This window comes from Felis catus, chromosome A1, assembly GCF_018350175.1.
Source record: "Felis catus isolate Fca126 chromosome A1, F.catus_Fca126_mat1.0, whole genome shotgun sequence".
In the NCBI taxonomy this organism is placed as follows: Eukaryota; Metazoa; Chordata; class Mammalia; order Carnivora; family Felidae; genus Felis; species Felis catus.
Window position 1 is genome coordinate 110,863,825 of NC_058368.1, and position 288,358 is coordinate 111,152,182.

A 288,358-nucleotide genomic window follows, 5' to 3' on the forward strand; every position below is an offset into this window, starting at 1 on the left:
GTTGGGTCTTCCTGAAGTTGCACAGATTTCCCTTCTTGCAGGCCAGTTAATATGCAGGAAGAACGCATGAAGAGCACGACGGCTATCTGACAAATTGTACTATCTGGATTACAAGTCCTGAAAATCATCTGAAGAATGTTAAGGAGTTAGCAGAAAGATTATATAGTGACCTTAGTTTTTATTTTTCTTTACCTAGAATTCTACAAATTCTAAAATTTATCAATTGATGTATCTTTTAAATAAACAGCACCAGTCTTGCCCATTGATACAATTAAAATTTGACTTTCTCAGTTCTTAGTTCACAAGTTTATTATGAAAAACACTGCAGTGCTCTTGTGCAGTAACATCGTCTTATAGGAGGGGGGGAAAACAGTTCTGTTCAAAACAACTCACCAGGTTCTGACAATAACAAAGAACGACATGAGGCTGAGATTTGAGAAGGGAAAGAAACTGAGTGCAGACAAATCATACAATTAAATTAAACGGTATCCCTGAAAATAAACAAAACGATTTCAAAACTCACAAGTAGAGGGGAGGCCTTGGTACTTATTTTAAAAATGTTCATTAAGCTCCAATGATTGTTTGCTGCTATCCTTATCTACAGTCATGCTGAGTAAAGCTATAGCTAAATGGAAGTTAAATTGTATTCACGAGGTGTTAATGTTTACATCTTATTATCTGCAGTCTCTCAGAGAAAGCAAAAGTAACTACAAATAGCGCTATGCCAGAAACTGGTTTCTTGACCAACAATGTCGCTTCAGCATGCAATGAACTGGTTCATTCTAAAGTGGTCACGGCTGTTGATGACAAGAGGCTCTGTATTTTTATATGGCACATCTTTTGGTCCGTGTGAAAACAAGTTTTTTGAATGTTAACTATTCTCTGACACTTTGGAGTTACTGTTGCTCTTCCCATTTCCATTAGGTCAATATATGGTTCATGGCAATACTGTACAAGTTTAAAATTTCATTACAGGAAGTAGTCTGGGGTACGACGAGTAACATGTGGCTCGCCTCTGCGAGGTGCTGGGTCAAACTGCAAGCTGAAAAAACAAAACATATTTGTTTATACGGCACGTTACCAATGTACCGACAATTAAAATCAAGAACATTATTCTTTCAGACTTTATAATTTTTTTCCTGTATGATTTAAGCTTGCCTTAATGGAAGAGAACCTTAATTGCAGCCTAATAGTGCATTTAATAAGAGTCTTGTAGTGGCACACCTCCTCGAAGAGCTGATGCAACTTCAGATAGAATTTTTACATATCAGAGTTCCTTCTAAGATTATATCAAAGGGGGGTTCCACTGAATAAATAAAATTTAAAGAGCCCAATGTACTGTATTTGTAATCTAACCTCAGGATATATTTTATGAATTCCACATTTAAAACAAGTGTTTAAAAGTTAAAATCCTAATAATTCACACATCAGAATCTATACAGTACCAGGTTTCTGTTGATATGTTTCAACATATCACAGGTCTGTTCAAAAGGAAACATAAAGATGCCCTGAGGGACTCAGTCAAACTCCCAACTCTTGGGTTTCAGCTCAGGTCACGATCTCATGGTTTGTGCAATCAAACTCCGCATCGGGCTCTGTGCTGACAGTGCAGAGCCTGCTTGGGAGTCTCTCTGTCCCTCCCCGCTCCATAATAAATAAACATTAAAAAAAGGAAACAAAAATCAAATTGGAATCTGAATTTAGCATGAACCCTTCAATTCTTACACCCCCCCCCCCATTCAAACTATACAATTTGACTCAACTGTAATGGCAGCCATCTACTCAGGTGTAAATACTTACAAAGAGTATTTTAGAGTATCATCAAGTTCCATGATTGCAGCTTGATTACCACAACGATAACAATAGTTTGGAGCACTGAAAATTGTTACTACATTCCGGTCGTGGCACCAGTTATACCCCTACAAGGAAAAGTAATAAAAACCTATTTTACTCCCTTATTTATAATTAAGTATGACTCAAGAGAGAAAAAAGATCTCCCCTTCCCACAAGGCTTGAAGAATACTAATGTTTTGTTTCTGGCTAATTTAATACCATATTAATTCTTAGTCATAGGTGAAGGTCCCCATGTTGGTCACTGACCAGGTACAAAGAAAATAGGCCTCTAGGATCTCCAGCCTCATTCTGCCGAAGTCCATCTGAATACGTGAGTTATGTTTTAAGTATTGTACACAAATATCTTTCCATATCTCTAGCAAAGTCATACTTTTATAACAACCACTTAGCATTAATCTAAATAGGCCCCTAATATTATAAGTATGCTAATCAATGTTCTATACTAAGAACTTAGCCCATTTCCCCTTTGGTTTCTTCTTTAAAATCACCTATAATTCTACCATCCAAAGGACCAGTGAACATTTTTCTATTTCATCTCAATCTCCCCTCCTTACATTTACCTGTTAAATACATGAAATAAACAGAATTGAAACCATAAAATGCTACATTCCCTCCTCTCCTGTTCCCTGAATCTTACTTTCCCACTCTAAAATCCCAAGCACTACCCAGTCATTAAAGACATCTCTGAGAGTATGTCAACTATGAAATTCACTGTGATCAAAAGCTTGAGATTTTAATTCTAGTGTGCATCTACTGAAAAGGCTCAGGCAAATTTATTGGAAGGAACACATGGAATATTCTCATCATTAATATCACTAACTGACCTATCCCCTTCCAAAAAAAAAAACAAACAAACCCAAAATCCATCCCTAAGATCCCTAAGATCTTCCTTAAGTTTACTTAAAAAAACAAATAAGGGGGCGCCTGGGTGGCTCAGTCCATTAAGTGTCAGACTCTTGATTTCGGCTCAGGTCATGATCTCACAATTCATGAGTTCGAGCAAAGAGCCTGTTTGGGATTTCTCTTTCCCCCCTCCTCTCTCTGCCCGTCCCATGCTCATGCCCTCTATCAAAATAAGTAAATAAACATTTTTTAAAAATACATAAAAAGCAAATCAGGTTTCAAAGAGGAGAACATACCTCCATCACCAGCTGGTGAGCTCTGGACACCAATGTGAGGCCATTGGCATGATTAAATGTTTCAGAAATGTCTTGGCCAAAGGTGTAACCAGCTCCTCGAGGAGATATACCCCAACCACCACGATCATCTGGATCTGACCACAGCAAGTCACACATTGGACCCTAAAAAGCAAGTTTTGTTTTGTTTATTGCAAGTTAAGTTTTAAACAGCCTCTTGCAAAAACGATTTGAGTAGTTCATCAGAAGCAGCACCCTACAAAGTCACATTTTTTGAGTGATATTTGCTTTAAAAAGCTTAAGGTCTGCTTTAAAGTCAAATATGTGTGTCAAGTAAGTAAGAAACTATTTCCAGATGTTTTTAGAAGTATATCCTACATCAGTGAGCCCCAAGAGCAACAAACCCTAACGAGTTACTAACCTACCTATAGTATGCAAATTTCAACATTAGGCAGTATAGTCCAGTAATGAAGGAGAGCTCTGAAGACAACTACCCAGATTCTAAGGCCAGTCCCAAAGGCACTGTTATCTTGGCAGGCTTCTTAATATTAGCTTCTTCTGAAGAATGAAGTTGCTGTTGTACCACATGGGGTCATTTTTAAGCATTAATGTAGAGAATACATAAAAGAAATTAAGTTACAATTAAATTTTCCCTCTCTCTACCAAATAAGAGTCAATACCTCATGAGGAACTTCTTGTAGGCGATCAAGTGCTCTGATGTGATCCAGTGTATCTATGGATGGTGACAGGCCGCCATGTAGACAGAATATCTGAAAAGAGTGGTTTATAATGTTAACCTCATATAGAAGAAAATTCACACATTCTGGATTCGGTCAGCCCACATCACTTCGTCCCACTGGGGTTTCTGTGTTCTGCCAGAACCAGGCTCGTATCTGCAGGGTCAGTCTTTCTTCCAGCCCACTCTCAACTATCGAACATACTCCCTTTCTTCCTGATAAATCATTGCTACTACAGCTAGACTCCACTTCAATCAGCTCCTTCAAAGAAACATTTCTCTGACCTTACCCTCACCACAGACTACCTTCCTTCTCATAGAATTTTCTTGCAATTTCTTCTGTGCACTTCTCTACCTGGTGAGTAAATAGCTAATTACATCTTCAAGACTTGTCCAGAAACAACTTGAGAGGATGGATGGGTTACATCTTCTATCCCTGTGGTCCCAACTTAACAGTTCAGTCAATGCTTGATACAAAGAAGGTACTTTAGAAGTCTAAAAGGGATGTGAAGGTGGAAAAATGACTGGCCCTAAACATTAAGAAAGCAGATTCTTGGGGCGCCTGAGTGGCTCAGTCAGTTAAGCGGCCGACTTCGGCTCAGGTCATGATCTCACGGTCAGTGAGTTCAAGTCCCGCGTCGGGCTCTGTGCTGACAGCTCAGAGCCTGGAGCCTGTTTCAGATTCTGTGTCTCCCTCTCTCTGACCCTCCCCCGTTCATGCTCTGTCTCTCTCTGTCTCAAAAATAAATAAACATTAAAAAAAAAAATTAAAAAAAAGAAAAAGATTCTTGAAAATAAGCAGCAATGTAACTTTTAGTAAGACCTACATACCTGCCCATCCACCAATGCTGTAAGAGGAAGATAGTCAAAAAGATCTGTGAAATATTTCCAAACATTTGCATTGCCGTATTTCCTTAAACACTCATCATAGAAACCATATACTTGTGTGATCTGTCTGCTCTCATGATTTCCTCGAAGAATGGTGATGCGCTCACGGTAACGAACCTAAAATGAGAAAACAAAACATATGAACACCTGGCTCTTTCAAAAACCAAATGACAGTTCAGCAAACTCTACAAGAAAATCCAGAGTTCCAATTTTGGTAGTGGTGGGGGGCACCCCCTGCCCCCACACCACAGTAAAATGAAATCCCAAATCCCACATCTATAGTTATTTGACCATGGAATATCAGCTAGCCTATCTCAATTAAAATCAAACTCCTACGACTACCAACTTTTACACAAAACATAATCATCAGCTGTAATATTCCAATCATGAAATTTCTGTCTACAGTTAGATGACTTTTGGTAAATTTACAGTTATACAAAAACCATCACAATCATTTTAGAACCTTTCCAACAGTCCAAAAATATCAGCCATAGGCTGTCCAACTCCTACTCCCAACCACTGACTTAACTTTGTCTTTTGAGATTTGCTTTTTGTGGACATTTCTTAAAGTGGAATAATACTTTTTTGTGTGTCTGGCCTCATACACTCATCAGAATATCTCTGAGGATCATCTGTGTATGAATCAGTGGATTATTCTGTTTTTTTTATTGCTGTACAGTATTCCCTTGTATGGCTATTATACCACAGTTTGCTTCTTTATTTACCAATAGGATGAATACTGGGATCCAGGTTTACATGTTTTAAGTATTATGGAAATGTTGCTATGATCATCTTCCATGAAGTTTTTGTACAAAGTTACAATCTACTTGGGGCACCTGGGTGGCTTATTTGGTTGAGCACCCCACTCTTGGTTTTGGCTCAGGTCATGATCTCATGGTTCGTGGGTTCAAACTCCATGCTGGGCTCTGCACTGACAGTGCTTGGGATTCATTCTCTGGCTCTTGCTCTCAAAATAAATAAAACTTTAAAAAAAGTTATAATACACTTTCATTTCTCTTGGGTATATTCTCAGTTCACTATAATGGCTTGGTGTTATGGGTACAAGTATGCTTAATTTTTTGAGAAACTGCCAAACTATTTTTCAAAATGGTTGGTGTATGAAGGTTCTAATCTCTCCATAAACTAACACTTGATATTATCACATTATTATTGATAATAGTCACTCTAATGAGTGTGATTATGACTTTAATTTATATTTCCATGATTAATGGTTTTGAACATCTTTTCATGTGCTTTTCTACTATTTATCTTCTCGGGCGAAATATCTGAGTGTTTTGTCCCTTTTCAACTTATTGAATTAGAATACATTTTTATTATATGAACGAAATTTTTTTTTTCTTACTGATGTCTTTTGAAAAACAAAAACTCTTAATTTTGATGAAGTCCAATTTAATAATTTCCTTTTGGGGGGGGTGCGCCTGGGTGGCTCAGTCAGTTAAGTGTCCAACTTCAGCTAAGGTCATGATCTCACAGTTCGTGGGTTCGAGCCCCACATCGGACTCTGTGCTGACTGCTCAGGGCCTGGAGCCTGCTTCTGATTCTGTGTCTCCCTCTTTCTGCTCCTCCTCGGCTCATACTCTGCCTCTCTCTCTCTCTCTCAAAAATAAACAAACATTAAAAAATTAAAAAATAATTTTTTAATGGACTATGCTTTTCTTATCCTATCTTGGAAATGACTGCCTAACCCAGGGTTACAAATATTTTATCCTATGTTTTATTCTAGAAGCATCAAAGCTTTAGCTCTTACATTTAGGTCTCTGATTTTGATTCATTTGTACCGTATGAGGTATCTAAGTCTTTTTTTTTTTTTTTTGCATATGGATAATCCAACTGTCCAAGCATCACCTGCTGAAGTTTCCTTCCCCCGACTCCACAATTTGTGTGCAATGTACAACAAATGGGCAGCTTAAACAACAGAAATTTATTTCCTCACAGTTCTGGAAGCTGGAAATCCAGATCAAAGTGTGATTAGTCTGAAGGCCTGTCTACATGGCTAACAAATGGTCATCTTCTCCACATGTCTGATCATTTTCACTTTGTATCTGTGTCTTAATGTCTTCTTACATGGACACTAGTCATACTGAATTAGGGCTCACCCAAATGACCTCACTTTCCTTTAATTACCTCTTTAAGGTCCTATCATCAAATACAGTCACATTCTGAGGTACTGGGGGTTAAGATTTCAACGTATGAAAGGGGCTGGGGGAAAGGCATGCAGCACAATTCAGTCCCACAACCTTCAAATATGAATTATTTTTTTAATTAATTAATTTGAGAAATAGAGAAAGCATGAGTGGGAGGGAGGCAAAAAGAGAGGAGGAGGGAGAATCCCAAGCAAGTTCCACACTATGAGTGCAGGGCCCAATGCGGGGCTCGAACTCACAACTGTGAGATCATGACCTGAGCCAAATTCGGACGCTGAACCCACTGACAGGTGCCCCGCAAATATGAATTCTTAAAGGCAGCATATTCATTCCTCCTCTGAGCACTGGGATTCATCCTGGGCTTTGCGTACAGATTAGTTTGCAAGGTTGTTTTCACAGTATCTAGAGTCATCATAAATTTTTAATCCAACATTTAATCTAACTGCTTCATTTTACAGATGCGGAACATACTATCCTCCAAAAATGTTTTGTAGCACATTACATGATTCAGACTAGTAGCTACATAAACACATACATTGTATTAATTGCCTACAATTCAGCTCTTGCCAAAACTACATTTTACCACTTCCCCAATATTATAAGTTTCTGGCAGCCATTTTATCACTGTGAATGTTCTTTTTCCCCCTTATTTATTTAAATCCAAGTTAATTAACATATAGCTTTTTCAGAATTTAGCAATTCATCATTTACATATAATACCCAATGCTCATCCCAACAAGTACCCTCCTTAATGCCCATCACCCACTTAGCCCACCCTACCACCCACAGCTCTTCCAGCAACCCTTGGTTTGTTCTCTATATTTAAGTCTCTTATGGTTTGCCTCCCTCTTGGTTATCTTATTTTTCCTTCCCTTCCCCATGTTCATCCATTTGTTAGATTCCCCATGAGTGAAATCATACGATACTTGTCTTTCTCTATTTCCCTTAGCATAATACATTCTAGTTCCCAATGTGAATGTTCTTTAGTAGAATCTCTCCTAAAAGTAAAGTCATACTTCCTAGAGGAAGACAGAAGCCTGCCATTCTAAAATTTTTTTTTTTCCAACGTTTATTTATTTTTGGGACAGAGAGAGACAGAGCATGAACGGGGGAGGGGCAGAGAGAGAGGGAGACACAGAATCGGAAATAGGCTCCAGGCTCTGAGCCATCAGCCCAGAGCCTGACGCGGGGCTCGAACTCACGGACCGCGAGATCGTGACCTGGCTGAAGTCGGACGCTTAACCGACTGCGCCACCCAGGCGCCCCCAGAAGCCTGCCATTCTAAAAGCTATCGACCATTCTACCACTGTTTTCACTTTCAGATCTTTGTATATTTCACAAAGCTACAACTGGTATAATGCAACTTGCTTTTCTAGATTGTCAAGTTTTAATGGCTGCAAACTATTCCACTGAGATAAATCTTAATTTAGATATTCACTTTTGTTGGCTTTTTACATCTTCCTTTTCTGGTATTAAAAATAATGTCACCGTTAAGGTTTCAAGCAAATGAAGCTCTTTTCCTCTTGAATTTCTTCTTCAGTAAAAGTCTAATTATAAGATTACTGTGTCAAAAGATGTAAACATTCTGACATTTAGTATATTTTATTTCAAAAGCATCTAGAAAGATAATTATGTTACTTCTCCGCATCCCGATTAACTAAAGTTACGTTTCTATTTGACCAGCCCTCTAACATTTTTCAAATAACCTGCATAATAACCTTTTTACTTTTATTCTGTACCATCCCCTTATTCAGAATGAAGACAGACCTGTGATTTTTAAGCCCCAAACCTGAATACTTGCATTCCTAAATATGGAGTTTTATCCTAAAACTGAACATTCAAAGAAAATCACAAATTACTGAGGAAAAAAAGAACATTCAAGACTGTCTCACCCAGTACAAAATGCCAAAACAAAACAGAAATTACCTTAAGAGCTACAAGCAGAGTAACGGTTTCAACTGAGTAATATCCTCTGTCAACATAATCTCCCATAAACAAGTAGTTCGTATCTGGTGATTTGCCACCAATTCTAAACAGTTCCATAAGATCATGAAATTGCCCATGCACATCTCCACAGACGGTGACTGGACATCGAACCTCTTGCACGTTGGATTCTTTTGTCAGGATTTCTTTAGCCTACGGATGGAGAAAAAAGAAACCAATACATTTGGCATGAAACATTAACAAAGATATAAAAGATATGTTATTTACACTTAATGTAGCATAAGGGGCAGACTCCGTAGAAGATGAAAATGTGGGCATTGGTAATCCCATTAACATAAAAGGGCAGGATATGGCCAGATTCCATCTATTTGCTATCTGACTCCTGACACTTAGGGGAAAAAACATGTATCAAGATGCACAGTTCTATTCTTCTCATCACTATCAGTTTTTATGCCAAGCAGTTACTATCTAATTACATGCTAAACAGATTATTATTAGCAGCCATATAAGATTAATGAAAGTGGAACAAGACATTCAGGTACCTATTTCCTTAGCTTTAATGTCTAATTAAAATATGCCAGCACTTCAAGATTCCAGGCTATGAGGAAAAGTTTCTAATTTCCGCTTGACCTTTTTTTTTTTTTTTGAAACACGAAAATTTTGCCTGTATTTTTATATTCTTTATACTAAAAGATAAACGTTTTGTTTTATAATTGTTAGCTATTCAATATACGTGGTTTTTATAAAATTGTTTGGTAGTATATGCATTCCCCCATGTAATCACAAATTCAAACATTACTTTTAAGGGCAGCATAACATTTCACTCAACAGAGATCCTATCAGTCATTCAATACACATTTATTATTAATCATTTATCATATCCCCAAAACTAAAGTGCACTGGGAGTCAATCGTTTGTTCATTTGCTCAACCATCTGAGTGATACTACGTGCCAGGCCCTGTCCTAGCCACTGGGGGCATAGTGTGCAAGATAGGTCACTGGGGGCAGAGGACCACAAACAAGTAAACAAGTAACAAAGTACTGGCTGTGTTAAGTGGTGAAAAGAAAGGGAAAGAGTAAATGGTGGGTAAGTAAGACATCACAACAAACATGACAGCCTATAAAAGCACCGTGGAGCAAGAGAGGCAGACAAAATGATCAGGCCAAGTGCTAAGACATGCTAGAGTAAGCAGGAGTGTTTCAGGATCACAAACACTGGGAAAGCTAGGAAAACTGCCTGAGGTCCAAGGAATTGGCAGGAGTTAGTTATAGAAAGGGGATAGGAGTAGGAAATGGGACAAGGTCCAAAACAGACAAGATGCAATCATGTGTATCAATTCTCAGGAAAAGGCTAACAGGACTGAAGCATACCCCACAAGAGTAGACAAGAGGGAAGACAGGTAGGTGTAGGATGACCGAATTACACTGGTTTCAGCACTCAAAGTCTGGCATCCCAAGAGATGCCTCAGTTGTGCTCAGGTAAACCATGACAGTTGGTCACCCCAGGTACAAAATGTAGAGGGGAAATAGGACACAGACTGAAGAACAAGTCTAATTAAAGTAGTATTAGAACAAAGATTCCCTGTCAGAAAACCTGATAAGTGAATTTATGATTTCAGAGGTAGGGCTAGACATGTGGATATCTGAGACAGAGTAGAGCTTAAAGGCTACTAGTATTCAGCGACCGATCCATCACAAGCCTGGTCTAGTCTCCCTCCAAAATACATCACAAATCAATCAGCTTTTATTTATGTTTTTTTTTTTTTTTGCCACTACCCTGGTCCAAGCCACCATTACCTACCTCACCTGGATTACTGTGCTAGCCTCCATACTGAACTCCCTGCTTCCATGTTTCCTGACTCTAATCTATTTTCCAGGCAATTGTCAAAGTTAAGAGTTTAAAATGTTCACTAGATTCCTTCAATTCACCATCATGTACACAGCACCTTGTTAGAACAATGTCTGAGATGTAAAAGGCACTTAATGTGTATTTTTTTAATGAATCAAGAACTTAAACTGGGGTACTCTTAGGTCATCTTGAGGGAAAAACATGGATGTCTCTCAGAACAACATCAGAAGTACACGCCTAGAAACTGGTACCAAGTTCTCTGAAGAATGAAGAAATAATAGGTAACAGTAGTAAGGAAAGGTGCTTGGGTATTTGGTAGAAAACAGAAACCTGAAAAACAGGGAATTCTATGCTAGAGGAAAGCAGCATCCATGCATTTATCTGGGAAGGCTATTAGAGAAATACACAATTTCCTGAGAATAGCCAGGTTTCAGTTAAGCCAAGAAGGTAAAAGAAATTTATTCTGAGAATGGGTTTAAAGTATTTACCTCAGACACTCAACATTTATTGAGCATTTTCTTCTCTGTACAGCTAGCACTATGAATGGTGTTCCAGAATGTACAGTGGGAGGCTGGGTGAGGGAAGCCAACACGAGAACATGAAGGTGAGAACTGTTGCTAACTTAATTGCTCATTACATTTTGAGAGACAACCAAGAGTAACAAGGACTGGTTTTAAGGCAGTGGTAGGCAACCTTAGCCACACATTAAAAATCACCTGCGGGCAGGGGGAGGGGGGCCTGGGTGGCTCAGTCGGTTAAGTGGCTGATGACTTCAGCTCAGGCCGTGATCTCACGGCTTGTGGGTTCAAGCCCCGAATCAGGCTCTGTGCTGACAGCTTGGAGCCCGGAACCTGCTTCAGATTCTGTGTCTCCCGTCCCCCCCCTCCACCTCTCCCACTCACACACTCTCTCTCTCTCTCTCAAAAAATAAACACAATAAACAAATAACTAACTAGCTAAATAACACCTGAGGGCACCTGGGTGGCTCAGTAGATTAAGCATCCAACTCTAGATTTCAGCTTGAGGTCATGATCTCAGTTCATGAGATCAAGCCCTCATTGGACTCTGTGCTGACAGCAAGGAGCCTGCTTAGGATACACTCTCTCCCTCTCTCCTCCCTCCACCTGGTTCACACACTCTCTCAAAATAAATAATTTTAAAAAATCACTTGAGAGGGGAACCTGGGTGACAGTCTGTCCGTTAAACGTCTGACTTCAGCTCAGGTCATGATCTGGAGGTTCTTGAATTTGAGCCCTGCTTTGGGCTCTGCGCTGACAGCTCAGAGCCTGGAGCCTGCTTCGGATTCTGTGTCTTTCTCTCTCTCTGCCCCTCCCCAACTCTCGCTCTCTCAAAAATATACAAACATTAAAAAAAATCACTGGAGAAGCTCTTTGAAAAAAATAAAATAAAAATCCAGGTGCCAAGGCTACTCCTCCTTCAATTAAGCCAAAATCTTTGTGAGTGGGATCCAAGCATCAATAATTTTTTAGTCTCCCCTCCTCACTCTATTCCAGTGCTTTCTTAGGTACAACAAAGTTCAAGAACCCTTATTTTCAAGTTTTCAAACACTAGGGGAGCCTATTTCAAGACAATGACCAACCACTGACATCCAAAAATTAATCATTCATTCGATCTAACATTTTATTTAAAAAGCTTATTTTAAAGTTTATTTATTTTTGAGAGAGAGACAGGGCAAGAGTGGGGGAGAGGCAGAGAGAGACAGGGAGACACAGAATCTGAAGCAGGCTCCAGGTGAGGGCTCAAACTCATGAACCACGAGATCGTGATCTAAGCCGAAGTCAGATGGTCAACAGAATGAGCCACCCAGTTGCCCCTAACATTTTAAAACGTAGACCACTGTGTCTCAAAGAGTGATATTTCTTAAAAAATATATAGAATCCAAATCGCTAGGGTAATTCCAATCTCCCATGATTTATTATTACTAAAAGGCAGAATTTCACTAGTTATATTCCATGTATAAGTCTGTTTGGGATTAATACCATGTCCAGTGTTTTTAGCACCTGGCACATGCTAAGGAAAATAGCTGCAAATGAAATGATAGGTCCTACTTCAAAAAAACTTGCAAGTTATTCAGAAGTTTTAAAAGGACAACGACATAATAAAACAGATGGTCAGAACTGTACAAATCTTACAATTTCGTAAGAAGTTACATTCCAAAATACATCCCTTGACACTTGCCTACCCACAAGGCTATTCCCTGTATGAAAAATAAAAAGTTGCCACTCATGACTGCCTCATGTCCTTATAACAACCTACTCAAAATTTCCATTCAAATCCTAAAATGACATTTAAACCTAAATGCTATTTGTTCCTTTTATCTCAATTTCAGCAAATCACAACCATCAACAATGTATCTTTACTTTTACTTTTAAAACTGTGAAGGTCATAGTGACAATCTTTGGAAAAAATACTTTGGAGCAGATAAAACTAAATGTTCCTTTGGGAATTTGGGAACATTCCCTTTGGGTGACTCGGTTGAGCTTCTGAGTCTTGCTTTCGGCTCAGGTCACGACCCCAGGGTCAAAGGGACCCCAGGGTCGAGGGATCAAGCCCCCACACTGAGCATGCAGCCTGCTTAAGATTCTTTCTCCACCCCTACCTCGCGAGTGCATGCTCTAAAAATAAATAAACAAGAAAATAAAATTTAAGACCCCAAAAAACAAAAAAACCTAAATGTCCCCTTTGACCACTCTCCACAATCTCACTCCCCTTGGGCAAAGTAACCACCAACAGTATCCTGATGTACATCCTTTCAAACCTTATTTACAAATTTTACATACATATTATATGCTTACAAAAACATACTCATTTTCCTTTGCATTTTTAAACTAGTAAGAGTATTGGGGCGTCTGGGTGACTCAGTCAGTTAAGCATCCGACTTTGTCTCAGGTCATGATCTCACAGTTCACCTCCTCATCTCTGCATCAGGCTCTGTGCTGACAGACCAGAGCCTGGAGTGGGCTTTGGATTCTGTTTCTCCCACTCTCTGCTCCTCCCCCGTTTACGCTCTCTCAAAAATTAAATAAACATTAAAAAAAAAAAAAAGTATTATTCAGCAGCCTGCTTTTCTAACAATCTATCTTGGAGATCATAATATATATATATTCATTTGGTTAATTTCTCATGCTGGATGTAGAGTATTCCCTGAGGGATTATAATACGGGGCGGGAGGGGTGGGTGGGTAGCAGGGAGTAGGGAGAAGCAGTGCAATGTATATCCTAGTATTTGCTCCCTGGTATACATATACACTTTTCCTGAAAGATACCATGAGCTGGACCTATTAACATATTTAACAGCTAGCTTCTCTTTATGTTACCAACTTATCCTCTAAAAGGGAAAGGACACTGTATTAAGTGAACTTTTAAACTTCTAAATCTGGGAAAGCCCAAACTCCTTCCTTTCCTACCAAATTTCAGACTAGAACAATTATAATTAAATCCTGCAGAAAAGAGTATTATGTATCAGATGCCATCAAGCCAACTATTAAGTATATTTTAACAATAAAAATTCAAGCTTACAAAGAATTTAAGTATAGTTTGTTGTTTTTTTTTAACCTCAACTCACCTCTAAGATGATAACTACACCAAAATACACTATCACCAGAACAATAAAGGTTGCAGTGGTTCTCACTGAGGATTATTTTGCAGTCAGGAAAAACTCATCACAGAAAAAAAAAAAAATGAGAAGTTGTGCTATCACATGGAGTCAGGCCTTTCTACCTTCAGAAGCACCTAACCAAACCCCTCTATGGATCACCTAATGAGACCTCTAATCAGTCACCTTTAGAACCTGCAGGCCTTCACCATCAATTTTTCTTTGCTTTTTTTTCTTTTTTAACCAACCATCAGTTTCTAAGGTAGCTATACAACTTCAACTCTCTAGCCTATACTCAAAGTAAATGGGAGAACCAGATTTACAAAGCAACTTAATTAACATTAGAGATATTTATACATTTAATAACTATCTTTTCACTTTCTGATATTGACCTGAATTAGGCCCAGAAACAAAAGCAAAAGACACACCCCCCCAAACTTTTTTTGCTTCCCTAAAACAGTTTTCCAAAGCTTCAAGAGGCTCAGCTAATAAACATGTGAAAGAAAATTAAAGTTTTTAAAAATAGTTTAATTAGCATCATATTGATTTTTTAATTTATTGGAACCCTACTGAATTTCAGTCAAATGGCAAAGACTGAAATCAGTGAATTTAAGGAAAAAAGATGTGATCTTAAATTTCCTAGAATGGGGCGCGTGGGTGGCTCAGTCGATTAAAGCGTCAGACTCTTGATTTTGGCTCAGGTCATAATCTCCTGGTCCATGTTAACAGCGCTGAGCCTGCTGTGAAACCCCAGAGAAGGGGATTCTCTCTCCTCCTCTCTCTGCCTCTCCCCCATTTGAGCAGGCCTACTTTATCTCTCAAAATAAATAAACCTTAAAAAAAACAAAAATAAACAAAACCTTCCTAGAACAAGATTAAAACTAGAATAGGGTAATCCAGTAATAAGAACTTAACCGTGAAAAGTTAACATGTTCTACTGTCCTAAATTAAAAGAATTTGGAGATCCACTTGAAGAAAAGAAATCTTTAGGAGCATTAATTTATTATCAATGTCCTCTCTGTATTCTGAGTTCAGATTCAGAAACCTTAAAAGTTTATTTTTCAAATTACTGTAAAAACAATCTGGTTTCTTGGTATATGGGCTATCCCTAACCACCATAATAACATGAAATTACAAAAAAAAAAAAAAACCCAAAATTTTAAAATAAGAAATACTTTAAAAAAAATGTTTATTTATTATTGTGAGAGAGAGAGAGCATCAAGTGTGCAAGTGGGGGAGGAAGAAAAGAGAGAATCCTGAGCAGGCTCTGCGATGCCAGCACAGAGCCTGAAGCGAAGCTTGATTCCACAAACCACAAGACCATGACCTGAGCTGAAATCAGGAGTTGGACATTCAAGTGACTAAACTACCCAGGTGCCCCAAAGCAAATTTAAATTAGACTCCACAAATCATTCAAGTCAAGATATTTCAAGGAAGACAAGTAAAAAGAAAAAAGAAAAACAGGAATCAACAATGATTCGCCAACCATTTATATATTAATTTCCTTAAGGGCACACAATAGCAGTATAATTTCTATTTAACATGTACTGTCGAAAAAGTCATGGACTATATTAATTCATTTTTCTTATTAAACCAAGCAAACATTTAAACATGCAGAATGATTGCAACTATGTAAAAATTCTTTATATGAGAAGACTTGAGAACATTAAAATGTTAATAGATTGTGGCAGTCTTAATCCTACCACACCAAAAACTACTCACAAACAGACTTCATGCTTCAAATTGGCTAACATCTCAATTTGTGTACTAAAGTTCATATTCATGGGGCACCTGGGTGGCTCAGTGGGTTGAGCATCTGACTTTGGCTCGCGTCATCATCTCACAGTCCGGGAGTTCAAGCCCCACGTCAGGCTCTGTCCGGACAGCTCACAGCCTGAAGCCTGCTTCAGATTCTGTGTCTCCCTCACTCTCTGCCCTGCCCTGCTCACACTCGGCCTCTCTCTCTCTCAGAAATAAAATAAAAACATTAAAAAAAAAATTTAAGTTCATATTCATGAACCCAATGTCCTATAGCATTATAAGCGATCACTTTAAACTGCTGTATAATATCTTCCCAAACAGATTTATACATGTATTGTTTATTTAATTTACTTTCAGGAAATTTTCAATTATGGAACTACAGAGTTAAATATACGAACATTTTTTGTTACGTATGTACTATATAAAGCTCAATTATGCCCAACTTGTATACAATAATAAATGGAAGAATGCACCTATTCCCATCTACTTAAAATATAAAATGCTACACTGTGATTTAACTAGCACTCTTCATTTTGGAATTCAAACTTTTTATTCCATGTTTATTTATTACCAGTTATTTTTCTCTTATACAGACTGTCCACACAAATTCTCTGAATATCTATTGATAGAGAGCTAGATAATGCTCTTAGATATTTTTCTATTAAAAATCTGGTTATTAATTCAAATGTTCACTGGAACTCTACTTCACATAAATTAAACATTCAATACTTTAATCATAGTTGAGTATTTCTTCTACCAATATAGCCATAAAGACATAAGAGAAGCAAAGCTGAAAAAAATGCAGTAATTAATTTTTGAATTTTACTTTTTAGTTTCAGAATTAAAAACATTTGAAGGTTTATTTTTTTTTTAATGTTTATTTATTTTGAGAAAGAGTCGGGGAGGGGGCAGAGGGAGAGGGAGAGAATCTCAAGCAGGCTCTGTGCCCAGCACAGGGAGCTCAACGCAGGGCTCGATTTTACAACACTGCGATCATGACCTGAGCCAGTATCAAGAGTGGATGTTTTGAGAGCCTGGGTGGCTCAGTTAAGCATCTGACTTCGGTTCAGGTCACGCTCTCACAGTTTGTGAGTTCAAGCCCTGCATTTGGCTTTGTGCAGATAGCTCAGAGCCCGGAGCTTCCTTGGGATTCTGCATCTCCCTCTCTCTCTGCCCCTCCCCCACATGTGTGCGCATGCTCTCTCTCTCTCAAAAATAAACAAACATTAAAAAAATAGAGTCAGACTCTTAACTGAGAGCCACCCAGGCACCCCCATTTGAAGACTTTTTAAAAAAGTAAATTCGCAAGAAAAAATAAATTTTTTCAATACTCTAAGAGAATTTTATTTTGTTTCATACTGCTTTTATGAAAGATAAATGGAAGGTTTCCCAGATTTTCATAACTGCAAAAAAAAAATTAAGGTTCATGACAAACTAGTATATATGGACAGATTTTTATTTTCGTGTGATACATAATATAGGACATACCAGTAGCTGTGGAAGCAAATAAATTTTGAGTTAATTATCATAATCTTTCTTCATATTATTTGCCTTTTCTTTAATTATTCCGAAGAGATGCCTCTAGTTTATGAAACATTTTGGTCTTCTGTATGATTATACTGTATACACACTATCAGTGTGATTATACTAGAAAAGTACTATACCCCTCCATGTAATGTTCTAGGAACCAGTAGTTACTATTTGGTTAGTGTCTAACCAGAAGAAAAAGGTCAGGGATTAGGGAAAATTCTAAAATTATATTAAAAGAAAATACTACATAGGCTGATGTTTTTCCATCTCTGTCAAATAATCATCTGTATCTTTGAAGAGAATGAATGTCCATATTCTTCAATGACCACTGAAGAATATGGACATTCATTTTCTTCAGAGACTCTATGTTTCCCATGCAACACACTGGCCCAGGTCTTTACTAACCAACCCTCACATATGCACGAATTAAACATTCCCAATCATGCCTGCAAAGGGGAAAAAATATATACAACCTACTAAACAGAGAAATGTTGGTATATACGTAGTTGTTTAAAAATTCTCACCACAACACTCCATATGGACAATATTCAGCCACTCTGGGCTCCTTCATCTGTACCAGGTGACTTGGCCTAAATGGTCTTTACGGTTCCTTCTATCACTAAAATTTTACTAAAGCAATTCTTAAGCCTTTTCATTAAGTCAGAGCCACCCAACAGAAACAGGTAGTGGGGAAATACTCTCAGCTGACAAACAATGGGTGGCAAAGATATAAAATTCACTTGATCACTATTAACACATTCTAAAACCTTTCCTATCTATAGAATTTACTACAAACTCAACCTCCTGACTAACATGAAACTGTACTATTAGAGCAATGAACTAACATCCCTAAAATAATGCTATTTAGACAAAGGTAAACAGTGAAAATGAATAACACACATAATGGAGGCTTAATAAATTTTGACTGAATGAATTCCAAAACCAAACGTACACCGTCACATAGCATCACTGACATGCGACAGTCTTGTGAATTACACTTATTATACATCTCTAGTTAAGTAAATGAAATGTTTCCCAGGAGCACTCTAGAAAGAGGTTCTCAGTCTTCTTTCAGCCCCCTCAACATCAGCCATACTCCCATCTGTAGTAACTAAATGACTAAAGCGGAGGTAAGGACATGGGAGTACCAGAGTGACTGGCCAACTGGTCATGTACACTTTAGAAAATAATTCAGATTCATTTTTATTTGAGAGTGTTCCCACGAGTGAGGGAGGGGGGCAGCAGAGCAGGAGCCTGCTGAGGAGCTTGATCCCAAGAACCTAGGATCATGACCTGAGCCAAAATTAAAAGTTGGATGCTCAACCAACTGAGCCACCCAGGCACCCTGAAAATACCCAGATTCAGACACACACATTTCTGTCACTGCCTTGTTCATCCATTCTAAATGCTACACCAATATGTAAGGAGGCAATAGTAAGTTTGTAACATTAAGAAATTAATCAGTTAATTCCAGATTGCTCTTTACAATTCTTTCAGAACCCATCCCCCATTTACTGGCAGCCAGACCTCTCTCTACTTGAGCCTCCTCTACCACCTCTGCTCCAGAAGGTGAAAGAAAAGGTATTTAAAACAACAAAAACAAAATCTTTCCCCTTAACAGTTCTAGTCCAATTCATAGCTCACTTGTGTAGGAGAGTGCAGGTTTAAGGTTTAAAGATGGTAATGAGGGGCGCCTGGGTGGCGCAGTCGGTTAAGCGTCCGACTTCAGCCAGGTCACGATCTCGCGGTCCGTGAGTTCGAGCCCCGTGTCGGGCTCTGGGCTGATGGCTCAGAGCCTGGAGCCTGTTTCTGATTCTGTGTCTCCCTCTCTCTCTGCCCCTCCCCCGTTCATGCTCTGTCTCTCTCTGTCCCAAAAATAAATAAACGTTGAAAAAAAAATTAAAAAAAAAAAAAAAAAAGATGGTAATGAGAAATAAGTAAAGAAAAAAAGAAACGAGAGATGGGTCAAAAAAGTAAAACAAGGGATTCTCTGTCACACTTAACTTTTCCTCCCTTCTCAGTACCTTTAAAAAAGACCCTCCCCCTACCATTACCTCAATCCAAACCTAATGTCTCCTGGCTTTCCTTGTACATCTCCTCCAAACTAAACAAATACTCCACAAATAACTGACAAATGACTTACAACACCACCAGTAATATCTGCTGCCATACAAAGTGGGGGTGGGGGTGGTGGAGAGACACCTGACCCATGTTACAATTATTACATACACTTCTCCAGTGCCTATCATGCTTTCTACAGCATGGGTTTCACCTGCCAATATTTGCAGAGAGAATTCTTGGCTCTGACAGAGAAAATAAAAGGGGAGTCAGGGGACTTGTGTGTCTGAATAGTAGGACTGTTCACCTTTTCAATGTTTCCTCAGTAAGTCAACCCAAAACCAAGTGCATTACTGCTTCATGCCTGGGAGATCACGAAACACACAAAAGGCACAAATAGGTCTGACTGTGGAAGCTATGATAAAAAGGGATTTTACAAGCTGTAGTGATTTTACAAGCGTAGTGTACAATATAAAGGTCACTTATGCTTTCCTGGAATATTTTAGATTTCACCTTCTAGATCATGATTTGCACTGAGGATACACAGAAAATGAGCTGGCATTTTCTTCTCACTAACGGTATGTGAGGGGAAAATGCAGTTAGCCACATCCAAAATTGAAGAATTATTACTGTTTCTTCCTCCAGGACAAAGTGAGACAACAGTGTGTGACATGAATAGGAAGCCTTTGAGCAATTAGAATAAAAATGTTTTATTTTACAGAGCTGCTGATTCTACAATACAATTTGACCCCAATTCACCTCCGTCTTTCATTATTAACACTCCCTAAGAAAAGAGAGGGGAGGAAGGCTGTGAAGCAAGACTAGAACACTGGGCACAGAATCCATAAGCCTATGCGATCCCACTTTAGCCCCTGAAGTCACTGTACCTTTCTGAGTCTCTGGTTTCTATCTATAACTGAAGATAATAAATGTCTCATAAACTTAAGAGAACTGTATATGTGAAAATATGATGAAAATAATATTCTGCATCATGCTTTCCCCCCATTTGTTTCCAATATTCAAATTACTTTTATGGAAATGAGCCAAACAACCTTTTAAATTAAGCACACATACAGACTCATAAAAATGTATCAGCCACTTCATATAGAAATTTAACCTTGATCAAATATCTTGCAGCTCATCCAGTTTAGAAGGGTTTGCTTTTTCCTATACTCATGTAACAAATGTGAAGACTTAATGACTGCATTTTATTTATAGTGTTTGCACAGCAATGGAAAATAGCATACCTAGGTAAAGAACTCCTTTGGGGAAAGAGGGAAAAAAAAAAAAAAAAACTGGCTATCAAACAACATTCTCCACAAGTTTGGTAAGACCTGACAACACAAAGCCAAAAATCATACCTAAATTAAACCACTGCTGAAGCCACATAATAAAAGAGTGTTTACTGTAGTTAATGCAAAAGCAAGTTGATACTATTTACTTCTTCCAATCTGTAAATGGAAACATACCAGTCCAGTCATACAAATGTAGTAATGTTACTGACTATAGAAGTGTACTTAAGACAACACTGCATTCACTCACCACAAATTTTTCAGCAATCAACTAAAATTATGATTCCCAAAATGACAAAGTATAATTCACACAATCATCTTGGTTTTGATATAAGCCTTGATCACATTTTGGGGGGAAAAAACCTTAACTAGTCAATTGCATAAAAACCATATTCACCTTTGTCTAATTAATACACACCTGGATTCTCTGCATTTTGAACATCCACTGTTAATTGCTGATGGGATACTACAATAACGGTCTCTGGATTTTTTAATCACCATAACCTCTAATGGTATACTTCTATCTTTACCATTTAAATATTTCATTCAGATCAGGCATGCTCAGGAAGATGGAAGGCTTTTAAATTATTTTTCCTTCTTATAATGAAAGAAATGATCAACTACTACCAAGTACCTGTCTCCAACAAGAATTTTTTCTTTAAAAGGAAATAAAAAACTATTGTACTAATGTAAACATGTTTCCCTTAAGATTTTCTAAATATGTAGCTTTCACTATATGTGCTTTGGCTAGTCAATTAATAGTGAAAAGAGAACTTTTGTGTTAACTTTTCTAGTACAAAAAATCATTTCAAGTCATGCATCCTAACTCATTTCATATGCCTAAATAGCTGCCTTTAAGTTAATTTAGTTCGCAAAATTAATATACTTCCAGAAGTTGAAATATTTACAAGTTAAAAAGAGTATTAAGACTGTATAATATTCCCCCTCAAAGGACCCATTTTTTGGAAACTTAACTTCAAACATTATTTCCATCTTTTTGACTCTAAGAACAAATACCTGGCCACACTGGATAACCAGTGGGGATCTAAGTATAAATTGTTTAATCTCACTATATCTTAGTTTTACAAAATTGTGGACAAGAATCAACATTTACCAAATTATCAAGCTTCTGATAACCAACCTTAGCCCCCAGTATTATCTCCTATGGTCTCTAACACAAACCCACTACTTCCCTGGTTCATGTACTACTGTTTTCCAACTAGATTTAGGCTCCCCGAGAATAAGCATGATTATACCTCATTGCTTTTCACTTCTTTCATAAAAGTTAGCAATCTTGAATAGTCATTAGATATTTAATATTTAAACACAATGTATGCATCTAAATTGGATTATATAATTTCATAGTAGAAGGGTCCCTGGAACATCTGTTTTTAACTTCTTCAGTTTACAGACAGGAAAATGTGGACTAAGTGGTTGTCCCAAGGTCAGTCACAATTATTCTGTGGCAGAAAGAGGACTAGTGTCCAGGTCTAACTTGAAGTCCAGTGGTCTTTCAATTACATCATTACCTCTCCTTCAATGTTTTCTACACAAATGACTAGTCATCTAGCCAACTGCTGACTCAATGTCTTTATATGAAGTACTGATCTTTAAAAATCATTAAATCATCACTTACAGCACCTAGAAATTAAGACCCAACAATATACAATAAGTTTCAGAAGCCTATTTCTAAATCCTTACTACATACACCATTCTCATTTGATGAAAGAAAATTAAGGGTAAAAGAGGAACAAAAGACTCAATACATTGCTAACAGTAAAACTGAGCTCCAATAGGTAATGTGCCACCTCATCAACTAGTAGGAGAGTTGTTCAGGCTTAGGATAAATAAATCTGAATTTGACTCATTTAAATTGCACTTATTTACAGCATTTCTGAAAAAGCCTATTTTAGAAGCAAATACATCAAACTCATGAACCCAATTTTCCCATCAAAACCACAAACGAGTCAGCATAATTGCTCTCTAATAACTCTCTACACTAACACAAAATGTGAATATGGTATTCTGCAATTCTGTACTAAAATGAAATGCTGCAAAGTTAATTTTGACAAGAAGAGTGAAACTATTTATAGGAGAGATAAGCATTTTCTATACATTAGAAAGCTGACTTCTAAGACTTCAAAAACACGACACAGCCAATAGTTAAATAGACTACCTGTTTCCCCAACCCCTAGGGAAAACCAAAACGGAATTAGGTAATTTAAAATCGACTTACTAAAGCAACTACAGCATTCCATTTACGACATCTGAAAAATATTTAAACGCTAAGCACAATGTATGGGACACAATAAAAGCTCAATGTACAGCTATCGTTATTATTACTACCATTACTTAAACCCCATAAAAATATCAACAAGTAAGTTTTCAAACAAAGAGCTGGGATACAAAATTTGCTGCTTTAAATTTACGCTGTTCATTTTAAAAATAGATGGCAAAATGCCAAGTACGTTCAGTTTACAGAAGGGTTTCAGTTACCCAATTTGAGTCAGCATATAAACCATAGAATAAATTGACACTTGATTTCCAATCCGAAAGCTCCTTATGTAGTATGACTCACCAAATTCTCCATTTGTTCCAACTATGAAAAATAAGTTGTATTCCTCCCTCCATCTACCACCACGACCTTCGCAGAAATTAGGTTAGAGGTATATTTAAAAATTTTTATAACACGCATTTTTAAGTCTCTGTCAAAGATTGCTCAATGAGTTTAACACAAACCACCGAGAATAGTACTAAAGCTGTGTGACCTTTAGACAGGTCTTGGTATGTAACCTACGAGCCTGCCTTTGGAGGATCCTCTGGACAGCTCTGGACCGAAGAGTTAGGCCCGAGCACAAGTAAAAAGCCTCTGACCCAACTCACAGCAGAGTCACAGACCTCCTTCCCAGACCTTAGAACCCAAGTCCTCTTACATCCATCTCAAAACCGTGCCCGACCCTAACACACAGGGTCTCTGCTCCCCCAGCCACATTTCCCGGCACCGAAGCTGGAGGCTCGGAAGCCCTGGAGTCGGGTGAACGGCGCCATTTTAGGCGGCGGTGGCGGCGACAACCAATCCCTGCGCAGGAGGCAGGGGGCGCCGGGTCGCCCGGGAGCCGCCGCCGGGCCGCGCCGGGCGCCGGTCTGGGAGGCTCGGGGGGCCCGGGCCGACGGCCTCCGCCATGTTGCACTCTCCCCACAGCCGCCTCCTTCTCGGTGGGCTCGGCCCGCGGCGGCTCCTGCAACCGGAGAGAAGCTCACCTTCTCGCAGAGGCTCTTGACCTGGGACTCGGACAGCTGCTTGCACTCATTCAGCTGCTCGATCCACTGGTCCAGCTCCTTGGTGAACACCTTCTCGTCCATGATGCCACCCGCCCGAACCGGCTGCCGCTCCGCGCTACTCCCGCGCCGCCGCCCGCACACGGGCCACACGCACACGCCGCCGCCGGTTCCCGGGGTACTTGTGTGGCTACTGGCGGCTGCTCGGCGCTAGCGCGAACCCGCGAGTTCTCCCTGAAGTACCCGGCCGCCGGCCGCTGTCCTCCTCCGCTCGATCTAGTCCTGGAGCTCGGCTCTCTGTAATGGCGGCCACCGGCGTGGTGACATCACGCGCGGCGTCAGGAGGCGGCGGGGTGCGGCGGGGTAGAAGGGCCGGGACAAGAGCTGCGCAACTGCAGAGCCAACCCCGGTCCGCCGCCAGGCCAGAGTGGGGGGGGGCGGCAACCAGGGGCCACGGCGCAGGCGCAACGTAGCCGGCTGGTAACTGAGGCACCTTCGCTTTTAGGGCGTGGTGGTCCAGAAGGGAGGGGGGCGGGGAAGAGAGGACCGAGTCCGAACAAGCGCGATGCTTGCAGCAGGAAACTGGGCTAATTCCAGAGCACAAAATCCTGCGCGGCGCGGGCGCCTGTTTAGCGCAGGCGCAGTCTGGGGTTTGGGAGGTTGAGGAGAACCTGCTAGTCCGAGCTTTTTCTCTAAGGTGAGACAGTTCTGCGCTTCGCCCCGCGTTTGTACTCAGGTTACAGAAACTAGAATTGTGACCTCACGGTGCGCTGGAATTGTATGGGATTCCTAAGTCTTTGAGGGCGGGAACGGGTGCCAAGTGGTAGCCTCTTTGGAGTGGCCACCTCCGCCTCTGGGCGCGGCAGGCACCTTGTAATTAGGTCACTCGTGGGCGGAGGAGGGTGTGTCTGCCCTGGGAGCGCGGCGCAGTGCACCTGACTCCTTGGGCACACACCTGTCTTTGGGCCTAGGTGCCTGTCGGCCGTGATGCCTGCGCCCGAGCCTTAGGCTTTTCCCTAAGTTTAGGACCTCGATCCTAGCTTCCACAAGCCTCGCGCAGCCTCTCCCATTGTCGCCTTCTCCCCAGGTGTGCGCCTTCCTCCCACTCTGGTTCCTCCGGAGAATGAGGAACCCCTTCGCCCCCACCCGTGCCCTCTCTGGCCTGATGATGTTAGAAGCGGCTACAATCCGCGCTTTAAAGAAAGCTCGGATATCTGATTATCGGACCTCGGTCTGGCTATGAATCTCTTTGATGTTTGCGAGATGTTTTTACATCCCATTATCTCTGCATTCACAGAAATATTTGGCTCAGTAGAGCATCAATTATGTGCTGAATCCCATCCTTAGGAGAGAGAGGGGTCAACCAAACAGACAAGGTTTCCTGCCTCGGTGGAAGCTGGTATTCTCCTAGTAGTGTAGGACTAGATGGAAGAGAGATTATCATGTCCCCAGGACCTGAGAGATACAAACTTTCCAAAGGACGTTTAGAATTTTTTTTAACGTTTATTTATTTTTGAGAGAGAGACGGGGAGACACAGAATTGGAGGCTTCAGGCTCTGAGCTGTTAGCAGGGAGCCCGACAGGGGCCTCGAAATCATGAGCCTTGAGATCATGACCTTAGAGGAAGTCAGATGCTCAACAGACTGAGCCACCCAGGAGCCCATCCAAAGGACTTTTAAAATGCAAGGCAAGAGCTGAACCTAGTCACTTGTCTTCTAGATTTCCTATCCCCAATAGCAGTTGACCCTGCCAAATCCAGGCTCACTCTGCAGCTCTGAGGGCATCGTCCCAACCAATAACCTGAAGAAGGATCTAGAGGCCTGGATGAGCCAATGATGGGTCTGAAAATTCTCCTTCATCAAAGAGAACTTGCTTAGTGAGGTCCCAGACTGAAAATGGCAATTCTGCTTTTCTTTCATACCTCCCAGCAGCGTCTCTAGAGGAAAGTCTCTCAGATCTTCTCCCCTAAAAGCTTATACTTAATTTGCCAGACCGGAAAAAAGTTATTTTAGCCCAAATTCTGATCATGTTTTATAGTTAACATCCCCCAATAATAGAGGAGTAAGGAGTTAAGACCATGTAGAATGTATAAGGAAAAAATCATCACTTAGTGCTCATGACTATAAAGTCATGCCTAGTGTGCTGTCATCTTATTCTTCACTGTTGCCCTGTACCTGTGTGAGAACTGGTCCTGTCTTACAGGGCAACAAGAAGACAAACAGAAAAGAGAAGGGACTTGCCCAAGGTAGTAATTAGGATTTGAAATTTGATACTCCCAAGTGCAGGGCATCTGCCACACTCACACAACTGACCTCTAAGAACTGAAATACAGAACAGGGTCAATGTGATTTCCCTTTACTTGAGTTCTCTTATCTAGAAAGGTTGGGTGATGTTAGTTTGGTTCATTAAAGAATATTGAACACCCTAAGGGCTGCATTCTTTCATGTTTCAGACAAAACTCCTGAATGGGTGCAAATGTGTACTGAGGACATCAAGATTTTATGCATCTGCAGCAGCATTTCTAAAGTAGTTTCCTTGAACCATGATTCCCATGAGAAACAAATTCCTTTCAAAAGGAAATTTACAAAATGATATATTCTCAGAAGTCGTGTGATTAAAAAAGCAAACAATAAAAACCTCATGAGTTTTATCTACCCTAAAAAAAAAAAAGTATTGAGCACCTACTATGTATTAAGATTATAATGAATGGGTTTTTCCAAAGTGCTGTGAGCTCCTAGTTGGTAGCCCTAATGTAGGTATTACTTATTTTCTCTTGATGCAGATTACTTGGCTCACCACCACCACAAAATGGTGGGAAGATATAATTATATATACTTAAAACATCCTGCCAAATAATTAGATGCCATGACTTAACTTCTTAAGCAATGAATTCTAGGAAGCTCTTATTAGCTTTCAAGCCATGAAGTAAAGCATATGTGATTATAAACAATACAGAACTAAATCAGAATGTGTTTTTCTTTAGAAGGAATCTAGATTGTTTTCTTACTCTGCAGAACTCATACTCACCGACAGATCTGAAACTTCAGATTGATTGATCTGGTCCTGACTCAGTGGGCCTGACTGTCTAAATTCTAGAGCTGAGGAATGCTTGGAACAAAAAAGTAAAAGCAAACCAAAAAAACATTGTCCTTTTAATTGCTTGGCAGAAACCAGAAAGTAAGTAAATATGCTTTGAGAAAGAAATCTTTGCTCAGATGGCAAATTCAGTATACAGCCAGTCTAAGTGTTGCCCATGATGTTTAAACATAGCTATAAAAAAAAAAATCATCTGATGATGGGGGTGGGTTGAAGGAAGATGACCTTGAGCAAATAGCTTGATAATAGGTACTCTTAGCCAAAGTATAAAAATTGACATCAAATCTTGGAGGAAGAATGAGATACATCGTTTTGTCAGCAATTCTCTTGGCCTCACATTAGGTTTATTTTGTTGTTATTCCTTCCAGTTGCCTGATTTCTAAGCTTTACTGAGACAGAAAGTAGAGCCAGATAGGTAAGAAATGGCTCTGGAATCAGATGGACCTGGTTTGAATTCTAGTTAAGAAGCTTGGCAAGTTACATAACTTTTCTGAGTCTCCATTATCTCATGTATAAAGTGGGGATAATTATAATTGCCAAATAATAAGGTTCTTAGAGAATTCAGTGAAATTATGAATGTAAAACACAGCATATAGTAAATGTCCAGTAAGTATGAGATATTCTTACTTTTCATAGTTCTAAGTGGTCTCTGGTCCTACATATCCCCTAATGCCAGTTGGAGCACTTCATTGCCTGCTATGGAAACAGAACATAACAGTATCAAAAACATCATATACACACAAAGCCATCAGATGAAGTGAAGATGGAGGGGGGAGGGGATTCAAGAAAAGAGGGTCGAGATGGAACAAAAAGAACATCCCCTCTCTTCCCTTGACACCGTGCAAACATTCAGAAGGCTTGTTGTGTAGAGAAAAAGTCAATGAGGAATAAATTCAAGAAATAATACAGTTGGTTAGTCTTATGTTCCTGTTGTATCAGAATTTTTTATCTGAAAAGGGTGCCATATCTTATAACATGCACTTTGCACCAAGGCCTTTTATGCCCCAGAAATTCCAACTTAAAGACCTAATTAGTCAACATTAGTGCCTATGCCCATGAGAAGCCTGCCATGTTCTGGCCAACTGGGCCTGCCCAACTACTGGAAGATTTTGGTACTAGGGATACACAAATACTTGCAACTTATTGGTAGCTATCCCTGTTTTTCTCCTTTGCAGTTTTCTGAACAATTAAACTTAACATTTCACCTGAAATTAGAATTTTATATATGTGGCCAAAATTTTGTGGCCAGGAATTTTGCCACAGATATAATACAGCTCTTTCCCTCACCTACTACAGTTTGGCTAAAGAAAAAAGAGAGAGAAATGACCATATTATCCTTTGGTAATGTCCCTGACATCTAGATACTATTCTCAGTTACAGAGGAAATATTTTTTACCCTGTTACAGGAAAAATAAAATCTCTGAAATGAAAGGCAAAGTTTATTACCAGAAGGCTGGATAAACCTTAAAAATACTGTCACCAACTTTGCAGGTATTAAAAATCTTATCATAGAAATAGGTTTATTGACATGGAACATTATGCACAATATAGTATTAAGTGACAAATACCTTATAAAACAGCATATATGATAGTACCATAATTTTATTAAATATAAGTATATGTTTATGAGACTTTAGAAATCTATACAATGAGGTACTAATAGCAGTTGCTTCTGGTGAATGGAGTTTTTCTTTTTTTTCTTTTTATGTACTTGATTCTTCTGTAATGAAAACATATTGCTCATAATTGTGAAAAAATCTTCAGATATCCTGAGTAAACATGATTAGGGGAGTCACAGGCCCAAACAACAAGTAGCCAATAGTTATGTTAAATATTCCACTATGCCCTGGAATATTACTCAAGGGCCCCAACTTTCTTGTGAAAAGAAGTCTCACCTTCCTGTGGATCTCTTACATGGCCTCCTCACACGGCATTTCAATATGGCCTTTTCTTCTACCTTCCCTCTCATTAAAAGATCTTATCCTCAGCTCAGATGGCCCTCTTCCTCTCTCAGACAAATACTGTACTCATCCACTCCATTCCTACTTTCTCCTTTGCTCAACATGTCCCTTCTCCTCAGACAGCCACTTGTATCTATAAGAACCCTGGCATTCAAGACCAGTTCAAGCCCCACACTCTCTGAAGAGTCTTCTCTGATGGCTGTAGGTCTCTCTTGATTGGGAGTGCCTACAAGAGCAACAGGAAAACCTCAGAGTCTGGTGGAACAGCACAGAGACCTGGCACCTGTCAGAGCAGAGGGGTAAGAATGGAGAACTTGTTCGTGAGCCCATATGAGTATTCCCTAAAGACTCTCAGAGATGCTGTAGAAGATGAGGGGGCATTTTGCAGGGAGCCAGAGAGAAAATCTGTTTATATTTTGTTCATATTTTCCATATTAACAAGTTTACCAGTGTTCTAGCTTGACTCTAGGCAAGATTTAGAAATCAACCCCCCCCCCCGCCGCCAAAAAAGAAATAAGGTTCTCCAAAGCAGATGAATTTGCAAGTCCAAAAGCATCTAAGGAGTACTTTGAAATTAATTTGCAAAGATAGGAAGATAGGACCATACTGCTCTTCTGTCTGATGGAAAGAAACACTCTCCCTTGACAGGAGCGTTCATTCCTTAAGCTGTTAGAAGGCACACCAGACAGGGAGACACCCCACCTCCCCACACACACACAATGATCAGGTATTTATATGCTCATCTTTAAATTGTGGTGGATGGTGATAGAATTAGGTCCACAAACAAAAGAAGGAACAGACATTGTGTGCAGAAAAGAGAAAACTCATGGGTAATTTAGTGCCTACAGGTTGGTAGATGGTTTTTAAAGGAAGGATGTTAATCAGTTTTCTCCATCTTTGGAGGAACAAGGAATAGGAAATGAGTCTCTGTCAAGTAGTTAACAGTTATAAGGCCAGCATTTATTAAGCACTTATGTACTCTTCCAAGTACTTTACGTATATTATATCCCTCCTCCCTCACAACTCCTGAGTGAGGTACTATTATTATCCTCATTTTACAGATGATGAAACTGAGGCACAAAGGGACTGAGTAACTTGTATAAGGTAAAATAACTAGTAAGCAGAGGAGCTGAGGTCTGGTTTCAGTGCCCAAAGTCCGAAGTCCTACTAGAGAGCCTTTAGCATCAAAACTCAAATGATTTTCATGAATGGAAGATCTTGACCACTGAACCATCTGACACTTTCAATGCCTAGCAATCTCCAAGGATAGACCAATAATCCATGTCCTTACAGGTTGCAGCTCAGTAGTGAGTGGCCTGTGATCCAGCCCACCCCATCGCTCCTATTCCCTAAATACATCCATCTCGTCCCCTCCACTACTGTCTTCTTGTACCATGCCCTTCTGCTCTCTTTTCTCTGATGTACCCTCATCCTTTTTCTTCTCTTTCTCTCCTCCTCCTCCATTTGTCCAGCCTGCTTGATTTGGCTCTTTATTATGCAGAACCAAAAAGCCTGCCAGCCCCTGAGCCACCTTCTTTGGAAAGGAGATCCTTCCCGATCCATAGGCTGAGCATAGGCAGCCTAGAAAGCCATGAGAAGAAAAAAGAGACCAAACAGTTCTGAAAATGAATTGCCCTGCTTTCTCTCCACAACAGGAAATACCAGGTTAGCTTTGCCTTTTAGTCCAGTAAACAATACCAAATGGACAGCACTCTCTTCCTCCCAGAAACCAGTTGCAGTGTAAGGAAAAGAGTGCTGGGCTCATCCTCACCTCTGCCATCAACAATCTGTATGACTTTAAGCACATCTTTACCCATCAGTTTCCCCATTTAACAATGTAGAGATTGGACTATACTGGAGACCTCTTAGTTTAGGATTCATAGGTGGATTCATGGGGACTTACCAACTCCCAGAGGATAATGTATAGGAATTTTCTTTTTTACTGAAATTTTTATTGAGACAATTTTAGATTCTCATGTGGTTGTAAGAAATAATACAAAGAAATCCTGATTTCCCATTGGTAACCTCTTGCAGTACTAGAGTACAATATCACAACTGGGATATTGATATCGATATTGATACAACCTACCTATCATTCATATTTCCCCAGTTTTACATGCACTCATGTGTGTGTGTGTGTGTGTGTGAGAGAGAGAGAGAGAGAGAGAGAGAGAGAGAGAGAGCACTTACTGCTGTACAACTGGGAGTTTTCTTTTGTATATGCTTTTTTCCCTGGGGAAAGAAAGGTTCTTAGCTTTTATCAGATTCTCTCAAGTATTGTAGATGCAAAAAAGGGTTTGATTCCCAGCTCTGAGAATTCTAGAAGACCACACCCCAAGCCTTTATACCTCTCTGTTCCAAAAGCAACATTTAATTGGCACTTACCACATGACAGGCATAGAGATGCATGTGGAGGACAGGTGACGGGAAGAAATACAGGAATAGTGGGGAAAACCCAAAGACGCATAAAACACAGTCCACTGAACTCATGGTCCAGCAGTGGAAGACGGACATTCCTACAGGTAAACGTATTTATTAAACACGTACAGAAGAGGAATGGCATCGTTACTTGGGGCAGCTTGGGAAGTACTTCCACAGAAGCTGATGCTTGAGCTACATCTTAAAGGATATCCAGAATTCCTCAGCTGAGAAGAGAAGAAGTGGCTGTTAAAGTCAGACAAGAACTCCCTCTTAAATCATATCTATTTTAGATGCTTTTAAGAAAACATAGGAAACTATGCCTACATTTGTTTATTCTATCTACAATGTTAAGGTGTCAAATTCTTCAGCTCCCGTGTGTTGGTGTTGAGGCCAAGGGATTTTTTCCCCCTGAGTCTATTTTCCACTGTCTTGTCCAAATTGGATACCAGATCCTGCCTGCTTAGCTTGAGAAAGGCATTTTATCTCTGGCGCCTTGATCACATCAGAGCTTATATTTAAAGCATGAGTGATGAAAAGAGACCGCGGCTGAGTCCTGGCTCTGTCCCATCCCTAGAGCACCCTCCTCTCCACCGAAGGCTCTAGAGGCCAATCCTACAGTGGCTGCTGGAGACGAGAGCTAGTCAGAGCCATGAGTAAAAACATCTCTGCTCTGGGATCTCCCACAGGGGCTCTTCAGAAACCCTTAGAGGCTGGCTTTCCTGGCTTTCCTATGTGTGCCCCCCATCCAACCAACCCACATTTGATGGTTGGCTGCCTTGTGTTGGCTCAGGCTCAGACACCCCTTGGGGGCCTCTTTCTGGGTGTGGATTGCAGGTTCTACATCAGCCTGTTCAGTTCCCAGTGTTGCTCGCGGGGAGATCATTGTCTCTGGTACAGCCATCCTGCACCAGGGAGACCAATAGCCTACAATCAGGCCCACCCTTTGAAGAACCTCCTACAAGCCTGATTCAAGGCACAACTTCTTATGGCTTCTGTGTCCTCAAAGTTGTTTAACCCCCTAAACATCAGTATTTTCATTCATATGATGGGGATCATAATAGGACCCCCATAGGGTCCTAACCCCGTAGGGTTATTTTAAGCCTTAAATAAATGAATCCATGTAACGCTCTAGTACATAACAAGTACTCCATCAACATTAGCTATTATTATTAACTATTTTTATAATAAAACTATTTCTGGCTGTAAAAGAATTAATGATCACTGCAGAAAATTTGTGAACTGCCAGCAAGTTTCAGGAAGAAACAATCATAAGACCCAGAAATGAGGGCTATAATCATTTTGATGTATAGCCTTCTCAGCTTTTCTTGGTGTGCATAGATATATATTATCGGAAATTAAAAACTGTGAACTAAAGTTCATGTTGCATGTGTCTGTTCTGTATGTATCTGTTTTCCCATATAGTTAACTACTCCTTGGAAAGAATATTTCTAAAAAAAGTTTTCTTAATGTTTATTTTTGAGAAAGAGAGAGAGAGAGACTGTAAGTCAGGGAGGGGCAGAAAGAGGGAGACACAGAATCCGAAGTGGGCTCTAGGCTTCCAGCTGTCAGCACAGAGCCCAATGTGGGACTCAAACTCACTACGGAGATCATGACCTGAGCTGAAGTCAGTCGCTTAACTGACTGAGCCACCCACACACTCCAGAAAAGAATGATTCTAAAAGACTACCTAGTTTTCAAGCATATCAATGCAGCCCAATTTATGTAACTAATCTCTTAGTTTGGTAATTAGATTGTTTCTTATTTTTATAAGTACCATGGTAAGTGTCCTGTTCACAAATGTCTGTGTGCATCTTTATTTATTCCTTAAGATAAATGCTTAGACGTGGAGTGACTGTGCCAAAGGATATATACTCTGTTTTTGTTTTGTTTTGTTTTATTTTAATGTCTGGCATAAATAACTGGATTCACCATAATCCTTTGTTCTGACACTCCCATAATTGGTACTGGATGGCCTGATCTTGTTAATTTTGGTGGTAAATTCATTAATTTTTTAAATTTATTTTTACAGTTTATTTATTTATTTATTTATTTATTTATTTATTTATTTATTGAGCACAAACAGGGAAGGGGCAGAGAAAGAGGTAGAGAGAGAATCCCAAGCAGGCTCCACACTGTCAGTGCAAAGCCCAGTGAGGGACTTGAACTCTCGAACTGTGAGATCATGACCTGAGCCGAAACCAAGAGTTGTATATTTAACCAACTCAGCTACCCAGGCACCCAATTCATTAATTTTAATAACATATTCAGTCCCTGTCAATCTACAACCCAAAACAAAAGCTAGGGCCTCGGCAATAACCAATACTGAAGCATAAGGCTTTCCACACCATCTTCCTGTGTTCCCCACCCAAGGGAACCATTCTGAATCGTAAGTTAATTTCCTTTTCTTTTGATGTGGTTTTGCTCTATGTGTATATATTCCTAAAGAGTAAATTTTCAGAACTGTCCTTAGCTTTATAAAAAGGACATCAAGCTGTATGTCATCTTTTGGGATTTGTTTTTTCCATTCACTTTGCTAAAATTCATCCATGTACGTGCATTGTTTCTAGGATTTAGCTTTTGTTCACACTGCTGCTATGAATGTTATACTATAAATGTTCCCTGTTGTACATGTACAAGAGTCTGTCTATGGACCCAATTTACACTCCCACCAGCTATAAACAGAGAGCCTCTAGATCTACAGTCTCTGGTATACCACAGATCCATGTTGTCAGGTTGCTCTCCAGGTGATTGGCTCAGTCTACCTCCCTCCAGCAATACACAAGAATGCCAAGTTCCACAAACTCTTTCTAACCCTAGGGATCATCAAAAATTTTTGACCATTTGATAAGGAAAAGATACATCTCCCTTTTGGGTAACTTTGTTGCAAGGTACTGACTCCTCTCAAAGCTAAGAGAGAAGGGGTTTGGCTCAGAGAATTGTTTCCAGTCTGATAACTTCAGTGACATTTCTGGGACTGGTTCCTCAGTGGCTCAGCTGCTTTCCCATGTCCTAAAAGAGGTGACATGGTTGGAAGGAGGGAATGAGGGGAGCCAGGATGGGAAACAAGCCCAACTCACCACAGTGTAATCTTGTCTCTTGGTCTCAACCCCTGCCAGTGTCAGATCACTCCTTCTCCTTGATGAAGCAGGCATTATCTCTTCCCTACCCACCCCCCCCCCACCACCCCACCCCTCCCACCCTACCCCCGCCCCAGAGAAGAGCCAGTATAATGCTTCCCTTTGTTATTTGAATTGATAAATTTAAACCTCTTTCCCTGCTCTGCAGTAAAAGAACTTTCTATTTTGGGCTTAGTGACATAGCCAAAGCCAAGCAGAGAGCAGCAGGCTGCAGCATGAGTTAATAGTCTTTATTCAAGGGAGGGAACCTGCAAGCAAACAGAAGGACCTTCCAAAGTACATCATCTGTGTAGCAACATGCAGCCTATTTGCCTGTCTTTCTGGTGACAGATATATTTCAAAGTTTAAAATCGAACACTCCTTAACCTTCAGAGTAAGCTAATTAGTGCATCCTGAACAATGAATTTTCTTCAGTCAATTCGCCAGGAATTCATGGATGTCCCCCTGTATACCTAGGGCTGGACTGGGTATTATCAGAGAAGAGAATACTGTCTTCAGGGGGAGTTCCAGCCACCCAAAGTTAAACTGATTTGAGGAGTGCCTAAAACATTTATTTGCCTGAGACTATGCTTTCTTCCTTAGTCCTGAGATCTGCCTGAAATCCCACATGGGTGAAGGGTCCCGGGTCTCAAGAAGCCTCCAGGAGTACACAGAGGTCTTGCTTATAGGAGGGGCAATCTATTTAAATCATTGGCACCTGTTAGCACATAACTACAGCCTGGAAGAACAGGACAGAGGACAAATAAGTTCCTCCTGAGTCTCACCCTGGCAAACTTTTTCTTATGGGAAGTTTCAAATATGCACAAAGGTAGAGATAATAAACCTCCATGTACCTATCACCTGGCTTCAACAATTATTAAAATATGGCAATCTTGGGGCACCTGGGTGGCTCAGTCAGTTAAGCATCCTACTCTTAATTTCGGCTCGGGCCATGCATGATCCCAGGGTTGTGGGATCAAGCCCTGTGTCGAGCCTGCTTAAAATTCTCTCTCTCTCTCTCTCTCTCTCTCTCTCTCTCTCTCTCTCTCTCTCTCCCTCCCTCCCTCCCTCCCTCTCTCTCTCTCTCTCTCCCCCTCTCCCTCTCTCCAAAATTAAATTAAATTTAGGGGTGCTTGGGTGGTTTGGTTGGTTGGGTGGCCGACTTTAGCTCAGGTCGTAATCTCGGGGTTTGTGAGTTCGAGCCCCATGTCAGGCTCTGTGTAGACAGCTAAAGCCTGCTTCAGATCCTGTGTCTCCCTTTCTCTCTCTCTGTGCCCCTCCCCCACTCATGCTCTGTCTCTGTCAGAAATGCATAAACGTTAAAAAAAATTTTTTAGGGGCGCCTGGGTGGCGCAGTCGGTTAAACGTCCAACTTCAGCCAGGTCATGATCTTGCGGTCCGTGAGTTCGAGCCCCGCGTCAGGCTCTGGGCTGATGGCTCAGAGCCTGGAGCCTGTTTCCGATTCTGTGTCTCCCTCTCTCTCTGCCCCTCCCCCGTTCATGCTCTGTCTCTCTCTGTCCCAAAAATAAATAAATGTTGAAAAAAAATTTTTTTTAATTTTTTTAATAAAATTAAATTTTAAAAAATGGCAATCTTGTTTTATCTGTACCCTCCCCTCCCCCTCGTTTCCATTTTAAATCCAATTTAAAGCAAATCAAATATTTTCATAAGCAAATACATCGGTATGTATCCATAACAAATAAGGACTCATTTTTCAATAACCACTTTATCACATCTTTAAAATTAACAATAATTTTTTAAATATCATCTAGTATCCAGTCAGAGGTCAAATTGCCCTGATTTTCACAAGTGTCTTTCTGTCGTGGTTTATTCTAATCTGTCACTTGTATTTGTTGATATATTTTGTCTGTATCCTGTAGTTTATAATTTTTTAATTTTAAATTTAAATTAAATTTAAATTTAAATGTATTTAAATTTTTAATTTTAAATTTTATAAGTTTCCTCTCCTTTTTTTTTATTCTCCTTCTTGGTGTTATCAAAGATAATAGGTATTTTAGTTACTATTGCTGTATAACATAAAACAATAAAATAAACCAATTTATGGTGCTTGTGGATTCCATGTGCCAGAAATTCAGAAACAGCACAGTAAAGATGGCTGCTCTTTGCTCCAAGGTATCTGGGGCCTGAGCTGAGGAGATTCAGAGTGTGGTGATGACTTCAAAACTGGGAGCTAGAAGCATCTAAAGTTTGTTTACTCACAGGTCTGGTGTCTGAGTCTGGAGCACTCAAAAACTAGGACTTGTGACCACAGGCCCTACATACAGCCTCACCATGTGGTATGGCTTTCTTGCAGCTTGGTAGTCTCAGGATAGTCAGATTTCTTGCATGTCAGCTTAGGGCTCCAAGTTCAAGTGTTCCAGCCAACAAGGTGGATGCTATATCACTTCTTATAACCTAACCTCAGAAATTACATCGTCACTCGTGTTGTGTTGTGTTGTGTTGTGTTGTGTTGTGTTGTGTTGGTGGCAAGCAAGTCCAAAGCTTACCCAGACTCAAAGAGAGTAGAATCAGACTCCAGCTTTACAGAGGCAAAGGCAAAGTTCCAGAAGAGCATGTGGGATGGCAGATACTGTTGCTCTACTGGGACTAGGATGGTCATTCAAGCCTGCCTTTCCAACACCAACCAGAATAAAGTTGCAAATCATGGAAACCTAGTGGAAGAGAGAAAGGCGGGGAGCTTATTTGTGTGCAGGGCCACGTCCTACAGCTGTGTCGATTATACCCTTAATAACCAACGAGGTTACTAGGCTGAGATCCAGCTCCACTTGCTACACCTGTGCCTGACTGTGGGGCTGTGTTGCTGGGAGGAAGAGGTACCTTCTCTTATACATGTAAGATACCACAGGGGCAAGAGATGTCCCTTAATGGATAGCAAAAGGGCATTCAATCTAACTTAACACTTACCAGATACCTACTGAAAGGGAACTTTCTTTATGCCACTTTGAAGAGTATTAGGCCTTTTTTTTGTTTTGTTTTGTTTTGTTTAAGCTACACAGAGTGGACCAAGAACTATCTCAAAAATGGTGCTGGAGTTACTCATATATTTGTTAAATGGTGCAAGTTTTATGCATCAGGTACTTTTTAAAAAAATTTTTTTAATGTTTATTTTTTGAGAGAGAGAGACAGAGTGTGAGTGATGTGGGGCTCAAACCCACAAGCTGTGAGATCATGTCCTGAGCAGAAGTCAGATGCTTAACTGACTGAGACACCCAGGTGCCCCCATCAGGTACTTTTTGATTACATTGATTTAGAATGTTCCAGATGAATCTTGAAAGAAACTTATACACTGTGTCACAATGACGATAGGCCCATTTTGACCCATCTGCTGCAAGCCTTGGCCGAATGCAATAAGTGGAAACCAGGCCAAACAGAATTCAGGGTTTTTTTTTTTTTCTTCCTTGTAGTCACTATTCTTCATTAACATAGCTTTTATAGATTGATTAAATTCCTAGGGAATCAGGTGCCGGGGTAGCTCAGTTGGTTAAGCATCTGACACTTGATCTCAGTTCAGGCCTTGATCTCAGGGTTGTGAGTTCAAGACCCCTGTTGGGTGCCATGCTGGACAAGAAGCCTACTTAAAAAAAAAAAAAAATCCCTAGGGAAGTAAATGTTTTCATTTATATTTATGACTACAAGAAAAATAAAATAATACAGATAAGGCAAGTTAACTTCCAAGAATTTTTAAGGACCAGGAGATAGCAAACTCAAACCTGAGTTTGATAAGGACAGCTATGTTATAATGAAGCTCACACAAGTCCAGATATAAGTCTCTGTCAATGAGATTATTAAAAAGCAGTGATCATGCCGATCTAGCCATGCTGGTGGTCAATAGCTGGGGTGAGGAATGCATTAAATGGCAAGGCCCAGGGCACCTAATTTTTTAAAACTTATTAGGCCTCAGGTGTAGACTGCTAAATTAATTGCACTTTTCAGTTCATGGCACATTACCTTAATTGGTCCAGACAAGTCCACTCTTTTAGGTATGTGTATCTACATTTTCTCCTATTCCCACTCCTCACTCCTATCCTTCCTTCCTGCAAGGAACCATTCTAATACATTTAATTATATTTTTTTGGCTTGTATGTGTTCTTGTGGATGTGTGTTGATGACTGGTTTGCATGTCTTTTAATTTACACAATAGCATTGTATTACAGATCTCACTCTGTCTTATTGTTTCCACTCCACACTTTGTTTTTTTTTTTAATTTTTTTTTCAACGTTTATTTATTTTTGGGACAGAGAGAGACAGAGCATGAACAGGGGAGGGGCAGAGAGAGAGGGAGACACAGAATCGGAAACAGGCTCCAGGCTCTGAGCCATCAGCCCAGAGCCCGACTCGGGGCTCGAGCTCACGGACCGCGAGATCGTGACCTGGCTGAAGTCGGACGCTTAACCGACTGCGCCACCCAGGCGCCCCTCCCCACTTTGTTTTTAAGACCTATCCACATTGCTGTGTGCACATCCAGTCCATCATCCCTGACTGCTGAATACTCCAGTAATGGGCACCCCCAGTGCCTATAACTTTCTAGCACCCAAAACAATGCTGCCATGAGCAGCCTCATATGTGACCCATTTTGGGCCTGTGTAGCAATTTCTTTAGACAACCTCTTGCTCACAAGGTGTCTTTAAGTGCATTAGAAAAGGTGCCTCTTCATCCTGGAGAAAACTGCCCAGTGGTTAAATGCAAGGTTGGGCAAGATGGAGCCCAGACTGAGTTTCAGCCCCAACTCACCCCCTCAGTTGGGAGTCTTGTTCAGGGTACAACTGTAGGAAGTGGCCCTGCCAACAAACATTCCCCAGTTCTCACTTCCACCAGATTTCGGCTATTGGCAACATCACTCCTGGTTGGTACAAGAAAAGGGAGGGTGTCAACTGACCACAGAAATCTCATCATAGGATCTGTGTCTACTTGATTTGATCAAGCAGTGCTATAGTACTTGGGCACTATATACTTGGGCTGATGCAGTATGTGGGAGTGCCATGGCTAGTTTACGACCTGCACAGGAAATGGGGAGTCAGACATGGCTACAATACACGGGTGATAGTGCAGATATACCTGCCTGAGGCCAAGGCAAAGGGCCCGAGTAATTCAATCCCTCACTTTGTCTTGGAGATGGGAGAGAAACATCTTTTCTCTTAATGCTGTTGTCACAGGACACAGGTGAAGGGGTGGGCCTCGTATCTGCAAGACAGCAGCTCTAAGTGGCTTTGCCACAAATAGTGGACATGGGGCCCTGAGCCATCTTGCCTTTGCCCCTTGGTGAACGTCCCGGGGCTGACACAAATAAGAACTGTCAGTTCTTTCTCAAGGTCACCTGGATAGGCCAGAATTCAACTAGGATTATTCAATCCTTTAAGCAGGTCAGGTTTCAAATCCATCAGAAATTCTTAGTGACCATTCAGATATATCTTAACCCTCTTAATTTTTTTTTAATTCACTTCAACATTTTTTTATTGTTTGCTTATTTTTGAGAGAGGGAGACAGAGTACACGCAGGGAAGGAGCAGAGAGAGAGTGAGACACAGAATCTAAAGCAGGGTCCAGGCTCTGAGCCGTAAGCACAGAGCCCGATGCAGGGCTCAGACACAGAGCTCAGATGCGGGGTTCAGATGCAGGGCTCCAACCCACAAGCCATGAGATTGTGACCTGAGCCAAAGTCAGACGCTTAACTGATGGAGACACCCAGGTGCTCCTATCTAAACCCTCTTAAAATAACCCTCTGTGGAGGGGGCACCTGGGTGGCTCCGTCGATTGGCCATCTGACTTTAGCTCAGGTCATGACCTCATGGTTCATGAGTTCGAACCCCACATGGAGCTCGCTGTGTCAGTGCAGAGTCTGCTTGGGATCCTCTGTCCCCTTCTCTCTTTGCACCTACCTCAAAATAAGTAAACATTGTGGAGGTAAATGAAACACCTAAGTTATAGAGAAAGTTGTTATTTTCATGCCAATGTTTTTTCAGCTGTCCAATGAGGATAATCATGATGAGAACTTCTAGAAGACCGAAGTCTTAATTCATAATTTTTTTCAGAAAAGAGTCATTGCAATTTTTCAGATTTCTGGAAGAAAGGCAACCTCAGAAATCAACCTATTACTACATTTCTGGATTATGCTTGCAAATTAAGAACTACACTTCAGTATTTGTAATAAGCCTGGATAGGGGTGCCTGGGTAGCTCAGTCAGTTAAGCATCCAACTTTGGTTCAGGTCATGATCTCACGGCTTGTGAGTTAGAGCTCCACATCTGGCTCTGTGCTGACAGCTCAAAGCCTGGAGCCTGCTTCCAATTCTGTGTCTCCCCCTTTCTCTGCCCTTCCCCCTCTCACGCTGTGTCTAAAAAAAATTAACAACAACAACAAAAATAAGCCTGGATAACAGTCAATCACACAAGGATGTGAGCCACACTGAATACCATAGTGATTACTGTTAATGTGTGCCCTTGTGAATATGCAACAGTGGGCTTTGAAACAATGCAGAAGAACAAAAGTACAAATCAGTTGTATGCATTAACAAACATGAGGGTCTGGAAAATATGGAACACTAAGTGGGCCTGTGACATAAAAACCATAACATAAGCTTCATATTTGGGAAGAGGAGCACATGGGACACCTTGGTGGCTCAGTCAATTAAGCGTCCGACTCTTGATTTCGGCTCAGGCCATGATCTCACAGTTTGTGGGATTGAGCCCCAAGTCAGACTCCATGCTAAGCATGGAGCCTCGTTGGGATTCTCATTCTCTCTCCCTCCCACTTCCCTGCTCATGTGTGCACATTCTCTCTCTCTCAAAATAAATAAATAAACGTTAAAAAACAACAACAAAAAGAGGAGCACTGGTTAAAACCTAGAGATGGCTGACAAATGTCAGGAAAGATACAGAGATTCTCAAATGGCCTGGCTGCTTCACATAGGACAAGGTATCCACCACCCACTGAGACCTGACTCATCCTTCTCAAATGGTTCCAGCATAACTTCATCCTTTCCATCTCTCCCACCAGAAATACATGACCTCATCGGGGTCCTGGAGCTTATCTTTACCCACAGTGTCTCTTGGTTAGCTCCCCATCCCTATATCATGGAGTCAGTAAATCACATCATTGGCTTGTTGATGTTTAATGACCTAGGAGGTCTGGGGTGCCTTCTACACAATGTGAATTCGAAGTCAGCATCCCTCCCTGCCCTGTCAGCTCAAGCCCCTGCTTTTATCATTAAGAATGATGGAGAGGGGTGCCTGAGTGGCTCAGTCGATTAAGCGTCCGACTTTGGCTCAGGTCATACTGTCACAGTTTGTGGGTTTGAGCCCCGCGTCGGGCTCTGTGCTGACAGCTTGGAGCCTGAAGCCTGCTTCGGATTCTGTGTCTCCCTCTCTCTGTTCCTCCCCCACTCACACTCTGTCTCTCTCTCTCTTTCTCAAAAATAAAGATTAAAAAAAAAATTAAAAAAAAAAAAAAAAGAATGATGGAGACCAGGGGCGCCTGGATGGTTCTGTCAGTGAAACGTCCTACTTCAGCTCAGGTCATGATATCACGATCCATGAGTTCGAGCCCTGCAATGGGCTTTGTGCTGACAGCTCAGAGCCTGGGGCCTGCTTCCGATTCTGTGTCTCCCTCCCTCTCTGCCTCTCCCACACTCATGCTCTCTCTCTCTCAAAAATAAACATTAAAATAAATAAATAAATACATAAATAAATAAATAAATAAATAAATAAAGCCTTTAAAAAATAAATAAAAGTATCTTTCTTCTGAGAAGCTCAAGCTCATAAGAAAAGTTTTAAGAGGGACGCCTGGCTGGCCAGTCGGTGAAGCATGTGACTCTTGATCTTGGAGTCATGAGTTTGAGCCCCACTTTGGGCATAAAGATTCCTTAATAAAAGATAAATAATAAACAACCTTTTAAAAAAACTTAAGGAATACCTACCTAATAGTGATGGAGGGCGGGGTATAATGATCAAGAAATTATTGTATCACCAGACAATTAATCAAGAAGAAACTGGCCCAAATTAAGGCAAAGGACATTTGGGTTGGCTCCTTCCTGGTGAAGTATTTGACAAAAGAGGAAAACCAAGGCTGGATTAGGCCATGGGCAGGAAGATGGGAACTTCATTTCATTCCACAGTGCTATTCTAGACTCAAGGCATGCCTGCCTTCAAGGAGGGAAAGGCCAAGCAAGGTTCCTTATACATGAGGTAACACTTCAGATGAATGACTAGTTGTTCTTGCAAGCTGAATTTTTTATTCCTAACAACTGAACAAGAACCTATTCCTAGAGGAAAAATGAATGCTGAGAGCCTGTCTAGGATTCCAAGAGCTCAGAAAACCTGCTATGTCTGCCCTCCTGAGCCCCTGGAGAACGGATGTGTTCACTGTTGATTTTCTTAACCACTTTTTTTTTTGTTAACGTTTATTCATTTTTGAGAGACACAGAGAAACAGAGCATGAGTGGGGGATGGACAGAGAGAGAGGGAGACAGAGAATCCGAAGCAGGCTTCAGGTTCCAAGCTGTCAGCACAGGGCCCGACGCAGGGCTCGAACCCACAAACCGTGAGATCATGACCTGAGCTGAAGTCAGATGCCCAACCGACTGAGCCACCCAGGCGCCCCAATTTTCCTTCAAGAGGAAGGGGAATCTTAAATGGTAATGTCCATTTGGCGGCTGAAACACTCAAATAATCAAACAAATCTTAGCTGTTGTATCAGAGCTACATTTGGCAATTATCCACGCAGAACTAGTATAAAAGGTTTCCCCTAAAGAAAACTTCCTGGAGGAATTGAGCAATGCTGGAGAAGACACGAGCCCGCCGCAGTTCCCAGGGAGCTCCTTGGAACGGAGCACGCAGAGAACGCCTGTGAGTGGGTCCATTCTGACAACTGGCAGTTCCCCGCCCTTCTCAGCTGGGGCCCAGCGTGTGCATGAGAAAGTTTCCTCCTGTTGCCTCAATCAACAGCTAGAGAATCGAGAATCCCAGCTCCGAATACCAGGCTACTTAAGCAGTGATGAATCTGCTTCACTTCCTTCTTTATTTCCTAACCAAGAATGTAGTTCCAGTTTCAGTGTGGAGGCCAGAAACGGCTGAAGACATCACCACTTCCCTTCACTCAGACATCTCCGCAGGTAAGCCACCTGCCCTACACTTCCTTCTGAAGGCCCAAGCTAGAGATCATAGTTCTTAAACAGGGCACTTAACATATTGCTTGACTCCTTATTGGACTAAAATTTTCAAAACAAACTTCCAGGAGGTGAGGACTTGGCCAATAGTGCTGAGACCTAGTGTCTATCATGGGCCCTGTGGGGTAATTATATGACCTGGAACAAATCTGTGCACATTCAGGGCCTTTGGATAACCTTTAAAATGATGCTTTAACCTTTCTCCGCAATAAAAATTTCTACAACTCTAGGCTAAAAGAGGAAAAGGGGCTGCAGAAGACTACTGGCAACAATTTCACCTACCTAGGAAGAATTAGAGCTGTGTTAGAGCCACATCAGTAAGACCAGACCCAATGCTGTGAGCACAGCCTCTGGGGGGCAGGTCCATGGTCCCCACCGTTTGGGGATGAATTCTGGAATAATCACTGGTTCACTGGAGAACACAGCTGCCATTCTCGTCTCTGTTTCCTTCCCTTTTCCCTCCCTTCTCTATCCTGAGACCAAATTACTTCTGATTTACAAGAAGAAAAAGAAGGATGTATTCCCTCCCAGCTTCAGGGAGAATCACTGTTGTGTCTGAATTGGACTCAGATGTTCATGACACATAGGCCAACATTTAGATAATCACCATCCCTTTGCAAGCCTTTTGAAAAATATTCGCTTACACTATTTGATCTCCTTTCTTTAGCATTTTACTTTATCATTCTTGAGAAATCATACTATGATGGATGAAGGGCTGGTTACATGGAAAGTCATGCCATGATGAGATTACTAATCTAAAGGAAGAGACAAGGTAGAGTAGAAAAAGCTCTAAGAATATAGATAAAAAGCACGGGCAAATGCATAGGAAAATAATCACAGCTCTACAGAGTTAGTGTAGGCTTGGAGACAGGGGACAGACTGGTGCACTATGCATTGAGAAGAGCAATGACTATGTATGCACATGGTTCTAGAAACAATTCATCAATATTTCTTTTTCATTGTAGTACTCGATCCAAAATCTAAAGAGTGATCATTTAAAAATTGTGTATAGTTTCAAACATATGCAAGTAAACCTTTTGCAAAGCTAATAATTGGTCACTAATTTATATAGTGAAAAATATAACGATCCCCCATGCATGCATTATCCAGCTTCAACAATCATCAGCCCATACCTATCATTATTTTATCTGCATCCCCACTGACTTTCTCCATCCAGTGTTATTTTGAGGCAAATCCTAGACATCATATAATTTCATGTGTAAATATTCAATATGTATCTCTAAAAGATAAAAACTCATTTTAAACATAATCACTCCCATACTTGGAACTAATAATACTATAATGTCACTTATAGAATATATAAGTCATGTCAGAATATAAAAAGTGTTGACGAGGGGACGACTTTTGATCAGTCGGTTAGGCATCCGACTTCGGCTCACCTCATGATCTCCCAGCTCATGAGTTCTAGCCCTGCATTGGGCTCTGTGATGACAGCTCAGAACCTGGAGCCTGTTTCGGATTCCGTGTTTCCCTCTCTCTCTGCCCCTGCCCCACTCGCACTCTGTCTTTCTTTCTCTCAAAAAATAAATAAGTAAACAAACATTATAAATTTTTGAGGAAAAAAAAAAAAAGATGTTGACCAGTGGAGAGGTGTGAAATACTGCCATTCCCACAGACTGTAAAATGAAATGGGACTTATTTCTAGCTTATCCGATAAAACTTCAGAGAGTGGGTGATGGAATCTCATAGTCAACCTAATATTTATTATTTGTTTATTCTGCACTTCAGGGTGGGGAATCATGGATGAAATCCCCCGAAAGGAAAATTAGAGAGCCTCCATACTCATGAGCAATTCTCTTGGATAAGAGGAGGCTCCATGTAATTAGCCAATGTCATGGTGTCACACACACTGTCTCAGACCTATACACAGAGCTCAGGAATGTGAGTGAACACCGTGGGCGAGGAAATTGCTTGCAAATCCAGCGCCCAATCCAGAAGCAACAGTCTATGAGAGTTTTCCAATGCCGGATTCTACTAGTTTCTGTTTCTTTGGAAATATTTTAGGAATTTATCAGACCTGTAATAACCTTAGTGTCGTTCACAAGGAATTGAAGAGAAAGTAGAGTCATGTACAAAAAAGGGGGGAGGGGTTGTGAAGGATATATACATACTCCCTATATTCCTTTGTACTGATTGACAAATGTTCCTTTGAGAATGTTACATAAACACAAGGGAGCCTGGGTGGCTCAGTCAGTTGAACGTCCAACTTCCGCTCAGGTCATGATTTCGCAGTTCATGAGTTTGAGCCCTGCATTGGGCTCTATGCTGACAGCTCAGAGCCTAGAACCTGCTTTGGATTCTGTGTCACCCTCTCTCTCTAACCTCCCCCACTGCTGTCCCGCTCACACTCTGTCTCTCTCTTAAAAATAAACATTAAAAAAAATTAAAAAAAAGAATATTACATAAACACAAAGGTTAGTTTATACAGTTCCCAAAGATTTATGTGCAAAAAAAAAATCTTTAAATCAAATCCTATCTTTAAAGTTTCCAAAAGAGCACATTTTGTAAAGCTAATTCATGTTCTTTCTCATGTTGTGAGACTAGAGCTTTGAACGTTTTATTTTCTTAAAATGAAACAATCCCAACTAGACTCGCAGGAGGAAATCACATATTCTTGGGGCTGTGCATGCCTTTTCACTCCTGCACCACTACTGCAATAGTTACCTAACTGGTTTGTATGCTTCTCCTCCTCCCCCTTCACACTGAGCTGTCTTCTTAAGCACTTACCTAGTCCTGCCACTTCACTAATAGGCATTTAATGCTTCCATCGCCTTCCAAAAAACCCCCAGGTCTTTAGGATAGCATTCCAAGTTCTGAGATTGGTCTCTGACTTACTGGAACAACCTATTCCTCACTCTCCTACTCTCCACATACTCTATTTTCTGGCCGCATCAGCTAGTAAATGTTTTTAGGACATAAGCCAAGTTTCATCAAACAATGAAACACTGAATTCACATCTGAATGTAAGGGATGGGATAGCCCAGTGTTTAAGAGCATAACCTTCATGTCAGACTGGTTGGGATCCTGGCTCTGTCACCTACCAGCTAACTGACTTTGATAAAATCACTTACTCTGCCTGAGGCACAAGTTGCTTCAACTCTAAAATGGGAATGATTAAAGCACCTTTCTTGTAGAGTTGCTGGGAGGATTAGGTTAGATTAAGCAGTGCCTGGTACATAATAAATATCCAATATATTATAGCTTTTATTTCAGTTGATTAAGGTCTTTCTATCTGTCAAGAGACACCACCCCATGAAACCTTTGTAGTTTCCCCAGTGGAAGGTCATCCCGCCTCTCTGATCCTACAGACCATTCATACCTCTTTCTCAGCACAACTTTCTATCTTGTATTATTTTTATTATTCTGATACACATCTTTGCTGTCCTATGCTGTTGAATCCCTGCCATGTACTAAATGCCATAGGGAATAAAAAAAAAGGAAGAAAACTTGGTTCTTTGCCATGCAAGTAGTGCTCAGAATCTAGTTAGCAAACAGACATTGGCAACCCAAATACAACTCACCATTGTTTGTTCAATAAAGATGTGGTTCATTATTATTATGATGATATTGTTTTCCTAAGGTCCTCTTACAGAAGAATCTCAAAGTATGAGCTACATTTTAACACAGGGACCATTTCCCCTACTACTAAACAGAATTTACTTCTAGAGAACAAATGTAGTAAAATACAATTGAACACAGCTGAGTTTGAGGAACTATCCAGGGAAAGGTACTGTCAGTGATGTTCAGAGATTGAAATGATAGAATCCAGCTAGGACTTCCTCTGCTCCCAAAACTTTTGCCAAAATAAATACACAAAGTATTAGGCCTAAGATATGGCACAGAGCTAGAAGCACTTCTAGCCTCCTTTCCCTGGGGATGAATTATGATATGCATTCTTGGTGTATGTGTAATCCAAGGGCAGAAGAGATGGTGAAGGCCACACAACCCCTCAATGCTGCATCACGTCAGCCAGCCTAGAGACCAAAACTGTGAGGTTAACGACTACAACTGGATCTCAGCTGCAGAAAACCAGCAGTCCTAATTGCTGAATCTAATCTGTCTTGTACTAAATGAGGTTTTAGGTCAGGGCCAAGTTCCCAATGTCAACAGGACTTCAGGTGAGACTGCCAGGGTTCCTGCCTCGCCCAACTGAAGATGACACCCACAACACCTGCTACAACAGGAAACAATGCAGCTGGACAGCATATTTTGACCATGTGGCTGGGCACGTGTCATCAAGATGGCTCCTCCTCAAGTAACTGCTCTGGGCAGCTAAGCAAAGAGGAGTAGCTTATTCTCCTGGATAGAGCAGACCACGCCCCCCTTTCTCCCACTGTCCCCCACTCCAGGCTGGCTGAGCAGTACAACCTTGTGGGGGTGGGGCAAGGCTGGTTTCCTCACTACACCTCCAGGATTCTAGGTCTGTGGGGAACTGTGAGAGAGGAAGCATTATTCAACTAGGGGCAGTTTTGTGTTTCTGAAAACAGATGCAAAAGTCAGATGTTTGGTCAAACAATGTAAGGACAGTTCATTCCCAGAAAGCTAAAATCATTATAAAATCCCTAATTGCATCTTGCATTTTAATCATAGTATTGAACAATTTATTTTCCAATATTTGTAGATATTTCCTTTTTTTCTTTTCTTCACAACTGAGCGTGTCATCTGGCATGTGACTAAGAGTCCAGATGGGACTAAAGGGTCATGCTTTTAGTACCCCTCAGGAACAGCTTTGTCTTAATGTTGTCACATTCAGAAAAGTGATGCTTCTAATCACTAGCATCAGTAACCTCATGTTTCTACTCCAAATAATTTCTATTTTTACACACAAAAAAAGAGTAAAATATTCAAGTTGTCACATAGGCACCACTATGCAAACAATGAGAGTACCACTTTTAAGCCTGCATGATGGACCTGGCAGAGGAGGACAGACTGCATTAGTCCAGCTGATGGATGAGAGTCTGAATGTTGGACAAGTGGACTAAGGAAAAGCTGTAAGTATAGTGAATACAGAAGTAAAACATGTGAGAAATGAGGGTGGCTAGTTGTATGAAAACTATACCTTTATAGAGTATCTTCTGGGTTATAGTCTACTTTCATGTACATTTCCTCATTCTGTCATCACCTCACACTTTCGTCTCATCCCACACCCTTCTTCAGTTTCAAGAAAGAACAAGAATGGTAAGATGACAAAATCAGTATTTGCTTAGCATGAAATACTAGTCAACAAAGAAGTATTATATTTAGATCTTCCTTGATATGGTAAATATTGAGTAACTGCATAGCCATCTTATGGGGTGTTAAGAATAAAAGTATGTTGGGGCGCCTGGGTGGCGCAGTCGGTTAAGCGTCCGACTTCAGCCAGGTCACGATCTCGCAGTCCGTGAGTTCGAGCCCCGCGTCAGGCTCTGGGCTGATGGCTCGGAGCCTGGAGGCTGTTTCCGGTTCTGTGTCTCCCTCTCTCTCTGCCCCTCCCCCGTTCATGCTCTGTGTCTCTCTGTCCCAAAAATGAATAAACGTTGAAAAAAAAAATTAAAAAAAAAAAAGAATAAAAGTATGTTAAAAAAAAAAGAATAAAAGTATGTTACAGGACGTCTTGACACAGGTGTATAAAAGGACCAAAACCAACTTTAGCACAGAGTTAAACAATTACAAGTCATGTAGAAAACAGGTATCTGTGGAAATGGCTGCCAGTTTCCACAAGTCACCTGAAGAAGTTTATATTCTCACCCCATCAATGGAGTGAGCCAGTTGCCCTCCACTCAGAATGAGATCTTCAGCTCAACACATGTTCAACAGAACTTCACTCAATGCCTTGTGCAGAGCAGCTGATCAACAATTTAAAAAATTAAAACAAAGGCTTGATTCAAACAGAATGTAAAAATATGAGAAATATATTTGAACACTGATTGAATAGTTGATGGTATTAACAAAGTGTTAATAACTGTTATAAAGACATAGAATTATGTCTTTGTAGGAAGAGGTCTTAGCTTTTAGAGATACATATTGAAATATGTAGCAAAGGGTTAAATGATGCCTGGGATTTGCTCCAAAATAATAAAGGAGGGGAAGAAATGAGTGGGGAAATATATGAAACAAAACTGACCATGTGTGGATAATTGATAATCTGGGTGATAAGTACATGGAGGGCCATTGTGATACCCTGTCTACTCTTGTATATATTTGAAATTTCCCACAACAAAAAGTTTTTTAAATTTTGGAGCATTAGAAACATAAATTAAAACTGGATGCAAAGAATCCTGCCGGGGTGCCTGGCTGGCTCAGTTGTTAGAGCATGAGACTCTTGATCTCAGAATCATGGTTTTGAGCCCCACATTGGGCATAGAGATTACTTAAATAAATAAACTCAGGAAGAAAAAAAACTTGCCACATCAACATGAATAAACATTAAAAAAATGTTGGGGAGGGGTGCCTGGGTGCTTATTCCATTAAGTGTCGGACTTTTGATTTTGGCTCAGGATGTGATCTCTTGGTTCATGAGATTGAGCTCTGCGTTGGGCTTTGTGCTGGCAGTGCAGAGCCTGCTTGGGGTCCTCTCTCTCTCTCTCTCTCTCTCTCTGTCAAAATGAATAAACACTTTTAAAAAATGCTGGGGAAAAATGTGTTGCAGAAGGATGTATCCTGAAAAATGTCATTTATATAAAATTCCAAACATGTCAAACAATACAAGTGATACAATACAAACTCCTAAGGTTACATGCAAAAACCTAGAAAGACAAGCATGGGAATGACAGATACAAATTTCAAAACCATGGTTATTGGGATGCAGGAAGGGGAAGGTAATTGGGAAGGGTTACACAAGGGGCTTCAACTATTTTTACATAAGGCAGTAAACATATGTGATTATCATATTATTCTCTATTCACTTTTGTATTTTTTGAAATATTTAACAATAGAAGTACACATAAAAATTAAAATTAAAAAATGAAACAGAAATTGGATAATCATTTGTGGGGATGTTCTGGAAGAGTCCTGCACTTCTTGTATTGACTTCCAAGAACAATATCCATCGCCACCCTATTCCTCAGCTTAGGAAAATTGCTTCTTTTTTTGTTAAAATATTTTTATTATAAAAAAATCATACTGACAAAAATATAATTAGCATATTTAAATAATAATAATGATAATGATAAAACGAACTCCTTTGAACCATGACTCAAGAAATCTGACAGTACTAGGGCCAGTAAAGTTCCTGGTACAGTCTCTATTCACATTCCCAGCAGACAGAGCTGCTATCCTGAATTTTGTGTTTATCTTTCTTGGACTTTCTCTGTAATATAATCATATATTGTGTATTTAAGATATAGTTTTACATGTTTTTAACCTGTGCGTGTGGAATTATACTCTGACTTGCTTTTTTTTTTTTTGAGGAGAGAGAGAGTGAGTGGGGGAGAGTCAGAGTGAGAGGGAGACAGAATCTTAAGCAGGCTCCACGCCCAGTGTGGAGCGCAACCTGGGGTTTGAACTCACGACTGTGAGATCTTGACCTAAGCCAAAATCAAGAGTCGAATGCTTTATTGACTGAGCCACCCAGATGCCCCTTGACTTATTTTAATGTGAGATACTATGAAATGTATTGATGTTGATGCATGTGTTATATAGTTCATTCATTTTCACTGTGTGTGTACTAAATTATTTATTTATCCAGTCTATTGCTGATGGACTTTTGGGTTGTTTCCAATTTTTTGCTATAATAAACAACACTACTGGACACATTCTTATACTTATCTCCTGAAGTCTATGTGCAAGACTTTCTCTACAGTAAACACCAAGGAAAGGAACAGTTGGGCTTAGGGTAAGTCCATCTACAACTTTACCTAGATAATGCCAGATTTTCCACAGTGGTTGCCCCAGTGTGCACTCCCACCAGCCTTGTGTGAGAGATTCCAGTGCTCTGTATCCTCACCAACACTTGGTACTGACAATTAGTTTGCCTACTGAGAGAGGTGAGAACTGGAATCTGTGGTTTTAATTTCCATTTCCCTGCTTATTAATGAAGCTGAGTCTCTTGTCATGTTATTCCCCACTCATCTTCCTGTGAAATATCTGATTCCATCCTTTGCTCATTTGTAGGTATGTTGTCTTTTTCTTATTGATTTTTAAAGGAATTTACTATATATTTTAGATATAATAATATAAATTATGTAATTTCCCAATTATGACCTGCCTTGTCTAAAATAAATGTGTTTCCTCCCTTTGATCTGTTAGGGTAGTAGACTAAAGCATTAGACTTCCCTACCAACCTTGTGTTCTGGGACAAACCCAACTTTGTTATTAAACAGTACCATTTTTTATATTCTGGATTTTGCTTGCTAATATTGTGTTTAGGATTTTGCAGCTGTATGTGAGATTGGGCTGTTACTGTCTCTGTTTTATTGACCTTGACTGACTTAAGTTTTAAGACTATTCCACACATCCATTCACTGAACAAAAATTTTTTTTTGAATGCCTACTGTATACAAGGCACTATTCTAGGCATTTGGACACATCATGAACAAAAGAGAAAAATATCTCTGTTCTGGTAGACATTACATTCTAGCCTCATATGATGAGTTAGGGTATGTTTCCCTTTTTTTTTTTTTTTTTTTAACTTTCTAGAGGGGCTATAAGACTTGGGAATTATCTCACTCTTAAATGTTTGAAAGAACATACTGTTTCATTTTTGTTTACCTTTTTAATTTTTAAGTAAGTTCTACATGCAATGTGGGGCTGGAACTCATGACCCTGGGATGAAGAGTCACATGCTCTACTGACTGAGCCAGCCAGGCGCCCTTGCAAGAACATATTTTTTAAGCATTCTGGGCCTGGTGTTTTAACAATTGATTCTTTTTTTTTTTTTTAATTTTAAAATGTTTATTTACTTTTGAGAGAGAGATAGAGTGTGAGGGGGGAAGGGTCAGAGAGAGAGGGAGACACAGAATCTGAAGCAGGCTCCAGGCTCTGAGCTGTCTGCTCAAGAGCCCAACGTGGAGCTCGAACTCACAGACCACGAGATCATAACCTGGGCTGCAGTTGGACGCTTAACCAGCTGAGCCACTCAGGTGCCCCAACAATTGATTCTTTTTCTTGTTTATAGCATCATTTAGGTTTTCTATTTTTGAGTCAGTTTTAACTAATATTTTGTAGAAATTCTTCTAGTTCATTTAAAATTTGAAATTTACTTGCCTGAGGTTGCTGGCAATGTTCTCTTACAGTTTTTGTTTTGTTTTGCTTTTATCTCAACTGCGTCAGTACTTACGGCCACCTTCACATTTCTTACCTGGCCTGCTGCCTCTTCCCCATTTTTCTTGATCCATTTCACAACAGGCTTGTCAATTTTACTAGTCTCATCAAAAAATTAATTTGTGGCTTTGTTCTCTATTGTATTATATTCTCTATTATATCTCCATTTTTCACTTCATGAATTTCTGTTCTTCTAGTTATTACTTCACCCCTTTTATTTTGGTTTTATTCTGTTCTTTTAAAAATTTCTTCAGGGGCGCCTGGGTGGCTCAGTCGGTTGGGCGACCGACTTCGGCTCAGGTCATGATCTCACAGTCCGTGAGTTCGAGCCCCGCATTGGGCTCTGTGCTGACAGCTCGGAGCCTGGAGCCTGTTTCAGATTCTGTGTCTCCCTCTCTCTCTGACCCTCCCCCGTTCATGCTCTGTCTCTCTATGTCTCAAAAATAAATAAACGTCAAATAAAAAAAAATTAAAAAAAAATTTCTTCAGTTGGTGTTTAATTCATTCATTTTCATCTATTCTCTTCTTATAGAAATATTTAAAGTAACATATTTCCTTCTTAATGTCACAAGTCTTCTTCAACTTTTATAAAAACCATAACACACATACACACAAATGCACAAATCATAACACTTCAGCGAATTATCACAAAGTGAACAGAACATGGGTGACTCCCATGCAGGTCAAGAAAGAGAACATTACTAGCCTCTCCCAGTCCAGTCTCCTGCTTTACAGAAGGTAACCACCATCATGACCTCTGTCACCACAGATCAGTTTTAGCTGTTTCTGAACTTTATGAAAACAGAATAATGTAGTATGTATTCTTTCTTATATTTGGCTTAATTCTTTGATATTATATTTATGAGATACATCTAAGTTGTTGTATGTGGGTATAGTTTGTTCACTTTGCGGCTATATATAATATTTCATTATATGAATACACTAGAGTTCATTTATCCATTGTACTTTTGATGAACATTTGTGAGGTTTCTAGTTTGGAGCTAATACAAACAATGCTGATGTGAACACTGTTTCATTTTGAAATAATTTCAAACTTGTAAAAAAGTTACAAAAAAGTACAAAGAACGTTTTTTCCTGAACCACTTGAGACTAAATTGCTGGTATGATGCCTCAAATAACTTAGAATTTATACGCAACTCCTGTGAACTAAGGGTATTGTCTTACTTAACCCGAATACAATAATCAAAAACAGGAAATTAACATTAATATACTACTATCATTGAATCCACAGACCTCATTCAGGTCCTTCCAATTCTCCCATATGTCTTTTGTAGCAAAACCCTCCAGTCAGGGATCACATGTTATATTTGGTTTTCACATCTCTCTTTCTCTTTCAATGTGGAGGAGTTCTTCAGTCTCTCCCTGACTTTCAAGGACTGACTCTTTTGAATGTTTCAGGCCAGTTGTTTTGTATAGTGCTCCAGATTTTAGTTTTTCTGACATTTCCTCATGTTTAGATTCCAGGTCATGTATTTTTGGTAGGAATATCAAGGAAATAATGTTGTTATTTTCAATGCATCCTGCCAGGTGGTAAATTAGGTCAATTTGTCCCATAACTGTGAATGTTCACTTTGACCAATTTACTAAAGTGTTTTCTAACAAGTTTCTCCTCTGTAAAATTATTCTCTTCCATTTGTAATTAATAAGTTATCTTGTGGGAGACATTTTGACACTATGCAAATATCTTAGTTTTAGCATCCATGAATGATTCTTGTCTGTGATAATTATTAGTGTGATGTCAAGTGATGATTTTCTTTTTTCATCATTCCTTTTACATTTATTAAATGTAATTCTACTATAAGAAAGAGCTGTGTCTTCTCCCCCTGCTTATTTATTTTTTTCAATTATTTATTTATATATGGACTCCTAGATAGTGATTTGTATTTATACGTTACACTCCATTGTTGTTGTTATTTGTTTTGTTGCTCCTATTGTCTCAGAGTTGACTGTTAAAAGCATCTTCCAGTTGGAATCTGTGTCCTTTAAAAAAAATTTTTTTAAGGACTCCCTTACTTTCTGGCACAAGATGTTGCAGGCTCATCATCTACTTTCCCTACCCCAGCCCTGGAGTCAGCCATTTCTTCAAAGAGCTTTGTCATCTTTTTTTGAAGAATACTATTTGGAAGTAAAGATGTAGGCACTAGATGCACTCATTGCTAGAGATGCATCAGCAGAAAAAAATGAAGAAAAATATAAAAGTGTATGTGAAAACACATACATGCATCTATATCTCATAAAAACCATGAGTTTGTGGGAATGCAAGCTGGTGCAGCCACTCTGGAAAACAGTATGGAGGTTCCTCAAAAAATTAAAAATAGAACTACCCTATGACCCAGCAATTGCATTACTAGGTATCTATCCAAGGGATACAGGTGTGCTGTTTTGAAGGGACACATGCACCCCCGTGTTTATAGCAGCACTATCAACAATAGCCAAAGTATGGAATGAGCCCAAATGTCCATCGATGGCTGAATGGATAAAGAAGATGTGGTATATAAATATACAATGGAGTATTACTCGACAATCAAAAAGAATGACATCTTGCCATTTGCAACTACGTGGATGGAACTAGAGGGTATTATGCTAAGTGAAATTAGTCAGTCAGAGGAAGACAAATATCATATGACTTCACTCATATGAGGACTTTAAGAGACAAAACAAATGAACATAAGGGAAGGGATACAAAAATAATATAAAAACAGGGAGGGGGACAAAACAGAAGACACTAATAAATATGGAGAACAAGCAAAAGGTTACTGGAGGGGCTATGGGAGGGGGGGATGGGCTAAATGGGTAAGGGGCACTAAGGAATCCACTCCTGAAATCATTGTTGCACTAGATGCTAACTAATTTGGATGTAATTATTAAAAAAATTAAAAGAAAAGAAAAAAAACAAAAACCATGAGTTTGTTCCATAATATACTTATTTGCTCAAATTCTAGAATATACATAAAATTTATAAAAGTTTCAAAATTGTTAACACATGCTCCTGTGAAACACGAATTTACTAACTAGAGTACAATATTTGTGTACTGTTCTTTTTGTTTTTAGCTTTACAGTATAAAGGCAAAATACTCTTTTCTCTTTAAAATTTTTTTTTAATATTTATTTATTTTTGAGAGAGAGAGGGAGGCAGAGCATGAGCGGGGAAGGGACAGAAAGAGAGGGAGACATAGAATCTGAAGCAGGCTCCAGGCTCTGAGCTGTCAGCACAGAGCCTGATGCGGGGCTAGAACTCACGAAGCATGAGATCATGACTTGAGCTGAAGTTGGATGCTTAACTGACCAAGCCACCCAGGTGCCCCCAAAATACTCTTTTCTAAAGTTATTTAGGTTAGTTCTTTCCTTCTCTACCCTCTCCACTGTGGCTATTTTATTCATTTGTTATGATTTGTATTCAATTTTGGTTCCCACCCCCAACACACACACACACACACACACACACACACACACACACACACCCTGGTGTCAAATCAATTAAATGGAAGGAAGGAAAAGTATTTTTTTTAATGTTTTATTTATTTTTGACATGAGGAGAGACAGAGCATGAGCAGGGGAGGGGCAGAGAGAGAGGGAGACACAGAACCCGAAGCAGGCTCCAGGCTCTGAGCTGTCAGCACAGAGCTCCAGGCTCTGAGCACAGAGCCCGACATGAGGCTCAAACCCACAAACCGTGAGATCATGACCTGAGCCGAAGTCGGACGGTCAACCGACTGAGCCACCCAGGTGCCCCAAAAGGAAAAGTATTTTTAATGAATGGTAATAGAATAATAGGATATCTGATTGGGGAAATAATGAGCTTCAACCTCCATTATATTCCATATGCAAAAATAATTTAAGATTAGATCTAAATCAATCAAATATTACTACTGTAAAACTTCTAGAAAATACATAGGAGAGTATCTTTGCAACTCTGGGGCAGGTAAAATTTATTTAGCTCATAGAAAGCACTAGCCATAAGAGAAAACATTGATAAGTTGGACTTCATCAAAATTCAACATTTCTACTCATCAAAAGATACCATTAGAAAGATGAATAGGCAGGGGCGCCTGGGTGGCTCAGCCGGTTAAGCATCGGACTTTTGATTTCAGCGCAGGTCGTGATCTCACATTCCAGCCCCACGCTGGGCTCTGCACTGACAGCACAAAGTCTGTTTGAGGTTCTCTCTCTCCTCTCTCTCTGCTCCTCCCCTGCTCATGCTCTCTCCAAAAAAAAAAATAATTAAAGGGGCGCCTGGGTGGCTCAGTCGGTTCAGCAACCGATTTCAGCTCAGGTCATGATCTCACGGTTTGTGAGTTCGAGCCCTACGTGGGGCTCTGTGCTGACAGATCAGAGCCTGGAGCCTGCTTTAGGTTCTGTGTCTCCCTTTCTCTCTGCCCCTCCCCCACTCATGTCTCTCTATCTCAGAAATAAATAAACATAGATAGATAGATAGATAGATAGATAAATAAAATAATTAAACTTAAAAAAAGAAAGAAAGAAGGGGGCGCCCGAGGGGCTAAGTCAGTTAAGCATCTGACTTCAGCTCAGGTGATAATCTCACAGTTCGTGGGTTTGAGCCCCGCGTCGGGCTCTGTGCTGACAGCTCAGAGCCTGGAGCCTGCTTTGGGTTTTGTGTCTCCCTCTTTCTCTGCTCCTCCCCTGCTCATGATCTGTCTTTCTCTCTACCTGTTAAAAATAAACATTAAAAAAAAATTAAAAAAAAAGAAAGATGAATAGGCAAGCTACATACTTATGTACTGGAAAAATGTTCTCTATCAATAAAGGATCTGTATTCAGAATACAGATCTCTGGTTAAAAAACCCTATAAGTTAACAAAAAAGACAAAGAACACATTAAAAATGAACAGAAGTCTTCAATGGGCAACAAAAACACATTACAAATAGCCAAAAAGCATATGAAAAGGGACTCAGTCATTACTCATCAGAGAAATGCAAATTAAAACCCCAATGAAATACTACAACATCCCCCCTAAAATGGTTAAAAGAAGAGATGACAAGCCCAACATTGGTAAGAATATGTAACAACTTAAATCTTCAATTACTGCTTTGGAAAACTCTTCAGCAGTTTTTCTAGAAAGTTTAATGTACATATCTACTCTATGACCTAGCAATACTACTCAAAGGTATTTGCCTGAGAAAAATGAAAACATGTCCACAAAATATTTGTATAAATATATGCATAGAAGTATTAAAATCTGGGTGCCTGGGTGGCTCAGTTGATTAATCATTTGGCTCTTGATTTCGGTTCAGGTCATGATCTCACAGTTTGTGAGTTCAAGCCCCACATTGGGCTCCGTGCTGACAGTGCAGAGCCTGCTTGTGATTCTCTCTCTCTCTCTGCCCTTCACTCTCTCTCTCAAAATAAATAAATTGATTTTTTAAAAAGTATTAAAATCTGTCAGCAACTGAAAGTGAAGAGATGGAAAAACTTTTCTCATGAAAATTGAAGCAAAAAAAAAAAATCCAGGATAGCAATATTTATATCAGACAAAATAGACTTTAAAACAAAGACTAGGGGTGCTTGGATGGCTCAGTGGATTAAACATCCAACTCTTGATTTCAGCTCAAGTCATGATCTCATGGTTTGTGGGATCGAGCCCCACACTGGGCTCTGTGCTGGTAGCAATGTCAACGCAGAGCCCATGCAGGGCTTGAACGCACAAATCGTGAGATCATGACCTGAGCCAAAACCAAGAGTCAGAGGCTTAACCGACTGAGCCACCTAGGTGCCCCAGGAATGAACTACTTTAAGTGGATAGATTATATGGTTTGTTAGACATATCTCAATAAGGCTATAAAAAAAGGAATGAATTGAATATACATATACAACATTGATGAATCTCAAAAACACTGTGAAAAAAAGAAGCCAAGTACAAAAGAATATCTACTATATGGTTCATTTACATATATACTATATGATTCTATTTATATAATATTCAAATACAAATAATACTAATCTGTGGTAACAGAAGTCAGAAAGCGGATGCCTCTGGTAGGAGATACTGACTGAAAAATATATAATTGTTTATTTGTTATATATTTTGCTTTGGGTGGCTGTTCTATATTTTGATATAATTGTTCTATATTTTGCTTTGGGTGGTTGTTACATAAGTATATTTGTCACAACATATGAAGCTAAACAGAATCTGTGCATTTTATTTTACGTAAACTATACCTTAAAAAGAATATATCTTTTTTTTTTCTGGTTCAAAAGGTATCTACATTTTTATTTCTGATAGGTATTTTCAAAGTGCTACAAAAGTCATGCACCAATTACACTCCCACTAGCAATGCATCAGATTACCTACTTTACCCAAAGTCTTCCCAGACAAAATGTTTTCTAACTTGGATTTGTGACAATTTGCTAAATTCAACAGTTTTCTCTCCAGATACTTTAAAAATACATTTTCTAATTATCAGTGAGGATGAATTTGTAAATGTTTAAAAGCGAATTTTAATCCTAACCACATGCTTTTCATCTTCTTTTCTTTTCTTTAAAAAGAAGATATCTTTTTTTTTCAATATATGAAATTTATTGTCAAAATGGTTTCCATACAACACCCAGTGCTCATCCCAAAAGGTGCCCTCCCCAATACCCATCACCCACCCTCTCCTCCCTCCCACCCCCCATCAACCCTCAGTTTGTTCTCAGTTTTTAAGAGTCTCTCATGCTTTGGCTCTCTCCCACCCTAACCTCTTTTTTTTTTTTCCTTCCCCTCCCCCATGGGTTTCTGTCAAGTTTCTCAGGATCCACATAAGAGTGAAAACATATGGTATCTGTCTTTCTCTATATGGCTTATTTCACTTAGCATCACACTCTCCAGTTCCATCCACGTTGCTACAAAGGGCCATATTTCGTTCTTTCTCATTGCCCTGTAGTACTCCATTGTGTATATAAACCACAATTTCTTTATCCATTCATCAGCTGATGGACATTTCAGCTCTTTCCATAATTTGGCTATTGTTGAGAGTGCTGCTATAAACATTGGGGTACAAGTGCCCCTATGCATCAGTACACCTGTATCCCTTGGGTAAATTTTTAGCCCTGCTATTGCTGGGTCATAAGGTAGGTCTATTTTTAATTTTCTGAGGAACCTTCACACTGTTTTCCAGAGTAGCTGCACCACTTTGCATTCCCACCAACAGTGCAAGAGGGTTCCCGTTTCTCCACATCCTCTCCAGCATCTATCTATAGTCTCCTGATTTGTTCATTTTGGCGACTCTGACTGGCGTGAGGTGATATCTGAGTGTGGTTTTGATTTGTATTTCCCTGATGAGGAGCGACGTTGAGCATCTTTTCATGTGCCTGTTGGCCATCCGGATGTCTTCTTTAGAGAAGTGTCTATTCATGTTTTCTGCCCATTTCTTCACTGGGTTATTTGTTTTTCGGGTGTGGAGTTTGGTGAGCTCTTTATAGATTTTGGATACACCCCTTTGTCCGATATGTCATTTGCAAATATCTTTTCCCATTCCGTTGGTTGCCTTTTAGTTTTGTTGGTTGTTTCCTTTGCTGTGCAGAAGCTTTTTATCTTCATAAGGTCCCAGTAATTCATTTTTGCTTTTAATTCCCTTGCCTTTGGGGATGTGTCGAGTAAGAGATTGCTACGGCTGAGGTCAGAGAGGTCTTTTCCTGCTTTCTCCTCTAGGGTTTTGATGGTTTCCTGTCTCACATTCAGGTCCTTTATCCATTTTGAGTTTATTTTTGTGAATGGTGTGAGAAAGTGGTCTAGTTTCAATCTTCTGCATGTTGCTGTCCAGTTCTCCCGGCACCATTTGTTAAAGAGACTGTCTTTTTTCCATTGGATGTTCTTTCCTGCTTTGTCAAAGATTAGTTGGCCATACGTTTGTGGGTCTAGTTCTGGGTCTATTCTATTCCATTGGTCTATGTGTCTGTTTTTGTGCCAATACCATGCTGTCTTGATGATGACAGCTTTGTAGTAGAGGCTAAAGTCTGGGATTGTGATGCCTCCTGCTTTGGTCTTCTTCTTCAACATTACTTTGGCTATTCGGGGCCTTTTGTGGTTACATATGAATTTTAGGATTGCTTGTTCTAGTTTCGAGAAGAATGCTGGTGCAATTTTGATTGGGATTGCATTGAATGTGTAGATAGCTTTGGGTAGTATTGACATTTTGACAATATTTATTCTTCCAATCCATGAGCAGGGAATGTCTTTCTATTTCTTTATATAAAAAGAAGATATCTTTAAGGAAGTGAATGGATAATATCACACATTGGGAGATAATATTTATAATGCATATGTGTGACAAAAGACTTCTATCCAGACTATATCAAGAATCTCTAAAAACTAGCAACAAAAAAGCAAACATTCCAGGGTGGTTGGGTGGCTCAACTGGCTAAGTGTCTAACTCTTGATATCTGCTCAGGTCATGATCTCATCGTTCGTGGGATCAAGCCCTGTGTGGGGCTCTATGCTGACAAAGTGGAGCCTGCCTGAGATCCTCTCTCTCCATCTCTCTCTGCCACTCCCCTTTGTGCACACTCTCTCTCATAAGAAGCAAACATTCCAATTTACAATGTGCAAAAAATGTACAAAATATATGAACAGTTAACAAAAAAGATATGAGGATGTCAAATAAGCATGTGAAAAGATGCTTAACATCATTATTCCCTAGGGAAATGCAAATTAAAACCTCAATGAGATGCTAATATACATCCACTAAAATGGATAAAATGAAAACAACTTATGTATGAAATGTTTATAAAGATATGGTACAACTGGAACTCTTATCTATCGTTGATGGGTGTTCAAAGAGTTCTCTCATTTTAGAGAACTCCTTGGTAGTTTCTTAAAAATTTGAATATATACCTACCCTATGACCCAGGAATTCTACTTCTAAGCATTTTCCCAAGAGAAACAGTGGTTCATATCCACAAAGAGGCTTGTGCAAGAAAGTTCATAGTATCCTTAATCATAATAATTAAAACAACCCAAATATGTGTCAACAGGAGAATGGATAAGGAAACTGTTCGATTTTCATACAACAAAACACTACATAGCCATAAAAAGTAACAAATAACTGACACCTGCAAACCATGGATGAATCTCAAAACATCACACCAAAGTATACACACTGTATTCTATTTATACGATTCAAATTTCAAAGTCTGAAAATGGGCAAAACTAATTTATGGTGTCAGAACTCAGAAAGTGTTTGGATTAAGGGAGAGTAGAAAATTCCCTGGAAAAAGGACTAGGGTAATGGAAATGTTCTAGATCTTGTTTCAGGTAGTATTGCATGGGTGAATACAACTGTCAAAACTCATTCAACTGAAGACTTAAAATCCATTTCAAAAGCCCTAAAATGAAAATGAAATAAAGATATTTTCAGAAAAACATAAATGTGTGGCTTTGTCACCAACAGGTCTACATTAAAGGAAGTATGAAAGGGTAGTTTTCAGGCAAATTTCAGTAAAATGATCCCAGATGTAAGCTTGGAGATTCTGGGAGGAAAATACATAGCAACAAAAATGTTAAATATTAACTGTCTAAAACAATAATAGTATATTGTAGAACTAACACATACATAATTAAAATACATGACAAAAATAACACATAAGTCAGGAGAGAAGTATAAGGAGTAAAGATAATCTCAGGTCCTTTCATTGTCCAAAAACAAGTAAAAGTACTAATTTTATTAAACTCTAGTAAGTCAAAGATGCATGCGAGAGTCTACAGAGAATTGTAAAAGAGTATAATTAACAAACAAATAAAAGGGAAATATTGAAAAATAAAAATACTCAAAAAATCCAAAGAAAGCAATAAAGGGAGGGGGAAAAAACAGAACAAGTAGAACAAATGGAAAATAAACAGTAAGCTGATAAATTTAAAACCAAAGATAGCAATAACTAAATTAAATATAAATGGCTCTAAATAAAATCCTTCAAATAAAACACATGAATTGTCAGACTGGATTAAAAAAAATTAAAATTATGCTGCTTATAAAAGAACCATTTAGATGAAATATAAATACATAGGAATATTGAAAGTCAAAATTAAAAATGTACCATACAAACTCTAAACAGACAAAGCTAGTGTAGTTGTATTGATAACAGATCAAGTAGACTTTATGGCAAGAAATATTTCATAATGAACAAAGATGAGAGATATTTCATAACCAAAAAAGGTAAAATTCAGCAGGAAAATGTAATAAATCTATATTTTTGCACCTAAAAACATAGCCTTAAATGTACATAAAGAAAAAATAAAATTAAAAGGAGAAATAGAGAATTCCATAATCATAGTTCGAAATTTTAACACACACCTGTCGATACCTGTTAGAATAGGCACAGCCAAAGAATAAGAAATGATTTGAAGATCTGAATAACACAACAGTCTTGAACTGACATCTGGAGAATACTGTACCCAATGACTAGAGAATACACATTATTTTAAAGTTAAAAAATTTACTATATGCTGGTACATAAAACAAGTCAATAAATTTCAAAGGACTGAATTAATACAGATTGTATTCTCTGACCACACTCTAATTAAGGTAAATAGTAATTTCAAAGATCCTCATATGTTTGGAAACTGAGAATTACATTTCTCAGTAACTCATGGTTCAAAGCAGATATCACAAGAGAAATTAGAAAATAGCTTTTACTGAACAATAATGAAAATACTACATATAGAAATTTGTGTGACGCTGAGGTAAAAATTTGTGCTTAGAGGTAAACCTATCACTTTAAAATGCTTATTATAAAAAGAACAGTGGCTGATAACGATTTAAGTTAGAAAATGAACACAAAATTTATGCTAAAGAAAGTAGAGGGAAAAAATTAAGGATAAAAGCAAACATTAATGACATAAAAAACAAGCAGAGAAAGGATCATCTTCATTGAAGACGTAGAAACTAATAAATCTCTGACAAAACTTACCAAGGAGGGGCGCCTGGGTGGCTCAGTAGGTTAAACATCTGACTTTGGCTCAGGTCATGATCTCATGGTCTGTGAGTTTGAGCCCCACATGAGGCTCTGTGCTGACAGCTCGGAGCCTGGAGCCTGGTTAGGATTCTGTGTCTCCCTCTCTCTCTGCCCCTCCCCTGCTCATGTTCTCTTTCCCTCTCTCTCAAAAACAAACATTAAAAAAAATTACCAAGGAAAAATGAGAGAAAATAGAAATTTTCACTGCCAATAATCAAAAAGAAGGGCGCCTGGGTGGCGCAGTCGGTTAAGCGTCCGACTTCAGCCAGGTCACGATCTCGCGGTCCGTGAGTTCGAGCCCCGCATCAGGCTCTGGGCTGATGGCTCGGAGCCTGGAGCCTGTTTCCGATTCTGTGTCTCCCTCTCTCTCTGCCCCTCCCCCGTTCATGCTCTGTCTCTCTCTGTCCCCAAAAAAATAAATAAACGTTGAAAAAAAAATAATCAAAAAGAGGACTTCACTATAAATCCTACAGATTTTTATAATAAGAGAATATTATGAACAACTTTATCTTGACAAATTTAGAAATTTAGGTGAAATGGACAAATTCGTAGAAAAACAACAAACAAGTAGCAGCAGCAGCAAAAAAAAAAATCAGTCAATTAATTAATAGGATCTAACTTTCAAATAAAAGGAGTTGGTCATTAAAAACTTTCCCACACACTGCTGCTGTTGCCAACACGATGTGAGTCCCTTGGATCCTTGGATTCTAATGAAGTCAGGTGATGCTGCAGAATGAGAGACAAGCCAATTTGAGGGAAGTTTGGATCCAGCCTCATCTAGAATTAGGATTAGGGGCGCCTGGGTGGCTCAGTCGGTTTAGCGTCCAACTTCAGCTCAGGTCATGATTTCACAGTCCATGAGTTCAAGCCCCGCATCGGGCTCTGTGCTGACAGCTCAGAGCCTGGAGCCTGCTTCAGATACTGTATCTCCCTGTCTCTCTGCCCTTCCCCCTGCTCATGCTCTGTCTCTCTCTGTCTCAAAAATAAATAAAAGCATTAAAAAAAATTAGAATTACGATTAGGCGTTTGATAAAAACAAACTCATCCAGATGCAAAATATCTTGATGCATTTTGCCAGTGGGAGGACAGAAGTGCCTGCCTGGGGAATGATGAACTCATGAAGAAGTGTACTAGATATTCAGTTCAGAAAATCTAGCATAGTACCAAAGCACAAGACCTCTAGCCTATATCAAGTAACAATGTCCTCAGCTCAAGGCCAACGTAAAGCCCATCTTTTTATTTTTTTTAACATTTATTTATTATTGAGAGACAGAGAGACATGCGCATGAACAGGGGAGAGGTACAGAGACGGGGAGACACGAATCTGAAGTAGGCTCCAGGCTCTGAGCTATCAGCACAGAGCCTGACACAAGGCTTGAACTCACAAACTGTGAGATCATGACCTGAGCCAAAGTCGATCGCCTAACCAACTGAGCCACCCATGCGCCCCAAGCCCATCTTTTTATTGAAGTACATTACTAATGCTTGGCTTTGCACCAATCACACATTCAGGTTTGTCCTCTATAATTTCAAAGCTGATCTCTCACTCATGTGACCACATTATTTCCCTCTTCTTCCTGATATAAATCAGTCTCCTAGATACTCCAAAATTCACAATTAAATAGGGCTTGTAGCAACAGTGATGTTGTGCTATTGCCACTGAAGAGTTATAAGTATATTTGGATTATAGTTTTTTTTATCTGACATTAGTTTGTGTGGTAGTAGCACAACTTTAGAAAGAGTACATAATGGACTTAAAAAAAATTAAAGACAAGTGGGGCACCTGGCTGGCAGGCTTAGTTGGTAGAGCATGTGACTCTTGATCTCAGGATTGTGAGTTCAAACCCCATATTGGGTATAGATACTACTTGAAAAAAAAAATCTACTTCTGAGTTTCTTTAATAACCGAAGAAGAAGAAGAAGAAGAAGAAGAAGAAGAAGAAGAAGAAGAAGAAGAAGAAGAAAAGTATCTAATCACAGCCCAGATATTAATTTATTCAGATGTATGAATACTTCATTATGAAACAAAACCATGAAAACTAAATGAAAGGAGAGAGAGGTCAAAGGGAAGGAAGTGTGGAAGACACTCCCACAAAGAGAACTCCAGGCCCAGATGGCTTCACGGATACATTTTATCATTTTAATAAGAAAATAATCTGGGGCACCTGGATGGCTCTGTCAGTTGAGCATCTGACTCTTGATTTCGGCTCAGGTTATGATCCCAGGGTCGTGGGATAGAGCCACAGCGTCAGGCTCCTCACTGAGTGTGGAGCCTACTTGGCATTCTCCCTCTCTCTCTGTCTCCCTCCCCCTGCCCCCGCTCCTCTCTCACTCGCTCCCTCCCTCTTTCTTTCAAAATAAATAAATAAATAAACAAACAAACTTAAAAAAACAAACTAATCTTACATGAAATCTTTCGAAGAGTAGTGAAATTTTGCTATCTTACTCTGTGGAAACAAATAATCTCTAAGTCTCAGTGATTCAAAACAATGAGGGTTTCTTTCTCATGTTACGCTTCAGATGCAACAGATTTGTTGCAGCTCTTCTCCAAGCTGTGGGTATGCTGTGGCTCACATCCCTGTGATCCGAGCTGAAGGAACTATTTGGGATTTACTGTTATCATCTAATGTCAGAAGATAAAGAACAAGAGAGATGGCACAAAGACATAATGGATCCTTTCAGACATAGTGTATGGCTTGTCCATTTACATGTCATTTGCCAAAGCAAGTCAGATGTTCAATCTCTACTCATTGGGTCAAGGAAATGTACCTCCTTCATAGGTGCTACTACAAATCACAAAGGCAAGGATGTATGATCTCTTAGAGAAAAGGGGAGTGAATATCTGAATAGCTACATAGATTGCACAGTTCTCAACCAATTTTACTAAATCAGCATGATTTGATCGAAAGTCTGACAAGGACATTGTAAGAAAGGAAAATTACAGTTCATTCTCACCCATGACATAGATGTGAAAGTTCTAAGTGAAATACTAGCAAATTGATTTTGGCAATATGCAAAAGTATGAGAAAGTTTTTAACAACCTATTTTCTGTCTGTCTCTATAGATTTCTCTGTTCCAGGCATTTCATAGGAGTGGAGTCATGTAATACATGGTCTTTTTGTGACTGGCTTCTTTCAGTTAGCAAAATATTTTCAAGGTTCATCCATGTTGTACCATGCATTGCTACTTTATTCCTTTTTTAAGGCCATAGAATGTTCCATTGCAAGGAAATGCCACATTTTGCTTATCCATTCATCAGCTGATGGACATTTGGGTTGTTACTACTTTTAATTATTGCTAATTATGTTATTATAAATATTTGTGTACAAATTTCAGTGTATATAGATATGTTTTCATTTCTCTTGGGTATGTACCTAGGAGTAGTATTGTTGGGTCATAAGGTAACTATGTGTTTAATTATTTAAGGAACTGCCAGACTATTTTTCCAGAGTATCTGCACCATTTTATATTTCCACCAGCAGAGTATAAGGGTTACAATTTCTCTACATCCTCTCCAACATTTGCTATTGTCTGACTTTTGGATTCTAGTCATCCTAATGTGTGGGTGTGGAGTGCCACTGAATCTCTGGGGGTTTGATTTGCATATCCCTGATGATTAATGATGTTGAGCATATTTTCAAGTGCTTATTGGCCATTTTCTATATTCCTTGGAACAGTATCTGTCCAGATCCTGTCTTAGCTCAGGCTACTATAACAAAATACCATAGATGGGGTGGCTTAAACAGCAGAAATTTATTTTCTCACAGTTCTGGAGGCTGGAAGTCCAAGATCAGGACACCAGCATTGTTGGGCTGTGGTGAAGTCTGTCTTCGTGGCTTAGAGACACCACCTCCTCACTGTGCCCTTACATGGCCTTTCTTCAGGGCATGCACATGGGGGTTGGTAGAAGTAGGAAGAGAAAGAGAGAGAAAGATCTCTGGGTTCTCTTCTTAAAAGTACACTAATTAGACACTTATTAGATCATGGCTCTACCTTTATGATCTTATTAACCTTAATTATTTCTATAAAGGCCTCATCTTCAATACAGTCACAAGGGGGGGTTCGGACTTCAACATATGAATTCTGTGAAGGAACACAATTCAGTCTACAGCAGGTCCTTTGTCCATGTAAAAAATTGGGCTGACTTTGTATTATTGAGTTTTAAGAGTTCTTGATACACCTTGGTTACTAGTACCTTATCACATATGTGATTTTTCTCCTATTCTTTGGTTTGTTTTCCTCTGTTCTAAAATTTTCTCCATATCCCTGCATATTAATCATACCTTTTTTTATTTTCTTTATTTTTGATGCTTTTGCATTCTGAGATCTTACTGACCCTGAGGAGACTGCTCCTTCCTAAGGCTAGCCAATTATTAGAGATAGTAAAGAACTCACCTGTCAGCATGCTTTTCATATGCAATATCCTAACTACATCCTTTATCAGGCTCTTACACTGCAGGTTGCTATTCCTCTGCTCTAATCACCCCAAGGCCAGGTATGAGACAAATAAGGACAGTCCCCAAATCCCAGAGCCTGCTGAAATTACTCAAACTAGCCAATCCTAAGACTGCTTACCCTGACTTGCACGTTTCTTCCCATAGAAACCAAGATAAAGGCTCTTACCCAGGTTCCCCCCGCCCTTCCCTCTGCTTCCCCACCAACCCTGGTGCTTTCCCAGGTGTATGCCCAGGTGGTCCCCTGTGGCATAGAGTGATCCCTTTCTCTTGAGATCTAAGAATATAACAAACTATGTTTTCAATGGCAGGTCTCCTCAATTGTTGGTCTCACCCTACCTGGGTAGTAATAAATCCTTGTTTTAATACATCCTGCGTTTTGGCAATTTATTATGTGCCTTGCTGGAATTTTGTGTTTATCCTGTTTGGCATTCATTGACCTACCTGGATCTGAGGATTTATAGTTTTTATCACATTTTTAAAAAACATTTCACAGCCACTCTTTTTTTAAAATAATTTTTTGGCCCTTTCTTCCCTCTCTTCTATTTCTGTAAATACAATTACATGTGTCAGAATGATTAAGATTGTCCCACTGTCATCATTTTGGTTTTATTTCAATTTTGTCTCATTTTACTTCAATCTTCCTCTATGCTTCAATTTGGATGGTTTCTATTGTTATGTCTTAAGGACCCTGATATTTTCATTTAGTATCTAATCTGTTTTGGACTCAATTCAGTGAATTTTCACTTCACTTCAGATATTGTATATTTTAGCTCTAGAAGTTCCATTTAGATTTTTTTTTGTATTCCATTTCTTTCTTCCTTATTTTCATGTTTTCCTTTAAATACTTGAGCATTTTATAATAGCTGTCCTAAAGTCCTTATCTGCTAATAATCATCATTTCTTTATCTCTTTCTATTGACTGATTTTTAATTTTCATTATGGCTTACACTTTTCTGGGCTGTTTTCAAATCTAGTAATTTTAGTTTGAATGGCAGGTATTATGACCATTGCATGACTGAATGTTAGGATTTTTTGTTTTAGTTGTTCTTTAAAGAGTTTTAAGTTTGTTTTGATAGGCAATTGACTTACTTGAAGATCAGTTTGGTCCAATAATGCTTGTTTCTGAGCTTGCAAGAGAAGATCTAAATTGGCCTTTTTCTAAGGCTAGTTTAACCCGAGTACTAAAGTATAATCCTTCTGAGATCTCTATGCCCCAGCTATCCAGCAAGATCTTTCCACAATGGACCTCAGAAACCTGAGTCATTTCTAGCCTTATGTGATCTCTAAGAATTATTTGGCTTATAGCTTCCTAGTAGATTGTCTTTGGCCATGTAAGTTTCACTCTATGCATGCCTTGTCAGACTGGATACTCCAAAAACCAGATGCCAAGAAGGGGATTTGACATGTAACAGATTTATTGAAGTAAGTGCCTTTAAGGAAAAATAAGGAGCCAGGGTTTCCTAAGAGAGTTATAAGATTGCAGTGCAGATATGACCTTCAGAAAGAGAGAGGAATGAAAGTCAGGTTGAGTGGGAAACTATTCTAAGGAAGTTTGGAAAGCTAACAGGGAACCTTCACACCAAAGTCGCCCATCAGAGAAGTCTTGAATTTCTCAGGAACAGTCCTGCCTCACACCCCTGCTGAACTCAGTCATTAGCTAGGATTAACACGTGGGAAGTGTGGCTTTATTGTAAATGTGGAGCCAAATTTCAGAGTGCAGCAGCTGAAGCCACAAGTCAATTATGCTCCGCACAGTCAGAGATCTAAGAGGTACATTTTTGTGGCCACCAGAGATTTGCCCATTGTACTACACAGATATACTTCTCCCCACCAATTAGAGAAAGACTCCTCCATGATTCCTGTTATCCTTTATTCCTGAGAGGAAACTCAGAAGTTGGAGGATAATAAGACAAATCACAGCCCTCATAACTGTAATAGATCTCAGGGCTGCTACTGTACTCATGCTCTCCCATGATTCATTCTGAATTTTCCTCACCTGTACCCATCATTTTGGCAGGTCTTGGTGCTCTATTACCTGGGAGTGTGACCCAAACCAGCACTCCTAGGAAGTCTAAATCCTTGGTAATCATACCCTTCTCAGTCAGAAGTGGCTACATTTGTCCATTCATGTATACATGAATACATGTATACAAGTATTCAAGTATAAGGAAGTACCAGGAGGCACTCAAATGGATAAGTGGGCTTAAAACATATCCCTGCCCTCTTCCTGTAACAGCAGTCCTACCTCCTCCTGCTGATCAGGACCAATTACCTCTATCAATGTGGGGATTCTTCTTTTTGACCACTAGTCACTGGTCACAAGGAATCCAAAATTCCATAGTGGCAGCTATAACTTTTAGTTCACTAGCAGTCTTGCTGTGGCCTCTAGCAAGAACGTGCTCCTTTTGAAAACCAAGAACTCCAGTTTCACCAAACCCCAAAGCTGCAAGGATGAGAAATACAAAATCCCAGAGTAGGTCATTGGAAGTGATGCTAAGCGGAGCCTTTCCTCCTTCCATGCCTTGGCTCCCGGATCCATGGAAATAGAGCACCCAGTTATTTCTGTTGGGATACAGCATGCATAAATATCTCTGATTTACTATATATTCTACACCCTGAAGAACAGCACATCATCCTTTCATAAAACTGCCTCTGAGCTGTCACTTCAGTTGCACCTTATAAATATTGGAGGTTGGCTGCTTTGAAATGGTACTGGATGGATACTACACTGATTCCCATGGCTATCAGACCATTCCCACATCTTCTTCATCGTGAAGTGGTTGGATGCTACACTGTATTTCCATGCTTGTGAATCAGGTATTCTGAAGTCCCAGGCTACTGGAAATCTTCAGGCAGGAAAGCATATATATATTCACAATAGGTATCCATCTCTGTGAAAATGAAACCCTAGTCCTTCAAGGATGGAAAAAGCCTGATATACTTGACTTACCACCTAGTAGCTAGTTGGTCTCCTCAAAGAATAACCATATGTCAGGAGCTTGACATTAGCCTCTATTGCTGCAGTTTTCAGTATACAAGTCTTACATGTCCTTTCTCTAGGACCTTAGTGAATGATGTGTACCCTGGGTCCCTACCATGGAACATTATTCTTTGGTTGGTCTTTTGATCTTACATAATTTATTCTAGCAAGTCCATTCACTTAGCCTCTTTAATCCATCTGTAAGGGCAACTCAGGCATTACTATTTCCATGGGTGTTGGCCATAGCTTTTTCCAGGCTTCTAATAGTCAATTTGCTACATCCCCTAAGGTTCTCATAGGGTGTTATATCTCATGTTCTGAGGTGTGCGCCCAAGTCAATGAATTCTTCTTGACCTGGACTTATATTCCAGTCCCCTTGATCAAATACCCTAAAAATCGAATCCCAGAGGTATTTCCCTGGCTCCTTTTGGTAAGCTAGCTAATTCTTAAACTTCTTCTGGCATAAGGTCAATTACACTCTCTGCTTTTGGAGCTCTGAGAAGTGCATCTTCACGGCTGCCACACACTCAAAGATTATTATCCAGACAAATATTGGAAGGGAACCAATACAGATTTCTTTTTTTTTTTTTGTATAGACATACAGCTTTATTTCAGCAGCACCAGATGAACCAAGCAGACTAAAATAGCTCCATAAAGGCTCTAAAAATTAAATAGTTATTGAAAACACAGACTACAAAATTAGGCCACAATCTAGGGACTGTCCCTAAACAGGTAACTATCTTTTAAAGATTTTATTTTACTTAAAAAAATTTTATACAGTTAGTACTATATTAGTTTCAGGTGTACAATGTAGTGGTTCAACGATTTTATACATTACTCAGTGCTCATCATGATAAGCATACTGTTAATCCCTTTCACATATTTTGCCCATCCAGATACCCACCTCCTTTCTGGTAACCATCCCTTTGTTCTCTATAGTTAAGTGTCTCTTTCCTGGTTTGTCTCCCTCTCTTTCTCTTTGTTCATTAGTTTTGTTTCTTTTTTTTTTTCCTTTTATTTTTTATTTTTTAAAATTTACATCCAAATTAGTTAGCATATAGTGCAACAATGATTTCAGGAGTAGATTCCTTAGTGCCCCTTACCCATTTAGCCCATGCCTCCTCCCACAACCCCTCCAGTAACCCTCTGTTTGTTCTCCATATTTATGAGTCTTTTCTGTTTTGTCCCCCTCCCTGTTTTTATATTATTTTTGTTTCCCTTCCCTTATGTTCATCTGTTTTGTCTCTTAAAGTCCTCATCTGAGTGAAGTCATATGATTTTTGTCTTTCTCTGACTGACTAATTTCACTTAGCATAATACCCTCTAGTTCCATGCACGTAGTTGCAGATGGCAAGATGTCATTCTTTTTGATTGCCGAGTAATACTCCATTGTATAGATATACCACATCTTCTTTATCCATTCAGCCATCCATAGACATTTGGGCTCTTTCCATACTTTGGCTATTGTTGATAGTGCTCCTATAAACATGGGGGTGCATGTGTCCCTTTGAAACAGCACACCTGTATCCCTTGGATAGATACCTAGTAGTGCAATTTCTGGGTCGTAGGATAGTTCTATTTTTAGTTTTTTGGGGAACCTCCATACTGTTTTCCAGAGTGGCTGCACAAGCTTGCATTCCCTCCAATACAGATTTCTAAGCTCCTTCTCTACATAGCTTTCTCTTCTCTAGTATGCTGCCTTGTAAATTGTAGCCACCTTGGCCTCCCTGAGCTTATCTCCCTACCTCACCAACTCAGAAAAATTAACAGGCTCTCCTTGGATCACCACCTCCTTATCCTGTGATCCAGGAATTGTAAAAAGCCTGTGCGATCATAGTGACCACTTCATTTTCCTTCTATGAAGGAAATGATTCATAAGGAAGGAAATCATTCATTCAGGGATGATTGTCCTGGGCTGCCTGTTGCCCAACATCAAAGACAGCTGTTTCATTTTTTTATATTATCTTACCAAGTGCCTACAATAAAGCAAAACTTTTGACTTGTTAGACTTTAATATAAATTACTACTTTCACTACTTCTCTGATAATGCTAACTGTAAGGAAGGCTAGGAAAAGTAGTTTTTATTCCAGGCATTCATGGTTCAGTTACAAATCAGGACTTTTATTAATTTTTTTTAAATTTTTTAATGTTTTATTATTTATTTTTGAGGGGGGGAGGGGCAGAGAGAGAGGGAGACACAGAATCCGAGGCAGGCTCCAGGCTCTGAGCTGTCAGCACAGAGCCCTACACAGGGCTTGAACTCACAAGCTGTGAGATCATAACCTGAGCCAAAGTCTGACACTTAACTGACTGAGCCACCCAGGCGACCCACAAATCAAGACTTTTATTACAAAAGAAGAAGCAGAGAACCGATATTGGGAGATGACTATTAATCTACTTCAGTATTCCAGGGTTATAGCTATTTTCTCTTGGTCCATGGAAGGTATCATTCCAACTATTTTCTGACCTCCACTGTGCTGTTGAGAAGTCAGTTGTAATTCTATGTATCATGCATTTACAGGGCTTGGTCTTTTTCTCTAACTGCTTTTCCATTTTTTCACTTCATTGGTGTTGTGTACTTTCAGGGTGATGTGTCAGAGAATGGATTTCATTTTCCTTATTCTTAGAATTCACTGGGATTCCTGAGTCTTAAGCATTCGTTTTTTATCAATTCTGCAAAATTATCAGCTATCATTTCTTTGAACATTTCCCTCTCTCATTCTTTTTTTTTCCTTTCAGAATTGTATTTAGTCATATGTCAGACTTTCACATACTTCATCCATGTCTCTTAACTTCCACTTTATCTTTTCTACTTCTTATTTCCCTAGGCCGTTATCTGAGTAATTTCTTTAGATCTATTTTTCATTTCACTTATTCTCTCTTTAGTTCTAATTTACTATTTGACAACTCCATGAGGATTCTACTTTTAATTATTTTTTAAAATTTATTCATTCACTTTGAGACAGAGACAGAGACAGAGCACATGAGCAAGGGAGGGGCAAAGAGGGAGGGAAAGAGAGAATCCAAAGCAGGCTCCGCACTCTCAGTGCGAATACCAACATGGGGCTCAAACTCACAAGTTTGAGCTGTCAGCACGGAGCCTGACGTGGGGCTTGAACCCACAAACCGTGAGGTCATGACCTCAGTCGAAGTTAGACACCTAACCGACTGAGCCACCCAGGTGCCCTTAACATCCTACTTTAAACTGCATTCCTCCAGAAAGGATTTGCATTTGCTTCTGCCAGCCACCTGGTTCCATCACTTATCCATTAGTACTTTCAGCTACATTCTCACCTTGGGTTTCTGGGATAATACATGCAGTGTGAATTCTGACCCTAAACCTGTGTAAAGGATGGTTATGAGTTCTCAAGGGAAAGGTTGTTTGTTGTTTTGTTTTGTTTTGTTTTGTTTTTGCCATCCAGAGCCAAGGACAAGGCAGATAAACTTCTCTACAACCTTTTCAAGGAGTTGGCTTTGTCTAATTCACTCTTTACTAAGGGTATCACTTTTCAAGGACTCAGCTTTATGTGCAGTGTCCAATACAACTTTGCATAGGCCCAGACTTTATCTCCTTTCACTTGAATGACCTGCTAAAACCATACTCTAAACCACCAGTTTAGACATGAGCTTCTATAACTGGAATTTTTTAGGATATCCAGCACACATGTTGTCAGATAGCTAGGATGCATACTGCCAGAAATGAAAAAGGAGACTTGGTTTTGATCTAACAATGCTGAAACTTCAGAAAAGCTTCAACTGCACCTTCGTAAAGGCAAATAGAATTGTGAGTGCTATGAAGTTTGGGAAAGGAACTGTAGCATGACATCCCTAACTCCAATCCCAAGATTTCTTCCAACAAGCTTGCTCAGTGACAACCATGCCTCAGATTCTTACTAATCATTTTTAATATCATTCATTGACTCTTCAGCAAGTGTCCAAACTACCCAGGTTGTTTTCAATTTATTTGTTCCATACATATTAAGGTACATAATTATATAAAGACACTTGGGGAGGAGTGATAGTTACAAAGATATAATTTAAGAGATAACTAGCATCACAAAACAGGATGTGAAACATATAATATTTGTTTAGATATATGTAGTATAAGCAATTAAAAAAATGGGAGTCTACAGGAAAAATAGAGTCCCAATCATACAAGAGAGGCTCATAAACTTAAACATGAAAAGTTAATACAATATACAAGGATCAAATGAGTTATAAAGAATCAAGTACACCTGATACCCTAATGGCTATCAGATACATGGAAAATGAACAAAAAAAAAAAATCAAGTTGATGCCAAGTTTAAACCTGAGGAAACCATGGTACCACTTTTAGAAACAAGAAAATCCAGGAGGGAAAAGAAAGATAGTTTGGGGAGAAATGAATCCAATGTAGATATGGTAAGTTTGAAGAAACAGCAAAACAATAAAGTGGAAATATTAGCAAAACGTGGAGATCAGAAAAATGTCAGTTCAGAACTAAATATCTTGGAAGAATATCCTCTAATACCCTCTGTGGTGGTAGTCAAGATAGAAGAGCAGCGCACTTTCCTCAGGAAAACAGGGAAGAGTAGAAGGCTTAAGAAATGAACTTTAGAGGATGATGACAGGGAAAAAGGTAGGAAGATAAATTATTAGTAGAGCAGAAAAGTGTTTGGAGGTGAGAAGAAAACAGTGGTGTGACCAAAAAGGTGAGAGTGTTTCAAGAAGAAAAAGATGATTCATGGCATCAAATGCGACAGAAAATCAGGGAAAATAAGGACTTAAAGAAAGCCACTGAATCTAACAACTAGGAAATAATTGATGTCCATCAAAAGCAAGGTTTTATTGCTGTGGTAAAAATGGAAGCCAGACTCAATATGTAATGAATCAAATTGTAATTTTATTCTTCAAGGTGTTAGGGTGCTTCCCTATCACTGTGACTATATTCTTTGTTCCTTCCTCCAGATGAAAGAAAATAGGTGCCACATGGCAGCAACCCTCTAAGCTATGAGTTGTAACCCCTTCCACTTACAACAACTCCACCTGGTCAAAGGACTAGAGCCAAGAGTCCCAATTATCACATGGATATCTACCCAATAGATTTCAAAACTTGACTCAGTTGATTGCCAACTCAGCTGCCACCGTCTTTGCCATAACCCACTTCTTTCCGTGACTTTTGGTAGCCACAGGCAACCAAGTCATGGCAATCCCATCAGCCTTGTATAGGCTCCCTCCAAGGCCATAAGAATAACCCTAGCAATTTTTTAATTGTAATTCTGTGTTCTTTTTCTCCAAAAAGGGTCCTGAGATATGAAAGCATCAAGCTGCATAATACCTGGATCTCCCTATATTAACCAGTAACTCATCCTCTCCAACATCGTAACATAGCCATGTTTGTAACATCGCCTTACCTGCTCCACTAATGTACAGACTTTGAGAAAGTCCAATATAGCCTCAAAAGATGAAAGCTGGGAATTGCTAGTCTACAGTTTGTTTCCCCAGGATGGAACAGAACTACAATACAGGGGTGCCTGGGTGGCTCAGTTGGTTGCATCTGACTCTTGATTTCAGCTCAGGTCGATTCCAGGGTCGTGGGATCAAGCCCCACATCAGGTTCTGTGCAAGATTCTCTCTCTCTCTCTCTCTCTCTCTCTCTCTCTCTCTCTCTCTCTCTCTCTCTCTCTCTCTCTCCCCCTGTCCCCTACTTGTGCTTTCTCTCTCTCTCTGAAAAATAAAAAGAACTCCAATACAAGTGTCTCTCATTTAACATAGCACAACTTTAAAAAGTGCTGCCAAATCTGCAGAGATTAATTTTTTTCTTAACTACAGAAAGAGATATGTTATACAGTTCTCTTTTGAAGCTCTAAATGCCATGTTTATTCTTTTTTTTTAAGTCTTTATTTATTTACTTGAGAGACAGAGAGAGAGAATGAACACCATAGGGACAGAGAGAGAAGGGGACAGAGGATCTGAAGCCAACTCTGTGCTGAGAGCAGAGCCCAATGAGGCACTCAAACTCACAAACCTGAGCCAAAGTTGGAGGCTTAACCGACTAAGCCACCCAGGTGCCCCACCATGTTTTTTCTTGTATTTAATGGAACATTTATACATGAAGAGCAGGTCTTTGTTGTATTGCTGCCAACTTCTTATCTAAACAAATGAAGAACAAGGCACAGATACCCTCAGAATTTTCACAGGCAGTATGCAACAAGAGTAGAGAGTACCTCCACACTGAATGTATTATCCAGGGAATGAAGTCAGGATACATTGAAACAACTAGGACAACAGAACTAAAATTAAAGACCATGATTCGGCATTTTTGAATGAGACTCCAAAGGTACCATGAACAATTAAATTTCATCATGAAAACTCACTATGCCCTGTGTATTTTAAATCTTATCCCAAGGGCACCTGGGTGGCGCAGTCGGTTAAGCGTCCGACTTCAGCCAGGTCACGATCTCGCGGTCCGTGAGTTCGAGCCCCGCGTCGGGCTCTGGGCTGATGGCTCAGAGCCTGGAGCCTGTTTCCGATTCTGTGTCTCCCTCTCTCTCTGCCCCTCCCCCGTTCATGCTCTCTCTCTGTCCCAAAAATAAATAAACGTTGAAAAAAAAAATTAAAAAAAAAATCTTATCCCAGTAAGTCCTTACAATATGTCTAAGATAAGTTACTCTTGTTCCCATTTCCCAGGTAGGAAAATTGAGGCAACAAAGCACCACACGCAAAATCACCAGTGAAGAAGTGGTTTACCACAGCCTTTAGACCATCATTCTAATTCAGGTAATCTGATACTAATCTTAACTCTATTATATCATATGGCTTTTAATAAAAATTGAATGTTCATTCAATAAATAGTTTTAAAAAGATAGAAGCCCCAGAAGTTTATATAATTTCAGAAAATATTCTGACACCACCACATACTCTTTTTGGAAAAAACAATTTTCTGAACTCAAATCTATCAAAAAACAACAAGGAAGATTATTGATGACAGAATTATCCATAATAAATCTTGTTTTTAAAGGTTTTCACAAGGCGTCATATGCTTTAAAGATTTTAATAATACTGTTCAATGTAATAATTAGTAGCCACAAAGAAATTATCAGAGAAGCCCAAGAGATGCTGCCTGAAATGTATATAAATAATCTATGGCTTAGTTTGTAATGTCCTAAGACTTTGGAGTCATTCATATGAAACAGCCCAATACCTAGCATGCATTTTTATTGCATCTCTCTCCTAGAATACCAAGAGCCATTGATGTGGAGCAAAAAACATTGCTGTATTAGTGCCCCATCTTCATCTCCATATACTAGTTCGGTCCAACAGAGGACCAAGTAGCTTATCCTCTATTAAACCAGGGCACATAATGGCTCCAGGTCCTGGAAATGCTGGACCCTAAGCTCCCTCTGCAGGAGGTTGGGACTATCAGACTTCAAAGAGAACCTGATAATCATTTTTACTCTAGGACAAGAGGGACATATAGACTATGTAAAGCCACTGGACACCTGTAATCTATATATTGCTATCTATTAAATAGATACTTGTGAAGAGCTACTTGTGAAGAGAAAGAACCTTAACCAAAGACAGTGTGAAAGTCAATCTAAGGCAAAACTCATTTTATTTACTGCTTTGAGTTATACATTTCACAGGATCATTTATTCTTTCAATGCCATGTGTAGCCACACATTTAGGTAAATAAGTCAGGAACTCAGGGAGCAGGGATTTAGTGTTTGGCTCATTGCTGTATTCCCCATGACTGGGAAGGTGCCTGGCATATTTTAATGGAGGGAGACCATTAAAAAACAAAACAAATAAGTAAAATTTGTAGCTTGTCAGGTAGAGAAATGCTATATGAAAAAGTTAAAAAGGGGAACAAGAATGGGAAAAGTCGTAATTTTAAGTAAAGTCGCCATTTATGAGTAAAAATCAGTAAGGAGGTTGTCTTGAACAGTTGTTAAGAAATGTTGTGCATAGTAGTAGAAGAGTAAAAAGTAGTCAAGTCCTGGAAATTCTTTGAAGGTATAGCTGAAATAATGTAGGGGATGAGAGAAAGGGAGATGTCCAGGATTATTCCAAGATATTTCTGCTGAGCAAATGGAAGAATGGAGTTGCCCTTAACTAGGATGAGGAAAATATGGCGGAGCAGGAGGGAGTGAGGAAGAGATCAGGATCTTAATTTTGGACATGTTAAGTTTGAGATACCTATAATATGTTCTGGTGGAGCTGTTGAATGGACAGTTGGAATCTGAGTCTGGAGTTTAGGGGTCAAGTCCAGGCTGGAGAGAGAGAACTGAGAGTCATCAGTATGTAAATGGTATTTAAGGCCATGAATCTGGATGAGCTCACCAAAGGACTACACAGAGAAAAGAGAAGGTCTGAGAACTGATCCCAAATGCTTTTTGATTATTTAAACCACAAAATCATTATATCTCCTGCTTTCCCTTTGTTTACAGGGCTCACTAAACTATTATTAAGATAAAGTAATCAGATAAAATAAATTCATAATGATTGTCATCCACTATTCTTCCACAAAGCTATAAATCAACTGTCTAGTGATTCTTCCTAGGTCATCTTCAGGTTTCAAAATTAAGGTAAATAAACTGTTGTTTTGGGGGCACCCAGGTTAAGCGTCTGACTGTTTGATATCTGTTCAGGTCATGATCTCACAGATTCCTGAGTTTGAGCCATACATTGGCTGTGCACTGATAGCATATAGCCAGCTTGAGATGATTCTCCCTCTTTCTTTGCCCCTCCCCCGCTCACACACTCTGTCTCTCTCAAAATAAATAAATAAACTTAAAAAAAAAAATAAATCCTTTTTATTTAAAACACTTATTCATTTTTGAAAAACAGAGAAAGACAGAGCATGAGTGGGGGGAGGGGTAGAGAGAGAAGGAGACACAGAATCCAAAGCAGGCTCCAGGCTCCAAGCTGTCAGCACAGAGCCCAATGTGGGGCTCGAACTCACAGACCATGAGATCATGACCTGAGCTGAAGTCAGACACTTAACAGATTGAGCCACCCAGGCGCCCCAATCTGTTTCTTTTTTTTTTGCCCATAAGATTTTAAAGAAGGGTGGCTCAGTCAGATAAGTGTCTGACTTTGGTTCAAGTCATGATCTTGCAGTTTGTGGGTTCAAGCCCCGCATCCAGCTCTGTGCTGACAGCTCAGAGCCTGGAGCCTGCTTCGGATTCTGTATCTCTTTCTCTCTTTCTCTCTCTCTATCTCTCTCTCCCCTCCTCCCCCACTCATGCTCTGTCTCTCTCGCACGCGCTCTCTAAAAACTAAACAAACACTCCCTCTCTCTCTGCCCCTCCCCTGCTCATGCTCTCTCTCTGTCTCAAAAATAAATAAAAACATTAAAAAAAATTAAAAAAAAAAAGGGGGCGCCTGGGCGGCTCAGTCGGTTAAGTGTCCGACTTCAGCTCAGGTCATGATTTCGCGGTCCCTGAGTTCAACCCCACGTCAGGCTCTGTGCTGACAGCTCAGAGCCTGGAGCCTGCTTTGGATTCTGTGTCTCCTTCTCTCTCTGCCTCTCCCCTGCTCATGCTCTGTCTCTCTCTGTCTCAAAAATAAAAACATTAAAAAAAAATTTTTTTAAACTAAACAAACATTAAAAAAATAAAATAAAATAAAATAAAATAAAATAAAATAAAATAAAATAAAATAAAATAAAATAAAATAAAGAAGGGTGCTACATTTATCTGCCTTCTGAGAGGTTTCCCAAATAACCACTTGTAACTAATTGATAGCAACTATTTCTCAGCAATCCCAGGCTAGTTTTACCCTCTTCTCTTTTAGTTTGGCTTTCATCGCACCCATTGTAAGTACATACTTCAGGTTATCTGACTTCAGGATTACTTTTTTCAGAAAAGAAGAAAAATTATTATAATTCTTTGCCTTTACAGAGTCATCAGTTATCATCTTTTCCTAACAGTGTAGGAAGAAAATGTAGGCAGTTAGGACACTAGCAGGATAGTAGGACATTTTCCTTGTTTCTATATTTTTGCTTTTTATTAAAATGAAAAGAATGATTTCTTGTTGTCATCTTGTGACATAAGTTTCCTACATCACCAAAGATTTCTTGATCATTTCCCTACGCAATTCTGCTAGTAGTTTTACTAACATGGGCCAATTTCCATTTAGGGCCCTTTAATTTATACTTTGGCAGAGTTCACAGAATAAATTAGCATTACAATAACCAGAATAAGAACAACAAAAACAAAAGGTATAGGCTCCTATTTACACATAAGGGAGCAAATTCCTATCCACATATTCATATCCTTAGTGATGGTCTTAAACTAAAATAGAGGAAAAAAGGGACATTTTATATACTGTAGAGCTATAACTTTTGATAATGACTAAAGTTTTTTTTTTTAATTCTTAAGGTAAATAGCATATGTTATTCAATACAATTCTGTTGCCTAAAATAGTGACTGTATCTCCACTACCAGAACTCTTAAACTGAACTTCTAGTTCCAGCCATGATGGAGTAACAGGTACTGGTCTTACCTCAAACAACAATAAAACTGGACAAAACACATAAAACAACTGTTTCAGATACTGGACAGCAGATCAGGTCAATTTTATCAGAAATAAAAAGGCCCTAAATATATATGCACTTAATAACAGAGCTTCAAAATGTATAAAGTAACTACTAACAGAATGGAAAGGAGAAAAAGACAAATCTAAAATTATAGTTGAAGATTTCAATATTCCTCCCTCAGCAACTGATAAAAGAAGTAGACTAAAAATCAGAAAGATAAGAAACCTAAATACAGTATCAACAAACTTGATCTAATTGTCTTTTATAGAATACTATATTCAACTTCAACAAAATATTTATTTTATTTTTATTTTTATTTATTACCGAGAAAGAGTGTGAGCATAAGAGGGGCAGAGATAGGAGGAGACACAGAATCCGAAGCAGGCTCCAGACTCTGAGCTGTTAGCACAGAGCCCCATGCAGAGCTTGAACTCACAAACTGCGAGATTATGACCTGAGCCGAAGTCAGACGCTTAACCAACTGAGCCACCCAGGCACCCCAAGATATTTTTTTTTGAAAATACTTATTTTCAAGTATACACATTCATTTTAAGTTTTTTTTCAACATTCAATAAGATAAACCATATGCTGGGACATAAAACAGGTCTCAGTGGATTTAGGACCGAAATAATATATTCTCTGAAAATTAAATAAAAAATTGATAATAGTAAGATAGTTGGAACCGACCTAAATAGTTGATAATTGAACAACAAAAGAAATCATAAAGGAAATTGGGAAATATGTTTAGCTGATTGAAATAATACTATTTAAATTTGTGGCATACAGTTAACATGGAAATTTAAAGCTTTAAATGTTCATATTAGAAAAGAGGAGGGGTGCCAGGATGGCTCAGTTCGTTCAGTGTCCAATTTCGGCTCATGTCATGATCTCATGGTTCATGGGTTCCAGCCCCACATCTATCTCTGTGCTGACAGCTTGGAGCCTGGAGCCTGCTTCGGATTCTTTGTCTCCCTCTCTCTCTCTCTCTCTCTCTCTCTCTCTGTCCCTCCCCTGCTCACACGCAAGCTCTCTCTCTCTCTCTCTCAAAAAAAAAAATAAACATTAAAAAAAATTTTTTTTAATAAAAGATGAGAAGTCTCAAGTCATGACCTCAGCTCCACCTTTCAGGAGACAAAAAATAAAAGTTAATAGAAAAACTGCTTCTTCTACTCATAACACTTCTGACACTACCTGGAGTTAGCCCACAGCTTAAGGGCTCAGTGCAAGACTGTCCCTCACTTCAGACTCCAGTCACAAGTCTGGGCCTCTTCTACTTCTTACCAACTGGCTGTAAATCAGGAATTGCCACAACCTCTTTCTTGGGTCTAATAATTTTCTAGAATGGCTCACAGAACTCAGGAAAGTGGTTTACTTGCTATTATCAATTTATTATAAAGGATACAATTCAGAAAGAGCCAAATGAAAAAGATGCATAGGAAAAAGTATGTGGGGAGGAGTGCAGAGTTTCCATGACTTTTCTGGGTGCATCATCCTCCCAGGACCTCAATGTATTTACCAATTGGAGAGCTCTCCAAATCCCTTTGTTTAGGTTTTCATGGAGGTGCCACTATATAGATATAATCGATTAAATCATTGGCCACTGGTGATGAACTCAATCTCTAGCCCTTCTCTCCCTAGAGCTCAGAGCTGAAAATTCTAATCCTCTTGTCATGTTGTTAGTTCCTCTCAGAACCAGCCCTTTTCCTCTAAGAGGCATCTCATTAGCAAAAACTCAGATGTGGTTGAAAGGGGGCTTCATTGTCATAAACTCAGGTATAGGGGTGTCGGGCTGGCTCAGTCAGTAGAGCATGCAACTCTTGATCTTGTGGTTGTAAATGTGAGCCACATGTTGGGTGTAGAGATTATCTAAAAATAAAATCTTTTAGGGCCACCTGGGTAGTTCAGTTGGTTAAGTGTCTGACTCTTGATTTTGGCTCAGGTCATGATCTCACAGTTCATGAGTTCAAGCCCTGCATCAAACTCCGTGTTTTTACAGAGCCTGCTTGGGATTCTCTCTCTCCCTCTCTCTCTGCCCCTCCCGTGCTCACTTGCATGCTCTCTCTCTCTCTCTCTCTCTCTCTCAAAATAAACAAATAAACTTTTAAAACATCTTTTATTTTATTTTTTTAATTAAAAAAAATTTTTTAATGTTTATTTATTTTTGAGAGAGAAAGAGTGTGTGCAGCGTAGGAGCAGAGAGAGAGGGAGGCAGAGAATCCGAAGTAAGCTCCAGGCTCTGAGCTGTCAGCACAGAGCCCAAGGCGGGGCTCAGACCCATGAGTGGTGAGATCATGGAAGTCAGATGCTTAACCAACTGAGTCACCCAGGCACCCCAATAAAATCAGCAACTTTGATGAAATGAATAAATTATTTGAAGGAGGCAAATTACCAAAATTGATACAAGGAGAAATAATGGATGTGGATATCTCTTAAATAAATTGAAGGAAATTGAATTTGTATATTAAAATATTTCCACAAAGAAAATTCCCGGCTTTGTTGGCTTCCCTGGTGTTTCTTTATTGTTCTTTCTTTTTTTTTTTTAAGTTTATTTTAATTTATTTTTGAGAAAGATGCAGAGAGCAAGTGGCAGAGGGGCAGACAGAGAAGGAGACAGAATCCCAAGCAGGCTCCACACTACCAACACAGAGCCCTATGCGGAGCTCAAACCCATGAACTGTGAGATCATGACCTGAGCTGAAATCAAGAGTCCAACACTTAACCAAACTAAGCCACCCAGGCACTCCCTCCCTGGAATTTCTAAAAAACATGTAAGGAAAAAAGAAAATCAATATTTTAGAAAATAGAGGAAGAGAGAACACTTCCCAACTCATTTATAAAGCAACGTTAACAATGACACCAAAACCAAACAAGTACAATATAAGGGAAAAAAAAAAAAGGACTAAAATTCCTCCTTAACATAAATGTCAAAATCCTTAATAAAATATTAACCAACCAAATCCAAAACAAAACATAAAAAGGATCAAGTGATATTTAATCTCAGGAATGTAAGGTTGATTTCACATTCAAACATCAGTTAATATAATTCACATTAACATAATAAAGAAGGAAAATCCTAAGAACATCTCAGTTGTTATGGGAAAAACATTTAACAAAATTTAACATCTGCTCGAGCAAAGAGAAAGGGAAGAAACCTTCCTCAGTGTAATAAAAGTCATGTATATAAAACCTGTAACTAACATCATAATGGGAAAAAGCTGAATGTTTTCCCTCCAGTACAGGAAAAAAAGCAAGGATGTCCATTCACTCTCACTACTTCTGTTCAACATTGTCACATGTCCTAGTCAGTGCAATAAGGCAAGAAAAAATAATAAAAGGCATAAACATTGGGAAGGAAGAAGTAAGACTATCTTTATCTGTAGATGTTATGATTGCCTATCTGGGAAATCCTAAGGAATATAAAAAAAGAAGGAAGAAAAGAAGGAACAAATGAAATTAGGAAACCTACTAGAATAAATTAAGTGAATTTAGCAAAGTCTCCGAATACAAGATCAAGATAGAAAAACAAACTGTAGGGGCGCCTGGGTGGCCCAGTCGGTTAAGCGTCGGACTTCAGCCAGGTCACGATCTCACGGTCTGTGAGTTTGAGCCCCGCGTCAGGCTCTGGGCTGATGGCTCGGAGCCTGGAGCCTGTTTCCGATTCTGTGTCTCCCTCTCTCTCTGCCCCTCCCCCGTTCATGCTCTGTCTCTCTCTGTCCCAAAAATAAATAAAAACGTTGAAAAAAAAATTAAAAAAAAAAAGAAAAACAAACTGTACTTCTGTATATTAGCAAAACCAAGTGGAAAATGATATTTAAAAACAATACTATTTATAATGCATCAAAAAAACAAAATACATAGAAATAAATTTAATGAATGACGTGTAATACTGGTATAAAACATTACAGACAGAAATTGAAGAAGATCTAAATAAATGGAGAGTTTATCCTCATGTATTGAAAGACTTAATATTATTAAGATATCAATTTTCCTCTAACTGATATATAGATTTAACACAATCCCAATTAAAAGCCAAGTAGACATTTTTTGTACAAGTTGAATCCTTTGATATTGATGTAGGATCAACAAATACCCAAATGCAACAGGTAAGAGGCAGACTTATATCTGTTGAACCTACTACAGGGAACAACTCTTAATTTCCCTGGAGGAGATGAGTTGCTAAAAGTAACAGGAATTCTATTAGAAAAGTATATTATGTATAATAATCTCAGGTATTAATTCCAATCAAACTTAAGATAAAAAGAGGGGCACCTGGTTGGCTCAGTCAGTCAAGTGTCCAACTTTTGGTTTCAGCTCAGGTCATGATCCCATGGTTCGTGAGTCCGAACCCTGCCAGCTCATGGAAACTGCTTGAGATTCTCTTTCTCTGTCTCTCCCTTTGCCTCTCACCCACTCGTTCTCTCTGTCTCTCTCTTAAAAATAAAATAAAAACTTAAAAATAATTAAAATAAGATAAAAAGTATTACAATACTGTAATAAAGAAATTACGTTTTCCTTTGTTTCTCATGTCTATTTAATAAGTACCAAATCAGGTAAAGCCCTGGTAAAATACCAGATAATGCCACTTTATTATTATTGTTGTTGTTTTAAGAACAGGACAATCAAGAATTTTAGTGGTGTACCTCTTCCAGGTTGTACATATCTTATGGAATAGAAAAAGTCTGTACCAAATAAAAGGCACTATCAGATGGAACAAGGAAACTGGAAGAGTGCTGGGAGTCGTTCAAAAGAATAAAAGGATTATTAACTAAGTGGAATTTAAGTGAAAACAAAACAAAAAAGAATAAAAGAATTTAAGTAACACTTGAATATCATACAATCTTCAGATATTTTATAAATATTTTAAATGCTTTTACATTTATTTATTTTTGAGAGACAGAGACAGAGCATGAGCAGAGGAGGGGTAGAGAGAGAGGGAGACAGAATCCGAAGCAGGCTCCAGGCTCTGAGCTGTTAGCACAGAGACTGACTCATGAGCCGTGAAATCATGACCTGAGCCTAAATTGCACGCTTAACTGACTGAGTCACCCAGGTGCCCCAAGAACATACTTTTAATCATGTAAGGGTAAGAAGAGCTTTTAAAACAATGGGTCAGATATTTCATTAGGAACTCACTTCAGGAAGCCTGAGCATTCTAGGAAATAGAAGAGACTGCAGGTTATGTGATTAGCAAAGAGCAGATATCAGAGTATGTATAGTGTGTGTCGTATGACAGGATGTGTTACGTAACTCAGTAACCATGGCAAGTAAAGAAGCAGGCGGAGAGGTAACTTCATAATTCTAAACTAACAGAATTCTTAGAAGAATACAAAGCAGTGAATGGTTTGCTAATGAAACAAAGTTGGATGATGCTAATGCAAGATGCATGGCTGTCTTAATAGCTCATGTTACATTTCTATTGTACATAAAATAAGAGGAGACTTGCCAATTTGTATTTTTAAGATTTAAAAGAAAGAACACTACCAGAAAAAAATCTGTTCCTCTTCCAATTCTTCCCCTTAAAATGGCCATCTCCACCCTAAAATCAGAAACCAAGCCAGTAAGACCAGAAATAAGAACTTAATTACATGCTGCCAAAACCTTGACTGCATTCACGTTAAATTATATGTAATAATATGTTTTATATAAACTACTAAATGATAAACATGCAGGTCAAGCCAAAAGATTTGCTTCAGTGCTGTCCTCAATTTCCATCCTCTTAAATGACCTTCATGATATGTTTAAATGCTGTTCCAGAATATTTAGTGTGGAACCAAATCTTATTTCACGCTTATCAAGTGTAATTGTTTGCTCAGAAATGTTTGGTGCTATTAGACATTGGGATCTCGTTTTATTACACAATTAGAAACTTTTCCTTCTATAATTATAAAGTTCTGAACCAAAGCTAAGAATGACCATTGATTATACATGACTAAGACAACACAACATCAAATAAAATTATCTGACTTAATGTAAGTTGTAGTTTTATTAGAATGTACCAGTCGGGCAATTTCTATAACTTAGTGTTTAAATTAAGAAAACATGAATAATTTAAAGACTAATAAATTTTTAAAAATTTAGGTGAATATACACATAACTACACAGGATTTATGGTGTATCTGTAGGATTCTCTAGTCAGCATTTGTTGTGCGTGTAATATTAATAAAAAGGATTTTTTTTTAACCATACAATGATTCTGGGATTCCCTGAATTTTCAGCTGCTACATTTTCTACTCTACACCTGGCAGGTTCTTCTTCCTTTCAGTTTGTGCATTTCCTGTATTCTAAAAAGTAAATAGAAACAGGACCTTAATTGAGGAAATGATGAGTCTTTGGCTAAGGAAATATAGCCACAGATAAGTACTTATACTTTGCACCTGAGCTTTGTTTTATACGGGACACTCTTTAGCAAAGTATTCCTCATGACCATCATGAAACAGAACTGAAGGTGGCTTTTGTATGGGCTCTTTTCTCTCTTGCCTAACTCATCAGCAGTAATTTAGAGTTTCTCTTAGATTATGTTGTCTATTCAATATATGTATGTTGATATATAGATAGATAGATAGATAGATATGTAGATATATAGATATATGTGTGTGTCAATATGTACACTAGTTCAGCATACATTTAAGATGCCTGAAGGAGTTGAATGTACAACTGGGAAGCACATGGATCTGACTAGATAATTCAAAAACAAGTCAATGGCACAGCCAGGAACAGAACAAGAAAGTTGCTATATCCTATCTTGCATTTTTAAAACCATGTCATACTCTATTGTGCCCTAAAATAATAAACTACCAATTCAAAGTTTAGTTTCTTAATTCTGACATTAACATATTATGAATGGGCACATATTGTGAATGGGCAGCACAAATAAACGACAACCATCACTGATTACTTCTCTAATAACTATAACTGTTTCAAGATCACTCTTGAGAAGGTCAACTTTTAAGCGTTCTACACCACAGGAGCAAGAAGGGATTTTCCCTTCCTATTTATTTAAATGAAATCTTTAAATGAAAGAATTAAGAGTTCCTTTCTTCCTGCATTGGAATATAATTTTAGTTCCAGAGGCTCTCATGGGACAGTGGGATAAATACATGCAGCACGTTACTAGGAGCCAAAAACAGGGAACTAATTTAGTCAGTCATTTGAAGAATGTGCAAAGGGTGTGCTACTCAACAAGCTGCGACATCAGTAAGTCACCAAAGTTTAAAACTTTAAGGCCACCTCACTACTTTCTACGGTGAACTAAAAAGTGACCATTAGTGACTTTCTTGTTCTATCTAGAAAACATCTCTTTTCTGCAAAGTGGATTGTGGAGTTCTTAACAAGTTCTAAGCTAAAAATAAGGCCTAAGCATCACTTTGAAGATATATCTAACAGTATTTGATAACTCTTTAATCCAAATGATGTAGCGATAGAACAGACTTGGTGAAAACACCTTCTTACATGGTTTCAAAGTCTCTCTATTTTGCTAATTTCTTCAAATTTCCTTAATAAGTATGTGCTAATTTCATCATGAATTTAAAAATATAATGAATTTTATTTATAACATGAGAAACTGATTTAATGAAGTTGCTCACCTTACAAATGTGTAGCATAGAAGGCCATTTCTATGATTTAATTCAGTGGGTGCTGAGCACCATACCCTTTTCTAAAAGAATACCTTTAGAGAGTATACATTTGGATACTGAGGATCTTGAAGATTTCCAAATAAATTCAAGACTCTCTCTGGGAGATAGGGGTTGGGATATTTCAACAATATTATCTGACAGCTAGCTGAGAACAAATCTTTGTAAAAACAGAACTATTGGTGGAAAGCAAAGATGGCAGAATAAACTGAAGAGAAAACAGGAAGAAAGGAGCCCAGCATTACATACTACACACAGCATACATAACATTTTCCCTGGGTACCGTATATTCTAATCACTCAACGTTCAAATGAGGGTTAGTATTAATTACCCCAAAAAATAACTTTTAAAAACTTTTATTAATATGTTACGTTAAGAGAATATAAATCTGTTTCTCAGGTTCAAAGATCACAGAATTTTGAATGTTTATGTAACTTTTAGTAATAACTAAATTTACACACCAAGTCAAGGGTTCCAAACAGCACTCCTTACTAAAACTATAAACAAAAAAGGTTTTTTTGATCCTTATTATGTAAAGTTGGTATTTTAGATGAATCGGTTTTCTTTGATTCCCTTTTCAGCACTTTTATCTGTTTAACTTTTGCAAAAATATATACAACAGTGACAACTTGTTATTCCTACCTTGAAATTTTACTTTCCTTTTTAAGAGTTTCAAATGGAAATTGTGATATCCACTAGAGTCAGTTTCTCAATATATTAAAATGGAACTTAATAAATCATCAGTTATAGTGGTAAAACATGCCAATCACAAATGATTTGTTTTACCACTTTACAGATAGCCTTACAGGTATTAAAAGAAGACATTTATTTTTTAAATTCTGCATATTAAGTGGATCAGATAATTCCTCTTGAATTATATTCAAGTACTATATTCTTGCTATTATAATAACTTTTCACAAGGTGTCACTGTTCTTCAAAGAAACAAAACATTTACTCTGTAAAAAAAAAATGTGTTTCATTTTAAGAGCTCAATACATGTTATAAATCTTTACTGTATCTTCGGATGCCAGAAGCATATATATCATTCCTGCTATTATATGGGCAAAAATCATGGAGAAACAAAGGAAACTGATTTACTCCAGGTCATATACGGAACAAAAATCACTTTCCTCAAATATTGTACGAACATTTCAACAATACTGAGCTACTGAAAAATTTGTGTTTTAAAGTTTTCTTAATCCTTCTTTAAAAGTATCTCCTTTAAGACTTACCTCTTCTTTGACTATGAGAAAAGAAATTCTCATCAGCTGAAAATATTTTTCAAAGCAATCTATTTTCTATCTAAATTATATTATAAATGTAAGCTATCTTACAAAAAAAAGGTCTTGTAAAAGATAACATCTGGAAATTTGTAAAGCTGTGCAACAGATATGTACCTTCCATTCCTTTCATCTCCTTGGGCTGTATCGTGAAAGGCAGTTCTGGGAAATGGAATTCCTTCCTGTCAGATCTGGAAAAATTCAGCTTTCTTTTGTTTCCATTTGCTATTTGGTCATTTTGACCTGTTCGCTCATTAAATATACCCTTCTCCATTTGGCTCTAAACAAACAAAGAAGTAAGAGTTAATTTTAAAAAAGATGTGTAACTATTTTTTGAATCATAAGCCTAAAATTGCCAGCCATTTGGAAGGTAATAAGATAGTCATAAAAGGTCTACATTTGCAAGGTTATTTAATAATTAAGAAGTAGAATAGAATACCATTAAACACATAAACAGATTGAATTCCAATAAAAGTTTCATGAAGCAAACTTTTAAAGATATATTGGATAATCTGAGAATACTAGTGTTGATCATGAGAAGCATAATCTTAACTTTTAATTTATAATCCTACTCATTGTACTCTGACTTTGACAAACTGCTTCAGTTCATTTTATTAATAATTTATTTTCCATTTACAAAATGATGTACTCTGGACACATTGAAAACCTGAGAACCCAGAACTCTAGAAATGTGTTACCTATTTTCACTCATTTGGCAACAGATGACAAAAAATCTGCTAAATTAATGAACACTCTACCACAATGTAATATGTAGTATGCCACTGTGTGAATATATATTAATGCGCTTAATGACTTGCTTGCTCTTAGATAGATTTGTGTTGTTTTCATTTTTTATTATTATAAATAACATTATGCTTCAATTTTTAATAAGCTACTTCCCTATGTAAAACAGTAAGGCAATGAACTACACTGATTGCATTTTTCTTTAAAAAAAATTTCTTTAATGTTTATTTATTTTTGCGAGAGAGAGAGTGTGTGAACAGGGGAGGGGCAGAGAGAGAGGGAGACACAGAATCTGAAGCAGGCTCCAGGCTCTGAGCTGCCAGCACAGAGCCTGATGTGGGGCTCAAACTCGTGAACCGCAAGATCACGACCTGAGCTGAGGCTGGATGCCGTACCTACTGACCCACCCAGGGGCCCCACTGATTATATTCTTCTAGTGAAAAGTTTGATGTGTCTATTTGGTAATTGCCTTTAATCTATAAATAAGATATTAAAAACACTTTGGGGGCAGTAAAAGACCAAAAAGTCTTGTACCTTTTTTTTTAAAATTCTATTTTTTTTTAAACTAATCTCTACACACTACGTAGGGCTCGAACGTATGAACCAGAGGATCAAGAGTCACATGCTCTTCTGACTGAGCTAGCCAGGCACCCCAAGTCTTGTGACTTTTAAGGGTGAAAATCTTAACTTTTTTTGTGCAAGTCACACATTAAATACAGAAATCAAATTATAAGAAATTAATGAAAACTGAAAGCACTAAGGAAATGATGGCCTATTTTCATCTCAGGAGGGAAAAAAAAAAAGCTAAAAGCACATTTTTTAAAATGTTGGAGCCCTAAAGATAGAAAAAAGGATTGAATGGGGAGGGAGTCAAGGATAAAGTTTAAAAGAAGCCATATTTTAATGACTAGGTTCTTGCCTTACTTGAGTAGGACCTAATCCTCTTGCCTGCTATTAGACATAACCTGTACAATAGATTGTGAAGAAGTATGTCTCTTTTTCGCTCTTTCAGTCAACCTATTATTTAAAAATGAAGGCAAAGTTATTAGAACTCCCCATAAGCACTTCTGTTTTAGCTTCAGTAATGAAGTGATATCATGGCAGTCTACAGTTTGAACACTGAGTGACAAAATGCAATCACATTGTGTAAATGCCAATTGATAGAAGTTGGTGAAAACAGAGCAGAGAACAACTTGCTCATGGCTAACATCAGTGGTAACAACCATGTTGTGGGCTCACTCCAGCTGGCCTACTTGGTTTCTTGTATTTGTTCTAAATCTGGATCTCTTAACTACTGGTTTCTGAATTTCTGAGCTTGGTTTCCAAGGCTGGCTTACAACCATGGTTATTGCAACTAGGGTTTTGGGGTCCTCTCAAGAACAAATGGGCTCTTGCTGTCTGTAGACTGTTGTACCTTTGGACTGACACAGAAACGTCCACTGGCCCACTGCTGCAGCCATTGAGCTTTACAACTTATAGCTCAAACCAGTCTGTTAGTATGGGCTTGGGATGCTGAATGTAGTCTCCTTCCTAACCCAGATTCATGGTAGTGTCCCTAAATTTAAAGGTTTTTTTTTATTATTTTATTTTAGAGAGAAAGAAAGAACAGGAGCATGGGAGAGGACAGAGGGGGAGAGAGACAGACAGACAGACAGATAGACAGAGAATCCTAAGCAAGCTCCACACTCAGTGTGGAGATTGGTGCAGGGCTCCATCCCATGACACTGAGATCATGACCTGAGCCGAAATCAAGAGTTGGACACCCAATCAACTGAGCCACCCAGGTGCCTCTCCCTAAATTTAAAACTATCCCTGATGCCTTACTAAATAGACCCTTGCTATATACATCACACTGCCCTTGATTAACCAGACTCATGGTACCAGTCTTTCAATCTGTATCAGTAGCTAAATCTACAACTGGCCCAATATGTTGTTTTCCTCCCCAAATACTTGATCTTCAAAGGCTATTTGACTATAAACGATTATTTTCAACTATTCTCCTCCATTTAGAAAATCTGCTATGATACAGAAAAAAATGCTTACTTTGTTATACCAAGGCACATCAGTCCCAGAACCTAGGTCATATCACCTTTTCTTCTTCAAATGGGAAGAAATTATCCTGAGGCTCTTGTTTTTAAAAGTGAGGTTTTTCCCAAAGGCATAGTGGAAAATTAGACATCTATATAGGTAATAAAAGTTAATTTCTTCTATGGCATTCTTAAGAAACACTCAGTAATGTCCTATTATTATAATTTCAATATATCCTCAAATTCAGTTTATATACAGACACTATGAACTTGATTCCTTGAAACACCTTTATATAGGAATGTTGTATCACTTAGGTTCATTTCCTTCTGTCTTTTTCTGTCACAACTCACCTTGGAGTGGGAAAGATGTGACTTGGGATTTGAAGCCACCAAATTACTGCTAGTTAGACTGATAGGTGGCATCATCATACTACCTCCAGCATGTGGATCATTTTTCATTCCATTAGAGTTAGTGCCGGGATTGACAGGGTTTGGTAGTTCACTGATTATAGATTTTGTGTCTTGAGATATAGTATGAACATTTTCAATTGCATCCTGTTGACAATGTCCACCTTCACACTCTGTCTTTTTTGATTCTAAGATATCTCCTTTTCCTCCTTTGACTTTAATAACTCTGACTTTGATCTCCTTGTGCCTTTTCTCTTTTTCCATTTCCTGGAATAGGAAATATCCAAACATCCAAAATCTGAGTCAGAAGAACAGTTATTTTTATCATTAGAGTGCTACTTATAATACAGTTATATTGGCCAGAAAGAGAATAGTCTTTACCTTTCCCAAAATTGGAGTACTTAACAATGTATTGGTAGAAGTTGTTTTCCTTTCATCTTTCATAAGTTCATTTTCTTTAGAATTCTCTTTTGGCTTTATGAATGAATTGACTTTTGCTTCCTGTAGTAATTTAGCTCTCAGTTCTGGTATAAATCTGATAAAACAAGCAATTATCAACCAATAATCTTTTATTTATATAAAGTATTTTATCTTTAATGTACCAGTTAATCAATTAATTTACGTGCTAACTACAGCATAAATAAGTTATTAAAAATGCATGTGTGCCAAGAGATGGTACAATATTTATTTAATACAAATGGCTTCCTGGCAAAGATAAATCTTCCAAAAATTTTGGCATGGGAATTTACTATATAAAACTTTTAGAAAACTTTACTCAATAAAATTATTTTTTTAATTTTCATAAATGTATTATTCTTTCCAAGGAAAACCCAAACCATTTTGTCCTTTTTGTGTTTCTTCAAAGTAACAGTACTTAAAAGATGAACTAATTAGTTTCTGAAATCTTAGTCTAGATAAATATTTTTAGTACAAAATGTAACAGAATACATCAATATTGAAGGGGGATGATTTTGGTTTTAGTTTGATTTTTTTATGTTACTTATTTTTTAATAGAAAACCATTCACATGGCTCAAAACGTAAAAGGCTGTATTGAAAAGTCTCCTTCCTACCCTGCCCCTGAGTTGCACAGTTCCCCTCCCTGAAGCAGCTATTATTATCACTTTGGAGAAATTTTATTTTATTTATTTTTTTAAGTGGCTGTACACAGAATTGGGTCTTGAACTCACCCCCCAAGTTCAAAAGTCACATCCTCCACCAACTGAGCCAGCCAGGTGTCCCCTAGTTTGTGGAAACTTTAAAATACCATTCCATGAGTAAATTCTTCCCTAGTTCAACCCAATCTTGACAGGGCTGGGCAGGGCACATGTCTAGTAAAGGGGAGTGTGAAGAGACGAAGAAAATAAACAGTGTGATTCATTTGGCTGAATAAGAAAATGTCATACTTCTGCCAAAACTCCTTTCATTGCAGAAGGCTCTGTGAAAGGGAGAGGTCACTTATCAAAGGAAAAGGTCTTCTCCAAACATTTTCTGAGAATTCGATCATTGGAATTCAAGAACTTTCACCCCATCATGCTAAAATCCTAGCATCTAAGTATCCAGGAGAAATCAACTTGGTCTATGGAGAAGTGATATAAAGCAACTTTGTAATTCAATAACTGGCACTTTTTTCATAAATGGATTTTCAATATACCTCTTTACATTTTTTATTTTATATTAAAATTCTTAAAATGCTTCAAGTTCTAAGTACTCTAAAGGATTCTTTCTTCTTTGCCTTTTTCTATTATAGTATATCTTCAATGGCAGTTCCTGGAACTTTCCATGCCTAGTCTTAAATTCATCACATTTTCAAATGATGTCCATATTTTCTGACCTCACATCCAAAGACCAACTGAATGACTCTGCAATTAAAGAAAAAATTCTTCTTTCAAAGCCCAAATAGAAAACAGTGGGTTTTCTTTTAAAGAAATACAGCTGATTTATAAATATACACTGTCATTATATGTTACATATACAATGTTGGACACAGAAGGACTAGAGGCATGGTCCCTACGTTCCAGAAATTTCCATTTTGGTAGGGAGAATATGACAACAGGGACTGCAATAGAGAATAAATAAAGCAGAGGGAAAAAAATCATTCGGGAAATAAATGCCAACTATAACATATAGATCAGAGAAGCTGTCAGAAGAGGAAAAACCAGACTATTCTGAGTCAGGGGTCCAAATGGGAATAAAGTTAAACAGTACTGATTGTTTATTTACTATCTTCTGGCCTATGATTGCCATTGAAAATGTGTGTAAAGAGCTTAGCATACTGCATAGGACATAGTAACTGTAATGAATGTTAACTACAATTATTTTTATTACAATTTTCATCATAACACCTGTGAGCCTACCATATACCTAGTCAATAGCGAGGAACTCAGTAAAGTTTTTGTTAAATTGAATTTTCTGTGTGTGTAACATTAACCTATGCAGCAATTCTCATGCTACTAAAACTTCCTAATATAAAACACTATAAAGTCCATAATCACTCAACATGCTTACTTTTCTATAAATCCATCTCTAGTAAAATACTCATGATGCAAAAGATTAGTTGACGATGTCCTCTCAGCAGGATCAATTTGTAAACAAGCCTAGAAAATGAAAAAAAAAAAGATTCTAACATTAATAAGTTTCTAACAGGGCTCTATAAGGTAAAAATTAAATTGACCTATGTAGAAGTTAATTACCCAGAGCTAAAAAGATTCTTAAGAAGATGGAATTAGACCTTAGAAATTTCTGACAGTGAGTTCTGACCATTTATTTCCGTAAGAAATTTGTACTTGTAAAGCATTATTGCAGGTTAAACATCCTATGATTCTAGCCAAAACAGAAGTCGGTTTGTTTCAGCTGCAATTAGCAGAAATTAATTTGTTCTTTTTGATCCTCTTATCAGCACCATAAGGTGAAAAGTTCATGGATTATTATTTCCCTTTTACAGTACTAGAAGCATAATTAGTGATTTACCATATGAGGATTTTAACTCATTGTCTGAATCCTAATCCAGTGCTCTTCCTATAATACAACTTCACAAACCTTCAAGCACTCAAATCTTTCAATAATCCATTATAAGAACAACTCTTTTCTCTTACCCTATTTTGAGAATATTTCAACTGAATAGAGATTTAAAAAAAAAACCCACAAAACAAAAATAGGTGATAGAAGTAATAGTTTTAAAAATAAGTTGAAAGGAGCCTGGGTAGCTCAGTGGGTTAAGCATCCAGCTTCGCTCAGGTCATGATCTCATGGCTCATGGGCTTGAGTCCCTCACTAGGCTCTGTGCTGACAGCTCAGAGCCTGGAGCCTACTTCAAATTCTGTGTCTCCCTCTCTCACTGCCCCTCCCCTGCTCATACTCTGTCTCTCTCTCTGTGTCTCTCTCTCAAATATAAATAAATATTTTTTAAAAATTAATCATTTAAAAATAAGTTGAACATAAGAAATCTTTATATGGTTGTAAATAGAAGATATTTTTAACCAAAATATTAATGATAGAATTTGAATAAAATTCATTTGCATCATAATTTTCATTCTTCCTTTTAAAAAAGGCAAAGAATAATAATAATTGGTAACTTTTATTGATGTTTACTGTGTGCCACACAACATTCCACCTAGCTTTTTCCTATTATTTGATCCCAGCAACAACCCTACAAGGTATATATTATTACTCCCATTGCACAGATAAAGAGACTGAGGCCCAGAGAAATCAATTTGTCTAAGATCTAATAAATAAAAGTGTAATTAAAATCCAGAAAAACCAAGGTAATTGAATATAATATTACCTTTTCATTTATGTCCAAATATGTATGTTTAAAGTGATTCACAAAAAAAAGTTGTAAAGATCTGCTATACAACAATAAGAATATAGCTAACGTATAGCTATACTATACGTTTTGAAATTTGGTAAGAGGGTAGATTTCATATTATGCATTTTTTACTGTAATAAAAATATATTGAGTCACAAAGCAAAACTGAATTCATTATCCACTTTATGATGCGGGAATACCCATACCCTTAAAACTGCAACTAGTTAAAAATATATACTTATTTTAGAGTGTAACAGTAATCTGTCAATAAAATTTATTAAGAAAAATGTTAAAAAGTCTGCCCAAGTCATAGCCTATTAGAGGTAGACTAAATTAGTCCTTCTCTGAATAATATAACCAGAAAATTTAAATCTATGCCCTAGTTTGGAAAATGTAAAATATGATACTTTGAGAAACAGACTGGCAGTTTCATTAAAAATCAAACATACACATGGGGCGCCTGGGTGGCGCAGTCGGTTAAGCGTCCGACTTCAGCCAGGTCACGATCTCGCGGTCTGTGAGTTCGAGCCCCGCGTCGGGCTCTGGGCTGATGGCTCGGAGCCTGGAGCCTGTTTCCGATTCTGTGTCTCCCTCTCTCTCTGCCCCTCCCCCGTTCATGCTCTGTCTCTCTCTGTCCCAAAAATAAATAAAAAACGTTGAAAAAAAAAATTAAAAAAAAAAAAAAAAAAAAAAAAAAAAAAAATCAAACATACACATACCTTAAACCCACCCACCGTTTCAGTCTTAGATATTTACTCAAGAGAATAAAACTATACATCTACACAAAGACATATACATGAATGTTCATAGCAATTTTATTTGTAACAGCCAAAAATAGGAAACAACCCAAAACAAGGGAATAGATTAATAATTGCTACAGATCCATACAATGGACTACTACTCAGCAATAAAAAGGAATCCACTACTGATACACACAAAGCCATGAATGAATCTCTAAACCATAATGCTGAGTTGAAGAGTACATACTATGTAATTCCATGTATATATATTCTAGAAAATGTGAACTAATCTACAGTGACAGAAAGCAACTCAGAGGTTGTCTGGGAACTGAAATGATGGGAAAGATAGATTGTAAAAGGACAAAAGGACATTTTGTAGGGTGATGGAAATGTTAGATATCTTGATTGTGGTGGTGGTTTCATAGGTGTATACACCTATCAAAACTCATCAAATTGCAAATTTTAAGTATGTGTAGTTTACTGTATATAAATTATGTCACAATAAAGTTGCTTACAAAATTTAAATCTAGGAAATGATACATGCTTTGCCCAAATATTAAGATGTATTTTAAAGCTGCAATAGTCGGGGCACCTGACTGGCTCAGTCAGTGGAGCATGTTACTCTTGATCTCAGGGTTCTGAGTCAAAGTCATATGTTGAGTATAGAGATTACTTAAAAATAAAACCTAAAATAAAATAAAAGTGGGAAGGAGTAATTAAAAACAAAAATAAAGTTACAATAATCAATTAAACTGGTACTTACACTAGACTAAAGAAAGAAATCAATGAAATAGAAACAGACCCAAGCATGTATAAGTATTTTGTCTATGATAAATGTGGCAAACCAAGTCACAGGATTATTCAAGTTGAAGAAAAATATTTACAACATATATGATAAAGACTAATATGCTTATTACTTCACAAATCTATATGAAAAAAGATGGTCTAATTGACAGTTTAATCATTCTTAAATATTGTTTATATTATTTCTATAGATTTATATTATATATTATATACTAATAATTTTTCATTATTATGGCCAATTTATATTGTATTATATTAATAATAAAGGTAATATATTCAACCTTTCCTGTAATCATATAACTGCAACTAAAAAAAAGATGCTATTTTAAACTTATTAAATCGGCAAATATTTTGTAATGCCTGGCTGGCTCAGTCAGGGAGTATGTGACCCCTGATCTTGAGGTTATGAGTTTGAGCGCCACATTGAATATAGGCGTTACTTTTGAAAAATAGGCAAATAGAAGAATGTGGGTGTCTCAGTCAGTCGAGCATCAGACTCTTGATTTTGGCTCAGGTCATGATCCCAGGGTTGTGGGATCGAGCCCCATGTCAGGCTCCACACTGGGTATGGAACCTGCTTAAGATTCTCTCTCCCTCTCTCGTTGCCCCTCCCCTGCTCATGCTCTCTCTCTCTTAAAATAATAAATAAACATTTTTTAAACAATAAAAAATAGGCAAATATTTTAAAAACTGTAATATCCAATGTTAGATTGAGAGTGGGAATTTATATCCAATGCTGCTTGGGAGTACTTGAGTATAAATCAGTAAAACCTTTCTGGGGGAAAATATAGAACAATATATCAAAACTTCTGAAAAATGGGGCGCTTGGGTGGCTCAGTCGGTTAAGCAGCCGATCTCAGCTCGGGTCATGATCTCACGTTTCATGGATTCGAGCCCTACATCAGGCTCTGTGCTGACAGCTCAGAGCCTGGAGCCTGCTTTGGATTCTGTGTCTCCTTCTCTCTCTGTTCCCCCCCCCCCCCCCACTCATGCTCTGTCTCTGACTCTCTCCCTCAAAAATAAACATTAAAAAAAATCTTTTTTTTTAATTCTGAAAAAGTGTAAACCCTGTGGCCCGCTAATCATAATTCTAGGAATTTATCCTAAAAAATAATAAAATAAGTTCAAAAAGACATATTTAAAAGATGTTCACTAGGCTGCCTGGGTGGCTTAGTCACGTGAGCATCTGACTGTTAATTTTGGCTCAAGTTATGATCTCATGGTTTCAGGGGAATCCAGCCCCACACTGGGCTCTGTGCTGATGGTGGGAAGCCCGCTTGGGTTTCTTTCTCTCCCTCTCTCTGCCTCTCCCCTGCTCATACTTTCTTGCTCTCAAAATAAATAAATATTTCAAAATTAATTAATTAATTAATTCAATAAAAGACATTCACTAAAGCATCTTTACCGATAGTGACAGAGAAAACCTGAAAACAAATGTTCAAAATTGTAGGATCAGTTAAACAAACTATATTATAGTCATACAGTGGAATACCATGTAACCATTGAAAATTATGATATAGTTCCATATTTACTGAGATGGTTACATAACAAACAGGTCACACAACACTGTGTGAAGTATGACATCTTTTAAAAAGCATAAATTTCTATGCATGTATTTGGTTGACAAAAGCCTAGAAGTATGTAAATCAAAATATCAACAGTAATTTTTCCAGATTGTGGGAAAACCTTAACTTCTCCTTTTTGTTTATCATGTATTTTCTACTTTTTCTATAATCATTACGTATTCTTTGTAGAATTAAAACTATGATATATAAAATAAATTCAATTGAAAATGTAGTAAATAAATCTGATTCTTACGAAATTCTAGTTCTCTCCAGATACCAATGAAATCATTTTTTCCTTTAAAAATAGTCTTTAGATGTTACATATCATACGGTTAGTAAGTTTACCTAAATAGCAAAAGCAACAATTAATATTAACATTTGTTGATAGTTTATCAAAGGCCCTGTGCTCAGAACATTTTCACCATTACCTCATTTAATTCTGCAGCCCCAGAAAATGAAGACTGTTAAAGCTGTTTTATAGCCCAGTAAACTGGGGCACAGAGATTAAGTGACTTTCCCAAGGTTACAGAGCTAATTAGTGACACAGCTGAGTTTTAGTCTATGTGATTCCAGAGCCCCTTCTGATAAACACTACACCATATTTGCTTTGAAATTTAGGTAACCACTTTTTTTAAAGGGCTATACATCAGAAATAAGATACCTCACTTGACCTGGGAAAGGAAATTGGCTGGATAGAAAAAATAAACAGAAGCAGATTTAACTTTCCACAGTAAATTCTCTAACTTTTTGAATTTTGTACTGAGTATATTGGCATATTTATTACCGAGTTTAAAATAAAATTTAAATTTTAAAATAATTAGAAAGTGCTATACAGTATAATGTTTTTGTTTTCTTCAAATTCAGGGTGAATTTATAAAATTAAAACTGCAGCTGCCAATGCCTTGTAGATATCTTACGATACCAGTGTACAAGGAGCAGATCCCTAACTTGGGTAGACTGGCTGTTAAAAGGTGGTGATAAACACTGCAAGTCCTTTGAATTTTTCCAGTTTATCCCTAATTATCATTAAAATTGGGATAAACTAAAAATAATGGACAGGATTATCCTAGGGAGCTTTCAGTTTTATAGTCTATGAATTTTAATTTCTCTGGACTAAAGACATAAAGACAGAAGAATATAGAAACTGTTAACAGTTAACATTACAAATCCTTTTGGAATTTCATTAAAGTAATATCCTAAAACTGTATTATAATTTATGCAAATTTCCCCATAATATGTCCTTAATTCTTAACCTACATGAACTATATCTGCCAACAATCCATTTAGCTTTGGGTATTTTTTTCTTGCATTTTTGGGGTGTTGAACTTGAGGAAGGACCACCCCAGCAAAAATGGGACTCTTGGAAAAGATATTCTGTAAATGAGGTGTCAAATTGCCTGGAAAGAAAAAAAAATATGAATATAAGAAAACAAGGAAATTAATCTAAAATCAAAATAAATTGCTATGTGACTTGCATTAAATTACTAAAAAGGGAGAATAACAATTATGTTATTTTTTTAAGGTTGAAGAAAGCACTATCTGAATACAGCGTAAAAGTTCATAAGTTTCCCCAGTAATCTGTTGATAGCAGGTAAGCAGTAGAAAATTTAAAACCACCAGGTTCGTTTTCATTTCCCAAATTATAAGACATAATATATGATGCTATCAAGAAAAGCGCAAACTTGGGGCGCCTGGGTGGCGCAGTCGGTTAAGCGTCCGACTTCAGCCAGGTCACGATCTCGCGGTCCGTGAGTTCGAGCCCCGCGTCAGGCTCTGGGCTGATGGTTCGGAGCCTGGAGCCTGTTTCCGATTCTGTGTCTCCCTCTCTCTCTGCCCCTCCCCCGTTCATGCTCTGTCTCTCTCTGTCCCAAAAATAAATAAACGTTGAAAAAAAAAATTAAAAAAAAAAAAAAAGAAAAGCGCAAACTTTTACATATTTCCATATGGGCATCTAAATAGCTTAACCAACAAGTGTTCGTCAGCAAAGCCTTACTCAAAACAGCTAAAATATCTAAATTATTTAGAAATAGCAATATTGCAAAGAAGAAACAAGGCTATGGAGTAGTAGTAGAATGGAAAGAACCATAAACAGCAGTGGAGAAAGCTAAGTTCTAGCGCCAGTTTTGCTATAACTAGGGCTGTGCACTTGGGCAAATCTCTTTCCTTTCTATGCTTCAGTTTCCTTATCTGTAAAAGGACAAAAGTAATCCTATCATCTCTAGGGTTTTTTTCTAACATTAATCTAATAACGAGAACTTTAAAGATGATCCAAAAAAGTATGATGCTCTAAGACTCTGAACTAAATCTTTAATTAATATTTATCCAGATTTCATGATTTTTATGGTTGCTCACAGTATCTTCTTCATGATCTGTAATTACATGTTTATGTATAGCCTCTCTACCACAAAAGGGGCTCCTCAAACTCCTCATTCAAAAATATATAAAAAAACAAATCATTGAAACTCCTTGAGCAAGGCTAACCATCAAAATGTTTGGATAGTCAAGGCAGATCATCATAATTCAGCTCTCATCAAGTGTATTTTTAATTACTTTTTTAATTTAATAAAAAATTAATGTTTATTTATTTTTGAGAGAGAGGCAGAGACAGAGTGCAAGCAGGGGAAGGACAGAGAGAAAGACACAGAATCTGAAGCAGGCTCCAAGTTCTGAGCCATCAGGCACAGAGCCCACCAAAGGGCTTGAACTCACAAATTGTGAGATCATGACCTGGGCTGAAGTCAGACGCTTAACCAACTGAGCCACCCAGGCACCCCTCAGCAAATGTATTTTTGAATAAGTTATATAGGTACCTGGTTATTTATTGTGGCTAAAAAAAAAAAAAAATTCTCAGTAACTTTCTATCTCCAACTACTTTAAAAGACATCTAAATCAACTCTATTATTTAAAAGTCCTCTTTCAGAGATGCAAATATTTGTAGAAGCCAAAACTTTAGAACAACTTTCAGACAATTTGAAGTAGTTTCCTACTGTACTATTTTTCTTACTATCAATCATTAGCAAATGTCTTAGCTACTTACATCCTAGCAAAGAAAATATTATTTACAAAAACAGAGAATTTTCTACTTTCTTTATCAGCCCAAGGCTTCCACTTGCTGCCATCTACCAAAACAATATGCTTCCCTGTTCTTATAAAGAAAAAACTGAATCTGAATATCAAGCAGACGTGATCTGGCAATATCTATTTCAGGCATTTAACAGTATATTTCAGTAGTACCTACCTACTTTTAAAACAATTTTATGAAGTAAATCCAAATCAGAGCTGCTAGGAAGATAGGGATTTCCAGTGGCCATCTCAATGATCATACAACCTAAAGCCCAGATATCTACAGGTCTGAAACAACAAGAATAAATTGCTTTTTCATGGAGAAATCATACCTTTTCTAAAAAAATTTTTAAATAAAGTTGCAGCCAAAGAAAAAAGAATAGTTAAGTGGTATCACTTATAAATTTTCACCTTAGTGTCATAACCCAACTTTAGGATATATATAAACATTATCACATTTTATTAATAATATTAAATAGCTTATATTTAAATCACATGAGAAGCCATGTAGTAGTCCAGATGAAAAGTAACTATAATTCTAAAATTGTTTCAAATACTTATATAAGGACATTATGATAAATGGTTTATTAATTAGAATAATTGAATACCAAAATCATCTTGTTTTTTAAGGAATATAAAAAATCTTAAATATTTTACCATTTACATTTACTTATCTTAAGGTGTTGTGAGTCATTCATAATTCCAACATTTTCCCATTAATCAGTTTTTCTTTTAAGTTTACTTATTTATTTTGAGCAAGTGAGTGCAAGCAGGGGGAGGGGGCAGAGACAGAGAGAGAATCCCAAGCAGGGGCTAGGGGCTCCATCCCACAAACTGTCATGACCTGAGCTAAGATTAAGAGTTGGACATTTAACCAACTGAGCCACCCAGGCGCCCCCGACATAACCAGTTTTTAAAAGATAGTTTATATTACGAAGACTTTTAAACAGATAAAAAGCAGTCCTATCTCACATTCAGAAGAAATATAAACACTACAGTGAGGGGGTACCTGGGTGGCTCAGTTGGCTAAGTGTCCGACTTCAGCTCAGGTCATCATCTCGTGGTCTGTGAGTTCGAGCCCTGCATCGGGCTCTGTGCTGACAGCTCAGAGCCTGGAGCCTGCTTTGGATTCTGTGTCTCCCTCTCTTGCTCTGCCCCTCCTCCACTCATGCTCTGTCTCTCTCTCTGTGTCTCAAAACTAAAATAATAATAATAATAAAAATTTTTAAAAAATGCTACAGTAAGATATATCTTTCTCTAATCCAATTGATAAAAATTATAAGATTCAGTAACTGCTGTATCGGTGAAGCTATGGAAAATGAATACTCCCACGTACTGTTTTGGGAGTGTAAACTATACTTATTTGAAGGGAAAATTGGCAAAAGTTATCAAAATAAAAAATGTACATACTTTTGGGGCACCTGGGTGGCTCAGCTGGTTAAGCAACTCACTCTCAATTTTGGCTCAGGTCTTGATTGCATGGTTGTGAGATGGAGCCCTGCATTGAGCTCTGCACTGGGCACGGAGTCTACTTGAGATTCTCATTCTCCTTCTACCCCCCTCCCCAACTCCTGCTCATTCTCTCTCTCTCTCTCCCCTTCTCAAAAAAAGGAAAAAAAATGTACATACTTTTGACCAACTTTATTCCTAGGAATTTATACAAAGATCTGCCCACCCTTGAACACAAAGATAAATGATAAAAGATAAATAATAAGCATTATTTGTGGTAGAAAAAAAATGGAAACAACCTAAACATCCATCAACAGAAGAAAGGCTATGTAAAATTTTGTATAATACACAACAAAATATTATTCACCTGTTTAAAAAGATAAGGTATGTGATAATATAAAGTGATTCTGGGGTGCCTGGGTGGCTCAGTCAGTTAAGCATCCGACTATATATTTCAGCTTAGGTCATGATCTCACAACTCATGGAATCAAGCCCTGAGCCACTGCTTGGGATTCTCTCTCCTCTCTCTGCTCTTCCCCCTGCTCATATGCTTGCTCACTCGCTCTCTCTCAAAATGAATATTTAAAAAAAAAATTTTAATAAAAATTAAACAAAAATAAAGTGATCTCCAGGAGGGGCCCCTGAGTGGCTCAGGGGAAAGAGCATGCAACTCTTCATCTCAGGGTCTTGACTTCAAGCCCCATGCTGGGTGAACAGATAAATAAATAAATATTTAAAAAAAATTTTTTTAAGTGATCTCCAAGATAAACTCTCAAGTGAAAAAAGCAAAATTCAGTAAAGAAATCCTGGAAGATCTATATAAATGGAGAAATATTGTATATTCATGAATAGGAAGACTCAATATTGTCAAAATTTCAGTTCTTCCCAACTTGATCTATAGATTCGGTGCAATCCCAGTCAAAATCCAATTTGGATACCAACAAACTGATTCTAAAGTTTATATTGTTGGGATACTTGGGTGGCTCAGTCGGTTGAGCCTCCAACTTCAGCTCAGGTCATTATCTCGTGGTTCGTGAGTTCGAGCCCCATGTTGGGCTCTGTGCTGACAGCTCAGAGACTGAAGCCTGCTTTGGATTCTATGTCTCCCTCTCTCTCTGCCCCTCTGCCACTCACGCATGCGTGTTCTCTGTCTCTCTCTCTCTCTCTTTCTCAAAAATAAATAAATATTTAAAAATTTAAGTAATATTTAAATTTATATTGTTTATACATAGTTTAAAAAGAGACACCATGCTCAAAATTGAGTCACTTGTGCTAAGCCCACATCACCAAACTGAAGCTTAATACTTAACTTAATTTGTTTCAACTTATCCCAGAAATGGGATATTAAACTAGTCAGTCTGGAATTACCTGATCAGCACTCCTGAATGCTGCCTGAGTTTCTGCCAGACAGAACCCTGCCATTCTCTAAAGGAAGGTGAAAAATAATCTATTCTTTACTAGTAACTTCCTTGCCTTGCCCTCTTTTGCCTATGTAAGTCTTTCTATTTTGTACAGCCCTTTGGTGTGCCTTTCTATCTGCTAGATGGAATGCTGCCTGATTCACAAATTGTTGAATAGAGCCATTGAAATTTTTTTAATGTTTTTTTAAATTTATTCTTGAGAGTGGGGCGCCTGGGTGGCGCAGTCGGTTAAGTGTCCGACTTCAGCCAGGTCACGATCTCACGGTCCGCGAGTTCGAGCCCCGCGTCGGGCTCTGGGCTGATGGCTCAGAGCCTGGAGCCTGTTTCCGATTCTGTGTCTCCCTCTCTCTCTGCCCCTCCCCCATTCATGCTCTGTCTCTCTCTGTCCCAAAAATAAATAAACATTGAAAAAAAAAATTAAAAAAAAATTTATTCTTGAGAGAGAGAGAGACAGAGCATGAGCGAGGGAGGGGCACAGAGAGAGCGGGACCCAGAATCCAAAGCAGGCTCCAGGCTCTGAGCTATCAGCACAGAGCCTGACGCAGGGCTTGAACCCACAAGCGGTGATATCATGACTTGAGCCAAAGTCAGATGCTCAACCGACTGAGCCACCCAGGCACTCCGAGCCATTAAGATCTTTAACTTTTACTCAGCTGAATTTTGGTTTTTAACAATATGGTAAGGCAATAGACCAGAAGAGCCAACATAATGTTGAAGAAGAACAAAGTCAGAGGAAAGATACCCCTTAACTTCAAGACATATTATAAAGCTACAATAATCAAGACACTGGTATTGGTGAAAGAATAAACAGATGAAGAGAACAGAATAGAGTCTAGAACTAGACTCACAAGAATAACTAAACTTTGACAGAGGAGAAAAGACGATTTAAACTGAACAAAGGAGAAAGGACAATCCAGTAGAGAAAGGAAAATCTTCAACAAATGATACTAGAACAACTAGACATCTATATATGGGGGGGGGGGGGGAAAGAAGCTAGACACAGATCTTTTTTTTTTTTTTTTTTAATTTTTTTTTCCAACGTTTATTTATTTTTCAGACAGAGAGAGACAGAGCACGAACGGGGGAGGGGCAGAGAGAGAGGGAGACACAGAATCGGAAACAGGCTCCAGGCTCTGAGCCATCAGCCCAGAGCCCGACGCGGGGCTCGAACTCACGGACCGCGAGATCGTGACCTGGCTGAAGTCGGACGCTTAACCGACTGCGCCACCCAGGCGCCCCGAAGCTAGACACAGATCTTAACATTTTCACAAAAATTAACTCAGAATGGATCACAGATATAAAAATTATATACAAAACTATAAAACTTCTAGACAATAATATAGGAAAAAATCTAGATGATCTTGGGTTAGGTGATGAGTGTTTTTTTTAAGATTTTTAAAATGTTTTTTATTATTTTTGAGAAAGAGAGATATAGCATGACCGGGGGGGAGGGGGTGGGGGGCAAAGAGAGAGGGAGACACAGAATCCAAAGCAGTCTCCAGGCTCCAAGCTGTCAGCACAGAGCCCGATGTGGAACTTGAACTCAGGACTGTGAGATCATGACCTGATCTGAAGTCAGACGCTTAACCAACTGAGCCACCCAAGGTGCCCCTGAACTGTACAATTTAAATGGGTGAATTTTATGGTATGTGACTCATATCTCAAAAAATTGTTGTAACAAAAGTGTAGATTAAACTAAGTAGATGCACTTATGGAAGTAGATAAAACTGTAAAGAAATACGAGGAACTGAATATAATAAAAATCAACAAGATGGTTACTTTTGGGATAAGGGAGAGTGATAAAATTGGAACAGGGAACATGGAGGGCCTTCAGGGGAGCAGAAAAATTCTATTTTTTTATTCAAGTGTAATTAATATATATTAGTTTCAAGTGTATAATGTGATTCAACAATCCTATACACTATACACTACTCATTGCTCATCATAAGTGTTTCTTAATCCCCTTCACCTATTTCAACCAACCCTTAACTCCAAAATTCTATTTTTTGATCTGTTGCTAAGACTGTACATTTGTTGTGCTGGATTTTTTGTATCTCTGTGTTGTTTCACAATAAAACGATTTTTTTTTCCCAACGTTTATTTTTATTTTTGGGACAGAGAGAGACAGAGCATGAACGGGGGAGGGGCAGAGAGAGAGGGAGACCCAGAATCGGAAGCAGGCTCCAGGCTCTGAGCCATCAGCCCAGAGCCTGACGCGGGGCTCGAACTCACCCACCGCGAGATCGTGACCTGGCTAAAGTCGGACGCTTAACCGACTGCGCCACCCAGGTGCCCCAAAACGATTTTTTTTTAAAGATGCACTAGTAAATTTATTTCAGACATAACGTGAAGTCCCATAGAAGCCAAATTTACCACGTACAAGTCACCAATTTTGGCTCTGTGGAATACAAGAGATTATACCTGTTCTCAAGGAACTTATCTTTCAGCAGGAAGCATTTTTTTTTATTTTTTTTTAACGTTTAGTTATTTTTGAGACAGAGAGAGACAGAGCATGAACGGGGGAGGGGCAGAGAGAGAGGGAGGCACAGAATCCGAACCAGGCTCCAGGCTCTGAGCTATGAGCCCAGAGCCCGACGTGGGGCTCGACCTCACGGACCTCGAAATCGTGACCTGAGTCAAAGTCGGACGCTTAACCAACTGAGCCACCCAGGCGCCCCAGGAAGCATTTTTTTTTAAAAAAAGCTAGAACTAGATCATATTAGTATTAACTGGCACAAAATTTACACACAATGAACAAGAAGATTTAGAAGGGGATATGATTTGGGGGCAAGGGTTAGGAATAGCAGGTGCATGAGAAAAGGAATTTAAGATATCATGAAGAGAGGGTAAAACTGGGACACAGATCTTATGGGGTTACACTTATTGAGTATTTATTATATTTTAATCTTTTTCATTCATTTAGTCATTTGATTCTTACCACAAACCTATGAAGATTGTCCTATTATTATTTCCATTATACAGATAAAGTAACTGAGGCACAGAGATGGTGTACGTAGGGATCAGTGGGAAGTATAGTTGAAAAGGTACTTAGGGGTGTCTGGGTGGCTCAGTCGGTTAAGTGTCCGACTTCGGCTCAGGTCATGATCTCACAGTTTGTGAGTATGAGCCCCACGTCAGGCTCTGTGCTGACAGCTCAGAGCCTAGAGCCTGCTTCAGATTCTGTGTCTTCCTCTCTCTCTGCCCTTCCGCAGCTGTGCTCTGTCTCTCTCTCTCTCTCAAAAATAAATAAACATTAAAACAAAATTTTTTTAAAGAAAAGGTACTCAGGAATGACCTTGGGCCAGTTAGTTTACCTGTGTTTTATACCTTTTATTTTAAATGGGGATGATGAGGAGGATGGGCAAAATGGGTGAAGGGTAGTAGGAGATACAGACTTCCAGTTACAAAATGATTAAGTCACAGGAATAAAAGGCACAGCATAAAGAATATAGTCAATAGATATTATGGTAGTATTTTAAGGTGACAAATGGTAGTTACATTTGTACTGAGCATAGCATAATGTAAACAGATACTGAATTGTTGTATTGTACACCTCAAACTAATGTAGTATTGTGTGTCAACTATTTTCTTTTTTTTTTTTTTTAAGATTTTATTTTAAGTAATGTCTACACCCAACACGGGACTTGAACTCACAACCCTGGGATCAAAAGTCACATGGTCCACAGCCTGAGCTAGCCAGATGCCCTTCAACTATAGTCAAATAAAAAAATATTTTAAATAAAATATCCATATTATCTTTTATAAAAATTTTAAAAAATAAAATAAAACAAAATGGGGGTGATAACAGCAGCACCTTATCACAGAGTCATTGAGGAAATAAAATTGTTTAATGCATGTAAAGCATTTAGAACAGTTCCTGGCCACGAAGTAAATACTCATTAAAGTTAGATATTATTGTAAAAACAGAATAATGATTTCTAGAAAAGGTGTTTGAGAATTATCCATGTCCCCCACCCCACCGCCAGTTCTTGTATTAAGTTGGACTACTTGGTCCCTTTATGCACATCAAGATTTGTTATTTATATATTAGATTGCCATTTCATGTACTGTTTCTACTGTTTCACAAAAGACTGAGACAATGCTACTTTCTAAAGTATCTAGAACAGCACAATCTAAAAATTGTTTGCCAGACTTTGTAAAGAGGGTGCCATATTCTGGAAAATAGGAAACTTGGCAGTTCCTATGGTAATGCCAGCAGAGCGAGGTAAATGATTTTGAAATCTTTGCAGAATGTAGAGGTTAAAGAGAAACAGACGTCACTCTGCCATGGTGGGGGCACAGCTTAAAGCAAGCACGGATACAACCTGAGGGATGTCAGCACAGGTCACCTGGGGTTGGGGCCACTCAGCAGCAGAGGGCAAGCGTGGTAACACCATTATCTAGCAGGGCAGGTGCCTACGGGGTCTGTCTGTTCTTTTTAGAGGCATCCCTTTCTTATCTCCAACCCAGAAGCAGAAGGCAGAGGGTGTCAATAGTAGGGGAGACAGACACACAAAGGGAAAAAAAGAGATGGCCAGAAAAGGCCAGACAGGATCCCAAAATATACGTACTTTCCATAAGAGGTATCTTTTAATACTAATTCTGGAGCTCTATACCAGCGTGTGGCCACATAGTCCGTATAAATGTCCCCAGGAGCTGCTAGAGTTCGTGCAAAACCAAAATCACAGAGCTTAGTAATTCCTGACTGGGATACTAAAATATTCTCAGGTTTTATATCTCGATGAATGATCTAAAAAACAAACAGAAGATGCAATACATTAAAATGAGAATTCATTATCTAGAGGATCACTCAAAAATTATACAGAGATAATCTAGCTAATTAAGACAGTAAAGCTATTTTCTTACCACAGGCAAAGGATTAACTGCACAATGCAAAAGCTAAATAAGTACATATTTTCAATTCTTGTCACCTCAAAATGAAATGAAGCCAAGAAAACAGATATAATACTAAAAAGGAAAATCACATTCCTAAAAAGAAAGGTAATCAAAAGAACATAATGAAAAACAGGTTAACTTTCCTTTAACCCTGTGCCATTCTAGATACAACTGCCCCTTCTCTCATTCCTTCACAGCTAAACCTCTTGAAGACATTATCTTTACTAAGTCTTTTTTTTCTCATCACTCATTTATTCCTTAAAGTAATATAACCTTAAAGTATATAAAGTAATATAATATAAAGTAATATAACCTTAAAGTAATATAACCTTAAAGTAATAATATAATATTCCTTAAAGTAATCATTCCTTATATAAGGAATATAAAATATTCCTTAATGTCATTTGTTCCCACATTCTATCAGACTGCCCCAATATGTATCTTACTTGACATATTAGAGTAAAAATGTTGCCAACTATTCCTCCCTTCCTGATTTCTGGGACCTAAAATTCTCCCAGTCCCTTCCATTTCGGTGGCAGTTCCTCTTTCTCTATTTGTCTCTTAAATGTAGGATTCTGGTCCCAGGCTTTCTTTTCTCACACATCCTGTTCCCTGGGCAATGACATCTACTCATTGGTTTTTTTACCACTTTCGTCACCTATCACGGAGACACCATATTCTCTTGGCTTTCTTCCCACCTCTTGGCTGCTCCATCTCAATCTCATCTACACTTCTAGCTTTAGTAACAATATACTGATAGTTTCCAAATTCTATCTCTAACCAAGATATGTCTCCTGATTTCCACAAAGATTGGAAGTCCACAAGAAGTCTGACAAGGCTGACCCACACACAGCTCAAACTTAGCAAATCCAAAACTGAATGCTTCATTTTCTCCCCAAAACCTATTTTCAACAGTCCTTTAGTTCCATGGATGGAACAAACATTGACCCCATATCTCAAGCCAGAAACCAAGACATTTTTCTCCTTCAGCTCCAATATATATTTTTGTCCCTAGTTCAAGTCCCCTCAACTCTCTCACCAAAATTACTACATTGCCAAATGGTCTCCCTGAATTCATTCTGATCCCCTCCAATCCACTCTCACAGTACTATTTTATTTTATTTTATTTTATTTTATTTTATTTTATTTTATTTTATTTTACTTTAGAGAGAGAGATCATGAGCAGGGGAGAGGAGCAGAGGGGTAAGGAAGGAGGGAAGGAGAGAGGGAGAGAGAGAGAGGGAGATTTAGAGAGAGAGAGAGAGGGAGAGAGAATCTCAATCAGGCTCTATGCTGCATGGGGCTTGAACCCACGACCCTGGGAACATGACCTGAGCCCAAATCAAGAGTCAGACACTCAATCAACTAAGCCATCCAGCTGCCCTCAGAGTACTATTTTAAAATCACATGTGTGGGCACCAAGCTGGCTCAGTTGGAAGAGCATGTGATTCTTGATCTCAGGGTCATGGGTTTGAGCCCCACGCTGGGTGTAGTAATTACTAAAAAAAAATAAACTTTAAAAAAATTACATGTGTGATCATGTCACTTCTCTGCTTAACATTCTTCAAGGATTTCCAATCCCATAGAACAAATTTGAAACTCCTTAAAATGGCTTATAATGCCTTCTAGAATTTGGCCTTCACTTCCCTAGCCTATACAATATTCGTTTCCTAAATTTCCAAGGTTTGTCTCATCTCTATGCACTTGCTGATGCTGTTCCAATTGCCTAGAACACTTTGCCTGGCCACCTATTTCCTTAGGTCATAGCTTATATATTTATATTAGTAATATAAATTTATGTTAGTATTTAAGTAATCTCTACACCCAACCTGGGACTTGAATTTACAACCCCGAGATTAAGAGTCACAGACTAGGGGCGCCTGGGTGGTGCAGTCGGTTAAGTGTCCGACTTCAGCCAGGTCACGATCTCGCGGTCCGGTCCGTGAGTTCGAGCCCCGCGTCGGCTCTGGGCTGATGGCTCAGAGCCTGGAGCCTGTTTCCGATTCTGTGTCTCCCTCTCTCTCTCTGCCCCTCCCCCGTTCATGCTCTGCCTCTCTCTGTCCCAAAAACTAAATAAATGTTGAAAAAAAAAATTAAAAAAAAAAAAAAAAAGAGTCACAGACTACACTGACTGAGCCAGCCAAGTGCCCCTATTTAATGGTATTCTTTATTTCAATTTCTGATTGTTGATTGCCAACATATAGAAATACAACTAATTTTGGTATATAAATCTTATATCCCATAACTGCAATAAATTTACAAATTAGTTCTGTTAATTTTATTGTAGATTCCATAGGGTTTTCTATGTAGATGATCATATCACTTGTAAATAAAGACAATTTTACTTCTCAAAAAAATAAGGCACCATTTCACACCCACTAGAATAGCCACAATCAAAATGACAAAAAACAAGTATTGGGGAGGAAGTATATTGTTGGTGGGGATGTAAAATGATACAGCCACTTTGGAAAACAGTATGGCAGTTTCTTTCTTTCTTTCTTTTTTTTTTTTTTTTTTGACAGTTTCTTTAAAAAGTTAAAACATAAAACCTATGACGCATGTGGTATTTTTTTATGTAAGCTCTACACCCAACATGGGACTTGAACTCATTACCCCCAAGAGCAAGAGTCACACGCTCTACTGTTGGAGCCAGCCAGTCACTCCTACCCATATAGTATTCTTAACTTGACTTATTTTACTTCTTTCTCCCTAGTTCCTGGTAGTTTGGTAAACCAACAGTCCCCCAAATCATGGGGAAAACCAGAAGCCTAGCAGCTCCCAGAGAAAGAAGGACAGTGTCTTATCCCCTCCAAAGCCCCTTTCCCAGGTAGCTGTCATTATTTGATCTGACAAATCACTGAAAAATCCCACTAGAAATCTTCCATTTATTTGATTGAAAGTAGAGCTTGCCCAGTGCAAAAAGCCTTTCTCCTGGGGCCTTGGTCAGAAATAATTAGCACACCATAATTAGAACACTATCAAGAAAGCAAAAAGACAACTCATAGGAGAAAATATTTGCAAATTCCATCTCTGATAAGCATCTAGTATCCAAAATATATAAAATACAACTCAACAATAAAAAGACAAATAAGCTAGTAAAGCGGGCACCTGGGTGGTCCAATCGGTTGAGTGTCTGATTTTGGCTCCAGTTGTGATCTCATGATTCGTGAGCTCAAACCCCACATTGGGCTCACTGCTGTCAGATGAGCCCACATCAGATCCTCTGTCCCCCCCACCCTGTCCCTCCCCTGCTCGTACTCTCTCTCTCAAAAATAAACATTAAAAAAATGTTTAAAAAATAATAAAAATTAGTAAAGGACCCGAATAGACATTTCTTCAAAGAAGATATGCAAATAAGAATTTGCCAGTTCTGAATGTTTCATTTTAATGGAATTTATGCTGTGTGGTTTTTTACATCTCAATTTCTTCATTTAACGTGAAGTTTCAAGGAGCTTTCATGGTGTAGCATGTATCAGTACTTAATTCCTTTTTATGGCTGAATATATTTCACCATATGGATATTCCTCATTTGTTTATCCATTCATCAGCTTGATACATATTTGAGTTGTTTCCACTTTTTAGGTATTATGAATAATGCTGCTATGAATATTCTTGTGCAAGTTTTTATGTGAACACATGTTTTCCATTCTATTGTGTAGATACCTAGGAGGAGAATTGTTAGGTCACATGGTAGTTCTTTATTTAACCTTTGGAGGAATTGCCAAACTGTTTTCCATACCATCTGCACCATTTTATACCACCACCAGCAGCGTATAAAGGTTCCAATTTCTCTACTTCCTCGCCAAAATTTGTCATTGTCTGCTTTTTAAATTACAGCCAGCCTGGTGGGTGTGAAGTGACTTCTCATTGTAATTTCGATTTGTATTTTCATAATGACTAATGATATTGAGCACATTTCATGTGCTATCAGCCATTTATATACCTTTGAAAAATGTTAAATTGGGTTATCTTTTTATACTTGAGTTGTATTTTGCATATCCTGGATATTTATCAGATATATGATTTGCAAATATTTTCTCCCTTTCCTGTGAACTTTTTACTTTCTTTTCTTTTCTTTTTTAATGTTTATTTACTTTTGAGCATGCGCACATGCAAGGAGGGGACAGGATCTGAAGTGGGCTCTGTGCTGACAGCAGAGAGCTGAATGTGGAGCTTGAACTCATGACCCGTGAGATCATAATCTGAACCCAAGTCAGATGCTTAACTGACTGAGCCACCCACGAGCCCCTGAACTTTTTATTTTCTTGATAGTGTCCTTTGATGCGCCAAAGTTTTAATTTTGATGAAATCCAATTTATTATTTTTTTGATTGCTTTTGCTTTTGATGTCATATGTAAAGAACTATTGCCTAGGGGCGCCTGGCTGGCTCAGAGAGCAGAGCATGCAGCTCTTGGTTCACACATCACATTGGGTGGAGAGATTACTTAATAATAAATCTTAAAAAAAAAAAAAAAGTATCGACTAATAAATGGTCACACAGATTTTCACCTACATTTTCTTGTAAGACTTTTATAGTTTTACCTCTTATACTTAGGTCTTTGATAAATTTTGAGTTAGTTTTTGTACATAGTGTGAACTATCAGACCTAGAATTCAAACAAGGAGTTTGCTTCTCCTTTACTTTGTGGTGGAATGTACCAGAACTACATAAAATTCCATACTGAAGTCTGATTTATCACCTGAAACTAATATTACCCTGTACACTAAATGGAATTTAAAGAAATTTAAAAAGAATTTTAAAACGTAAAGATTTTTTTTCAAGTGTTTATTTATTTTGAGATTGAAAGAGAGACTGACCAGGGGAGGGGCAGAGACAGAGGGAGGGAGAGAATCTCAAGGAGGCTCTGCTCTGTCAGTGCAGAGCCCAGCATGGGGCTCAAACTCATGAACTGTGAGATTCTGGCTTGAGCCAAAAACAAGACTGAGCCACCCAGGCGCCCCAATGAAACTTTTTTTTTCAATGTCTATTTTTTTAAATGTTTTATTAATTTTTGAGACAGAGAGAGACAGAGCATGAGCAGGGGAGGGGCAGAGAGAGAGGGAGACACAGAATCCGAAGCAGGCTCCAGGCTCCGAGCTGTCAGCACAGAGCCCGATGCGGGGCTCGAACCCACAAACCGTGAGATCGTGACCTGAGCGGAAGTCAGACACTTCACCGACTGAGCCACCCAGGCGCCCCATCAATGTCTATTTTTGGGAGAGAGAACAAGTGGGCAAGGGGAAGGGGGGGAAAACAGAGGATCTAAAGGGGCTCTGAGCTAACAGCAGGGAGCCCAATGTGGGGCTTGAACCCATGAACTGTGAGATTATGAACTGAGCTGAAGTTGGATGCTTAACCGACTGACTGAGCTACCCAGGCACCCGCTCCTCCAAAAAAGATTTTTAAAAATCTGATTGACTTATTTATTGTTTTTTTATTAAAAACATTTTTTAAATCTTTATTTTTGAGAGAAAGAGAGAGAGAGAGTGAGTGGGGAAGAGAGAGAGAGAGAGAGGGAGACACAGAATCTGAAGCAGGCTCCAGGCTCTGGGCTGTCAGCACAGAGCCCAATGCGGGGCTTGAACTCACGAACTGCGAGATCATGACCTGAGCTGAGGTTGGACGCTTAACCAACTAAGCCACTCAGGTACCCCTGATTTATTTATTTATTTAATGTTTTATTTATTTTTGAGAGAGAGACAGAGTGTGAGCGTAGGAAGGGCAGAGAGAGGGAGACAGAATCCAAAGCAGGCTCCAGGTTCTGAACTGTCAGCACAGAACCTGACACAGGGCTAGAACCCATGAACCGTGAGATCATGACCTGAGATGAAGTTGGATGCTTAACCAACTGAGCCACCCAGGTACCCCTAAAAATCTGACTATAATACTTCTGTTTATACAGTCGTGTGTGCTTAAATGTTAACACTCATCTGAAGAGAGAGTTCTAATTTCCCTATCATCTAACAGCCTCAGAAAACCCAATTTTAAGTCACCCAGAACTTCAATTAAATAAACTTTCCAGTTGGATGTTATACAATTAAATGCTAATGTGCATATGAAAAAATAAGCTAGTAGTTTCCGGAAAAAGGCTGAATAGAATGCCTGAGGTAGACCAAAAGACTGGGGATTCCCTTATGCCCTAAAAACCAAATGGAATCCTTGACTGAATCCTGATCTTAATAAATCACTTTAAAAGACATTTAGGGGGGCGCCTGGGTGACGCAGTCGGTTAGGCGTCCGACTTCAGCCAGGTCGCGATCTCGCGGTCCGTGAGTTCGAGCCCCGCGTCGGGCTCTGGGCTGATGGCTCAGAGCCTGGAGCCTGTTTCCGAGTCTGTGTCTCCCTCTCTCTCTGCCCCTCCCCCGTTCATGCTCTGTCTCTCTCTGTCCCAGAAATAAATAAACCTTGAAAAAAATAAAAAAAAAAATTAAAAGACATTTAGGAACAATTAGCTACATTTTAATATAAATTTGGTATTAGATGATGTTAAGGAATTATTTTTAATTGTGTAGATGTAATCATGATTCTGAAGTTATACAGGAAAATTTGCTTTTTTAAACAGATAGATAGTGACGTATTTAGAAATAAAATGTCAGGGTACCAATAATTTAAAATACTTCAGAAAACAAAATTGATGAAGCTCACGTAGCAAAATATTGTTAAAACATATTGCATATTAAAATGTTAAAAATAACATTATTCAAATAATAACAATTTCTTATTTGGAAGACTAGGAGTTTAAAATCCAAAGCAGAGTTAAGAAAACTATGCAGGGGCGCCTGAGTGGCTCAGTCGGGTTAAGTGTCTGACTTTGGCTCAGGTCATGATCTCGCAGTTTGTGAGTTCCAGCCCCCCATTAGAGTTGCTGCTGTCAGCCTGTCAGCACAGAGCCCGCTTCAAATCCTCTGTCCCCCTCTCTCTCTCTGCCCCTCCCCAACTTACGCTCTCTCTCTCAAAAAATATAACAATCCTTAAAAATTAAAAAAAAAAAAAAAGAAAAAAACTATGCAAAAGTGGCCTAAATTTAGGAAAGCAGGACTTTGTGGAGTAGGAGGTGGGGTGGGGCTAAGAAAGATTGACAGTGCTTAGTTATTAGTCAAAATTATTTATAATTCATAAAGGTTACTGAAAAACGAATAAAATTTAAGAAGCTCCATATGGGTAGGAGCTAAGTCTTTTACTCAAGGTTCCACCCTCAACTCCCACTACAATCAATGATTGTTACTGGAAGATGCTCAATAAATATTTATTGAATAAATGGATGAGGGGAAAAATAACCATGTCTTCCCCATAAGGGCCAAATATTTGCATTTACACTTTGCTTCCAAAATGGTTTCAAAGAAACTTTTTTTTTTCAGGATTCACAAAACTTTATTCATTTAGAATTAACAAGCTGTTCACATATCACTTAATAATGTTTCACAAGCTTGTAGGACATGGATTATCTTTGAGGAATTATTTTGATTTGCATGAAGTTTACAACTTTGTGCACCGTATGGTATTTTCCCTGTAAGTAAATAATAAGCAGTCTGAATTATCACATGAATTCTAAAACTTTGAGGGTTTTTTTAAATTATTATAATGAAATACTAGCATGGTGAGATGTAATGTTTACAGTTTTAATCTGTCAGACCCATTTCCTCTAAAATAATTAGCTGAAATTATATGACATCACACTAGCTTCCATTAAAGCCAGACACAGGCAACTCTCATTTGTGTGTTTGATAGTGGGCGACCAGTGGTGCATGTCACCACAAACAGAACATAATCTCATGCTACATTGTTTGGGTATTTTATAATATATTTTCAAAATTTTTTATTCAAATATAAATTGACACACAGTGTTACATTTGTTTCAGGTATAAGAGGCTTATACTATTAAGCAGATCAAAATTTTAAATTATAAAAACAACCAGAATGAAAAAGATAATTAACTAGTTACTGCAACTAAACAGTAAATTTTTATTTAAGCTGCCTAAAAACCAATAGAAAGCATATTTTCTATATTTTATAAAAAGAAAGTAAACGAGTACTTCTGGAGATAAAAAGCCTTTACTGGTACTGAACTATATCTGACTTCATAAATTCTTATTAAAAGTAACATGGGGGATGCCTGCGTGGCTCAGTCAGTTAAGCATCCCACTCTTGATTTCGGCTCGGATCATGACCTCACAGTTTGTGAGATTGAGCCCCATGTCAGGCTTCTGTGCTGACAGCGCAGAGCCTGCTTGGGATTCTCTCTCTCTGTCTCTCCCTGCCCCTGCCCGTGCTCTTTCTCTCTCTCAAAATAAATAAACGTTAAAAAAAAAAAGTAACATGGGGTATCACAGTAGATAATATCTCAGACATTTCAGTTATATAAAAAACCACTCAACTGAAATTTGGAGATACTAGGAAAATAAAGTTTTCCTTTCTTAAGTTTTCCTTTCCTTTTTGTCAACATGAAGATAAACTTATATCAAGGCCAGAATCCAGATAATAAGCATAATAATATTCTAATGAGCCACTTCACTCATGGCTGCCTTAATTCTCAAGGGTTACTAATTTTTCAATATTCTGTGAGGTGAGAGACATGCATAATTTTACTTCAGGTCCTAGATAAGACAAAGAGAATAAAAGAATTTAGGTGCTTCTGTCCAGGCCTTTTTCTCTGCTGCTCCAACAACTCTATGGGTATTCTTCCATACTTGGTGCTGAGGACTTTTTCTTTCTGTTCCTTGGAGAATAATCCATCCTTACCTCTTCAACCAAAGTCTCTAAGAGGAAGATTCCCAAATCCCAAAGATACCCAGTTCTGACAACTTCCTAGAAATACCATGTTAAATAATTGGTCAACCACTATTTTTACTTAGAAATTCTCACTGTCTTTTAAAATATACAATATTTCTAAAAGCAATTCCCTCTTCTAAATAAAACCAGTGACTGTCAATGGTACCAAAATTCTTCTGCTCTCAAATTAAAAACCTTGTAATTCTTTGATTTCTCATTTTATTCACATCCCTCTCATATCTACTTAGTCCCCACATCTTATCATTTCTTTCTGTTTTGTTTTGTTTTGTTTTGTTTTGTTTTGTTTTGTTTTTGAGAGAGAGCAAGTAGAAACAGGGGAGGGGCAGAGAGAGAGGGAGAGAGAGAATCCCAAAAGGAGTCAGTACTGACAGCGCAAAGCCCAACGCAGGCCTTGATTTCACAACCTTTGAGATCATGACCTGAGCTGAAAATCAAGGGTAGGATGCTAAACCAACCAAGCCACCCAGGCGCTCCTCATTTCTCTTTTGAAGTCTCCATTCTCTCCCTTTGCCATCCCTCCTCTACCTATTCCAAGCCCTTACCATTTCATATCTGGATTATCACAACAGCCTCTCACCTGACCTGCTTCTGCCCATACTTATCCTCTACACTTTGACATCCTTGCCAAAATAAGCTTAGGTTTTATTTTAATCCTGTTACAGCCAGGCTCAAAAACCTTCCATGGTTTCCCAGTATCCTCCGGAAAAAGTCCAAACTCTTTGAGGATGAATCTCAGGACACTGGAAACCTCTCCGCAGGGCACCTGTGCAATCTTATCACCCTTTACCTAGTCTATGCAAACCCCACTTATCACCACTCTCCGAGTCCCCTGTGGGGCTCAGGAGAGTGGCTCAGGCCTGCCACTATTCTCACAGTAACACCCCATCTGAATTTATTTTTTCTTCTATTCCAGTGAAATCCTAGCTACAATTCCAAGTTCGACTTACTTTAGTTTTACTTCCTCTTTGAAGTCCTCTACTCAGAGTATAGCACATAGTGGTCTTTCCCTTAATTCAAGAAACATTTTAAATAGATAAGGCACTATAGGCATACAGATAACACAACTATTCCTGACTCCTTACCAGCACTACTTATTAAGCCTTAAAATATGCTTGACACAGTGCTAAATACATTATACATACTACCTAATGTCAACCTTTACAAAAAATCTGTGATGTACTACTATAGTGTCATTTTATTTTTATTTATTTAAAAAAAATTTTTTTAAACGTTTATTCATTTTTGAGAGACACAGAGACAGCGTGTGAATGGGGGAAAAGCAGAGAGAGAGGGAGACACAGAATCCAAAGCAGGATCCAGGCTCCCAGCTGTCAGCACAGAGCCCGATGTGGGGCTCGAACCCACGAACTGTGAGATCATGACCTGAGCCGAAGCCGGACACTGAACCGACTGAGCCACCCAGGCACCCCTATAGTATCATTTTATAGATGAGGAGGATGAGACTCAGAGAGGTTAGATAACTTTCCTGGGACCAGAGAGTAATGGTGCTACCACCTGTCACTGTGCACTACTGCAGTGAGCTGTGAACTGCACAAGTTGTGTTGTTATCCATAGCAGAACTGGTGGGTGAAAACCTAGGATAGTCTGATTCCACAGACTGTGCTCTTAACTATTACATTATACTGCCTCCCCAAGGATCCAGCTGGCAAGGAAATTACAATCTGAATTCTAGTTGCTATCACAACCACATTTTTCTTTTTTTTTTTTAATTTTTTTTTAACATTTATTTTTGAGACAGAGAGAGACAGAGCATGAACGGGGGAGGGGCAGAGAGAGAGGGAGACCCAGAATCGGAAGCAGGCTCCAGGCTCTGAGCCATCATCAGCCCAGAGCCCGACGCGGGGCTCGAACTCACGGACCACGAGATCGTGACCTGAGCTGAAGTCGGACAGACGCTTAACCGACTGAGCCACCCAGGCGCCCACAGCCACATTTTTCAAAACCATTAAAGTGAAATACACTATTAGCAAGACAGAGAATTAGAAATTAAGATATCCGAGAAAGCCTAGGATATATAGATGCTATATCATTTACTAATAAAACTATTTATTAATAAAACTATTCTTACTGAATATATATATCTAGCTTTCCAGAAAGTAGAGCTCAAGTTGGGAACAAAAAACTCCACAAAAACCTGCTGAGCTCAGGGCTCCTGGGTGGCTCAGTCAGTTGAGTGTCAGACTCTTGGTTTCGGCTCAGGTTGTGATCTCAGGGTTCGTGAGATCGATCCCCACATTGGGCTCTGTGCTGACATTTGTGAAGCCTAGTTGGGATTCTCTCTCTCTCTCTCTCTCTCTCTCTCCCTCTCTCTCTGCCCTTCCCCTGCTTGTGCTATCTCTGTCTGTCTCAAAATAAACAGATCAACAACAACAACAAAACCTGCTGAGCTCAACACTTACTCGGCAATGCTAAAGGCAACATTAAAAATCAGAACAAGTGAGGGGTGCCTGGGTGGCTCAGTCAGGTAAACGTCCTACTTCAGCGCAGGTCAGATCCCGTGGTCTGTGAGTTCCAGCCCCACATCAGGCTCTGTGCTGACAGCTCAGAGCCTGGAGCCTGCTTCAGATTCTGTGTTTCCCTCTCTCTCTGCCCCTCCCCCACTCATGCTCTGTCTCTCTCTCAGGAATAAACAAAAGTTAAAAAAAATTTTTTTTAAGCAGAACAATTGATCTTCTTTCCTGTCTTAATTTTTTCATGTTAAACAAGTCTCCATACCTCTTAGCCACTTTATTTTTTCTTTCTTTCCGTAAAGGTATTGACATTCATTTGCCATTACACTGTCCTAGTTTCCAGTTCCTATCTCCAAACATCCCTTCATTTGAGCCAGCCCGACATTTTAATGTACTTTCCACAATAAAAGGTACCCCAATTGACTGTTGATTCTTCCTTATGAAATTACTAATACTTTAGTATTCCAACTTGGTTTGCCCTATTGTTATAGTTATAGCTTTATTATTGTGTAGTCAATATGTTTTACAATTCTGTAACTAAATTTTAAGGTAGTGACCCCAATTCAATTAATATTGTACAGGAAAATAAATTTTAAATCTTCATAAAGGGCACTTATGATTCATATACAGCCTATAGTTTGGCTTACTCTGAAGCACTTACATTATTATTGTGAAGATATTCAATTGCCCGAAGGATCTGGAACAGGTATTTTCTAAGTCGTTTACTCTCCAGTCCGTGACAATAATGTTGTAACTCATCTAATACTGTGTGGTCAATAAATTCAAACACCAAATGAATTTTCTTTTTCTGTCTAAAAACTTCAATCAGATTGACCAGGTTTTCATGATGAAATTGCTATTGACAAAAGAAACAGATTTTTAATAAATTATTACATGCACAATAATTTGTACATATAACACATATAATTTTAAAGTTTATTTATTTTGAGAGACAACATGCATACATGTAAGGGATGGGCAGAGAGGGAGGGAGAGACAGAATCCCAAGCAGGCTCTGTGCTGCCAGAAGGGATTGATCCCACAAACCATGAATCATGACCATAGCTGAAATCAAGAGTCAGATGTTTAAACAGCTGAGCTACCCAGGTGCCCCAAGATCTATGGAATTTTAAAAAGCAAAAATATTCTTAGCTTCTTTTACTCCATGCATTTCAATAGAAAATTTTCAACTTATTTGCTTACATTCCTATTTTCTAAAATGCTAAACTTGGGGCACCTGTCTGGTTCAGTTGGAAAAACATGCAACTCTTGATCTCGCAGTCTTGAGTTTGAGCCCCACGTTAGGTGTACAGATTACTCAAAAAATAAACTTAAAAAAAATTCTAAACTATTTCATAATTAATACATATAAAACAAGGGGAAATGTACTGCCTTACTTGAGGTTGGCATTTGATTGCTTACTAAAATAACTTGGTTAGTGTACTATAATACAACTTGGTATTATCCTTTAACTTGGTTCATAGTTAAATTTAATATCTGAAATTTAAAATGTTTTTACATCTTTGGGCGCCTGGGTGGCTCAGTTGGTTAAGCATATGACTTCAGCTCAGGTCATGATCTCACGGTTTGTGAGTTCGAGCCCTGCATCAGTCTCTGTGCTGACAGCTCGGAGCCTGGAGCCTGCTTCGGATTCTGTGTCTCCCTCTCTCTCTGTCCCTCCCCTGCTCTGTGTGTGTGTGTGTGTGTGTGTGTGTGTGTGTGTGTGTGTGTCTCAAGAATAAATAAACATTAAAAAAATTTTTTAATAAAATATTCTTACATTTTCAAGCGAGCATGGATTTCAGTGCCATTCAGTACATGATATGAATTTTAAGAAATTATTTTATTAGTGTGATCCTAAAGTCTCAAAAGTAAAACATAAGTTCCAAGTGGACAGTATAAATTAATAATACTAGAACAAGAGCATCAAAATATCTAGAACACTTTCAGATATGTGAAAAAACAATTTATAGCTATAGGAACTTTATAAAAATATACCATTGTTTGTGGATACCTTTTTGTTCACTGTCTGTAATAGTCTATTAAGCAATAAAACATCTTTTTAAACTAGTAACACTGTTAAAATAACTTCCAAAGAGTAAAAATGGCATGTACCAGCCTAGAAAACAAGTCAGGCTCCATATTTTATGCTGCTTACTTTAGTTTTTAACACGCTGAATTATTGCCAAATATTCTCAAATATTTAACATTTTCAAATTACCAAAAACGTTTATTCATTTGGCTAAAAACTGAGAGGTACAGGGGCTCCTGAGCAGACTCCTAATTTCTCAGGTCATGATCTCAGTTTCATGAGATCTAGTCCCACATCATGCTCTGTGCTGACAGTGCATGGAGACTGCTTCTGATTCTCTCTCTCTCCCTCTCTCTCTCTCTCTGCCCTTCCCTGCTCATGCTTGCTCTCTTTCAAAATAAATAAATAAACTTAAAAAATTTAATTGAGAGGTATATTTTCAATGTTAGATTCATTAGAAAACTATGATTTTATGAAAAAATATTTGCCTTTATTCTAATGGCACAATATCAATTTTTCGACTTATCTGCACTAACACATAGACCTAAGTCCTTAAAATATGACCAAGAGAAAAACATGCCAGAATATAATGCCAGATTCCCTTCCTATTTTTGTTCCCAATTTCCCTGATTGGCAAGATGCCAAAATGCTGCAGTGACAGCATGCTGGCAGTATCAAGAATAATTGACTGGTTTTGGACACTACTCTACTAACCCTTCAACTAAGGAAAATTACTGTTTCCCTGTCCAGTCTTTATTTTAAAGGCAAAAGCAACAAAGAGGTTTTTTTTTTAATTTTTTTTTTAACGTTTATTTATTTTTGAGACAGAGAGAGACAGAGCATGAATGGGGGAGGGTCAGAGAGAGAGGGAGACACAGAATCCGAAACAGGCTCCAGGCTCTGAGCTGTCAGCACAGAGCCCGACGTGGGGCTCGAACTCACGGACCGCGAGATCGTGACCTGAGCCGAAGTCGGCTGCTTAACCGACTGAGCCACCCAGGCGCCCCAAAAGCAACAAAGAGTTAATGTGAGTTAATAAGCACCATGGAAGATCCACCCAGGGTAAGGAATCAGGTGTTTTCTCAGATAAACCATGAAACTCCTATAAATGCTCCACTGTCACTTTTCAAATTGTTTACTTTTGTCTTCCTTCATAATCAGATAACTTTTCTACAGATATTATCACTAATTACTCTAACTGTAATTTATTAAACAAAATTCTAGAAGATAAAAATTTAATTCAAATAAATAAATCACTATGGCAATCTTTTTAGACTAAAAATGTGAAATAATCCAAGAACTCTCTCTTGTTGGGTTAGATCAAACAAAAACTTCTGTAAGAAATAAGCCAATGAATAAAAAATTTTTTGAAAAAAAAATAAGCCAATGAAAATAAATAGCTAAGGTATCTCAAAACAGTTTGTATAATAACAATAAAGTACATTTTCAAATTCATCTCTGTGTTCTTGCCACATATTGGTTGTTTTACAAAATGATAAAGTAGAAAAAAATAATCACCTTAAATGTAACAGTTGAATAAAGAGCAAAAGATATTGCCTGTGAAAAGATCTTCTGATCAGATTTTCACTTATGATGTACAGTAACTGCCTTACATTATTACTGTTTTAGGTGATCAGGAATAGGACTGGCAACTCACAAAATCATAACATCTTTACTGACTTTAATTGCTTTCCATTGTCTAGAGACAGAGCACTTCAACAATCCACACATATAGATGCCTAATATACTTATTCTACTTAAAAAACAAATTGGAGTGTCTGGGTGGCTCAGTTGGTTAAGCATCCTACTCTTGATTTCAGCTCAGGTCATGATTTCACAGTTCATGAGATTGAGCCTGCATCAGGCTCAGTGCTGACAGTGTGGAACCTGCTTTAGGATTCACTCCCTCTCTCTCTGCCCCTCCCTTGCTTTCGTGCACACTTGTGAGCTCACTCACTCTCTCTCTCTCTCAAAAATAAATAAATAAACTTTTAAAAACATAAAAAATTAAAAAAACAAATTCATCCATCATATCCAATATAGGTTTAAAAAGAAAGAATTTCAAAGGGCTAGAACAAATAATCCTAAAATTTGTATAGAATCACAAAAGACCTCAAACAGGCAAAGAAATCTTGAGAAAGTAGAACAAAGTCTGAAGTATCACAGTCCCAGATTTCCAGATATACTACAAAGCTAGAGTATCAAAACCATATGATATGGGTACAAAATAATTATACATAAATCAAGAGAACAGGACACAGGATCAATGAACCACAAAGATAAATGGGAGTGGCACAAAAACTGACACACAGGTCAACACACAACAATTGACCTATATGGTCAATTAATTGACAACAAAGGAGGTAAGAATGTACAATCAGGTAAACATAATATTTTTTTTAATGTTTATTTATTTTCGAGGGAGAGAGAGACAGAGTGTGAGTGGTGGAGGGGCAGAGAGAGAGGGAGACAGATTCTGAAGCAGGCTCCAGGCTCTGAGCTGTAAGCACACAGCCAGATGCAGGGCTCTAACTCACGAGCCATGAGATCATGACCTGAGCTGAAGTTGGAAGCTTAACTGACTGAGCTACCCAGGCAAACCAAAACATAATCTTTTTAATAAATAGTACTGAGAAAAGTGGACAGCTATATGCCAAAAAAAATGAAACTGCACCGCTTTGAACACCATACACAAAAAAAACCTCAAAATGGATTAAAGACCTAAATGTGACACCTGAAGCCATAAAATTCCTAAAACATTAAGCAGTAATCTCTTAGAAATTCCTCCTTAGCAATGTGTTTATGAATCTATCTCTTCAGGCAAGGGAAACAAAAGCAAAAATAAATAAATGGGACTACACCAAAATAAAAAGCTTTTGCACAGCAAAAGAAACTATCAACAACAAAAAAAGGCAACCTAGTGAAAGGGAGAAGATACTTACAAATGATGTATCCGTAAGGTGTTAATATCCACCATACATAAACAACTTACACACCTCTACAGTAAAAAGATAATACTATTTAAAAATGGGCAAAGGACCTGAATAGACATTTTTCCAACAAAGACATACATATGGCCAACAGGCACATAAAAGATGCTCGACATCACTAATCATCAGGGAAATGCAAATCAAAACCACAATGAGATACCACTTCACACTAATCAGAATGGCTAGTATCAAAAAGAGAAGAAATAATACGTGTTGACAAGAATGTGGAGAAAAGGGAACGCTTGTGCTGTGTGTGGGGACTATTAATTGGAGTAGCTACTGTGGAAAACAGTATGCAGGTTGCTCAAAAAATTAGATGTAGAAATACCATATAATCCAGTAATTCCAATGCTGGGTATTTGCCCAAAGAAAATGAAAACATCAGTTCAGAAAGATACATGCACCCTGTTTATTGCAGCTTATTTACAATAGCTAAGATATGGAAGCAACTTAAGTGTCCATCCATAAATGAATGGATAAAGAAGATGTGATGTATGTGTGTTCATACACACACACACACACACATATATATACAACAGAATATTACTCAACTATAAAAAAGAATGAGATCTTTTTTTTATTTTTTTAAGTAATCTCAACACCCAATGTGGGGCTCAAACTCACAAGTCTGAGATCAAGAGTGGTACACTCTACTGACTGAGCCAGACAGGCACCCAAAAATAATGAGATCTTAATATTTGTGAGAACACGAATGGACCTAGAAGGTATTATGCTAAGTGAAATAAGTAAAAAAAAAAAAGACAAGTACCATATGATTTCACTTATACATGGAATCTAAAAATTACAAAACAAATCAACAAACAAAAAATCAAACAGACTCTTAAAAACAGAGAACAAAATATTGGTTGCTAGAGGGGAGGGAGGAACAAACTGGTGGATGCCAGAGGGGAGGGAAGAGAGTGAATGGGCAAAATAAATAAAGGGATTAAGAGGTACAAACTTCCAGTGATAAAACTAAAAAGTCATAGAGATGAAAACTATAGCATAGGAAATATGGTCAATAATATTCTAATGACATTGTATGGTGACAGAGGATGACTACACTTGCCAAGGTGAACACTGAGTCGTGCACAGAATTGTCACATCACTATGTTGTACACCTGAAACTACTATAACATTGTATGTTCAATATACTTCAATTATAAAAAAGAGGCAAATATTACTTTCGTATCATATAAAAATGAACGAGAGTAGGTTTTCTTCATCATATAAAACATCTAGACTATGTTGTGAAAGCCATAAACCTTAAAGCATCTAGACAAATTCCAATAAATAAAATATGTAGATTTAAAATTTTTTTAATCACTAGTTTTGTACCTAATCTCCAAAAATGCTAATCCTCCTTTCTTCACACTCCTGAGTTCTTTCCCCTGGGTTGACCTGTCATACCCACACAAAATTCTATCTTCTGCCCCCATCTCTAAAAGCACACTAGTCATTTTTACTTAAATATATTCCTGTCACCTCAAATTCAACATTTCTAAAAGTGAACTACTTCCCAGACCATTTCTTTTTTGGGTCTTTCATATTTCCATCAATGATAACAGTCACTGAACTTCAATTCTTTTTTTCTCCTCCCTTTGTTTCCTTCTACATCCTTTCATGTCTTTTTTTTTTTTTTGAAATGTATTCTATTTTAACTTTACTTTTCTCACTTTAAATTCAAATTGCTGCAATCCAGCAAGGGCTCTCGTGATATTTACCAGGATTCTTGAATTAAATTTATGAGCTCTCGCTATTTTTACTCAGTCTTCCAATCTATTCTAAAAAATAGTGCTAGATTAATTATTTTGAATTCAAAATATTCCACCTCTTACAAAATCAAGTTTTGTCCCTTTTTTGTGTGTGTGAAATGACATCAGTTTGTTGTTGTTGTTTTTTTTAATGTTTTGGTTTTTTTTTTTTTTTGAGACAGAGAGAGACAAGAGCATGAATGGGGGAGGGTCAGAGAGAGGGAGACACAGAATCTGAAGCAGACTCCAGGCTCTGAGCTGTCAGCACAGAGCCCAACGTGGGGCTCGAACTCACAGACCACGAGATCATGACCTGAGCCAAAGTCGGACGCTTAACTGACTGAGCCACCCAGGCGCCCCAAGTTTTGTCCATTTAAGAAAAGACTTGGGGCACCTGGATGGCTCATTGGGTTGAGTGTCCAACTCTTGATACTGGCCCAGGTCATGATCTCATGGTTGTGAGATGGAGCCCTGCATCAGGCTCTCTGCTGAGTGTGGAGCCTGCTTGGGATTCTCTCTCTCTCTCTCTCTCTGCCCTTCCCTCGCTCTCTCTCAAAATAAATAAACATTTAAATAATTTTTAAAAAGACAAGACTTTAAAACCTAACTCCTGTTTACTTCTCTAATATCACCTCCTTCTACTTCTTTACAAAAAAACTCTACAGGCAAAAGTCTCTGGTCTCTCCTCAGAACTACTTGGGCATCTCTGAGTTTATGTTGTTTCCTAATGTGGAATAAATTAGTTTCTCTCTGGGGCGCCTGGGTGGCGCAGTCGGTTAAGCGTCCGACTTCAGCCAGGTCACGATCTCACGGTCCGTGAGTTCGAGCCCCGCGTCGGGCTCTGGGCCGATGGCTCGGAGCCTGGAGACTGTTTCCGATTCTGTGTCTCCCTCTCTCTCTGCCCCTCCCCCGTTCATGCTCTGTCTCTCTCTGTCCCCAAAATAAATAAATGTTGAAAAAAAAATTAAAAAAAAAATTAGTTTCTCTCTCCTGCCTAAATTCTGTACATGCTTTAAGGCCAAATTCATGTTCTATTTCCTCCAAGAAAATTTCTCTACCCAACTGGCCTTTGTGTTAATCAACTGGCATTTAGCATAAGCCACTTTCTATTCAGTATGGTTTTCAAGTGCCCTCCCATCTTTCTGATTAAATAGTAAAAAGTTCTGAAAAGGAGGTACTGCATTATAATCTCAGCATCTGGCAAAATGCCTTTCACAAACCAGATGTTTTTACTAATTATTATACCTGCATATTTCTGAACAAACATTTCACAACATTTGGCATAACTATTGTTACATTACACATAAGCATATATATCTTGTATTGCTATAAAATTTCAAAATACACACAATAAGGTAGGGTACCACACTTTATGCCTACTATATGTCTTAATATATGTGTTAAATAAAATATTCCTTATAATTTTTTACTATATAACAATTCCTCTTTGACTTAAAGCAACTAAGGTAAAAGAAACAAACCTTTAAAAACTTTATTTCTCTCGTTGCAATTTTGTTGACAGATTTTTCTGGTTTCTCATAAAATATCTTAATGGCCACTATCTGCCCAGTATCCTTATGTTTACATTTCATGACTGTTCCATAACTTCCCTCTCCCACTTTTCCGAGAGTTTCATACATCTCCATTTTCAAACCTGGATTCTTCTTCATAAAAATAAAGAAAGAAAATGTTAAGCATTTGTACTTTTATTTATTCAAGCTGCGCAATGCATTTCCACAATAAACCCGTATTTTAAAATACCTAAACATAAAAAAATATTAATCTTTTCCACAGACTCTTGTTTGTCTTTGGGACTCTGCCACCTGCAGACAGTAGGGTGTCCTTGTGGGGCTCCAGCCTCACCAGAACTTAGAGATCTTCCTGCTGTCTCGGTCATTCCCATGAACACTAAGATTGAACATTCCTTCACTACATGTCACCCATCAGGAGTGGGGTCCGCACACTTCCTGTCATGCGCCCGTCAGGTATGGGGGTTCCCAAAATACTGCAGTCGCCTACAGGTCAGACACCGGACCCAAGAAAACCTCAGCCCCACCCGCTCCTCAAACCAGACACCCGGACCAGTCGCGCCCTTCTTCCCGAAGTCGACCTCATCCAGGCAACCACCGACGTCTCAGCCCATTTTGTAATGACGCCAGCCAGGTTCCGCGCAGACCCAGCGGGTCAACTAGACACTGACCCTACTTATCTCGCCTGCCCAGCTAAATCCCGGCAGGCCACTACCATGGCAACGATGCAGCTGGCCTCACGCCCCGGGCTCTACTGCGCAAGACCGGAACATCGGCCCGACCCCACCCGACCCGGAAGAGCAAATGAGGCGAGGTGAAAGCGCTCAGAGAAAGCTTGCGTGGGGTGGGGTGGGAAGTTTATGGATTGAGACCAACTCACAAGGTTGGTTTTGAGCTGAGAGCGGGAGGACCCCCATTTTGACAGCACCCAGGGTCTTCACGTCTTCTAAGGAAGGGCCACAGAGGCGCCAGCTTGCCCGACCAGCTCTTAGATGCCTCCGGGCCAACGAACACCTGCCGCTGGTGCTGGGTCTTAAAAGGATACCTGGTGTCATTTAGCGGAGTCATCTTGTAAAACAAGTCTTTCCAAGGAAGTCTTGTGTAATTACAGTTGTCTAAGTTACCTAACGTTAAATTGCGTAGACCTCAGTTCGACCTCAGCCATTGACATGCATCCTTAAAACTCAAGATGGTTCAAGAACGTTTCTTGAACACCTATATGCTTAAAAAATTTTTTTTAATGTTAATTTATTTTTGAAGGAGAGCAAGCGTGAGCAGGGAGAAGGGCAGAGAGAAAGGGAGATAGAGAATCTGAGGCAGGCTCCAGGCTCTGAGCTGTCAGCACAGAGCCTGACGCAGAGCTCAAACTCACGGACTGCGAGATCATGACCTGAGCTAAGTCGGATGCCCAACTGACTGAGCCACCCAAGCGCCCCTTTTGAATTTTTTTTTTTGAACTCATACTCCTCCTTTTTAAAAACGCCCTCTTGGGGCGCCTGGGTGGCTCAGTCGGTTATGCGTCCGACTTCGGCTCAGGTCACGATGTCGCGGTCCGTGGGTTCGAGCCCCGCGTCGGGCTCTGGGCTGAGGGCTCAGAGCCTGGAGCCTGCTCCCGATTCTGTGTCTCCCTCTCTCTCTGACCCTCCCCCATTCATTCTCTGTCTCTCTCTGTCTCAAAAATAAATTAAAAAAAAAAAAAAACGTTAAAAAAAAAAATAAAAACGCCCTCTTTGGGAAAACAAGTAATTCAAAATTGGATAGACATACCAAAATTGCTTGACATATAAGGGGACAGCAAGAGAAAAAAAAAAAAGTTATTTAATTGCTTAAGAACTAGGCATTGGGTTCTGCTGGCCTGCCAGCCTCCATAAACTGTCAATTTCCATAGCAGTTATACATTGCCAGATAAATGACATAATAGGGATTTTTTGCAGTTTATCCTCAGCATTTTCCTGCATGTAATCCTACCTATATGTCTTCATCTTTAGCTTTGGGGAGAATTATATATCAGGAAGACAAACAACATTCAGCTTTTGACTTACAGAATCACATGTGTGATGCATAGTAGAACCTATCAAGAGTTAGGCCTGTCTGCCTTGATCACCAAGGCAGTTATAAAAACAAAAGAGGGGCGCCTGGGTGGCGCAGTCGGTTAAGCATCCGACTTCAGCCAGGTCACGATCTCGCGGTCCGTGAGTTCGAGCCCCGCGACGCGGTCCGTGAGTTCGAGCCCCACGTCGGGCTCTGGGCTGATGTCTCGGAGCCTGGAGCCTGTTTCCGATTCTGTGTCTCCCTCTCTCTCTGCCCCTCCCCCATTCATGCTCTGTCTCTCTCTGTCCCCCCAAAAAATAAAAAAAAATAAAAACGTTGAAAAAAAATTTAAAAAAAAAAGATAAAATTCACTGTTTCAAGAAAAGGAGGTAGCAAGAAAGTGGGTGCAATTAACCTTTTCTGGTTCCATGGAACTATTGGCAACTTCACGCAATACTTCCATTCTGCTTTGGGCTGAAGAATTAACCCAAGGGGTTATAAAGTGCTGAGAGTCCTACAGACCTTTATTGGCCCTGAAGCCAGGCATTAAAGGAACTAGAGGGAGGGAAATGTCAGAATCCCCAAGGATCAACACCTCCTGAGCTCCCCGATGGGCGACAATTCAGGCCCATTTGCACCTTACTTGCTGGTGTACAAAACCTGAAACCAGTTATCCAGGTTAGATTTATAACCCCCCCACCCACCCATGTCTGCAAAATTTCTTCTTCACATCTGAGTCATATTTTTAGGCTTTCTTGACAACCAACCACACTTCGAAGTGCTCTCTTGAGATCTCCTCTCCATGTACCCCATCTTAGCCAAATCCGTGGACTTTTACACAGTTTGACACAAATCCTCAAATGAGTGCAGCCCCGTGTTCAGAAAATGTCTATAGAGATTGTGAACAAACTTTTAAAAAATCTGTATACCATACTTTTCTGTTCTCAGAATTTCCTACCCTAGAAACCCCATTGTAATGCATGTGCCAGGGTATTTGGTGGCCTAATGGAAGCATTTCAAGGGATTTTACGGTGTGTGCCTCAGCATTCAATGCTGCACTTATTATAAAAAGCGGAGGTCCTCTCATTGCCCCATGTATCAGATTTGATAAGCAGTTGAACTAACCACAAAGGATTTTAAATCCATGTTATGTTTGACTTTGTTTTAATGAGTTAAGCAAAACGAGCTTTTGCTTAGGCCACAATCGCCGTCCCTGTTCAAACAAACCGAAGAGAAAACTAGTAAAAGTCTCTCCCGGCCCTCAACCCCTTAAATTTAACTACCAGCTCCAGAAAGCTGACCGAGCCTCCGATTCAGGCGACACTCCCACGTGATGCGTTCTAATCGCGTCACAGGGACACGTGGTTCTAGATACTTCGTCCCCTCCCCCTCAGGGGTGGATTGTTGACAACGCTGCCGGCAGTCACGTGACCTTACGTCATCCCACCTCCTTTCCCTGAAATCTCTGGCCCCGGATGCGTCTTTCTGTCCCCACCCGGTCCAGTTTAAACTAGTGAAAGGGGGAGAAACATAATGGCGTTTCAGCTTTGGGATCTCATAATCCACAATATACATCTCTATATCAGACAGAACTAATTTATCTATTATATCAGGAAGCCAAAATGGACAGAATCCTGCTAAAAACTACAATAACGCGCTCTCACACGCCCCGTACCCTTTTCCCACACCCCTCACTCCGTGGTACTGGCGGAGGGCGGAGGGATCTGGAGGCGGCGGAGGGAGACGTCATTGCAGGGTTGTTTGTGCAGCCTCGGCAGCGGTGGTGACCCACAGTGATTCGGCCGCCGCGCCGGGGGGTGGGGGGGCTGCGCGGGACTCTTTTCTTTCAGACTGACCGCGGGGCAGCTGGGGAGCATGTCGACTCCGGCGCGGAGGAGGCTCATGAGGGATTTCAAGCGGTAAGGCCCCACACCTTGGCCTGGGTGACGGCTCCTCCCCGTGGCTGTGGGGCTGCTGGGCGGGGATCCGGGACACCTTCCTTTCCTAACCCTAAGAGGGCCGACTATGGGCCCAGTGGAACCGACGGAAGCCCATTCCCCGTTCGCACTCCCCATCCTTCCTTCCTCGCTCTTCCTATTGAAGAAATTTTGATATCCCCTCCCCCAAAAGTAAAAAGATGGCTATGGACTATCCTAGGATGCCCCCGCTGCTCACTTGGGTCAGCTGCTGACGTCTGGCCCAAGAGCTCAAGCCTCACTCCCCCCGCCCCTGCACCCTGCGGTGCCTCGTCCCCCAAAAGCGAACCCTTGCAGTCTTTTTCCCTGCTTGTTGCACCAGTTTTGCTGGATGGCCCTGCGGTCTTCTCTGAGGGGCAGGGTTGGGACGAAAATTGCCCCCCCCCATTCTTTCTGCAGTGAGGGTGGGGTCTGCAGCGCGAGGTCCGGAGGTTAGTAACCCATCCTCCGAAACCCGACTCCCCCTCGCCCGCCCGAAAGGACCTTGAGAACTGGCTTAGAGACCTGGGACTCGGGCTGGCAGCCCGGGCTGCCAGTGCCTTCTGGAACTCAGCTCTGTGGCTTGGCGTATAAAGCCCTATCTATAGCCTCCAAAGTCTGGAAAAATGCCTTCCTTGAGACTGGCGCTAACCTGATACTCCCTGAGCCTCCTTTTGTAAAATGGGGTTTTGTTAAGAGGTGTTGGGGTTAGTGAGGAAGAAGTGCCTTTTTCTCACTTGTTTACCTTTGATACTCGGAGGTACGGGGGAAAAAAACGGAAAACTGCACTAGATCCACTGCATTTTTTTAAGTGATTTTCTGGGGAGACCTGCCCTGGTTGAGACAAAATATCCAGTAGCTGCTGAGGAAGTAATCTTTCAATTTCGCCATTAGAAAGCCATAGGTGAGGCATTTGGAAGCCATTGTTTTGAGCTTTGGATAGTTTATCATTGAATGTATTCTAATTTAGCCGTTTACCTTTGGTGGACATGAAGCAGCCTAATTCCTTTAAGGGTTTTGGTCATCGTGGCTTAATCAGATTGACTGAAAAGAACTATTTTTATGTAGACTAATTTGAAAGTATGTTACCTGACAATCACTACAGATTTATGTCTGTATATAAAATGTCTCCCTTATTTTTTTATTGAAATGACAGTCTGTACAAGGAGGCTCTGTTTGGTGCAAAAGTTGTCTTCTGAAACTTAAAACCAAATTTCACGTTCCGGTGATTGAAACCCAAATAATAAAAGTTCAGCTCCTTTCCATTGTTACTCTGGTTTCTTACTGCACTTTTCTGTTTAATTCTGAGTTGAACACATGGCACCTTTGGTAGTTTTCCAAGGGCTTCATGTTACAAGAATTTGATTATGACATGCTGGAAGGTAGCTTTGTATTGAGTCTCTTGATAATGAGAGATAGATTTAGCTATATTGCAGGTCTTTAAAATAGGGATTGATGAAAAAATCTAATTGAAGCTTGATTTCTTTAAAGGCTGTTGCTAATTGAAACAAATGAGATAAAGCTACTCTCCTGCCTAACACTAGTTTCCTGATGAAATTGAATATAAATGTTTTCAGCCATTTAGTGTTTGCCTTGAGGGTCCTTTTGGTGGGGGGGGGGGTGCTGTTGCACAGGTAGCTGTGGTTAGGACTCACACGGTCTCAGCATGTTTATGGCAGCAAAATTGATGGTGCGTAAAAATATTTTTTGATGGCAGTCTGTACTTACCAGTTCTCGAAGATATGTCTTAACTTTGAACCTTGATATTTGAGGAGGGATGACTCCAAAGCCCTTTGGAATTTTAGATAATTTGAAGACGTATTTAATAAGTATATACCTGTTAAGTTTTTTGTTTTTTTTTTTTAATCCTATGGTTTATTACACCTCGGCACAAGAACAAGGAGATGGATTTAGTTTGTATTAGAGTAGATTGTACAGACCACAGGAGTTCTGTTTGGCCTTCTTAGTGACTTAAAGTTGTTCAACTTTGGAAATTACTACTCTGGATTTCTAGATTGCAAGAGGACCCACCTGTGGGTGTCAGTGGCGCACCATCTGAAAACAACATCATGCAGTGGAATGCAGTTATATTTGGGTGAGTGGAAAGGCATAACAAATGATAGGTGTAGTAATTCTTTTTAAAAAGTGAATGTATCGACTAGGGAAAGAGACTGAAGTGGAACTGAGGAATCTTACAGAAACTGCAAAGTAAATTAGAAAAAAAACCTGCCAATAAGTGTTTTTGTAGTTATGTAAAATTATTTGCGTTGGTGTTACTGTCTATGACTTTCTAATCCCTTTGGGTTTTACCTGATAAAAATATCATTCGAAACTAAATGAGCAAAGGTAAATTATTTTGTACAACGTGTACCAACAAGTGTTTATGGTTGCATTCTTTGGTAACTAAAAAAGCTAGGAATAAAAAATACTGACAAGTTGGAGTGTGGTAAGAATTTAAATAAAAATGTCTCACACCTTGGTGTGAAATAACTGGAGCCTTTTGAGAAGCAGTCTATGTTTTATATATTATATGTATTGCGTATATGCTTCTTAATTTAGAATTTTATTATGCTTTCTTTTGTTTTCCTGGATTTGATCTTTTTTCTTTCATACTTTTTAAACTTGGGTTTTACACTCAAACTTTAAAGGAACACCTTCATAAACAATTCTGAGTTGCAATGAGTTGTAAGAGTTCATGTTAAAAACTAGTGAAAACAATGAGTGTAGTTCGCTCTTTTAAAGGAAAGAGATTAAATTCAGACTAACATGCTTTGAGATCCTGAATGCCTTGAAAGAACTAATTAAACTTGATAGTGCTACTTATGAAAGATGAAATTGGCATATGGAGGCAGGGAAGAGATTTGAGAAAAAAAAAAGTATCTTTCTTGGTTTACATCAGTTCTGTTTAGCTTTTTGGAACAAGAGCTTTACTGGGAAGCAGAACACTGGTGTTACAGTTATCTTTAAAAGTGATTTCCATCTTACTGATGTAAATTGAAAATATGACTTTTTCTCTTAAGAAGACACTGGTTGATATTTATGAACTTAATTCTTTTTCTACTAAGGTTGTGATCCCCCCCTTTTTTTTTTTATTTAAAACCAGCCTAAAATGAAAACTTCGAAAATAGTTACCCTGTATGTCTACATCTCTAAAAATCTAGGGCTAACATGACAGTGAACTAACACTATCTTTAAAACTTCACAAATCACTAGAATGAGCCCCTCCTTCTCTGAGTTTATCCTTTTCACTCTTAAAAATCAGGAAGAGGCAGAATGAAAACATCTTTTAATCAAAAATCTTCTTGTTTTCAGACCAGAAGGGACACCCTTTGAAGATGGTAAGTCATTCTCATTGTTTTCTGTAATATTAGGACACTGCTTTTTAAGCAGGAAGTTGTAACAACAGCATATCTAATTTAAAACTATTTTCTGTCATTATTAGGTCATACTAAAACTAGTGCTAAGAAGTCATAGTTTATAGAGGACTTTCTTTCCAGGTCACTTTGATCACTATCCATTGCAAGTTCTTTGTGTTACTTTGGTATTTGGCTGTAGAACTATAGGCCTAGTTGGTAGGTTAAAGGAGGATAATCGTGCACTTTTTTTGGGGGGGGGGGGGTGGCGGTGGGGAGAGAGAATCCCAAGCAGGCTTCACACTGTCAGCGCGGAGCATGATGCCAGGCTCGAACTCATGAACTGTTGAGATCGTGAACTGAGCCAAAATCAAGAGTCAGATACTTAACCTGATGAGCCACCCAGGCGCCCTTGGTGCTTTTTTAACATTGGTATCTATGCTGATGGGGTGTTGAGCTGAAATTGCTCTTAAACACACATAGCTGGGGCACCTGGCTGGCTCATTCAGTAGAGCATGCGAATCTCAATCTTGGGGTTATAAATTTGAGCCCCATGTTGGGTGTAGAGATGACTTGATAAAAATAAAATAAGAAATCTTTTAAAAAATGGCTGCCAGTAGTTTCACACATAGCTAGCATTTGACATCCATAAATAGGATTCTGCATGATCACTTGTCTCTTAAATTTAGTATTTTCACCAAGACCCAGGTCCTTAGATTTTTCCCTGATTATAGCATGGATATTAAGAATTGTTGAACAGGTTTGTTTTAATTATCAAAATGGTTTCAGAATTAAGCCATTGAAGATAATTTGCACAGATACACTGATTGCAGTACTGTTTTTAAAGAGAGAACCTGAATGCCGGTAGGGGAAATGGTTAAGTAAATTATGATATATCTAGATTCTAGAATATTATGTACCCGTTAAAGAATAAGGTAGATCTGGACGTACATTTCAAGACACAAAAAAAGTTTCAGAATAACATATATTGTATTACATTTTTACTAAACATATACATGCAGGTGTGTGTGTATTAAAGGGTTTTATACCACACTGTTACCAGTGGTTACCTCTGGGTGGGGGTAAAGAATTGAAGAAAAGGACTTAAGGACTTCAGCTTTTTACACTTTATCAGGAGGTTCTCAGGGCTCCCTTAAAGTCCCTGAAACTGTTTCACGGATACCTTGTGATCAAAACTGTCTGTTTATACCAGGGTGTCTGGTATGTGTCCAGAGTTAAGTGTCCAGCTCTTAATTGCGGCTCGGTTCATGATCTCTTAGTTCATGAGATTTGAGCCCCCCATTGGGCTCTGTGCTGACAGAGATTGGGATTCTTTCTCTCCCTCTCTCTGTACCCTTACCACACTCATTTTCATTCTTTCTCTCTCAAATAAGTAAACATTTAAAAAAATTGCATACCACTAGTGAGGCACTATTTGCCTTTTTTATTCTATTCAAATTGGTACTAATGGTACAAAACCTTTAGTAGTTATAAGTGGACCTGTGCAGTTTAGCATCTTGGCACAAATCAAGATGGTGGCTCTATACTGTACTAATAGTCATTGCTTTCTTTTTATTTATTTAAGAAATAAATGTATTTTAAAGATTTTAATTTTTAAGTAATCTCTACATGCAAAATGAGCCTGGAACTCCCCACTCTGAGATCAGGAGTTGCATGCTCCCATCAGCTGAGCCAGCCAGACACCCCATATTCTTTGTAATTTATTGATTGAGGAGGAGACAGAGAGGGAATCCCAAGCAGGCTCTGTGCTGACAGAATGGGGCTCGAACCCAGGAACAGTGAGATCATGACCTGAGCCAAAATCAAGAGTCATTCACTTAACTGACTGAGCCACCTAGGCAACCCATTGTTCTTGGCGTTTTTTAAAGAGATGTGCTGTTTATTATTTTTTTTAATCTTTATTTAAATTCAAGTTAATTTCTTCTGTGATTTTAAAAGTTACCAATTTCACTTAAAAACATCTTGATGACAAAAAAGATACATCTTGGTAAAAAAAAAGTAAATATTAATACTATTGAATTTTGAACCTTGGGGTGCCTGAGTGGCGCATTGTTACACATCCGGTTCTTGATTTTGGCTCAGGTCTTGATTTTAGGGTTGTAAGATCAAGGCCCATGTAGGATTCTGTGCTGGGCTTGGAGCCTACTTGAGATTCTCTTTCTCTGCCTCCCTCTTCCTCTCTCCCCCCTCCCCTCCCCTCTCCTCTCCTTCCTTCTCTCTCCCCCTCCCTCCTTCTGTCTCCCTCTCCCTTCTCCTCCTTCCCTCTAAGCCCCTCCCCCGCACCCCTCCCCCACTCTGTCTCCCTCTCAAAAAAAAATTCTGACCCTTTAGTATACATTTTTAAAATCTTCTGTGTGATTAGGTGGGAAGTATGCATAAAACACTTCTGTGACAGTTGTCTGGAAAAAAAGCACTTGTGCAGTTGTCAGAGTTGCAACATAAACTGCTTTTCTTCATGGAGCATTTCTACTTGAATGAATGACTGAGAGACGAACTGTCATAATTTAGATTTGACTGTATGGCAGACATACTTAAAAGTGATGAAGTGAACTGTACTTCAAGACTTCTCTGATAAGATCAGTAGGTGGTTACCTAATTGTGACTTGTTTTTTGATAGTATATAATGAAATGTGGGAGAATTTACATTTGTATAAGTCTGTATTTTTTTGAGTTACTAATGTATGATACTAGAAAATTATGGATGAATAAAAGATTTATGCATTGTGCAACAGATTTTAGTGTAACTGATGCAAAACGTTTATTGATACGGTTTCAGATTCTACATTGCAATTAACGTTTAAAACCCTACCAGTTCTTTAGTAATCAAAAAAGAATATCTACAACTATCTGAAAAAACAATGAAAATACTTTTTCATTTACTGATTTTATGAAGCCTGATTTGCTTCCTATCCCTCAACCAAAACAGCATATTGTAACAGATTGCAGAAGTAGCTAAGAAAATCCAGCTGTCTTCTGTTAAAGCCAATCATTAAAGAGACTTGCAGAATTGTAAAACAGTGCTACACTTCTCACTATCTTTGGAGTGGGGGGAGATAATATTATTTTTAATTCAATGTGTAGGTTACACATATACTTAGGTTTTATACTTAGGTTTCATACTTAGGTTAATGTGTAGTGAGTTTACAGTAATTAATATTTAAAATTTTTCTGAGTTGGGGGAGCCTGGCCAGCCCAGTCATAAGAATATGTGACTTTTGATCTCCAGGTCAAGACAGTTAGAGCCCCATATTGGGCATAGAAATTACTTTCAAAAATTTTTTAGTTCAATCCTCTAATACAAGAAATACTGATAGTTAGAGACACCTGGCTGGCTCAATCAGTAGAGCATGCAATTCTTGATCCAGGGTTGTAAGTTTGAGCACATGTTGGGTGTAGAGATTGCTTAAGCAAAAAATCTTTAACAAAAAAAAAAAAGAAAAGATAAACACTGATAGTTAAATCCAGTGGCATGCTGGAAGCAGTCTGTACCAACTGATTCATGAGAACAGAATGTTAAAAACTGGGGGAATTGTTGGAACCTAGTTACTAAAGAGCCAATATTTTTAAATGAAATTATTTTTCATTTTTGGTGGAAATACATAAAATGGTATGCTATCACATGTATCTCTCCCCATCTTAACATTCAGTTGACTTCCCATTGGAAGCATGGCTGTGGTTGGGAATACGAGTATAAAGGGGTCCTGAGACTCCATAAGGTAGGGGAAAATCTTGAAAATAGCTTTTCTAGGGGCGCCTGGGTGACTCAGTCAGTTAAGCATCCGACTTCAGCTCAGGTCATGATCTCACGGTTCGTGTTGGGCTCTGTGCTGACAGCTCAGAGCCTGGAGCCTCCTTGGGATTTTGTGTCTCCCTCTCTCTCTGCCCCTCCTCCATTCATGCTTTGTTTCTCTCTGTCTCAAAAATAAATAAACAAAATTTTTTTTAAAAAAGCTGTTCTGTATTTGTGTAGCCTGAAATTTTTACATTATACTTTTTTTAATTAAACTATAAACTTTCAAAATACATTATTAGATATCAGGCTGCCTTCACCATTTAACTGTACATTTCATAATACCTCGATTCAGAATATGAAATAGATAACACATTTGATTTTGCTTTTATCTTTGACCTACCTAATCCCAAATTTTCAAATGGCAAAAAAAAAAAAAAAAAAACGTAAAAGAGAGGTTATGTACTAAATACATAAAGGTAAAATACAAGATAGAATAAATAGAAGAAAGGATTTTTGTTTTGCTTTTTAAAACTGCATTGATGAATTAAGGGAAGAACCTTGTAGAAACATCTGGAATGGTTTAAACTTCTATTGACTTCATTAGGAATAAGGCTCAATTTACGGAGTATTATAAATACTCAAGGGTTGTAGTTGGAATGCCTCTTCAACCTTCGGGAAGATTTCCTCAAAATAAAAAACTGGATAGTATATAAACAGAAAAGTCTAGAAAGACAAAACCACTAATAATGGTTATTTCTGCATAATAAATTTGGAATTGGAATTGAGGGTTCTTAGTACACTGTGAACAGACTGACTTTGTTAGAAGTGCATAATTTTTTTAAAAGCCTATGCTTGTACTTACCATAAAATACTGCTTTACAAGGTGTACCCACTTTGGTATGTAACCTAAAGTAGGCAGTTACACTAACACTAGTGATTCTTGGCATATTTAAGTGAACAGATTCATATGGGGACAGAAGAGACCTTTCAAATTAGTGTCCATGCCTCCAGTCTAAGTCATTTGTTGTGTGGTAGTTACCCCCTCTCACAATCCTTTGGCATACACCCCTCTAAGCTATAATAAACTAGCTGTAGTTCCCCAAATGTACATTTTAAACTTTGGTAGCTAGGGCCAAATTGCCTTCCAAAAGTATGGCAGTTAACATTCCCACCGATAGCACTTGAAAGTGTGTGTTCCCAAGTGCTTGCCGATGTTGTGTGTTAACCAGTCTAACGTAAATCAAAGTGTTTTTAGTGTGTTTTATGTACTAAGCCAAAATTGACATTAATTTTTGTGTGGTTGTGCAAAAACACCAGTATTGGGTTGGGGATTCATTGATGAATTTTGCTTGTCTTTACTATAATTATTTTGGTTTGTTTTCTATCTAGGTACTTTTAAACTAGTAATAGAATTTTCTGAAGAGTATCCAAATAAACCACCAACTGTTAGGTTTTTATCCAAAATGTTTCATCCAAATGGTAAGTAACATTTTATTACACTTCACAAATGATGAGGGGAGGGGGGAAAGAGTGGCAGTGGCTTCCTTCCTGTTAGGCCTTCCCTTCTACTTCTCACTTCTCGATGTTGCTTCCATGTCAGTATTAGCTATGGTTTTGTATCCTGGAATCTTTAGAAGGTTCCAAATTTCAAGTAAAGTTGTTTTAATATTTCTGATTTTAAAATAATAACCTTTTTATTCTTTTTTAAGAGAGGTGCTTTTTTTTTTAAGTTTATTTATTTATATTTAGAAAGAGCATGAGGAGTGGGGCAGGAGAGAAGGAATCCCAAGCAGGCTCTGCATTGTCAGCACAGAGCCCAGTTTCAGACTGTGAGATCATGACCTGAGCTGAAACCAAGAGTTGGACTCTTTAATTGACTGAGCCACCCAGGTGCCCCTAAAATAATACCTATTTATTTGTAGAAATGTGAAAGATACCAAAAATAATTTGTTGCTTAAAATTTAGCTTTTAAATAATGCAAGTGCTTGTTCAAAACTGAGATTGTTCTATATAATTTTTTATATAGCTACTGTGATATAATTTTTTATATAGATATATAGGTACTGTGAGTACCTTATTAACTATTCTTTTACATCCTTTTTTTTTAATTTTATTTTTTTATTATTTTTTTAATTTATATCCAGATTAGCATATAGTGCAACAATGATTTCAGGAGTGGATTCCTTTAATTCCCCTTCCCCATTTAGCCCATCCCCCCTGCCACAACCCCTCCAGTAACCCTCAGTTTGTCCTCCATATTTATGAGTCTCTTCTGTTTTGTCCTCCTCCCTGTTTTTATATTATTTTTGTTTCTCTTCCCTTATGTTCATGTTTTCTTTTATATCCTTCTTAATGGCTGCAGAATGTTTTATGAGGTTGCCATAATTTATTTAATGTGTCCAGTTGGTGATTTTCAGTTTATAATTTAATTTATTTATTTTTAAAGTTTATTTATTTAGAGAGAAAGTGAGGGAGGGGCAGGGAAAGAGGGAGTGAGAGAATCCCAAGCAGGTTCTGCGCTGTGAGCCCAGAGCCCAGTGCAGGGCTTGAATTCAAGAACTGTGAGATAATGAACCGAGCGAGATCAAGAGTCAGATGTTTAACCAACTGAGCCACCCAGGCACCCCAGTTGGTGATTGCAGAACCTGACTTGGGGCTCAAACTCCTGACCATGAGATTGTGACCAGAGCCAGAATCCAGAGTAGGATGCTCAAGGGACTCAGCCACCCAGGTGCCCCTTAAATAGCACTTTGAACATTCTTGAAAACCTTCCCAAATACCCATACTATTGTTATCGAATATAAGTTTTTACAAGTGGGATTATTGGGTCAAAGATTCATATGTTTTCAAGGCTTTTTTAAATACAGTTTTCCATTTTTTCTCTATTCCTATTTTCACTTGTAGAAATTACTGTTTTCCATAAATGATTGCTGAGTGACTCTTTATAATTAAATTTGCTCTTCTGTGATCTCTTATTTATTTCAAATATATGTATATTCCTGGATTATAAATTACAGTATGAAAGATTTAAGTTTTCTTTTTTATAACCTTTGTTCATTTAAATATGGTCTTCTCCATCAGTTCACTTAATTCCAGAAGGAGTCACTTAACATTTATTCCACTTTTATCTTAGACTTGTTATCGAATCAGATTCACAATGTGGTAAGAAGGCTCTGTAAATCAAAGTGGGAAACTATATAATGTGCAGGGGGTGGTGGTGGTCTATGTGTGTAAGGTGTGTAGTATTTTCAACCTTAGGGAAACATGTATTAGATTATTTCTCATCCCTTTGTATTAATAACATGGTTTCCCTTTTTTCTTTTATCAGAATTTTTTTTTTCAGTTTATTTATTTTGACAGAGCAGGAAAGGGGCGGAGAGGGAAGGAGAGAGAGAGAGAGAGAGAGAGAGACACATACACACACACACACACACACATGCACGCACGCTCCACAGCGGCAGCATGGAGCCCGGTGTGCTCAAACTCCCCAACCATGACCTGAGCCAAAGTCAGATGCTTAACTGAACCACCCAGGCACCTTAGTATTTTATTAACTTTCTGGTCTACTTTTTAAACATCTTTATTTGAAGTATAATTCATGTATCATGCTATTCATTCATTTAAATTGTACAGTTCAGTGGATTTTAGTATATTCACTGAGTTATGCAGCCATCACCATAATCACGTTTAGAACATTTTATCTCTCCCAAAAAAAATCCCATGACAATGAGCAGTCCTTCTCCTTTGTCCCAGCACCCCAGCCCTAGGCAGTTATATTTTCTGTCTCTATGTATTTGCCTGTTCCGGACGTTTCATTTAAATGAAATGCTATAATTCACGTGGGCTTTTTGTAGCTTTCAGCTAGCATAGTTTTCAGGGTTCATCGATGTTTTAACCGTACTTCATTTCATTTTATTGCTTCAAGTGAGATTTCATTTTATGAATATACTGTATTTTGTTTATCCATTTGTCATTTGATGGATGTTTGTGGCTTCTAGTTTACTTTTGGATTACTTTAAATAGTTACTACTTTAAAACTTAATCTATACTTAGTGTTGTGTTGTGTGGACTTGCCAAGTTTGATGTTCCTGTAGGATAGATAGTAAGCCACTGACTAAGCTGCTTTAAAGCAGAGAGTTAAATCTGATCTAAAGCTAAAAAGTAGACATAGCTAGCACACGGATGGTCATTGACACCATGAGAGTGGATAACATTGCCCAGAGGGTGTATACAGGGCAAGAAGGAAGAGGATGGAGATTAGAACCCTGAGAAATGACAGCATTTATGTATAATTTGCCCCTCTCCCCAAAAAAGCCTCACTATTCTTATCTTTATGTGGAGTGATCTGGCTGGCTCCATGAAGTTTTCCAAAGTTTGGCAGTATCTATAACATTTAAACGCATTTATCCTTTATCAAGACAGCAGTTCCACTTGTGGAAGTTTTTCATGTAGACATATAGTCTCACAAGTGTTCACTGGGGTGCCTGGGTGGCTCCGTCAGTTAAGCATCCTACTCTTGACTTTGACTCAAGTCCTCATCTCACACTTCATGAGTTAGAGCCCCGCGTTGGGCTCTGCACTGATGGCATGGAGCCTGCTTAGGAGTCTCAACATTAAAAAAAAAAAAAAAAAAAAAAAAAAAAAAGAAAATTATGTTCATTAATTCACATACAGTTTAAGAGGGGAAAAAACCTCCCAAATGTTAAAGACTTAAAACGTTTTAATCACTTGGTTTTCATTTTTTATGAAAGGAATGCATACTCGTTTTAAAAATAAATCATAAAATACAAGAAAAGGTAAGAGACAACAAGACCCTTTATAATCCTGTGATTTACAGATAGCCCATACTTACATTTTGGCATTTAGTCTTACAAATGTTTTTGTGACTACACATATTCCAAATGAAAAAATTTAAATATTTTGTAAATTCTTTACAAAGTTTATTGTAAATTTTTACCACATTTGGAATCTTATTGGGGCATCTGGGTAACTTCATCGATTAAGCTTCGACTATTGATACCAGCTCAGGTCATGATCTCACAGACATGAGATTGAGCCCTGTGTCAGGCTCCATGCTGAGTGTGGAGCCTGCTTGGGATTCTCTCTCTTTCAGAATAAGTAAATATTTTAAGAAATAATAAATAAAAATAGAAACTTATTAACATATCATGTATGTCTTTGTATATCATTAACTTAGAGTGGATATATAAGTTTTTTTAAGAGCTTTATTTAAGGAATTTAGAAATAGGGAATTTAAACAGATTCAACTCTGAAACTCTTCTGATGAAAAGGTGCAAAATAGGAGAACACTGATTTTTCTGTGAGACAGGGTTTAGTAATTAATGTTCACAACTTCTGATGGGGCCAGGCATTCTATTTGTAGTAAAGATTTCTCTTTAACTGTTAAGTATGATAAAGTTAATATGTAACCAGTTTTAGTGTTGTCTTTGCAGTGTATGCTGATGGCAGCATATGTTTAGATATCCTTCAGAATCGATGGAGTCCAACATATGACGTATCTTCTATCTTAACATCAATTCAGGTAAGTGTGTGTTAGGATGCATCATGATTTTTCAAGATTGTGAGGGATATAGTCAGCTTCTTTTGGAGCACTCTAAAGACCCAAGTGAGCAAACTACGCTTCCCCGCACCCAGGTAACCAATGGCACAGCTTGGATAAAAACCCATGATTTTTAGACAGTTGGTCTGCTTTTTTTGTTAGTGACCACACTGGACCAAATCCATGGTCATTTTCCTGATCCTTGTGTAAATAAAGTGTTCTCACAGGTCAAGCATGAGTTGTGCCCAAGAAGCATAGCCAGAGGATGTGGAGAAGGAAGAAAACTCTTCTTGGAGATAGAGAAAGATGATTGCTTATAAAAACCATAGGGACCTCAAGAAACTGCCAAGTGCAGAGAAGCAGTGTTGAGTATGAATATGTTATCCCATCCGAGAAATTGTTTAAAAAAAAAAAAAGAAGAAGATAGTGTTAACCATCTGCCAAAGCACTCTGGTGGGTTCAGAGTTGACCTTGAATGAAAGTTTTGGAGAGAGGTGGACTGAGGGGTATTTTAGTTTATGTGGATTTCATAGGATCACAATTAAATTTTTGCTTGAGACATTTTTAAAGCTTTTTCTATCACATTTCTTTTTAATTCAGATCATTTTATAAACATTGTTTTTAGCTATTTCTATTTCTTGGCTAATGGTTTCAGTATGTTGAAGAATACTCTTCAAATTTCCTTGAAATTAGAGGTCTTAAGACACTTGAGAACTATGAGTTTTGGAAGTTTAAGTTTTCTAGCATCAGGAAAGTTATTACAGTGATCAGGCCATTTCTGAAACTATTTTAAGACCTAAAAATACAGAAGATCTATCTGCCATTTAATTAGTGAATAATTTGTTGTTTTGTACAACTCCTGTGCTCCATATCTAACCCACGTTAATGTAAAGAATAACTTTGCAAATCTTTTTTTTCTTTTCTGTCTTTCCATCTAGTCTCTGCTGGATGAACCGAATCCAAACAGTCCAGCCAATAGCCAGGCAGCACAGCTTTATCAGGAAAACAAACGAGAATATGAGAAAAGAGTTTCGGCCATTGTTGAACAAAGCTGGAATGATTCATAATAGACATCTGGTCTGTTAATTTTTTTCATCATTGTTGTGTATAATTTACCTCTCAGTAGAAAGGCTAACACATTTTAAGTGCCACAGGTTTTAAGGATTCTGCAGAAAAAAAAAAAAGTCCTTCAGTTTAGACCTACAAAAGCTTGTGTATCTTGATTAATGTACTTTTTATTGCATGGTGTGAACTAAGTTATTGCTTACATAAATTTGTAATATATCCTGTTTGTATTTTTTTCCAAGTGTATAATGTTGGTGTGGAGTTTTCATGACAGAATAATACACATTTTGTAAATCTGTACTTTTTTCAAATATTGAATGCCTTATTTTTGAATTCTTTAGATTTTTAAATTGGAGAAAAGCACTTAAAGTTTTTTATATATGAATATTACATGTAAAGCTGTTAAAATACATAACTTCAGTGCAAGAGACTTTGTCACTTATTTCCTTATCTGTGTAGGAGGGGTTAATAAGTCTCTAGCTCTCCCATCAATTGATCGTTTCATTTCCAATTTCAAAAGAACAGTTTTATATTTTATCAAGAAATTCTTCAAATTTGATTCTAAACACCAATTATAATTTCATTTTATTTTGAATGAATGAAACTATATCAGTTTCACTTGAGCAATCATAGACATAACTGGTTTGATTCTGTCCCACTCTGTATTTAGGCCACTTGTTACTGTTTCTTCCTGCACTATTTACTGTTAAACTGTACCTTTTGCAATTTCACAGTTTGTACCTCTACCGTGAGGATTTGGCACCTCTACCTGGAGCACAGAGCTAATGCAATTTATTTTGCTGCTTGATAGCACTTTAAAAATTTTTTGATAAAGTAAAACTGTAAACACTTATCAAAACCCATGCCCCACTATTAACACTGAATAAGATTTGATTGCATTGGTTTAGCAAGGCAGATATTTGGAAGGAATCTTGGTGTAACTTAAAATATTTGAAAACTGCCTTTTAATGCAATTGCGTATCTGTTTATTCTGGAAAATTGTTTTAATACCAGGGCCTGCTGAGTTGCATTCTCTTGTGGAGATTTTTTTTTTTTTTTTTAATCTCCTAAGTTGTATAAAAGTTGTACTGCATCTTAGTTTACTGGATAAATTTAAAACACAGTATTGTAGAAAGCTAATACAAAGCTATCCTATGCCTTCAAATAGCACAGAAAATGGAAAATATACAAGTAAATTCTGTTGAACCACCTGTGTAGTCTTTCTAGTTCAGTTAAAACAGCTATTGAGTAACCCCAGTAGTTTCTTGTCCTATTCTTACCAGCTTAGTAAGCTAGTAGCTGCTTCTCTGTTGGAAGACTGTAGGATAGCAATATGTACAGCTTCTATTTATTAAGCAAAGTTTAACACTGGAAGGATGTTTCCCTTTAAAAGTTATTACTTGGCAAATTTTGGAGTAAGTATGATCTTAGGAAGCTTTTCATACAAATGAGAGTCCACTCACTGGAATTAATGGCCAAAAAAAAAAAAAAAGTTTAAAGGTACTTTTTGCTCATATCAAATGTGTGATGCTTTCATATTCAGCTCTCAGACAAATTATAGTTCCCGTAGACATTACTCCAGTGACTGACTGACTCTTATTTTAAATACACAGTAGGTATGAGAGTCTCCCCTCTTATTTCATTAAATGCTATTTGGTTACTGCTTCAAAATCTATTTTTACCTTAATCTGTTTTCCTCTTCCCATCTAAAATTGAAACATTTCAGGTGTTGATAATTATAAGAGGGTTACATCTCACTTTGCAGGGAGTCTGTGAGATCCAAGTCCTAAATTCAGCACACACCTAAAACTCTTACCATGAAACTCAACATTCCCAGTAGAGAAAATTCTTAGGAATATTTCTCTCCCAATTATTCCTCAGGTATTTTCTTCAGCCTTGGAACAGAGTCCTATTTCTTTGGTTGAGTACTAGATGAAAACCCTCTATTTATAAGGTTAGATCATACAAAAAAATCTGTAAACTAGGTAAATTTTATAAATGTATGGCAAGAGGCTAGAACTAAGTTATTTATTTTGGTATGAAGTTGGATTCATGCTGAAGTTTAAATGCATTTATGATGCATTTTCCTCTGTAAAAGTACTTTTTTTTTTCCATATTTATTTATTTTGGGGGAGAGCACAGCAGGAGAGGGGCAGATAGAGGGGGACAGAGGATCGGAAGCGGGCTCTGTGCTGACAGTGGTGAACCCGATGTGGGGCTTGAACTCACAAAATGTGAGATCATGACCAGAGCTGAAGTCAGATGCTCAACCGACTGAGTCACCCAGGTGCCAGCACCCTGTTAACATGGAATGCTCTACATGCATGGCATTATTCAAAACACTTCAACATATGATCACTTTCAAACTCACAGTAATCCTGTGAGGGTAGCTAACCATTATGTTATAGATGAAGAATTGGGTACAGAGAGATAAAGTGACTTGGTCTAGGTCAACCAACTAGCAAGTGATAGAGCTGGGATTTGTACCTGGCCAATCTGGTCTTTTACCCAAGAACTGTACTGCCCCTTAGGAAATATTAAGGAATTAAGTTCACAGTTTTAGAAAATCTATAATACTTTAGTTGATTTAGAATTATGTACAGATTTATATCTATCCAGTGAAGAGGTTTTCTTGACCATTATTTTCTACCTCCCCCTTTTTTTTTTCTTTTTTGGTAAACAAGTCTGGATATAGGAACACTTTCTGCTCTCTGATATAAAAGACTATGACTTAACAATAGAGCACATTTTAACTCCTTCATGGAACTATTCTTGAGTCAGTACTCTCCCCTCCCCAACCCCAACCACCCAATAAAAAAGTTCCATGAATAACTTCTGAAACTGATGTAAAAATTCTGACTCCTGTAGGTAGAAGGTACTGGAGAAGAAATCTATTAAAGGTGCCTTAGTTAACAGTATTTTGTGCTGAGTAAACAAAGTCTACTTAATTTATTCATTTAGTACTCTTAAGAAAGAACCCCCTGGGGTTTATATAGCAGTTTAGAGTTTTGTTTAAGGTATTTTGATCTCTCAATTCCAGATTTTAAAAGATAGCAATCAACTTTTTAGGTCTTGGTGGTATTTATTACAATTCCTTTCTATTGCATTTAGCAGTGCAAAGTCCCAAAGGAATCTCATTTATGTGAGGATTATTATGTAAATTAAAAAGTCAGTGGTTGCACGGCTATTAAAGGTAAATGAAATTGTCCATAGGGCAAGGGCCTTGTGCCAAGACAGTAGCCCTGTTACTTCAGTTCCCATCTAGTTAGGAAAAAACTGAGCTGTTGTCAGCTAAGAGTAAAGATTAGTTACCTTTAATTATTCAAGTATATGACATATTAGAGGAAAGAGATTAGAAACAAAGTTTTACTGTTGAATTTACTTTTTTCTCTGTCCTCTGAAAAAGAAGATACAAGTGCATGTGCCATTCCTCTTTGAGTAATTTCTCCACCTCCCCTATCCCTCAACTGCATTGGTTTAAAACAGTTTTGTTAATAGTGTCTTGAGGTTTGTACATTTCCTGTCATAGCATGGGCTAGGGCTTTTTTTAGTTGGCCAAAAAGACATGAGCTGTGCCTTTTGCAAACCTTTTTGAGTATATGACTCATGTCAGGCTCAACATTAGTGCTCCTTGCTGGTTGAAATCAAGAATCCTGGAAGGAAGGGCTTCAAGCTTCCTTTTTGGCATATGGAGGATTCAGACTTGGGTAAAAAGCCCGAATGGAATGACTTTCAGGAACTGCCAGTGATTTGAGTGCTAAAGATTGGCCACATAATGCTTTTGTTTATCAGTGACTTGTCAGTGATACTTTTGAAAAGCCTCCAGAGTGTGTACTGTGCTGAGAAAAAGCAAATAACCTTCTAGTTAGTTAGGTCTTTATATGGTGATGGTGTTGGTTACAAGTATGATGCTTCTGCAGGCTTTTGGGGGGAGGTTAGCTATCTAAACTCTTACCTGAAAGACTGGGATCCTTAAAGTGCCACGGGGTTGAGTACTTGTCTAGAGGGAACCAGAGCCTATCTCTGAAAGGATCTCCTCAGGCTCCATCAACCTGTACCATTTAGTTGTCATTCTTCCTGGAATGCAGGACGGATTCTGTGGTGTCTTGAAGGCTGCCAAAATGCAAACATAAGAGCACTTAAGGCAGACCTCTTAATGCTGCTTCCTGTCTGAAGCCCAAAGTATAAGTTGCCCTTTCCTTTCCCCCTTTACAAACAAGGCTTTTTGCCAAGAATAGCACAGCCCACCTAATGAATTAGACTAGCTTCCCTCCTGAGTTGGAGAATGTCAAATGCAGAGAGACTTGCAGCTCTTTGGCCTCCGTACAAAGTCATTTTACAAAACTGAGTTAGGAAATTTTTATGTTACTGTGGTGGTGCGAGTACAGAGACCAATAAGAACTGGAAACTTGTCCTGATAACATCCTGGGCAGAGAATAGGAAAAGAATCCACAGAGTCCAGCCCATGTCATCAACTGCAGCAAAGGCTTGGAATATCACCTCCAAAGGAAAGCTGGATTAGTGACCCTGCTGGGTTTTAGTGGGCTTTGGTTAGAGAACTGTACCTGTACAACACATAAGGCTTTGGTTTCAGGTGGAGACTCCCTGGAACAACAGCTGGAAGGTTGCCTTTAGAATGAAGACTGTCAATCCCAGGGATGGGTACAAGGGATCTTGTACAAGATCTGTCAATCTTGTACAATCTTGTACAAGACTGTCAATCCCAGGGATGGGTACCCAAGCCAGAAAGATCAGTGAGAGCAATACTGGGGCCTGATGACAGTGAGGTTGATGGCCCATTTTTTCAGGGAGAAAGTTTCTCTGGCTTTTGTTAGCCCTTACACATCAGTTAGTTGATGGACTGCCGATTTTTTTGCACAGAGCAGCTTGAGAACACAGTCACCATGGCACCCTCTCAAGACCAACTATGAGGGATCAGGCTATAAAAGCAACAGTACAAGTACAGTTCCAAAGACTGGAATGTAAATCAAATACTAGGAACTCCTTTCCAGACAGCCTCTGGCAGTACATGCACAAGCCTGGGCAGGAGGCCAATAGAACAGCAGAGGACCTCCAGGTTCCAAGCTCCAGATCCTCTGGAGACACTGATTAGCAGGTTTCTGGGTTTTGTTACAAAAGTAGAACACAATCATAAAAAATCATTTGGTAAACACGAAGGTAGAAGGAAGCACGGGTCACTGTGAAGTTGAAAACGGCTGGCTCAAGGGGAAGTGGGGCTGTAGGTGGTGGTCCAAGCCCAACTGTTTGTCATGTGGAGCCTGTAATTCACACCAAGTTTTAAGGAATCTCCTACAGCTTACAGGTGAGACTCAGGCAAGCCTACCATGCAGCCAGTGCTAGAGCAAAGGCCACATTCATGGAGAAAGGAGAACACCCATAGCCTTTGCCGGACATTAAATCAGGGCTGCATGGTTCAGTGCCTGCTGCCATTGAGTTTGTCAGCATTGCTACCGAGTACCTACTGTGTGTTAAGTCACATCTTTGGTCGTACTCTAGAACTTCGACTGATGTGTTCTGCCCTTCTGCAGCCCTGGGGATGGAGTCTGACCTTGTGGGGGTCATTGTGAGTGCTAATTTTTCTTTTGTGTAAATATAAGTTAGTTGAAACATTTCATATTTTCCCAGTTTGTCCTCAAAGCAAGAGTAGGGTAGGAATGAAATAGGGAGAACTCACTAAATGCCAGGTACTTAAAGACAGATTTTTCCACTGAATCCTATAATCAAGATCAAAGCAAGAATCATCCCCCACTTTGAAGACCCTTACACTAAGGAGTGAAATAAATCAGGAGGAACGAATTCCCTACCGCTTCACAAGTTCAATTAAATTCTTTTTTTTTTTTTTTAATGTTTATTATGAGGGAGAGGGAGAGACAAAATCCCAAGCAGGCCCAGTGCTGTGCTGTGGGCAGGGAGCCCACACAGGACTCCATCCCACAAACCATGAGCTCATGACCTGAGCCAAAATCAAGAGCTAGATGCTCAATTGACTGAGCCACTAGACAGGCGCCCCTCAATTAAATATTCTTAATATGAGAAAATGTCAAAGGGAAAGGAAAATGCAGCCCAAAAGTGAGATTGTGATGCTAGCATTCACAGCAAAGCAAGGGCTTTAGTCAGTAGGCCCAAACAGTTCAGGGTCGACCTTATTGTTAACTGCCCTTTCACCAAACCAGGGGAAGATCAAGACCTGCCTCCACATGCCCTCACAGCATTTCTCCCAGGCAAATAGGCCAGAGGACCATAATCAAGGATATTTTGGGGTCATTTGCCTACTTTTCCTAGGCTGAGAAAGAAGGATGGGACTTGGGCTGGGACTACTTGGATAATTTCTAAAGAGCCACCCTTGACTGACAGTGCTGTCAAGGAAAAAAGCTCTGGTTCACATGCCCATGTTTAGGATAGATTAAGAATTCTAGCTTCCATCTAATGGGATTTTAATAGTCTCAATTTTTACTTTCTTTTTTGATTCCTAAGGGAATCTGTTCAGGTAATACATTCTTGTTCCCTCCACCTTCTCAGCTAGTCCTCTTGTCTGTGGGCAAGGCTTCAGGCTCACCTCCCTCTGTGATGAGCACATGTGCAAAGGACTCTGCCCCTACTGCTGACATTGTGAGAAAAACTAAACCAAAACGAGAAGGGCAGCCAACACGCTGTCACCACTAGGCCTGGGAGTCCCAACTTGCAAGGAGCAGAGTAAACTTGGGGAAAGAAACAACCTCCTCTGGTTTGTTTTTCACTTAAATAAATGGATAAATAGGCTCTTTCGCTTCGTTGCCATTTATCTATTTTAATGACAAGCAAGGCAGGAGAGATTCTTTATTTTCCCCAAACAATGTATGTGTGTGTTATCTATATATCTCCATGAGGGCAGAGATTTTTTTAGTGTGCATTCAGTATTCACTGAAAGAAGCAATTTCCATATGACCACAAACCTATTTAAGTTCTAAAACCCTTGCCTCTAAGATTTGTTTAGTCTTAACTCCTACAGAAACAAAAGGTGTCCCTGAACTAGTCAACAATGAGAGTCGTGACGAGATGACAGGATACCTAGCTGACAGTCTCTTTCCAGACAAAAGGGTACCTCACAGAGACTTTAGAGCTGGACAGCTAGGAAACACTTAAGTTATCTAACATTTAGAATAATGTAAATCTCATTTCAGATGCAACAAGGTATTTTCAGTGCCGTTTACTACAAATAGCAAAGGATCAGAGGATGGGCAGTGATAATGATTCCTCCCAGTGCCCATGGAATAGGTAAGCCACAGGTCCACATGGATCCTGGAAAATCCTTGCCTCTGCCAAAGCGAGAGTTTCATCAGCTGGGCTATAGGCTCTAAGGAATATTGGAAAAAGGAATTTTCTGGGTAACATAAAAGGGTGTCATGGTTAAGTGAGCACCCTACACAGTACTGTTATTATTACTTGCTGCTCACAAGGTCTTGAGACTTAAGTCTTTGACAGAAAAGATACACTCTAGTTATGATAAGGACAGTTTACCATGTCCTTCCTCTTAATCTCATTTGATCCTTACCCCATGTTAGACAGGAATGCACATACCAAGGCAAGTATCTTACAGCAAGCTCCTGTTTCAACACTAAGAGTGGGCTGTTTTACCTACACTACAAGGACTGCTCCAGTGCAAAAATTTAGATTTCTGTGCTACTTTCTATTCCAGAAGAACATAAAGGATGAAATTCTAAAATACTGGTTCATTTTTTAGATGAGAAGAAAAACAGAAAGCTTAAGCTGAGGAAATAATGAGATAACCTATTAGAAAATGGTTATCAGAAAATTTACTTTTGGTTAACTAGAGAAGTTTTCAAAAATAAACTGAAGAAGAATGTTGGGAGGCGCAGCGGGGCGCAGGCATGGAATCTGTGCACAGATTAAGCTTGGTTTATGCAATGGATACATTCCTGACAGGATATTGCTATTTTACTGGGGCATTATATCTTACAGTGGAAATGGGATCCATGATGAGAAACTTGTGAAAGACGCATTAAAGTGACAGCCCCACTCTGGTATTTCCCACTTTATAATTTGGTTTTTAAACCTCACAAATTTGTATAGGTAAGCAGAAAAGAAAGAAGCTAGGCCATATTTGAGGAAGGGGCTGAGGCTCACTGAGCAGTGGCTTAGCCCTGCAACATCTTCATCTCTGCCACATCCGTCTGGTAGGGATTTCTATGATCTCCATTTCCCAGGTAAGGCCAGGGAGAGACATGGCTGATCCAAAGTTATATCGGAGGTCTTGAGCTCACTTGGTCTACCCTAGTGATCGCTACAGATTAGAGCCACAGGCTGTGCAGAGATGAGTTCCATCCAAGATGTGATGGTTAGCCTTGAGCAGTGAGAGCCTTCCCACTTTTCTGTTGCCAGAGAAATGCTCCCACAGCCAGCTCTCTTCAGCATTTCTGGGTTTTTAATTACCTGAATTTACCAGTAGGTTAAGCTAAGACAGGGTTCACTGTCTTTTTCACCATTACCCTCAATACCAAGCTCAGTGATGAGTGAATCCTGCTATGACTATTATATTGCTGACCCCAAATGAAGTCCCTCTCTCAGGATTTATGCCTGGATATTGCTTCTTGGCATTTTGGCTAAGATCAAGGGTCGGATTTATGCCTGGAGGTAAATACTTAATTGTGGGTATTAAATATGAAAGAGAGGGCACCTGTCTGGCTCAGTTGGTAGAGCATGCAACCTTTCATCTTGGGGTTCTAAGTTCAAGCCCCATGTTGGGTGTAGAGGTTACTTAAAAATAAGTCATAAATAAAATCATAAATAAAATGGAAGAGGGAGGGGATAAAGAGCAGATATATTAAATAAAAGAGGGAAATTAATATGAGAACTTCAGAGCAAAACAACATTGCACTAAAGTATTTCTTCAGGGGATATGTGCAAGGCAATCCACGAATATACAAGACCAAAACCCTCAGCGTCCGTCCAGAAAAAGAGAATGTGGGTTTTATTCAGCAGCCTAGGAGACCTTCTAGAGAATCTATAAATCAACTGGCTGCCTGGACCAAGCTGTGGCATCTGGTATCAGTTTTAAAGGCCAGATGCCCTTTCAGAAGTTGCCTCTTCCCATGAGTTGGCAAGTACTTGAGGCCTACGATTTGACTCTCACTCATCTCTTAAAAAAAGATAAGTGTGTGTAGCAATGGCCATAAAGATGGCATAAACTTCAGAAAGAAATAAGGAAATAAAGGCTGGTCTGCCTCAGTGGGGGCGGGGGGGTGGGGTGGGAGGGAACACCATAAAAGAGAATCAGACTTGAAGATACATTGTTGAAAAATCCAAATTGTAAAATTCATTACCTACAATTATTACATCAACATAAAAAAAATAGGGATTTTTTAACAAAAAGTTTGACATTCAAAAAGTAAGAATAAAAAAAGGCATGATTTATAAATCCACAAATATCCATGCACACTTTTAGAATGATAGCTACTGGAAGAATGAGACCTTTTAAAACTCCAATCTAGACAAGACTATCTATCATTCCAACTGCCTCTTGATTTCCTACAGGTTGAAATACCAGGAATCTTAAGAGAGCTGCTGTGGTCAATGTCACATTCATCCCAGCCTCCTTCCTAAGCTGATGTTGAAAATGTGATGAATCTTCTGCCTTAGCTTTGATGCTGGGGGGAAAAAAAGAAAAGATTATTGAACTATGTAGTCCAGCCAATCAAATCCATAAATTAAAATACAGCAGTGATACACTATTTATGTACTACCTACGTGGAAAGTACACTCAGAAATTATTTTACTACATATAGAAAACTCAACAAAACAATGAACATAACCATCCATTTGGAACCTAGAGCCTAATTTTTTCTCTTGTCACTCGTGATCTATAAATGTCACAATTAAAAGTGATGAGAAATACTTGAAATATAACTTTTTTCATGGCATGCTCTGCAGTGAAGGGTTCTAAAAGCAGAATCACACAAACACTATTCTAAATTAAAATCAGTTGAATCCAGGTAGTAATTCACAAGATTTCACATTGACTCAGGATAGTTAGGAGATGTGAAGGTTATTTATGTATTTCTGGATTTCGCACTATTAAAAACTGTAAATGCATGTCTTCAAATAGTAGCAAAATGAAGCAAATATATTCTTTCTGGGTGCTCTCTAGCACCTTTGATAAATTTAAACTTGGCTTTAGACAACTTTTAAGCTGGGTGTGAAGAAATCATTTTGGCTGTCACCTTGTATTCGGATTTCCTTAACATTCAGCAATGTGAGTGAATCAATCTGAGAGTCTTTTCAGTAATCAGAGTTTTCAAGGTATGACCTATTTCCTAGCTAAGCCTGTCACTTCAGTCTTTCTGAGCAATGAAAAAGCAAAATTCCTTGGGAAAAGCAAAATATAAGAAGTCTTCCTCCTGTTAGAAGAATACAACATCACCTAAAGAAACCATCTTTAGTCTGAAGGAAAAGAAAACCCCCTAAGATATCTTTCAAATTTCCAAAAGGACAGACCAAGACTACAGCAGCACAAGCTTGCCACAGCTTTGGCTGCTGCAAATACGGTCTTTGACATAAGGTGTTAGCACATGATTCTCTCATCCCGGGCACCAACCAGGCGACACACTGGCCTGTGGGGTCAGATAAAGCTTTTCTTGCTTTTTCTATTTCTGGTGGATAAAGGGGGAAATGTAACTCCACTAATCTGACAAGCTGCATTTGTTTTACATTATTTTTTTTTAACGATTTTTTTTTTTTAATGTTTATTTTTGAGAGAGGGAGAGGTGCAAATGAGAGTGCAGGAGGGGCAGAGAGAGCAAGACAGAGAATCCCAAGCGGGCTCTGCACTGTCCACACAGAGCCCGACATGGGACTCAAACTCACGAGCTAGGAGATCATGACCTGAGCTGAAATCAAGAGTTAGACACTTCACCAACTGAGCCACTCATGTGCCCCTGCATTTGTTTTAACGCTCACAATTAACTGCTGCCTTAAAATCACATCTCCTTTCACCAAGGGAGTGGCTGTTCCATTACCTTAGAGCTTGCCAAGACTAGACACAATGCACAGAAAGAACTTCTTGAAATGCAAACACTCTTGTTTTCCTACTTTCTCTTTCACATTTCATATATAGTCACTTTCTATACTGCCATGTTCCTTCTTGGATAAAAATGTTCTCAGGAAAAATGGGCCAAGAAATTCAGTTGACAAATTCTATGAGCCAATAATGACAGCTTCCTAGTTAATCACTCCTCTTTCTCCTTAAGACCATGGTCTGGAAATATTAACTCTGACAGAGTAATAACACCTTTCCTGAGTGAGCTGCTGCTCTTTGTTAAGTATTGCTCACTAATGGATAAAGCTGGTCAACCACAAAGGCTGCTAGTAAGTGGCCAGGGATGGCTGTTAAATAACAGATTGTTTGCTCAATATATTTGTATTTGAGTCAAAAGAAAAATCATACCCTCCATCTATTTGATATACCAATGCTCATTTCTTCTCTGGGACCCAAAGAGTTAAGAGTTGGATAGACTACAGAGATGTATTTGCCTCAAAAGTGCAGAATAACTATAAAATATTTTTAAATCTTAAAGACATTATATGCTAAATTATCTTCACTGTCCAGTCTCAAGATACCAACAATTCCAGTTGATTCATTTCTTTTTGCTAGCCAGCTTCAAAACCCACCTAAATTCTAATTTCAGAGCTTAAGATCTATTCTGGGCAGAACTACAACAGACATTTTCAGGTACATGGCTCAATATCAAGCTTTTTTGGTCTCTGGGCTGGCATTATTGTTTAATGTTTGCTAGCCTCTATCACATGCAAACACCTCAGGCAAGAGACAAAAGAACGGCGAAGTCTCCACAACACTTTCCAGGAGCCCCTCAGGGATATCCTTCAACACCACACAAGTCTGTCACAGCACACACATCAGAAGACTTCTTAGGATCGAAGTATCTACAAGAGTCTTTTTTTTTTTTTAAGTTTATTTATTTTGAGAGAAAGCATGAGCAGGGGAGAGGGGGAGAGAATCTCACGCAGACTCTGTGCTGTCAGTGTGGAGCCTGACATGGGGCTCCATTTCACAAACTCTGAGATCATGACCTGAGCTAAAATCAAGAGTCAGACGCCTAACCAACTGACATTTTATTTGAAGGAAGCTGAGACACACATACTCTTAAAAACACTCTAGAAGTATAGGCTCCCCGCAGGCCTCTTCCAGGTGACAACATGAAAATAATTAGTCTGCGGGCAGAGCTGCTTTCAGGGATACTGGGTTCATGCCTGAGGACTCTTCTCTGGATGTTGACACTATGAAATAACAGTGTCAAAAATGAATATCACAGGGCAGAGGATCCCTACATTTTTGAGGTTCAGGACCCCTTTACAATATTAACAGCTTCGAGAGACACCCTGGCACAACACACACACACACAAATTTCTGCACACCAATCTATGGTCATACCAATCAATTACAAAACCTCCTTAGTCTCTCCTGATCTGCAGCCCAAACACCACGAAGGGTCCTTTTTTGTTTTTTGTTTTGTTTTGTTTTTTGGTCTTTTTAAAGTTTATTTATTATTTTGAGAGAGAAAAAGTGCAAGTTGGGGAAGGGCAGAGAGAGAGAGAGAGAGAATCCCAAGCAAGCTCCACACTGTTAGCGCAGAGCCTGATATGGGTGGGGCTCAAACCCATGAACCGTGAGATCACGACCCAAGCCGAAGTCCGATGCTTAACTGACTCAGCCACCCAGGTGCTCCTCCATGAATGGTTCTGATCTCTCATAGTCCAGCATGACTGGAAAGACTATGGTTACATACAAGACAGAGAAGTGTAACAGAAAACTGATGTGAAAAGTCTTTAGGGAGGGCACAATACCTCTTGGAAGCAAAAAGCAAGGAAAGAATCTGCCACAAGCAGTTAGGAAGTAAAAGCTCATCCTACTCCTCCTGCCTACGCCTCCCCATGGGGTGCACTCAGGCAGCCAGCAACTATCTAGCTGCTCCATGACTGAGCTCCAGGAACCTTACCACTATGGGACATTGAAGCACTGACTAGAGATTTTGTTAAAGTATTACAGCAGACGATCCAAAAAGTCAAAAACTTCCAATTCCTGACTTCCAACTTCAGATTAAAAAAGAATATATATATATATATATATATATATATTTTTTTTTTTTTTAGCAAAACTATCTGAGTGGGGTATGATGTTTGAGGCTGAAGTACTTTCTGGGAAGCTGAAGTTTTGATTAGTTCCTTGATACCCACATAGAAGGGAACCTCTTTATATGCTCTGCCTCCCAAAATAAGACCCAACTGGGGCAAGGCAAGGACTTACCTATGTTTCTGAGGATAGAACTAAAACAGGGGGCATGAGTCTTTCACTCTATCGGTTTGGTCAATTTTGTAAGCTTTTTCTGAGCTGCTCTAGGGTAAGCCTATACTAGGTTTTGGAGACAGAAGGACTAAAACTTTAGGCACCATCTCTCCCCCTGAGAAGCTTACAATCCTCTAAAACAGGCCTGAGTAAAGTGCCAAGGAAACAAACTTTGGGAGAGGGAGCAATTAATTCTACTGCCTAAAAAGGCCAAGGGAAATGAGAAAAAGCATGTTTGGGGGGGATTTTGAAAAGCAACCGGGATGCCCAGCCCCATCATCTGAGCTGCTTTCTGCCACTCTCCAGGGCCCCGGCACCAGGACCCAGATACAAGGCTCCACAGGCAACAGCTCACCATATAAAGTGTACAACTTCAAATCAGACTAAGCCCTACAGAACAGGGAACACCTATATGTGAGCATTATTCCATCTACATTCCCATCAGCAAGTCAGAAGGGACAAACAAGTCTGGTTAGACTCTCACCCATTGGGGTAAAAATGTTACCAAAAGATTTTTTCAATAAGTGTAAAAAAGCAGCACTCTAGCCAACATTTTCTTAAAAAGTAAGCAAAAAGCTCAAAACAATGTTCATAAAGGAAGTTTGGAGGAGTGCCTGGCTGGCTCAGTCAGTGGTGCATGTGACCCCTGATCTCAGAGTTGTGAGTTCCAGCCCCGTGTTGGGTGTAGAGATTACCTAAAGATAAAATGTTTTAAAAAATAAAAAAGTTTAGAGGTTGAGTTTATGTATTACTCCACCAAAAATGTGTAATTTAGTTATCTAGCTGTGAAAAGGTTTATACCAATTACAGAGAAATGAAAGTGAAAAGGCACATAAGTGTCCACAGATAAATGAAGGGATAAAGATTACATGCTATGTATGTATGTATGTATGTATGTATGTATGTATGTATGTATGTGAGAAATGGAATACTACTCAGCCATAAAAAAAGATCTTGACATTTGCAACAACATAGGTGAACCTAGAAGGTATTCTGCCAAGTGAAATAAGTCAGACAGATGAAGACAAATGCTGACAAATGATTTTACTTATATGTGGAATCTTAAAAAAAAATGAACAAATAAAACAAAAAGATTCGCAGACATAGGAAACAAACTGATGGTTACCAGATGGCAGGTGGGTACTGAAGTGAAAGGGATTAAGAAGTACAAACTTCCACTTATAAAATGAATAAGTCATGAGGATGTGATGTACAGCACAGAGAATAGTCATTAATACTATAAAAGCTTTGTGTGGTGATAGATGGTAACTAGACTTCTCATGGAGATTATTTTATAATGTAAAAAAACATTATGATGTACACCTGAAACAAATAGGATATTGTAAGTGAATTATACTTCAGTAACAAATTTCTATAATTTTTTAATGAAAGGGCTTAAATCCTTGAGGAGTAAACAAGAACATTCAGAAAACAATATACTCTAACATATATCATCATAAAGGCAGGGTCCATTAACTCTATACCATTTCAAATGCACTGAGAAATCCTGTTTACCTTTTTCATTAATTCACTTCTGGTAGTAAACTGTGGCAGGTCTTCCACTTCAATCCCATCAGCCATTTCCATCACTTTGTCTAAAAGGTCTTTGTTGTAACTGCACAATAAAAAGTAGTAAGATAAAAACCCTGGAGGAATTACTTGTCACTGTGGACTAATAAGAAATTGCAAGTAGCTGGACTGTGAACTCGACTCTTAGAGCTCTGATGTGATACTACAGGAAAGGGACACATGTTCAACAGTAAATTTGGAAACAGTTCTTCCGGCTTGTGGACTCAGAAGTGGCTCTAGGAATGCCAATAGAGCAATCGTTTCAAGACTTCCAAACCAAAAAAGGATTTACGAAAATAGACGCACTATACATCTGGCAGTACATATGCATGGATACAGTATGAGGACCAAATTTTATTTTTTAAACACATGGAATTCTGGTCTAATGTAATCATTATTTGTTCATTTGTCCAATTTTCTGACATTTACCTAATCTTGGAACCCATTACCCAGGATTTCCCAGGAGCACCTAGAAAATAGAGAAAAAGCCTTTGGCACTGCTTCTTCAAATCCTGTTCTAATAAGCCCCAACATCTGAAAGCAAAACCAAGTGGCTAGGGGTTGGAGGGGCCATGTGACCAGAGTCAGACATCCATAAGGTGCACAGAAAGCAGGACTAAGCCGAGTCCTCTTATTATCCTAACAATTTCAGGACGCTAAAATAAAAGGATGTGGAGCTTCAAGATTTGACACCTTCTTCAATGAGAGGGTACAGGCACTTCAAAAGCAGTCTCTTGAAGGCATCTGTTATTTTTATATCTGTAAAGGCAGAGAGGCAATGGCTGGCTCTTGCTAAGGGTCCAACAGAGGGGAGAGTGGGGAGAAAAAGCCAAAGGCCACAAATTACATCCTGCCATAATTGGTAAAATCTACTAATCCTGTCAAAAACCATCGGGCCCTCTCTCAGCTACTTCATATGTAAATTGGAGACCTCAGTTTCTGTCTCTGCACGTTTGCCACGTGGGTGGAAGGAGCCAAGGCACTTAAAAATGTACTTGGCAAAGATGATAGTTTAAATTAATAGTAATAATACACATAACAATGGCATTTTAGAGCTCACCAAGCAGCCTGTGCTAGGTGCTTTTTTTTAGTCTTTAACATTGCAGTCATCACAACTCACTTTCCAAATGAGAAAACTGAGGCTCAGAGGTTAAATACCTTTCCAAAAGGGCAGACTAACGTGGTCAACAGCCACAGGTTAGAGCGCCAGGAGGTTGGGGGCGGGGTCAGCACTGGCAGGGGGGCTCAGCCCAAGGGGAGGGCTGCAAGTCTGAAGGCAGGGGACAGGGTCAGCCAGCCCGCAGGGGTCCGCACCTGCAACCCAGGAAGAGGTGGTTGGCCCACACCATGGAGAGGGACAGCAGCTGGTCCAGGCGGCCACCGCCATCTGGCGGGTCGCGGTAGTCGGGCAAGTGGCGCAGAATGAATTCCATGCGAGCCTTCCATTGCTTCTCGCTCTCCGAGTAGGAGCGGAACTGCTCCGCGAAGTCAGCCGCCTGCCGCACCCCGAAACCAGCTCCGCCACCGCGGCAGCCGCCTCGCCACCGACCATGGCGCCCTCCGCCGCCGAGGGCCGCACCCGCCCGCCGCCTTCCCGACTCGCACCGCGCCACTTCCCGGCGGCTAGAGCGGCCCTAGAGGCGCGCGACTGCTAGGGACGACCGGCCTGGAGCGCCCTCGCCGGGAGCGGCGGCCTCACCGGCCCCGGCCCCGGCCCCGGCCCCTCAGACCTCCGCAGTCCCAGGCGCCTGGCGTGCGTCCACCCAGGAGTCGCAGGGGCTGTTCTCAGTCGACCCGCGGGGAACCGGTAGGGAAATGGAGGCCCCAAGCACAGAGACGGAGTGCCCCTCTCCCATTCGGCAGCTCGGTACCAGCCACAGCTGTGCTGTGTCCTTGCCCTGGGGCTTTCCCCGGCACCCAGCCCTCAGATGGATGCTCTCAGTTCTGAGGGCTTATATGTGTAGCTACTTAGGGTCTTTGATTAATTCCCAAAGGTCTCGACACCCATTCAGGTTGTGGCCCACCTTCCCGGAGCCAGCTACCCAGCCAATTAAATACCTGCCAGGCCTTTTGCTAGATGCTGGGGATGCAAGAGAGCAAACTCAAAGCCCTGCTTTAATGAACTTTGCTGTCTGCTGGGGGAGGCAAACGTGAGTGAAATAATTGCTTAAGTGAAAATATTCAACGTTGGCAGATGTTCATAAGAAGGCCCAGAGTGTTAGGAGCATGAATAAGCAAGGGACCTGATCCAGACATGAGTATCCAGGAAGTGATACAGGAGAGCAGAGAGATGAACAGGAGTTAACCACGTAAAGAGACATAGGCCATGGTAAGACCCAGTCTGGCCTGGTAAGAACAGGCCAAGATCTGTGTGACAGGGTTCTACAGTGGGGGACAGTGAAGGAGATGAGGCAGCAAAGATCAGCAAAAATAGCTGGCCATGGTAGGGACTGTGGTCTAGTTCCTAAGAGGAATGGGGAGCCTCTGAAGGATTTTAACCAGAGCAGTGACACCTCTGTTTCCAAAAGATGTTGGAAACAGATGTTGGAAAGAATTGGAATGGATGTGTCCACAGGAGCTGAGCAGGTGAACTAGCATAACTCTGGTGTCTGTTCAGGTGTCAGGTAGCAGATCCACTGAGAGAAGAGCTTACTTGTAAGTAGTGAATTTCCTTTTCCTGGAAGCATTCAAGCACAGCACTTGGGAAATCACTTGAGCCCCCTTCAGCCTTGAGAGATTATTGACCTAAGAGGATTCCCCATCATCCCTTATCATTTGGTACAGAGGTACAGAGCTGGGCCGAGAATCCAGGATCCAGGGCTACAGAGTAGGGTCCAAAGGCAGAGCCATCTGTGATGTCTGCTGCTTCTGCAGTTTCTGGTGGGATGTTAGGACCCCAGCAGGCAGAAACCTCCACACAAAATGGAAATACCAGGCAGTCTAATGAGGACATTGTGTTCACAAACCCAGTACCAGGCTCAGTGAACTCTCATTATAGTTAACAATAGGGAGACATAGTACTCTCACCCCCTCAAGCAGGGAGAATGTGAACAAGGGTGTAAAACCAAGACGGTCTCAGCTTCTCCACAGCAGTCAGGAATAGGTGCCCACAGCCAGGACTCTCAAAATTGAGTGCAAATCACATCTCCTGAGGGGCTTGTTGAAATAGCAGATTCCCAGGCCTCTCGCTGGATGCTCAGAATCAAGGCTCCAGGTAGTTGATTCCATCTGGCGCTGAGCAAACTTTGAAAAACATTGATCAGACTTCTCTGAACCAACTTCTTGGTCACCTGATAGACAGTTGAGAGGCTGGCCCAAAAATTAGAACCCAAGTTTTGTTATCAGCGGCTGTAGCTCCACAGCTAACTTGGCTACTGGGGTGGGGAAAAGCTAAGGGGTCCTCCAGCAACTAGCTTATTTAGCATTATTTTTGATAATGAGTCATATACATATATGTATATATACCTACATACAAATATATTCATACATGCATGCAAATCGGAAGAACCCAAATGTATACAAATAGGTATTATAAAAATAACATGATATTGTTACATTATTCTTTCAAAATGTGAAGTCTAAAAATGTTGGTATTAACATTTTATAGGACGCTTTGGTCTTGTAAATTATTGCCAAGTTTATTATTTCTTTTTTCCCCCCAGTTTATTATTTCCAACTTGTTTTTATGATTCAGATTTCCTCAGAGTGGAGTACTTACTTATATAGACAAGGATCAATTTTCCTACCTCATCTTTTTTTTTTTAATCTTTATTGAGATATATTTCACATACCAGAAAGTTTCACCCATTTATAGTATACAATCCAATGGTTTAGTATATTCACAGATTTGTGCAACTAATCAACACAAACTGAACACAGAACATTTTTGTCACCCCAAAAGAAACCACATATCCATTAGCACTTGTTACCCACTCCCTCCAGCACCTGCCAACCACAAATCTACTTTTTGTCTCTATGGATTTCCTGTTCTGAACATGTAACATAAGTGAATCATGCAATATGTGATTTTTTGTGACTAGCTTTCACTTGTATAATGTTTTCAAGGCTCATCCATGTTGTACCGTGTTACAGTTCTTCATTCCTTCTTATGGCTGAAAAACACTACATCATATGGATATGCCTCATTCTCTTTATCCATTCATCATTTGATGGACATCTGGGTTATTCTTACATTTCGGCTATTATGAATAATGCTGCTATGAACATTCATGTACAAGTTTTTGTGTGGACATACATTTTCAGTTTTCTTGATGATATAGTGGATTGCTGTGTCTAACTTTTTGAAGAGCCGACAGATTGTTCTCCACCATGTCTGCACCATTCTCCATACTCACCAGCATTGTATGACTTCACTTACTATTTTCCCTTTCTTTTATTACAGTCATCTCAGTGTGTACAAAGATGGATCTCATTGTGGTTTTTTATTTCCCTAAGAACTAATTATGTTGAGCATCTTTCATGTGCTTATTGGCCACTTGCACATCTTTGGAGAAATGTCTACTCACATTCCTTGCCATTTTAGAAAAGAGAGATACTTTTTTTTGGTTTTTGTTCTATTTATTTAATTTTAATGTTTATTTATTTATTTTGAGAGAGAGAGCTCCCACATGTGAGCATGCGCAGGGGCGAAGCATAAATAGAGAGAGATAGAGAATCCCAAGCAGGCTTCGCACTGTGAGCACAAAGCCCAGTGTGGGGCTCGAACTCATGAACCAGGGCTCAAACTCACAAACCATGAGAATCATGATCTGAGCGGAAACCAAGAGTCAGATGCTTAACCGTGTAACTGACTGAGCCACACAGGCACCCCAGAGACTGTATTTTAGAACATGTTTAGATTTACAGAAAAATTGAACAGAAAGTGCAGTATCCATCTCCTTTTCTCCTCTCCCTCCAGCTTCCTGCACTATCAACATCTAGCACCAGAGTGGTACATTTTTTACACTGACACGTCATTATCATCCAAAGTCCATAGTTTACATTAAGGTTCACTCTTGGTGTAATACGTTCTATAGATTTTGATGAATGTGTAATGATGTGAATCCACCTTTATAGTAACACAGAATAGTTTTGCTGCCCTAAAAATCCTGGCTTTTGAAGAGCAAGAGTTTTATATTTTGATGAAATACATTTTTTTTTTTTTTCTGAGTCACACTTTTGGTCCTTTCTAAGAAAACTTTGACTCACCCAATGACATGAAGATTTTCTGTTCTCTTCTGGAAGTTTTATGGTTTTACGTTTAGATATATGATTCATTTCAAATTAATTTTTGCATATGATGCAAGGTATGGATTGTCAAGATGATAAAGGGTATGAAATTTTACCCCACTTGGAAGGTAACAAGTTACTGTGGCCCATTTTCAATGGCTGCTGGAAAAAGATCTAAGACTCCTATGATAGAGACAAAGAACTTGATGACTCACAGCATAGGGAGCAGCGTGGGCTTCAAGTTGATGTTGGTTCCCTTGTCCATAAGTCCCACGGTGGGCTATGCCAAGGGGCCGGGTGGAGAAAGTACAGAGTACGCACAGTGGGTTTGTGTCACAGCTGAGGAACCCTAAGCTTAGGGAACAGCAATCTTTTATAAAGGACTGCAAGCAAACCTGCCCAACCTTTGACCCAGAACAATACATTATCTTTTTTTATCTGGACAGTAAACAAACTTGCCCTTTACTCTGAAGGTGGACACTATCTCTAAGCTGTTTCATGGACAAACATCCTTGAAAAGACAGTCTAGAACAAAAGGGCAGTTAGTGTCTAACTCTTAAAATGTGCAGATACATGAGAGACCCACTGAGAAATTGTTTCCCAACATAGGTTGAGATTTTTTTTTTTTTGGCTGTGTGGTCACCTAATTGGTCCAGTACAATTTGTTGAAAAGACTATCTTTTTTCCATTCAATTACCTTGATATCCTTGTCAAAAATCAATTGACCATATTTATGTGAGTCTATTTCTGGACTCTATTCTGTGTCATTGATCTATGTGTCTGTCTTTTTACCAATACTGTACGGTCTTGATTAGTGTGACTCAGAGTTAGCAAAGTTCTTCTGTAAAGGGGGGCTGCATATAACTCCTGTTGCATACTTTACTTTGTTTCTTTTTCCAACTATTTAAAAATGTAAAAGGCATTTTTAGCTTGTAGGCCTTACAAAAACAGACTGCAGGCTAGATTGTGCCCATGGGCAATAATGTGCCAACTCCTGCTATAGCTTTATAGTAAGTCTTTTTTCTATTAATTTTTTTTTATGTTTATTCATTTTTGATAGTGTGCGCATGGGGGAGGGGCAGAGAGAGAGACACAGAATCCAAAGCAGGCTCCAGGCTCTGAGCTCTTAGCACAGAGCCCAACGCAAGATCATGACCTGAGCCAAAGTCAGACACTTAACTGACTGAGCCACTTGGACGCCCCTTATATTAAGTCTTAAGATCAAATTGTTTCAGTTCTCCAACAGTGTTCTTCTCCAAAATTGTTTTGGCTACTTTATATTATATATATATATATATATATATATATATATATATATATATGTATGTATATATATATATGTATGTGTGTATATGTGTATATATGTATATATATATATATACACGTATATATATACATGTGTGTGTATATATGTATATATATATATTTATATGGTGTTTGAATTCACAATCCTGAGATCCAGAGTCCCATGCTCTACCGCCCCAGCCAGCCAGGCACCCCTTTTGGCTATGTTAGTCTATTGTTTTTTAATACAGATTTTAGCATTAGCTTGTCAATTTCTACAAAAAACAGGCTGCTGGTTTGGGGGGTTATTTAAAAAGATTTTTTTAAGTTTATTTATTTATTTTGAGAGAGCAACAGTGAGCAGGGGAGGGGCAGAAAGAAAGAATCCTAAGCAGGTTCTGTGGTGTCAGTGCAGGGCTTGAACTCACAAACTGTGAGATCATGAACTGAGCTGAAACTAAGAGCTGCTGGGCTGATGGCTCAGAGCCTGGAGCCTGTTTCCGATTCTGTGTCTCCCTCTCTCTCTGCCCCTCCCCCGTTCATGCTCTGTCTCTCTCTGTCCCAAAAATAAATAAAAACGTTGAAAAAAAAAATTAAAAAAAAAAAAAAAAGAAACTAAGAGCTGGACACAACAGACTGATCACCCAGGCACACCTAGGCTACTGGGTTTTTAATTGGGGTTGTACTGAATCTATACATCAATTTGGGGAAAATTAACATCTTAATATCAAATCTTACAATCTGTAAACAGGGTGTATCTCTGCATTTATTTAGGTGTGTTTGTTGTTATGTATTTTAAAACCTGATCAAACATTGATTAATACATATAGTCACTACTTTATTTGTTCTTCATTCCTTCTCTATCTATACTTCCCATATGGTATCATTTTTCTTCTACCTGAAAAATTTGTTATTTCCTTTAGTACAGATCTGTTGGTGACAAACTCACTTTTTGTCAATCTGAAAATGACTTTATTTTGCCTTCTGTATTCCTTATATGGCTGCATAACAAGTTTCTCTGAAACTTGATAGCAAAAAAATAAACATTTGTTATCTCACAATTTTATAAATTCACAAGTAGCTTTAGCGGTGTGGTTCTGGCTCAGGGTCTCTGATGATGTTTCAATACATTTGTTGGTGGGGGCTTCATTTATGTGAAGGCCTGTTTAGGGGCTAGAGGAGCCACCTCCAAGAATGCTATTGGCCATAGATGTCGCTTCTCACTACATGGACCTACCTCTCTACAGGGCTGCTTGTGTGTCCTTCCTCACAGGGCAGGGGTCTTTCTTCAGAGTTTGTGAACCAAGAAAAAGCAAGGCAGAAGCCACAATATTCTTTATGACATAGACTCATGGGTCACATACCATCACTTAGAACTTAACTCTGTTCACTAGATGTAAGTCACTAAGTATAGTACACAATTAAGGACAAAAGAATTAGGCTCCATCTTTTGTTTTTTTTTTTTAAGACTTTATTTTTTTTTTTTCAACGTTTATTTATTTTTGGGACAGAGAGAGACAGAGCATGAATGGGGGAGGGGCAGAGAGAGAGGGAGACACAGAATCGGAAACAGGCTCCAGGCTCTGAGCCATCAGCCCTGAGCCTGACTCGGGGCTCGAACTCCTGGACCGCGAGATCATGACCTGGCTGAAGTCGGACGCTTAACCGACTGCGCCACCCAGGCGCCCCTAGGCTCCATCTTTTGAATGGAGGATCAAAGAATTTGTGAATGTATTTTAAGCCACTACACTTTCTTTTCTTTTTTCTTCTTTTTTTCCTCTTCTTTCTTCCCCTTCTTCCTCTTCCTCCTTTTTCTGCTCCTCTTCTTTCCTTCTCCTCAGATTATCTTCTAGAACCTTCCTCACCAGTTCTTTTTATTGTGGCCCTGAAAACCTTAAGAGAATTCTAGAAGATACTCTAGAAAATGATCTAGAATGTTTCTTTTCAATTTCTTTTACCAGTAATTTATTTCTTGTGTCCATACTGCATTGGTTACTAAGTCTAACATATTCTAAATATCTGAGTCTCTAGTGTTCCACTGTTAAGTAAACTGTTGCTTTCCATTTTGAGGATGTATCCATTAATTCCCATTTTATTGAATGTCTTGTCTTTAATTGAGAGTAAATATTTAGTCTTATCAAATGCATTTTCAGTACTTATAAACACAGTCATGTAATTTTATATTTAGAACTATTGATATGATTTATAATGACTCTTATTAGTGGATTTTCTAACATTAAACTTCATTTCCATTTCTAGAATAAACTCCATTTGGTCACAATATATTATTCTTCCAATTTGCTTTTTTTAAGTTTAATTTGAGAGAAAAAGAGAGCGTGAGAGTTGGGGAGGGGCAGAGAGTGAGGGAGAGGTTGAGAATCCCAAGCAGGCTATGCACTGATAGTGCTGCCAATGCAGGGCTAGAACCCACTAACTGAGAGATCATGACCCCCGCTCAAACCAAGAGTCTGGTGCTTAACTGACTGAGCTAACCAGGTGCCCTCTTCCCAAGTGCTTTTAGATTCTATTTACTAAAATTTTATTTAGGATTTTTGCACTGATATTTGAAAATGATACTGTCCTATTTTTTTCATTGTTATTATATTTTGGTTTTAGTGTACTTATATTTGCTTTATGAAAAGAAATTGTAAGTTTTTATTCTTTTTCTCTTTTTTTACGTTTTTTTCTTTTTAGGGAGAGAGAATGAGAAGGGGAGGGGCAGAGAGAGAGAAGGAGAGAGAATCCAAAGCAGGCTCCACACTCCACACTGCCAAATTACTTTGACAAAATTCTATATTGAAATTAATATTTATTATATTTTGTATAATACTACATCTGTATATATTTATCCATAATATTTTTATTCAAATTATTTTATGCACATTAGTCCCTTTTGGTTTTCTACTTTTAGCATTCTGATAAAATTGTACATTTCATACATGTTTTTTAATTTATTTGCATAAAACTGTGTAAGATATTCTCTTATGGTATTTTGTATGCTTTTTTTAAATTTGTTTTTTACTTTCCAATGTTTGTGTGAATCTTTCCCTCCCCTTGTAATTTTTTATTTTGGGTGTTTGTACATTCTCTCTCTCTCTCTTTTTTTTTTTTTTTTTTTTTTGAGATTAGTTTGTGGTTAACCAATTTATTGAATTTTTTATTTTTTTATGTTATTTTTGAGAGAGAGAGAGAGTTGGAGGGGGGCAAAGAGAGGAGACAGAGGATCCAAAGTGGGCTCTGCACTGATAGCAGAGAGCCCAACATGGGGCTTGAACTCATGAACCATGAGATCATGACCTGAGCCAAAGTTTAATGCTTAACTGACTGAGCCACCCAGGTGCCCCGAATTTTTTTCTTTTTTTTAAGCTTTTATTTAAATTCCAGTTAGTTAACATGATTGAATTTTTTCTAAGAATAAGCTTATGGGGCGCCTGGGTGGCGCAGTCGGTTAAGCGTCCGACTTCAGCCAGGTCACGATCTCGCGGTCCCTGAGTTCGAGCCCCGCGTCGGGCTCTGGGCTGATGGCTCGGAGCCTGGAGCCTGTTTCCGATTCTGTGTCTCCCTCTCTCTCTGCCCCTCCCCTGTTCATGCTCTGTCTCTCTCTGTCCCAAAAATAAATAAACGTTAAAAAAAAAAAATTAAAAAAAAAATTAAAAAAAAAAAGAATAAGCTTATTTATTAATAAGTTCCACTATAGTTTTGTTATTTTAACTGATTAATTTCTGTATTTATCTTTATTAAATTTTCCTTTTGCTTTCCTTTGGCTTACTTTAAAAATATTTTTCTAGTTTTTTAAGCCAGTTTAATCCATTTCTTTTTCTTTCATTTATGTTGATATAATTATTTAATGAAATGCATTTTTCTTTGAGTACTACTTTAACTGTACTCAGAGATCCTTCTATATGGTATGTTCATTATTATTGTTTTCTAGAAATTATGCAATTTTGAATTTATATTTCCCTTTGATTATAGAGTTATTTAATATAGACCCCCATATATATCCAAAGAGCACATTTTTTGTTTTCTGAACATGTTATAAATGTCAATGATTCTTGTGTCATTATTATAAAATGCTATCTGCATTATTTTTACTGTGGTAATGAGGTCTGGTTTGTGGCCTAATATATAATCTTTTGTGTGTGTCTAAGTGTATGTGTATGGATATTCCAGAGCACTCGAAAACATAGTATGTTTTCTGTTCTCAGAGGACAATGTTTGATCCCTATCAATAACATCTACCTTGTTGATTGTGTTGCTTGGAGTTCTAGATCATCATTTAATTGTGACCACTTGATCTGTTCTGGATTGGGAAAGGTAAATCAAAGTCTTTTAGGGGCACCTGTGTGGCTCAGTTTGTTAAGGGACTAACTCTTGATTTCAGGTCAGGCCATGATCTCATGGTTCCTAACGATCAAGCCCCAAGTTGAGCTTCCAGGCTAACAGCACAGAGCCTGCTTAGGATTCTCTCTCTCCCTCCTTCTCTCTCCCCTCCCTTGCTCTCTCTCTCTCTCTCTCAAAATAAATAAAATAAACTTTAAAGAAAAAAAAAAGTTCTGTTATTAGTGTGTCTGTCTAAATCTCATATCTCTATAGTTTCTATTATATGAAAGTCCTTGCTATATTACTTAATGCATAAATATTCATAACTTAAATTTTTATAGTGGATTGTAGTCTTTAGCTACAAAGATTACTTCTCTTTATCTTGGTTAAAGCTTTTTGCCCTGAATTTTATGTTGTCAGATATTAAGATTTTTAATGTTTATAATTTTTTGGTATGTCTTTCTATGCCCATCCATTTATTATTAACCTTTCAGAATCATTTTATCTTAGATGTGTACAGTTTAGAGTTGGATCGAATTTTGAATTCTACTTTGAAAACTATTTTTAAAAAATGAGTTATGGGGTGGCTGGGTGGCTCAGTTGGTTAAGCGATTGACTCTTGATTTCAGCTCAGGTCATGATCTCACAGTTGGTGAGCTCGAGCCCCACATCGAGCTCTGTGCTGACAGTGCAGAGGCTGCTTGGGATCCTCTGTATCCCTCTCTCTGCTCCTAACCTGCTGGTGCGCTCTCTCTCAAAAATAAATACGTAAACGTTTAAAAAAATAAAATAAAAAATTAAAAGATGAATTATACTCAGTTACTGAAATGACAGATATATTTGTTCTCAATTGTGTCATTATTTTATGTTGGTTTTCATAATGCACTTTTGTATTTCCCCTTTTCCTTAATGTAGTTTTGCTATTAGGAAGTTTTGTATTTTTATTCTAGAAGTTATCTATGTAAAATACCCTTCATCCATTTTCTTTTGGCACTGTATCTTTTGATTCCCTACCATGAGCAAAATAAAATTATCTTGTAATCCAATCCTTCCCCCCCATCATATAATCATAGGATTATCAATTTTAGTGTTTGTATTAAATATGCTTAAGCTTCTACTTGATTTAGAAACTTTAAATACTATCCTGTGAATCCATTGACTCGAGGCAATTAGTAAACTCATTCTTATTCTTATCTTCTCTCTAGAAATTTCTACATTATTAAGGCATGTAACATTTGAATTCTGACCTGTCACCCTGATTTCTATATTTGTTTTACTCTTATGTGTATAGTTAAATGTATTCCATACTCAAGGAAGGTCCTTTTACCCTGATTTCATAAGGCTTGCCACGTGATGTTAAGACTGCTGTTCTATGGTTCTAGTGGGTTCTTCAGAAAGGGCTCATGAAAATAACATTCCCTGATTTCTTACATGTTTTAAAATGTTTTTCTCTAACCTTGGGGTACCTGGGTGGCTCAGTTGGTTAAGCATCTGATTCTTGATTTCAGTTCAGGTCATGATCTCACGGTTGAGCCCCTAGTCAGGCTCTAAGCTGGGTGTGGAGCCTGCTAAAGATTCTCTCTCTCCGTCTCTTTCTGCCCTTCCCCCCAGCTTGCTCTCTCTCTCTTTCAAAATAAAAAATATATAATTATTTTTAAAAATATCTGTAAGCTTTATACTTGAAGATCAGTTTGGTGGATAGAATTCTTGGCCCATACTTTTCTTCCTTTGAGTGTCTTGCAGGTGTTGTTCCACTGTTGCTGGTAGCAATTTTTACCCTAGAAATGTGGTGGAGGGGTGGAGAGGTGGGACCAAGGAAGCTTCTGTGTTATCACAGTGATGGATCTCAAACATGGCTTCTGTGAGAAGTCACTTCCTCTAGATTTCAGTTTGGTTGAGGAGAGCTTCTCTGTCCATTTGTCTCCCAGAATTTTTTACAGCCTTTGTTTCTAAGAGTACTTTTAAAAGTACCTCTCTCCCCCATAGTGCTTTCCAAGAGTTTCCATCATCCCCAGCAATCTTGTTTTGTTTAATTTAGGCCTTGTCCTTGTAGTTCCCTTTCAGAGTAGGATCCTCCCCTTCTGGAAGGGAATACTTGGTGGAGAAGCTCTATTTTCCCTCCTCACTCAAGAAGTTTCACCAGATATTCTGCTTTTTTTCATCTTTAGCAACATTTTTCTTTTTTTTGTAAGTAGGTTCCAATGAGGATCTTGAACTCCCAACCCTGATACCAAGACCTGAGCTGAGATCAAGAGTCGGGTGCTTAACCCCGACTGAGCCACCCATGTGTCCCTGTCTTTGGCAACTCTTATCAGCACTTTGGAGGTTGTATTTTTCTCCAGGTTTCACCAAATACATAGTTGGCAGATTTGTTATTATCCTTGTTGAAGGTGATAGTTCAAAGCCAAAACACTTCTGTGTTCCTTCTGAAATGGGACGTTACCCTACTTTTAAGTTATGATAAAAAATTTTAATCAATGCCAACATGACTTATCCTTTCAACTGAACTTCTGTGGACATCCAGGTTTGTTGTGTTTCCTTCTGATAAACTTCTAGAAGTGAGGTTCCTGGTTCAAAAGAGCCTGCAGAATTTTTTTTAATTTTTTTAATGTTTATTTTTGAGAGAGAGAGAGACAGACAGAGAGACAGAGTGCAAGGAGGGGAGGAGCAGAGACAGAGGGAGACACAGAATTTGAAGCAGGCTCCAGTCTCCAAGCTGTCAGCATGGAGCTCAATGTGGGGCTTGAACTATGAGATCATGACCTGAGCCGAAGTCAGATGCCCAACCTACCGAGCCACCCAGGTGCCCCCTTGAACATGCACACTTTTAAAGCATTTACTGTATTTTGCCAAAGTATACGGTAGAAAGTTTGTGCCTAAACTTGTACCAGCCACGGGCTTCCTTCGTCTTTAAAGCCATTGCATAGTTATTGCAATCACAGCTCTCACATTCTTGAATTGCCATACTCTCCTGAGCAAAATCTTTCTTCTTTTTGTGTAGCCTCCCACTTTATGACTGATGCGCTGAAAACCCCCAGCCTAGGGCCCCGGCACAGGAACAAATATCTAGAGAAACAGCAAGTTACTTACTATTAAGAACACTTTAAACTCTTCTATTCTGATTTTGGTCTTGAAGAGGGGGACCAATGCAACAGGTTAAAACACTCCTGGAAATGGCTCAAAAAGGCCTCCTGAGGGTGGTCAGATGAGAGCACTGAACTACAGACACCAGGGTTTTCTATTTCTTCCCACCACACGTAAGCTCAGCAAGTAACCCAAGTTTACAGTGGTTCTGGAAGTGTCAAGGGGAAAAGCTTACTTATTTTCCCCTCTATACCTGACAAGACTGTTTTAAAGTAGCCAAATGGACTGGAGAAGCAGTTTTACTCTTGCTTATCCTACCTTGGAAAACCTGAAAATTCAGGTGCATTTAAAATATCAAGTGGAGAGAGCTCTCAGAGCTCTTCGAGCTGGCTTCCCAGCATCTGCAGAAAAGAAGGTTTTACCAGCCCAAAAGCTGGGAAACATTAAAAGCTTTGAAACCTTATGATCCGAGGCTATTAAAGAAGTTTCTAAATTCTGAATATTCCTCTCCTATGGCCTCTCCAGTATCCTGACTCGCCAACAGCCCAGGGCTTCCACAAGAACAAATAATATGCAAAACTTTTTTTAGTCTACTTATGATAATTGCCTCAAATTAACATCACAAGGCAGTGGAAATTACATTCCCCAAAGGCTTCCTACTGCAGGAAGTTACTGTGCAAAGGTAACTGAGAGGTAGTAACATTAAAATCAGGTTAGCTTCTGTTGTGCAAAAGTTTGTTAATCCATTATTTATATTCATATAAGATGGTGTTTCTGTATCTAGATGCATGAATATTTTAATCTGTTGTAAGTGTAAGCCTAAGGTTTTTTTCTATTGAATTAGACTCGTCTCTCTGCCAGAGACCATAAAGTTGATGTTCTTAAAACAGCGATCTAGTGGCTGCTTTTACCTAACCAAATGAATGTTCAGCATTCAGATCACAGAAAGTTACAGTTCTTGCTATTTTGTACGCCTCAGGCCATACCAGGAGTTCAGTCTGAATGCCTCATTTCAAGCACACATTGATGAACTAGTGCTCACCAGGAAGGAGATGGAGGAGGGGAGCTGGAGACCAGGTGGCATATGGCAGCAGAGGACACAATTGTGGGGACTGCCTTCAGATCCTTGAAGGGCTATTTTGTAGAAGATAGCTCATTCTTTGCTTTTCAAGGCAGGCATAGGGCCAAAGATTGAGAGAGCTATATGAAGTCAGATTTCATCTTTAAATAGAAAAACTTTAAACAATTATAGTTGTCTGAAAAATAGAAAATACTTGCTTGGGTTGAACTGAGCTCCCAGTTATCTCACATCTACATTAAATTCATGATTGACCAAGATACATGATTAAGTATTTTACCATTAACAAAAAATATATGGCCACAGCTATTTGTTTTTAGAAAGCTTTGAAAATGCTTAAGCAAAGCGAACTCTTTTGTCATTCTCACTGCTAGTTTTGTAGAATAGGACCCTATAGCTAATAATCTTAATCCCAGACAAATTTCTGAAAACTGCTGCCTGCCTGCTGCCCTTGACCTCTACTCACATAGGAATAATTAATAGCAAAACAAAAACGCTTTATGTTTTGTGTTCTTCCTCAGATTATAGCTGATTTTCTTTATATACATTTATGTATTTCCAAATTTTATGTTTACATATTCCAGAGATGATTTTAGCTGCAGGAAGACTCACATATCCTTAGTGTTACTTCTGTTAACCCCAAAGAACACTTTCCCCAGCACAAAAGGGAGAAAATGATTACCTTCCTACCATTAGTCAGTGGTTGTGGAGACTCTCCCCATGGTTCAAGAAAAAAAATCCTCCTTTGAGAGAAACTCTTAAGTAAGCACACTACAGACAAGATTGGGCATCCGTGTAAGAATTTGCTTAAGAGACAGTTTTTGTTTTGGGGTTTTATTTTTAAGTCTCTACACCCAACATAGGACTTGAACTTACAATCCCAAGATCAAGATCGATGCTTTAGAGACTGAGCCAGCCAGGCGCCCTAAGAGCTAGTTTTTTAATAAAAAGGAAGAAGGATAAAGTGTGTGGTCCCACTCCTGAATTTAGATAAATTGAAGTCACTTCTCATCTTGCCCACCCCCTCTCTGGTGAGAAAATGCTGCAGGAGGGATGATGATGACCGCCAGGAGCCCTAGGCCCAGCTCCCACGCCATGAGGGACAAATAGAGGGAGAAGTTCCAGGCATTGGGCCCATGGGGGACCCAGCTGCCAGTCACAGGGCAAGAACTGCACTTCTTTAATATACTTCTTTAATATACTCACAGAGACAGCGTTGGCACCATGCCATACACATCTTGACTGTGTAACAAATCACTGCTCAGCATCTGACCAGGTAGTTTTGTTAGTTTCTATACCTGTCTCCTGCACTGTGAATATTAATTGCAGATGAAATTTCTCATTCCGCTGTCTAGCCCTAGGCCTAGCCTGTGGGATAAGCAAAAGGAGAGGCCACATTTTAGAATGACAGATTTAGTGAAATAAAAGTACTGAACACCTGACTAAATTTGAATTTCAGATAAACAACAAATCATTTTTTTAGTGTAAGCATATCCCAAATGCATTTTCTGCTGGCCACCCCACCACATTTTCCCATCCATATTTAAGACTTTGAAAGAAAATAAATGAATGCATGGATGAATGAAGAGGAAGATCAACAGGACAGAAAAGATCACAGAGATGTAATTAATGAATACCTGACATGTTTTTGTCCATTGAAAATATTTTCTTTTGATTTTTCTTAAAAAAAAATTGTTTTTAATGTTTTTATTTATTTTTGAGTCAGAGAGAGACAGAGCATGAGCAGGGGAGGGGCAGGGACAGAGGGAGACACAGAATCCGAAGCAGGCTCCAAGCTCCAAGCTGTCAGCACAGAGCCCAACGCGGGGCTCAAACTCATAGAGTGCCCTGCTTTTGATTTCTCTCTTAAAAACTTTTTATTTTGGGGGCGCCTGGGTGGCGCAGTCGGTTAAGCGTCCGACTTCAGCCAGGTCACGATCTCGCGGTCCGTGAGTTCGAGCCCCGCGTCGGGCTCTGGACTGATGGCTCAGAGCCTGGAGCCTGTTTCCGATTCTGTGTCTCCTTCTCTCTCTGCCCTTCCCCCATTCATGCTCTGTATCTCTCTGTCCCAAAAATAAATAAACGTTGAAAAAAAAAAGACATAATTTCTGTTTAAAAAAAAAAAAACTTTTTATTTTTTGTGAAAATAATGTATACACACAAAAAGTCAAATAGGACTAAAAGGCGTATCGTGGAAAATAGCAGTTCCCCAGGGCGCCTGGGTGGCTCAGTCGGTTGGGCGGCCGACCTCGGCTCAGGTCATGATCCCGTGGTTCATGGGTTCAAGCCCTGCATCAGGCTCTGTACTGACAGCTCAGAGCCTGGAGCCTGCTTTGTGGATTCTGTCTCCCTCTCTCTCTGCCCCTGCCCAGCTTATACTCTCTTTCTCTCTCTCTCTCTCTCTCTCTCTCTCTCTCTCTCTCTCTCTCTCTCTCAAATAAATAAAGCATTAAAATTTGGGGGGGGGGGGAAGAAAATAGCAGTTCCCTGTCCCACATAAACCCAACCCCAGCCTGATACCCAGAGGTACCCAGTTAAATAAATAAATAATCTCTTTCAGCTGTTTCTGCCAGTTTTAACCACCTCCTCCATTTCTCTAAATAATATGCTTGTAGTGTTATTTTGTTGATTTGTCAGTTTTAGACATTATCCATTTTCTTGCAATTATGGGAGATGAGGCTTTGCTTCTTTTATCCACTGCCACCTGCATCCTCCTTCCCTTTCCCCCAGCTTCTCAGAGCTGTTTATTACAATCTCTGGTTAAATCAATAATCTGTGTTTACATTACTGTGGCTACGTAAATTTTCTTGGTGCAGCATTTATTTGCTTTCACAGTTTATGTGTCATGGGGTTTGTTTGTTTGTTTGTTATAGGTCGCAATAGCTCTGTGTTTTCTATTTACTCAGTTTTTTTATAAACATATTGCTAACTCTCATAACTGGCTAATAGCCCCTCAATATAATTTTCCACTTGGGCATACTGGTCAGGTAATCTGGCCATCTCTCACCTGAAGTCCTCTATCCTCTGGCTCAGAGGGGAGCTCTTGCCCCTGGGCCTTCTGCCTCACTGTCATCCAGGCTCTCCTTCAGCATCTCTATGGGCATCCCTTTGCCCTTTCCTGGGCATGTCTTCCTCATTCTTGGACTATTCTTTTATTTGGGTAGAGATCTTCCTGAGAAAGGGAGTGTGAGAGGCACATTATTTGTGGTCTTTTGGGTCTGCAAACATCTCTTATTCTACCATTTCCTGTAACTAATGGTTTGGGTTTAGATGTCTAAGCTATAACTCATTCTCTTTCAGAGTTCTAAAGGCCTGACTCCATTATCTCCCAGCTTCCAGTGTTGCTGTTGAGGAGTCTGGTGCCATTCTGATCCTCAGTCCTCTCAGTTGACCTGTTTTTCCTCTCTGAGTCCTTTCAGGGTCTTTTCTTTATTATCCCTGGTGTTCTGACATTTCATGGATAATGAACCTTGAAGTAGAAACCTTATTTTCTCTCCCTGAGGATTTTATAGCATTTTTAAAGCTTTCTTCTCCCTGAACTTAGGCATTCTTCCTCTCCTCCCCTTCCCCACATACCTGTTTCTCATGTCTGAAGCTTTCCTTAAATGTCTGAGGATCTCAGCTATCTGATAATATCTAAGAATTATGCTTTGATCAGCATGCTTAGATGGAACTTGTCAAACAGCAAACTTCCCTGTAGAGGTAGTTGGTCATGAGCTGGCTCTTCCATTGAAGGTTTGTATCCATATCATGTCTGTATCTGTAGGTCTTTCCCTTGAGTTTGCTCAGCTTCTATAGAAGAGGGTTCTTTAGTCTCCATCCTGGGAGTAAGTGCTGTGTCTGGCTGCATGAGGAAAAGGGGCTGGGATTTTACCTTTCGGTATCTAGACTTCTGCTGTTGTCTGTATTCTCTGCACTTTATTCACACCCTCCACACTGCCTGATGTGCTGATCCAAATTCCCCAGTGAGCACCACAGATGCCCTACAGGAATGGACAAGGTGTAGAACCCCTTTGCCCCTGGGGACTGTGCTCTCACACAGCCTCCACTAGCCCCCTCCCATTTGCAGCTCTGTCCTCCTTGTCCCCGACAGCTAAACAGCTAGGCCTGCCTCTCCCCTCAGAGCCCCTTTGCAGGAATCAGGCCTTCAACCTCCCCCGGGCTGCTGTGTGACTCACCACTCCTTCCTGTGCTTCCCACCTTCCAAAAATGTGCTTCCATCCTTTGTCTGCTGCTGTCTCCCCGCCTGTTCTCATAGACCTTGTGGATTTGTAACTCTTTTTACTCCTTTATAGTTGTTTTTAGTAGAGTTTTGGGAGGGAGCAGATGGAGATTCATGAGAGTCTCTTCTGCCACATTTACCCAGAAGTTCTTTTAGGGTTCATTTTCACTCTGAAAGCTCTTGAGGGGAACAATTTCCAGACCCCGTTCTGAAAGAATGCCTGCTGTCAGTCAAAACAATCACTTTTTATTTTATTTGGGGGTAGGCATTTCTTTATGGGAAAGGATTTCAAAGTCCAAACACACACATTGTTCAATCGTTTTAGTAAAACACTCTTGACCTTTTGAACAAGATCCAAATGCGGTCCTCTGCTTTTGTCTAGGACTGGGGGACAAAAAAGCATGAGAGGCATTTTGAAACATGGCCCTGGCCCCAGTGCTTACCAGACCTGCTCTGTCTCCGACTTGAGTAAAAGCAAGGAGAATGCTGAAATGCCATGTCCTTGGAATCAATCATGAGCCCCACCTCTCCTGCTATCCTGTGTTTACACATTACTACTTATTGGGTTGTATCTGCTGGCTGATCTCCTTTCATCTGCAGGCCACACAAAACTCTCTTCACTTAAAATTGCACACAAGGTACTTGAATCAAGAGGGGCATTTTAGCAATAATTCCTCATTCCTTTTATTGGAGGACTCAGCGTCTTAAGGAGGGTTCACTGTTGTTTCAGTGTGTTCTGCTGTGCCCAGCTGACACCTAAAGTCCAGATAAGCAAAGGAGAGAAAGCAGGGCCAGGAGACTGACTCAGGGAGAGGTGGCTGTATAGGGTGGGGCATGGGGTAGGCAGGAAAATGAGTGGACCAGGATGGAGAGGGCCTTGAACGCCACACTAAGAATTTTGTGCTTTCCTGCAGGCAGCATGAGCTACTCAAGGATTTTTAGCAGGAGAATGACAGATAAACTATGCTTTAAGAAAATCAAACTGATAGCTGTGGTTGAGAGGGTTGAGAACAGAGAGATGCTGGAGTCTAGGCAGGCAGGCAGACAAAGTAGTTCTTAATCCTGGCTTCATAGATCACTGGAAGAGCTGTTTAAAACATCCTGATCCTGCCCTCTACCTTGAGAGATTTGACTTCAGGTGGTCTGAACCAAAGGAGGGAGGCAACCAAGAATCTGTGTTCCTTTTTTTTTTTTTTTTTTTAATGTTTATAATTTTTGAGAGAGAGAGCAAGTGGTGGAGGGGCAGAGAGAGAGAGAGAGACAGAGACACAGAATCTGAAGCAAACCCAGGCTCTGGGCTGTCAGCACAGAACCTGGCACAGGGCTCGAATTCATGAGCTGTGAGATCATTGACCTGAGCTGAAGTCAGACACTTAACCAACTGAGCCACCCAGGGGCCCCAAGAATCTGTATTCTTAAAACATTCCCCAGGTGCAGCACTGAGCTGGAAAGCTATCGTGACAAACCAATAAAGGGGACCAGGCCTCAAACTTTTGAGGCAGAGGAGGAAAGAGATTAGAGGGAGGCTGCCACCTGGAGAAGGGAAGGAGGAGAGGGAGAGGGAAGGAGTCCCACCGTATCCCTGCCTATTTCAGGGCCTCAGGGGAGGAAGATATGAGGAAGACCATTACTCTGAGCTTGGAGAGCCAAATGGAAGCTGGTGCCTTCCCCCAGGAAAGCTAGGAGAAAGTCAGATTTGGAAGAAGATGGTGACAGGGGACGTTCTGTGTACTAAAGGAGTCTGGGAGTCATGAAGTGCATAGAGTTGAAGAAAGGAGACTACAGTTCACTTCCCACTGGTCACCCAAGTACGTGGACACCCCAACATTCCTCTTCTGCAGGAGTCAGAAAGTGTGGTGGTTCAGAAATTGGGCTCTGGAATCCAGCAGCCCTGTCCCTGTGACTGTGGGAGCCACTGCCTCCTCACCTGCAGAAAGCCAGTGATGGTAGCAGTTGACTCCAGTGTGGCTATTGGGATGACTTAATGATATGCTGCCTGTGAAGGCTGGGCACAGAGCCTGGCACACAGGGAACCCTCCATAAATGGTAGCAGTGAGTAATACTAAAACATGTGAGCTCACTTCTCAAGCCAGGGAGTCGTAAAGTATTTCATTCAGTGTCTCTCACTTCTGCAGCTGGCGAGCCGTAAAATATTTCATTCAGTGTTAGGGGACAAGTCCACAGGAAGGCATGAAACCTTTCATTTGTTGCTACCCACTCCAGGTGGCTTTCTCTGGGTGTGTTTTTGTTGACTCTTTTGCCTTTTATTTCTAGGACTCCTAAAGAAATGACAATCCCTTGGCACTGCATTTAATTGGAGAGGAGCTCAGATACGGGAGATTATAATTATGACGCCTGAAATGTCAAGCTCTTCAAAAGTCTGCCATTGCCCTCACTCTCACCCTGAACAGCTCTGGGAACCCAAACCATGCAGTCCCCCAGAGCAAGCCCTGGATCTCTCAGCCAGGCCTCACCTGGGAAATCTGAGTGACGTTGACACGCAGGCCGCAGGAAGACTCACAGTGAACTGAGAAGCCTGTGCTGAGCTCAGAAGAGGTGAGTTGATGATCTGCTATTTATAGCCCCACTAAGAGGCTCTGGCCGCCAGCTCCGTGTGAGGCTGCTGGAAATGATGCCTTCACAGAGCTAAGAGCACAAAATGCAATTGGTGATTCATGGGCAGCAGCCACTTGAAATCCAAACATTCCTGTGCCCCAGCCCCACTGGCCTTTCAGATGCCCCCTTTGGAAACATATGGAAGAGATTTGCTAGCCTATGACCTTCTTGTCTGCTTGCGTTTGGGCAGACAGTGAGGATGGACAGATTCTGCTCCAACAAGGGGCATGAGAAAGGAAGCAGCACTCCTCGGAAAAACACCAAGAGCCTGAGCCTGCCCCTCCCAGAGGCCTTGGCCAGAACCCAGGTCAGGCTGAGTAAGAGCCAAGCCCTGGGCTCAGGAGGCCACCCTTGGTGCTGGGCCCCAAAGGGACCCAGGGTCAGAGAGAAAGGACAGTTCCTGCTACTGCCCTCTGTCTTCAGGGACAACACTTGTAATAGAGCAGCTTCCTGATGATGCTTGTTCAACAGAACAAATGTACAATGAGGAAATCCTGGTAGCTTTTTCCTTTTTCCCCCAATTTCCTAGCCCAGCACCTGTCATCTGAAATAGCTGTTGTTAATTTTCTTTTGGTAACATCTTGGCTTTCAGACCAAAGTCTACTTGGAGGCCCCAACACAACTAACCCTATGAGAGGAACGTGCTGAGGGTCTCTTAGCTTCCTGCAACCAAGACCAGATTGAAAGGACCAAACTAGGATAATGAGGCCATAAACCAACCAGGCTCTGGAGCCACATTGTCTGAGCTCAAATTCCATCTCCATAATTGCCAGCTACTGGGCCTCCATCACATTCCTCCCTAAGACTCAGTTTTCTTGCTGGTAAAAAGGGATGATAACAGAAACTGCCTCACTGGATTGTCTTATAGACAAAAGAAAGAAACGTATGTAAAGGGGTCAAGCCTGGTGCCTGGCATATGGAAGTCTCCATTAGTGGAAACTGCCGCTATCATGGCTGCTGCTGTGATTGTTTTTGCTATGGTATCTTGGCCCCTATCCTGACATCATGCCTATGGCAGTCAGGCTCCTCATGGAGGTGGTGCCCTGGGGTGTCAACAGGAACCCTCTATCCAATATGAATATACCACTCATCAGGCTGTTCAGCAAGATGGACTCCACCACTGAGTAGTTCAGCCCTTTGTGTTGCCTGCCCCTGCCCTTGCCTAGGAATCAGGTGCCTATCCCTCAGGCTTGGACCTTACCCAGCCTTGACCACCCCACTCTTCTGCCCCTCTGTGTCCTGGGTGGCCGTTGGGGCTGTCCCGTGGAGGACTTCACCGGAGGGTCCCAGGTGCTAACTTGAGATCTGTAGCCAGCAGGTTGCCCACCTCACCTACCAGCTGGACATGTATTACAACTGCTGATTCATGAAGGCTCATGTGGCCTTGGTTGTTTGTACATTCTCTCATCTCCAGCTGTCGGCCAAAACATAATTGTAGCTGTCACTTTGGCAGTGAGATGCTGCGATGTGTCCTAATACAACTGCCTCTGCTCCACAGCAGTGAGCTTTTAGGAGGTGGGAGGAATCTGCAGCTGCTCCTGTGGAGAGAGCTGTTCTGAAAAGTGGTCTGTGTGATGTTCACCCAGGTGCAGCCATGAAGGTAGTGTGAGCACCAGAGTAAGGCCCTGCATTTAAACAGGCACTGGTGTGCTTTCATCTGCAGCTATAGTAATGCAATTCTGATGACATCAATTAATAAGAGAGACACTGCCATTGAAATGAGGCATTTTGAGCATCTGTAAGAGCTTGGAAAACACTGTTAGATGTATATGCAAATTGGACTCCAGTGTTCATGGGATGAATGAATGGTTAAAACACTGAGGTCCAGGGGTGCCTGGGTGACTTAGTCAGTTAAGCATCCGACTTCGGCTCAGGTCATGATCTCACGGTTCGTGGGTTCCAGCCCCGCGTCAGGTTCTGTGCTGACAGCTTAGAGCCTGGAGCTTGCTTCAGATTCTGTGTCTCCCTCTCTCTCTGCCCCTCCCTGGCTCGCACTCTGTCTCTCTCTCTCTCAAAAATAAATAAACATTAAAAAACAAAAGCAAAAAACACTGAGGTCCATGGTTTAGGGAGATGATGCCAGAGATATAGCTGGGGCCAGATTGGAAAGCAAGGGACCTAAAGGCCAGGCCATGGAGGTTGGACTTTATCAAGCAGGCAAAAGGGAGCCACTGAAGGACTTAAGGCAGAGAGTGATGTAGTCAGACGACAGTGGGAGTCTGGGCTCAAACACCCCTAAGTAGTAGCAATAAGGGTAAGACTCTCCCTCTGTATAACGTAGGTATGCTTGGGAAAGTTTCTGGAGCACCTGGAGCACTGGCTCCTGGATTCAGGGGTGGCTGTGACTTCATGCTTAGTGGGTAAGTGTTGGAAAGGCCAGCCCTAGTCAGGCCAGTTAAGTGTGCAGTCAGTAAGGGGACATACAGGGCTCATGCCATGTCCTTTTTCTTCAGTCCTTCCAGGCCAGAGTTCATTAAGGAAGCGCTTGTGTGCTGATGTGCTAAATTCAAGAGACTGCAGACACTTATGCCAAAGGTCAGGGGAGCCTCCTGGGGCTGAGAGATGGTTCCACTGCCTGTGGGTATTGTCTCCCCTATCGTACATACACACTTAGAAAACAGCAGATATATATCCAAGTTTGGTTGATGGAGCCCTTCCTAGAAGAAAGGTTTTATTCTCTTGTGCTTAAATAAATACCAGTTTAAAGGATGGTTTCATGAAGACAGAAAAATATGAAGCATTGGGACCATGACCAATGGGTGAGCCACCCACGATGATGGAAGCCAGAGCATATCTGGACCATCGTGTAAGTCAAGAGGAAAACAGGATTCAGGGGACAGAAATTTTGTGTCCCCTCCTCAGAAGGGGATTGTTTTGCAAGCAGGGGTTTGGCAGTGATTCTCGCCTTTCAGCTGTAAGCTGGCGAGGGCAAAATGCCTTTCAGGTTGTCAGGGGAGGAAAGGCAGGAGGAAGAAATTCCATTCTGGCGTGATCTTCCATCCTTGTTCCCTGAACTGTGCTACCAGGGGGGCAGGAGGGAGGAGAAGTGGCAGGTGTGGAACAGTGAGGAAGTCTCCTTACCTGAGCAGCTCCTGACACAGGTGGCTATGGTAGTGGGTGCCTGGAACCCGTTTGCCTATGGTCAGAGCCTGAACCTTATCCTCTTCCCTGATGGCAGGCAGCACATCATAACCACCTCTGGCTACCCTTGGCTGGCTTGTAGCAATATGCCCAGATGTAGTTTTACCCTATTTCGTTTGCTTTTTCTTCTTTTTAAATCTATTTTGAGAGAGGGGGGGAGCAGAGGAGGGGCAGAGAGAAAGGGAGAGAAAGAATCCCAAGCAGGCTCCGTGATGTCAGTCTGATGTGGGGCTCAATCTCATGAACTGTGAGCTCATGACCTGAGGCAAGATCCAGAGTCAGATGCTTAACCGACTGAGCCACCTAGGCAGCCTTCCAGTGAAATTCTTTTAATGTGGGACTGGAACTCAGGACCTTAAGACCAAGAGTCACATGCTCCAACCACCTGAGCCAGCCAGGCACTCCTTCACAATAAATTTTTAAGAAGTATGCAGTAATGCCTCTCCTCAAATATAAAATGAATGTGTGTTGAAGATTTAACTTAATTCATCAGTTAATAAGAGAAGCACTCAAATATCACAACTAATCCAAACATTTATTTATTATTTTTGAGAGAGAGCGCGAGCAGGGGAGGGGCAGGGAGAGAGGATCGGAAGCAGCCTCTGCACTGACAGCAGAAAGCCTGATGCGGGACTTGAACTCACAAACCGCAAGATCTTGACTGAACCACCCCGGTGCTCCCATCACAACGAATTCAAAGGAGAACTCAAAATATCACTCATGGTTGTCAGATAAGGGATGCTGAAATGATTTTAGAAATGGGTGCAAAACTAGTCAGTGCCCACAAGGCAACAGTTGGTGGTCCTCAGCCAGCCACAGTCTGTGTTTCTGAGAACAGGAATTACATTACTCTCAAACTTCTACAACTTCACTTCCATCTTTAGAGATGAGAACTGTCTACTCAAAGACAACAGAAGGTAGAGAGAACCTAGGTGGGTTAGTTACTCGGGATGCCCACTAAATTTCAAGATCTTTCACAGTTGTTCCCTCCACTTGCAATTGGCTCCCTACCTACATCCATCCTAGGATTTCCTCTGCTCATCACCTCTGCTGCCCTGTTTGTATCAGCTCACCCAATGGCTTTGCCCATGTTCCAGGTGATGAACCTGGGAAAACCAGCTATCACCTGGGCTGAGCTGGCTGAGTGTTCCCCAGGCTCCAACTCTGCTTCTGTGGTGGTGGGCCTTGGAGGTGTGAGCCAGGCCATCTCAGGGCTGGTAGTCACATTGGGCCTAGTGTGGGTAGTCACATTAAAAAATGGTTAAGGTTTTGTGGAAAAAGATCAGATTAGAAATGCAGAGAGAAAAGACCTATGGTCCAGCACAAAAGACAAAGTGTTTGTGTAATGACCATTGAGTTCCTGGGATGATTTTCTGCATTTGGATTCTGTGAGAATCCTCCTTTATACTTGGGTGGGTGTCTATTCCAATAATTTCCTATCTAAGAGAATAGCTGACATGCAAGCTGTATTATGACCGAGGGGCGTGGGGTGGTGTCTGAGGGTTTCCCACAGAGCCCACCATTTGTGTTGGCACCATGGAGCATTGTATCAGCCCCAAATGGCGGGAGGCAGAGTGGTCCATCATACAATGGAAAAGAACAAATATCTAACTCACCTTGCACCCTTGGACAATCACCTCACCTCCTAAGAACAAGTTTTCTTTTTAAGTTTGTTTATTTATTTAGTGATCTGTATATCCAATGTGGGGTTCGAACTCAATGACCCTGAGATCAAGAGTCTCATGCTTTTCTGACTGAGGCAGCCAGACACCCCATTAACAAGTTTTCTTATCTTAAAAATGGGAGACAATGCTCCTTTCTGGCTTGCCTCCCAGGGCTGCTATAAGGTTCCTGTGAGAGGCATGGGTATGAGCCTACTGCCAAGGCCAGTCATGTGGTGGGAACTGAGCCCACAGCTCTGGCAGGATAGGAGAGTTTGGTCCCTCTGTGTAAAGTGCTTTGGGAGAAGAGGTTTTGTGCAAATGGGCAGTCATGATTAATTGATGGGGAGGCTCTTAGGCAAAGGATCAGATTTCATAAATATATATATATATATATATATATATATATATATATATATATGTATGTATATGCACACACACACACACACACACACACACCTTGGCTATCCTGAAAAAGAAATGTTCATTCATGGTAAGGCAAGCATATCTAAATGAAGATTTTCCATACCTTCAACAGGTACCTTCTCACAATCTTCATTCATTCACTGAGCACCTATTGTGTATTGAGCACCTACTGTGCTCTGATAAGCACTACTGATAAGCACTGTCCCAGGCACTGACATACCAAGATAAAGAGTTAGTTCCTCCCTTTATGGCCCTGGGAGGCCAACATACAAAAAGATTTACCAAGGAGAGTAATAAGCACAGACAGAGGATATTCTAACAGTACCAAGGAGGGGCACCCACCCAAAACCCCAGTGGCTTCAGGGACCCTCAGAGCATGTACAGAGTAAAGTCAGGCGTTGCTGGGGTGCCAAGGGAGGTGAGAGGCTGGCTGAAGTGAGCAGTGGGGCCAGTCACGTGGGGACTTGGGGGCCTCAGAGGAAATTCTGTGCATGAGAAAGTGAGTGTTATGGTCAGATTTGTATTGTAGAACAGTCCCTCTGGCTGCCCACGGAGCACACGTTGGAGGGGAACATTCTAGAGGCATAAGACCTATTAAGAGATGATTACAGGCATCCAAACAAGAAGCAATGACCTGAGAAAAGGAGTGCAGGGAACTGACTCAAGAAATGTTTGGGCCAGCATTTAACTAGAGAAAAGAGACAGCAATGACCTTCAGGTGTGGTTAGGGTGGTGCCATGATAGGAGAAAGAAACCACAGGAGGAGAAGTAGGTCTGGGTGGGGGTAAGGGGCTGAGCGATGAGGATTCAATTTGAGACATGGTGAGTATGAAAGACCTGTGCACATCCAGGTGGGAGCATCCAGGAGGAAGATGGATACACAGGTCTGAAGCCTAGGAAGCAGTTTGGGCTGGGAAGCTAGGGTGACTGCAAGCACAGAGAGGCTTCTGAGACTGTGGCGGGGAGGAGAGAGCAAGACAAGTGGAGGGGGCACCATGCCCTTTGGCCCTAAAATGCTCTCCTGCTGAGAATGAGGGTGGGAGGAGGGGATAAGGGCAAAGAGGAGATGTTTGGAACCCTTGTTATGGGAAATAGGAGAGAATCTGACCCAGACCTGGCAATACATCACTGTACTGCCTTTGGAGGTGATGAATCTGCTTTGACACTGATCTGTCGCCCTCAAGGTTTTCTCCAGGATCTAAAAGCCAAGAAGTCAGGCTGGCCTATAGTACCTGGGCTGCAGTCTTGCTGAGGTTGTGGCAGAAGGAAATAAGAGGTGTGGAGCAGAGGGGTGCCTGAGTGGCTCACAGACTCAGGTCATGATCTCACGGTTTGTGAGTTTGAGTCCCACATTGGGCTCTGTGCTGACAGCTCAGATTCTGTGTCTCCCTCTCTCTCTGCCTCTTCCCTGCTCATTCTCTCTCTCTCTCTCTCTCTCTCTCTCTCTCTCTCTTTCTCTTTCTCTCTCCCTCAAAAATAAATAAACATTAAAAAAAGAAGTGTGGAGCAGAGGCAGCTAACTGTTCACCAAACACAGTCATCCTCTGCCCTTCTATAGAATAAAGTTGAGGATAGGAAAGAGTCAGCACAGACTACATTTCCCAACACACACCCTTCGGCTCACATCCGTTGCATCTGAGAGGAGTCAAGTGACTTGTTCTTGGCAATAGAATGTTGATCAGGGATGACATGTGTCAATTCCAGCCCAAGATAGTTAAGCAGCAGATAGGCCTTCTCCACCCTGCCTTTCCCCTTCCTCCATGTTGAGATCCTCTTGGAAACCACATGTTGGAGAGAGCAGAACCACAGGTGGGAGGTTCCTTGTCCCTGACTTATCACTTACAGGAGAGACGCTACTGATCAGAAATACCCATTTGGGTTTTATGTGAGCAAGAAATTCACTACATTGTCTGAGGCAATACAGGTTTTTTGGGATTTGTTTGTTATAGCATTTAGCATTACCCTAATTAATATAGGGCTTAAGAAAATTTTTGGTTGTTCAGATGGCTATGATGGGACCAGGATGGGGAAATAATTGAGGCTTCTAAGGGTACAGAAGGTTTTTGTTAAAGTCCAAGAGCGAGAGTAGAGTCCTGGAAAAATCTAACATGTAGGAGGTCAAGTCCTCTGGTAGAATTCAGGAGGCTAAGATTTCAGAGGGAATCCATCCCACTGTGTGGCAAGAGCCAAGTGGGAGAAGGTGAAGAACGTTAAGCAGATCCAGGAATTGTGATGGCTGGTTGGTCCACTTGAATGTCATAGTCTGTTATAAAGCAGGATGTGGGGTAGAGAGGAAGCCTCTACCCCAGAGGGCTGGCCATTGTCTTACAACCAGGGCACCAGGAAGGAGTGCTTTCTTAAAAAGAAAAGACTAGCAGGACTGCCATCATTCTGTCCAGTCAGCTGCCACAGCTGACTGGACCTGAGCAGGGCATCTCATCACTGCTTAGGAATTGCTCAGTAGGCTACATGAGATGCACACCTGAAAGCTGGACCATGAACAGAACGTCTATAAATGCTGGGGTAGGCTCACGCCATCTAGAATCAGCCCAACTTATAGCAAGAGTGTTATCTTCAGTTGGTAAAGAATCTTGGCACTCTCCAAAGCACTTATTTATAAATCTTTTTGAACCTCATGGACATCCAGGGATACCCGTATGAAGACAATGTCACTCTGTGCCAAGTATGGTCACCAAAATATTAAGTGAGATCTCTCAGGAGGGTATAGAGCCAGGATCTCCTAATCCCTGTCCTGTGGTTCTCATTATAAAATTCCTTTTAGAGACATTTTTACACATTAACTGCCCTTCATCTTAGGAAGATTTAGGCCACAACATACCGTTGGCACACTCGTGGCTGAAATGGTCTCCAACGGCACATCCAGGTAGCAATTCCCAGAAGAGTTTCTAAATGAGTGGTGCCAAAACAGGAGTAGTATAGGAATGACAGAAAACTCAAAATAGTAGAAAGTAAGAGTAGTTTATGTCTCTTTAAAAAAAAAAAGTCTTCAGTAGATCAAGGGTCAAGGTTGCTACAGCCCTCCACAATTTCAGAGGCCAAGCCTCCTTCCCTTTTGTGGCTCTTCTATTGCTCTGTAACAAATCACTTCAAAACTCCGTGGCTTAAAACAACAATAAACATTTACTGTCTCCCACTTTCTGTGACATATCAGGAATTCACAAGTGACCTAGCTGCATGGTTCTGGCTGGAGCTGTTTCATGAGATTGCAGTCAGGATGTCAGACAGAGCTGTGGTCATTTGAAGGCTTGACTGAGACTGCAGCACTCCTGGCAAGTTGGTTCTGGCTGTTGACAATAAGCCTTAGTTTCTTACCACCTGTCATCCTCCATAGGGTTGCTTGAGTGTACTTACAGCATGGCAGCCAGCTTCTACACACCTAGAGCAAGTGATTCAAAAAGAAATAAGACAGAAGCTGCAATGTCTTTTACAATGTAGTTTCAGAAGCCACACCATCATTTCTTCAACATCCTAATGATTACACAGGTAGCACTATTTTAATATGGGAGGGAAGTAAATAAGGACATGAATACCAGAAGTTGAGAATCATTGGAGGCCATCTTGGAAGTTAGTTTACCACATCTGCCATCCTCAAGGTGTGGCTTCACCCTCATGTTCCCAGATGGCTGCTCTAACTCCAGCTATCACATCACCAAAGGTGCTTTTTAACTAGCACAAAGAAGGGAGAAAGGAAGAAAGCATGCCTTTTCCCTTTAAGGATACTTTCCAGAGGTTGTATACACCATCATACTTATATCTCATTGATCAAAAATTAATCACATAGCTGGAAAGGAGGCCAGGAATTTTAGTACCTATGTATGTATTTATTTGTTAAGTAGGCTCTGTACTCAGTGTGGGACTAGAACTCATTACCCCAAGATCAAGAGTCGCATGCTCTACCAACTGAGCCGGTCAGGTGCCCCGAGTATTTATTTTTGATGGTCATGTGCTCAGATACTGGGGGCAAGTTGGAAGTCTCTGCCACATTAGCAATGTTCCCACATTTATTTCAAAGGATAGGGGGAGGGTAGGGGACCATAGAGACCATCACTATTTTGGGTTACTGCCTAAGGACTTATGACCCATCTTGTCTGCTTGGCTGGGAAATAAGTGTGTGTGTGTGTGTGTGTGTGTGTGTGTGTGTGTGTGTGTGTGTTTCAGCCATGGGGGAAGAGTGCAGATTAGTGCTTTACCCTGTAATTAGTGAATCTCAGTGTAAAGAGAAAATAGTCCTTAGAAGAGCTCAGGAGACAAATGAGTGTTAAAAACAGACCTAGTGCTAGAAGCCCAGCCAAGGATCGTCCCAAGAATGAAGATGATCCAGAAAATGAGAAAATGAGAAGATCATCACAGGAGGCATCGTGAGGGCAGCCACATTCTGTACTCAGACCTGTAGGTTTAAATAAATTCTAGGCAGCTCAATTTACTGATCCAAATGCAGAAGCACAGATGGGCCACTCTACCAGCTGTGTTTTTAAAAGATCATATGATTCCTGATCAATGAACCGAAGAGACCAAATGCAGACGTGTTTAAAACTGAGCTGCAGATTTGCCCAGAGACCTCTTAGAGACCAGAGCCAGGACTTGAGCAATCAGCTGGGTGCTGACTCAAGCTGGGGTGAGGGGGTAGGGAGGGTGGTGTTGGGCATCAGAGCCTAGCTTAGCAGAAGATGAGCCATCAGCCAGCCAGCAAATTCTAAGGCCTGAGAGGTCCACAGAAAAGCTGCCCTGGTAGAAGTAGGGCAAGGCACTGACTTGGCCAAATGGCCAGGGACAGGGGGCACTGTCGTTCTAGAGGAATGCAAAGTCTGAAGCAAGAAGCCTGGGGCTGAAGCACCCAAGAGGACAACTAGTACTGCTAAGGCCCTTCTGACGGGGGCTGGATTTCTCCTTGCTACACAGCTTGCCTGGGCAGCAGATCCTTATCGTGAGGGTGAAAGAGGTAGACTGAGGACTCAGAAGTACTTGTTTCATAGAGGGTGGCTAAGGGTTTCCTACCTGCCTGGCTAGTCTCACATACTCTGCCCATGGCCCAAGCTGAATGACATACTGGGTCCTGAGTGCCCACCTGGCCATCTCCAGGTGAGGTTGGCAGGACACCCGCCCAGGCAGCATACTTGGGCTCTGTATTGCATCTGGGCTGTCAATCATAACTGTATTGCTGTTATAAAAGAGTCCATTTCCAGAGCAGTGAGGGGATCACCAAAGTTCCCAGCCTTCCCCACTCTGCTTTCGCCTGAGTCCCAAGTTCACCAAGAACTTGGGGGACCACTACAGCCTCCTAATTTGAGGACCATTTCAAGAGACATAACCTCCAGGAATGGCCAACATCAGGCTCCAACCTTAGGCAGAGCGGGAGGTCCCTGGGGACTAAGGGTGGGCTGGCAAGAGGGCTAAACCATCTTGAAGTGAACTTGAAATGGCTTGGGAAATCTGGGACTGTTCTTCATGGTTCTGTCGCACCAGTGATCACTGAGCACCTGCTCAATGGAGCAGACATTAGGCTACCCCCTGGGGACACAGAGCAGAGGAAGGTTCATATGACATCACTCCAGACACATAAATAAAGCAAAATAGCAGAGGGTGCAATGTGCAGCGATGGGTACAAGTACAAGATACAGAAATAATGGTGGAGGGGAGTGTGCTAGTAGAGCAGTAAAGAAAAGCTTCACAGAAGAGGTGATACTTGCAATAAAGAACAGGAGTTTCTCAGCTGATAGTGGGGCCAGGTGAGGAAAAGCATCCAGGTAGAGGGAATAGCAGACCCCAGAGCTCTGAGCTGTGAAACTGCTTGGAGCAGAGGAAGAGAATTTCCTTGCCTGATGTGTTTGCAGTACTCTGAAGTTTCTGGGCCCTTTCAGGATGCAGTGGGGACTTGATCTCTTCCACTAAGCCGCTCAAAGGAGTCAGAGACAGGAGAAGATACTTCTTCCCTTCAGAGTTTGTTGGGTTTTCTTTCATCTTTGAGTCCTCAGTACCTGGTCATGATAGTGAAGGTACCATAATTAAGAAGGAAGCTTTTCTGATCTTGGAGAACCTGTCCAAAACCCAGCCTTCTGCATGTTAGGTCTCCAAGTAACTTTGGATGGCCCCTTAGGCATGGCTGTCCCCAGTAGCTTCTGATGGGGCAGGAGGCAGGACTGGGAGGTGCACTGGGCTTTCCTCGTTGGTGTCAGACCCAGTCTCTCAAAGTGTCTGGGTCTCTCTGGGATCCTTTGGAACCCCCAGCATTGCTAAATCACCCATCCTGCCTCTTGCAATTGGCTCTGGACTATGGGAAGCATCATCTGGCTCATGCTGGCACATCCTCACCACTTATTTTGTGGTGTACAAGCTAGCTTTTCCTCCAGAACCCAGGAAAATGTGATATGCAGATAAATCACCAGGTGACCCAAAACCAAATAGCTAGTCTGAAGTTGTTCTATGAAGACAGAAAGAACTGGATGCCCCAAGAGGTTCAGTGGGCACCACCCCCTCTCTGGGTCAAGGTGGGAAAGTGTAACTGAAACACACCCGTGCTAAGATGTTAGCTACCCTGTCTCCAGCTCCAGGTGGACCAGGAACCTGAGGCACAGAACTACCACTGCCTAGTGAGGCTTTGTAATTCTCCATACAGGTAGAGGGTGGGCCCTGCCCTCAGTATAAAGGTCGAGACCAGACCAGCTCATTCATTCCCCTGATTATTGCTTTTCTCACTGGGATGCACAAATAGGCTCCTGGCAACCCTGGCCTTTCTCTCACCTTTGCCAGCTCCAACGTCAAGACCTAGCTCAGATCATATCCTTCTGGCTCAAAAACACCTTAGTTACATAAACTCCTTGGCCTGGCGTTTAAGGCCCTACCCACTACAGTACTAACTTGCTCTTCACCCTGGATCTTGCCTTTATCTGGTCCAGATGCCCCCTTGTTGCTGCTGACCTCCTGACCAGGCCCAGCTCCAGTGCCGTGCCACCTATCAAGTGTTCCTTTTTACCCTCTGCCCTCTGAACCCATGGCCTAAGGGATGGAGCTTTTTACTAGATTTGCATCTTTAATTACAGGAGTGATACATGCTTGTAAAAACATTCCCACATTACAGACGCATACGTGTTAAAATGAGTGTGTCATCCCAACTCTCCTTTCCCTAGAACTGGCCCCAGTTAACAGTCAGGCAGGCCCTTGGGTACCCATTTTACCCAACAGGAGAGGGGCCTTTGGAGGCCTTTCACAACCGCTTGACATGATGGTGGCAGGTGGGGGCAGAAATGAGTGTAAATGAGGGAAGGTTTCAGAGGTGGTGATTTTGGTTGACTTTGATTTTTTTAATGTTTATTTTTAAGAGCAAGAGAGACAGAGCATGAGTGGGGGGAGGGGGGCAGAGAGAGAGGGAGACACAAAATCCGAAGCAGGCTCCAAGCTCTGAACTGTCAGCACAGAGCCCAAGGCGGGGCTCAAACTCATGGAATGTGATATCATAACCTAAGCCGAAGTCAGACGCTTAACTGACTGAGCCACCAGCGCCCCAGGTTGACTTTGAAAGAAAATTTTCAAGGTCAGTCTGTGAGACCCCTTGATTTCTTTCAAAGAACAGTGCCCCAGAGAAGCATTTCCTGTTCATATGGGAATCCATTCTATTCTACGAACCAGAAACTCAAGTTCAAAAGGCAACCAGGCCTCTGTAAAATTCTCGTGGCCTAGCACTAGTTCTACTACAAGCCCGGGCGGAGCTGAACTGGAAATCTGGCTGTGGTTGTATAATTGCCTAGGTGTGCAAACCCTAGAGCTTTGTCCAGTGGCCAAGGGGAATCAATGAAAAAGTTTGCAGAAGAAGAGTAACATTTTAGACACAGACCATGAGCAGGAGGTGATAAGTTTGGAAGAAGTGAATCCCTTTGAGTGAACAATAATGGTGGTTTGGACTTGGGCAGACACAGTGGAATATGAGAAGAGGGAGAATTCAACACAGCAGATGGGGGTAAGGGGCAGGAAGCAAACTCTAGCTCAGGTGTTGTGGATATGGGTTCCAGATTGACAGTTGCATTTAGCAAACAGTTGTTAACTGGATTGGACTGAGAGTGTGAGGACCTAGGTGTCCCTACAATCTTTCATAGATAAAGAATCAAAGGCAATAAATACTCCCAGTTTGGCCTTCTAGATGCTTAGAGAGGACTAGTCAATCAGTGCAGACCTGACTGGTCACCCAGATCTTGATTCAAGCATGTCAGGTACACACAGAGGCTGCTAGACATCATAATCTTGAAGCAGATGTTCCAGGTACACAGCTGACCACTTCCAGCCAACCCACTGCTCACCTGACCTACAAACCCAATATCCCCAGTCAATCAGCAACACTCAGAAACTTTGCTTTTTGAAAACAGAACACAGATAATTCATTATTCCATTTCTTCTCCCTCCCCAACCCTGAGCCTTAGATTCTCTGCTGGAATAGTTTCTCTGTTTGGTGGTAAAACTTTTCCACTCAGCCCTCAATCTTTAGCCTCTTATCCTATCTCAAGCCAGAGGCTCCCACCAGCTCCCACAAAGTTGAATATACCCTATATGTTCTTTGCACAATTCTGACATTCTTCACTCTTTGAGCTCTTTTGTCTTTGAGCTCTCCTGGGTACCTGGGAGTGCAATGAATGGCCCAACAGGAGCCAGGGGTGTTGTGTGAGGCCAGGAAGCTTGCAGGGTTGGGGGCATTGGGCTGGGGTTTGGGGGAAAGAATATACGTAGGAATTCCAAAGCCTCAGTTCTGGTCTCTAACTCCTCAGGTCTCCTTTCTTCTCTGGGCCTGTCCCTTCTCCAGCCCCCAGGCCTTTGCACAATGCTTCTCTTTCTGCCTGGAATACTCTTCTTTGTTTGGCTCATCCTGCTGGTCTCTGCTGTCTCGGGGAAACCTCAATGACTTCTTGGTTCAGATCAGATTCTGTACTTAAATATTCCCATAGGCCCATGTTCCATTACATCTTTCCCTTCATTAGGGTTTTGTTGTCGTTGTTGTTTGTTTTTTGCTACCATCTGTCTCCCCACAAGACTTTGCCTTCCATGGGAGAGAGGTTCTGTCTTGTCTGACTCACTGCTGTATCCCTAGCCTATAGCTAGGGACCTGTCCAGGAGTAAGCACTGAATGAATGAATGAATGAATGAATGAATGAATGAAGCAAAAGACGGACAGATGGATAGATTTCACCTGGTAAAACAGAAAGCCTCAATTGTATAGGATTGTCTCCAGTACTGATATAATTTTCTAGGCCTTTATTGTTTCATCTCTGAAATAGAAAGAATGTTCCCTCCTTGCTGCTTCACTTCTATATCTAAAGTGACCCCAATCAGTCTCTTAAAACTTGAAATGCTTTAAAAACAACTTGGGTAGAGGCTCCCGTTTGGCTCAAGAACCTTATTGTGACACCCAATCACATTTATGTGACACTTGAAATAGAAATTCAGGCTGTGGGGCACCTGGGTGTCTCAGTTGGTTGAGCATCCGACTTCGGCTCAGGTCATGATCTCACAGTCCGTGAGTTCGAGCCCTGTGTTGGGCCCTGTGCTGACAGCTCGGAGCCTGGAGCCTGCTTCTGATTCTGTGTCTCCCTCTCTCTCTGCCCCTATCCCGCTAATGCTGTGTCTCTCTCACTTTCAAAAATGAATAAACGTTAAAAAAATTTTTTAAAAAGAAATGAAATTCAGGCTGTGCCTGAAATCCCAGTCCTCACTGTCAGAGCTGGACTTCGATGGCATCTTCCAGGGCAGGATGAGTTTCTAGAAGCCCCAGCCACACCTCCTAGAGTTAGGACAATAAAGACTCTTCTGTGTCCCCACAGCCAGGTGAATGTCACAGCTCAGAACTGGGAATTGTGCCCCATGAAGAGACCAGAGTGCTCTGCTTGTTTGTCCATCTGTCTGTCTTCAGTATGGACTGAGTGCAGGAGTTTTTCTGAGGCAGAGCCAGAGGTCTGGCATAGGGCCCAATGAGTCATCCCTCAAGAGTCTAGGCTACACAAGAAGGCTGCCTGTGCCCTCCTTTGCTTTTGCTGCTACAGGTGGACCTCACTTACTGGGGTCTGGGTCTGCCTGTAACTTGTACCAGGATAAGGAGAGACCATCTCTATAATCTTCACCAAGGACTTCTGTCCAGCCATCCTCTCCCAAAGGGCCAGGAACTGCTCATTCCTATCACCCCTACCCCAGTCTTGAGAAACATACCCCTCCCAGAAGGGATAGTTTCCTGGACTAAAAGCATGACCTGTCCAAGGGCTGAAGTGAGACAGAGTCCCAGCCACATAAAAAATAGCACTACTGCTCTTAGAAGCCACGATAGGGAATACCAGTTCCTAGCAAACCAACAAGGACATCAAAAGCCTGAGAAAACTCAATGAGGGAAAGGAGGATGTTTTTGATTCTGGAAGAGACTTTTCATTGGCTTAGGAATGCAATGCCCATTACACAGATAGGTGAGCTCCTTCCCATAGAGACCAGTCTTTGATGGAACCCTGGGAAGAGCCAAAGTATTCACTATTCTAAAGAAGGGTAGCCTCTTGACCTTACTCTTTGATGTGCCAATCTGTGCCTTCCCCTTCTGCTCAGATTTCTATTGATTCTCACTGTGCTTGCTGGTTCCTGGTTACTTTAGGACACCCTAGCTGGCCCAGGCCCTCCTTAAAGTTCCAAGGGTCCATAAATCACTATCAAAATTACAACAGTGTCTTTTGTTGTTGTTTTTTTGTTTCCTGGGTTTTTTTTGTTTTTAGATAGAGAAGAAAAACCCATCCTGAAATTCAAATGGAATTTCTCAGGGGCACCTGGCTGGTTCAGTTGGTGAAGCATGGGGCTCTTTATCTTGGAGCTATGAGTTTGAGCCCCACATTGGGTGTAGAGATTACTTAAAACAAACAAACAAAAAACCACAAATCAAATGGGATCTTACAGAATCTCGAATAACCAAAACAATGTTTAAAAAGAAAAAAGTTAGAGGTCTCATATCTCCTGAATACAAAACTTCAGTAATCAAATCTACAGTAATCAAAACTGTGGTACTGGCATAAAGACAGACAGACAGACAGACAGACAAATAAAGCAGAATGAAGTGCGCAGAAATAAATCCTCACATATATGGTCCAACACTCTTAGACAAGGGTGCCAAGACCATCCACTGAGGAAAGGACAGTCTTTTCAACAAGTGGTACTGGGAAAACTGGGTATCTGCGCACAAAGGATGAAGATGGGTCCTCACCTCACACCATCAACAAATATTAAGACAAAATGGATCAAAGACTTAAACATGAGAGCTAAACTATGAAACTTGTAGAAGAAAAAATAAAAGAAAATCTTCATGACATTGGATTTGGCAGTGATTAATTGAATATGACACCAAAAGCCCAGGCAACAAAAGCAAAATAGATGAATTGGCTTTATCAAAATGAAAAACTTTTGTACGTTAAAGGACACTACCAACAGTGAAAAGGAACCCTATGGAATGGGAGAAATATTTGCAAATCGTATACCTGATAAAGAGCTAATGTGCAGAATATCTAAAGAACCCCTACAACTCAACAACAAAAGAAACCCAAATAACCAGATTTGAAAGTGGGCAAAGGACTTGAATAGACATTTCTTCAAAGAAAATATACAGATGGCCAAGAAACACATAAAAAGGTGCTCGATGTCACTAATTATTAAGAATATCAAAATCAAAATCCCTATGAGATGCCACATCATATCCATTTGGATGACTATCATTAAAAAAAAAAACTACACAGAAAATAACACGTTTTGGCAAGGATGTGGAGAAACTGGAAGCCCTTGTGCATTGCCAATGAGCATGTAAAATGGCGTCATTGCTGTGGAAAACAACACCTCAACAAATTAAATACAGAATTACCATATGATCCAGCAAATCCACTTCTGGATATGTGCCTAAATGAACTGAAAGCAGGGACTTGAACAGATGTTTGTACCCTCAAGGGCATAGCACCATTATTCACAATAGGCAAAAAGTAGTAACAATTCAAATGCTCATCAGTGGATGCATGGATAAGCAAAATGAGGTCTAGATTTACAATGGAATATTACTCAGTTTTAAAAAGGGAGGAAATTCTGGCACATGCTACAACAGGATGAACCTTGAAGACATTATGCTGAATGAAATAAGCTGGACGCAAAAAGACAAATACTGCATGATTCCACTTGTATGAGGTACCTAGAGTAGTCAAATTCATAGAGACAGAAAGTAGAGTGGTGGTTGTGGACTGGGGGGAGGGGGGAATGGAGAATTATTAATCAGTTTGGAATGATGAAAAAGTTCTGGGGATGGATGGTGGTAATGGTTGCACAGTGATGAGGTTGTACTTAATACCCCTGAACATACATTTAAAAATAGTTAAAGTGGTATATTTTAGGTTAGGTGTATTTTATGATAATAAAAAAAGAAAAAGTTGCATGGGTATGAGGCACTTAAATTTGTAAGTATTCTCCTCTGGAAGCTTACTCTTGGGATCCTGGGAGATAGTGGGGAAGGTGACGAGGGGCAGAAGAAGGGGGCTATGTGGCCCCCATCCTCCATCACCAACCTCCCCTTATTTCTGCCTCCCTAACTCCTGCCCATCCTTCAAAGCCCAGCTCTGGTCCTCTCCCACTTCCTCTGAGATGGGACCTCCAGCCCTCACTGCTCCCCCTCAGAGCAAGTAGTGAGTGTCCACTCCCTCCTATACCAACAGTCCTGCTCTCCTTGTCCTGGGCTCTTTCCTCAGGGGACTGAAGCCTCTTGGGCCAAGGCTGTTTCTTTCCCTCCAAGGCTGGAGACCAACAGTAGTTACTCAGTGTCCTTGTCTGCACAATGGGACTCTTGATATCTACTTCTCATGGTTGTTGTGAGTGTCCAACAAGATAATAAATATAAAGCTCTTGAGCACAGTGAAGGGTCCATAGTAAGTGCTCAATATATTATTACTATTAGGAGTATTCTTCATACTGGCCTGGACTACTTCTCCTGTGCCTATCTACCAGTTATTCCTCATCCCTTGAACCCCAGTTCCATTCCTACTTCTACCACAAAACCTTCCTATCCACCTCAAGCCACACTGACTCCCTATGGGGCATCTTGGAATTTAAGGCAAATCTGACTTCATAGGATTTTCATAAAGATTAAATAACTTAATCCACATAAAATGCTTACAATAGTACTGGGCACATATAATGTGCTCAGTTACAGTGAGCAGTGATGATGATGATATCATTGATGATGGGTTGTGGTCATTTCACATGTCTGTTCTATTGTCTTGATTGTGGCTGTCACTCTTAAGTAGGTAGATTTCAGAGTAAAGAAAGATGACAGCAAGAGGTGATAGGTATTGGGGAGATGGATTCAGGTTCAGCAAGAATTCTCACAGCCTTGGAGCGGGTTGGCAGACCAGAAAGTCTTCCTGGTCTTAAAAGATGAGTAAGTGACAGTTTAAAGTCCAGGAAGACGGGAGAGTCATGGTGAAGCTAGGGGCATGCAGAATGAGGTCACTGTGTGGCTGAATGTTGAGTCAAGGTAGCAGGAGATGTCCTGGAGCCAGACTGGGCAGGACCTTTACCCAAGGGGATCATAGACCCCTGGAGGGTTTGCAGCAGGAGAGAGACCCCTTTGACTTAAATTCTGAGTTCACTCTGGCTGTTGGGTGCAGAATGGACAGCAAGGGCATGGATAGGAGCAGGCAGACAGGGAGAGGTTGCTACAGGCATCTACAAGAGGGGTGGTGGTGGCTTGGCCTGAGTAGTAGCAGTGGAGGTGGAGGGCTAGGGACTGTTTCTGGAGATGTTTGGAAGGAAAAGATGCTGGATTGGCCATGGGGCTGAAGGGCTCACTGCCCAGGGGGCTTGGGTGGATAGGTGGCTGGCATTGCCATTTCCTGAGATCTGACCAGTGGAAAAAACAAGTTGAAGGGACAAGGCTGGCATGTGGTTGTTGAGAGTTGAGTGATTAGTCTACCTTCTCACACCTCTCCTGGTTACACATCACAGCTCTTATATTCAGAAAGTTCTTTAAGTCTAGCCCAGACTTTCAGCTGCAACTTGAGCTCAGGCCATTTTCTACTGCCCTTGTTGAGTCTGCTTGGCACTGAGAGGCAGTGGGACTGAGGCATGGGCTGGGGGCCAAGGGCTTGGGTGGTGGACATGCCTGTTGCATGACCACCATCAAGCATGCCAGCCTCTGGTGCCTGTCAGACTCAGACCCAGGGAGCCTGTGCCAGGGTGCGTGGGATGGAGGACCTGGTCCAGAAACCTCCTGCCCCAAGTGCTTCAGGTCCACACATGCCCCTCATCCTGCCTCTGGAGCCTTCTCAGATCAGAAGCATCCCCCAGGGCCCTCAAGAAAGCCCTTCTTCGTGAATCCTTCAGAGGTAGGAGGTGGAGAGTAAAATCTCTGATCTTGATGCCAGGCACAAACTCCTAGAAATTACTCACCAGAGGGTAAGGTTTCAGAAACCTAGGCAAGGGACCCTGCCCCATGGTCTGATCAGAATGGCTGGTCAGCAGGGGCTGTGGCATTGGGGAGCTTTCATGGGTGGGGCCAGAGCCCTGCTCATGCATACCTCCTTCCAGAACTGGGCTGCCCTACACCTCATCTTACCAAACTGCAGGTGGGGGACTGGGGCACCATGTTGAGCACTCCTTGGCCCTGCCTTTCTAGCTGACCATTTGGGACCCTCAAAGCTCCCAGACCTACTGAAGACTGACTTAACATGTATTTGGGGTCCTATCAGCAGCTTCCTCATCCCTGATCTCCATTTTGTCCTTCTGGAAGCATCCTGGAAGTCTGCTTCCCAACACCCTCAGGAAAAGTGTCCCAGTCTTGGCCTGTCATGAGCTCCCCATCCCCAGGAGCTAGAATTGCATAACCAGCTTGCTCAAGCTTCCTTCTTTTTCCCCCCACCTGCCACTCAGCTCTCTTGGGCCTGGCTCACATCCATGTCTGGTGCAGTCACAAGTCTGCCAGGGGGTACAGAGATGAGTACCAGGAAGGGAATCAGGTCACCTGGGTTCCAGCTGGCTGGGACACAGCTGGGGACTTGTCCTAGCAGAGGTAGCATTTGGGAAGTCATTAAATCTGGAGGGGCAGGGTGAATTAATGAGGGTAGTAGCTCTCCCTCACTCCTGAGCAGAAGCTCGTCTGGTGGAACCTTGAGAGGCAGGTTGCCAGGGGAATAGCCCTGTGACAATGTACTCTGTCCCCATGACAGAGCTTTTGCAGCTTGAGTGGTGAGGATACCTTCCTTATAGGAGTGGAGTCTCTAGGATCCTCAGCCCCAGACCTGTCTCTTCCCTGAAGTTAGAGAGAAACACCTGCCATGATCCCCCTCCTCACAATTCTATGTGCCCCCCCCCCCCCAAACCACTCTCTCCTGGCTGGGCTCCTGGATTTGCTCCAGAGGGCTGGATGTAATGGGAGTAGTCTCACAAAGTGTGCAGGGTCTGCTTCAGCCCTACACACTGGGAGTGTTTCCCAACTTCCTGCCACTTCCATGGAAGTCCCAACTTCCATGTCCAGATAGGGACTCTGGCCAGGGTGACCCCTCTAGCCCCAGGGACCTCCTCTAGGGCTTCCCAGAGGTCAGGCCGTTTGACGCTGTTCCTGGTACTGCCCTGTGATAGGAACCCCAAATTTCCCAAGGATAGAAGATAAGGCAGTCAGGGAGAAATGGGGGAGGACACAGTATAGAGAGAAGGAGTGATCAAAAGGGTACAGACCTTTTCCTCCTCATTCCTTGTTCACACCCCTCTCTGGCCAAATGATCCTTTCACTTGGCACGACAGCAGGGATCTCTGGGAAGAAAGAGACTGAAATCTCTGAGGGGGGCAGGGTCTGGATATTTGGGTACATGGGGTCAGAGATGGCAGGATTGCTAGGAGAAACCCCCAGAAAACAAGGGTGACCTAGGAAGGAATCCCCATGGGCCTGTCAACCTATTCTAAAACTAGATGGTCGGCAACCTCTTTTGGGGGCCTGAGGGATGCCCACTCTTTCAAAGGATCCTGAACTTTGCTGAGTCCTGCAGGGTCAGTCTAGCAAGAGCCTGGTACAGCCACCCACACTGCTGTGAAAAGAGACCTCAGGGAGTCAAACAGCTGGATCTCAGTGTCACTTTGGCTGTTTGCCAAAGCTTTGTGAGTTTCTGCCCCTCTTTGAGCCTCATTTTCTGTGTCTGTAAAATGGGTATCATCATTCCAAGGGATCAAAGGAAGTCTATTTTATTCCTAAATAACTCCCTTCTCTGCCTGTTGTACATTCCAAAAGCCCCACTCTCCTTACCAAGTTTGGGTTAAGCATTGCCCTAGTCAGATACTCTTGAAAGGTGGCTGGGGGCTCACTAAGCTTCTTATCTTTGAGGGTAGAGTGTATTTTTTTGATGCCTTTGTGCCCTTTTTCCCAAGTTGGTCATGCTGCCATTAATTAAAATCTCTAGACAGCACTCTTACCTGCTGCCCCTGTGCTATGCCCAGATGATTGCAAGCCAATGGACTGGAGCTTGGGCAAAGATGTCAACACAATGTTCCTTGGCCTAAGCTGTCATTGGCCCAAGCAGGACTCTGACACTCAGTCACACCACCCTCTTGCCCCACTCTCTTTGAATCAACACCTATTGGCTGAGCCCTTATTTTGTGCCACACACCTTGACGGACTGAGAGGCAGGGAGTGGGCAGAGGGGAAGGTTAGCCATGCCATTGCCCCCGGTGGTGTCCACAGATCAACAGTATCCTCATAACATAGTACTAAGATTCCATCCAGCAAAATCCTCAAGGAGGGGACTTGTCCTTGGGAGCCAGGTAGGGAGGGCATGAAAGTTTCAGCCAGATCGCCAGTCCTCCTTACACCCTTAATGAGATGGCAGTGCCATCAGATGTCTGGTCTAGCAGGATAAACAGAAAGTGCAGTCTCTCAGTTTAGGAAAATAGAATGTTGGGTTTGCTATCAGGCTCAAAAGCAGAGAGCTGGCAATAAATCAAGCATTGAAAAGCGATGTCAGTGCTTCCAACTAAATTTCCGAGCCCGGGAAACAATTGCACATTAAAATCCATCGGAGGAAAAAAATCTATTAAAACTTCAGGAGAAGTGCTTTGCTATAAATTAGATTTTTCTGCCAACCAGGATAATTCAATAATTTCCCCTTGACATTCTCAAGATTGCTCTTTGGGGAGGATTATAATGCTTTGAAGTTGGGAGCAGTTTGTTTCCAAGGACAGAGGAAGAGTTCCTTGGGAGTGGAGGTGTGAGGGCAAAGAGGGGGCTCTTCTAACTAAAGGCAGGGAACCCATGTGGGGCTCAGAGCCACTGGACAGAGGTTTTCCAGACCTCCTGGTGATACAGGGCTTTGATCAGGGAATGCCCTAGGCTAGGTCATGATTCTGACAGGAAAATTAGGTGTGGGGGACTTGAGGTCCTCCAGTATTACCTCTTAGTTAGGGCAGCCTCAGTCTTACAGCTTCCTTGATGACCATCTAAAACCTTCGCTAAAACCAACGCTTATGGAACCATAGCTGGTCTGGTAACAAGGTGCCTAAGGTCACTTCTTAGTTCTGACTTCAGGGTGGGTAGGGGTGGCTCCTTGCCTCCCAGTCTTCTTTTCTTCCTTTGCTGTGCAAAGCTGAGCACCAGGCAAGACCTCTCCCCCATACCCTGTCTCCTGTCATTTGGGGCTTTGATCCTAGTCCCTGTCTCTCTGTACAAGGTACAAGGTACAAGGTATAACACTGTCATGATGCCAGACTCAGGTTGATCAGCACTGTTCTGGGTGGACTAGGCAACTGGCAGAGAGAGGGTGCCAGGCAAGGGCACGGACCTTGGGGAACTGGGCACAATCTGCCGGGCCACCGGGTACCAGCCCCTAAGACAACTGTGGGGGTAGTTGAGGAGGGACCTGAGTCAGGAGTTGGGTAGGATAGGGCTCCAGAGCCAGCTTGCCTGGCTATGACTCCATGCCCCTCCGATGACAGCTCATCTAACTTCTCTAAGCCTTGCTTTTGCTAACTATAAAATGGAGATGGCAACACTACCTGCCTTGTAGATAGAACTAAATATGACAATGTTTGTGAAGCACCTAGCACCATGCTGGACCACAGAGGCAGTACTTAGTATCTTTAGGACACAGGTACACTGACCCCAGACCATAGCTCTTCCTGCTGCAGGAGACCCATCCCCTGCAGCCCCTAGTCACGTCCCTTTCTCCCTCCTCTCCCATCCAAACTGGCCTGTCTTTGGGGACTTATTTCCTCAGACAGAACCATGACGAATGATGTCTGCTTGTAGAGCTGGACTGCCCACTGGGCACAAGCACAGAATTGTGTTTCAGATGACCTTACCCCCAGCGGTCACTCATTGTTGCTACCGACAACCCTCCCAACAAGGGAGGTTGATATTAGAGTTCTTTCATTTCACAGAGGCCCTGGGAGATAAAGTGACAGTGCTCAAGATCTCATATCTAGGGGAAGAGGATGGAGCTATGACTGGGGCCAAAGGTCAAAACCAACTCAGCCACAGAAGCAGTCCCCGGTCTCAAGATTTCTCCCTCTCATGGTCCTTCTTTCCTTCCTTCTTTGCTTCCTTCCTTACTCCCCACAAGTCAGAGCCCTCCCAGAGCCTACATAATGGCCGCTGAGACAGAGTAGCAAACTGAGGCAGGGACATGTGGCAGTGATCTCCTTCCCAATACTTCCCGAGTCTCCAGGAGAAAGGTCCCAGGTCCCCAAAGAAAAAGGCCAAAGGAGAAGAAAATGAGAGAGTCTGGGAAAGTTTCTATGTGAGTGGCTGTCACAACAGGCCATTCACTTGGACACTGCCTGACTCACAGGAGAGAGGAATTTGGGGTTTCAGAGGTCATCTCATCCCACCCTATTTTTGAATCATTTCTTCCACACCACATAACATGGAGCTCGTTAGCTCCCAGGACAGCCCTAGGGTACAGATTGCCCTTTGCTCCTTGACCTCTTCTGTGGCTCAGACTTGGCTTTCTGTGGCACTGTCCTGTCCTTGACCGCATATGGTCAGGGCCCAGCCAGCAGCAGGGGGGTGGTGTGCACCTGCTGCTTCTCTCTTGGCAAGGTCCCAGGGTTGGGGGACTAATCTATAAGCAAGATAGGGGCTTTCTGGAGACTGCATCTCTCCAGAGGGCAGGGCTAAGCATTGGCGTGGCAGTGTTCCCTGGGGGCCCAGCCCTGTGCCCAGGAGTTTCCGTCAGAGTGGGGGTCAAAGGGAAACTTAAGGCTGGGGAATTTTGCCACCATGTGAAACCAGGCTGGGAGTTCAGGACACACGTAATCAATATCACTGAATTTGCCCCAAGATAAATATTTGTAATGTGTTAGCCCCCAACCCAGGGGATGTCCTGGTTCCTTAGAAAGGCCCAGAGAACCCGCTAGCAACAGGAAGGTCAGGACATGGTACCCTAAGGGGTAAGAAGTATCTGAGGTTTTGTAAACTCTGGCCCCTACCACTCAGTAGCTGTGTGACCTTCAGTAAGTAGCTTGGCCTCTCTGAGCCTCGGTTTCTTTCTCTAGCAGCAAAAGTGGTGCCCTCTTCAGAGCCTTGCTGGGGGTCACAAAAGACACGATTCCTGCTAAGTACCTAGCACAGCGTGAGCGCTCTGCAAACGCCAGCCTTTGTTACTATTTGCAGCAGGTGGGGAAACCCGTGGGAAATCCGGGCGCCTCTGGGAAGCTGGGGGTGGTGGGCAGGCTTTCCCGGAGCCAGGGGGCGGGGTAGGGGCGGAGCAACGCAGTCCGGGTCCCGCCTTCCCCCTCCGGCTCCTGGGGGCGCCCGTGGAGCTTCCCTGCAGCCCAAGGCAGCTGAGTCACGGTGGCCTGTCCGGCCGTTGGCCTTATCTCGAGACGTCGCTACCCCCCAAAAGCCCCCAGCCTGCCCGACGGTTACATCTAATTTGTGCCAAGTCCCTCTGGTAGTTCTTGGAAAAATTCCCAGGGGCCCATGAGTTTGGGGTCCCAAGGAAAGAGAGAGCCTCCTTCCGGGCTGTCTGGAGGTATCCAGGAACCCCTTGCCTAGAAAACTCTCCCTGCGCCTGCCGGCTCAGTGTCTTATCTTTCTACCATTAGCTAAACTTTCCTTGGGAGTAAGCGTTGTCTTTTGCAGATTTCTCTTTTAAAAGGCGCATTCCCACCCAATGCTTTTGAAAGGGAAACCAGAAGATTGGAGAACCGGCGGAGATAGACCCTAGGCGCCAAGAAGGGGAGGAGGACTGAGGGACCAGACTGGGATTTGGCTGCCTCCTAGTCTCCCTCAGGCTCCGCCTGCCCCTCTCCCAGCCCCCAGGACTCTAGGGGAAGTGCCGGGTGGGGGAGGGGGAACAGAGCTGACAGATTCTGTAAACAGAGCCGGTTTGGGCCTCGGCCAAGGACGGGGTGTCCTGGCCCAGCCTGGGTGTGAGGCCCATCCGCGGCTCTCCAGGACACCCCGCCCTGCCCGGCTGGCCCGGGGGTGCCCAGCCCACAGCCAGCTCCAGCCAGGATGTGTTGAGTTTTGGGAAGTGTCCAGTTCCCTCGTGGAGAATGTGCCCCCACTAGGGTCTGGAGGAGTGGGGGCTTCTAAGAACTGTCAATGATCATTCACCAAGTGCCAAACTTAGGCATAGGGAGGGTCGTCTGATCCCTGCCCATGGGGAAAGCTGCTACTGGATTGTGGCCCCATGCCCATTTCCACCTCTGATCCTGCCCTATACCCTGCTCTTCTGCTATCTGGGGCAGAATCCCTATGGGGTAGAGAAGCTGAGAGAGGGGACTCAGGTTCTGAGAATACTTCAAAGCCCAGTGCTGCCGCGTTGGCTTGTTGCCAAATGTGGTGTCTCATGCCCATGGCCTCACAGGGGCAACCCAGAGAGCTGTAAGGAATGACCTGGAAAGGGGGATAGGGAAACGACAGGCATACTCAAGGATATTCAATGTTGGAAGCAATAGCCAGCTGTGGGTATGAGGTGGGGAGAGGGGTCTCTGTGTGTTTAAGGGAGCAGGTGACTCAGAGATACTGGCACCCCAGCAGGTGGAGATAGCTGTGGGCTATGCCTTAGAGGAGAATATGTAAGATACAGAGAAGGGTCCTGGTGGAGGAGGAGAGGTTGGCCATTGAAATTTGTAGGCTGGGCCACAAGTGCCAGTTACAGGTTCTAGACTTTTTTGTTGGGGTGATGTGTTCCTGGATGATAGTGGATGGGGTGGACAAAAGGTCCCAAGGACAAATGTTTTTGGGAAACACTGTGTTCAAAAAAGCTAAGCACCATTTACTGGGCTTTATCAAAGCCTTTATTTCATATGACAATTAACAGCATTTTTGTTTTCCAAGAGTGGGGAGGGTATAGAGAAGTTCCCCTCACACCTTAAGGCCAGCCTCATGGGGCTTGTGCTCTTCTGAAAATACTGGGGCCCAAGGCTTAATAAGTATGTCTTTCTTGCTGACTCTGGCCCACATGGAATGGGTGGGCACATATAGGCTTTCCTAGAAACCATGGCTTCCTAGAAACCCACATTCAGTGACCATATCCTCAAAGAGGGGCCAGCCTATAGAAGCCAGGCATGGGGTGATGGTCATAAGAGAATGTTTTATTAATGAGTTTGGCAGGCTGAAGGTTCTGGGTCCCAGGCTCTAGGCAATATCCTACTCCCCAAATCAGGTCACCAGGACAGCATTGGTGAATCTGGAATACCTGGTCATGTAAGATAACAATATAGTGATGACATCTTGTATGCAGTGTGAAAGCAGGCTGAGAAGGGAGAGGTCAGTGGGAGATGGCACCTCTTGGGAAGGGCTCCAAGATGAGGCGGGGTGTGGTAAGCCTTTCCAGGTGGCTAAGTTTTAGTGGTATAGGAAGAGAGGACTGGCCTGGCCGGTCTGACCAGCATCAGGAGAGAAGGCTGGAAAGGCCCACAGAATCAGCTTCACCCGCTTCTTTGATGAGCTAGATCTCAGGCTGAGGTATGTAATGTGTCTTATGTGACTCTAAAGAATACATACTCCTGAGCCTTCTTTTCCATCAAGTCTCACTTCTGCCTTCATGGCCAGATAACTCTTCCAAGTCTTTCCCCTGTATTTTCCTTTCTTCCTTGTTCACATCACTCCCCATCCTGCCAATTTCCAATAACTGACCATGGCACTGAAATGCTTTTGGCTGGCTGAGGGTCATCAGAGTCCTCCTGATTCTCAGATCCATTAAAATGTATTTATTTTTTTATTTAAGTAATCTCTATAACCAACATGGGGCTCAAACTCATAACCCTGAGATCAAGAGTTGCATGCCCCATCGACTGAGCCAGCCAGGTGCCTCTGATATATATATATATTTTTTTAATAAATAACTTGATTGACATATAATTCACATACCATGCAATTCATCTATTTAAGGTATAGAATTCAGTAGTTTTTAGTATATTCACAGAGATGTGCAATGATCACTGCAATCACTTTTAGGGCATTTCATCACCTTCTCCTCCAAAAATCATACCCATTAGGAGTCATTTCACTTTTCCCCCTATACCCTACCTCCAGGGCATTAGATAACCACTAATCTACTTGCTGCCCTTTTTTATTATTATTAAGTAAACTCTACACCCAACATGGGGCTCGAACTCACAACCCCAAGATCAAGAGTCACATGCTCCATCTACTGAGCCAGCCAGGTACCCCAATTTTCTCTTTATGGATTTGCCTATTCTGGATATTTCATTTAAGTGGAATCACACAATATGTGGTCTTTTTTCACTAGCTTCTTTACTTACGTAATGTTTTCATGGTTTATCCATGTGGTAGCATGTATTAGAATTTCTTTCCTTTTTATGGCTGGATAATATTCCATTTATTTGGTTTATCCATTTATCAGTTTATGACTCTTGGGTTGTTTCTACTTTTGGAATACTATGAATAATGCTGCTATGGACATTTATGTATAAGTTTTTCTATAGATACATGTTTTCCTTTCCCTTGAGCATATCCCTAGGAGTAGAATTTCTGGATCATATGGTAACTCTATATTTAATCTTTAGGGGAACTGTCAGATTGTTTTCCAAAGCAGTTGCACTATTTTACATTTCTACCAGTAGTGTATGAGGGTTCTAATTTCTCCACATCCTTGCCAACATTTGTTATTATCTGTTCTTTTAATTGTAGTCATTCTAGTGGTATGTATGATGTAGTATCAGAGTATGATTTCATTTGCTTTTCCCTGATGACTAATAATGAGTATTTTTTCATGTGCTTATTGGCAATTTGTATATATTCTTTGAGGCAATGTATATTCAGATCCTTTGCCCATTTTTAAATTGAGCATTTGTCTTTCTACTTTTGAGTTGTAAGAGTTCTTTATATATTCTAGATAAAAGCCCTTTGTCAGATATATGATTTGTAAAAATTTTCTACCATCATCTAGATTGTCTTTATACTTTCTTAATGTTGCTCTCTGTAGCATAAAATTTTTAATTTTGGTGAAGTCCAAGTTTATATGTTTCTTTGGTTGCCTGTGCTTTTGGTTTCATGGCTAAGAAATGATTGCTTGATCCAAGTAACAAATATTTACATCTATGTTTTCTTTTAATGGTTTGAGTTTTATTTCTTACATTTGGATCTTTGATTTGGTTTGAGTTAATTTTTAGGTATGATGTGAGGTAGGGATCCAACTGCATTCTTCTGTACGTGAATATTCAGTTGTTCCAGCACTGTTTTTTCTTTTAGCCCATTAAATTGTCTTGTGCCCTTGTTGAAAATCAGTTGACCTTGAATGTAAGAGTTTATTTCTGAATTTTCACTTTTATTCTATTATCTGTGTGTTTATTCGTTATGCCAATATCACATAGTCTTGATTTCTGTAGCTTTGCAGTAAGTTTTGAAAGCAGGACGTGTGAGTCCTCCGACTTTTTGGTTTTTACCCAGATTGTTTTCATTGTCCTGAGTCCCTTGCATTTTCTACATGATATAGGATTAGCTTGTTAGTTTCTGCAAAGAAACTCATTGGAATGGGGATTGCATTGATTCTGTAGGTTACCATCTGAACAATATTGTCTTTTGATTCATGAACATAGGATATCTATTCCATTTATTTAGGTCTTCTTTAATTTCTTTTTTCCCCTTAATTTCTCTCAAAGATGCATTATAATTTTCAGTATATAAGTCCTATATTTGCTTGATTATATTTATTCTTAAATATTTTATGTTTTATACTTTATGTTTTATATTTTATATTGGTACTTGATTCTATTTATTCCTAAATATTTTATATTGTATATTTTATTAAAGAGATTGTATCAGTAATTTAAAATCTTTCCACAAAGATTTCTTTTTTCCAGATAGAAAATACCATTCATATACAAACTTCCACAAGTATAGAAGTTTCTACTCCCAAAGACTAAAGTTATCCTTCTAACTCATTTCATGGATCTAATATGTCCCTGACCCCCAAATCTAACAGGGTCAATATAGGAAAATTGAAGGCCAGTCTTGTTTATGAACAGCATATAAAAACCCTAAACAAAGTATTATTAAAATTTATTGGGGCGCCCGGGTGGCTCGGTTGGTTAAGCATCAGACTCTTGATTGTAGTTCAGGTCGTGATCTTGGGGTTCATGAGTTGGAGCCCCCTGTTGGGCTCTGTGCTGACAGTGTGGAGCCTGCTTGGGATTCTCTGTCTCTGCCCCTCCCCTACTCATTCTCTCTCTCTCCCTCCCTCTCTCTCTCTCTCTCCCTCAATAAATAAACTTTAAATTAAACAAAATTTAGGGGCACCTGGGTGGCTTGGTCGGTTGAGCATCTGACTTCAGCTCAGGTCATGATCTCAGTTTGTGGGTTTGAGTCCCATGTTGGGCTCTGTGCTGACAGCTCAGAGCCTGGAGCCTGCTTCACATTCTGTGTCTCCCTCTCTCTGTAGTCCTCCCTGCTCGCACTCTGTCTCTTAACAATAAATAAATGTTAAAAAAAAAAACATTTTTTAAATAATAAAATAAACAAAATTTATCATCATATAATAACAAAGATAGTTCATATGACCAAGTTATAATTATCCTAGAAATTCAAGCTTTGTTTAACTTTCAAAAACAAGTCACTGTCATTTATCACATTAATAGATTAAAGAAGAAAAATCCTATAGTTATCTCAGTGGATGCAGAAAAAGCATTTTATAAAATGCAACATCCATTGAATCAAATGGATAAATAGTGGGGGAAAAAAACAACCTTGAGCCAAACTGGAACTGGAAAGAAACTTCCTTAATTTTAAAAAGGCTGTCTTTTAAAAAATAACTAATGCAAGCATCATACTTAGTGGTAAAACATTGGAAATTTTCCCTTTGAAAATTGGAACAAAACAAAGATATCCATTACCACCACTTTTATTCAGCATCATACTGGAGATCTTGGCCGACACAGTGAAGAAAGAAGAGGAATAAGGACTGGAAAAGGAAGAAACAAAATTTCCTTTATTTATAGATGTTTTGATAGTATACAGAGGAAATTTTTAAAATGCTCTACAGGTAATTAGAATTATTAACAAAGTCCAGCAAGTTTCTTGGATTTAAAAAAAGTAAATATATACAAATCAATGTATTTAACAGCAACAAAAAGGAAATTATATTTTAAAAGGATAGCACTTAGAATATCATTTTAAAATATCAAATCACTAGGAATAAAGCAATAAAATTTGAATAAGTCTCCAATGCAGAAAAATTTACAGCATTATAGACAGAAATTAAAGATCTTAATAAATGAAGCTATAGTGTTCATGGATTGGAAGACTAAAATATTACAAAGATCATCAGTTCTTCCCAAAGTGATCTATAGATTCAATTTTATTTCTATAAAGTTTCATGAGGATTTTTTGTGGGACTGGACAAGATGATTCCAAAATTTATGTGGACATGCACAAGGCCAAGAATAGCTAAGTCACTCTAGAGGAAGAACGAGGTTAGAGGAATTGCTATTACTATATCAGATTACTATAAAGCTATAGTAATTAGGAGAGGGCCTGGATTTGGGGGATAGGCAGTTCAATGGAATAGAGATGAGATTACAGAAACAGAGCTGCACATATCTAGATGCTTGGTTTTTGACAGAAGTGGCATGGTACAGCATTGGCAGAAAGATTCTTAATAAACTTGGCTGGAACAACTGAGGATCTATATAGGAAAAGAATGAAATTGAACCCCTACTAAATTTACACCATACACCAAAATCAACTTCAGGTGTATATGGACCTAAATAGAAAAGCCAAAATTGTAAAGTTTTAAAATAATAATGTAGAGGGGCACCCGCATGGCTCAGTGGGTTAAGCATCCAACTCTTGATTTTGGCTCAGGTCATGATTTCACGTTTTGAGATCAAGGCCCACATTGGGCTCTACACTGACATCATGGACCCCGCTTGGGATCCTCTCTCTCCCTTTGTCCCTCCCGCACACATGTGTGCACGCACTCTCTCTCTCTCTCTCTCTCTCTCTCTCAAAATAAATAAACATTAATAATAATAATAATGTAGAAAAATAACAATGTAGAAGAATATCTTCATAATCTTGGGTAGGGAAATGGTCTTAAAACACAAAAAGCAATATTACAAAGGAAAGACAGATAAAATGAAGAATTTATATTCATCAAAAGACAACATTAAGAGAGTGAAAAGGCAATCTACAGAGTAGCAGAAGATAATAATAACAGATAAGACTATCAAAGGCTATGGGGTGCCTGGGTGGCTTAGTTGGTTAAGCGTCCAACTTCGGCTCGGGTCATGATCTCATGGTTTGTGAGTTCAAGCCCCACATCAGGCTCTGTGCTGACAGCTCGAGGCCTGGAGCCTGCCTCTGATTCTGTGTCTCCCTCTCTCTGCCTTTCTCCTGCTTATGCTCTTTTTCTCTCTTTCAAAAATAAATAAAATATTAAAAAAAAATTTTTTTTAACTATCAAAGGCTTTTATCCAGAATATATACAGGACTCATGAGAAATAATAACAGAAGACAACCCAGTAGAAGAATGTGCATTCCAAACTCATCAAGCTATGTACATTAAATATGTATAGCTTTCTGTATGTCAATCATACTTTAATAAAGTGGTTTTAAAATAAATGAGTAAATAATACAAAAAACAGAATAACTTGGGAAAAAGAAAAATGGGCAAAAGATAGGCCCTTTGAAAAAAAGAAACACAAAGGCCAGTAACATAAAACTGTTCAAATTTTTTGGTCATCAGGCAAATGTCAATTAAAATCACAGTAAGATATCACTACATACTTACCAAATTGAATAAGCAAAAACATTCATCTATATAAATTTACATAAAGATGTACAAACATTTTGGGAAACAGTTCAGCATTATCCAAGTAAGCTGAAAATAACATACACTATGAGCCAGCAATTCCATTCCTAGGCAAATATCCTACAGAAAAGAGTGTTAATAGGACAGGAAACATGGACAAGAATGGTCATAGGAGCTCGGTTTGTCATAGCCCTGTCATAAATCTGGTTCCCAGGAAACAGATGCTGAGATGGAGTTTGGAGCACAAGATATTTATGATGGACATTAGGAATCAACATCAATGAAAGGAAGGGAGAGGAAGCAGGATTGAGCAGAAGAAGTCCAACTGTGATGCACATTCATTGACGTCTAAGCCAAGTTGGCAGGGAACTCTGGAGCAAATATTGTGCATCTGGATTGTCCCAGATTGGATTAAAATGGCCCAGCCTCTATATCCCTGCTTTGTTCAGTCACTGGATGCCAGCTGCTCTGAAAAGGGGCAAGGCAGCCCTCTGCAGCTCAGGCAGACCCTGAATAAACTACTAGCTGCAGGTTTCTGCTTATCACACTCTCTGCAACTGGACAGCAAATCCTTCCTTGAGGAAGGATCTGGGTGACACATCTTTGCGTCAGCCACAAGCCCAAACCGGCAACAACTGAAATGTCTATCAGCTGAGCAAATGAAGGTTAAACTCTGCTTTGCTCATACAACATACCCATAATTTCCCCGTGTTTCCTCATGGCACTTTGGTGTTCCATCCGTCCCAGGGTAACCACAGTTCCTATCCTTGCCAGTACTTGATTTGGTCGGTCTTGTTAAATTCTGGTCATTCTAGTGGGTTCATAGTTTTCATTTATATTTTCCTGATGACAAAAGATGTTGAGCATCTCATGTTGTTTATTTGTTACCTAAATAACTTCTTTGGTAAAGTCTTCTTCAATTCAAGTCTTTTGCCTGTTTTTAAATTGTTGTATATAATTTTTGTATAAAATTTGTATATATAATTTGGATATGGGTCATACATATACATATGGCCTCTAATCCATATCATATAATTTTTATATATAGTATAAATGATATATGTTTGTGGTATGAATTTTACATATGGCTATCCAATAGTCCCAGGACCATTTGCTGGAAAGATTGTTTGCTCCCCATTGAGTTGCCTTGTTACTGTTTTGTTTTTTTTTGTGTGTGTTTTTCCCCCTAAGTTTATTTATTTACTTTGAGAGGGAGAGAGAGAGAAAGAACACAAGTGGGGGGAGGGGCAGAGAGAAAGAGAGGATCTCAAGCAGGCTCCGTGCCATTAGCACAGAGCCTGATGCAAGCCTTGAACTCATGAACTGTGAGATCATCAACTGAGTCGAGATCAAGAGTCGGTTGCTCAAATGACTGAGCACCCAGGCGCCCCAACCTTGGTACTATTTGTTAAAAATCAATTGATCATGTATGTGTGGGTCTATTTCTATCTTTATACTAGTATTACATTTTTTACACTAGCTTTTTAGATCACTTGAATTCATTTAGTGGAAGATTTAAGGTAAAGATCTGGATTTATTTTTTCTCAAATAGTGACTTGTCCCTGGGGCAGGGGGAATCATGCTTTTTATCTCTACTCTTTTGAGGGCAAACTTTATTATATAGAGATTTATTATGCCATATGTAAGACTCTATTTCTGGATAACTCTCTTTCATTGATGTGTCTGTAGTTTTATTTTTCAGTTCTATGAAGAGAGTTTTGAGTAATATTTCTATGTGGGAGTAAAGAGGGAGTGCAGGCCTCTACCTGCTCTGGGAATACTGCTCTTCCTCAAACCTCCAGACCACCATCAGAGGAGTGAAGAGGGCTCCCGACAGGTGCTCTCTCCTCTCCCCTCCCAACAAACCCAGCCTGGCCACCACCCTCTGCCTTGGGCTCCTCGGGGCTGCTCTCAACAGCCCCTTTATCCCTGTTCATACCAGTCCCACATGAAGTCCAGAATTCCAAGGGTATCCTTCACTCCAGGACTCTAAGCCCCATGTGCCTCTGCATTACCCTTTTCTGACCTCATCGACTACCCTACCCCATGTCTAGAAATCCTTTCACTGGTCTCTGAAACTCATGGTCTGGCATCAGTGAATTTCCCCATATCCTCAGCCTCATTTCAGAATGTCATCTTTGCTTTCTTGCTCTAATGGCAAACTGCCTCTCCTGTAAGGACTCCGCTTCCCCTTCAGCCTCTCAAGTGGTGGCTCTTCCCCCTACTGTGGTCCTTGTGTCCCTGGTGGGATCGGGAATGACTATTTTGCTCCTCAGTGTCAGAGTTTGCCCTCCTCCTTGGAAATACCCATGTCTGGAAGCCATGTCATCAGACAAGACCACCCATTCCTCCACTTTTGACAGCCATTGGCAGGCCCCCTTGGTCTCTCCCCCTTGTTCTTTGAAGATTTTAGCTCCTGGCCCATCCCAGTTCCCCACCTTTCCTCTCCAGGGGCACTCCTGCATTAGTTTTTAGTTTCTCCATTCATGTAAATGAACTAGCTCTTTCAGCCCCTTGGCCTCCTCTTCACAATCTTGGCTTCCGTAGTACCTCAGCCTCTTGCTCCAGCAGCCAGACCTCCAACTGGTGGTTATCTGTCAGTACAGTACCTTCATTGACTGGGTGATCTGTGTCCCCTCTCGGTGAACAGTACCTCTCTCTCCACCTCACTCCTTCTAGTGCCCCCAATCCAACAGCTCATCTTGGAGCCTACTGATCCAAGCAAATATTCGTGTTCCCTTGCCTCCTCAGGCCCCCTTCCCTTCTTACCCAGCTCACATTCCATGGTCCGATGCCATACTCTCTCCCTCTCCCCTCCCTGTACAATGGTCATCTGGCAAAACCACAGCCTTGGTTAAACTCAGCCCTCTATCTACCCTACACCTGCATCCACAGACTGCCTGGGACAAATAAAAACCCACAATGGGCTGACCAGTCTCACTTTGAATTAATGAACCCAAGCCTCCCTCAGTGAGACCTATAGGCTGCCCAGAAATCATACTATACCCCCAAGGGCACTTACACCCTCTCTCTCAGCCGACTGCCTCACACCTCCTCTTCCACCTCACTCTCAGCTGACAACCTGTTCCTAGCTTGCTAAGAAAATAGAAGCCCTCACCAGAGAAGTTCCACGGGCTCCACCACTACTTCCCCCACCCACTTGCATCTGTGCTCATCAACTCTGGTTTTCATTTTGCTAATATGGGTGAACTGTCCATGCTCCTATTTAAGGACAGTCCCCTTTTTTGTACACCAGATGCTATCTCCACCTGTCTACTCAAGGACTTCACTCCAACATTTATCCCTTTTCTCACCTACATCATCAAAATTCCCCTCTCTCCAGGATTATTCCCATCATCACACAAAAATACTGTGATTTTTCCATCTTAAAGAAAAATCATGTCTTGGCCTTATATCCCCCTCAAACTCTCACCCAATTTCTCTGCTCCTCTTTATGGCCCAACTCCTAGAAGGAATGGACTCTTCTTGCTGTCTCAAGTCCTCTCCCTGCTTCCTTTCTCCCATCAGGCTTTAGCCCCCACCACTACAGCAAAGCTACCTCTGTCGAGGGCTCTCCATGTTCTCAAATATCAGGCTTCACCTTGCTTGCTTCTCAGTAGCATGTAAGAGTTCATCTCTCCCTCCTTGGCACCTGGATCATCACCACCCTCTCATGGTTTCCCTCCTACCTCTCTGGTCGCTCATCTTCTGTCTCCTTTGCTGGCACTTCCTCATCTCCAAGGCTCAGTCCTTGGACCTCTTTTAATCTCTTATCTTCGTGCAGTCCCTTGATAATCTCCTCCAGTGTCCTGGCTTTAAATAACATTCCGTTGCTGACAACTTGCAAATTTATATCCCCAGCCTAAGCTTTTTTCTGAATTCCAACTTATATTGTCTCTAGGCAGACTCCTGAAGCTGAATCACGGCCGCCCCCCGCCAATCAGTTTCAAGCTCACCAGCTCTCCCCCATCCCATAGCTGGCCCACTTCCCTCTAGATGTTTGAGTTTTGAACCCAGATCTAGAGGATGAAGATTAAGACTTTCCTTTGCACAGGCCTGTGGAGTGAGGGCAATTGGAGTGGGGGCCAGTGGCTCTGTGCACATTGCAGGCTGCTTTATTCTCAATCCATTTTGGGCTGGTGAGCAGCTCAGTGTGAAGCACTCCTGGCTAGTTCAGGGTTGGCCACTCAAGGTGGCATCTCATGGGCATACAGGTACCTAACCCCCCCCCCCCCCCAACACACACACACATGTACATTTTGCCTGCTCTGTGTCTCCTTCCTACCTTCCTCTCCAGGTGCAAGGACACAGTGACCTTCCCAGAAGGCCCGATCCTAAGGACACTGCCCATCCATCTTATGGCCTCCATCCAAGCTGGGACTCTGGACTTCATAGCTCTCTGGGATCCCATGGGGACCAAGCCAACTGGGGAGCTCTGTGAGGCCCTTCTGGTTTCTTTCCCACCTTCTCAGGGCTCACTTCTCTGGAGCCATACCTGACCTGGGAAATCCACCTGGACTCTCAAGGTGGATTACCTCCCCGAGCCCAGTACCCACAAATGAGAGACCAAGAGTGTGGTTCACTGCAGCAGGAGGTGTCTGTCCCCCAAGAAGCGGCCTGAGTAGGCTTCTCAGCAGCAGCTAGGATGAAGGGCAGTTTACCCCTCCCCAAACCACTCAGGGCTGCAATTTTGCAAACCAGGAATTAAAGGCTGGAATACTCAACGCCCTGTGGTCTCCCGAAGTGGGAGGACTCTAAAGGAGGATCAACTTCCCTTAGAAGCCAGGCACATTGGCAAGAAGTACTGGGTAAACAAGCAATCTTGGGGCAATGCTAATCTGCTTTTTCCTCTTCTTCAGAGTGTCTGACTGAGTCTAAATTGAATTATTAATCTAGTCCTGTGTGCCCGTGTCACTTTTCCAGACAACCAGTTTATTCTTGACTCGCCCACTATCAATTTCAACATGCAATTTACAATGAAATTTGACTGATCAGCACTACCATAATTAGTTGCAAATGTCTGTGCTTGTATTTGTTTGGTGTAGGGGCTTTTTCATTAAAGTGACGGAGGCCAGTAAACACCATGACTTTGCTCTGGGACACAGGACTAGTGGCAGTTATGTTTTGGGCCAGGGCCAGGCTGACTCACAAGAGAGGGTGGGCATTTGGAGTTGTAGCACCAGGAACTGTGTTTTCCCCTTTAACACCCTTGTGTTCACAAAGAGCACTCACTCTAGGTTGGACAGATGATAACATGTGCAATCCATGAGGAAGAAGCGAACTGGACTTCCCTTTTTTGGTCTATCCCTTAAGTCTCCCGAGATCTGCTTGCACACCTCCAGTAACAAGGGGCTTTTATCTGGTTAGGCAGCTCTACTTGTGAGAAAGTTCTTCCTTGCCTGGGCTCCCACCTGCCAGCTGTAGGGCTGTCCCACCTAGTCCAGGGTTCTGGTCTCAACTCACAGACTGTCACATTGAATGAACTTGGGTCGGTTGCTTAGCCTTATTTTATCCATCTGAGAAAGGGGAATTATCCAGTGGGTTTGTCTCCAGGATTGTAACAGTCAGAGTTTCTAAATACAAGCAACAGAAATTGACCTTTAACTTAGGCAGATTGACTTAATTGACTTAAGCTAAATTGATTTAAGCAGAAAAATAATATTGAGCAGCTCAGAGAATCTCTTGGCAAAGCAGAAAAGCAGCGCTGCAGATGACGTGAAAAGACAATCATACCGAAAACTGGCTCAGTCAGGACCTCATTGTTCTCACTGTTGCCACCACCATCGTGCACTAGACCCTATAGGCTGGGCTGCTGTATCCTGCCCAGGCTCTGTGCTGTCACCATCTCCACCACCACTGTGGGTGGCCGGCTACACCCACAGTAACCACCAAGGAGAACCCTCTGTGATCCCTGCTTTTTTGGGTCACTAGTTCCTGGGTCACTGTCTGGAGCCTTTGTGCCTGAATGGCAGAGCCTCAGTCATGGGCCTTCACCCAGCCACGGGGAGGCTGGGAAAAGTATGCACATGGTACTTTTAGCCTCTGTAGTGGGAAGTGGGCTCTGCCTCAGAATGAGGGGAATTCCCCATCACAGGAAGAGGGTTCAGATCCTGGGTAGCCAAAAAGAAGAACAAAGAATCAAATAATAGGGTAGATGTTAAAAGAGGTTTGAAAAGGTATCAAGCTCAACATACCTACCCAAGATTATTATTCATTCTATTAATATTTCTGCAGATACAGAGGGGAGATAGTTATGATTCCTGCCCTCAAAGCACAACACAATCAGGGAGTAAAAGGCACGGGCCAGAGGACTCCTGTTCTAGGCAGGGGACGTCCCTGTTGAGAACTGTTGTCGTTTCCCTGCTTAGTAACTGTCCCTCCTCTTCTGGGAATAGCAACCCAATTTTCATCCAAGAAAGTACTCCTCTTATCATTTTCAGCTCATGTGCTTCAGGTGGAGTAATTCCCTGGCTTGAGAGTCACAAGTGAATCAGGCCTGGACAATCAGAGCTGCATAGTGTATTAGGCCCTTTGCAGGGTTGCACAATGGCTGGTTTAAGGCGGAGCATGGGTTGTAAGCTGAGCCATGAGGTCCAATCAGAGCCAATACTAAGTATTTGAGTATTCTAGGAAAAGATGTTGTCCTTTCATCTGGACTTAGAGATGTGAGGGTGTCAGCTTGGAGCTGCTGGCAGCTGTCTTGTCACCACACTTTAAGAAAAAGGCCAATCCTTAAGGAAGCAGAAATGAAGAATGCCCTGGTCTGGATGACATAGTTGAGCCCCTGGATCAAGGTGTGCCTGAAGCCCCTGAATTTTTCCATTATGTAAAACAACCAACCAAACAAACAAATAGTTCTCTTTTGCTTCAGCCAATTTGGATGAGTTTCATATAACTTGAAACTAAAAGAATTCTAATTGGTTCTCCCACATACACCCTGCCTCAGCATCAGCCTGGAACCAACTCCTGTGGAATGTCCACAATGAAATCACCAGGGGGCCTTCTCTCTGGTATTGTTCTTTAGAGCCCCCTCGTAATGGACAAAATTATCCCATTTTGTAGATGGGAACACGGGGGCACAACGGAGCAACAGCCTGGGGGACTCAGGATTGACCTAGAGCCCAGGTCTCTGAATGAGGGGACTCTAGTACCATCCCCAACCTCTCCTTATCTCAGCAATAAGTCCACAGAAGCCAGTATGGGATGTATGGCCTGGAAACAACCTGATCACATGGCTGATGGAGTAGTTGGTAGGATATTTAGTCAAGCACACCCATTGTCCATGTAGAGCTAACAAACCCAGCCTAGGTCCATGACAAAATTCTTCCTGGCATCAGGGTAATAACCAAACTGGCCCAGGTCTTCTCCAGGATATCTCTAGGGCTCTCTCTCACACTTCCTCACAACCTGCCTCCCCCAAGGGGGCTGTGAGTACTGCCTTCATTATTTCCTACAATGTTTAGTAAGCTAACCATGGTGTTTGCTCTTAATGATGAGTCCTTCAAAGTGATGGAAAGCATTGCTCAAGCCTTAAGGAAGCCACTGTCTTTCCCAAGTAAGACATGGAGGGAGGTTTCTTGCAGAGATGCAATGAACTCTGTTCCTTCTAAGGATTGAAAATCTGGGCCAGGGAGAGCAACATGAGGGCATAATCCACCTCTGAGAAACTCTCCTTGCAGGTGTTGCCAGTGGGAAGGAATCAGGGTCCCATGAACTAGAAGCTGCTCAGAAAGGAATCAGATGAGGACCTTCCGTACCAGGCTCTGGGAACAGCCTGCCAGTGCTGCTGCAGCCCTGAGCTGCTAAGTCAGTTACACAGGTAGATTGGTCCTGGTACAAGTGGAGAGACCTGCTCAGGCACATGGGGCCTCTGCTGTACTTATGGCACTGTGTGACAACATTGGGATGCCTGAACCTACATGGAGCCTTACTGCTTTTGTCCATGGTCAAAAAAGTGGGTTTCATAAGATGGTCCCAGCTTCAAATATGCCTCCTAGTTGTCAGACCCCAAGTTTTGATTTGGGGTCCTGAAACTACAGGTCCCATGGATGCCCAAACAGGACTCTGTGACCTATAGGCCAAGGATCTGGTATTGCGTGTGTCCTGCAGGCCCCAGTGTCCCCCATAAGCCCATGAAGCACAATTGTTAGCAGGCGGAGGGTACATCCCATGGGTGTATGGGCATCATTTGTGAACCATTTTTGGAATTGGGCTGGCAAGTGTTTGCAGCCTGAGAAATGGGTTGGGACATTACCGGTCCCCAGAAATGTAAGTAGTTATAGAAATATCTATCTGAAGTTTTAGCCTGAGCTTTTAAAAAATCCTTTGAAAACTATCAGCAAGTAAGTATGTTTTAAAGCTAAACATAGGCATGTCTGATATCCCAACAATTCCACTTCTGAGTACATATACTCAGCAAGGGTACATACATGTCCCAAAAGACATGTACTATTGTTGGAAACAACCCAAATTTCCATCAACAATGATATCAACAAATCAGTGGTGGTACATTCATAAAACAGAGAATAGCAATGAAACTGAGCAAACTATTTCATAGTCAATAACATGGGTGAATCTCACTGAGCAAGAGAAATCAGACATAAAAATAGCACATACTATATGATTCCATTTATATAAGTTTTCAAAAATAGGCAACACTAATCTACGGTGACAGAGGATACCATAGTGGTTATCCCTGAGGTCAGTAACTTACAGAGGGCACTAAAGGTTTGGGGGGCTGGTAATGCTGTTTTTGGTCACATAGGTAATAGTTACAGAGGTGTGTTCACAGGAGCTGTGAACTTATGAGCTGAGCGCTTTTCTCCAAGAATATTAGATTTCAATTAAAATGTTTATTTAAAAAAGATAAATAACCCCTCTGACCCAATCAACCCCAGCAGAAATTTCAGAGAGCCTGGAAACTGAGCATCTGTTTCTGTAGTACCTTCCCCTGATCCTTAGTTTTTTAGGTTCTCAGATGTCCTATGCATTAAGGTCAGCCACCAGAGCTGTGGGGACAGGGGCAAAGAAGAAGAAGGTGGCTTTGTGCTCCGAGGGCACAAAGGTCTCCAGAAAAGACCAGACAGACCACTGTAGGTGCTTAGCTGGGAGTCACGAAGGTCCACATTGAGGTCAGCCCCCCGCAAGCCTTCTATGAACCAGATAAATTCCTTTCCCAGCCCTCTGAAAGAGAAAAAGGGAGTACATCTTGTTGTAGGGCTAAGGCAGGGAAGGGGTAGAGGGGTCAAGTTGGTGCCCACTTTAGACTTGGCATTGGGTCCAATTTCACTCGAGTCCACATTGTTCAAACTCTCCCAGATTGTCAACTGCCTGCTGGCTCAGCTTAATAGCACATAGTACATGACCTGGCACTTGAGAGGTTTCTAGTGTGTTCATCTAAGAAGAGGGGTCGTGGAGTCAATTGCTCTATTGCACCCTCTCTTGAGGAGGAGAGCTCCCCACCTCAAATGACTGGAAGAAAGGGAAAGAGAGGCTCCTTGGACCATTCCAGTATTAGGAGGCCCTAAAAGTACCTTTCACACAAGTAGGTGCTTCCTAAGCTTTGTTGAAATATTAGTTAGTTAGGATGGAGTTTCCAGTCCTGGGAACAGGATCTGGGTCTGCCTTAAAACCAAACAGGCTGTGGGCTATTTGTGGCTTAAAGCCAAATAGGCTGTGGGCTGGGCCCAGAGGGAGCAGGACCTGCTCTGCTCTAGGCCACACAGAAGTCCTGGAGTGCCTGAGTCATTGGAGAGGACTGTGTCAGCTTAGAGGACGAGGCACTGAAGTCAGAGAGATGCAGAGCCTACCTACCTTCACCCCACAGTGCAAAGGGGCAAACTGAGTCTTAGAGAAACTCGGTACTTTGTCCCCACCTCACAGCTAATCCAATAAATCCTGGATTAGTGCTGTGCTATGAAGCCTCCTCTATTCTGTCTCTCCTCTAGCTCTGAGTTTCTTCACAGAAGCATCACTGCCCCCTCAACACACACCTACACCTGGTGCACCTCAAGCATTCCTACCTTCTGTCTGCCTCTGGAACAGGGGTCAACAAACTGTTTGTGTCAAGGGTCAAACAGGAAATACTTGAGACTTTGAGGTGGTCGGTGGGTCCATACAGTCTATGTCACAGCTCTTCAACTCTGCTTTGTAATAAGAAAGCAACCAGAGACGATATATAAGTGAATGGACATGGCTGTGTTCCTTGATTTATGAACACAGAAATTTGACTTTCATGTAACTTCCACGTGTCATGAAATATTATTCTTCTTTAATTTTGTTTTCAACCATTAAAAATATAAAAACTATTCTTAGCTCATGGGCTGTTCAAAAATAGGCATAGGGCCAGATCAGGTCCTCAGACTATAGTTTGCTAATTCTCTGTTCTAGAATGTGCTGTCCTGGGGCCCATGCTCCCAGCGTCACTGAGGTGGGAAGTCGTGTCCTCCTGAAATGCAGGTAGTAATAAAGTAACCAACCGTTCTGGTTTGCCCAGGGCTGAGGGGTTTCCCAGGATGTGGAGTTTTTGGTGCTAACACCAGGGCAGATTTAAAAAAAAAAAAGGATAGTTTGTCACCCTAGGTGGTAATCATTAACCCAAAGAGGAGACAGGCTTAAGGAAGCACCAGCCAGGGTTCTAGCATGGCCCCCTAGGGGCTGCCCCACGCACCACCTAGTCCCTGTGGTTTGTGGTGGAGACTTGACCCACTCTGCCTGGCCCAAGGCAAGGAGATGCCCCCCTCCTCCAAGAAAGAAAACCTCTGTGGTCTGGGTGCTCTCAAAAGGCAGGAAGTTGAATCATCAGCTCCGGTAACGTCTCTGTCAGCCTGTGGGTCTGCCCAGGGAGTTCAGGGCTCTAGGCCCAGGGGGCTGGCTCTACACTTTGCTGCTTTCTCTGAACAGGAAAGCTCCGGAGTAAGGTTTCCAGTGAGACTTCTGAAGAAATGAGAGCTGTTGAGTCAGACAGTGAGGAGAGCTGGATGGCAGGTCCCCTGGGGCTCTAGCCCAGCTCTGGCCTAAGCTTGCTGTGTAGCCTTCAGTGACTCCTTTACCCTCTCCGTTTCTTGGCTTTGTCTTCTACCACAGAAATGCTGATTCTTGAAATCCCCTTGAATTAAGAATGTGGATGGTGACCTAAGCGAGAGCGTTCTGGGTCAGTGGACAACTCATTCTAGGCTCTACAATCAGAATGCTCAGGCACACATCCCTGTTTCCCACTCACCTGGGAGCAGGACCTGACCAGCTAACCCCTTTCAAACTGGAGAAGCTTCTAGGAAGGTGACAATTATGGATTTAGGGGGCTAAAGGGGAGGAGCAAAGGAAGAGAAGCAGATTAAAGAAGGTTACCCACAGATAATGATGATAATCATACCACTTGTTTATTAGACAGTCACTATGTGCCAGCCCCTAGATGATCTTACTTGATCCTCACAATGACCCTTTCAGATAAAGACTGTCATTATTTCTACTTTATAAGTGAGACAAATGAAGCTCAGAGGGATTATCTTGCTCACAAATAGCTACCAAGTGGTGGAACGGCCATTAACAGCTTTGTTAGACTGTACTTTTGAGGTTCTGGGACTCAGGAAGCCCACAGGGGGCATTAGGGGAGGGATGAGCTTCCCAGAGAAGTCAAGGGTCAGGTGAGGGAGAAACTATTCTTCCCGGTGCTGCGCAAAGACCTCCAGAGAACACACAGAAGTCTGGTGGCTGATGACCTTGGGGATTGTACCCCTGGCGGAGGCAGATCATGCTCTCACGGATTCCCCAGACGGTCTCTGAGGGCCTGGTGAGGAAATAGGACACACAGCAGGATTTTGCTGCTAAGAGGGAGCTGAGCATTTATTTCCTGAGCCAAGGCAGCCGGCTCTGCTCCTAAGGTGCCCCCTGAGTGTCTCTGTATGCTGCTCCCCGTCCTAGCATGGTGCTATGCTCAAGGTTCAGAGCCTTGCGGCCCATAACACACACTGCTTGGTTTCCCTCCTTCTCTGTGAGAGAGGAAACAAAGAATTCAGCAAGCCCAAGAGGGGCCAGTAAGGCCATTGACAGGGGCTGTTTCCCCAACTTGGCTGTCCTTGGTAACCCAGCAGGTAGATAATCCTGGGCAAAGAGGCCAGCCCAGCTGCCCAGGCTACTGACTGGACCCCCCAACATAGGCTCAGGTCTGGCCTGGAGATGCCTTCTCTCCCATGAGCAGCAGGTTCAAAGCCAGACTTAGCTATACCCTTGACCATTCCTTACCCTCTCTGGGGCACCATGAAATTCTCCACACAGCTCTTAATCTAAAAAGTGCTCTATTAATGTTTGCCATGTGGGTACTAACTGGACAGGTAAGAGTGGGAATTTGAGAGGATTCATTAGCCTCAGGATCTGGTATGGGCTGGGCCTGGACTGGTACCTTGGGGTGGAGATTGAGGCCTGGAATCTGGATGCAGGGGTTGAGGCTACCCTCCTGACCCCAACCTGGGCCTGCACTGGACCCCAGGCCTTAGGAGCCAAACCATCCTTGCAGATTTTTGGCTTCTATACTTGGCTATTTTAGGCAGCCTAAAGCTAGACTTGATTGTGTCAAAACTGAAATAGCTCATTATTAGACATGGCTGGCTCACCCTTCCAAAGAAACCTTTCTGGAAGACTTGGGGTCTTGTAGTGAGCAAAACACCCCCCATCCCCCCCACCCACCCCCCAGCCCACACCATCCTATCCTTCAGTCCCTCTGGCAGGAAAGGAGGAACAGTCCAGGCAGCCCGGCCTCATCCAGGGCCTTTGCACACAGTGTGGGCTCCATGGGCACACGTGGGACTAAGGGCCCCTGGCAACACAGTGCCTCTGTCCAGGTCTGGGCCCTGCCCCCAGCTCCTCCCCATGGGAGAAAGGGCAGAATAGGACTGGCCGGTTGAGGACACTGTGGGACTGTGCCCAGGGAATGACAGTTCTGGGCCTCTCCCTGCTCCTGATGATTGCCAGCAGGGGCGTGGAGCCCAAGAGGGAGGCCCCAATCCTTCCCCAGTCCAAAGGCCACTAACAGCCCAGTGGCTGGGAGTATGTCGAAGAGGCTGGGTCTTCAGGCAGGGAGGTTCAGGACAAAGGAGGATGGGCAGGAAAGAAGGAAGAGGCTGGGCTTAGTTCATATCCTAGGGCCTGAATGCATCTCTGCCTGGGTCAGGCTGGGTTTGGAGCTGCCCTCAGCTGCCCCCCACTGTACAGCCTGCAGGCTCTGGACAAAGCTCTGCATCATAGCCTGTCTTCTTTGGCCCCTCCTGCTCCTGGGTGGCAAGTCTCCTGTAGGACTTGAGTGAAATATCACCAGATTTCCAGGTTCCGGAGGCAAGTCCCTGCCTAAGCCACTCCCGTCAGAGAGTCTCCCTGCTCTGCCCACCCCCCTCCCCGGGAAGGGATACTTGTCCTCATTAGGGGTGGATGCTGTCAGACTCGCCCATGGTGGAATTTCTGACCCTGGGCAGTTAGGTGAGAGAGATCTTTGGGTCAGGGAGCCCTTTGTGAGCCCCTCAAATTGAGTCAGCTAGGCAGTGCTCCGCTACAGCCCTGTTCACCGTAGGGGCCAAGCGGCCTTCATAGGGCCCCAAGTGTTGGAAGTGGGGACACCTCAGAACTCTCAGGGAGCTCCTAGCAGATGCAGTGTGGCCAAAGCAAAGGGGACAATTCAACAGCTAGGGCCATTGGTGCAGAAGTCAGAGCTCTGCCTCCCCCATCACAGGGACACCCAGGCTCGGTCAGAAGCCTGGGCAGAGATGGTGTTGAGGGGAATATGGAAATAGCTGAAGGGCTAGACTCAAAGCCTCTGGCTTCCTGATGCTAGGCTTGGCATGGGGTGGGGAGGAAGCTGAAGAGGACAGACTGAGAATCTCAGAAATCAGAGAAAGATTTCCTACAGAGACAAGTCTGACGCATGAGATGGAAAAGCTGTCGAGATGGGGGGAGCTGGGAGCAAGTCTGTAGGTGGAGACATGCTAACAGGTGTATGGACCAGTGAGCCACCCCCGGGGGAAACGTGTACAAAGCTTGTGATGAAACAGCAAGCAGCAGAGTGCTCTGGTCCTGAGCTCCAGGCCCTTGCAAGTCTTCACCGACTGTTACGGGTTGAATTGTGTCCCACCAAAAATGTCCTAATCCCTAGTACCTGTGAGTATGTCCTTATTTAGAAATGGGCTATTTGCAGATATAATCCAGTTCAGATGAGTCATTAGGGTGGGCCCAAAGCCAATATGACTGATGTCCTTGTAAGAAGAGGGGAATTGGAACACAGTCACAGGCACATGTGGAGACACACAGACACTGAAGGAAGAGACCATGTAAAGATGAAGGCAGAGATCAGAAGGATGCAGCCACAAGCCAAGGAATGCCTGGAGCTACCAGAAGCTAGAAGAGGCAATGAAGTATCCTCCCCTTTGAGGCTTGGGAGGGAGCCTGGCCCTGTCAACACCTTCATTTTGGACTTCCAGCCTCCAGAGTTGTGAAAGAACAATTTTCTATTGTTTTAAGCCATTCAGCATGTGCTGCTTTGTTATGGCAGCTCTAGAAAACTAACACACTAGGCTGATTCTACTGCCTGGAATGCCCTTCTAGCTAGTCCGGTCACTGCCGTCATACAGGCAGCCGAGGGTGGCTTCTCTGTGAGCCCCGACAGCGAGCCCTTGTCCAGTCAATCGGTAAGGTCTGCATGCCAGCCTGCCTTCCCGACTAGACTGTAAGTTCTTTCAGGGCAGGGCCTGGCCTGGAGTAGGGCAGCACAGTTCCTGGTACACCGTGGGTGCTCAGTCACAGAGAGGTGACTGAAGGAATAGTTGAGGGGAAATGAGTGCCTTTCAGACTGGGGCATGTCATCTACTCCTCTACAGCCTGTTCTAGCTTGGGTGGGAACAGGGCAGTCCACAGAGAGGTTATAGCATCATCCCCACAGGCCACTCCCAGCTCTTCTACCGTCCAGCCCCCTCCCAGCCTCGTGTGAGCCTGAATAACTTGGGGAAATTCCTAACCTTCCCTTTCAATCTGGCCATTGGCTCTAAGAGTTTGCCACAACATAACTTCTCAGGTCCCTCCAACAAGGGGACTGTGTCTGTGGCTCGATGACTCATGCACACTGCTCCATCCCGCAGCTTTGGGCGGGACCCAGGGCTGGGGATAGTGCCAGCCAGGGCAGGCTAAGAGCTGGGACATCCCATTGCACCAGCCCAGTCCCCAGGAACGGAGTGTGCTCAAGGCTTCAGGACAAAAATCTGGAAGCAGGGAGGCAACACTCATTTGAGCTGAGATCTGAGAGGCAAAAAGCAGCAGACAGAGGCAACAGTGAGTTCAAAGGCCCTGAGGTAGGAGTGAGCTTGGTATGATCAACAACTGAAAAGAAGGCAGAGGAGGCTGGGGCATGCTGAAAGAGAGGTCATGGGTGGGACATATGATTAGACTGAGGTCATCTGGGTAATACAGGGTAATGTCTCCATCTCAAGGCCCTTGATTTAATCATGTTTGCAAAGTCCCTTTTGCCATGTAAGGTAACATATTCCAGGTTATGGAAAGCACACCATAAACATTTTGGGAGGGCATTATTCTGCCCACTGCAGTATCTCGCTCATCCTCTTATCTGCCTCTCACTCCATTGCTACATTTCTGTTCACCTATCTATCTACCTATTTGGATTTGACCATGGATCTACTAACTTTGTCACCTGGCCACAAATTATCTCCCTTCTTACCCCTTTATGAAGTATCAACAAGTTATTTATCAACCTATCATTCCTCCATGGCTTTCATCATTCAATCTGATAATTGTATGACCCCCCAGCCATGGGTCCAATAAACTAATTTTTAAACTCAATCTATCATTTGATAGTCCTCTGTACGTGATGAATTATCAGTCATCTAGCTCCATATTTTTATATGTGTCACATATGTGGACATTCCTTCCAAACACCTACAAATAAATTGAATAAATATTCATGACTGCTTGCCATGTGCCCAATTCTATGTCATGTGTGGGTGAGATACAGGGTTGTTCATACCCCTGGTAACCATATTGGGCCCTTTTTCATCATTGTCATCATCGCTGTTGATGCCATCACTGCCAACCTATGCACACTGTCCAGTTTTGTTATCCACCTAGGGATTGTTTTTATATGGACTTACCAGCCAAATCCAGGCTGTTCTAGTCTGCCTTTTGCTCACTAGCCATCCTGTGTGTAAATAATGCAGACCCATTTTAACTTGATCTCAGATAAAGTGTAGGTAGAAAACTGTATCTGCTGGGCAAGCATCTTATGCCTCGAATAACAAATCCTAAAGTTAAATGGAAATTATTTTTAGGTTGTCTAGGCAAATAGCACAGAGGATGGGGACTCTAGAGAGGCTACATTAGGTGCATCTGGACACATGCAGACACACAACACACACGTACACATGAGCATGGGTACACACAAATGCACACATGCACACAGTCTTTCTTCTGCTCCCACATAGTGAATCCTTCCTGTCTCATTCACACCTTGTGAGTATGTGCACACACATGGCCAAAGTGGACACTTGAACACTGATTCATGCCCTAACCCATCTTGTTTCCAATCTAGGAATCTCACCTCCCCACCTGAGCTGTGAGGTTTTCCAGAGCAAGAATGGTACCTGCCGTTCCTTGGGCATGCCCTCCCAGCCTGGACAGCCAGCAGACTAGACACTTAAGAGCTGTGTGCCTTTCCTTGAATTCTAAGGGCAGCTGGGGATCAGAAAAGTAAGCAGCTAGATGCTCAATGACAGAGGGTCTTCAGGGAAGTCGCTTCTGCCCCTTAGGAATCTGCCTCTCTTGCCCCAGCTGGATGCCAGTGTCTACAGGCTTTCCTTCTTCTGTAGAACTTTCCTAGAGCCTAGAGGAACTGTATTAGGTGGATAATCTGCCTGGAGCTGGCCTAGCTGGGGATCAGCTTGACAAGAATTCCCTTGTTTCCAAGCATGTCCATTGCACAGGCATCCAGGGCCAATTCCTGTCCAAGTCTCTCCTCAGGGCCCTGGCTGGAGATCTAGTACATTTTGAAGGAGGTTGCCACCTGCCAGAGCTGCAGGTCCTGGATGTCCACCAGTTACAGTGGCTAAGGCCACCCCAGGCTCACAAGTCACTTTGTCCACAGCCATAAGGGAGGAACAGCTTGCTCACTAGTGCCTGCAGGAGGCTCCCAAGGCAACCACCTTGGACTCTGGAGCACTTCCCAGCAGTGGGAAGCTGGTCAAAGCCAGGACACCATTAACGAAGCCTTGACTGGAGTGAGGCATCTCAGGGCCAGCTGCCCTTGCTGCTTCTGGTTCCATGCTGAGGCTAGATTCTATCCACATACTTGACCCCATCCAAATCCAATTAATGCCCCTCCTCCATCCTGTGGTATCCTCAGGACAGGGACTTCATCTAACACATCTCTGTAAACTGAAGCTAGCCTAGACCAACCGTAGGAATTGTATCTGCACCTGTGCACAGCTCACACCAACATCCTGTGGGCCCAGAGCCCAAGTCCTAGCCTGAAGCAGTCTCCACTTCTGCCTCCCAGTCCAGAGCCCTCACTCAGTGGGTTTCATTAACTGTTTAGAGCCCAACAGGTAATGAATAATCCCCACATTTGTTTCCTGAGGAGCCAAGCTGGGCCAGGTATCCTCAAGCCAAATGTTCTGGGAAGAAATGGTAGTCCATCTGTCAGAGGAGGGAGGCCGTGATGCTCAGAAACCTCCTTTCTCACACTGATTCCCAGTCGCAGCCTGGCCCATGTTTAAGTCCCAGCAGGCCAAAGGCCAAGTGGAGCTTTTCCATGCCCCTGCTGGAGCTCAGTCTCCATGAGAAGGCTCTGGAATGGACTTAGAATCCCAGAGAGACCCTAATGCTGGGGCCCAAAGAGGGCCAAACAGGCCCCAGGCCACCAGGAGTCAGCACTGGGGCTAGACCAGAGGGCAGGCTTCCTGGACAATGCAGTCCATGGTTGGGCTGGGAAAACATGTCCTGCCACCCCCATGATGCTTTTGTCTCTGGAGAATTCTAAGCACCTATGGTAAATGCAAAGGGCTTCTTAGGGCTTCCTCAACAACCATGGGGTTGACTCTTCCTCTTCATCTTCACAACTCCTACGTTAACCCTTCACCTCTTCCCAACTTCACTTCCTACACTACAACACAGGCAACTCATCAACAGTTTGATGAGTATCTTTCAGATGCTTTGTTTTCTCTATGAAATTATGTATATCTGTGTGTCTATGTTCAGATAAAAATGTAGACTTTTTAAGGTGTTTTTTTAATGCAGATAAGATCTTATTATACATATTACCCCGAAACTTGCTTTTTGTTTTCACGTGTACAGCATAATGATCTGATATTTGTATATCCTGAAACTTGCTTTTCACTTAACACTTTTATTAGAGCTTTTTCCACATCAAACACACAAAACCACACAATGCTTCTTTCTTTGCTGCCTTCTTTTTTTTTTTTTTAATGTTTTTATTTATTTTTGAGAGAGAGAGAGAGTGCGCTAGCAGGGGAAGGGCAGAGAAATCCCAAGCAGGATCCACACTATCAGTGCAGAAGCTGACTCAGAGCTCCAACCCATGAACTGCAAGATCATGACCTGAGCAGAAATCAGGAGTCAGATGCTTAACCAGCTAAGCCACCCAGGTGCCCCACTGCCTTCTTTTTGACTGTGGTTTATTTAGCCAGTGCTCTAGTGATGGACATTCAAGCCATTTCCAGTTTTTCTTTTTTCTTTATAAAGATTGTATTTTAGGGGCGCCTGGGTGGCTTGGTCGGTTGGGCGTCCAACTTCAGCTCGGGTCACGATCTCATGGCTTGTCGGTTTGAGCCCCATGTCGGGCTCTGTGCTCACAGCTCAGAGGCTGGAGCTTACTTTGGATTCTGTGTCTCCCTCCCCCTCTCCCCCTCCCCTGCTCATACTCTGTCTCTCTCTGTCTCTCAAAAATAAATAAACATTAGAAAAATAATAATAAAATAAATATTATATTTTATTAAAAAAAATTTTTTTAGTGTTTATTCACTTTTGAGAGAGAGACAGAGCGTGAGTGGGGGAGGGGCAGAGAGAGAGGTAGTCTCAGAATCCGAAGCAGGCTCCAGGCTCCGAGCTGTCAGCACAAAGCATGAGGCGGGGCTCGAACCCATGAACCATAAGATCATGACCTGAGCTGAAGTCGGATGACCAACTGACTGAGCCACCCAGGCATCCCAAAGATTTATTTTATTTATTTATTTTTTTAAGTAACCTCTACACCCAATGTGGGGCTTGAACTCATGACCCTGAGATCAAGAGTCTCGTGCTCTACCGACGGAGCCAGCCAGGCGCCCCTCTAATGATATCTTAAACAGATCTTCTTGTGCCCACATCAGAGGGTCTCTCTGGGGTAGATTCCTAGAAGTAGACTGCATGTTCTCATCTCCTACTTCTAACTTGGGGCAACTGGTGGTTCTCACCTTTCATCTTCAACCAGCTTACTAGTATATTTTCCTGTACAAAGGGCAGTTCTCTCTCAGAAGGAACCCTAGAACCAGTTATTAGCATCATGTTCTATGCCCCCACTGCACTGCTGTGCACCAGACAGACACATTTCATCTCTCTGTATCATTCTCCCCTCCCCCCCAACAACTCATCAAAATTTTTATCTATTTGCAGGTCCATCTCCAGACCCTTCTCAACCTTTCTGTATTATTCCACCCCACAGGCTCCCCAGATAGCTTGCCCTTCCTGCATATACTTAAGGATTTGTCTTCCTAAATGGGCCAAAACCCCTCTAAAATAGGATCTGAACCTGGAACTCACTGCCCTAAGATAAAGCCCTGTTTGTATAGGTGCTTGTTAAATGCATGCTATTTCTAATAAAACCAGGTTACCTCCAGCATGGCTACAAATTCATCAGTAAATCCATGGGAAGGGTCTTTGTAAGACTGCCAGATGAAGGGAGATTTGCTTCATTTATCAGAAACCCTATGGAAGGGGAACCTGGGTGGTTTAGTCGGTTAAGTGTCAGACTTCAGCTCAGGTCATGATCTAGCAGTTCATGTGTTTGAGCCCCATGTCGGGCTCTGTGCTGACACCTCATAGCCTGGAAACTGCTTCAGATTCTGTGTCTTCCTCTCTGTCTGCTCCTCCCCAGCTTGTGCTCTGCCTGTCTGTCTGTCTCTCTCTCTTTCTCTCTCAAAAATAAATAAACATAAAAAAATAGAAAGAAAGAAAGAAAGAAAGAAAGAAAGAAAGAAAGAAAGAAAGAAAGAAAGAAAGAAAGAAAGAAAGAAGCCCTAGGGTATAAGGAAAGGGTTTTGCTTACCCTGTTCAACTTGACTTGGAGCCAGCGCCTTTGGTTCTTGATGGTTCTTGGACAGAGCCGGGTCCCTCAGCTCCACGCGGGGCGTCTCACACTTTGATGAGTGTCTGGTCAAGCTGGCCCCTGACTTGGCCGGAGTTACTGCCTGCTGCCAGTTTCTGGGGAAGTGTTTAGAAGCCCCAGGGATCTTCTTTGCCTTCTGCCATCTGTGGCCACTGGGCTGAGTCTGAGAGTCTGAGAAGAGACAGGTGGCCAGGCTGGCACATCATCCAGACATCTCCTACGGCTGGTCAGTACCATCTCTAAACCAGCTGGCAAAGGCTCCAGAGGGGTGCTTCTCCCAGGCATGTGTTTGTAGCACCACAGAAAGTAGCAAGGCTGGCTCTTGCCAGGGCAGTGTCTTAAGCCACAGATGCAGCCCTGGGCAGTTTTCCTATCTGCCCAAACCCCACCTGCAGCCCCTGCCTGGAGCCTAGGAGGCAGAGCTGTTGGATCTGTCCTCTCTTGAATGCCAAATTATGCGCTTTGCATAGGGCTTGGCACAGAGTAGGCAGCCAGGAAATATTTACTGAATGACCAAGAGAATGAATGTTCACCCTCCCTTAGAGGAGGTCACCTAGTAGCACTGACTATATTTGGGAGGGTGAGGATCAGATTCCAGAAACAGAGGAGATGGAAGAAAGGGTGAGCAAAGCTCACATGTGTGATCTTCCCAGATTTCATTTTGTCCCTTTAGGATTTGCAGAAAGTCTCTAGGAACTCTAATGTTAGGACAAGTATTGTGATCCAGTTTTCCTAACTCTACTACATCAAGTATCATCTATGGACTGGCACCATCCAAATCATCTAGCAGCCCGTTATAAATGCAGATTCTCAGGCCCTGCCCCAAACCTAATGAATCAGAACCTTCATGTAAACAGGAACCCAGGTGATTCATGTTCATGTTATTGTTGTACAAGTACTGCCTTAAGCAGCTAGTGAGTGAACATAGGACTTCTCACCTGATACAGTTTGGCTGCTGGAGAGTGTGGCTAACTTCATGTGGGGCTTCTGCCTATCCTGATGACTCAAACAAATTATTGAGTCATATATTGTTTGTCTCTCCAGCCCTTGAACACTGTTAGAACAGAGTAAGCATTCAATAAATAAATGTTGAATGATTCTCATGCTCTTTTCTACATTTAGGGTGCTTAGGGTATGCTGGACCTCTGGTTCTGGATATAAATCACAAAGGATTAGAACTTTTGTTCCCAGTAGGGACCCCCGGAAGAACAGCTATTGTCTGATGAGCAATTACTGAGTGCCAGGCCAATGCTTACAAAGTGTGGTTCAAGGCCAAGGGCATCAAGCATGACCAGGTACTTATTAAAAAATGGATATCCTTGGGCCTTGCCCCAGACCTGCCCGTTGAGAACCTTTAGGGATAAAGCCTAGAAATCCATGTTTTATTTTTATTTTATTTTATTTTATTTTATTTTATTTTATTTTATTTTATTTTATTTATGTTTATTTATTTTTGAGACCGAGAGAGAGAGAGACAGCACAAGCAGGAGAGGGGCAGAGAGAGAGGGGGACAGAAGATCCAAAGCAGGCTCCACACTGACAGCAGAGAGCCAGATGCGGGGCTCAAACTCACGAACTGAGAGATCATGACCTGAGCCAAAGTCTGACACTTAACCAACTGAGACACCCAGGCACCTGGAAATCCACATTTAAAAAAATTTGAGGGTCGGCGGGGAGTGGCTCCTGGGTGGCTCAGTCAGTTGAGCATTAGACTCTTGATTTCTGCTCAGGTCATGATCTCATGGTTTGTGAGATGAAGCCCTGCGTCAGGTTCCACAGAGCCTGCTTGGAATTCTCTCTTTCCCTCTCTCTCTGCCCCACCCCCTGCCCGTCTCAAAAATAAAATAAATAAAACTTTGAAGAAATTTAAGTTTTATTTCTTTAAGTAATCTCTACACCCAACATGGGACTTGAACTCATGACCCTGAGATCCAGAGTCGCAAACTCTTCTGACTGAGCCAGCCAGGCACTCCCAGAAATCTCCATTTTTAACAAGCATACCAGGCACACTGAAGTTTGGAAATTATTGCATCCCTAATTACAGAGGAGGAAACTTAGGCACACAGAGGTTGTACAAAGTCACAGAGCTGGTGAATGGTGGGGACAGGACTCTATCCTAAGACCATATGAATGTGGAATCCACAGTTTTAGCCATACACTGAAAAAATTGATGCTGGGTCTGACTGTGTGTATTTAGCCATATACATCACTTTGTGTCCACAAAGTTTGTTAGATTATGAACTCTTGTGAAATACTGGAAGGCAGTTAATGTGTTTTCTTTCTCTCAGTTATCTGTAGAATCCATTAAACATGCCTAGTACCTGGAAGACTCTCAATAAAAATCATTTGAATTGAATTCCTACAGATACATGATTATCTATTTCTATAAACATACATATACAGAGGACTTCTCATTTTCAAGTAGAATCTTGGAACAAGGTATAACAACTATAAACTTTCCCACTCTCTCTTGAACCCACTCAAACTTTCACTTATGCCAATGTGTTGATGTGGCTCTTATCAGTATCACCAGTGACTTCAACATGGCTGAAACTAATGATCAATTGTCAGTCTGTATCTAACCTCATTCCTTTTGGTGGCTTTGCACATAGAGCTTTCCTCCCTCCTGAAACACTCTTATCTTGTCTTCTAAGACACTCCTCCTATCTCTCTGGATGCCACTGCTTTCTTTTTACTTTTTTCCCCCAATTAAAAAAAATAGTTTTATTATTTTTAAATATTTTATTTTTAAGGAATCTCTACACCCAACAGTAGAGCTCAAACACACAAGAGTCCCATGCTCCACTGACTGAGCCAGCCAGGCACCCCTCCCCCAATTTTTTTATTGTGATAAAATACACATAACATAAATTTTACTATCTTAATCATTTTTTTTAAATTTTTTTTAACGTTTATTCATTTTTGAGAGACAGAGAGAGACAGAGCATGAGCGGGGAAGGGGCCGAGAGAGAGGGAGACACAGAATCTGAAGCAGGCTCCAGGCTCTGAGCTGTCAGCACAGAGCCTGACGCGGGGCTTGAACTCACGAACTGCGAGATCATGACCTGAGCCGAAGTCAGGTGCTCAACTGACTGAGCCACCCAGGCGCCCCACTATCTTAATCATTTTTAAGTGTACAGTTCAATGATATTAAGTACATTCACACTGTTGTGCAACTGTCACCACCCTCCATCTCCAGAACTCTTTCATCTTGCAAAACTGAAACTGTACCTGTTGAACTATGAGTCCCCATCTGCCCTCCCTGCTCCAGCCCCTGGCAAACACTGTTCGTTCTGTCTCTATGAATTTCATCACTCTAGGTATCTCGCATAAGTGGATCATACAGTATTTATCTTTTTGTGACTGGCTTATTTCCCTTAGCGTAAGGACCTAAAGGTGCATCCATGTTGTAGCATGTTGCAGAATTTCCTTCCTTTTTAATGCTGAATAATATTCCATTCTATGTATATACCACATTTTGCTTTACCCATTCATCCATTAACAGACACTTGGGTTGCTTCCACATTTTAGTTATCGTGGATGATGCTACTATGAACACAAGTACACAAATCTCTTCAAGACCCTGTTTTCAATTCTTTTGAATATATATCCAGAAATGGAATTGCTGGATCATATGGTAATTCTATTTTTAATTTTCTGAGGAATGGCCATACTGTTTTCCACAGTGGCTGTACTATTTTATATTCTCATTGATAGTGCACAAGTGTTCTAATTTCTCCACATCCTTGCCAACCCGTGTTATTTTCTGTTTTTTTTTTTTTTAAATAGTAGCCATCCTATTGGATGTGAGGTGGTACCGTATTGCACCTTTGATCTGTATTTCCCTAATGGTGAGCAACATTGAGCATCTTTTCATGTGCTTTTTGGCCATTTATATTTCTTCTTTGGAGAAATGTCTGAATATTTCTTTTTTAACAACATCTTACTGATTCCTTTTCATCTTCCAGACCTCTTAACCTTGTAGTGGCCAAGGGCATCGTCCTTGGACTTCTCTTTCTACACTCAATTCCTTAGTGATTTCAAACAGTCTTATAGCTTTAAATACCAGCCACCTGCTGACCCTTCTCAAAAGATACCTTCAGCCCCGAACCTACCTCTGAGCTGAGGCTACCATTTCTAACTGCCTACAGGACGGCTGCACTTGGACATCTAATAGGTATCTTAAGCTTACTATGTCTTAATGCTGAGCTCCTTATCCTCCCCCGAATCTAGTCCTTCCATAGTCTTCACATATCTTTTAATGGCAATTCTGTTTTTCCACTGGTTCAAGACAAAACTCTAGTCATCCTTGAATTCTTGTTTTCTCATGCCTCATCAACAAATCCTGTCAAAGCTATCTTCATAAAATATATTGACTTTGACCACTTCCCCTGCTACCACTCTAGTGTACTTTAACATCATCTCTTACCTGGTTTATTTCACTGACCTCCTCACCTGTCTTCCAGCTTCAGCCTTTCCGCTTTCAGTCTGTCCTCCATAGGACAGCAAAGTAACCTGTAAAATCCAGTGTCAGATTATGTCACTCCTCAGCTCAAAACCATCTTTAGTACTCCTAGCAAAAGCCAAATTCCTAACAATGGCCTATATCATTTCTTTCTTCTACATGTACACAATAAGCATCTTCCTACCTCAGGACCTCTGCATTTGCTGGAGACCGCAAATGGTGGAGACAGTGGTTTCTTTTACTTTGTGCCAGGGACCCCTATGGCAGTTAGTAATGCCCATGGATTCCTTCTGATTACAGTACCTTTAAATCCATAAAATAAGTTTCATAAATTATAAAGAAAACCAATTATGCTGAAATACAACTCTCAAAATATTTTAAAAATGTGTAATAGAGTAATATATGTGTTTCTTATTAATTCATTAAATTACAAGAGCTAGCAGCATAATTATGAAGTAGTGATAACTGTAATGATATTTTAAGATATTTGCAGCAACTATAATGTGCTATGAAAATATCTGATTTCTACTAGCAACAACATCACAGGTGCTGCTAATAGCACTGTGATTTGCTGTCTGCATTCATAATTGAAGAACATGCCAAATGTTAATTCGTGAAAATAAAGATAACATTTTTTTCCCTATCTGAAGTCAAGACTCTGTGAATTCTATACACAGATCTCTGGAGGAGAGTGTCTGCGGACTCCATGTTAAGAACCCGTGCCTTAGAATGCTCTTCTCCCATAAGCCCTCACAGCTCATTCCTTCACCTCCTTTAATTCAAAAGCCACCTTCTCAGTCAGCTCTTCCCTGAGGACTCTATTTAAATTGCATGCCCACGTTCCCTATCCCCCTTTCCTACTTAATTTTTCTGAACAGCACTTACTCACCTTCAAATATAATATTTCACTTAAAAAAATTGTGCATTTCCTTCCACTAGAAAGTGAATTCCATGGGAGTAGGCATTTTTGTCTGCCACTTTTGTGCTGTGTCCTCAGCCCCTAGAATGGTACCTGGTATACAGGTGGCATTCAGTAAACATTTGTTGAAAAAAAAATGAATAATTACATCTCCTAGAACTTTTATGTTTCCTCTCTTTTTTTTTTTCTGCAGTAAGTTCATGATTTGTGAGACTTTTACTAAAGATTAAAGAGTTATAATTATCTCCTTTCCTATTATTCTGTAAACATTATCAAGGTTAACCTTAAACAGTAGCAGAGAGCAGCAAGAATGCAAGGATTCTGATGGAGCTTCCAGTCCTAAACAAGAAGTACCTTCCAAGGACTCCTTAGGGGACCTGTGTCTCACCCAAATTCAGGGAACCGCCTTAGAGGCAAAGTGCTACCCATAAAATTCTTTCTTGCTGTTACAGCAGTCAGGTCCCCATCCCCAATCAAACCAATAATTTTCATACCTTTTAATTCTGGCAGCATGGTAAAATGGACAACACATAATCTTGGGGGCATCCAAACCAGGTGCCAACTCTGCCACCACTTCCTAGCTCGTGTGATTGTTGGTGAGTCACGAAACCTTTCTGAATAGATAAAATGGGATTTTTCTGAGGATGAAATGGGATGACTGGCATAGTGCACAGCACAGGAGATGGTCATCTTCGCCCTCTTCCATCTCTCTAGGTCATTTTATAACTGCCTGCAAAGGCTCACAGGATCTTGATGGCTAAGAGGAGGAGCCTGTCCAGTCCTTTCCTGTATGTAAACCCGCTATATCTAGACCCAGAGTGCTTCCTTTGGACTGTGCCGCTGTAAATTGGTGCCTCCATTCCCACTTCAGATGTGTGGTTAAGACTGCCATCTGGACCTTGACCATGAAGCCTACCATCTAGCACAGTTTTTTCTCTTCTACTTCTTTTTGCCCTAACTGGGAGATCTTGTGTATATGTCATCATAGAGGACAAGATAGAAATCATTGTTCTCCAGTATTTCCAGTGTTAAGAGCTTTCAGGGAGCATATTCACCCTTCCAAAACACAAACACCAGGGAAAGTGCTAATGTGCACCGTGCACTCTGAGCCAGGCCCCTGCTTTACACATATAGAATGTATGCAAACATATATACATATATGTATATATACACACGGCTTCAGGAACCCTCCAACCATCCTATTCTATAGAAGAAAGAGACCCAGAGAGATGAATGCGCTTGCCCACATCAAGTAGCTTCTCAACTGCAAAGCCAGGATTTGAATCCAGGTATTTGACCATTTTTGTTACATGCTAACAGCTTGTGACATCTGTTTTCTGGCACTGAGTTTAGGCTTGGGAAAATCCTACCAACTCAGAGCTAGAGTCAGGTCTGGAGGTGGTACCCCAGTTCCTCAGTCTTGCCAAACAAGCCTTCCCAGACTTTGTGAATGAAGGCCAAGGAAGAGAAACGCTTCTGGGACTCCCTTTGAGCTCATATTTCTTTCTTGTTGCAGAAAGGGCTTATTTCCACATTCACCATCTTCCTCTTTGTTGTGTAGACCATTTAACCCGTCAGAGGATTTGTGCTGTTGGAAGTTTGTTTATTATTAGATTTATTTCTCCTATAAGCAAATGTGTTCACAACATTCCATGGGGGAATCTTTTTAAGTGTCACATAAATGTCATCTTATGTAAATTGAGTATTTGTCTTTCCATTGAAGGGGGTGGAAGGGAAAGAAAGGAAGGATAAACAACCTTCAGTCTCGGAGAGGGAAGGCGGTTCCTGTCCCAGTTCACAACTCACCCACGTGCCTTCAAAGCCAAAGGTGAGTTGCAAAAATTATTGGATCATCTTTGAGGGGCAGCCAAAAGGGAGGGGGAAGGAAAAGTTGGCAACGATGCTTTGGGGATGTTGAACCAGGTTCCCAGGTCTCCCCAACAAACCCCGCCTGAGACCAGACCACCCTCTCCCCAATTGGGAGCATTGGGAGAAGGCTGCAGCTTGCCCCCGACACCTCCCCATCCAGGAGGCTAGCGCAGCTCCTTCCTCGAGAGAAGGTGAGCACCGCGGGCGCAGCGGGTTGGGTGGGTGTGGCCCGCGGCTCTGGGAACCGACCCAAGGCCCCGCCACCGCCCGCGAGCCGCCCGACAGCCCGCCTGCCTGGCGAGCGCAAGCGCTTCTTCCAGAAACTGCGAGGATCCGAGCGCACTGTTTGTGCACCACAAGGTCAAGTCGGGAAGTGGAGCCGGAGGAGGAGGGGCGAGGAGGCGAAGGGTGGGGAGAGGGGCGCCCCGCTTCCTCGCCAAGTGCCAGCCCTTGGAAGTAGCCCCCTCGGTTTTTAACCCTTTAGGGGGAATGGGAAGGACGAGCTAGGGGGGAAGGGAACACCTCGGGGCAAACTCCTACTGGGGCCAAGACTTGCAGCTACCCACCCACCCATCACTGCGTTCCCCACCCCCCGGAAATGCGGGGCAGAGCTGGGAGCCTGTAGGCACCCGAACGGGGGAGGGGGGCAACGAACCCGAGAGGGACCCTCTCCACGGACGGCCCCTCCTTCCTGAGGTCGCCGGCAATTTCAAGTTTCCCCCGCCCGGGACGTTAGTTTCCATCTGCTGTGGGTGGGGGAGAAGGGACGCGCCCCCTCCCCCAGACTCGCGCTCGTGCCCCTCCCCTCCGCTCCTGCCAGCACTTTCTGCTCACTTCTGGCGCTGCAGAGCGCCACGCGATTTATTCGGTTCGCATTTTTAAACCAGCGATTCGGGAGCAGGGCCTAGGGCGAGGGTCTTCCAGCGCTGGAGCCCCGGGAGGCGGGGTGCTCGGTGCAAACCTCGTTCCCTCCGCGAGTGTCGCCTTCAGGCTGTTATTTGCAAAGAAACGTCTTTTTGACGCAGGGAGAAATGGCAAATTTTAAGTACGTCATTAATATGGCGCCAAAAGATTTTTTTAAGTATAAGCTTGCTTTTTTTTTTTTTTTTTTTAAGGTTGCGGGGGGCGCCGCCCGGGTCTGGGGCTCGAAGGGGGCGGGGTGTGAGCAGAAAGTGTGAGAGAGTGGAGGGGCGGGGTATGTGTGTGAGTGTGTGAAGTGTGAGCAGACCTGATGGGACTTGCACGGGCGCAGCCGCCGCTCGGGCCCGGCCCTGGGGACAGGGCGGGCTGGGGGCGCCCCAGAGCCCATGGGGAGTCTGGGCCCGAGGTGCAGGCAGACGGGCAGCCGGTCAGAGCACCCTCCCCGCCCCCCCCCCCCCCCCCCGAGGCCTGCAACCCTACCTGGACCCGCTGCCGGAGCCAAACAACCGGGCGGGGGGTGGGGCGGGAGACGGGGGGGGGGTGTCAGGAGTGGAGATCCGAGTGAATAAGAAAAAAGTGGCTACTCCCCCTCCCTCGCTCCTCCCGCCCGCCCCCACCCCACCCCCACCCCAACACATTTTTTTTCTAAAGAGATCACAAGGAAGTCTTGGTTTAAAAAGAAACAGAAACATACACAGGGGGATTGGTGAATGGTGCCGACCGCGGCCATCGCAGTTGGAGGCTATTTTTTTGGGAGGGGGGTGAGTAGCGTCCATGGAGTTACTTTGTGCCCATTCCTAGCGGCAAGGGCTTACGTCCAGCGGGCTGACCGTCCCCAGCAGGGGTGCGGGGCCGGGGACGCCGAGGGCCCGGCAGCCTCCCTCGCCGCGACCCCGGATGGATGCGCGCCCCCCGCCCGCCCGCGCCGGCCCCAGGAGCTCCGGGTTTCGGGAGCATCCTTCCAGCGCCGGCCCCCGCCGCGGCGCGTAGTCCAGGGCAGCGCCCCTCAGAAGGGCACCGCGGAGGAAGGTAAGATCCTGCCCCCAGCGATGGGCCCTGCGCATCTCCACGGCGTTATTTTATGTTTTTGCAACAGATCTGCCAGCGCTCCTCGCTCCCTCGCTCGCGCTCTCTCTCTTGCTCGCTCGCTCCCTCTCTCTCCTGCTGGCTGCCTGTTCTAGGAAGCCAGGGCGCGGGGGGGGGGGGGGGGGGATGCACAGCACCGGGGAGAGAGATTGCGCATGTTGGTCAGTCATGTTTTAAAGAGTACATTGCGGGGAGGCTGAGAGGGGCGCATGCAACAACAACTTTTGGAAGGGTGAGCTTGGCGACCTTCTTTATTAATGACTGCGGCAAAGCGCCCCCGGGCCGGTGAGGGGGCGCGGGCGGGCGGGGGCGCGCCAGGGCTGCAACTTGCCCCGCGGGCTCCGGCCGCGCGGAGGGGCTGCGGCGGGAGACCGCAGCGGAGGGGAGGTCGTTCTGCCGGAGACGGGGGTTCGGAGGACCCAGAGCTATCTGCCCTCCTGTCGCCCTGAGTTTCATTTTGTTGATACGCAGCACGTCCGGCCGCCGAACCGGGCTGAGCCGGTGCACATGACTCCGCGCTGGGCTCACGTGCAGCGGGTCCGGTCCCAGACACCTTCCGGGGGCCACCGCCTCCGCCCTGTCGCCCCCTCTCCGGGCTGGGTGCACGCGGGCGCTGCACGCGGGGGCAGCATGCTCAGCTCCCCGGCGCGGAGGCTCTGCACAAATTAAACAGTGTTTTGGAGGGGCGGGGGACACCCTTTCCAGGTGAGTATGCCGGGTGTGCAGTTCCGGCGTACGGGGCGCGGGCTGGGGTCGGGGGCAGTCCCCCCTCTGGGGCTGCGCGGGAGTCCGGCGGGGGAGAAGCGCTGGGAGAGTGGAAATGTACCGGCTGCGGCCGGAGCGGCGGGTGCGCGCCCGCGGGGCGACGGCAGGGGGCGTGGCCCTTGTTTACCTTCTCCCAACTCTGCCGGTTCGCGTCCCGCTTCGGGGACGGTACTGCAGTCCCCTGCCCTCCGCCTCGGTCCCTGCGCCCTGGGTGGTACTGGGAAGATGTAAGCAAGTGGCAGTCCCAGCCTGGGACATACACACCTGACCCTCAAATAAGTGACATTGCAGCCCCAGCCCCCACCAAACACCGCTGCAGTCCCTCTCCCGGATCCCGGGCCCCGCCCCGCCCCCGGCAGTGGCATCTTCCCGGCCTCACCTCCTTCCTCCCTCTCTCCCTCTCTCCCTCCCTCCTTCCCACCCACTCGCCTGCGCCTGCGGAGCGGCTCCCGCCCGCTTCCTCCCCGCCTGGGTGCAGACTTGTGGCTCCCTCCGGTCCCTTCCCGCCTATCACTGGGCCTGAGACACTCTCATCTCCAGGCCAAAGGATGAGAGGTCAGCCTCGCGATTCGTAGCTGTTACATCAGAAGGTGGGGATGTCTGCGAAACAGGGAGGAAGGCTTCGCAGTGGCTTCCAGAGGCCCAGGACCAACCCCCCCCCCACACACACCCAGTCTCCCCCCCCCCCCCCCCAGAGCTGCCCACTTCCTAAGAGGCTCGGCTCCTCTTACCCGCTTCACCTAAAGATCTCTCCCCCGCCCTGGACGTCAAGTCCGCAGCCCCCGGCCCGAACCGCCCCTTGCCCTTCCTTTGCCTGGGCCAGAGCCCCCCGCAGCCACCTCCGGCTCCTCCTCCCGGCTCCCGCGGTCGGAATCACGCCGGCGCGCCTCCAGCCTGCTGTCCCGCGGACTGCCTCCAGGGGCAGGCTGGAGGCGCGCGCCACCCCCTCCCAATCCCCGTAGCCATCGCCGCGGGCCGGGACGCTTTTTTTTTTTTTTTTTTTTAAACCACCTTGGCTGCAGGTCTTATGCCAGGGCTGGTGGGGGCGGGAAGGGCAGTGTTTCCCCTTGCCCTGAGCCAAGGGCACGGTGCACCCGGCGACTGTGGTCTCTGCAGATTTCCAAACCTTGCTCCCGCTTTTAGCAACCCTCGCTCATCTACTGCGGGACATAAAGTTTTACCCAGAGGCTGAGTTTGTAGGGGTCATCAGGAGGCATCTTGTTTGTGCTCAGAGTGGCGCTAAAGGGAGTTGGGGAGAGACTAAGAGGGCACGGCTGGCTTGCCGCCTTGCCTTTGTTGGAAGGGGGAGGAGCCCTGAGTTTTGAGCCCAAACTCGCTGTCAGGATGTCCCCTTAACGTTTATGTTTGCAAACTGAATCAGGGTCCCGGGTCCGCCGCCTGGTCCCTCCTCTCACGGTGGCATTGACTCCCTCCCTTCACTGGTAAAATTCCCAGTAGGACATTTGGCAAAAGGGCCATGCAAGGAGCTGCCAACCGGGCCTGGCCCTGTTTCCTGGGTTCCCAGGGTGCTGGCTTCTCCCCTACCCTGACTTCCTCTCTCACCTTAGGGCCCCAAGTGAACGCACCATCCCTCCCATCTCTTCTTCCTCAGGCGGGTTGGGACTTGCAAAGCGATCTAACAAGCAGAGGAGGAAAATAACAACAGAATAACTGTAAGGGGAAGGAATGAGTAATAAAGCCGACCCAGGCAGGGAGGAGGGCTTTCATGTTTAAGAGATGCTATTTGCTTTTTAGGTCACAGGCTGCAAAACAGGCTTTGATCCGAAGTGGGCGAATAATTTATTGAGAAAGTTTGCATGGTAGGGGAAAAAAAAGGGATGTTTGTTTGATCTGGAGCCCTCTCAGTTGTCCCAAGTGCTGTTGGCTGTTGTTTGGAGTGGAAAAGCATTTGGTTCTACAGCAAATGCCTCGCAGAGGGAAGTCCTCGCCCCAGGCAGCAGGACTTGCAGTGAATATTGGTTTTGAAACTGTTTGGCCAAAGGTCTCTCCAGCACTTTTGGAGATGAAGTGTTTAAGGACAAAGTTGTTTGGACTCAGGATGCAGCAAATGTTTCCAGAACATTTCCCATCCAACGTGCTTTTTCTTTCCCTGAATTTCATGGCTAAATGGCCAGTAACATTATTCCAAGAGAGCTTCCACTTGCCTTTCATTGACAGGTGAGGTGGGACTGCTGGTCCCAGCCCCCAGATGCACTCTGGAGTCTTGAGGGTAGACCTCCGACACTGACTACCACATCCTTGACGGGGGCGGGGGTGGGGGGACAGCGGGGAGCAGGGTGCTCTAGTTAACCGGGGTTCCAAGTAACAGGAAGGTAGTTGTCTTACACCCAAGACCCAGTTCAGTGACTTCCAGTCCAAATTCTTGACAACTCATCCACCAGGCTCTTTGCAGGCCTTACAGTTAGTTCTGTGTTTAGGTGCTCCAAGGAAAGACCAGGCTGTGAGGAGGTATTCCTGGCCTGCTTTGTGCAGATCCACATAGGATCCTGACCGTGTGGCTTAAAGTTTAGGAACCCAGGAAGGTTCTCAAATAACCCATAGGAATCTGGAGTACATCAGCCACGCTCTGGGGTTGTAGGCCTGTGCAGGTTAGCCCGGGGGTGGGGTGGGGGGGGGGGCGCATGGTATACCACCTGGAGTCAGAGAGCCTGGGTTCGAATGCTAGCTATGCAGTCACCAACTGTAACAGTGCTCTGTGCCTCACTTTCTTCATCTGTAAGTAGGGTTAGTAACAGTCTGTATCCCATGATTGGTGTATGGATTAAGCAATATATTGCATAAAGAAGATTAAACCCACAGCCAGGCATGTGGTAAGCACTTGATTAGCATTAGCCATTTTTACTATTATTATTAATGATCTGGAGAGGGCCCAAATGCAGCTTTGACCTTTGATCTCTCCCCTTTAGGCTAGGCCAGAGAGCCAGCTCCCTTCTCTGAAGAAGGGACGAGAAGGACCCTGCAGTTGCCAATGGGCAGCCATCTGTGGGACCAAGTGGACTGAGCATTGCCCTCTGAGGTGGAGGGTAGGGTGAGAAGGTGCCGAAGGACAAAGTAGACAAAGCCCCTTTTCATTCTTCCAGGATCCCCTAGGTATGTCCCCAGAACTGGGTTTGGAGGGTCGGTGTGGGCAGCGTGTTCCAGGGAGTTGGGTGCCCTCAGGGACACTTGGAATTGCAAGTGGGCAGTGATGAGTGTTGGAGGAGGGTTTAGGCTCCCCTCTGCTTGGAGAAGCAAGTTTGAGGATCTGTGTGTACAAAATCATTTTTTGTAATGGCAATTACTGTCCCTCAGAAGGCATTAAAGTTAATGAGAGATAGGAAAGACTGGGGCTCTGACCCCCGTTTAAAGCTGGTTTAAGAGTGTGCAGCTCTTGTTTTCTGAATGTCTGGCCTTCCCGACACAAGGAGGCTCTGAGGACAGGTTTTCCAGCCGAAATATCATTAAATTGTATTAGCATCTTATTACACACACGCCTAAGCGGTCTGCCTCAGACAGGGAGACTTTTTGTTTCTCTTTGAAAGATTGTGTCTGGAATGGTAAATTGCCTGCTTGAAAGCCGTTTTCCCCCCCTTTTTAAGGAGGAAGACGAAGTCCTGCTGTGTGTGGTGGCGGGCAGGGCAGGCCTGGTGGCCCCCAGAGAGGAGAGGCCGGAGGCCAGGTTGGGGTGTTTTAACTGCCCAGGGAGCGGCTGCACTAGCAGGCCTGAAAGGCCCACTGTTCCCAGGGTCAGCTGGAAGGGCGTTAATGGAGGCCCAGGGTGTTTATTTGAGTTTATTTGTGGCGAGGTCTTTAAAGGGGGCTGGCATTGGGCATTGGTGTTTCAAGTCCAGACTCGAGGCCCCCACTAAGACCAGTGGCTAGTGCTGCCAAGAAAACATCTGCCACCAAATTGCTGCCCTATTACTGAGTTGACATTGATCATTAGCCAGGAGCCCAACCAAATAAAGCCTCCTGGAAAATGTGTGAGGTTAAGATGGGGAAGGCAGGCTGTGAAAACAGGACGAAATCTTGGCCTGGGGTGTATGTTCCTGCAAGCTGCAGGCCAGCCAGCTGGGCTCTGTGCACCCCACACTTCTACAGGGAGGGGACAAGAATTCACTCAGCATCCCTGTGTATCAAACCCCTTTTGTGTGCTGGACATAACACGAGCGGGCACTGGAGCTCCAGCAGAGATCCAGACAGACATGCTCCTTCCCCTCTTCTCCAAAGAGGACATTGAACAAGTAGCTCAACAGACACTAATCATGGTGGATGCTCTGAAGATGTTGAATAGCCAGGTTGTGGGTTTTCTTTAGATAAGGTAACTGGCATAAACCTCCTTGACCTTTAAGTTGAAATGTGAAGGATAAAAAGTCAGACATGCATAGACTACTAGAACCTTACAGCAGAGAGCGCAGCTTGTGCACTGGTCCTGAAGCATGGAATGTTTGGCTTGTTTCAGGAAATGAAAGGAGACCAGTGTGGCTAGAAAGTGGTGAGGAAGGGGATAGTGGTCCATGTGAACTTGTTGAGGTAGGGAGGGGCCAGATCATGTAGGATATTGTGGTAAAGAGCTTGAATTTTGCCCTTTGATCAGCAGGAAGCCTTTGAAAGATTTTAAATAGGGGTATGACATGATCTGATTTATGTTTCTTTAAAGGTCATTTTGGCTGCTGTGTGGATTCTAGATTGAGGGGTGGAGGGGAGCAACAGTGGAAGGTGGGAGATGAATGAGGAGTCCAGGCAAGAGATGAGACTGGTTTGGACCAGTGTGGTAGCAGCAGAGATGGGGAAAAGTGGATGGATTCACAGTATGTTCTGGACAGAGAGCCCCCTGGCCTTGCCAGGGGACTACTGTGGGGGCCGAGATTGCACAGAGAGGCTGTGGGAACTCTAGGACACCCACGCTCCCGAAGGAGAGCTTCTGCTCTCTGTCTCCAGGCTGGGGATGGTGTGGGAGGTGCAAAGGGAAGGAAAAGGGGACCCTTTTCAGGGGGTCACCTTTATCCCCAAAAGCAAAACGCCTTGTGACACTGGGGTGTTTTCCAGAGCAGACCTTGCTTTGGGAGAGATGGGAGGGGCCAGTGGAGAGAGAAAACCGAGGCCAAGACCAAAGTGTCAGCAGCCCCCCACACACCCCACCTGGATTTCAGCTTTGGGGAAAGAGTCCTCCCTGTCTCCTAGCTGAGTTGGGGGTGGGGAGTCAAGGGACAAAAGGCTGTCCCACAGGGAAGCCCAAGCCTCATTTGGAGCTTCATTAGCCACTAACAGTGGAGGTTCACCTGAGGCAGGGAGGCCTTTGGAACAGACTTGGTTCAAAGGAAAGAAACTTCGCTAACAAAAAAAGTAGCTTCCCTCTGAAGCCTAGTTATTATTCCAATTAAGCCACACAAAATCTGCTCCCTTAATAACACCCTACCCAGAAGAATTCTGGGGTGTTTTCACGGAGGGAAGGTTGGACTGGGAGCAGGCTGAGGGTGGGGTATAGGTCTGAAAGCTGGCAGGTTACCTGTTGGTCCTTGGGCAACAGGAAACAGCATCACGAGAAGGGTGTTGGCAATCGAAGAGCCCTGTTATAAGAGTCCTTCCTTGCTGTACATGAGCCCCTCAGGGCATTGGTAGGAGGACCCCTTACCTGGCCCAGGGTTCTCACGATATGACTAGCGCTTATATGGAGAGCCAGCCACTGTGCTTAAGGTTTTACGCTGCTCTCATTTATCCTCACCAGCTGATTCTGGCCCACGGATGTGTTTAGTTTGGCCGTCTCAAAGTGTTTTTAAAAATTCTGAATCAGTTGCCAACATTTGAAGTTCAAGAGACTTCTGTAAAAATCCAGATAGAACCTTATCCTCTGGGAGGTATGTCTTTTCCAAGGTCTCTGGTCTCTTGAGGGGTAAAGCTAGGATTTGAACTCGGCACCCCTGAATCCAGAGCTTCTGCTTTTCTGCTTTGGGAAACGCTGGCTTGGAAATGCCCTCTTTACTGGAAGTGGAGAGACATGGGCAAGACTTCAGGAGAAAAACGGTGGCTTGCGTTTATAGCACTTCTCCTCGCCCTGCCCCACCTGTGAGAGCACTGGGCTGGCAAGATGCAGGCTAGAGTCAGGGCCCTATCGAAGTCATCTTGTCACACTCAGAACCTGGAGGACTGTAAAGATGACAGCTGTGGGTGGCAGAGCATTATTGCCCCATTCAGTCCATGACCCAGGCCATGGGGCTGAAGTCTAAAGGTCAAGGGCACGTGCTCACAAGCTTTACAGTCTTAGGAAAGTCACTTAACCTCTGTGCTTCCTTTTCCTAATCTGCAAAAGGGAAGCAGTCATCATGCCCACTGGCACAGAAGGGCTGTTCTGAGGGTTTCGTGAGGTCCCTGTGTAGCAGGGCATCCCCCTTTTTCTGCCACAATGAGTGTTGAGCTATTTAACCTCCCTGGCGCCCATGCCGCCTGTGTCCTCAGACCTCCCCCCTGCACCTCTGCACCCTCTGGAGAGCATGTTGCCTGCACCTTTGGAGCTGGCAGCAAGCAGCCCCAGTGAATGTTTTTGTCATCCTGATCCTACTGTTGGACACTGGAGTGGGGAGAAGCTCCTGGCTAAGGTTAGGTCTGAGGCAGGAGGGTCCTGGCTGGCTCAGAGGTCTGGACAGTCATGCCCCTGCCCTGGAGAGCTAATGTTCCCTTGTCTCTGCAGGGCCACAATAAGATAAAGGGAAACCCAGGGCTCGGCAGGAACAGTCTTGGAGGGGTTGGCAGTGGCAGGCAGCCCATGGGAAGGTGGGGAACCTGGTTGGCCTGCAGCCGGGCTGGGCAGCAGGGGTTTTCTCTCTACTGACACTGGCTCCTTGCCCTTTACTGTGGGCAGTGAGGCAGCCCAGGTTCCAGACTAAGAGGGATGTGGTGGAAAATGCTTTGGGTCCTGAATCCCAGATCTCTTCTCACATTAGGACTCCAGCCACTGACTAGCTGTGAGACCCAAGGCAGGTGAACCAGCCACTTGGTGTGCTCCCCTCCAAGAGGAGTCAAAAGCAAGTTCTGCCACTCTGGGTTTTGCGTGATTCGAGGAAATGGTGGGTGGGAAAGCACTCCCAACAGGCAGGAGCTCACAGGGCACAAAGGCAGCTCAGTGTGGGCTCAGGGATCAGACCACGTGGATTCAAATCCCAGTTCAGCCAGTTACTAGCACAACAAGGTCCTGCACCACTCCAGAAAGGGGAGCCAATAGCTCACAACTTCCGGGTTGTTAGGAACACGAGCTGAGGTAGTGTTGGTAGAGGAATGAGCTCAGTATGGAGAGCTTCCCTTCTTACCTTGAAGTCAAATGCTATAGTTGAGATAGAGTTGATTTGAACTCTAATGTGGAGAAGGACATTGGGGGAGGGAGGGCAGCCCAGCCTAGGACCAGTCACCCTGGGCCTGGTGTGTCTCAGGGACCCAACTTGGAGCCATTCTGCCCCTACCCCTTTTCCACGCCCCTCTGGCCACCACTCTCAGGATGTGCCCTTAGTGCTGTGTGAGCTGGCTTGTCTCTAAACTCACATGGCAATGGTCCCTCTGGAAGAATCTTGTTTCCTCTTCCTGCCCCTCCTCGGCACCCTGCAGAACACCAGATGGGAGTGGATTCTCTGGAAGGCCTGAGTTGCCTTGAGTGGAAGCTGGGGCTGGGCAGGCCCTAATCATTGTTCTGGGGCTGCTGACCCCCTTGCCCTCCTCCCTCTGTCGTCTTTGGCCAGACTCCTGCTCATCTGAGGCTCTGAGCTCAGGAAGTGGGAGATGCAGCCCCCTGCCCCACCCCCAGGAGTCCTGTGGGTGGGTGGGTGGGGAGAGGGCGAGGATGGCTGGGGAGAAGGCTACGGCAGGACCTATTCTCATTCTTCACTGCAGCAGGGGGGAGTATGGGGAGGTAGGTGATCAGGCAATTTTCTGAGAGATTGAGGATTTCCTGTGCCTCCTGTAAATGTAATGGGGCCTGCCTTTTATTGCAGATGGAAGAGAAGAGGCGAAAATACTCCATCAGCAGCGACAACTCTGACACCACTGACAGTAAGGCCTTCCTGCTTGGGGCTCCTACAAGGAAAGCATTTAAATAATTAACAGGCCCACAGGCCCAGATTGGGGGAGGCTGCCCCATGGTCTCCATGTTGACAAAAGCATAAATCAGGCCAGGTCCTTGTGCTCCTATGAAAGTCTCCACACCCTGTGGCCTCCAGAGCCTGGTGTTCTATTCACCCTGTACCCTTTTATCCCCTAGGTCTCAGTCCCATGTGTTTTGATCTGGTTGGAAAAGATCAAATCCCCTCTGGGTGTTTGCATATGCTGCACCTGGCTCCTCAGAACACTTCCCGTTCCCTCTGGCCCTTCTGTTAAATCAGGGCCCTGTAGGAAGTCTCTACACAACGGACAGAAAACCTGTTTCTTTTTGTTATAATTACCCGATATGAATATCATGTCCTAACGAGCCATAAGCTCCTTGATGAGAGGGGTTATGTTTGGCTCACTGCTGTATCCCCAGCTAGATCCGGCACATAATAGGTGTTAAATAAATGCTTGTTGAGGGAGTTAATGAGGCATCTTGGCAGTAGAATCTCAGAGGTAGACTTGTGTATGGGCTAGGTGTGGAAGCTGGATGTCCTGGGGTCAAGGGAGCCGCAAAGAAAAAGGGGTCAAAGAGAAAAGGGAGCTTAGGGAGCCTCTTCTCAAATTTGGGGGAGGTAAGGGAGGTTTGTATAAGGAGAGAGCTTTTCTCTGGTACCAAAAGGCAGCTCTTCCCAGATGCTGCAGGAACCTGGGCCTGCATGAAATAGCCAAGTAAGGCATTCTGTTCTGCCCTATGTAGGAGAGGTGCGCTGCCAGGCAGATCCCACCAACAGTGCATGCTGGTGGGAGCCCAGGCTGAGGAAGAGGCTGAACTAACTGCCAGGGAGGCTGGGCCTGGAGTCCTGTAGCTCTAAACCTCAGTCTGTTCATATGTGGTGAGCAACTGGGATTTGGGAGATCTCCAAGGCCCCTTGGAGCTCCTGGAGTTTCACAGCCCCCCAACAGTCTGAAGATAGATGCACACTAGATGGCCAGTCCATCCCAGCCCCTTCCCTACCTCCAGGTCTCGTTCACTGTCCTTTGGGGTCTGTTTGCTCGCCTTGGCTCTGGTGTCTAACCTGGCCAGCCCTTCCTCCCTGCAGCAGGAGATCACAGCATCCGGCCCTCTGTGGCCACAACCACACTGCCTGTGGCTTGTCTCAGTAGAGCCAAGAAGAACCGCATCCTCCGCTTCTAACTCCATTGCAGACGAAGGAACTCTTGAAGGCCAGGCACCTGCAAGAGTGGCTGTCTGGGCAGCTGCATCACAGTTGGGCAAGGGTACTCCCTTTCCACCAGCCCCCACCACTGTACACCCCCATGGCTGTTGCTCCTTTGACCCTTGGGGTGGAGGTCACAGTCTTTGAGTCCAGTAAGGGTCTTAAACCCTAATGATAATCGCTAATATTTATGGAGGCGGTGGTCTGTGCCAGGGACTGTACTGACACTTTACAGGCATAATACTATTTCATCCTCCCAACAACCTTTTGCCCCCATTTTAGAGAAGGGCAAACTGAGACTCCAAGAGGGTAAGTCATTTGCCCAGGGTGACAAGTTAGGAAATGGGTCTACTTGTAGCGTAGCGTTCTTCCCACCTCCCTTTTGTCCCTCTTTATATCCACTGGGCATCATCCCAGAGTATCTAAACCTGGGGCAGGAATGAAGAGTGGCCACAGAAGGCTTATTCTGGTCCTCCTTCACCAAGGAGGAAGCAGAGGACCAAAGAGGGCAAGGGACTTGTCACGGGTCGTACAGTAAACTAATACTGAGTCCTGGCCACTGCCTTTTATTTCCTAAGTCCCTTATGCTTGGTGAGTGGAGGAGGTATTCATGTCCGCATTCATCATTGATGAAGTCCAGAGCAGGGACAGGTGCTCACAGAGGTTTCCACCTGCTGAACATTCAAGCCAGACCCTTCCTTACAGGCTTCCTATGCTTGGATGTGGGTGGGTGGGTGGTGTTCCCTGCCTTCCAGGGGCCCCTAATGGGCTGTGCTCTCTCTGCAGGTCACGCTACATCTGCGTCAAGATGCTCCAAACTGCCCAGCAGCACCAAGTCGGGCTGGCCCCGGCAGAACGAAAAGAAGCCCTCCGAGGTGGGTAGTGACAGGTGTCCAGAGAAAGATGAAGCAGTGGTGGAGAAGCCACAGGAGAAGAGACCTGTGGACGGTTAAGGGAATAAAACTCTGCAGATGTATGGGAGAGAGCGTTCCTGGCAGAGGGTCCAGTCACCAGAGCGAGGCCAGAGTGGTTGAGTGGAATGAATGGGAGGAGGGGGTGTGGATGCCAAGCTTTGTAGGATGTTGTAAAAATGTTCCAAGTGAGCTGAGCAAGAAGAGAAGCCTTTCAAGGATCATAAGCAGGGTAATGACATAGCCTGATGTTTTAATAAAAGGCCCCACTGACTGCTATGAGGAGGAAGGAGGACTCTTTTGCAGTTGTCCAGAAGAAAAGCAGTGGTGGCTGAGAGCTGAGTAGTAGCAGTGGAGAAAGAAGCAGTAGGATTTGGGGTGTTCTGGTGGCTAAGCCAAGGGTGATGGGATGTGCTGATACAAGGGTGACGGCTGTGGTCCTCGGGATCATCTATCCAGTTAGGTCATCTGCTCCGTGTTCTTCCTGTTTCACCTGCATTCTAAGTCTTCCTTACTCTGACCTGGGATGTTTCTTGTGGCAGGTAGAGGTGTTTGACTTCTTGAACTGTGGAGAAGTGTGTCAGGAGTGGGTAGTGCTGGACACGCGGGGCCATTGTGATCCTGCTTCTTGTGGCCACTGACAAATCACATCCTAGGGCCACATCACTCTCTTTCAGGTCTTCAGTGCATTGCACTGGGGACAGCAGATGCCCTTGGCCCAGACGCAATTGAAAGAGCATTGAACACCCAAGAAGCAGGGGGTTTGAATCTGGGCCTTAAGAGAGACATTGTTCTGTAGCCTACAGAGTAGCCAGGAGCTGGGCTGAACACTTGACTTTTTTAATCCTTAAAAGTAACTTAGGGTTCTCAATCCTCCTCTTACAGTAAAGAAATTGAGGATCTGTATAGCCAGGACTTGACGCTCTTGAGGCCAGTAGTGCCAAGGGTAGAAGGGCCTAGAGTCTTGAGGCAGAGCTCCTGACATGGAGTGGGGGAGGGTATCTTTGTTCTGAGCCTGGAGTCCTCTCTCCCCACTAACCACAGGGGCATTCATGACTATGGGGGCCAATCCTGAGCAGCAGTAGTTAGCCAGCCCCTAAGATGCAGTGGAGGCATCTTTTGTAGAACCTTGCATTTGAAAAATAACTCCCCAGGTCCTGGAGCTGGCCTAGCCTAGGACTTTTGTATGTTTGGCAGGGGAGGGCAGGTAGTTGAGACCCGATGTCTCCCATCCCCGTCCTTTAACTTAGTGTCTTCCTTTGGCCCTGTGGGAGAGGGGTGGAGATGGAAGGAGATACCTTTAGGAATGCTGTGAGGACTGGAACAAGAGGTGGGCAGGGGGATGCTGTTTTGAGATTCTTAGTGCCCTCGTGGACTAGCCCTGCTCAGTGGCTATATGGGATGTGCTCAAGGGCACTGGGACATAAGAGGCAGAGTGTGCTCTAGAGCCCTGGGAGCCTCTGGGGCTGCCTTTCTGCTCCTCCACCCTTATTCCCCACCTGTCCTCCCACCCTCTTCTTAGAGCCACAGGGGCTCCCCAGTGGCTATGGTTGAATTAGTAAAACAATAGCCACCGTTATGTGCCTTCCAAGTACCTAGGAAGCAGGAATTCTCTTCCCATTTTGGAGATGAGGATTCTGCCTGCCCCTGCTCTCAATGTTGGAGAAGAGTTGGGCAGTTCTGGGGAGCTCCTGGGGCTGGCTGGTTCCCCAGACTCTGCCTACCCTGCTTCCTCCAAGCTCCAGGAGGAGGTGGGGCCATTTCTCAGGGTAGAAATCCCAGGGGCAGGACTGCCATCTCTATCCTGGATAGGCCAGGGGCTGGGAGGAAACAGGTGTCTGCAAAGGCCGAGGGGAAGAGTGATTTGCATGGGGTTGAAAATTCCCCTCCCTCTTGGGTTTTCCAGCGCAGAGCCTTTGAACCTTTCTCCACCTAAAAATAGAGTTAAATCATCAAAAGGCCGTTGATGCCAGGCCTTGCTGGCTACTGGTTGTGCATGGCACTGGGTTCGAGCCCAGGGGCCTCTGCAGGCAGCTCTGAGGCCTGACTGGCATCACCCGCCCTCAACTCCTGGGCTCCAGGAGGGCTGAGGAAGTCCTCACTGCCTTGAACTGTCGCCAAGGACAAGCTTTTCCTCCCACAGCAGGCTGGAGTGCAGCCTGTGAGGTTTCCCTTGTCCCCTAAGTGAGGAGGCTGAGCCATAGCCGGCATAAATTCCAAGTGATCGTGGGGCCGAGAGGAAACCATCAATGAAAGCTTCCAAATTATTTGGCTCATGAGAAGGCAGAGATGAAAAGCAACGATTTGGCGGCAGATAACGTTAACACTAAATCTCCTCTCTGGGCTGTTCCCCTCTCTTTCTGTGAATGGGTTGGAGAGGCGGGCCTTTAGAGTCTGCTGGGCCTGGGGACCAAAGGCTTTGGTCACCCTGGTGAAAGGGGATCTGGGAGTCCCAACTCTCCAGTACTCTAAAGTAAGACACCTGTGGGGTAGTTGTCAGTCTGGCCCAAGGTCCCAGCCACAATGTTTGCAAATGGATGTGCATGGTGCATTCCCCTCCCTGGTGGGGAACCCTTGGTTCCCTTTGTCTCTTCATCTCTGAATGTGGACAGTGATGGCATGGGGGATTTGAGGGCTAGGAGTATATAGCATAGCAGCAGTACCAATACCTAGTTAAGCCAAAAGCCACAGAAAGGGCTGGGCTTGGGTTTATGCCAGATGGGCGACTGCCCCTGTGATGACCTGCCAGGGGCTGCCCTTCCCAGTGCACCCGAAGGTATAAATCTCAGAGCCCCATCTACACTGGAGTAAGGTGCTGTAGGGCAAAAAAAAGTGTTCGGATCAGGAGTCAGGACCCTGGACAGGGCTGAGGCCTTGAGACCCAGCTTCCCCTCTGGCCTCTAACCAGTGGGTGGCCTCCCTCAGCCAGAGTTGGGGGGGGGGGGGGGGGGGGAGTACCGGTCTCAGTACTGGAGCTGAAGGGACAGGCCCCGGGATTCTTGAGAGGCTGGATTTTTGGTAAAAATGAACCAAGTCTGAAGTTGGCCCTTTGGTAGTAGAAGGAAAAGGTAGTGTTGACCCCAAGGACACAGGCTGCCCCCTTCCTCTGTTCTGCCTGCCTATAGGATCCCAACAAAGCTGAGATTTGTCGCTTAAGGCTTAAGTCCTGAAGGAGTAGAAGGGATTAGCCTGCCCTGGGAAGGTGGTACTAGTGTATAAACCATGCTGAGGCCTTGGATTTCTGGCCTGGCTTGTCTGACCAGATGGTATAACCATTATTGGTGCTTAACACTTTGTGGGGCCTATTTCTGAGAATCTGATGGAATCCCAAAGATTATTCTTTTAAATATTAATACCAGGCCCTCATCCCATCCCACCTCACCCCCAGGAATTCTGACTTAAATGGCCTGGAGTGTAGTCCCAAGTATCTGTTCTTCTTTAAAGCCCTTTTGTTGGTCTACTGCCACAGACCTTTCTCCTTAATTTACTAAGACAGGAGGTCCTGGCTTGATCCTTCCTGGAAGGACCCTGAGGTTGAAGGAGGAAGAGGAGGCTTTCCAGCCTGTTTCAGTGAACTAAGCAAAAGCAGGGAGTGTGGTTGAGGGCAGGCCCCCAGCTGACCCCTACTCACATAGTGGCCAGGGGGACAGACAGGTTTCCATCGCCCTGGCCGAGCTATGAAGGAGTTCTGGAGGAGAAATGAGGCCAGCCCCCTGGGTTGGAGGCTGCTGTTTGAGGCTGTGTCTTCCTCAGGCCTGGGCAGAAAGGTAGAAGGAAGGGCAGGCCGAGTGGTGGGGTTTCCCCTCCAGACAGGGTTTTCAGGAAGTCTGAGTCCCCGGAAATCAGCCAGTGGGCAGGGACATGGGTCTCCAGGACCCAAGAGCTACTGATAATGATTAAACTCAACAAGCACTTGAGAACGCCTGATAGGCCCAGCTGGGTGCTAGGGGTACAGAAAATGCAGGCCCTGTCCCCAGGGAACTGGTCCTTTGACTGGCAGCAGGATGCAGGTGCTAAACAGGAAAGTGTCCGTTATGGGAGGTGCAGCCAGCTTTGCCACTGAGGAGCTCTGTGACTTTGGGCAAGTGACTCTATCTCCCTGAGCCTGCAGGTCGTTATCTGTAGAGCCCTGCCATGGAGTTTCTGTTCAGTAGATAGGACTGTCCTTTGCTGAGGCCTCTGAAGCCTGAAGGTGGAGGAGATCCCAGAAATAAGTGGAGGTAAAACTGGCCTCCCTGGGGTCAAAGCCTTGATGGTCCCAGAACAGGGTAGGTAGGAGTTGGGACCTGACCGTCAGCTTCCTTTGCAGGCCCTGGTGACAAATCAGTATATCCCTAGAGGAGAGAATAGGGCCTCTCTGCGGGTTCCACAGGGGCCCTTCACCAATGCTCAGCTTCTTGCCCTAGGGGAAGAAGGGGCATGCTAGAAAAAAGTGATTCTTAATGAACAGTTTCCGTCACCACTGAGGTGTCTGCCAGAACCAGTGTCCGTGAAAGTTCCTATAGAAGTCTCCCCCACCCCTTCTGAAAAAGCAGCAAGTGAAGAGCAAGGATGAAGCTTATTGGCTTGATCTGTTGTTTCTAAAAATGGGACCCTTCAACCTTGGGTGAAGGCACGGGTAGCCAGAATGTGTTGCTGAGATGCAAAACCACAGGATGGATAAGATGTTTTCCTGGAGGAGTACAGGTGCTATGCAGATGTTTGAAATGACAGATTTTATATTAAAACAGTGATGGCATATATTGTAACAAAATGCCCATAATCTTGAGAGGTCAAACAGGAGAAATCGAAAAAGGTTTCATGTTTGCCCTGTGGTCTTAAGCTATGTTTATAGCCAGCGGCTCCTCTGCCGCCCCATGAGGCAGTAAGGCAGCCAGGCGGGCAATGAAGGGGAGCCCTTCCACTGGGTTAAGTGCCTACTTTCTGAGACTGTCGCCTCCTTCCTCTGGGGTGGGGGGCAGAATCCACTTCTAGTATAGTTGGAAACACCACTGCTCCCGCCAGCTGGAAATTCCTCCTGGCCTCTGGGGCTTCTCTTGCAAAAGAAATGTGTGTAATAAATTCTTTAAAGAGCAGGAAGTGCTGTTATCCTTGTGAAAGAGAAAGAGGGTGTGTGTGAGAGAGACAGAGACAGAGAGAGAGGAGGGGGGAGAAGTGTCTGACCAAATTAACCTAGTGGTAGCTTGGATGGGGCTGGGCAGAGTGTGGCTACGCTCAGAGTGCTTCTCTGATGTTTTATGCCTAATTTAAGTTTGTTCTTGGCTTGAGATATTTTTATCGTGTTCCAGCCCAAGAAAGAGTTCTTTTTTTTTTTCTCATATCAAAGTATCCTATTTATTTCAATGGCAAATATAAAGGAATTAAACTACACACTAATAAAAATATTTAATTGTTAAAAATTCAAACAAAAATTCCCAAAAAAGTAGTAAAGCCAAGGAAATACCCTCATCAATTAATCTCAAAACTTCACTGTAGAAGTAGTCTAAAAAATTTTCATTGCAAAAAAGTTCATATAATGTTATCTACTATTATCAGTATTATCGCTAATTACCACTTGATTACATTTTATATCATCTAGTCTAGCACAAGAAGAAAAGTTATTGAAGATCAAAACACATGCATATGCTTCTTCAGTATCAAAGTATTATCTGTATTATTAGGAACTTCAGGTTTATAAGCAAAGGGTTCTGATCAAATAAACTGACCCAAAGAGTCTTAACAATCCCCTCAGCCTATGAACTGGTCTTCTTTCTGACTCTAGGCCCTGGCCTCTCTTTTCTTAGAGCATTTTCTTTTTTTTTTTTTTTTAATTAATTAATTAATTAATTAATTTTAATTTTATTTTTTAAAATTTACATCCAAATTAGTTAGCATATAGTGCAACAATGATTTCAGGGGTGGATTCCTTAGTGTCCGTTACCCATTTAGCCCATCCCCCCTCCCACAACCCAACTAGTAACCTTCAGTTTGTTCTCCATATTTATGAGTCTTTTCTGTTTTGTCCCCCTCCCTGTTTTTATACTATTTTTGCTTCCCTTCCCTTATGTTCATCTGTTTTGTCTCTTAAAGTCCTCATATGAGTGAAGTCATGTGATTTTTGTCTTTCTCTGACTAATTTCACTTAGCATAATACCCTCTAGTTCCATCCACGTAGTTGCAGATGGCAAGATGTCGTTCTTTTTGATTTCTGAGTAATACTCCATTGTATATATATATCACATCTTCTTTATCCATTCATGCATCGGTGGACATTTGGGCTCTTTCCATACTTTGGCTATTGTTGATAGTGCTGCTATAAACATGGGGGTGCATGTGTCCCTTCGACACAGCACACCTGTATCCCGTGGGTAAATGCCTAGTAGTGCAATTGCTGGGTCGTAGGGCACTTCTATTTTTAGTTTTTTGAGGAACCTCCACACTGTTTTCCAGAGTGTCTGCACCAGCTTGCATTCCCAAAGAAAAAGTTCTTAAAAGAAGAAATATCTGGCTGGTTCCTTGGCAGTATTGCAGTGATTAAAGTACAATGCAGGCCTCAAATAAGTGGTTTACTTCTTTGAGTCTCAGTTTCTCTGTCTGTAAAATGGGGGTAATATGAATTAGGTGAGGTTATGCGTGTGTGTGTGTGTGTGTGTGTGTGTGTGTGTGTGTGTGTATCACGTACAAAAAGCATTTAGCATGCACCTTGTTTTAACAGGACAATGACTTTTCAACATTAGCTATTGTTTCTAAAGAGATGAAGTGCTCAGAAAAAGCAATTGTGATTTAAAATGAGGTATTTGGAGGGTGCGTGGGTGGCTCAGTCAGTTAAGCATCCAGCTTCACCTCAGGTCATGATCTCGCAGTCCATGAGTTTGAACCCTGTGTCAGGCTCTGTGCTGACAGTTCAGAGCCTGGAGCCTGCTTTGGATTCTGTCTCCCTCTCTCTCTGTCCTTCCCCTGCTTGCGTGTTCTCTCTCTCTCTCTCCCTCAAAAATAAACAAACATTAAATAAATAAACAAACAAAACGAGGTATTTGGTAGTAATTTCACTTGGCTTTTTCAAGACAGACCCTCCATTTTGGGGGAGATTAGGAGGAGGGTGCCACTCCTACCTTTACTCCTAATGTGGACAGAGGTCAAGGAGAGGCACTCTTGGCCAGGCACTCTTGGCCAAAGCTGTTTTCATTGGCTTTGGGACAGTGACCAAGACCAGTTCCTAAAGTCCACCTAGAGGGACCTTTCAGTTCAGCCCCCTGCCTCCACTCTCCCTACTAGACAGGACAGGAAGCTTCAGAGTTTAATCATACTTAGACAAATCCTGGGGTTCATTCATTCATTCATTCATTTGTTGTAAACCATTTCTTTTTCATTTTCTTTTTCTTGTTTTTTTTTTTTTTTTTTTGAGAGAGAGAGGGGGCAAATGAGTGAGGGTGGAGTGAGAGAGAGAGAGAGAGAGAAGTGGGGCTCACCCACTGCAGGGCTCGAAGCTTGCAAACTGTGATTTCATGTCCTGAGCCAAAGTCAGATGCTTAACTGGCTGAGCCATCCAGGTGCCCTGTTGTACCCCATTTCTTGAGTACCGGGTGCATGCCAGGCACTGTGCTGTAGAGACGCACCATGATAAACCAGACACATGCAGTCTCTGCTTTTCTCAGCTTAATTACTAGAGGAGATGGACATTAAACAAATTATTACACAAATAATCATATTTTATAATTATGACAAGTGCTGGAGCCTTTCCTTAAGTAACTAAACTTCCTCTTGGTGTCTCTTGGTCTGAAATACTCTCTGATACAATAATTCCCCCTTGAGAAAAGGAAACAGGCCAAGGTCCCAGGATGAAATAGTCAAATAACATCCACAAGTCTTGTGATCACATACGAAATACGAGAGCTCTGTGCATAGCATAGTGAAAGTTGCCTGTTGTCACTGTCTTTGCTTCAGGAGGTCGTACCAGACTCCACTGATGGTTTCTGGCAGAGTCTCTTTGGGGTTCTTCCTGGGGAAGTAGGTGTGGAAAACCAGACAGATGGCTCAGTGGCTGTAGTCTTCAGTCTCAGGAAAAGGAAATGGAGTTCAAGGCCATGTGCATTGTTGCTAGATCTGGGGAGAACACGGTCTTCGGCTCCCTCCAGAGCCATGTTGGCACTTTGGCATTCAGACTGGTTATTAAACATTCTTCATACTGTTTGAAGTTTTAGACCTTTAACCATTCTTCATACTGTTTGAAGAAGCTACAATTAACATCTCCCAGGCAGCTCAGAACTTGGTTGCTAGGCAGCAGACCTTTAAAGACAATTTGTCATTTTCTGCCATAAGAGAAAAAATAGTAAACATTCACATTCTTGGAAAATTGCTTGTTTTCCAACTTCCAACTTTCTCGCCATGACAAGGCCTCCAGTTCATCAGCATCCATTTTATTTTTTATTTAGTTTTCATAAATAATTCAAAGGCATTTTAGAAGAGTAATTGAGCTTCTTTCAAGCATAACCTCTGGCTGTTTAGAACAAAAAGGATGTTTGGGTGATAGTGGGGTTGCCATATTTGTGGACAGGTTTTATGTAAATGCACAGAGGCTCCTTTGGAAGGTACAGAGTACCAAGGTGCCCAGCTTATATGTAGCCTTGGGCAGTAACCCAAGAAAGTGGTGGTAGATTCGTGAAAGGCTTTTGAGTCATTCAGCCTTTGTTGGCACCTTGCATGTGCTAGGCCCTATGTACACTGTTGGGCCCCAGCCTGTGACCCAACTTGAACTCACTGAACTCACCTCCTTCATGTGGGGGCTATGGAGTAGGAAACCAGGGGATTCCAATACAGGACCTGTGGGAGTTCACAGGAAGCCCAGAACCCAGCCTGGGATCCGGGAAGGTTTCCCAGAGCACATGTGGACCCATCTGAGACCTCCAAGATGAAACAGGCCAGCCCCACTTTGGCAAGAGAGAAGAGCGTCCCAGCAGGGTCCTCCCATGTGCCAAGAGTGAAAAGTGCTCAGGAGACTGAAGTGTATTTGTGTGGCCACAGGGCCTGGTAGGCCCTACAGCTCAGCCTGAGGGAACAGTGGAAGGCCATTCAAGGGCTTGGAGTTTGCAAAGGCCACCATCTAATTTACATAGTCCAGCCTTTGGGGAAGCTATCTGATTTGGCTTCTGTGCAGGCAATGAGCAAGTGGCCAAAAGGGGCAGAGGGGCTGTGGGGGGAGTGTTGGGTGGCTCACGGCCTAGGATCCTGTGCCACTTGCAGCATATAGGACCTTGTGTAGGTTATTTAACTAACTTTAGTTTCAGAATAGGGATGATGGTAGCATCTACCTCACAGAGTTAGTGTAAGGACTCAAATTAATTGAAGAACTGCCTTTAGACTGGTGCTGAATACCCAGTGCTCCTTAAGTGCTGGCTGCTACTATTAGGATAGTGCTCCCCTGCCTGAATTTCCATCAGTCCCCTGCCCAAAAGGACCACTGTGTCCAGTCTGCCACCTGCTACCTAAGTGACCTAGGATGAAACTTGGAACTGTCTTGGGGCTAGACTCTCTCTCTCTCTCTCTCTCTCTCTCTCTCTCTCTCTCTCTCTCCCCCTTTCTCTCTCCCTCCTGAATCTCTGATCCAGTTGAGCCTGGGATCCCTTCCTGCAGAGTTCCAGTGCCACTCCTGTTCCTACCTCAGGGCCACCTCTCCCCTGCTGGTGTGGCTTGGCATTCTGGCTTCCCAGACTCCAGCTTGGGTAGTGTGCTGGTCCTTGGGCTTTGAGCCCTGCTTGGGGATTTCAACTCTGCATATATCCATAAGGTATCTCACCCTGTTAGTGCGTGTTCAAAAAGCTCTGCCAAGGGGCGCCTGGGTGGCTCACTCGGTTATGCGTCCGACTTCAGCTCAGGTCACGATCTCGTGGTCCGTGAGTTCGAGCCCCGCGTCGGGCTCTGTGTTGACAGCTCAGAGCCTGGAGCCTGCTTCCGATTCTGTGTCTCCCTCTCTCTCTCTCTGCCGCTCCCCCGTTCGTGCTCTGTCTCTCTCTGTCTCAAAAATAAAAAATGTTAAAAAAAAAAAAGAAAAGCTCTCCCAAGGAGCCAGCTGGGGGTCTCAGACTCCTCAGATAATTCCCCAGAGAGGGCCATTCATTCATTCTTTCATTCATTCATTTCATCACTATTTACTGAACACCTGCTATGTGGCAGTCTTTATGCCGGGCACTGAGAACATAGCAGAACACAGGACTGCTTTGGCAGGGGAGATGGCAAGAAACAAACCACAGGAGCACACCAGTTAATTGTGGGGGTGTTAAGTGCTGGGACGAGAGGCAGGATGACAGGGTGGAATATGGCTCTGTGGGGCAGTTGGTGCTCCCTGAGTCAAGGTGATAAGGGAAAGGAATCCTGAAAGAGATGATGCTTATACTATAGCACAGGATGAGAGAACTGCAAAAGGTTTCAGGCTTACCCGTGCCTTTTTGGAGGGGCACTTAGTGACCGTAGTGAAGGGTTGATTTCTGGAGCAAGGTGATACGCCCTCCTGGGTGGGAGGCTCCCCATGGCATTGGAGTGACAGGGCTTCGACCTATACCACTTGGCTTACCTGGATCAGGAGAATTTGGAGGCAGTGATGAGCTGACCTGACTATGGGTTCCATTCACCCCACCAGGTCCTGTCCGGGGGCCCAGAGGGGAATAGCCCAGCTCCAGCCCTGCTGGGCTCGTAAGAGGCCTTAGCTGGGAAAGACCCATGCCAGCAAAGGGGGACTTGTGAAAGACAGACAGCACAGAAGCACCCACTGCCTGAGTTTGTGTTCTTGTATCAGCTGCCTTACTGCTTGCTAATAAGATATGCAAATTATCAGGGCTGTGAAATCTTCCCCACATTTCATCTTCTGCTTAATTAGCATTTAATCGTAATCTCATTTTAATTTTTTCACACTGGCACCCTAATTAAATGTTAGGGTGTTAGTCTTAACAATTAAATTATATTGGCAAATAGAGTCTTCAAGAAACTTGACCTTTTTCAAGCCAGGGCGCTCTCTAGCTAGATGCAAATGTTAATTAGATTTCTGGACGGTGTTGCCTCAAGCCCCTTGGTGCACCCATTTCAGTTGTTTTCTTGCTGTTGTGGCCCTAGATTCAAATGAGACACACACAGCCAAGTGATTTGGGCCCCTGGCAGGCAGAGGTTGCCACTGAACGGGTTGGTCATGAACCCCTGGAAGGCCAGTGATGCTGGTTTTTCTGGGGAGTGTTTGGTTTGGAATTTGGTCAGAGGCCTAGAAAACTCATTGAAGTGGTTTCTCAACTTGTGATTCTGATTTGATAATCACTGGGAAAGTTGGTGCCTAAGCAAGTCACATAGTGTCTGGAGCTGCCACCAGGTCCTGCAATATCCCTTTGTGGGAGGCCACAGTGAGGTCAGGCAACTGGGCAAGAGAGGCATTGCTGGTGTCAGCTGGGGCTGGGCTTGGAGACTGTTCCAGGGTGGAAGGCAGGGAGTCGGAGTTGGGGGGGGGTGGGCAACAGACAGAACATTGGGAAAAGCAGATTCCCCCTGAGTTCCCTGTAGCCCAGAAGAAAACCAGAGCATGAGGGTGCAGACATTCATGGCCTGGTCCTGAGAAGTTTTGGATGGGCTTGACTAAGAAGGAATGCAACCTTCTCTTCTTCTTACTCTGTCACACACAGAGGGTGGCACTTTGTTGCCCCAGCTGAGCAGGAGATACAGTGTCCTTGTTCTTGAGGGACATTGGAGTCCCTGGCTCATGGGAAGCTATTCTCTGAGCTGCCCCTGGGGACTGGCCTCTCCCTCAGCTACTTATGTAAGATTCTGATATTTGCCTGGGGTTGGTGCCCTGTACTTCTTCACACCTCCATTTGAGCCTGTGGTTGCAGTACTAACATAATTTTAAGTTTTTATTTATTGATTTTGAGAGAGAGGGAGAGAAAGATTGAGGACATGAGCAGGAGAAGGGCAAAGAGAGAATCCCAAGCAGGTTCCATGCCGTCAGTTCAGGGTCTTGTACTCAGTACCATGAGATCATGGTCAGACGCCTAACTGACTGAGCCACCCAGGCGTGCCCCCACCCCCAGCTTTTTTAAGTTTTTATTTATTTATTAAAAAAATTTTTTTTAATGTTTATTACTTTTGAGAGAGAGGGACAGAGCAGGGGAGGGCCAGAGAAAGGGAGACACAATCTCAAACAGGTTCCAGGCTCTAGCTGTCAGCACAGAGCCTGACATGGGGTTCGAATTCACAAATCATGAGATCATGACGAGAGCTGAAGTCGGCCGCTTAACTGAGGCACCCAGGCACCCCTTTCTTTCTTTCTTTCTTTCTTTCTTTCTTTCTTTCTTTCTTTCTTTCTTTCTTTCGAGAGATTGAGGCCATGAGCAATGGAGCGTAATCTTAAACCTTCAGTAGAAATTCCCCAAGCAGTCACTTAATGGCAGTATTGCATTCACAGAAGCCTTCCTGCCATCTGATTTTTCCCTTAGGTTTTTGGTCTTTCTCAGCAAGTTTTTCCTCTTCCCTGAGTTCCACTCCCATCCATCATTCAAACTCTGTTCTTTAACAGATCAGAACACAGGTGAATTCCGTTCAGCACATTTATTGAACATCTCTGTGCAGAGCCCTGTGCTGAGTTCAGGGAAGGTGTGTTAATGTAATTATTGCTTTTACATAAAGCAATACAATACAAAGTTGGCTTCTTACTTTGAAGTAAAGTGGGGGCAGTGCGGTGCGGACAGAAAGGCCACTGGAGTTGCATTTGCCTTTTCCTTCCCTGGCTGTGGAGCAGACCACCCTGAGGCACTCTTTCCACTCCTGCTCCTGACAGGTGTTCCGGACAGACTTGATCACAGCCATGAAGATTCCAGATTCCTGCCAGCTCAGCCCGGATGACTACTACATCCTGGCTGACCCATGGCGACAAGAATGGGAGAAGGGTGTGCAGGTGCCGGCTGGAGCAGAGGCCATTCCAGAGCCTGTGGTGAGGTAAGTTGGGCATCCCAGGCTGGGAGACCCTAGACAGGGGAGGCTGGGACAAGGGACCTTTGTAGCCTGTCTCTGTTCTTAGATTCTTTGGTCCCACAAACCATTGAAAATTTCCAGAAATACTGGCAGTTTGCCTTTGAGGCTGAGGGCCCGGACTTGGGCTCAGCTCTGGAGCCAGATGGCTTAGGTTCAAATTGCCACTCACATTCAGTCTGACATTGGGCCAGAAACATAACCTCCCTGGGCCTTGGTCTCCTTGTCTGTGAAATGGGAATGACGATGGTACATCTACCCCCTATGGTGGTTGAGATGACATAGGGAAACGACGCCTGGAAGACGTTTGGCATGGGACCTGGCTCACGCAAGCACTCAGTAAAAACAGGCCATGAGTTGTCTTCACATCAGTCCCAACTGGGTCCCACAAGCAGGTCTTATCTGGGAAATCTCCAGGCTTTTAAATAGTCTTTAAGTCAGGAATAAGCCATGCTCTTGACTTGTTAACTCCTTTTTGAGAGTTCTAAGTGGGAGGGAGTTGAATGCTGACACACAGCAGATGCTCCAGAAGCAGTTGCTTCCGGAATCCCAGGAGGATTCCCTGCCAGGGCAAGGTAGGAGCTAGGTCAGGGTATATCCTCTGCAGGCTTTGTAGCCTTCAGGTCTTGTGGATCACAGAGACCCGTGGTGCCTCATGACTGTGGCCTTGCCTCCAGCAACAGAGGTCAGCCAAGTGATGCTTTCTGCATGCTACAAAACCCTCTAAGTCATGTCTCTGGGTAGAGGGACCTGATGTCCTGACCTCCCTGGCCCACCGGCACTCTTGGCCTTGGCAGCCCCATGGCTCTCACTTAGGCCCATTTTGACCAGGCCTGGGGCAAAGATTCCAGCCCTGACCTCCCTTGACATTGGCACTGTTGCTTTCCAGTAGCCACACCTATGAGTGCCCGCCTGGTGCCAGACCTGTGCTGGACATGGAATTACAGAGGCAGATAAGACTCTGAATGCTGCTTATGTGCTCTGTGAGGACCGGGGGCTGGGCAGGGCTCATCCTGTGGCTGCTGAGGGCTGAGTGCTGGGCCCTCTGACAGTCAGGGGAGCTCTAGTATTCTCTGGAAGGGAGAATATGTGGGATTTGGAGAGGAAATGTATTCTCCACATCCCCTCCCCAGGGCCAGAATGTGGATTAAGCTCCTAGCCAGTTTGACACCTTTACATCTGCAGACTGTGCAGACTGAAGAACTACCACTAACCTATTTGAACTAGTTTTCTCCTCTGTAAAATGGGCCCGATAACAGTAGCTGCCTAATGGTGTGGCAGGGATGAAATGAGAATACACATGGCAAGGGCCCAGGGCAGTAAAGGGGAGGGGCAGGCCACCAGCTGGGCCGAGAGGGGATTCCTGATTAGGCTTGGCCCAGCTGTCTGTCCTCCCTCCTCGATGTCAATGTCAGGTGGTTCCGGAAACATCCAATGGCCTGGGTAATTAATTGCAGATGCTTCCACACCAGTAGCTTGGCTTCTGTCTGCCTGCGTGGTGCTTTATCTGTTGACATCAAGAGGAGAGCACGTGTTCAGACTGCTCTGGCTTTTCTAGGTGCATTCCCTGCATATGCTCAGCTGCTCTAAGCTGACAGGAGCCAGGCACTCCCCTCCTGTCTGTGCTCTTTGGAGAGGATAGACTAGAGGTAGGGAGGGGCTGTTTCCTTTGCAAAGTCTTCCCTATCTCCCTTCAGCCCAGTCCCGCCATCTTCCAGGGCACCTCCCATTGCAAGGCCCTTATCTGGAAGCCAGCACAGCAACCACCATGGTCAGAACTATTAACAGCAGTGCTTCCTGAGGATTCACTGTGCTGAGCCTGCTATGTTCATCTTCTCATTTAATTACCATACCAGCCCTATAAAGTACATCTTACTGTCCCCATTTGATAGATGAGGAAGTTGGGAAATTCTGGGGAATTCCCTGTATGACCGCCAGGGCCTAGTGGGCTGGGCCAGGAAGTCACAAGCCAAGGGAACAAGCACTGGGTTGCCCCTGTGAGGCCCAGAGAGAGGCTGTGCCCCCATCACGCTGTCATGCTGGCTTTCATTGCTATTTCCCCACTGCTACCCCAGCCCCCTCTGTCTCCCTTTTTGTCCATTCTTCCCTGGCGCTTTGGCAGGTCTGCCTACCTCATGGTCTGAAATTTATGTGGGTAATGAGAACCTGTCTCAACCCCTGATCATGAATTGAGTGATGGCCTGTGCTGCTCCCTCATTGTATCCAGAAGATTCAACCTAGGGCAAAACCAGCCTCTGGTGTAGGTATAGGCTTTTGAAGTAGAGACCCTCCCCCAGATCCCAGCCCAGGCCATCTGCCTTCTTCAGCTGATCTGTGTCCTGCTAGCTAACAGTTGAGACTGAGACCTTGGCTTAGGGTCAGGTGATCCCCAGCTGGTAGAGATAGCTTCTTCCATAGCCAGAGCCAGAAGAGGTGTAACACTTGAGGATGAGATCCCCAGGAAACACAGGAAATGCCTTTTCTGGTGTGAGCCCCTTAACCCTAGATTCTCAGAGAAAGAAAGGAACTTTCTGACTGAGAACACAGGTGTCGGTAGTTACACCAGTAGGTAGTAGGGCACTCTAAGGTTATATCCAAAACCTCATTGAGCATACGCTGGGGACACAAAGTAGCATCAAGACAAAATTAGTCTATGTTTTTAAAAGAATGTATTAATTCCAGTAAGATCTTTGTGAGGAAAAGCAGGATTTTATAGGACTAAGAGTATCAGTATTACATCTATTTGGAATGACCTATTTTACAGGGGGGGCTGGATGGAGTCACCATTAGTCATTACCTGAGGCCTTCCTTAATCTGGGCCTCTCGTGTGGGAAAAGGTGGCACCAAGCACTTTCCCTTTCTCCTTACTCCCCCCAACCTTCTCTGAGCCTCCCTCCGGATCTGGAGGCCATTTTCGCCTGTCTCCTTCATCCTTCCTTCCCCTCTGGCTGACACCTGGGGCATGTCCTGGAGCCCAGGAGTCCTCCCCATAGCTCAGCCACGTCCCTGTGCCATCCTGCCCTCCCCTCCCGTGTCTGTGCTGAGTCACAACCCCTGGCAGCCCTGCCTTCGACCCCAGGAGGCTCCTCAGGCAAGTGAGGGCCTCTCAGCCCCTGGGAGGGCTGGCCAGATGGAAGCCAGGCTCCACAGCAATAACCATGGCAACCGGTGGAGGGTGGGAAGAGCTGGCATTTTGAACTGGCATCAGGAACTGAGGGGCAGCACACAGCTGAGCCAAGAGGGGGAACTATGCCCTCCCTAGATAAAAAGCCCTCCAGTTCCATCTCAGAAGGAGCAAAGTGATATCTAGAGGTCTTAAAATACACACTCACACACCTGTAGTGCTTACTGTGTGCCAGGCACTGTTGTAAGAGCTTTCCACGTATTCATCCATTTAGTTCTTATCAACCATAGAAAGTAAGTACTGTTATTATTAGCTTATTTTTTTGGATGAGGTCACTGGTCACAGACAGGTTGGGCAGCTTGCCCAGATTACACAGTAAGTGGTAGATCAGGGGGCTCCTGGCTGGCTCAGTCGGTAGAGCATGCGACTCTTGATGTTAGGGTTGTGAGTTCTAGCCCCACGTTGGGGGTAGAGTTTACTTAAAAAACATATAGTGTATCAGGACTTTGGGTCCACGTTTTGCAGCCAGGACCCTTCAAATGTAGCTGCCTCAGGGAGAGCCATGACCCAAGGGAGGGCTGCCCTGGAGTATGATTCTGGGACCCATCCTTACTTATATCCAGGGGAGGAGGCCTCCATCTCGCAGTGGGGGAGGGGACACCATGGTGAGAGACTGACTGCTCAGGTTATGTCATATTCGAGGGAATGCTAAGGTATGTGGGAGACACTGTCTTCTGGGAGTGTAGACCCTTTATGTGGAAAAGGCCACCGTGAGCTACAGCAGTGTACCCAGGTAAGGCTCCTTCTCACCCTAGAGGAGACCCGGCCTCACTTTCCCCTGTGGGGACATGGGGATAATCTTGGCCTCTCCCTAGTCTTAAGGGGTATGCTGAAGGACCTGAAGCCCCACTGGCTCTTTCCCCCTTGTCCCACAGTGGCCAGCACTGGGCATTGCCCAGTGAGAGCACATAGGCTGACTCCTATAGGCCCAGGCGGGGCAGATCTAGATTATGGAGCTTTAGCTAAGGCCCAGATGCCTTCATGAGAGGACCAGTAGAGTGCTCTGGGCAGAATGGATGTTTATGGGATGTGCAGGACAATAGGTCAGCACCCACTCCCCACCCACACTCTGCCCTGTGGTCTGCTCTCCTGCTTACCCATAGTGCTTTGAGTCTCTGCAGGGTGGGCAGGCAAGAAGAGGTAGTATAAGGAAGTAGCATCAAAAAATCATACTTGTCCAGCAGCTCCTCATCTGGGCTGGTTGACTCACTGGAGGCTGCCAGACCCAGTAAGGCTGGCAGGCTGAGGATCCCTCCCCTCATAATACCCTCTCTTGATTTCCTAGGATTCTCCCGCCGCTGGAAGGCCCCCCTACCCAGGTGTCCCCTAGCAGCTCTGAACTTGGTGAGGGCTCCCAGCCTGATTGGCCTGGGGGCAGCCGCTATGACCTGGACGAGATTGATGCCTATTGGCTGGAGCTTATCAACTCGGAGCTCAAGGAGATGGGTAGGTGACCTGCCAGGCTAAGAGTGGGATCGGGGCAGGTCAGGCAGAGTTTTCTTCTGAATGCCACCCTCAGAAAGGTAGTGGGCACAACTGGGCTTTGGCACTGCATAGATAGGAGAAAGTCCCCGCCGTATTACTGATTGATTGGAGAAGTTATTTGGTGTGTCTGTGCCTCATTTTCTGTAGCTGTCAGGTGAGTGCACTAATAGCATGCAATTTCCAGAGTTCTTGAGAATATTGTTAGTAAGCCTGACTATTAGACAAAGAGTAAGTGAACACATTAATGAGTCTAGGATGATAAATGAGGCTGAGGACAGTTGGTGTGGGCCACTAGTATCTCCTAGGAAGGTTTCCCCGAGCCCCCTGCCATACACACAATTCAAGCAGTGGATTCCGCATGCACACAGCTGTACCCCAGAGATACTTCTGTGTTATCTGCATGTACACGTGTATGTGGTCACAAGCAGGGTGTCTAAAGTCAGAACACCATAACCAGCCCCAGGGGTCTTTGAGATTGAATGGTCCAGCCCATTCTGTTTCCAGATGATGGAGCTGAGGCCCACGACAGTGGGTGCATTTTCCCAAGTCACACAGTAAGTGGGTGGAGACCCATCCACACGTCTGCCCTGATAGACCAGGCTCCTAACACCCTCCCCTGCTGTCCTCACAGAGAGGCCAGAGCTGGATGAGCTGACGCTAGAGCGTGTGCTGGAGGAGTTGGAAACCCAGTGCCACCAGAATATGGCACGGGCCATTGAGACACAGGAGGGGTTGGGCATTGAGTATGATGAGGACGTCGTCTGTGATGTGTGCCGTTCTCCCGAGGGCGAAGATGGCAACGAGATGGTCTTCTGTGACAAATGCAATGTCTGTGTGCACCAGGTGGGCATCCTCTCAATCGTTCTCCCCCATGCTGCTTGGCCAGGCTGCTGCCTAGAACTGGTCATTCTCGCTGTAGGAATGCAGTAGCACTGTGGGCGTAGGCCCCTGAGAAGGGCAAGGGAGGAGGAGGGAACGGAATGAGTGCCCCATGGCTCAGTCCTGTCAGCCAGACTGGAGTGAATGTCCACTGGGTTCTCTTTCCATCCTTTTCCTGTGGGCCTCCATCAAATCCCCTCACTGAACACCCTACCCCCTGCCTCCGTGCCCCTCTTCCTCTGCTCCTCACCGTCCTGAACTTCTAAACAGGCAGCACCGTGCAGTGATGGAGAGCAAAGCCTGCAGCCAGGGTTCCTGATTTCAAATTGTGGCCCTGCCCTTTACAAACTATGTGACTTTGGGTAATTTCTTAATCTCTGTGGACCTCTATTTTATCAGCTACAGATAAAAGTAATTTCTTGTGACGACTAAGATACTTCTAACGAGCTATTTGCTGAGAACAGTATAGTACGAGCTATAAGTATTTATCATTATTGATGTTATAAATCAGGAGTTGCCTGACATGCCCCCCTCTTGATCTTGGGCCCCAAAGCTCCCAGGTGTGGGGTGTTTCTGGGCTTTGTTTATAGAAGACTTGACTGGAACCCAGTGGATCCACTCTAGCACACACACGTACACACACACATGCACACACACATCTCCTTATCCACCGGTTCTGAAATATTTCCTAGGGAGCTCAGAGGGGCTTCATCACTTGTCTGTGTACCCCCCATTCATTCTTATCCTTATACCCAGTAGCTCTTAGGTCCATAAGCCCTAGGCATGACCAGGAGGAGCCCCCTTCACAAATCTCTATGAAAAAAAGTAGAAAGCCCTGGGCCTTGTCCTCAGGCATCATAACATACTCAAATGTATGTTCAACTTGCAGGAGTTCATAGACACTTCTGAAATCCATCACTCACTAGGAATCTCTGGCCAAAGTGACTTTCCTCCCAACAGAGGGCAGAGCTGAGCCCTTCCACAGAGGACTGGCATCTTTGCCTTAGAATCCTTCTGGAGGCCTCCTTACCAGAGCCTACTAGCAGTGTGGCCCTGTAGCTTCTAGCTCGGGCTGGGGCTGAGACCATTTGCAGCTGAACCCTGACCAGACGCAGATGGCCATTGCATCTGACTTGTGACCACTCTGCTCTCTTCCCAGGCATGCTACGGGATCCTCAAGGTGCCCACGGGCAGCTGGCTATGCCGGACATGTGCCCTGGGTGTCCAGCCAAAGTGCCTGCTCTGCCCCAAGCGAGGAGGAGCCTTGAAGCCCACCAGGAGCGGGACCAAGTGGGTGCACGTCAGCTGCGCTCTGTGGATTCCTGAGGTGGGCAGACATGGGGATGGGGCAGCCCTGGATAAGAGGGTCTGCTACCAGAACTCTGGTAGCAGAGCACTGGGAAAGAAGGCCACAGGTTTGCATAAAAAGGGATATCTCACGTGGCACCAGAGAAGAACTGGGGCAGCGACCCACAGAGAGCTTTGCCTGTGGACTTGGACAGAACTCAGGTGGTAGTTTCTATGGGTAAATGGGATTATGGACACTGGGGGATCCAGGTGGTAAGTCTGAGAGCTGGGCAGATGCCAGGCCACGGAGTAGAGGTGAAAGCGTATTGTGGGTCCTTCCAAATCCAGGCAGTGGTTCCAACCAGTGTCATACCCCCTGTTTAAAACAAAAATAAGCCAGCTGACCTAAAAGGAAATCAGGCAATCAGGCAGAGAGCTCATTAGAAGTGGATAGCTAACTGGCTGGGATGGAAGGGTCAGCCTGGGTCTGAGTCTGGGTGGGGGGGGGACTGTGGGCAACAGGCTTTGCCCACTCTGAGTTAGAAGAAACCCTGGGCTCCTGGAAGGTCATGGTCTTTTATTTGAAATATGAAATGCTGACATTCACCAGAGTTTCTGACCCAGCCCTGCTGTGTTCCTGGACTCAGAATAAAGCCCCACTCTGATGCTGCCTTTGCCTGGAAGCAAGCCAGGTGGCCCTGTCAGCAGATGCCCCTCCCCTTAGTGGGCTTCTAGTCTGAATGTTCTTGCAGGGACCCACATTGTGGGCTTCTGTGGTGATAGTGATTGTGTTGACAGTGGTATCTTTCTCCCAGATCAACATCTTGAAAGCTGGGACTACCTCCAAGATCCCAGATCAACATCTTGAAAGCTGGGACTACCAGGGTCCAAGTGTACCCTGGGCTGGGCACAGCGGAGACAGGCAGAACCAACAAGGATTTCTCCCCACCGTGGAGGCCCTTTGGTTTAGGACCTCTGGACAGGAGCCCTTCCTCTATCTTCAGACATGGGCAGTAGGGAGGCCAATGCACCCTCTGGGTCTAAGAGGTGGGCTGTGCCCAGAAGACTTAGGCATGGTTGTTGGTTTCTCCCCATAGGAGGGATAGGAAGAGCTAAATAAAGGCACATCCCTATTGGCCAGGAAAGCTCTGGAAGCCCCCAAGAAAAAATGCTGCTTTGGGGTATTTACTTGTTGCCCAGAAACATAAATTAAATATATACATGTTATAATAAGTAATCTTTGTGCACACACACACACGTACACAGTTACACAGACTGCTGTGCACTCTCATACACAGTCACAGTTTAAGACTAGTCACAGGTGAGGAAACGCTAACACACTCAGTGGTCAGCCTGGGATAGTCATGAAGGTCTTGTGATTCAGGGGCTCTCCCATTGCCCTGTGCACACACTGCCTGGTTTCAGCAGACACCTCCCATTTGGGGGATCCCTAGAGGCAGGCTGGGGATGAGAGGCCTGATGCAGCTCCCTGTGTCCTGCCTAGGTCAGCATCGGGTGCCCTGAGAAGATGGAGCCCATCACCAAGATCTCACATATCCCAGCCAGTCGCTGGGCTCTGTCGTGCAGCCTTTGCAAGGAGTGCACAGGCACCTGCATCCAGGTATGTGGCCCGTTCACCTGCTGTCGCCCAGGAGGTCTCCTGCGTATACCATCTGCGTAGAGGGGTGCTTCTGGGACCCTCTGGAAAACACACAGCTGCCACCACCCCCACCCTACTCCCATAGTGCTATAGACAGAACCACTGATGGGCCATGGAGGCCTGGGACTGGAGCCAGACTCAGAACCTCACCTGAGAGGCATTCCTCCATCCCCAGTCCCTCTGGGCATGGGGTAGAGTGCAGGAGCAAAGGCTCACCACATCACTGCATTCCGAAGGATTCTGGCTTTCCCAAAGAGCGACTGTCTTTGGGGTTAATAAATACAATGACCTCACATCTGACATCAAACATGTGGGAGGGGTAGGAAACACTTTTCGTCCAGCTGAGCTAATAGGCTCTCCCCAAACAGGACAGGGCTGCACCAGTCTTTCCACAGCATTGGTTCCCACATTCTGGTGTGCGTCAGTAATACCTGGAGAGCTTGTTAAAACACGCATTTCTGGGCCTATCCCCAGAGGTCCTGTTTCAGTAGATCAAGAATGGGCTGAGAATTTGCTTTTCCAGCAAGTTCCCAGGTGACCCAATGCTGCTGGTCTACAGGCTGGAAAGTGGGGGTCATCCTTTGTCCTTCTTTCTCTAGCAACAGTTGTCATTGCAAACACTAGATGTGCCTCCACCCATTTGTAAGACTTTCAAAATGACTTGTGAGTGCGACATAAGTGGTCGTTAATAGTTGGGTGGGGTATTCCTGAAACATTTATCAGTTGATCACAGCCATCATCCAAGGCTGTGAGGGAGGAGCAGTCCCTGAGTCGGCCCTAGCTGCCTGGACAAGAAAAGGAAGGGATCCCTGTCCAGCACCTCTTCCCAGAGGACAAAGGAGGGACATGATTCCCCATCTAAGATGATGTTGCAGAAAGGAGGCAGTGACCCACCACCAGCCTTTTTTTTGATGCCTCTTGTTCCAAAGTCATTTTGCCCACATAGTTATGCAGCTTAATCCCCAAAGGATTGTCAAATCACCTGACCATTTCCCCAGGATATATGGGGCTGAAACCCATTTCCTCTCAGGCTCCCCCAGAGTTCCCCCTTCCCACATACCACAGCTCCTTCCATACCCACAGGATGTTGGGGGTCCATGCCATTTTATATAGGGTCTCACCAGCATCCTGGGTTCTCAGTGGAACCCTGGAGAGTGGCCTACATCCTTCTTCCTTCCTACCAGGGCTCCCTCATGCCTGATATTTCCCCTCCTCTCCTTCTAGTGCTCCATGCCTTCCTGTGTCACAGCATTTCACGTCACATGCGCCTTTGACCATGGCCTGGAAATGCGGACTATATTAGCGGACAATGACGAGGTCAAGTTCAAGTCATTCTGCCAGGAGCACAGTGACGGGGGTCCTCGGGGTGAGCCCACTTCTGATCCCGTGGAGCCCAGCTCAGCTGGTGAGGACCTGGAGAAGGTGACCCTACGCAAACAGCGGCTGCAGCAGCTAGAGGAAGACTTCTACGAGCTGGTGGAGCCCGCTGAGGTGGCTGAGCGGCTGGAGCTAGCTGAGGCGCTGGTTGACTTTATCTACCAGTACTGGAAACTGAAGAGGAAAGCCAACGCCAATCAGCCACTGCTGACCCCCAAGACTGACGAGGTGGACAACCTGGCCCAGCAGGAGCAGGACGTCCTATACCGCCGCCTGAAGCTCTTCACACACCTGCGGCAGGACTTGGAGAGGGTGAGTCCCCCTGTCACTTTTCCACCTGCCGGCCTGTCTGGTGGGCATCCTAGGAGGTCTTTGCACCCCATGTACACCGCCCTGCAGCAGCCATGGCTCTCCAACTCCAAATGGTGATGTCTGGCCAAGGGGCTGAGGGCTTCCAGTTTCCTGACAAGGTGGGGGTAACTTATACTATGCAGAACAGGGAAGCCTCTAGCCCTTGGATCTCTGAGCCCTTCTTGTCCCAACCCTTTTATGGGCCTGAATGGTAGGGGCCCTGCTGTGTTCCTGAGGCTCTAGGGCATCAGACCTGGGGCACAACCCAGGCTTCGAGCTTCTATTGGTTTCTGTCCCCATTTGTAGCCTGTTCCCAACACATGAACTTCAGCTTGGAATCAGGCAGGGGAGAAACTGGGAATTGCAGCAAGTTGTATCAGCCCACTAGGCATGTTCTGGACCAGGGCAAGGAAAACAGGTATTAACGTGGGGCGTGGGGGCATATGGATGGGCTGGAGACACAGTCAGCCTGTGTGGAGTAGAAGGATGAAGCTGAGTGGGTAGACCAAAGTGTGTGTGGAAGCTGCAGGATGTTTTAAGCAGGGACTGTCCCTCTGGCTGCAACTTCCAGTCACTGGGTCTACGGTGGATGGGTTGGCTGAAACTACCCCCAGCTGTGTACTAAGGAGATCAGTGGTCTTGGCTTGGTCCAAGGTGGTAGTTCTGGGAGCAGAGTAAGATGAGGAGACACCATGGCTTTGGGGTGAGCTGTGGTGGTTAAGGGATAGTGAGAGTTGCTTTCTGCCTAGAGCATGGGAGCCCCCAAAAGGTTCCATTCCCTCCTACTACCCCAGAAGAAAAGATGAGGAAATTACACCTTCCACGGAGAATACGCTTGAACTTGACTTTACTTTCCCACTGTGTTTCCTCCAACGCATAAAGTACTACCACCAAGTTGGAGGCAATCTAAAGATGAAACCAGATATTCTCTGAACCCCAGGTGCTGTTTTAGGGACATTCAGTTCTGGGGTTCGAGAGCACATGGGATCATGTCATAATGTCTTTCATGCATGAGCACAGACACACGTCTGTCCTTTCCCCAGTCCTTGTAAGGAAACAATCCTGAGTGAAAGCATTGATGGGGCTTTGTATGACCCGAGGCAGCTGTTTTTCTTATGTCCATCTCGTTGGCAAGTCTGTAAAATGGGTAGAACAACTTCACGGATGTTGTGCCGTGTTGAAGGGAACCTGAGGTGGAGCCTCTGAAACTGGACCTGGCTTCCCCAGTCTCCTTCAGCCGTACTCCTCTGCCCTGAGGCCTGGTCAGGGGGAAGTGACCCCGATGGCCTGAGAGGGAACCTTACCGCCTGGCAGCCAGCCTGCCACCAGATCAGAAGGGGGAGGTGGAGAGTGGGGACACCAGATGTCCCTGGCTCCAGCCAGGGCAGAGAACAAGGCCATCTACATTGCAGCCCCTACTTCCTGGGCAGCCCAGCCTCCTGTGTCATGTGGCAGTGGCATCAGGTACATTCGGACATCGAGTACTTTCAGAGACCAAAGCTGCATCCAGAGTTGTCCTCAGGCCACCTCTGAGTCTGCAGGCTCCAGGCCTCCAGTGCAAACACCCTGCTTTTACTCCTGCTGTTCTCCAAAAGACCCCTCAAGTCTGACCTCCCTGGTCCTGCTGGTCAGCCCACTGGCTCCGCCTGGACAATGCACGGAGGCCAGAGGGCAGGGTTACTTATTTAATCATTATCTTGAAAGTAGAGGCAAAGTAGATTCTCCTGGCCCTAATGAGCAGGTGAAGAAACTAGGGCTCTCGAAAATGAATGACAGAAAGTGTTAGAGGAATGTGTGTTTTCTAGGGTTTGAGTTGCATTTGGGCTTGGATGGGGGATGGGGTTTGTCACCAGGAGAAATGTTGGCTTAACCTCCTATTCTGTACATTTCCTGAGCAAAAGCATCCCCCACCCTCTTGCCTTCATTGTCAGCTGGTACAAATGTGGCTAAGGGGCCAAGGTCAAGGGCTAGGATGCCAGCAACTTCCCAGGCAACCAGAGCTGCCATGCAGAGAGGCCTCTGGTGGGACTCTCCGCAGTCAGGTGTGAACCAACCCACTCTTCCTCCAGGAAGAGGAGACAGGGCCGACTTTGAAGGGGTGCTGGCTGAGAGTGAGGCAAGGGCGTGTGCAGCCCTGGTAAGCTGTGGAGAGTCAGAGAGCCCTGTGCCAGCTTGATCCCCTCCAGGTCTAGCCTCAGGGCCTTTCAGAGCCGCGTTGGTGGCTTGCTTGAGTGAACAGGGCTGAGAGCTCCGCCACAGGGGAGGCTTTCTGCAGAGACCCATGACTGTTGGTGGCCTGGTCGTGGCCCAGTGCCAACGGCCAAGAGTATCCAGCCTCTGACTGGGCACCAGGCCAGCTTGGGCTGGATTCATCAGGGAGGCAAAGTCGGGGTTGAGACTGATGCCTTGGGCAGTTGTGGGTTTGCATTCAGTTCCAGCATTTCCCGGCTCTGTGCCTTCTGAGTTTCAGTTTCCTTTCTGTAAAATGGGAATAAGGAGCCAGCTGACCTTGGAGTCACAGTGGTGATGGGAGCACAGTGACCTCTGCTGTTCATCGTGGTTATTGTTGCTGTTCTGGCTCTTAGAAGAGTGGGCTGCTTGCAGAGAGGGGCTCCGTGGAGGACTGAAAGCGTGAGCCCAGTGCTAGGACCTGGGAATGAAATAGGGTATCTTCCCTGATCGACGTGTCCCCCCGAGGCCAGGCAAGAGGTTTGCTGAGAGAGGCAGAAGGCAGGGCCACGCTGCTGCCACTAGCCTGAAGTCCCACTTTATGGTCAGCCTTTATGTGTTTTCCTTAAACTTCAGCCGCCGGCCTTGGCCCCAGCAGGCAGCTCAGGAAGGCATGGCCACTGCTGTCTCCCAGAGTTATTCACAGCTGACAAAAAAATTGCGGTGCTGATGAGCAGCCTGTCAAACGCCGACTGGTGTCCCCTAGCAACCGTGCTGGCAGTTCGGGCTGTGCAGGGCCTCTGTGCCTGTGGCTCTGGATCCAGTTACCAGGAGTTTACTCAAGAGCATGACCCGGCCTGGGAGGGTGGGGGCAGCTCTCAGACATCTGCCCCCCTCCCTGAGGAGGGACATGTGGGATCTTCTCAAGGCCCTATTTCTTCTACCAAGGAGAAGACCTTGCCCTCCCCATACTTGCCACCCACCTGCTTCCTTGTCAGGTTGGTCATACCCCATTTACTCTGTCCTCAGTGCCCAAATCATGTTCTTCTTGGCCTCCCACCAAAGCCTACCTTGTCCAAGGCAGCCTTGGCTTCCAGAACTCTGGCTCCTCAGCCCCCATAGCTCCCATATCTAGAATGTTTCCAACCCATTAGTGTCTGCATCTCACTGAAACCTAGTCGCCACCTCAAAGTGCTCCCTCATCAGTAACCCTGTATCCTCAAATCCCCCTTCCTACTCAGCCTTCTGTTTCCCTGCTCAGCACCCCCTCCAGGCTTCCCACTCTTCACTGTCCCTGTTTTCTTCACCCCCACCCCATGTGGCATTATTAGCTCACTGCCTATGCCCTTATCCCTGTGTGAAGGCCACATACCTGGCAGAGCCTTACCTGGTAGGAATCCTATAGTGGTGAGTGGATAAACCCCACCAAGGTTCCTGTCAGCCAGCCTTGTTCTGGGACATTCTAGACTCCCCAGCCTATCACCTGTCTGCACCCTGGCTCCACCTCCCTCAAGTCTCCCCCTTCTGGGCCCTCAGTCTTACCTCCGGTTCATCAGACCAGACCCCTCCAGCTTCTCACCTGTAAAGCCCTCCCTATCGATTTTCTGCCCTTTTTCCCCCATTCCCCCTTCCCCCAGCACACACCCTGCAGCAAGGGAGTTGGCCTTCCCTTCATGCCTGCTCAGTCTCCCAGATTTGAATCTATTTCACCTTCTGCCATCTCCAAAAGCACATCCTCCTTCCATGTGTCCTTCCAGGCATGGGGCCCTCTGCCCTAACCCCCATCTGTCCCTTCCTGTCTTCCCTCACTGCTTCCCACTCCGGCCAGGCTCCTGCCACTACCATCTACTAGGGCCACCAACACTTCCCATCACCTACATCCAGTGGCCACTTCTCCATCCTCATCCTTCTCAGCAGTGGTTACCACAGTCAGACATGCCTTTGGTATTGAAATACGTTTTGTGTGGATGCTTTGACCAGACCCCCCCTTAATACCCTCCCGTCCTCTGCTCTCTCTGAGCGCTCCCTGTCCCCAGTGATCATCAGTTCACCACACTCAGTCTGACCTCTCAGCGGTCTGCTCCACAACTCTGCTCCCCATCAGGAGGCTGATCCATCCCACACTCCTTTCTGAACTCCAGCCTCTCGTGCCCAACAGGCCCATAGGTCCAAGCCTGTCCCCCACAATCTCCCTAGTCTCCACAAATGCCCAACACTAGTCCAGTCTAGCTCAGGATAACTGGCTGGGAGCCCTCCCTGGCCCTCCAACCTCCTCACCCACATTCAGGCTCACTCTGTAAAACTTACTGATAACAAAACAATTTCCTCAAAATGTAAAGCCTACTTTTATTACCAATCTGTAGTTTGGGGGGACTTTGCTACTTGATTCATCTTTTTTTACTCTGATTTTTTTTAATGTTTAGTTATTTTTGAGAGACAGAGAGCACATGTGCAAGAGGGGGCAGAGAGAGAAAGGGACAGAGGATCTCAAGTGGTCTCTGAGCTGTTAGCACAGAGCCGGATGTGGGGCCCAAACTACAAACCATGAGGTCGTGACCTGAGCTGAAGTCGGACGCTCAACCAACTGAGCCCCCTGGCACCCCACTCTGATTTTTTTAAAGAGAACTTCCTATGTTTATAATCAGAAAAAACAATAATGACAAGTGCCAGGAACCTAATAACCTGGATGAACTTCTAAGGTGATATTAATACTTCGTCCCCAAAAGCCATCACAGAAGTGGAACTCCACAACATTCAGTAACATGTAGCTATGTAACCAACAGTCTTGCGAGAAATTAGAGAAGTCATCGATGGTTCCAGGGTGAGGTGGGAACAAGTGGTCACATCATGACCAGTGTACCAACCACAGAAGGTGGGTACTGTTGGGATTCTCACAGAAAGAAGCATTCCTATCTTGCCTAGCAGGAATCTCCAGATGGTACTGATTGTGTCATGCATCTTATCAGGAAAAACATGGAGCATTTACCTGCAATATATTGTATTTTTCATGCCTCATTCATATCTACAACTGTATATCATGAAACAAACATAGTCAGAATTTCTAACTGGATCAAAAAATATACCAGTACTTGCTTTAATATTTCCTTCCTGTGCCGTAATGAACTATCTAGCCTATACAGCTCGCTTTGGAGGCCCCTGGCCTAGGGCAGTAATTCTCAGATTATGTAGTGCTGTATAAAATCTGTTTGAGGACACAACCACCAGAGACTTTCACACTCCCCCAAGCCTGGGAATTTGTGTTTCTAACCAGCCACCCAAGGGATCTTGATGCCAGTAATTCATTTGGGTTTGCTGTGAGAAACCTTTTTGTGAAGTTTCAGATGAAAGAACAAAAAATAAATAAAATAAAAATCTGTATTTTAATAGAAAGTGATGAAGTAAGTAGTGGTTTCTTTGAAGGGGACTCTGCACCTCTAAAGCTCATGTCATTGTTAAGGATTAACGTTAGAGTGAGTTCAATGGTGGAATGTTTGGGAAATTTTTTTTTTTTTTTTTTTGGGGGGACAGAGAGAGACAGAGCATGAACGTGGGAGGGGCAGAGAGAGAGGGAGACACAGAATCTGAAACAGGCTCCAGGCTCCGAGCCATCAACCCAGAGCCTGATGCGGGGCTCGAACTCACGGACCGCAAGATCGTGACCTGGCTGAAGTCGGACGCTTAACCGACTGCGCCATCCAGGCGCCCCGGGAAATTTTTTAAAAGCTGGACTTTGAACTGTTTTTAGGTTTGATGTATTGACTGGTTTGTTTTGAGGCCTTCAAAGTCATGAGTCTGTCTACCTCTCTTCACCCCCATGGTCCCCATGCACACGAAGCCATGTGACTCCCAGGAGGGAAGCAGACCAGGTTTCAGGGAGAATAATGCTGAGCTGCTTAGATGCAGTGGACAGGGAAGGAAGGCCTTCTGGAGGTTCCTTTTT

The 288,358-nt window shown here is 42.4% G+C and overlaps 5 protein-coding genes and 1 long non-coding RNA gene across 39 annotated transcripts in view; 2 read left to right on the top strand and 4 right to left on the bottom strand.

Moving 5' to 3' along the window:
- Positions 1–287: 287 nt before the first annotated feature.
- On the bottom strand, positions 288–24,559 carry PPP2CA (protein phosphatase 2 catalytic subunit alpha). Of its 2 annotated transcripts, none has more exons than XM_003980768.6 (7): positions 24,090–24,559; positions 8,706–8,915; positions 4,558–4,731; positions 3,671–3,760; positions 2,994–3,155; positions 1,801–1,919; positions 288–1,042 (listed from the first exon to the last, which is right to left on the bottom strand). In XM_003980768.6, exons 1-7 carry the CDS (start codon positions 24,189–24,191, stop codon positions 970–972), a joined length of 930 nt encoding a protein of 309 aa, XP_003980817.1. In that variant the 5' UTR covers positions 24,192–24,559; the 3' UTR covers positions 288–969. The 2 variants fall into 2 exon arrangements, with proteins under 2 accessions (XP_003980817.1, XP_044914902.1); XM_045058967.1 differs by lacking the exon at positions 24,090–24,559 and adding an exon at positions 23,762–23,897.
- A 7,122-nt stretch (positions 24,560–31,681) lies between these two features.
- Positions 31,682–133,623, bottom strand: CDKL3 (cyclin dependent kinase like 3). 11 transcript variants are annotated; one of them, XM_019832038.3, is made up of 12 exons: positions 132,022–132,134; positions 131,421–131,603; positions 123,825–124,019; positions 111,578–111,756; positions 104,312–104,424; positions 102,331–102,470; positions 96,665–96,753; positions 94,540–94,693; positions 94,102–94,425; positions 91,097–91,259; positions 87,550–87,604; positions 31,682–31,809 (listed from the first exon to the last, which is right to left on the bottom strand). In XM_019832038.3, the coding sequence occupies exons 1-11, from the start codon at positions 132,052–132,054 to the stop codon at positions 87,585–87,587; spliced, it is 1,593 nt and encodes a 530-aa protein (XP_019687597.2). In that variant the 5' UTR covers positions 132,055–132,134; the 3' UTR covers positions 31,682–31,809; positions 87,550–87,584. The 11 variants fall into 11 exon arrangements, 3 of the variants coding, with proteins under 3 accessions (XP_019687597.2, XP_023110998.2, XP_044914880.1); XR_006598970.1 differs by lacking the exons at positions 87,550–87,604; positions 132,022–132,134 and adding exons at positions 37,209–37,373; positions 133,511–133,623; XR_002158200.3 differs by lacking the exons at positions 87,550–87,604; positions 132,022–132,134 and adding exons at positions 37,209–37,373; positions 132,140–132,240.
- Positions 133,624–135,259: 1,636 nt separating this feature from the next.
- On the top strand, positions 135,260–150,395 carry UBE2B (ubiquitin conjugating enzyme E2 B). The gene is made up of 6 exons (XM_023255298.2): positions 135,260–135,418; positions 137,469–137,549; positions 138,767–138,792; positions 143,951–144,040; positions 148,015–148,103; positions 149,060–150,395. Exons 1-6 carry the CDS (start codon positions 135,375–135,377, stop codon positions 149,186–149,188), a joined length of 459 nt encoding a protein of 152 aa, XP_023111066.1. The 5' UTR covers positions 135,260–135,374; the 3' UTR covers positions 149,189–150,395.
- Positions 150,396–158,148: 7,753 nt separating this feature from the next.
- Positions 158,149–165,685, bottom strand: CDKN2AIPNL (CDKN2A interacting protein N-terminal like). Its single transcript, XM_003980771.6, is given in 4 exon segments — positions 158,149–158,851; positions 164,080–164,179; positions 165,448–165,643; positions 165,646–165,685. Coding segments are annotated over 4 exon segments (348 nt in total). The 3' UTR covers positions 158,149–158,839.
- Positions 165,686–184,995: 19,310 nt separating this feature from the next.
- Positions 184,996–288,358, top strand: part of JADE2 (jade family PHD finger 2) — a 115,600-nt gene continuing 12,237 nt past the window's right edge. For 2 of the 16 annotated variants that reach the window (XM_045058972.1, XM_045058989.1), the window contains exons 1-11: positions 244,945–244,994; positions 245,930–246,034; positions 256,827–256,884; positions 258,021–258,198; positions 258,924–259,012; positions 271,836–271,993; positions 276,496–276,656; positions 277,327–277,538; positions 278,734–278,901; positions 280,366–280,482; positions 281,746–282,210. In XM_045058972.1, coding sequence (XP_044914907.1) covers positions 244,960–244,994; positions 245,930–246,034; positions 256,827–256,884; positions 258,021–258,198; positions 258,924–259,012; positions 271,836–271,993; positions 276,496–276,656; positions 277,327–277,538; positions 278,734–278,901; positions 280,366–280,482; positions 281,746–282,210 — 1,746 coding nt within the window. In that variant the 5' untranslated portion in view covers positions 244,945–244,959. Of the gene's footprint in view, positions 185,159–185,624; positions 185,907–244,769; positions 244,803–244,944; positions 244,995–245,929; positions 246,035–246,334; positions 246,436–247,885; positions 248,026–248,204; positions 248,315–251,512; positions 251,679–251,774; positions 251,959–256,826; positions 256,885–258,020; positions 258,199–258,923; positions 259,013–271,835; positions 271,994–276,495; positions 276,657–277,326; positions 277,539–278,733; positions 278,902–280,365; positions 280,483–281,745; positions 282,211–288,358 lie in introns of those variants that run through there. The other 14 variants (XM_045059012.1, XM_023255283.2, XM_045059007.1 and 11 more) reach the window with 14 other exon arrangements.
- LOC102899549 lies at positions 194,317–250,033 on the bottom strand. 8 transcript variants are annotated; one of them, XR_006599014.1, is made up of 6 exons: positions 249,687–250,033; positions 248,975–249,447; positions 243,472–248,738; positions 243,252–243,337; positions 238,763–238,993; positions 194,317–194,591 (listed from the first exon to the last, which is right to left on the bottom strand). It is a non-coding gene; the product is annotated as an uncharacterized LOC102899549 (long non-coding RNA). The 8 variants fall into 8 exon arrangements; XR_002742920.2 differs by having other exon boundaries at positions 247,477–248,738; positions 249,687–249,775; XR_006599011.1 differs by lacking the exon at positions 238,763–238,993 and adding an exon at positions 216,539–216,606 and having other exon boundaries at positions 243,252–248,738.

Coding starts and splice junctions, on each gene's coding strand:
- PPP2CA (XM_003980768.6), bottom strand. CDS start 24,191: ATGGACGAGAAGGTGTTCACCAAGGAGCTGGACCAGTGGATCGAGCAG. Junction 4,732..8,705: donor CTCTGCTTGTAGCTCTTAAG/GTAATTTCTGTT, acceptor TTCTCATTTTAG/GTTCGTTACCGTGAGCGCAT. Junction 1,920..2,993: donor CTCACCAGCTGGTGATGGAG/GTATGTTCTCCT, acceptor TTTTCCTTGTAG/GGGTATAACTGGTGCCACGA.
- CDKL3 (XM_023255230.2), bottom strand. CDS start 132,054: ATGAGGTCGACTTCGGGAAGAAGGGCGCGACTG. Junction 111,757..123,824: donor AATATCTTCACAATAATAAT/GTAAGTGCTTCA, acceptor TTTGTTTTTTAG/ATCATTCATCGAGATATAAA. Junction 31,810..91,096: donor GGAGATGAAAGGAATGGAAG/GTACATATCTGT, acceptor TTCTCTTCTCAG/CTGAGGAATTCTGGATATCC.
- UBE2B (XM_023255298.2), top strand. CDS start 135,375: ATGTCGACTCCGGCGCGGAGGAGGCTCATGAGGGATTTCAAGCG. Junction 135,419..137,468: donor CTCATGAGGGATTTCAAGCG/GTAAGGCCCCAC, acceptor CTGGATTTCTAG/ATTGCAAGAGGACCCACCTG. Junction 148,104..149,059: donor CTATCTTAACATCAATTCAG/GTAAGTGTGTGT, acceptor CTTTCCATCTAG/TCTCTGCTGGATGAACCGAA.